General features: G+C 39.8%; 2 protein-coding genes across 2 annotated transcripts; both read right to left on the bottom strand.

The window, feature by feature from the left end:
* Nucleotides 1-22,052: 22,052 nt before the first annotated feature.
* Nucleotides 22,053-202,448, bottom strand: LOC127644621 (adenylate cyclase type 1-like). Its single transcript, XM_052127887.1, has 21 exons — nucleotides 202,128-202,448; nucleotides 200,890-201,153; nucleotides 175,007-175,156; nucleotides 172,465-172,583; nucleotides 160,246-160,357; nucleotides 135,582-135,709; nucleotides 126,355-126,513; nucleotides 125,446-125,587; nucleotides 124,870-125,025; nucleotides 38,079-38,273; nucleotides 36,164-36,261; nucleotides 35,960-36,047; nucleotides 33,504-33,593; nucleotides 32,837-33,096; nucleotides 31,976-32,102; nucleotides 31,728-31,844; nucleotides 28,268-28,414; nucleotides 27,963-28,061; nucleotides 27,749-27,863; nucleotides 26,983-27,107; nucleotides 22,053-26,787 (listed from the first exon to the last, which is right to left on the bottom strand). The coding sequence occupies exons 1-21, from the start codon at nucleotides 202,446-202,448 to the stop codon at nucleotides 26,455-26,457; spliced, it is 3,345 nt and encodes a 1,114-aa protein (XP_051983847.1). The 3' UTR covers nucleotides 22,053-26,454.
* Nucleotides 56,180-57,991, bottom strand: LOC127644633 (putative nuclease HARBI1). The gene is made up of 2 exons (XM_052127909.1): nucleotides 57,658-57,991; nucleotides 56,180-57,273 (listed from the first exon to the last, which is right to left on the bottom strand). The coding sequence occupies exons 1-2, from the start codon at nucleotides 57,790-57,792 to the stop codon at nucleotides 56,242-56,244; spliced, it is 1,167 nt and encodes a 388-aa protein (XP_051983869.1). The 5' UTR covers nucleotides 57,793-57,991; the 3' UTR covers nucleotides 56,180-56,241.
* Nucleotides 202,449-240,807: the final 38,359 nt, after the last annotated feature.

Genomic DNA, 240,807 nt, shown 5'->3' on the forward strand with positions numbered 1-240,807 from the left:
GGAATCCACTTGCAGGAATGTTGGTGTGACCCTCGATGGACATGCCGAGGGCAACGTGTAATTCCAATGGCAGCACAATCATTGTAAATTTCATCGGGAAGGTGGGCCGAGGAATTCAGATGCTGTAGATCCAAGGATGAGAAGTAAAACACCATGTCGGAAGAAAAGTAGCAGTATGAAAATGAGCACGTAAACGAGCAGTGAGTTTACCGTTGAGACTGGTGTGAACCGATAGTAAAATTCCAGCATGCCAAAGGGAACAATAAAAGACAGAACATCCTTAATGCCCCTTTAACATGATGGCAAAAACCAATGGTAAGTACAGCCTTGTTCATTTACTCCAGAGTAATCCAGTCAGATGAGGATAATGTGGAGAGAAAGGCATTAAGATAAGGGCTCGAATTGGTCTAGGAGTGTAGCGTAGATCACATAAAAAAGTAAATAGTTAATAAAATGGTCCATGAAAGAGAAGTATTAGACTTAGGAAAATAAGGTCACTATCAAAAAGCCATTGTGCTAAAACAACTAAAAACATAAAAAAAAAGAAAGAAGCCGGATGACTGCGTCAGAACAAACAAGCCAGCGTTCACTCAAACCGGAACCTGCATTGGTAACAATAAGGCTAAAACCACAGGTTTGACCATGGATGGCTCCTCATTACTGTGATAAAAAAAAAAAAATCTAGCAAAGCCCGACTGAAATCACTAGTTTCACTTTGCGCTGTCCCAAAGGTCAACTATTACTTGTACTTGCAATGCAAAAGACCAGAGTACGAGTCCTGAAGAGCACACAAATCGACACTTGAGCCAAAAGTGACATAGAAGTGCCACAAAATGGCATGGTTGCTTCAGCAAAAAAAAAAAAAAAAAACTGTTCATCTACCTCACATCTGCTTTTTATAAAACTATTGGTTGGGTTTAAGGTAGGGAGGAGAGGTTTGTTGATTTAAAACTTGATAAAACATTAAATTTAAAACCTCATCTGTTTTGGGAGAACATTTAACTCGCATTTAACACTGAGCCGCATATCATTTTGCTAAATTGTTGTCACAGTCACAGCCATATAACTCGGTAGATCAGGTTGAATGCCTTTTAACATGCTCAAAATCTATCAATTATATTATTCACTAACACTTGTTCATAAAACATGGAAGTACCATTTTCAAAAACATTTGAGTGCTGTTATTTTGTTACATGTTGTGGTCATCTCAGTTTCTTCTTAAAGGGCACCTATTATGGAATTTTGAAAATTACCTTTCATGTATTGTGTAACATAGATTTAAGTGAACAAAAACTTCCTGCAAAGTTTTATATATGAAAGTTCACCGTAAAAAAAGTTATTGTCTCTCAAAAGTAGGAGTCGACTCCGAGTCAATGTAATGAATCGTTTTTCCAATGAGTCATTTTCCTTTTCGTTGTGACGTCAAGACGAAAAATTATCAAATTGGCCGCGCCCACTCATTGCGCGCGCAGACACCAGGGAAAACTTGAAAACATCATGTCGACAACAAGATGCTGTGTTCTGAAGTACATATCAAAAGCGACCTTTTTTTCACTGCCCAGGGACGAGCATGTGAAGAATCAGTGGCTAGAGTTTATATTTACAACTATACCACACAAGTATAGCCCGAACCTTGTGCTGTGTTCGCACCATTTTAATGACGATTGCTTTACGAACATGAATGCTTTCAAGTGTGGATTCGCGAGCTGGTTGATACCGAAGGAAGGTTCAGTACCAAGTTTATTTGGATCAGCTTCCTTCTCCGAATCACAACCTGTAAGTATTATTAATAATTGTTGCTTTTATGTGTTTTTTAGCATGCTTAATAAGTATTTGTGTGTGTTGTGTACTTTACGCTCAGCGCAGCTTCTAGGTCTCCAATGTCAATGTTTTTGAAATATGTGAAATGTTTATCGATGTTATTGGAGTTGTCATAAAGAATAGAGCAATAACTTGTAGTAATGCAGTGCTTTACCAATATGTTTATGCGTTGGGCTAACTCAAACAATAACTGATTGGGTGTTTACCACCGAACTTTGGGCTATGATCGCTAACATAAATCAACTCAAATTCCTTCTCTGATTTTAATTTTTTTACTACAAAGCGGTGATGGGCGTTCCGTTTCTGACAATCTCTGCACAGAGTATACCAATCACAACTGACTGGGTCATCTGACCAATCACCGCAAATTAGCGTCACGCAAAGGAGGGGTTTGGAAAAATGAGTTGTTGAACGAATCATTTGGGAGTCGGTGAGCAAATCAGGTAAACATAAATGCATATTATAAGACAACAAAAGTGTTTTTTGTCATTGCATGCATGTAAAACTGTTGTTGTGGACTCCCAAAACAATATTATGAACATTTTAAATGCCATAATAGGTGCCCTTTAATTTCATTCTGCTTTGGTGCACGCAATGGTTTATCATCAGTGGAATACATGGACAGTTTTCTGGTAGTGTGGGACAAATGCTTTTTATCTACATTCCTGTGGAACTTGGAGAGGGTGAAATAGATATAAAATTATTTGAATGCAGGCATTGATTTTAACAAATCAACTACAATTAGTGGTAGTACTACACAGTGGAAAATATACACTCAGTGAGCACTTTATTAGGTAAACCTGTAATTCATTATCTAATCAGCAGCAATGCAAGGCATAAAATCAGGCAGATATGGGTAAGAAGCTTCAGTTAATGTTCACCTCAACTATCAGAATGGGGGAAAAATGTGATATCGGTGATTTCAACCATGTTCCTAGGACCATATTCCTAGGACCATATTGTTCCTAATAAAGTGCTCAGTGAGTGTATAAGCAGATTACAACTATTAAACTTCTGTACCTGAAGTGCATTATCTGCTCTACTCACAGAATCAAAGATATGCAGTTCAGAATAAGCAGCCGTTTGTTTGGAGGCTGAGATGCTCTTTTCAGCAGCGGGGCTGCAGCCTGACGTCTGTCCGTCATCAGGATGTTCTCCAGTCATGTGAAACTCTTTGAGGGTTGAACTCAAATCCTCACTTGTTTGACGGCTCTTTGGTGCTTCAGAGCGGAGCTCATCAGGCTCCACATGCTCCAGGATGGTGTGTAGAGAGCTCATATCTCTAAAGGTCAAAGTGGCAGCAGTGTGTTTTGCAAACTGATATTATGTGGTTTATGAAATGTATTGCAGCAGTTCCGAGGTGAAAGCTCAACCAAAAAGTAGTTAAAAAGTCCTCCCAAACAGATTAAGTTTTAAATAAATAAAAAAAAAACTACCTCCCTACCCTGAACCTAACAGATAGTGTCATATAACAATGTGAGATACTGCTAAAGCAACCATGTCATTTTGTGATGCTTCTATGACACTTTCGGCTCATGTGTCGACTTCAAGACTCATCTCCGGTCTGTTACATCACAAGTGCCACCCTCTATCAGTTGAGCTACTGCACATTTAAATGCACCTGACTAAGCTTGTAAATACAGTTGAAGTACTGCAAACATTTACTGTAGCACGTGACTGTAAGATGGTACATGTTAAAGAGTTTATGTCATAAGACAGCATTATGTAATGAAAAAGGTAAGTTTTATGAACTGATAATCTGCTATTTTACTCAATGTGTGTGAAAGTGAATAAAAGTCATTGATGTTGAAGAGCCTCTAGTGTTTTATCAGGAAACTGTACATATAACGAACCATGTAAAAATCATTTAGCAAAAATGTAGGTATAGTAATTTGATTCTATGATACCAGGTTGCATTTAGCATCCTTTTTATTAGTCATGAATGATTTTACTAGATTAGGATTTTTAAATGTGTAATACAGATTTACACTTAAAGAGCTATTTCTGGCCAATGACACATTCTAGAGAAACATTGTCACCATCCAACTTTTTCCTGGGGGTCTTACTGGGGAAACGAATGTGAGTGAGACTTTCGCCTGAAGCAGTTCTCCTGTTTACAGCTGGTAATAAGGCGTGTTTCGGATGATCCGATCGCAAACGTCAGTGCTAAATACGGTTGCAAATGGGGTGCAAAATGTTTTGTGATAGGATCACAAAAAACATACAGAGGTAGTCAAAAGCCACATCGCATTTAAGGTTTAAAACGGCGTCCAGATGCGTCCCGGACAGCAGCACCACCTCACACCAGTCAAATCACCCGCCGTTTATTAATAGTAAAATAAATAATAATAAAAAAAGTGCATCAGACCACATAGAGACTTTTTACCATGGTGAAGTTTGCAGAATCTTTGCAAAAGGATCTTTGCATAAATTGGCGATTCCTTTTTAAATGCATCCATGCGCCATGATCCAAACATAACAAAATAATCCACCATTAAACGCTTATTTGATCTGCGTGTAAACTCCATTTTAGCCTCCATATAACCTCACTTCATCAAGTTCCGTTAAATCACATCAAACAAATTACTTTATAGACTCTTATTTATAGATTTTTCACATGCAATATTGAAGATGAGATGGTTTAATTTAACCCTGAGTCCCGCATTGCTTAACTGTTCAGATCCTCAAAACAGCCCTAACAAGCTTTCCTTGGATTTAAACATTTTCAGAGCAAGTGACTCACTCGTTAAGAAAGTTGTGTTTGTTTTACAGTGCCTTAAATAAACAAACTATACCAACATATCATGCATAGTTTAGTCAAGAAATCTCACCTGTTACAAACACAATGCGCATCGTGATCCTCGAGACACTGCGGTTTGGATTTTTGATCGGCTAAAGGTGATTTGCATCACCTGTGGGTGTAATGTAATCAAGACACAAGTGAAAGAGAGCTGTTTTGAACCCCACTCTATTGTTGGAATAAAGAACATGAAAAACACTCTGATCTGCGTTTCCCAAAAATATCGCAAGCTTAAAGGGTAACTAAACCCTTTTTTTAGTTAATGATCTGTAAGAATGGGGCTTTATTAGTACTGGTCATTGATTCAAGTAATTTTTTTGACATTTGTGTATAAAGTGTTTTAATTCTACAATATATGGTGTAAAAACGTCTGAGTGCTGCCCTCTTCAGGTTGAACGGTGGCTACTGCAGTTGAATTTTCCTATTGGCTGTTTGTTTGTACTTCGTGAGGTAAGCGGTGACAGCTGATGTAAGCAGGTTCCAGCTCACCACGCCCTTGGTACGAGCTACCACGCCCATGGCAGTATAAAAACCATCTCGTTTTGTCAAAACCACTGTAGCGAGTCAGGAGTTGGAATTGCGAGGATTGAAAACGATCAGGATAGAGTATTTTAGCATCTATTTAGCATAGCAAATATAGTTATTTAGATTATTTCGTGTAGCCTAGGTAGTTAATTAGCATATTTGTTAGTGTAAAATTGTTAGAAGCATAGTTAGTTAGTAGCATAGTATTGCGTCAGTTAGGATAGCTTCAAGTTAGCGTAGATTATCTGTATTTAGTACAGTGGTCAGGATGGTACGTAGGTGTAGTGTTTCTGGTTGCAACAGCACTGCTGGACTGTATAGCTTTCCAGCAGACTTGGAAATTAGGTGCCAGGGGTTGCACGTCCTTGTTCTGGAAGACCGCGAGTTCCCGCCTAGAGCTGTAGGAGTGTGCAAACTGCATTTTACGCGGGATTGCTTCTCCAACGCAATGGAGGTGGAAATGGGCTTCTCCAAACAGCTTGCGCTGAAAAGCGACGCAGTGCCAAACGCTGCTCCTCCTGAATGGACTCCACCACCTCAGCGGCGTCTTGCGTTGAGTGATCATATATATTTGAATCACAATTTATGGTTAGGCTAAAGTTAATCCTCTGGGGTCGACAAACGCGTGTTCGCGATGCGGGAGTGTTAAACGTATTGCACCCTTATACATTGTATTAAGGTATTGACTACCTGTATAGTTTTATTTGGAGGTATATGGTTTTGTACATGATGACGTTACGCTTTACGTCACATTCTTCTAAGTTGAGAGAACAGCTAACTGATGTTATGTTCAAGTGAAGCTTGCTAAATAAAAATACTGCTAAAAGGATAAACATCACTGAACAGCGTTTCGTTTGTTTTTCCTGCACGCGAGTGAAGGTGAATGCGCACTCAGATGCTCAACAGGGAGTTAAAACCGCAGTTTGAGCCAGCAGCTCGAATTGATATGGCTCCGGCCCTGTGTCCACAGACAATTCACCCTCCTCCACTTCAGGTGAAGGTGGGGTAGAAAGGTCCTCGACTTCAAAAGGCCGCTCCGTGGCAAAGCTACTTGCGTCACTCCAGTCACTCTCCAATTTAGAGTCTGACAGCAGCTGTCACTACGGGTCTCAGGTGCACGCACCCCCCATCCCCTCCCGCTCAGCCCCGCCCTCGGTTCGTCCCCTCTATCCCCGCTGGGGTCTGCCCACTTTTCGAGCATTTTTCAAATATTGCTAGTGGGTGGAGTCAGACTCTGAGCAGGGGTTTAGTTACCCTTCAAGTTGATCGTAGAGATCACTGGCGCCAATGGTTTCTACTATCTACTTAGCTAACGATGCTTTATGGTAATGCAACCCTCTCTGTTCAGACTTTGTTTCTCTGGAAAACTATGTGTAGAATGAAATAAAAAATTATCAGGCTCCCGCAATTAAAGCCTAGTCAAAAAAAAAAAAAAAAAAATCTTTAATTGTGGGAGCCTGATAATTTTTTATTTCATTCTTGCCCCAGAGAGAAGGCTGCAACTGAACTATATTTTCAACAATAATGTGTTAAAAAAGAAATAGTAATTTATTCAACCATTCTGTATTCAACAAGTTTAAGACTTTTACTAACAATTTCAAATCAGCATTTTCTTTTCTTCTTTTTTTATTACACTGGCCAAATTTGCGGTCATTAACATCCATTCATACGCATTTAAATGAGCGGCAGAAAAAAATGCTAGCTAATCCACAGAAGATTTAATTACAATTGCTTAAATAATATCATAAGTTTAATATGTTAAATGTAAAATTAAGAACATAGACAATAAATAATATGACACAAAATTATGACTTTAAGTGGCACCATTGCACTTTTCCCAGTAGGAAGTTGGAAAATCTGACTTTCCAAGCTGAATGGAATGCAGCATTAGACAAAGAGTGAATATGGGTATATTGTAAAGGAATTTAATGAATGTGGTAATCTGACATGCTTTGAAGAAGCTTTTTAGAAAATTCACTTGACATTGTCTAAGAAAATGATTTATAAAACACAAAGTAGAGTGTTATTATCACCCACAGATTAGAACTAGTGTAATACTTGCTTGTGAGTGTTCTCGGGCTTAATCCTAAAAAACTAAAGAAATATTAAAATAAAACCCTCGGACACTGACAAGTTCTTTTCTTAGCTTCTTTATCTTTTTCTCTCTCTTCCCTCTCTTCTTTTTTCTCCCCCCGTCATAATAAAAGTCCTCACAACAACATCCTTTACAACACAGAATAGATACTGCTGAATAAACATTACATATTGAAATACAACATCAGCATTCATCTTTTAACATAATTTGTTCAACTCTTACACTACTTCCCCTCAAAAAACGTCCTTGTTTCCTGAAATAAACAGAACAGAAACAATACATGTTTAAGAAAAATATGTTTTTTAAACATTTTGCAATGTCAAACTAAAACACTCTCAGGTACAGGGGAAAACACAATTCAGAATTTCAAACAATATTTTGAATACATGTCAGTTTTGTTTTTCTTTAGCTCATTACTTTAATCTGTTCTTAACCAGACAATCTCATACTCAGGAATGAACTTTTATACGAGCATGAATATGTGGAGACGGATTTTAAGAAGCCATTATACATCCCTATAATGTAATGGAGGATGCACAGAACGTCCTGACCTTGTTCTTATGTCAGTTGTTGGCTTTTCAGTAGGAAGAACTCTTTGGGATTCGGTTCTAGAACCCTCAGAAGGTTCAACCGGAAGAGGAGGTAAAGTACCATCCCTCTCTTGAATCAGGCGAGCTGGCCGTACAGGCTGGGGTACAAAGGAGTCACAGAAAGCATAAGGTCTGGAGCCTGATAGTGCTGTAAGTGGAGGACGTCCACTTTGAAGGGACGTCAGCACTGGACGTGTTTCAGGTGACCACGCAGAGCGGTAAGGCTTCAGACGATTATAGTGAATCACTTTAGGCTTTGACCTAGAATCAATCAGATCTTTCACTTCATAGTTCACACCAATATCACCTGTCAGTGAATCAAATCTGTTCAAGACTTTGTATGGGCCAGTCCATTTTGGAGAGAGTGTGTGTCTTGACAGAGCTGGTAGATCAACCCATACAAGATCATTAAGTTGATAAGCCGGATATGACGGTCATAGTAATGCTTTTGCTGTGCTCCAGCTGTCTGGATATTGTCTACAACGGAGGTAAAAGCAGAGCGTAGTCATCTAAGCAGAGAATATTCATTTGGGGTTCCGGGTGTTGCCGTGGAAGTTGCGGGGGGTACACCAAGGAGAAAATCAGCAGGTAGGCGAGCTTCTCTACCGTGTGCTAAAAAGAAAGGTGTATGTTTGGTCGAGGAATGAACACTCGTATTGTAGGCAAATTCAACCTGTTTTAAGTGGGCATCCCATTCCCCACCTTTGGTATACAGATATTTTGCAAGCTGATCTTTTATAGATCTATTGGCACGTTCCACCATACCGGCCGACATGGCATGATATGGGAATGTTCGTGTTTTCCGTATCCCAAGGAGGGAACACAGTTCTTTCACCAAGTCAGAATCAAACTGCCGACCTTGGTCAGTGTGCAAACTTTGGGGCACACCATGTTGGCTCACGTAGTCTTCAAACAAGCATTTGGCAACAGTGGTTGCACGTTGATCAGGAACTGCATAGAGGTTTAGGTACTTGGTAAAATAATCCATTACTACAAGAATGTACCGATTTCCTTTCTGTGTAATGGGCAACTCCGTTAGATCATGATGCCAGGCTTGGTCTCAAAGGCATTTGAAATGTTACCCTCCCTGTAAGGTCGACGAGACATGGCATCAGCGTTGGCGTGTTTGTGACCATGAGGGTACTCAATGGTCCAGTTATAGAGGTCAATCTCCAGAGCCCACCTTGCTCTGCGACCTGTTGGATCTCCTTCCAAAACCATTTGTCTCAGACTAAGCAAGGGCTTATGATCAGTGATGATTCTAAAAGAATGACCCATGAGATACTGACGTAGGTGACGAATGGACCAAACAATAGCCTACAACTCCCTGTCGTATGTTGACCATCGTTTCTCAGTAGACGTCAGAATGTGACTGCCATATGCGATGACACTTTCTTTGTTGACATCATTCATCTGAGACAGAACACATCCGACGGCTGTGGAGGAAGCGTCAGTGAAGAGTAAAAACTCTTTAGAAAAATCCAGGTAAGAAAGAATTGGAGCTTCAGTAAGTGCATGTCGTAGAGAATTGAAAGCTTCCTGTTCTACACCAGTCCAAACAAACAGCTTCCCTTTTTGGGTTAAAGCATGCAATGGCTGTGACATATGAGCAAAACATTGAATGAAACTAAGAAGGCTCGAACTGCTGTAGGATTGTCAGGAGTAGGCCAGTCCTTAACCTTCTGAATGTTCCTCTCATCAGGCCGAAGACCAGCAGAAGATACAACGTGGCCCAGAAATGTCACTTGATGTTGGGCAAAAGAACATTTAGCAGGTTTTAGCTTTAAGTTTGCTGCTCTCAAACGTTGAAAAACTTCCCTCAAGTGCTGAATGTGTTCAGTAAAATTCTTGCTGTAGACAATGATATCATCTAAATATACAAGACAGGTTTTCCAGGACAGACCATGCAAGACTAGCTGCATCAAATGTTGAAAAGTGGGCGGGGCATTGACAAGACCCATCCGCATCACTGTAAACTGATATAAAGAACGACCAGTGGTGAAGGCTGTTTTTGGTTTGTCTGCCTCATGAAGCTGCACTTGCCAATATCCTGATAAAAGGTCCATGGTACTGAGTATAGATGAACCTCTGAGTGCATCCAAGGTGTCATCTGTTCTGGGTAAAGGATGGGCATCCTTAATGGTGACAGAATTAAGGCCCCTATAATCTACACAAAAACGCCAGGTACCATCTTTTTTCCGTACCATAACAACAGGTGCAGCCCAAGGGCTATGACTAACTTCCACAATATCTTTTGCCAACATGTCATCCACATGTGACTGAATCACATCACGCATTTGAGGAGAAGTACGGTAGGCTCGTTTTTGAATGGGACATGCCATTATTGATTTTGTGCATGACCAGGCACGTGCACACATAGACATCAAAAGGGGCTTGAGCACCTGCCCTTTTTATTCCTGGAGAGAAAGTGACCTTTTTTCTGGGGTGGTTTTTTTTATTTTATTTGAAAAATAATATATATTCCTGTTTGCGCAAAATGCGCACAACTTCCCTGTCAAGCAAATATATTTATTGAATAGTGTATATAAATATCGGGTCAGGAGTTCTGAAGCAACCCCCGCGTCTCTGCGCATCGGCACATCTCACACACACACACACACACACACACACTCACACACACACACACACACACACACACACACACACACACACACACGAGGCAGCAGCGGCCCCTACCAGCAGTGTTTTTCTTGGCTTGTGTTGAGGTGAGTGGCGATGAACAAAAGATTAAACTACCAGTGCCTCGAATTTACTGTTGATTAGCCAAAGACAAATATAGTTAACCTGTGTCTTGCTAGCATGCATGCCTCATGAGCTACTAGCTAATGTAATAAGTTAGCTACAGTTTAGCTAAGGCAAATATATCATGGCCATACAGTGCTACTGTACTAAGTGGGGACCCTACAGGTGAATACAGTGTGTGTCTAATAACATCATCACAATCGATAAACTGATATGCAAATTAGGCGTCAACTAGTTAAAATGTGCATATTTGCATCTAATTGACAGGGCAATGCAGGTAAATAGGATAAACAAAATAATTAAAGCATATCACCACAGAACGTCCCCAGTTAATGACTTACATACATCAAGAGTCTTTCCCCTGAAATTTAGAAATCTAAATTGGTGAATTTAGAAGAAATCTACAGATGCAAACAGATGGAGGATAGTAGGTTTAAAACAAACTCCATCTAAATGTGGATTTTGAAGGTTTTATTTGATGATGATGATACAGTCCTCCCTCAAATGTGAAACTAAGTCCATGTCACCATCAGTTATTGTGTATGTGTGTGTGTGTGTACATGGATAGCAATAATAATATTATATTTTTGTATAATATATTATGTACATATTATGTATTTGATTAAAACATTCAGGCAATTCAGTATTCTGATGCTTGGTTGTGTGAAGCTAAAAAAGTATTTTGCTTGTGAAACAAAAAGTATTTAAACAATTAATTTTAATCATGCCTGCAGGCAGCATAATGCCAAAAAAAGAAAGGATACAGAAAAGGAAGGAAAAGGAGCGCCAGGAAACAGTAAAATTAACAAAATAGCAGCAACAGCCCTCTTCAGTTTAGAGTGAATATTTGTGTTGATTTTTGTCAAAGTGTTATGTATTCTGATAACACCAAAATAATTAAAATGATGTAGTGCCTTGTGCAAAAATAAACAAATTATTTGTAAAACACGCCCCTCTGCTTGATGCAGTTATTTAGGTTATTCTAAATATATACTTGAAACTAGTAGCATAGAAAACATGCACATTGTGGCATGGTTTCCTTTGCTGCGCTATACACTTAGTGAATACTAAGGACACCATGGTTTCTGTGTGAACTGATTATTTTGTAGACATCTTTTGAAAATGAAACAATTGCGTGAGTGAGGAAGATAAAATTAATTCACTTTTTAAATTAATTTTTTAAAAAGGAAGTCAGATTTGTGTTAATATATATACTTTTTTGTTTAAAAAAAGTACAAAAATACGTAATTATGAGAAGTGCCCTTTTTTTCACTTGAGCCCCTGCCCCTCAAAATGTCTGTGCACGTCCCTGTGCATGACTATGTTTGTTTTACCATAATCTGTAGGACTCTTACTAAACACATCACAATACTCATGCAACAGTGAGTGTAGTTCGTTCATCTGAGGGTCAGACAGATTCCCATTATTAATCTCAAATGGAAGAGGTGGCACCTGTGCAGAAGGGGTGGACACATTACATACAGAATCTGAGTACTGAATGACATCATGCTGGTTTATTGGGGTGAACTCCCCCAGTTGCATACCTGGTTGCAGTACAAAAGGGCTGTTTGTTGGATTCATGATACGCACTACAGTCTTACCGTTTTAAGCTACCGTAAGGGTGCGTGCAACTGCAATGCCATCCAACTTACCTGGATATGGCTCAAATAACCCACTGTAACCATCTGTTAAACCTGAATTAATGGCAGATGGGATAAGATTGGCTGTACAGTGCATCTCACATTGAGGAGGAATGGTAGTAGTCACAGTTATTTGAGCTGTACAATGTACAGGGGCAAGTTGAGATGTGCTTAGCAACGGTAAAGTCTGATCATACAGACAACACAGTCCTTTGCCTACATTTAAAACTACCTGGTGTTGCTGGAGAAAGTCCCAACCAAGGATAATACCCTGATTCACATTTCTTATGACATGCATGTCATGCTGTAATGTCAGTGTACCTAGTTTCAGGGTAACCGTCACAGTTCCCAAAGTGTCTAAATTCTGACCCGTGACAGACTTTGACAGAATGAAATTACTCTTTAGTAGTCTTTTACACAATGATGTAATTGCCATACGGGTGATTTCATTAATGAAATAAATACTAGAACCAGTGTCTACCATGATGTGCATGTCAGTACCTTCAACAATGCCACTGATATGTGCTGTACAAGTGTCAGTCAGATCTGTAACATAACAGCGTTCATTCTCTGGTAGGCTGCTGTTGGTGGTTGTCATGGGTATGGTGTCATCTGGGGCTGGTGGTGAAACCGCTGATGTGTTCCCCGCCGCATCAGCTAGTGGAAGTTTCCCTGAAGATGTCTGTGATGAGCTGGGTAGTTGCCATGTGAAGCACTCTGACGGTCCAGGCTATGCTGCGAAGGTCTGTAATGATGGCCTTCGTACTCCTCAAAGGTTACACGCTTGTGATGAGGGTTTAGACTTCGTCGTTGAAATGATGAGCTGTTGTATGACATGGTGTCATGCCGTGGTCCCCGCCAATCATCCTTGTAGTAGTCGGTGTAGACATCAGTGGAGTATTTTGGAGAATAGCAATCTTTGAACTTCTCCATGCATTGAGGTGGAGAGTCCACCCTGTCATTATGCGTGTATGTGTCATCCCGTCCTCTGTAGGGATCACTGCGACAACTGGGGGATCTTCTGTAGCTAACAGGTGAAGGAGAACGCGTATCTGAATGTCTGGTCGGTGAACAACCATGCTGTTCACTCCATGCTGTAGCATATCTAGAAGGACTGCGCCGATGTGGCGATGGAGTTTGACGAGATCGACAGCGTTGATCATTTAACTGCAATTTCAATGATGATACGTCCCTGCTTAGATCTTTGATTGTGTTAGTAAGATCAACAACAGCTTGCTTAATAAAAACTGTGTCAGAAATAGCATTGACTGTCTGTGCTGCTGAATTGAAACTGGCTGTACCAATCTGGCTGCCTGGCGTGCTCGTTCAGCTTGGGTAGCGACTTCAGCTTGGGTAAAGGCATCTTTAAAATTTTCACTCTCCGCTCATGGCACTTAATCTGAAGTTCTTGATCTAAACCTGCCATAAATCTTGAAAGTTTATTTTATTCAGAAGCATTTTGTTCAAAATCTGGAAAAGCTTCTTTGACCAGTCGACATATGTCTGAAGCATACACTTCCATCGGTTCATTAGATTTGTGGCATGAATTTGGAAATGTTTGAAAAGACGCAATCACATCCTTTTGACCAAATGCATCTTGTAACTGTTGTTTCGCGGCAACAAATGAGCGTTGAATTTCAGGTGGAAAATTGTCCCAAACAATAAACAGTTCAGATGGCAATCTAGTGGGCAACTCTGCTGCTAAAACTGCTTCCAAATCAACACTGCTATCTTTATAGCGAGCCTCTTGAATTACCTCATAACGACGAGCCAACATCTGAAAGGACTCACTGCCGTCGTTGCGAAATGGTGGCGGTAAAGGAATGTCCTTTGGAGCGGTTTGTGCGCGGCGAGGCATAAGCACTATTTTCCCGCGGCACTGATGCTTCCTCGTCCGACATCACTGAAGTTCGTTCATGGCACAGCGAAGCTAAAAAAAACTTGAATATCCGACGAAAACCACCGCTGCCACCAGTGTAATACTTGCTTGTGGGTGTTCTCGGGGCTTAATCCTAAAAAACTAAAGAAATATTAAAATAAAACCCTCGGACACTGACGAGTTCTTTTCTTAGCTTCTTTACCTTTTTCCCTCTCTTCTTTTTTCTCCCCCCGTCATAATAAAAGTCCTCACAACAACATCCTTTACAACACAGAATAGATACTGCTGAATAAACATTACATATTGAAATACAACATCAGCATTCATCTTTTAACATAATTTGTTCAACTCTTCCACTAGAACATAAGACCTGTGCCTTCTGGCTTCAATTGAGTTTTAGGTTGTGTCCACTGATCTACAGTCAGGTCCATAAATATTGGGACATCGACACAATTCTAATCTTTTTGGCTCTATACACCACCACAATGAATTTGAAATGAAACTGTGCTTCTTGAAGATGTGCTTTAACTGCAGACTTTCAGCTTTAATTTGAGGGTATTTACATCCAAATCAGGTGAACTGTGTAGGAATTACAACAGTTTGTATATGTGCCTCCCACTTTTTAAGGGACCAAAAGTAATGGGACAATTGGCTGCTTAGCTGTTCCATGGCCAGGTGTGTGTTATTCCCTCATTATCCCATTTACAAGGAGCAGATAAAAGGTGCAGAGTTAATTTCAAGTGTGCTATTTGCATTTGGAATCTGTTGCTGTCAACTCTCAATATGAGATCCAAAGAGCTGTCACTATCAGTGAAGCAAGCCATCATTAGGCTGAAAAATCAAAACAAACCCATCAGAGAGATAGCAAAAACATTATGTGTGGCCAAATCAACTGTTTGGAACATTCTTAAAAAAGAAAGAACGCACCGGTGAGCTCAGCAACACCAAAAGTCCCGGAAGACCACGGAAAACAACTGTGGTGGATGACCGAAGAATTCTTTCCCTGGTGAAGAAAACACCATTCACAACAGTTGGCCAGATCAAGAACACTCTCCAGGAGGTATGTGTGTCAAAGTCAACAATCAAGAGAAGACTTCACCAGAGTGAATACAGAGGGTTCACCACAAGATGTAAACCATTGGTGAGCCTCAAAAACAGGAAGGCCAGATTAGAGTTTGCCAAACAACATTTAAAAAAGCCTTCACAGTTCTGGAACAGCATCCTATGGACAGATGAGACAAAGATCAACTTGTACCAGAGTGATGGGAAGAGAAGAGTATGGAGAAGGAAAGGAACTGCTCATGATCCAAAGCATACCACCTCATCAGTGAAGCATGGTGGTGGTAGTGTCATGGTGTGGGCATGTATGGCTGCCAATGGAACTGGTTCTCTTGTATTTATTGATGATGTGACTGCTGACAAAATCAGCAGGATGAATTCTGAAGTGTTTCGGGCAATATTATCTGCTCATATTCAGCCAAATGCTTCAGAACTCATTGGACGGTGCTTCTCAGTACAGATGGACAATGACTCGAAGTATACTGCGAAAGCAACCAAAGAGTTTTTTAAGGGAAAGAAGTGGAATGTTATGCAATGGCCAAGTCAATCACCTGACCTGAATCCGATTGAGCATGCATTTCAATTGCTGAAGCCAAAACTGAAGGGAAAATGCCCCAAGAACAAGCAGGAACTGAAGACAGTTGCAGTAGAGGCCTGGCAGAGCATCACCAGGGATGAAACCCAGCGTCTGGTGATGTCTATGCGTTCCAGACTTCAGGCTGTAATTGACTGCAAAGGATTTGCAACCAAGTATTAAAAAGTGAAAGTTTGATTTATGATTGTTAATCTGTCCCATTACTTTTGGTCCCTTAAAAAGTGGGAGGCACATATAGAAACTGTTGTAATTCCTACACCGTTCACCTGATTTGGATGTAAATACCCTCAAATTAAAGCTGAAAGTCTGCAGTTAAAGAACATCTTGTTCGTTTCATTTCAAATCCATTGTGGTGGTGTATAGAGCCAAAAAGATTAGAATTGTGTCGACGTACCAATATTTATGGACCTGACTGTATATATATATATATAGATCAGTGGTTGTGTCATATCAAAAACTTTATTACAGTCTCAAGGTCCAAATCTTACCAACAACAATACATGAATACACCATAACACACATGCCTACATACCTACACTTAAAAACAAACAAAACAAAACAAAATAATAATAGAGAGTCATTGTTCTACCAAAAGACAGTTATACCAGTGCTTCCACATATGAGATTGGTAGCGTGTAGTACTTAGCCGTATGTTAGTTAAGCCCATTATTATTTCATTTTGTGACCCATTAAGCCAGCACATGAATTTAAACATTAGGTTTCTTAAAACAGCATGAAAGGTCCTCACTCTTGCAGCCACAAACATCTCACTTGCACTACACCATCTTGGTCTTGTGAGTAACATTCTCATTGCGTCCTTATATGCTACTTTCAATTTTAAAAGACTTGTCTTTCTATAATTTGACCACAAGTGAGCAGTATAGAACGGTGTGCAATATGCTTTAAAAAGAAATATCTTTACACCAACCGTACATGCCCTAAATGTACGTAAGAGAATATTGGCTTGTGCATACATCATGCGACATAGATAGATATCTTCATCATCTGTCATTCTATCAGTGATAAAATGACCAAGGTATTTCACCTTATCACAGACACTAAGCTGATTGTTAGCCAATTTAAAATCAGGGTAGTTCAAACATTTATCCTCTTTAGGTCTACAGATCATGACGACACTCTTATTGGCGTTATATTTGATATCATGTTCCACACCATATGCCGAACAAATTTTAAGTAGCTGCTGTAATCCAGCACTTCTTGGACTAAAAATCACAAGGTCATCTGCATACATCATATGGTTCACTATTGAATTACCAATCATGCACCCAGTATTACAGGCCCTCAACTGCCTAGACAGATCATCCATATAGAGATTAAATAGAGTAGGTGACAAAATACCCCCTTGTCTGACTCCATTGCCAACCCCAAATAAAGCTGAGACACTATTGCCCCATTTCACTTGCATAGTCTGGTGGGCATACCAGTAAGCCAAAATTCTCACAATATACTTGGGCACCCCTCTTTGCCTTAAATTGTTAAACAATTTACCATGATTTATACGATCAAATGCTTTAGAAGCATCAATAAAACACATAAGAACTGATGAGTTTTTATCTCTATATTTATTCACAATTTCCTTCAGAGCATATATACACAAGTCAGCGCCATGTTTAGCTTTAAACCCAAACTGGTTATCTGTGGTGTTAATACATTCATTTAATCTGTCCAACAGAATTCTTTCTAGCACCTTTGATAATATGCTCGCTAAAGCTATAGGCCTGTAGTTATCTAAACTACCTACCTTCCCAGCTTTGTCCTTAATTACTGGAACTAATAGAACAGCCAACATTGAGTCTGGCAATACACCGTGTATCATAAAAACAGTAAAGCAAATGGCAAGCAAAGGAGCTATTCTTATACTGGCATTTTTAAGATGTTCAGCAGAAATACAATCCAATCCACTAGCTTTGTTATCAGAAAGCTTATGTATGGCTTGGTGTACCTCATGTGACATAACCACCATTGATTCCAATGAAGTATTACTCTCAATGTGTTCTACTTTATACAAATCGGCGTGAATACAGTTAAATAAGGTACTATAGTGCTGTCGCCATAACTCTGCAATTTTGTCTGGGCCGGAGATACCTTCAACAGTGCAGGGTAAAGATGTTTTGCAGTTATTAAGAACTCTCACTTCTTTCCAAAAGTCATTAACATTGTTACCTATGAGCTTCTTTGCCATGGAATCAGCCCTCATAGCCTGCTCATTTTTACATATAAAACGAATGGCATACTTATATCTTGCATTAGTGAGCTTTTTATGTTCAAACACAGGACCTTGTCGAGGTCTACCAGCAATAGCCCATGATTTAGTGGCCTCCCGTGCCTCCGTATGATATCCAGCCACAAACTCCTTCCAGCCAGGCTTATTGGTATGGTTCTTATTTTTATGTTTATAGTAGCCCTACTATAAGTAAGCCCTTACTGCCTTCATACAGAGCATGAACTATGTCAGCATACATGGAGCATATATCTCTCCTGTATATTTTGAATGAAAATATTATTAGGTAATAATTTACATTCAATTTATGATTTTCTTTAATTAATTCAAAGTTTTGTACATCATCACCTACAAGTCTACTTTTAAAAGAGACTATTTTATTTTGAGTATGTCAAAAAATGAGCCACCAGTTAAAGTAGTTCACCTAAAAATGTATTTTTACTTTGTTTACTCACTCTTATGCTATTCAAAACCATTTGCAGTTACTTATCATTTTTTTCCCAAAACTTTTTCAATATTTCCATACAACATGTTTTTGTATGGAAAAGAGCAGTGTTAGGATTCTTGAATTTATGTAATTCTTTTTTGCTAGCCAGCTGACAGAGTCATGTAATTTTACAGATACATCAGTAATGAAAAGAAATTCCGATTATATTATTTCTTTTTTTTTTTTTTTTTTTAAAGAAAGAAAAGATGACTGAAACAGGTGAATTGCTAGCAATGCAGACACAGTGTTATTCTTGTACAGTGTGAACTTAAAAAAAACAAACATATCTTTTAAAACCAAAAAATTATAACATTTTGGGCCTTTATTGCACTCAACGTTTTTAGTCAAGACCAAAGAGTATATTGCTTTTATGACTTCAAAACCCGTAACCCCGCACCCTTCAAAATGTTGACATGGACATGGTTACGGCCTCCTTTTTCACTGTACATCTGGCCATTGTAGGCTAGTGGTCTGCACAGGCCTTAAAATGAAAACCAAACCCGACCTGTACCCGAGACTGTGTGGTCTACCTGTACCCTACCCAGTCCGAATGATACCATCAGATTTTAAGTCCAAACTCGCCAAAATCGCTTACTATCTAATTTCTTCTCCTAGCATGTAAGCTGTATTTTATGTAAGCATATAAGCAACATTCGTAACAGTACTGAAACTGTAAACATACATAGTTTTAACAAAGCACAGCAGCCCCTTAGTGCACTAGAGCAGAAGGGGAAAAAAGTATTTCCTTACCATTTATGTGCTGAAACTTCACCTGGTGAAGAACAATCTGGAATAAAAGGAAACAATGTAACAGTCCCCTATTGGTACAGAACAATCTGGATGTAAAGGGATTAATGGAAAGGAGAAGGCGAGAACCGACTAGACAATATAAATTATATTTAATTAAAAATCCTTACCTATTGTAACAGTACTTGCTAGGTGAAAAAAATGAAATGGTAAGCAATTTCAGGTTCGGATTGGGTTCGGGCTTAAAATCTGACGGTATCGCTCGGACCGGGTAGACTCAGGCCACATGGTCTTGTGTACAGGGTCGAGTTCGGGTTTAATTTTAAGACCTGTGCAGAACTCTACTCTACTTTAGGCACTATCATGATTTCCAGCTCGATTACACTTCCTAGTGCTTGACACATGCAGAGCGCTAGATGGTGCAATAGGAAGTGTAATCGAGCTTGAAATCACAATCGTCAATGGAGTCTGCTGTCAAGATGTACAGTGAAAAAGAAGTTATATTTAAGTCTGTTCTCACCCAAAACAAATTAGATTGCTTCAGAAGACATTGATTAAAACACTCTAGTCTTATGCAAGTTTATTAGGCTATCGTAAACTAAAATGAAAACTAAAACTAAATGTACATTTGTTCATCCATAAACTGAAATAAATATAAAAAAATAACAAAATTGGAAAAACTTAGAAACTAACTGAAATAAAATAAAAATAATCTTGAATAAGATTTAAACCTGCCATTACTATAACAGGAAGATGCCACTAGATGGCAATAATAGATGGCCCAAAACCCTCATTGCATCAGCAAACTACCAGAGAGGCAAAGCAGGTAGATAACAGTCTTTTTACTCATTCTGTCTTACCCTCTCAATCTATGATTTGATTTAGATTTATTTCGGAACTGGTAAAGAGTTTGGTTTGAAGTTTAGCAGGCTCAATATTAAAGCTTGTCCGGGACAAGTGGATTTTTGTTTGTTTGTTTATTTTATAAAAAAAATATTATTGATTCCATCTGCAAGACAAATAAACACAACATAAAATACAGCATCTGTTAAATAAATTAAACCCCTCCTCCAATGCTGCTAACCTGCCCATCACCCTGAAATGAGGGTGCCCCAACCGTCCTCCACCCCCTAAGAATAATTTGCCTTCCAACCATAACCCCAGTTAGGACCCAACTTTTTAAGTGGCTAGCCCCCAAAATAATATCTGTTCACCTAAGATGCATAGTCTGGGGCAAAATGAAAATAGAGTGCCCAATATGTCACACATAAATCTCTGTACCCTCAACCAAAATTTATCTTAATACATCCCTATTCTTCTGAATTGCATCGCCAGCAGGTGGGTGTGTCTTTAAGACCAAGTCTATACAATCTAGTGTGTGTCTAAAATAATCAATGCAAAATCTTAATTTGCTTCAGATGCACCCTTGAATCTCTAGATGCAGACTTGATGTTTTTTTAGAATCCTAGCCCACACTCCCTATACCAGTAACAAGTTTAAATCTTTCTCCCATAATCTCTTGAGAAAAGTTGAAACTCTGTCCCCCAGACTCTGAATTAACAGGGAGTAATACACTGATGCCTCATGACCTTTTCCAAAAGTAGTAATCACCTCTTCTAGAGTGTCTGCCCCTTTAAGGGGTGTATGTAAATCTGGGGCGCTTACTGATCCAGATGAAGGACTTTGCTATGCTATCAAATTGCTTAAAGTAAGAGAGGGGTGACATCTACAGGGAGAGGCTGTATGTAGTTGAATTTTGGAATACAATTCATTTTAATAACGTTAACCTTCCCAATTATAGATAAATGTAATGAAGCACACTTGCCCACATCGCTCGAAAACCTTTTTAATTAAGGGGTCAATATTAACTCTTAACAAATCACAAAAATTTGCTGTGAATAAAATGCCCAAATATTTAATGCCCTGTTTAGGCCACTGGAAAGCACCTGGCTGAAAAGCAGTTACTGGGCAGTACGCCATCAGAGTCAAAACTTCAGATTTAGACCAATTGAATTGAATTTAGAAAAGGAATTAATACTTCTGTGGAGGCAAGGCATAGATCTAGTGGGGTCGGAGACGAATAATAAAATATCATCTGCGTAAAGCAAAAGCTTATGTGCCATGCCTTCACCCCCGTAAAATCATCTTCCCATCTTATCGCTTCAGCTAATGGTTCCAGGGCAAGACACAACAATAATGGGGAAAGAGGACAACCCTGCCAGGTGCCCCTGTCCAGAGTAAAATAATCTGAAATGTATCCACTTGTTTGTACTGCAACTACCAGGTGTCTATAAAGTAACCTAATCCATCCAATAATCTAATCCATCCTGTAGGCAAGGCCTTAATAACCTTGGAGGAGCTTGCAGAGGTAATCTCAATCAAGATAATTTTTATGCTCAGTCGTCAGTTTAGGGAGTTCTAATGGTTCTACAAAGTTTCTAATACCTTCATTGGTGGATGAAGATGTGGAACTATAAAGATCAAGATAATGAAGTTGAATAATATCAGTGGCCAAGGTAAATATTTCACCACCAGCAGATTTCACTGGGGGAATTGAAGAAAAATATTCTCTTTGCTTTATATATCTAGAAAAAACCTTCTTTGCTTTGTAACCCGACTCAAAGTATGACTGTCATAGTAATATATGTGCTATTTGACTGTATTATACAGAGGTTCCATGAGGGCACAGAGAGGTTTTTTGTTTTGTACTCTTAGTGACTTATGTATTACTCATGTCATTTATGGGACTTCTAGGACTTCTCTGAAACACTTACAATAACAAATATCAGCATATAACCTTTCAATACTGTCTTTATTACAAATCTTATATTGCCCAAGTTTACACTGTACAAAGGACAGTAATTCATACATCACTGTATTTACAAAATCCACATGTGTATATCAAAGAGCTAAAAGGTTGCTAAAAGGCAAATGACTTCAATCACCACAAACGTATCCAATAAGGCAAGAATATAGTTGACAGTACATTACAAATTAAGTTTCAGTACACATTCAAATATAGACACATTTTAAAAAGAGATTAATCCAACTGTACCCTGAAGAGAAGCATTGTCATTTAAAACATCAGCATTAAAATAAACATTTAGAATAGAAATATAACAAATGTTTATAAAGAGAATGAGTTTTTGCTTGTGAACATGCACCATTCCAGAGAGAAAATGTGTGTACAGTGTGGGTGTGTGACAGATCTCTCTTGGACAGGTTGTTGCCCTCCATGTCAATAAATGGTCACGGTACACTGGTGTCCCAGTAAACCTCTCTTAATCGACCTCATTCACATTAAACCACACATCAATATCTCCTTAAACACATATCACTCATTTATAAAGAGCCTGCATTTGACACAGTTGAGTGAAACACAGTATGAAATAAAAGATACATAGATTCAATCTTTCATTTTCCTGTAATGTATCATCTGCATTTACACAACAAGAGTTTAAATATAAAGATGTGAAATGTTCATATGTTATTATTATTATTATCACACTTGTGGTCTCATTAATGATATAAATGTGTCAATCGTTACACTTCTGATTAGTTTATAGTGGTACATTCTAATATATATAGAACAGTCTGTCAGTCCCATCGCAGCATAATGATGCTTTTATTACAACTGCAGTACACTTGATTTCAGTCTTTGACATCCAAACACAAATACCATCACAAATAATTAATTTGAGCATTTTAACAAGTTCAATTATTCTAGTAAAATTTTAGATTTGAAATATAATTCACATTTGTATACTCTTCATGTGTTTAATTTTTAAATGAGGATATTAATTTAATATTTAAACGTTTGGAAGTTTGTAACAAACATTATGCAAAAAACCTCTTTCAAACTTTCAGAATGCACTATACAGTATTTATATCCTGAAAATCAATGCACTTCAAGGCTTTGGAAACATTCTGTTACTTGATTTGTATTACTTGAGTACATCCATGAATGTGTCATAAAGATGCATATTGAAAAATTAGAGACCCTTTGATATTGAATTCTGCAGTGCATTGATTTAAACAGTCAAAACTTCATAAATTATCTAAACAAGAAATTATTACACGGAGAAAGATATACAGTTGAAGTCAGAAGATTTCATACACTTTTTGTTTTTAAACTACACAGATTTCATATTAGCAAACTATAGTATTGTCAATTTGTTTAGGACATCTACTTTGTGCATGACATGAGTAATTGTTCCAACCATCTTTACAGACATATTGTTTCACTTTTAATTGACTATATCACAATTACAGTGGGTCTGAAGGTTACATATAAGTTAACAGTGCCTTTAAGCAGCTTGAAAAATTCCAGAAAATTATGTCAAGCCTTTTGACAGTTAACCAATTAGCTTCTGATAGGAGGTGTCCAGAATTGCAGGTGTACCTATGGATGTATTTTAAGGCCTACCTTCAAACTCAGTGCCTCTTTGCTTGACATCATGGGAAAATCAAAAGTAATCAGCCAAGACCTCAGAAAAAAAAAATTGTGGACCTCCAACAAGTGTGGTTCATCCTTGGGAGCAATTTCCAAATGCCTGAAGGTACCACGCTCATCTGTACAAACAATAATACGCAAGTATGAACAGCATGGGACCATGCAGCCATCATACCGCTCAGGAAGGAGACACATTCTGTCTCCTAGAGATGAACGTAGTTTGGTGTGAAAGGTGCAAATCAAACAGAATCAAAAATCAAATCAAAATCAATCAAATAAATATATATATATATATATTTAAGCAACATCAAGACATCATGAAGTGTCTTCCAAATAGACAATGACCCCAAGCATACCTCCAAAGCTGTGGAAAAACGGCTTAAGGACAACAAAGTCAAGGTCCTGGAGTGGTCGTCACAAAGCCCTGACCTCAATCTGATCAAATTTGTGGGCAGAACTGAAAAAGTGTGTGCGAGCAAAGAGGCCAACAAACCTGACTCCGTTCTGTCCGGAGGAATGGGACAAAATTACAGCGACTTACTGTGAGAAGCTTGTGGAAGGATACCCAAAACATTTGACCCAAGTTAAACAAATTAAATGCAATGCTACCAAATACTAACAAAGTGTATGTAAACTTCTGACTCACTGAGAATGTGATGAAAGAAATAAAAGCTGAAATAAATCATTCTCTCCACTAATATTCTGATATTTCACTTTCTTAAAATAAAGTATTGATCCTATCTGACCTAAGACAGGATAAGTTTTCTACGATTACATGTCAGAAATTGTGAAAAACTGAGTTTAAATGTATTTGGCTAAGGTGTATTTAAACTTCTGACTTCCACTGTAAGTAGAGTGTAAAATGAGAACAGTGACACCTGAGCAATACTTGAAAGCTGAAAGCGACCTTTAAAGTTTTAAAGATTGTACAGATATCATTAAAGGAATATTCTGGGTTCAATACAAGTTAAGATCAACTGACAGATTTTTGTGGTAATCAACTTTGTCATAAAAGCTATTTCAACTAGTCCCTCTTTTTCTTTAACAAAACCAAAAATCAATGTTACATTGAGGCATTTACAATGGAAGTGAATGGGGCAAATTTTTCAAGGGTATAAAAAGGCAAAAATGTGAAGCTTATAATTTTCTAAAAGCTCTTACATTAATTCTTCTGTTAAAACTGGTGTTATTTGATAAATGTCATTTTTACAGTTGTTTTAGGGTGTACAGCATCGTCATGGAAACAAAGTTGTATAATTGTATATATCTTAACTCAAAAAAGTTTAGTAAGTGATTTTATCACACTAAAATTATGTTAACATGCATATTGTTTTATCTTGTGGCTATACTCCTGAAACAGTGAGTATTTTAACTTTTATGGATGGCCCCCATTCACTTCCATTGCAATGTGCCTCACTGTAACCCAGATTATTGCTTTTTTAAAGAAAAGAAGGGACGAGTCTAAATACATTTTTGTGGCAATCAACATAATGCCACAAATGCTGTTGATTGAGCTTAACTTGTATTGAATCCAGAACATTCCTTTAATATACGCGTTTCTTTCCATATCAATAATTCAAGCCCTGATTGAGCTGTTTTAAAGGTCTGATAAACGTTTGCTTATGTTTAATAAAAACAATTACAAATACACGTAATGTCTTACAAGTTCAAATCTAGTGCATTTGTTTAAATTCAGGCATATGCTTGTCCTATTGCCATTTCATTAAATATTATAAATGTATTACATGCAAAAACTTCCCTTAAATGAGGAATATATAAAACGTACACACAGTTTTATCATAAGAACATCTAATATTTAAAGACTCAAATAAGATGTTGACTTTTGATGCATAAAAATGATAAATGATGCCTAGAAAAAGATCAGTTTCGAGGCTTTTAAACATTCCTGCAGTGTAAGAGACAAGTCATCCTTTAAAGAGGATGTTTGCTGTCTTTCTATTCTGTGCTACCCTTTAATAGTGTACACATATGCATTTTGAATCTGTATATAGTGAGGCAGTTTATAGTTTTCGGCATTTAAAGTCAACATGAATCCATCAGACTGAATGGTGAGAAGCAGGTGATTAATGTGAGTTTGCAGTGGATTGTGGAGGACTACTCCACTCCAAAAACACCACTGGCATCCACTTTTGAGGAGACTTTTTGACCGGTTTCATTTTTTGGGCGATTTAGAAGCACACCATACACGCATACAGTGGACTAATTGCAAAAATAGCTCTCGTTTTACAGAACCGCCACCCCACCATAATATTGCATATGTTTACAATTTTTATGATGAACAGACATTATTTTATCCTGTCTTTGAAAGCCTGTGATTCAGGTTCTCTGTCCCTGCAAAACAGTGTTGGTTCATTCCACTAGATGGCAGCAATTTACCTTCCATCACAATATACAGACCTGAAATGTAGGTGGCGCTCTAACGCAGCTGAGCGCTCACCATGGGCTCATCCATAGACATTCATTCTAGACTAGAAGCTCAATCTAGGTTTCGTTGGAAATGGGGAGCTCGCTTCAGATTTGGGCTGCGCGTCTGGGAGCTTCATGGATTCTCCCTGCATTCAGTAGGACAAATAGGTTTTCTGTATGTTAGTGCTTGATACTTTGATGTTTAGTGTCTCCTCTTTATACTGCTATTGCAAGTCTTTCAGAGAAGCCAGAGCGTAGTGGGGGTTTGCCGGTTATTTTATTGAAAATAGTTTTTGATACGTTTACGTTAGATATTGTTCAGATCTTTCCTCTATACTTCCTCCATGTCCTCTTTGGTGTCGTCCTCTTCTCCGACGGTAGGCACATTGATAGCAGCTGCGCTGTGACTCCCACCAGCCCTTGCAGTGAGGCCTGAGGCGAGTGATGACGTGCTGCCAGTCTTGGTTTGTGTGCTGCTGGTTCGAGCGATGGCGTGAACGCGCCGCTCCAGACCGCTGGTGTGGTGTGGCGCTCGGTTCCCTGCATCCTGAGCTTTGCCCTCCAGGAAGTAGGTGAGCATCTGACCTTTGCCCTTCACACTGATGTTACCTCGACACACCAGATCATAGTTGTTCTGAAGCAACCGGTAGGTATCCTCCGTCACCTGAGGAAATGGTCAAATATTTAAATGAAAAGCAGACTCCATTTTCTTTGTTCAAAATACAATTTCTTTTTTTTCTTTTCTCTCTCTCTTTTGATTTTTGGGAGAAATGTGACCTGGACATATTATTCACAGGCTTTGTGAGCTTCACCCATTAAAGATATATTGGATATCTCAGTTTCTGTCAGGAACGAGTACCTGGATCTTCCCTGGTACTCCAGTGCTGTCCATGCGACTGGCGACGTTTACAGTGTTCCCCCAAATGTCATACTGTGGCCTCCGAGCACCAATCACCCCTGCGACTACTGGACCTACATTAATTCCTAATTATGCAACAGAAAATATGAACAGGAGTTTTCTAACTTTATCTGTAAATGAAGACATCAAAATATACAGCCGCAAGAAAAGTTTGTGATCCTTTCAAAAGTATCTTGATTAGAGATTGATCAATATATGGGCTTTAGATTAATCGATGTCGATAGCTACTTTTGTAACTATCGGTTATCAGCAGAAATTGACACAGATAGTTCACAGGTTTTTTTTTTCTTGTGGATGGTGGCCATTTTGGTTTTATTTATGGTTAAAAGTCCACCAAATCATATTTTTTTCTGGTTATGATTGGGATGTTGGTTGCACAATAAACTGCATTTGGGAATTCAATAAATTTTGACTCTTGTAGTCTCTGTCTGCGCTGGTCTAACCTCTAATCTTGATTTTTTTGTAAACTGCAAAATAAATAAATACGATTTCAGAGACCTTAAGACTAAGGTGATTGATTTTCTTGGAAATTGGTTTGTTTCCGTATTTGGTCAATGTTGTGTCTTTAGTATTACCATGCAAGCAGAAGTATTAAAAAATTATGGGATGAAGTACTTGATTCAAGATGTGCATTTAATGGAGGAATTCTTTATAATCACAACACATCACACATTCTTTAAAGATATGGTGTGTTTCCACAACTTACCCACTCTCAAGACAAAATCATTATAGGACTGATAGTTGATTTCATCAAGGACATCAAACATTTCAATGGCAAAGTCTGCTATGTTGCTCAAGTGGGTTGCAGTGGATTTCTTTGCCTATAAAGAAGTGAACAGTTATACTCACAAATGATTTGTATTTTTTCAACATTTTGAACATACAGAATGTATTGTATTATTATACACTATTATAATGACCTTGTTTCCAATGGTAGGCACCAATCCAACTGCTGCCATATATGTGCTGCCGATAGTTTTGATTTTCTCGATATCTTTGTAACATCCTTTGTCCATGAGCTACAAAATAAAGTTTTAGCTTTTTAAAGAAATTCATGTATAGGCACAATTTATATTTGCCTGGAAAGCTAATGTCAAGCATTTAAACATAATCCAAAAAACCTTTTGGTCTAAATGCTTATGAGAAAGTGAAATTTAGCCAAGCATGTTCAAACTTTTGACAGGTACATATTATATTTCATAATGAAGGAAATCAGGAAACTGACCTCATCAAAGTCAGCGATGATCTCATTCAGCAGTCTCAAACACTCTACGCCCATGTTATTACCATCCAACTCAATGTAGAAGTCATTAAAATTAGGTATGGAAGCAAACAGAACACCAACCTGAGCATAGGACTGATAATAGAGATCCTGTGACAAAGAGAAATCAGTCAAACAGACTATGAGCACGGTTCTCATGTATTAGAATGAAATACCACTTTGATATGACCAGTCTTCCTGGTCACCGGCACATAGTGGAGGGAATTCACAAAAATGTGTGAAAAAAAGAGTGCAACAGTGTCTGTCTACTTTTTTGGTCGACTTGGCCCAGAATAACTTTTCCCATTAATTTCTTCCATAGGTATTTCATAAAATCCTTCATAAAAGAGTTCTAAGCCATAAACCAAACCAACCTGCTCCAAGGTGAATCACAACATTACAAACTTTGATTTGAAGCAAAACCTTTTTTTGAAAATCGAACAAAAAGACAAAAGTACAAGAACAAACAGCAAACCCATGAAGCATTCTGAATAGTGTAATCAAAATTAAAACGATGGAAAAATATTGATACTATTGAACTATTAATTGATTATAAGTGTATAAACAATATATTTTAAGTTTATTTAAAAATATATACAATTACATAAGTAGAATGTTGGGAGAGCAACCCGATTATGACATTTACAGTGCATATTGGGAGTGGGCGGTCGCTGCAGTACTCAGTGATTCTCTGATTGGTGGATCTTTCTATTCAGGATCATGGGTAATGTAGTTCTACTGTAATTCCACTATCTTTATTTTTTATTAACTTAAAATAACACTGACTCTAATTTTGGCATGCTTCTCGAACGGATTAAGAAAGATCTCTCTAAATGGTCCCCTATAAAGATTTCTCTCATTGGCCGCATTAATTCTATTAAAATGGTGGTGCTTCCTAAATTTCTTTATCTCTTTCAGTGTTTACCTTTATTTATTCCCCTGTCTTTTTTTTAAGTCTTTGGACTCTGTTATCTCTTCTTTTATTTGGAATGGTAAGCACCCTCGCTTACGCAAAGCATACCTTCAGAGGCCTAGATGCAATGGTGGTATGTCCTTACCAAATTTTAAGTTTTACTACTAGGCAGCTAACATACGAAATACACTTTATTGGTGGCATTATCACCTTTTGCCCAATAGACCGTCCTGGGTGGACATGGAAATAAATGCTTACAAGCAAATTTCCCTTCCAGCACTTCTTGCATCTAAACTACAGTCTACCTCTTATATTCCGGTCGATTGCCCAGTGGTGAAACACTCGTTGAGGATTTGGATCCAATTCAGGAAGTCATTTGGTTTTAGGGACCCCTCTCTTCTTAGCCCTGTGTTCCGTAATCATTTTTTTTCGCCCTCAATGCAGGATGGTTCATTCAAGAGTTTGTCTCAAAAGGGGATAAAATGTTTCAAAGACTTATTTTTGGATAATGTATTTGCTTCCTTTGAGCAATTGGTATCACGTTTTGGTCTTATCAAGTCAGATTTCTTTAGAGTCTTGCAAGTAAGACATTAACTTTAAGTCACTTATACCAGACTTCCCAGCGATGCCCTCCGAAAATCCTTTGGATAGGTTCCTTTCATGTAATACATTGGCCAAGGGCTCAATTGCTACCATTTACAATTTAATGATCAATCTGGCATCTTCATCCCTGGATAACATTAAGAGAGCTTGGGAGACCACTCTCCGAAGACACCTGGAACTGTGTCCTTAAAAAGGTCCACTCATCGTTAATGTGTGCTCGGCATTCACTTATACAGTTTAAAGTTGTACACAGAGCCCATATATCCAAAGTTAAACTAGCTCAAATGTTTCCTGGTACTAGCCCTATGTGCAATAGATGTCAATGTACCGAGGGAACGTTAACTCACATGTTCTGGACATGCCCCAAATTAGAGCGTTACTGGCGATCGATATTTCACACCCTTTCTGTGGTTCTTCAGCATAGATTAGAGCCAGAACCTCTGGTGGCATTATTTGGAGTTGCCCCAGAGGACGTATGGTTGTCAGCATCAATGTGTAAAGTCCTTGCTTTCTCTTCCCTACTTGCACGTAGAGCAATATTATTAAAGTGGAAAGATCCCTTGCCACCCACTCATACTCAATGGATTAGAGATATGATGTCCTGTCTCTGCCTCGAAAAAATTAGGTATTCACTAAGAGGATCGGAAAATTTTTTTTTAAGATGTGGCGTTCTTTTCTTGACTATGTTGATAAGTCTGTTTGAATAATGCCACTACTATTGTTTTTTTCTTTTTTTTTTCTTTCTTTCATTTATTTCTTTTTTTTATTATTATTATTATTTTTTTTTTATGTATTTGGTTGGAGGTTTATGTTTGTTAGCATGTTTGTAAATATTGTATGCATGCTCGGTTCTTACAATTCCATTTTGAATTAATGGATAGTATGGGCGTCATTCTTAAATTGGATGGTGAGGGGTGGGGGATTGTGAATGTGATGTAGAGACTGTTGCACTCATTTATAGTTTTCCAATTATATCTAGCATACTTTACTGTGATTCTGGCTACTTTGTATTACACTACACAGCACATGAGGATAAAATGTCCAGTTATAATGCTCTTCTCTGTTATTTGATGAATTACTATAAAAAAAAAAAAAAGTTACATTTAGTTCACTGCCTGCTTTCCATGGGCGTTAATAATACAGTTTTAATTGTGGCAGGCAAATAGTGCAGACTTTTGTGAATAAAGTCAAAAAGACCTCATGAAAAGTCAAGAGGGCCTGGGTAGCTCAGCGAGTATTGACGCTGACTACCACCGCTGGAGTCGCAAGTTCGAATCCAGGGCGTGCTGAGTGACTCCAGCCAGGTCTCCTAAGCAACCAAATTGGCCCAGTTGCTACGGAGGGTAGAGTCACCTCCTCATGGTTGCTATAATGTGTGGTTCTCGCTCTCTGTGGGGTGCGTGGTGAGAACAAGCCACGTGATAAGATGCATGGATTGAGAGTTTCAGATGCGGTGGCAACTGAGATTCATCCTCTGCCACCCGGACCGAGATGAGTCACTACGCCACCACGAGGACTTAAGAGTGCATTGGGAATTCCAATTTGGGAATTGAAAATTGCAAATTCAAAAAAAATTAAGAGCAGTCAAAATCATTTGAAATCATACAAGTTTGTTTGTATGAATTTGCACGAATTGTAGACGTGCAAATCCTCTGGGTGTGTAATGCGCAAGTTATGAAAGTTCTGTGTGTCAGATGTTTGTATGCTGATGTATTTGTGTCCCCACCTGGCTACTTAACTGGCTTCACCAGCTACATTGTGCTAGCATAGCTATGCCAGTCCAGCAGGCCATATTTGAAAAAAAGACAGCTTTTTTAAATAGTATGCTTTCTATTGATTTTATTTCAGTAATGTTGTGCTGATGTAGGCAAATAGATCATCCTTATACATATCTGTGTGAGATCTCACCATATTTCTGGGGTTTGACAGCAAGAAGTGTTGTGCCACATGCACAGGCAGCAAATTAAAGAGAATTCTCTTGTTGTCCAATTTCACTTTCTCCATGCCATCTCTCTCCTCCTCTGCCTAATCACATGATGGAACATATTCATAGTGAATGTGATGAGCTCCACCTGGGCACCTCCACATTTTTACAAGTGGTCTCCACTAAAACAATCTGTGCCTATCCTAGGGTAATTGAAGTTGTCTTCATTTACCTGTGTGGCCCAGAGGAAGTCGAGACGAAGTTTGAGATCCAGCTGTCTGGAGTGCAGGGCCAGTGCGGTGGAGAAAAGCAGTAGAGACAGGATGGGCTCCAAACTGCGAACACTGAACGAACCAGACCTGCTCTCCTCAAATACAAAACCATACACTTCATTAGTAACATTAGACACTTCACAAGAGAAAATCGTTAAAAATTACTACTGAAACAATGTGAGTGGTGCTTGACTGTGCAGAACATGCTACAATGATATTAAGGTGTTTTGGATGGTTGCCAGAACATTGTAATGTTGTTGCTAAGGTGTTCTGACTGGTTGCTCACTTTCCATGTCAAAACTCTCACCTGTTTTTTTCCACCAGGCAAGGACCATAAGTGTCATCACGTAGAATAGTGCCAGCACACCTCTCCTCAACAAGCTACATAAGATGCTTCAATTCTATTTGCCTTTTATTCTTAATTTTCAGTTAATGGTTTATTTTAAAGTGTTTTGTAGCAAGGCACATTTAATTTGTTTTGATTTTAGCACATTTAAAAAAGCTGTGAATTGTCCTTCAGATGGCAACGAAAGAACACGCACTCATTTTATCAGTGTTTTATGTTATTAGGTAATAGTGACAATTGACTGAACTGAAATGTTTGTCTCCTTACATATTAGTTACATACTTCATCCTAGCACAAACTGTGATTTGAGGAATCATTCATTTCTCAAACAAGTGCCTCAAACGTGTTACATGTTGAAATAGTTGTTCAACTCCTAATCCAGTGTATGAGCAATACTAAATCTAATTTTTCTCTTCTCATAGATGCTAATAATTTGGCCAGTTTGCAATAATCTAGAGTGAAAAACGTCCCATACCCTGCAGTGTGTCTGAATCCGCTCAGCTCCAGTATGGTAACGTACAGCACCGCCAGCCCTAATAATAAAACCATTTTGGGCACCCAGGACACTCGAAGGAACAGCGCCATGGTCAGCGTGCCCACCATGCAGCATATGAAGGCGTACTGTGCACCCTCACATGGAAGCTCGGCCATGGTGCGGTTCATCCTGCCGGCTGCGTCAGTGATCACGATGGAGTGGGTGGAATTGGTGGGCCAAAGCCACGGCATGCAGCCCATCTGAAAGAAGCAGAAGAACATTTTTCTATGTCCTGAATATGAAACAGAGCTGCTTTACATTAATAAACACAACATGCATGTCTACTATGTTTTAGTTAACTAAAGCAATAAAATAATGCTCAGCACAATATGTGTTCTGTTCTGTAAAACTGACTAACAAACAAAGAGATTGGTGTTAGCATGTTGCGAAGCTAGCAATGTGATGGGGAGAACTGAGCACAAACTAACACAGGGCTAGCTGTAACACAATTTAAAAGTTGCCACACAAACTGTTATGACAAAACTTCATTTGTGTACTCGATGCCATATCAACACTGAGACCATGAGCACACGCCATAGCTTTAGTAATAGGCACAGTGAGATGTGCACAGATCAAGTGATGGACTATAAGAATTGTGAATATTTACCACACATGCCTGAGCCAAAGCATATATTAAGAGCACTATAAACATGCACAGAACTGTGCGGATCTGTATGGTGAGGCACCCTGGAAAACACTGAGAGAGAGAGAGAGAGAGAGAGAGAGAGAGAGAGAGAGAGTTACAGCAAAGGCAAAAAGGGGGGAAATGGAGGTTTAAATTAGTAAATTGTTCCTCCCTAACCTCAAACTTTTACCTAAACCTAACGAATAGAAAGCTTCCTTACCCTAACGCAGCGTTTCTCAACGGGCATTGGACAGTGTTGGGGGGCAGTGTGAACAAGGCAGCAGAGAGGGGGGCGCTCAGGCGCAAATGGGGGGCGTTACTCAGAGGTACTCAACAGGCTGCCTGCGCAAAAATCTTTTCAGCTCTTCTCCTTAGCCTATGTCTTCGTCTTGCTCGGATTACTGCTGCCGCTTCACCAGGAGGATATGCCAGGAGAGCCGCTTCCTAAGTTACACATGCTTTTAAGAGGCGGAGAATTTTCAGCGCAAAATAGAGGCGCGCTTTCACCGGCTTTTTCTGTACATAACGCGGAATACATAATTAGGCGCATAATTAGGCGCAGTTTACGCTTCCCCTCCCATCTATTTATGTGGCACTCCCACTTTCCCCTTGTCCATCCCATGAATGCATATGCATGACACGAAAAGCGCATTTTGCCATTTTCAATTGCGACAGGCAATCTGCGCTTTCATCTCGGTGCGTCCCGTTCGTACATACCTCGCCATGGTTTTATGCGCATTTTGCGAAACAAATACGCCTGAAGTGGGCGCAAAAGCATTAGTACATCTGGCCCTGAGAATTTTAATTGTAATGTGATGATCGGGTGCGGATATCTAATCGGAGAAAATCATTGGTGATGGTGAGCTTGTTTTTAACAGCTGATTCGGGTGACGTTAGAGCTGATCCGCGCATCTCTACTCTGCAATGTGTAATTGGCCGATGGGAATAATAAAGTCATAATAATATAAATATTGATTTTATATTAGATGTCTTTTTGCAGTTATTCACCTAGTATATTAATAGTAACTTAAGTTCTCTCCTTCGTGTCCCGCAAAATCAGGTCTGCTGACCTGTAACAGAGCAATAGCCAGGTGGTCACCCTACGTTACTCACTGTTATTCATCACAACGTTTAAGCCTCTGACAACACATACAATGTTCATTTGAATGTAAAATAAAATTATGTCTGTGCAAATTAATGAATTCATATTTAAATGTTGCTAATAACCCACCCGCTAGTTACCGGCAAATGATCTCCATAGCAACGCCTAAAAACAAATGCCGCAGCTGTCAGAGTGGTAGAAATGACCGTTTGTAGGCTATTCAAATTTGAAGCCTAGTATATATTGCCTAATTGAGTGCGCGAACGACCGCTGCTTTTTCATTGGCCATTTAGGTTAGTTACGTTATTGTTCACGTGATTGTTTCATCTTAAAAAAATTCGTGTGTGAGCCTGAATTTGTTTGAATTTCTAAATACATTTGCAATACCTTTCAAACAATCCATGTGTTTTTGCATTTTTTTCCAAACACAATATTACTCAACTTGAGGCTTTTACATGTAGTTTAAATACAATAAGAAACTTCTGTTTCAGTTTTTTTTTACCAAAAACTCAGGCTTCAGGTATCAGTGTTGCAATTGTTTGGCTGTAATAGTATTTCTGAAGTGTTTTTTTTTTTTTTAGGGGTGGGGGGCGTTAAGAGGATCATGAAGAGGGGGCGTTTGTTCAAAAAAGGTTGAGAACCACTGCCCTAAAGCAACGATTAAACTTAAGTGTCCAAAAACAAATGAGAACTGAAAAGCACATTTTCCAAAGCAATCACATCACTTTCATCTCAGGTGTCAGTTTGCGTCCTTGACTGGACTTGAACAACTGCGTTTTATTCACTTTCACAAAAATCACAAGTACACCAATTTTTGTGAAAGTGAATAAAACGCACAGTTGTAGCGCCTCTAGTGTTAATTTAATCAGGAAACTGCAGCTAAATGTAGAGTGCGGCACATAAAATCTGTTTGCAAAGATTTTGTTACAGTAACGTTCATTCTATGAGACTAGGTTGCAAAGGTGAAGAGGTGAATTTTGCAAGGAGTGAATTAAGAATTTTTAATGATAATATTAACTTTTTAACTTAATACAAGAAATATTAAATAAGTTGTAAGTATTATAAAATTATTCAAATTCTAAATATTATGCACATTTAAATATTAATAATTTGTAGTTAAAATAATATTGTTAAATATTTATATTTTAAATATGAAATAATATACATTTAATAGAATTCAACATTGAATAAAATATTTATTTTAATATTTTCAACAAATATAAATATTAAATAATGGCTCCAAATAAATATTTGAAAAAGCTAAATTTTGCATCTTCAGAAAACAGTTCATGACTTAAAGATTATGAATTTTAAAACATTAAATTCAGTTAATTACCTGAACTCTAGTGATGTGCAGCAGGTACATGGTACATGCAACTAGAAAACAGATGCAGAAAACTAACATCACCAGCACGACAGTCCCCCTGAGACAACAACATAAAACAATGAAAAGAAACAACCAGAATCAATTCCAAATAAAATGATCAATCTCATGAAATATAGTTCAAATGTTTTGTGAGTGCTGAGGCTGTTTACATACTGTGGTATGAGGAGTAGATAGATGATGCCGAACAGAGAAGCGAGAATGAGAGCCAGCACCACAGCACCAGTGAAATACTCATCATTCAGCTGATGATACTACAGGCAACAGACCAGTCATAACACACAATATATAACTGCTGAAACTGTGACAACCCAGACTGATATCGAAGGTTTAAAGGACTACTTTACCCTAAAATTTACTCACCTTCATGCCATCCCAGATGTGTATGACTGACTTTCTTCTGCACAACACAAAAAGATTTTTAGGTCCATACAATGCAAGTGAATGGTGACTAGAATTTTGAAGCTCCAAAAATTACATAAAGGAAACAGGAGGAATCCATAAAACAGTTCAAAATTTAAGTCCCTCGTTTACTCTAAATCTACACTTTCACTTTTTCATCTGGAAGTCACATGTGGTGCCCATTCAGTTTTACTTTAACATCGGAAAGTGAAAGTTAAAGTGAAGATTTATAATAAAAAGGGTTTAAATATTGTTCTGTTTCTCACCCACACCTATTATATTGCTTCTGAATATATGGATTTAACCATTGGTGTCTTATGGATTACTTTTATATATCCATTATGTGATTTTTGGAGCTACAAAGTTCTGATCACAATTCACTTGCATTGTATGGACCTACAGAACTGAGATACCTTTCTAAAAATCTTAATTTGTGTTCTGTAGAAGAAAGAAAGTCACACACATCTGGGATGGCATGAGAGTAAATGATGAGAGAATTTACATTTTTGGGTGAACTATCCCTTTATGAGTCTTTACCCAGCTCTTTTTCCATACAACAGTTTATATAGTGACCACATGTTTGGTGTCAATGATGTAAAATTTAGCATATGTAAGTATATTAGTGACAAAAGTCTTTGATACAAAAAAGCATGCTGAATTGCACTGATTGAAAAATAAAAGTATTGCATTAACAGCGCTTGCATTTTTGGGGGGATGTAATTGAACATGGTGTATATATAAGATGAGAATTTTACAATTTAAATCATTTTGCAAAACATTTGATCATATAAAAAATCATAATAATATTCATCTTCCAAGTTCAGTTCAAAAATATATAGTTTTTTCATTTTTCATTTTGTGCAACAGGCTTTTAAATTAAATATGCACAGCGTAAATATACAACCATGTTAAATTGCACTGCAAGATGTCCGATGGGATTTTCATTGAGTAACAACTCACACATATGGCTAGAATTTAGTCCACAGCTAGTACAGTATTTAGCAAATTTTAATTAATTTTGGTCTTTTGATGAAAATGTAATTTATAGATGTAATGTAAATTTACATCACGATAATGTTCAAAATGACAAATACATATATCAAACTGTAACTGTAAAAATATTTTCAGTATTTAAATATCTTGAAATATATATAAACTACATCAAATTATTTATACTTACATCAAACATCCTAAAGATTAAATCGCATGAAAAACATGAGCACCTAAAATAATAGCATATAATATATTTACTGAAGCGTCAGCTACTTTTTAGATGTTACTCTGTAGTGAATTCCTCACGTTTAGACAGTATAAGGTATTTAACGTTACATGTAGCTTGTTTTTAAGGAAACAGCATATTCTTAATGCAAGTTACACATTCTGACTAGCGTGTAACTTTGTTGAAGTTCACCAGCTTGTTGGCATCTTTATCTGTGCAGGTGTAAATTGCAATATTATGTTTATGTTGTGGATATAGTGAATAATGTCACATATACATGATGTGCTTGAATGAGGTAATTAAACGGTTAGTTAAGTTCAAAGCTCTTTCAACACTGACTGGATGATTTCGATGAATTTTTTCTTAATTTTAGTACATTGTTAAATTATTTTTCTCATCATGTTTTCATCGACAGGAACGGCACATGGTGTGTTTGTGGTAGTCTCTCACCCTATGCTCGCGCTCAGAGTCTTTATACATGAGCGTGAGGAAGTGCACGTCGGCCATGTCGGACTCTGTCTGTCTTGCTTCAATCAGACGGCTGATGTAGCGGTTGACGCGTGTTCCTGGACTGCTCTGAGTGGCGTTCGCTGACGTTGACGTACGGTTCCTCAGCTTCTCTGGTGCGGAGCGAAGGACGCGTCTCTGCCAATCACAGATACAAATTCACATGTACACAAGCTCATTCAACAACAAGAGAACCAGTTCAATAATCAGTGATCACTGCTACTATACATGAAACATGTTAGATTCCAATATATATATATATTATCAACAGAATAGGGGAGATCGGGTCTATTTGTCACACTTTTTACTCGAGTGAGTATTGCTCAGAGCATTTGACCAACGTAAGTTAATTGTTGTTGCTTTTCTCTCTGATAATGATATATTAGAAGCTAAACTATTGAGTACACTTTCATTTCCTGCAATCATCCTTCCAAATCTAATTTTACTTTTTTCTAAAAACTCAACCATAACTCAACCTAACCTAACCCTACTTGCATTTAATTACATTTGTAGTTAAACTGTTAACCTTACCCCTAAGCCTAACCCTAATCCAACCCTTACACCTGACCCTAACCCCTAAGCCTAGCCCAACCCTTACCCTTACTACCCCAATCCATAACCCTACTCCTAAGCCTACCAGTACCTCAACCTCAGTGGCAGCAAATGTGAATCTTGTGAGAATTTTACAGAACAACATGTAGTCCCAAAAAAAAGTAATTGTCAAGTCAAATTTGCTGTAAATTTGCCACTGATCATTTGAGCTTTATGGCAAACTTGAGGTAAATTATCTACTGTTGCCAAAGGTTTGCTGCAGGTTCACCACTACCGGTGAAGAATGGAAAACTTCTGGAAAACATTTGCAGCGAATCACAAGCTCATTTGCAAATAATGAGTGTCAAATTTGTGCCAACTTTGCAGCTAGTTTGCCAGAACTCTAGATTTTCTGTAAGGGGTTACGTAGTTACACACATTATATTGTATGTATTTAACATAGTACATAGTAACTAGAATGTACATTTCCTGAAGAAAAGTGGTGCTTGCCGTGGCAAAACTCGTAAAATAGCATTTTATAACTGCTGAGATATGTTTTTTTTTACTCGGTTGCTAGGGTACCCCCATCTGGTTGCTAGGCAGTTACCATAGTGATATTTATCAAGTCTCCTTGCTATCCTGAGTAAAATCAGTCAACCAGGAAGTCTCTACGATGTTCTGATCCAGAGATATGTGATTTGTTATTTGGTTGCTAGGGTGACCCCTCCTTGTTGCTAGGCAGTTACCATAGTGATTCTAATCAAGTCTCCTTGCCATCCTGAGTGAAATAAGTCAACCTTGAAGTCTCTACTGTTTTCTGGTGCAAAGATATGTGATTTGTTACTCGGTTGCTAGGGTAACCCTATCTGGTTGCTAGGCAGTTACCATAGTGATACTAATGAAGTCTCCTTGTCATCCTGATTGAAATAAGTCAACCCGGAAGTCTGTAATATTTTCTGGTGCAGAGATATTTGATTTGTTACTCGGTTGCTAGGGTAACCCCATCTAGTTGCTAGGCAGTTACCATAGTGATAGTAATCAAGTGTCCTTGCCATCCTGAGTGAAATAAATCAACCCAGAAGTCTGTACTATTTTCTGGTGCAGAGATATGTGATTTGTTACTCGGTTGCTAGGGTAACCCCATCTGGTTGCTAGGCAGTTACCATAGTGATACTAATCAAGTCTCCTTGCCATCCTGATTGAAATAAGTCAACCCGGAAGTCTCTACGTTTTTGTGATGCAGAGATATGTGATTTGTTACTCGGTTGCTAGGGTAACCCCATCTGGTTGCTAGGCAGTTACCATAGTGATACTAATCAAGTCTCCTTGCCATCCTGATTGAAATAAGTCAACCCGGAAGTCTCTAGGTTTTTCTGATGCAGAGATATGTGATTTGTTACTCGGTTGCTAGGGTAACCCCATCTGGTTGCTAGGCAGTTACTGTAGTGATACTTCTCAAGTCTCCTTGCCATCCTGATTGAAATAAATCAACCCAGAAGTCTCTCTGATTTTCTGGTGCAGAGATATAGTTACTGCTAAACGGTTGCTAGGGTACTCTGTTTAGTTGCTAGGGAGTGGCTTGGCAGCTGCCAATCATGAAACTCCAAAGGCTGCTTGTCAGTATGAATGATATAAACCAACTCCCATGCCTCTGTGACATTCAGAATGGAAGATATCCCTCTATGGATTTTGGTTGCTAAGGTGCTCGACAATGGTTGCTAGGGAGGGGCTAGGAAGTGTTGAGGTGATTCATGATTGGCTGTTTGTTGTCCCGAGTCAAACGAGACCACCCTTGTGTTTCTATGACACTTCTATCCGGAGATATCCCTTTGATGTCTTTCATTAGAAGTCTATAGGACTTGTTGCTAAGGTGCTCTTAAATTGTTGCTAGGGCGTGGCTTGATAGCTTCACAATGATCCTGAGAGACTGATTGGTCGTCTGAGTGAAATGAGCCCGCCCCTTGTCTCTATGACACTGTGATCCAGAGCTATGTTCAATACAATATCCCTATGCAATGTTCATTTCATGGGCCGTCCTACACCATTGTAAGTCAATTGGGGCATCTTTGGGCAGCTCCTGCCCCCAGGGGTGCAACTTTTACCCCATATTGAGGTATGCTCTTACAGAGCCTGCCAGCCTCTTCAAATGTGGCAAATCACACGTTTCTGTGAAATCCTCGCTCGGAGCTGTGACTCGTCAAAGTTTGTCGCAATGTTAAGTCTATGGGATTTTTTCGGCGCTTTTTTGCCCCTGGGGCAAATACCGTACCTCGATCAGCTATAAAGTCATTCCACACCTCTCCTCAATAGGTCGCATAATTTGACGCCTCACTCAGGGGTGTGTGACAAAAGCTGCTGGGACAAGTTAGCTGCCGAACTTTTGTGTGGAAGAATAATTATTATTATAATAATAACTAGAAAAAGTTCGTCGAGACAAACTTTAAGTTGGCTTGTGAAAGTTTGGACCAGAAAGTTTGAAGTTTAAAGTAGTTTGAAGTTTAAATTAGTTTATAGTTTAAATTAGTTTAAAGTTTAAATTAGTCTAAAGTTTAAATTCGTTTGAATTTTAAAGTAGTTTGAAGTTTAAATTAGTTTATAGTTTAAATTAGTTTAAAGTTTAAATTAGTCTAAAGTTTAAATTCGTTTAAATTTTAAAGTAGTTTGAAGTTTAAATTAGTCTAAAGTTTGAATTAGTTTGAATTTTAAAGTAGTTTGAAGTTTAAATTAGTTCAAAGTTTAAAGTAGTCTAAAGTTTAAAGTAGTTTGAAGTTTAAAGTAGTTTATAGTTTAAATGAGTTTAAAGTTTAAATTAGTTTAAAGTTTAAAGTAGTTTGTAGTTTAAAGTAGTTAAAAGTTTAACTTAGTTGCTAGATAGATAGATAGATAGATAGATAGACACTCAGATAGATAGATAGATATAGATAGATAAATATTTACCCTCAGATAGAAAGATAGATAGATAGATATTGACCCTCAGATAGATAGATAGATAGATAGACAGACAGATAGATGCTAGCACATTTTTAGCATTTTTTAGTACTTCGCTAGGTGATGCTAGCATGTGTTAGCATGATGCTAGCACGTTTTTAGCATCTTTTAGCACTTCGCTTGGCGATGCTAGCATGTGTTAGCATGATGCTAGCACGTTTTTAGCATTTTTTAGCACTTCGCTAGGTGATGCTAACATGTGTTAGCATGATGCTAGCATGTTTTTAGCATGTTTTAGCACTTTGCTAGGCGATGCTAGCATGTGTTAGCATGATGCTAGCACGTTTTTAGCATGTTTTAGCACTTCGCTAGGCAATGCTAGCATGTGTTAGAATGATGCTAGCACTTTTTTAGCATGTTTTATCACTTCGCTAGGCGATGCTAGCATGTGTTACCATGTAGACTGATTCCCAAACAAATGACTCTAATGAGCCGGTTCTTTTGAATCTACAGTGTGAAACATACAGTGTGACCAGTGTAATCTGATTACAACATTAATGACTCTAATGAGCCGGTTCTTTTGAATCCACAGTGTGAAACATACAGTGTGAGCAGTGTAGTCTGATTACAACATTAATGACTCTAATGAGCTGGTTCTTTTGAATCCACAGTGTGAAACATACAGTGTGACCAGTGTAGTCTGATTCCCAAATTAATGACTCTAATGAGCCGGTTCTTTTGAATCTACAGTGTGAAACATACAGTGTGACCAGTGTAGTCTGATTCCCAAATGAATGACTCTAATGAGCCAGTTCTTTTGAATCTAAAATGTGAAACATACAGTGTGACCAGTGTAGTCTGATTCCCAAATTAATGACTCTAATGAGCCGGTTCTTTTGAATCTACAATGTGAAACATACAGTGTGACCAGTGTAATCTAATTACAATATTAATGACTCTAATGAGCCGGTTCTTTTGAATCTACAGTGTGAAACATACAGTGTGACCAGTGTAATCTGATTACAACATTAATGACTCTAATGAGCCAGTTCTTTTGAATCTAAAGTGTGAAACATACAGTGTGACCAGGGTAGTCTGATTCCCAAACAAATTACTCTAATGAGCCGGTTCTTTTGAATCTACAATGTGAAACATACAGTGTGACCAGTGTAGTCTGATTCCCAAATTAATGACTCTAATGAGCCGGTTCTTTTGAATCTACAATGTGAAACATACAGTGTGACCAGTGTAGTCTGATTCCCAAATTAATGACTCTAATGAGCCGGTTCTTTTGAATCTACAATGTGAAACTTACAGTGTGACCAGTTTAGTCTGATTCCCAAACAAATTACTCTAATGAGCCGGTTCTTTTGAATCTACAATGTGAAACATACAGTGTGACCAGTGTAGTCTGATTCCCAAATTAATGACTCTAATGAGCCGGTTCTTTTGAATCTACAATGTGAAACATACAGTGTGACCAGTGTAGTCTGATTCCCAAATTAATGACTCTAATGAGCCGGTTCTTTTGAATCTACAATGTGAAACTTACAGTGTGACCAGTTTAGTCTGATTCCCAAATGAATGACTCTAATGAGCCAGTTCTATAGTGTAGTGTTAAAAAAGTTTAACTTAGTTGCTAGATAGATAGATAGATAGATAGATAGATAGATAGATAGATAGATAGATATTTACCCTTAGATATATAGAGAGATAGATATAGATAGATAGATATTTATCCTCAGATAGATAGATAGATAGAGAGAGAGAGAGAGAGATAGATATTTACCCTCAGATAGATAGATAGATAGATAGATAGATAGATAGATAGATAGATAGATAGATAGATATTGACAGACAGCAGGAGCAGAAGAATCCAGAATGACAGCTCATTAGTTATGCAACATTCAACGATCTAATTGGCCAGCCGTTATATTCGTTTAAATACCCAACCCCTTATAATTAAATAATTAACAACATAATGGAATAATCACAATTAATGTATTCAATCACCAGAAAAAATAAATAAAAATAAATTGTATGTAGGCCTATGGAGTTGTAGCTGGTCACTCTTTCAGGCTGGTTGCTAGGCAGTTACCATAGCATGTTTTAGCATGTGGCTATGAAGATTTTAGGTCATTACTTTTTGGCTGCTTGATAAAATAAATCCTCTGAGGGAGAGAGAGAGGAGAGATGCAGGGCTGACAGGCCCTTTTTGTCTGTGTGTGTGAAAATGTCAGTTGAGATTTAAATTTCTGAACATTCCGCAATGTTAAGTCAATGGGAGTTTTTTCCGAGTTTGATCGTCATTTTTAGGAAAACCGTAAGTCCGATCAGTTAGAAAAGATATAGCAACTCGAGTCAGAACAGTTTGAGTGTCTGTGCCGAGTTTGGAGTATGTGGAGTTAAAGCTCTAGGAGGAGATAGATATAGAAATTTCACCACTAAGAAGAATAAGAATCGGAATAATAACTAGATTAAAAAGTTTGAGTACAAACTTTAAGTTGGCTTGTGAAAGTTTGGACCAGAAAGTTTGAAGAAGTTTAAAGTAGTTTGAAGTTTAAATTAGTTTAAATGAGTTTAAAGTAGTTTATAGTTTAAAGTAGTTTATAGTTTAAAGTAGTTTGAAGTTTAAAGTAGTTTGAAGTTTAAAGTAGTTTGAAGTTTAAATTAGTTTATAGTTTAAATTAGTTTACAGTTTAAATTAGTCTAAAGTTTAAATTAGTTTGAATTTTAAAGTTGGTTATTTTGAATCTACAGTGTGAAACATACAGTGTGACCAGTGTAGTCTGATTCCCAAACAAATTACTCTAATGAGCCAGTTCTACAGTGTAGTGTTAAAAAAGTTTAACTTAGTTGCTAGATAGATAGATAGATAGATAGATAGATAGATAGATATTGACCCTCAGATAGATAGATAGATAGATGGATAGATAGATAGATAGATATTGACCCTCAGATAGATAGATATTGACCCTCAGATAGATAGATAGATATTGACCCTCAGATAGATAGATAGATAGATAGATAGATATTGACCCTCAGATAGATAGATAGATAGATAGATAGATAGATAGATATTGACCCTCAGATAGATAGATAGATAGATAGATAGATAGATAGATAGATAGACAGATAGATAGATATTGACCCTCAGATAGATAGATATAGATAGATAGATAGATAGATAGATAGATAGATAGATAGATATTGACCCTCAGATAGATAGATAGATAGATAGATAGATAGATAGATAGATATTGACCCTCAGATAGATAGATAGATAGATAGATAGATAGATAGATAGATAGATAGATGCTAACACGTTTTTAGCATGTTTTAGCGTGTGGCTATGAAGATTTTAGGTCATTACTTTTTGGCTGCTTGATAAAATAAATCCTCTGAGGGAGAGAGAGAGGGAGAGATGCAGGGCTGACAGGCCCTTTTTGTCTGTGTGTGTGAAAATGTCAGTTGAGATTTAAATTTCTGAACATTCCGCAATGTTAAGTCAATGGGAGTTTTTTTCGAGTTTGATCGTCATTTTTAGGAAAACCGTAAGTCCGATCAGTTAGAAAAGATATAGCAACTCGAGTCAGAACAGTTTGAGTGTCTGTGCCGAGTTTGGAGTATGTGGAGTTAAAGCTCTAGGAGGAGATAGATATAGAAATTTCACCGCTAAGAAGAATCGGAATAATAATAAGTTTAAGTAGGATTTCAGTAAGTTGGCTTTCACAAGCCAACTTAATAAGTTTAAGTAGGATTTCAGTAAGTTGGCTCTCACAAGCCAACTTAACTAGATTAAAAAGTTTCAGTACAAACTTTAAGTTGGCTTGTGAAAGTTTGGAGCAGAAAGTTTGTATAAGTTTAAAGTAGTTTGAAGTTTAAATTAGTTTATAGTTTAAAGTAGTTTATAGTTTAAAGTAGTTTATAGTTTAAATTAGTTTGAATTTTAAAGCTGGTTCTTTTGAATCCACAGTGTGAAACATACAGTGTGACCAGTGTAGTCTGATTCCCAAATGAATGACTCTAATGAGCCGGTTCATTTGAATCTACAATGTGAAACATACAGTGTGACCAGTGTAGTCTGATTCCCAAACAAATTACTCTAATGAGCCAGTTCTTTTGAATCTACAGTGTGAAACATACAGTGTGACCAGTGTAGTCTGATTCCCAAACAAATGACTCTAATGAGCCGGTTCTTTTGAATCTACAGTGTGAAACATACAGTGTGACCAGTGTAGTCTGATTCCCAAATGAATGATTCTAATGAGCCGGTTCTTTTGAATCTACAAATCAAGTGATATGTGATTTGTTACTCGGTTGCTAAGGTAACCCCACTAGGCAGTTACTGCTAGGCAGTAGTGATACTTATCAAGTCTCCTTGCCATCCTGATTGAAATAAATCAACCCAAAAGTCTCTACGTTTTTCTGATGCAGAGATATGTGATTTGTTACTCGGTTGCTAAGGTAACCCCATGTGGTTGCTAGGCAGTTACCATAGTGATACTTATCAAGTCTCCTTGCCATCCTGATTGAAATAAATCAACCAAGAAGTCTCTACGATTTTCTGGTGCAGAGATATGTGATTTGTTACTCGGTTGCTAGGGTAACCCCATCTGGTTGTTAGGCAGTCACCATAGTGATACTTATCAAGTCTTCTTGACATCCTGATTGAAATAAACCAACCCAGAAGTCTCTACGATTTTCTGGTCCAGAGATATGTGATTTGTTACTCGGTTGCTAGGGTAACCCAATGTGGTTGCTAGGCAGTTACCATAGTGATACTTGTCAAGTCTCCTTGACATCCTGATTGAAATAAATCAACCCAGAAGTCTCTACGATTATCTGGTGCAGAGATATGTGATTTGTTACTCGGTTGCTAGGGTAACCCCATCTGGTTGCTAGGCAGTTACCATAGTGATACTTATCAAGTCTTCTTGCCATCCTGATTGAAATAAATCAACCCAGAAGTCTCTACGATTTTCTGGTCCAGAGATATGTGATTTGTTACTTGGTTGCTAGGGTAACCCAATGTGGTTGCTAGACAGTTACCATAGTGATACTTATCAAGTCTCATTGACATCCTGATTGAAATAAATCAACCCAGAAGTCTCTATGATTTTCTGGTGCAGAGATATTTGATTTGTTACTCGGTTGCTAGGGTAACCCCATCTGGTTGCTAGGCAGTTACCTTAGTGATACTAATGAAGTGTCCTTGCCATCCTGATTGAAATAAGTCAATCCGGAAGTCTCTACGTTTTTCTGATGCAGAGATATGTGATTTGTTACTCGGTTGCTAAGGTAACCCCATGTGGTTGCTAGGCAGTTACCATAGTGATACTTATCAAGTCTCCTTGCCATCCTGATTGAAATAAATCAACCCAGAAGTCTCTACGATTTTCTGGTGCAGAGATATGTGATTTGTTACTCGGTTGCTAGGGTAACCCCATCTGGTTGTTAGGCAGTCACCATAGTGATACTTATCAAGTCTTCTTGACATCCTGATTGAAATAAACCAACCCAGAAGTCTCTACGATTTTCTGGTCCAGAGATATGTGATTTGTTACTCGGTTGCTAGGGTAACCCAATGTGGTTGCTAGGCAGTTACCATAGTGATACTTGTCAAGTCTCCTTGACATCCTGATTGAAATAAATCAACCCAGAAGTCTCTACGATTATCTGGTGCAGAGATATGTGATTTGTTACTCGGTTGCTAGGGTAACCCCATCTGGTTGCTAGGCAGTTACCATAGTGATACTAATGAAGTGTCCTTGCCATCCTGATTGAAATAAGTCAATCCGGAAGTCTCTACGCTTTTCTGATGCAGAGATATGTGATTTGTTACTCGGTTGCTAAGGTAACCCCATGTGGTTGCTAGGCAGTTACCATAGTGATACTTATCAAGTCTCCTTGCCATCCTGATTGAAATAAATCAACCCAGAAGTCTCTACGATTTTCTGGTGCAGAGATATGTGATTTGTTACTCGGTTGCTAGGGTAACCCCATCTGGTTGTTAGGCAGTCACCATAGTGATACTTATCAAGTCTTCTTGACATCCTGATTGAAATAAACCAACCCAGAAGTCTCTACGATTTTCTGGTCCAGAGATATGTGATTTGTTACTCGGTTGCTAGGGTAACCCAATGTGGTTGCTAGGCAGTTACCATAGTGATACTTGTCAAGTCTCCTTGACATCCTGATTGAAATAAATCAACCCAGAAGTCTCTACGATTATCTGGTGCAGAGATATGTGATTTGTTACTCGGTTGCTAGGGTAACCCCATCTGGTTGCTAGGCAGTTACCATAGTGATACTAATGAAGTCTCCTTGCCATCCTGATTGAAATAAACCAACCCAGAAGTCTCTACGATTTTCTGGTGCAGAGATATAGTTATTGCTAAACGGTTGCTAGGGTACTCTGTTTATTTGCTAGGGAGTGGCTTGACAGCTGCCAATCATGAAACTCCAAAGGCTGCTTGTCAGTATGAATGATATAAACCAACTCCCATGCCTCTGTGGCATTCAGAATGGAAGATATCCCTCTATGGATTTTGGTTATTAAGGTGCTCGACAATGGTTGCTAGGGAGGGGCTAGGAAGTGTTGAGGTGATTCATGATTGGCTGTTTGCTGCCCCGAGTCAAACGAGACCACCCTTGTGTTTCTATGACACTTCTATCCGGAGATATCCCTTTGATATCTTTCATTAGAAGTCTATGGGAGTTGTTGCTAAGGTGCTTTAAATTGTTGCTAGGGCGTGGCTTGATAGCTTCACAATGATCCCAAGAGACTGATTGGTCATCTGAGTAAAATGAGCCCGCCCCCTTGTCTCTATGACACTGTGATCCAGAGCTATGTTCAATACAAAATCCCTATGCAATGAGGGAGAGAGAGAGGGAGAGATGCAGGGCTGACAGGCCCTTTTTGTCTGTGTGTGTTCCCAAATGAATGACTCTAATGAGCCGGTTCTTTTGAATCTACAGTGTGAAACATACAGTGTGACCAGTGTAGTCTGATTCCCAAATGAATGACTCTAATGATCCAGTTCTTTTGAATCTACAGTGTGAAACATACAGTGTGACCAGTGTAGTCTGATTCCCAAATTAATGACTCTAATGAGCCAGTTCTTTTGAATCTACAGTGTGAAACATACAGTGTGACCAGTGTAGTCTGATCCCCAAATGAATAACTCTAATGAGCCAGTTCTACAGTGTAGTTTTAAAAAAGTTTAACTTAGTTGCTAGATAGATAGATAGATAGATAGATAGATAGATATTTACCCTTAGATATATAGAGAGATAGATATAGATAGATAGAGAGAGAGAGATAGATATTTACCCTCAGATAGATAGATAGATAGATAGATAGATAGATAGTAGATAGATATTGACCCTCAGATAGATGCTAGCACGTTTTTAGCATGTTTTAGCGTGTGGCTAGGAAGATTTTAGGTCATTACTTTTTGGCTGCTTGATAAAAGATATCCTCTGAGGGAGAGAGAGAGGGAGAGATGCAGGGCTGACAGGCCCTTTTTGTCTGTGTGTGTGAAAATGTCAGTTGGAATTTGAATTTCTGAACATTCCGCAATGTTAAGTCAATGGGAGTTTTTTCGAGTTTGATCATCATTTTTAGGAAAACCGTAAGTCCGATCAGTTAGAAAAGATATAGCACACTATTCGGGATTAGTCTGAAGGTCTGTGCCGAGTTTGGTGCCTGTAGCTTAAAAGCTCTAGGAGGAGTTAGTCTTGGTAATTTTAGTCTCAGAATAGTAATAATAATAATAATAACTAGAAAAAGTTCATCGAGACAAACTTTAAGTTGGCTTGTGAAAGTTTGGACCAGAAAGTTTGAAGTTTAAAGTAGTTTGAAGTTTAAATTAGTTTAAAGTTTAAATTAGTTTGAATTTTAAAGTAGTTTATAGTTTAAATTAGTTTAAAGTTTAAATTAGTCTAAAGTTTAAATTAGTTTAAAGTTTAAAGCAGTTTGTAGTTTAAAGTAGTTAAAAGTTTAACTTAGTTGCTAGATAGATAGATAGATAGATAGACACTCAGATAGATAGATAGAGAGATAGATAGATATTTACCCTCAGATAGATAGATAGATATAGATAGATAAATATTTACCCTCAGATAGATAGATAGATAGATAGATAGATAGATATTGACCCTCAAATAGATAGATAGATAGATAGATAGATAGATATTGACCCTCAGATATATAGATAGACAGACAGATAGATGCTAGCACGTTTTTAGCATTTTTTAGTACTTTGCTAGGTGATACTAGCATGTGTTAGCATGATGCTAGCACGTTTTTAGCATCTTTTAGCACTTCGCTTGGCGATGCTAGCATGTGTTAGCATGATGCTAGCACGTTTTTAGCATGTTTTAGCACTTCGCTAGGTGATGCTAACATGTGTTAGCATGATGGTAGCATGTTTTATCACTCCGCTAGGCGATGCTAGCATGTGTTAGCATGATGCTAGCACGTTTTTAGCATGTTTTAGTACTTCGCTAGGCAATGCTAGCATGTGTTAGCATGATGCTAGCACTTTTTTAGCATTTTTTAGCACTTCGCTAGGCGATGCTAGCATGTGTTAGCATGATGCTAGCACGTTTTTAGCATGTTTTAGCACTTCGCTAGGCGATGCTAGCATGTATTATCATGATGCTAGCACGTTTTTAGCATTTTTATCACTTTGCTAGGCGATGCTAGCATGAGTTAGCATGATGCTAGCACATTTTTAGCATTTTTTAGCACTTCGCTAGGTGATGCTAGCATGTGTTAGCATGATGCTAACACGTTTTTAGCATGTTTTAGCACTTCGCTAGGCGATGCTAGCATGTGTTAGCATGATGCTTAGCACGCTTTTAGCATTTTTAGCACTCGCTAGGCGATGCTTAACAGCGTTTTTAGCATGTTTTAGCACTTTGCTAGGCGATGCTTAGCATGTGTTAAGCATGATGCTATAGCACGTTTTTAGCATGTTTTAGCACTTCGCTAGGCGATGCTAGCATGTGTTAGCATGATGCTAGCACGTTTTTAGCATTTTTAGCACTTCGCTAGGCAATGCTAACACGTTTTTAGCATGTTTTAGCACTTCGCTAGGCGATGCTAGCATGTGCTAGCATGATGCTAGCACGTTTTTAGCATTTTTTAGCACTTCGCTAGGCGATGCTAGCATGTGTTAGCATGATGCTAGCAGGTTTTTAGCATGTTTTAGCACTTCGCTAGGTGATGCTATGATGTGTTAGCATGATTCCCAAACAAATGACTCTAATGAGCCGGTTCTTTTGAATCTACAGTGTGAAACATACAGTGTGACCAGTGTAGTCTGATTCCCAAATTAATGACTCTAATGAGCCGGTTCTTTTGAATCTACAGTGTGAAACATACAGTGTGACCAGTGTAGTCTGATTCCCAAATTAATGACTCTAATGAGCCAGTTCTTTTGAATCTAAAATGTGAAACATACAGTGTGACCAGTGTAGTCTGATTCCCAAATTAATGACTCTAATGAAACTTTAGAGTTAGCATGATGCTAGCACATTTTTAGCTTGTTTTAGCACTTCGCTAGTCAATGCTAGCATGTGTTAGCATGATGCTAGCATGTTTTTAGCATGTTTTAGCGTGTGGCTATAAAGATTTTAGGTCATTACTTTTTGGCTGCTTGATAAAAGAAATCCTCTGAGGGAGAGAGAGAGGGAGAGATGCAGGGCTGACAGGCCCTTTTTGTGTGTGTGTGTGAAAATGTCAGTTGGAATTTGAATTTCTGAACATTCCGCAATGTTAAGTCAATGGGAGTTTTTCTGAGTTTGATCGTCATTTTTAGGAAAACCGTAAGTCCGATCAGTTAGAGAAGATATAGCACACTATTCGGGATTAGTCTGAAGGTCTGTGCCGAGTTTGGTGCCTGTAGCTTAAAAGCTCTAGGAGGAGTTAGATATAGAAATTTCAGAGTAAGAAGAATAATAATAACTAGAAAAAGTTCGTCGAGACAAACTTTAAGTTGGCTTGTGAAAGTTTGGACCAGAAAGTTTGAAGAAGTTTAAAGTAGTTTGAAGTTTAAATTAGTTTAAAGTAGTTTAAAGTAGTTTATAGTTTAAAGTAGTTTGAAGTTTAAAGTAGTTTATAGTTTAAAGTCGTTTAAAGTTTAACTTAGTTGCTAGATAGATAGATAGATATATAGATAGATAGATAGATAGATAGACACAGATAGATAGATAGATAGATATTTATCCTCAGATAGATAGATAGATAGAGAGAGAGAGATAGATATTTACCCTCAGATAGATAGATAGATAGATAGATATTGACCCTCAAATAGATAGATAGATAGATATTGACCCTCAGTTAGCATGATGCTAACACGTTTTTAGCATGTTTTAGCACTTCGCTAGGCAATGCTAGCATGTGTTAGCATGATGCTAGCACGCTTTATCATGTTTTAGCAATTCGCTAGATGATGCTAGCATGTGTTAGCATGATGCTAACACGCTTTTAGCATATTTTAAGCACTTCATAGGCGTATGCTAACATGTGTTAAGCATGATGGTATCACGCTTTTAGAATTTTTAGCACTTCGCTAGACGATGCTAAGCATGTGTTACCATGATGCTAACACGCTTTCAGCATGTTTTCACACTTCGCTAGGCGATGTTAAGCATGTGTTAACATGATGCTAAGACGCTTTTAGCATGTTATAAGCACTTCGCTAGGCGATGCTAGCATGTGTTAGCATGATGCTAAGACGCTTTTAGCATTTTTAGCACTTCGCTAGGCGATGCTAAGCATGTGTTAAGCATGATGCTAAGATGTTTTAGCATGTTTTAAGCACTCGCTAGGCGATGCTAAGCATGTGTTAGCATGATGCTAAGACGCTTTTAGCATTTTTAGCACTTCGCTAGGCGTATGCTAAGACGCTTTTAGCATGTTTTAGCCCTTCGCTAGGGCGATGCTAGCTTGTGTTAGCATGATGCTAAGCACGCTTTTAGCATGTTTTAGCACTTCGCTAGGCTGATTTTAGCATGATGCTAAGCACATTTTTAGCTTGTTTTAACACTTGCTAGTCAATGCTAAGCATGTGTTAGCATGATGCTAAGCATGTTTTTAGCATGTTTTAGCGTGTGGCTATGAAGATTTTAGGTCATTACTTTTGGCTGCTTGATAAAATAAATCCTCTGAGGGAGAGAGAGAGGGAGAGATGCAGGGCTGACAGGCCCTTTTGTCTGTGTGTGTGAAAATGTCAGTTGAGATTTAAATTTCTGAACATTCCGCAATGTTAAGTCAATGGGAGTTTTTTCCGAGTTTGATCGCCATTTTAGGAAAACCGTAAGTCCGATCAGTTAGAAAGATATAGCAACTCGAGTCAGAACAGTTTGAGTGTCTGTGCCGAGTTTGGAGTATGTGGAGTTAAAGCTCTAGGAGGAGATAGATATAGAAATTTCACCGCTAAGAAGAATCGGAATAATAATAAGTTTAAGTAGGATTTCAGTAAGTTGGCTCTCACAAGCCAACTTAATAATAATAAGTTTAAGGCCCCGTCCCAATACCTCCCCTTACCCTAGATTTCTGCCCTAACCCTTGTTTTTGCACGTTCTCGTGTAGGGGTAGGGTGTCCCAATACTCTAAAGAGCAAGGGGGAGTGATATTCTCCCCTTAAAATCAACCCTCAAAACATAGTGGGGTCCGATGCAGGCTTAAAACGAAGTGGAAGATGAAATTACCCAGGATACCTTGCGAACTCAGCGAGCTGGCCAAATTTTTCAACTAAGATGGCGGACACCGCTGGAAAGGAGCAACTGAATTGTAAGTATATTTTCGCAAAATAAGCATGTTAAAAATTCGAAATATGTTGGAATATGTTAGTTTGATGAACATCCAATGGACTGTTGAGTTTTGAACACTAATGTTAGAAAATATTTCACGAAGCTATCTGACGATGTTCATATGAAATCTGCCGAGTGCTTCAAAAGAGTCTGCCAATCAAATATGCATCTGATCTGGGTAGTTAATCTAATTTTATTTTCGATTTTGGCTTCTAAGGATTATAAAAAGAAGATATGTGAGGTAAAATTATTAAAAACTAGCCACGCATCATCTGTCCCTTCACAGCCGCTGTCATTTCTCTCTAAACCCAAACTTGACGTCAGAATCAGCACTGAGCACAATCGGTGATTGTTGTAAAGTGCAGTGTCTGCTGTTTCTAAATTGCGGACGTTGTTGGTGGTAAAAACAGCTACTAAAAGCACAATGATCCGCGCGAAGAGACGTTGCCCCGTTCCCATGGAGGCGCGCGCGCTCGGAAACGGATTGCAACTAGACAAGCAAACTATACTTTGGGTTTTGTGTGCGCTTCTAAACGATCAAATACACACAAATATATGGCAAAATAACCGGTTTAGAGATTCACTTAAACACAGTTGATGTCTTAAATGGGAGTTAACATTTGGGAGAAAATATGTGTATTATTAGATCTGCATTCGGTCTTAAAGTGGCAGCATCTAATAAACCTGCTAATGATTACACCGTTAATGTGAATAAAACAACTAAAGGCAAAGAGAAAATAAGATGTTTAAGAATGAATAACTTTAGCTTTAATAAGCATTAATCTATCTATAATAAACTATGCTGTGTTATTTTACATTTGATTACTTTATTAGATTTCTAGCATATTATTATGGATACTTATATCCTGATCATAACTGGGATAGTTATGTGCATGTATTCACACTCCTCAGATTGTATTGACCAAAAATCTGTTTAGTTCTCTCCTGTTAATTTGCAATTTACTAAGCTGCAACTGGTCTCTTATTTCAGGGACTGTCGAGCAGACCTTCGGCCTCATCAGGTTCTGGACTGAGAATGAGGAGAAGTTTACAAAAAAAAATTTGCCTCCAAATTGTTATGGGAGTGAGTGACCAGATTATACAATTCAATAACTGATAACAATATCAATGTCTGATAATGTTCTAGCCCCCAGGCAGCTACAATGCATTTTGACACAGCTATTCTCATATTTGTATGTTTATAGGAAAGCAGTGAAAGACCTGGGCCTGGAAGGAAGGATTACAGGAGAGAAGGCAGGCAAGAAGTGGGAGAATCTAAAGAAACGTTACAAGGTCATTCTTTGGATAGAGATCTGTTTCATGTCTTCATTACCTACATCTTACATCCTTTACACTAGGGCTGAACGATTTTGGAATTTTTTTAATCGATTTTTTATTGTAGGACCTGAAAAACCAAAGACAGGCTCAGGTACAGAAAGCGGCTGAAACAACGGTATCCAACTGGCGTTACTTCAGGCGATGCATGCCGCTTTGGGGGAAGGCCAGCGATAGATCCTCCTGTGATTGTGGCCTCTTTCAAGCCGGCAGAGGACCCCACATCATTGCTAATGGTAAGTTGATAGAAGTAGGAACTAGGGCTGGACCCGAATATCCGAATATTCATTCGGTGGGTTGGTATTCGATTTGAAAATGTAACATTCGAATATTCGTCTTTTTTTCACACCTGGCATCCCCCTCGAAACAGTTCTCATTCGCGCTTGAATATGTTTTACACTATAAAATCTGGTGAAATATAATACTTAACATATAACTTCGTTATAGCTACTTAATAAATATATTTGCTTCTTCTTGGACTACTAAAATTGTTCCTGCAATGGGAGTATTCTCTGGCTACAGCGCAGAACAAAATGTATTATCCTTTTTACCCGTTATTATCAATATAAATTAATCTACTGCGAAATATAGGAGACTTTGAGATTTTACTGGGACGTCACGTCACAATTTCGTTTTTCTATATTTAAATTTCGTTTTCTATATTTAAATTTCGTTTTTATTTATTTAAATCTACCCTACTTTGTCAGTGAGAAAAATATAATAAGACTATACCTTATTAAAAATATTGTTTTATATCACTAGTGCAGTGTCCATTCTCGGAGCATAAGCCCTGCTCGCAGTGGAGGCCGCTTCTTTATTTAAAACTTCCGAAGCTTCAAGCTCAAAAAATGGTATTCGGACCAGCCCTAGTAGGAACTATCACATTTTCAAAAATAACCTATAATTGGTGCAATACTTGCAATACTTGAACCTCCCATTCCCCCAGGCCATTGTCGCACCTGATCACTGAACCCATCGAGGAAGACATCTCTGAGCCTGGATCTACTCTTCATCCCACCACCCCAGTTTGTCCCACTACACCAACCACCACTTGTCCCAACACTCCAGCTACTACTTGTCCACCCACCACTCCAGCTACTCCGAGCTACTCTAAGAGGAAGAGAGGAAATAATCTCATTCTGGATTTTCTTCAGGGTGAATCTGTTAAGGAGCAGGAAAGGCACAAAGAAACAGAGGCCCAAACTGAGAGGTTTTTAACCCTCTTTGAAAAACTTGTGGACAAAATGCCCCAACAATAGTTATGTTATGTTGTGTTAAGATGTCATTAAAATGTTCAATATTTTTTGGCATGTCTAGATCATTACAAAAGAAACCATCACCAACATGTTTTCAAAATATAATTAAATTTAATAGAACTAAAGTTAAAATGAACCATATGTCCACACAATAACAGCCCAAAAGAACATGTGCATTTAAAAAAACACACTCAGAGAGTTGAACTATTTACAATTTTCATCAGAATTTTCTAATGAGGGGCTTGTGCGCTGATCAAGGCAGCAAGTCTGTCCCTTGTGGCATTCCCTGGTGTTTCATGTGCCTCAGGAGCTTCTTGTAGGGGAGGTTCTGGGTCCAGGATGTCCACTGCCACATCATTGTCTGGTTCCAGGACATCTCCATTATCAATGCAAACATTGTGCAGGAAAGCACAGGATGCTATGACCTGGGGTGCAAATGTAGGACTGACCTCCAGGGCCCTGAAAAGTGTGGACCTCCAACGAGTCTTCATAATGCCAAAGGCCCTCTCTACAATGGAACGTGCCCTTGATTGGTGGTAATTAAATTTCCTTTGCACTGGGCCATTCACAGGTTCCCTATATGGAGTGATGAGGCAGATTGGTGTCTCCAAACAAGGATATCCGCCATCTCCCAGGATAAAGTATCCATTGGGTGGATAATTTCTGGCCAGATAAAAGTTACTGTTTTTCAAAATGCGTGTGTCGTGTACGGAACCTGGATAGCCTACAAAAATATCCAGGAACTTTCCAGCAGAGTCACAGATGGCTTGCATGTTTATGGAGTAAAACCCTTTGTAATTTAAATAGTCCAGGCGATGAACTGATGGGGGCTTGATTCTTATGTGACAGCCATCAATAGCACCTACAGCTTTGTTGAGGACGGGCGTTCCAGAGCACTGGGCAAATCCATCACCCACAGTGTCCAGGTCTGCAGGCTTCGGAAAGACAATGGCTCTATGTAGATTGTCCCAAATGAACTGTGCCACCTTGTGAATAATTCTGTGAACAGTGGATTTGGGCACACTGAAAACTCGCGACACCACACGATAGGAAAGTCCATGGGCAAGCCAATAGACGTATATCAGGACTTCAAATTCAGTGCCCCATCCATGGTCCTGCTCTCTCTGCATCAGGCGCTGCAGGGCATGCATGGCCTGCCTATTTAACCTGAAGTCCTGTTTGATCTCTAACTCCACATTAAACCACAGGCGTAGGATGGGCACAACAGTATTCAAACTGCAGTATGTCACTGGACGGTCACTCTGGAAAACAATGAACAACAAAGAGCCTAATAAAAACATGTTTTGCATTACACATTCCACAGTCAGTGTAGATTGGTGACATTTACAACAATAAAATTTTTAGCATTTATTTTATTTGTAATAAACACTTTAAGTGGGCATTTTAAAAAGTGTTTATGTTGAATTACATTTTTTTTCTATGATACATTTTATTGTATCAGCACCCCCAACCTAAAACCACTTCCCGCACCCCTGGATTTAACTATACGGCCTGAATGTGTACGGTCGTGTTATTATCGACACAAACAACAGGTAAGTTAATTATATTTGGGCTAGCGTTAAATCATCAACAGCTGAGGTAACGTAAACATATAACGTCAAAATATTTAAACAAATCGGACATACCTGAAATAAATCCTCAAGGCAAAGAAGACGGCGAATGCGTCTTCTATATTCCACATGCCTTCTCTGTTGATTCATCAGACGTAGATACACGAACACAGCCCACACAACAGGCAACACAACAGCTGGAACCGGCATTTTCTGAATGAAAATAGTAGTAGTAGACACGTCGACGTTGCGCGTGACGTAGTGAGGTTTGCCGCGCTAATTTGCATATAGTGGTGTCCCATTTCATAGGGAAAGATCTTCAACTCCACTTCCCTCGTTGAGGGGACTTTACTTTCGAGGGCACTCAAAACCAAGTGGAAGTTTTAAGGGGGGAGAAATGGGACAGGGCCTAAGTATAATATCAGTAAGTTGGCTCTCACAAGCCAACTTAATAATAAGTTTAAATAGGATTTCAGTAAGTTGGCTCTCACAAGCCAACTTAATAATAAGTTTAAATAGGATTTCAGTAAGTTGGCTCTCACAAGCCAACTTAACTAGATGGGTACATTTCCTGAAGAAAATGTGAGTGGTGCTTGCCGTGGCAAAACTCGTCAAACAGCATGTTGTAACTTGAAAAGAACAAAAATTACGGTCATAAATAAATCAACCCGGAAGTCTGTACGATTTTCTGGTGCAGAAATATGTGATTTGTTACTCGGTTGCTAGGGTAACCCCATGTGGTTGCTAGGCAGTTACCATAGTGATACTAATGAAGTGTCCTTGCCATCCTGGTTGAAATAAATCAACCCAGAAGTCTGTACTGATTTTCTGGTGCAGAGATATAGTGATTTGTTACTCGGTTGCTAGGGTACTATGTGTAGTTGCTAGGGAGTGGCTTGGCAGCTGCCAATCATGAAATCTCCAAAGGCTGCTTGTCAGTATGAATGATATAAACCAACTCCCATGCCTCTGTGACATTCAGAATGGAAGATATCCCTCTATGGATTTTGGTTGTTAAGGTGCTCGACAATGGTTGCTAGGGAGGGGCTAGGAAGTGTTGAGGTGATTCATGATTGGCTGTTTGCTGTCCCGAGTCAAACGAGACCACCCTTGTGTTTCTATGACACTTCTATCCGGAGATATCCCTTTGATCTCTTTCATTAGAAGTCTATGGGACTTGTTGCTAAGGTGCTCTAAATGGTTGCTAGGGCGTGGCTTGATAGCTTCACAATGATCCTGAGAGACTGATTGGTCGTCTGAGTAAAATGAGGCCAGGCCCCTCGTCTCTATGACACTGTGATCCAGAGCTATGTTTAATACAAATCCTATGCCTTTCATTTCATGGGCCGTCCTACACCATTGTAAGTCAATTGGGGCATCTTTGGGCAGCTCCTGCCCCCAGGGGTGCAACTTTTACCCCATATTGAGGTATGCTCTTACAGAGCCTGCCAGCCTCTTCAAATGTGGCAAATCACACGCTTCTACGAAATCCTCGCTTGGAGCTGTGACGCGCCAAAGTTTGTCTCAATGTTAAGTCTATGGGATTTTTCGGCGCTTTTTTGCCCCTGGGGCAAATACCATACCTCGATCGCTTATAAAAGTCATAGCACACGTGTCCTCAATAGGCCGTTCGATTTGACACCTCATTCGTGGGTCTACGCCAAACGGTGCGGGACGAGTTAGGTGCCGAAGTTTTGTTAAGAGATATAAAAATAAAAATAACTAGATAGGTACATTTCCTGAAGAAAATGTGAGTGGTGCTTGCCGTGGCAAAACTCGTCAAATAGCCTGCTTGAAAAGAACAGAAATTGTGGTCATAAATAAATCAACCCAGAAGTCTGTATAATGTTCTGGTGCAGAAATATGTGATTTGTTAGTAGGTTGCTAGGGTAACCCCTCCTTGTTGCTAGGCAGTTACCATAGTGATCATAATCAAGTGTCTTTGCCATCCTGATTGAAATAAACCAACCCAGAAGTATCTACGCTTTTCTGATGCAGAGATATGTGATTTGTTACTTGGTTGCTAGGGTAACCCCATATGGTTGCTAGGCAGTTACCATAGTGATACTAATGAAGTCTCCTTGCCATCCTGAGTAAAATAAGTCAACCCGAAGTCTCTACTGTTTTCTAGTGCAGAGATATGTGATTTGTTACTCGGTTGCTAGGGTAACCCCATCTGGTTGCTAGGCAGTTACCATAGTGATAGTAATCAAGTGTCCTTGCCATCCTGAGTGAAATAAATCAACCCAGAGGTCTGTGATATTTTCTGGTGCAGAGATATGTGATTTGTTACTTGGTTGCTAGGGTAACCCCATCTGGTTGCTAGGCAGTTACCATAGTGATAGTAATAAAGTGTCCTTGCCATCCTGAATGAAATAAATCAACCCAGAGGTCTGTACTATTTTGTGGTGCAGAGATATGTGATTTGTTACTCGGTTGCTAGGGTAACACCATCTGTTTGCTAGGCAGTTACCATAGTGATAGTAATCAAGTGTCCTTGCCATCCTGAGTGAAATAAATCAACCCAGAGGTCTGTACTATTTTCTGGTGCAGAGATATGTGATTTGTTACTCGGTTGCTAAGGTAACCCCATCTGGTTTCTAGGCAGTTACCATAGTGATACTAATCAAGTGTGCTTGCCATCCTGAGTGAAATAAGTCAACCCGAAGTCTCTACGCTTTTCTGATGCAGAGATATGTGATTTGTTACTCGGTTGCTAGGGTAAGCCCATGTGGTTGCTAGGAAGTTACCATAGTGATACTAATGAAGTCTCCTTGTCATCCTGATTGAAATAAGTCAACCCGAAGTCTCTATGTTTTTGTGATGCAGAGATATGTGATTTGTTACTCGGTTGCTAGGGTAACCCCATCTGGTTGCTAGGCAGTTACCATAGTGATACTAATCAAGTGTCCTTGCCATCCTGATTGAAATAAGTCAACCCGAAGTCTCTATGTTTTTGTGATGCAGAGATATGTGATTTGTTACTCGGTTGCTAGGGTAAGCCCATCTGGTTGCTAGGCAGTTACCATAGTGATACTAATCAAGTCTCCTGGCCATCCTGATTAAAATAAATCAACCCAGAATTCTCTTCAATTTTCTGGTGCAGAGATATGTGATTTGTTACTCGGTTGCTAGGGTAACCCCTCCTTGTTGCTAGGCAGTTACCATAGTGATCATAATCAAGTGTCTTTGCCATCCTGATTGAAATAAACCAACCCAGAAGTATCTACGCTTTTCTGATGCAGAGATATGTGATTTGTTACTTGGTTGCTAGGGTAACCCCATATGGTTGCTAGGCAGTTACCATAGTGATACTAATGAAGTGTCCTTGCCATCCTGAGTAAAATAAGTCAACCCGAAGTCTCTACTGTTTTGTAGTGCAGAGATATGTGATTTGTTACTCGGTTGCTAGGGTAACCCCATCTGGTTGCTAGGCAGTTACCATAGTGATAGTAATCAGGTCTCCTTGCCATCCTGAGTGAAATAAACCAACCCAGAAGTCTGTACGCTTTTCTGATGCAGAGATATGTGATTTGTTACTTGGTTGCTAGGGTAACCCCATATGGTTGCTAGGCAGTTACCATAGTGATAGTAATGAAGTCTCCTTGCCATCCTGAGTGAAATAAGTCAACCCGAAATCTCTACAAATTTCTGGTGGAAAGATATGTGATTTGTTACTCGGTTGCTAGGTTAACCCCATCTGGTTTCTAGGCAGTTACCATAGTGATACTAATCAAGTCTCCTGGCCATCCTGATTAAAATAAATCAACCCAGAATTCTCTTCAATTTTCTGGTGCAGAGATATGTGATTTGTTACTCGGTTGCTAGGGTAACCCTCCTTGTTGCTAGGCAGTTACCATAGTGATCATAATCAAGTGTCTTTGCCATCCTGATTGAAATAAACCAACCCAGAAGTATCTACGCTTTTCTGATGCAGAGATATGTGATTTGTTACTTGGTTGCTAGGGTAACCCCATATGGTTGCTAGGCAGTTACCATAGTGATACTAATGAAGTCTCCTTGCCATCCTGAGTAAAATAAGTCAACCCGAAGTCTCTACTGTTTTCTAGTGCAGAGATATGTGATTTGTTACTCGGTTGCTAGGGTAACCCCATCTGGTTGCTAGGCAGTTACCATAGTGATAGTAATCAAGTGTCCTTGCCATCCTGAGTGAAATAAATCAACCCAGAGGTCTGTGATATTTTCTGGTGCAGAGATATGTGATTTGTTACTTGGTTGCTAGGGTAACCCCATCTGGTTGCTAGGCAGTTACCATAGTGATAGTAATAAAGTGTCCTTGCCATCCTGAATGAAATAAATCAACCCAGAGGTCTGTACTATTTTGTGGTGCAGAGATATGTGATTTGTTACTCGGTTGCTAGGGTAACCCCATCTGGTTGCTAGGCAGTTACCATAGTGATACTAATCAAGTGTCCTTGCCAGCCTGATTGAAATAAGTCAACCCGAAGTCTCTATGTTTTTGTGATGCAGAGATATGTGATTTGTTACTCGGTTGCTAGGGTAAGCCCATCTGGTTGCTAGGCAGTTACCATAGTGATACTAATGAAGTGTCCTTTCCATCCTGATTGAAATAAGTCAACCCGAAGTCTCTACGCTTTTCTGATGCAGAGATATGTGATTTGTTACTCGGTTGCTAGGGTAACCCCATCTGGTTGCTAGGCAGTTACCATAGTGATACTAATCAAGTCTCCTTGCCATCCTGATTGAAATAAATCAACCCAGAAGTCTCTCTGATTTTCTGGTGCAGAGATATAGTTACTGCTAAACGGTTGCTAGGGTACTCTGTTTAGTTGCTAGGAGTGGCTTGGCAGCTGCCAATCATGAATCTCCAAAGGCTGCTTGTCAGTATGAATGATATAAACCAACTCCCATGCCTCTGTGACATTCAGAATGGAAGATATCCCTCTATGGATTTTGGTTGTTAAGGTGCTCGACAATGGTTGCTAGGGAGGGGCTAGGAAGTGTTGATTTGATGCATGATTGGCTGTTTGCTGTCCCGAGTCAAACGAGACCACCCTTGTGTTTCTATGACACTTCTATCCGAGATATCCCTTTGATATGTTTCAATAGAAGTCTATGGGACTTGTTGCTAAGGTGCTCTTAATGGTTGCTAGGGCGTGGCTTGATAGCTTCACAATGATCCTGAGAGACTGATTGGTCGCCTGAGTAAAATGAGCCCACCCCTCGTCTCTATGACACTGTGATCCAGAGCTATGTTCAATACAAATCCCTATGCCTTTTCATTTCATGGGCCGCCCTACACCATTATAAGTCAATTGGGGCATTTTTGGGCAGCTCCTGCCCCCAGGGGTGCAACTTTTACCCCATATTGAGGTATGCTCTTACAGAGCCTGCCAGCCTCTTCAAATGTGGCAAATCACACGCTTCTACTAAATCCTCGCTTGGAGCTGTGACGCCAAAGTTTGTCTCAATGTTAAGTCTATGTGATTTTTCGCCGCTTTTTGCCCCTGGGGCAAATACCGCACTCGATCGCTTATAAAAGTCATAGCACACGTGTCCTCAATAGGTCGCTCGATTTGACACCTCATTCGTGGGTCTACGCCAAACGGTGCGGGACGAAGTTAGGTGTCAAGTTTTGTTAAGAGATATAAAAAAATAAAATAAAACTAGATGGGTACATTTCCTGAAGAAAATGTGAGTGGTGCTTGCCGTGGCAAAACTCGACCAAACAGCATGTTGTAACTTGAAAAGAACAAAAATTATGGTCATAAATAAATCAACCCAGAAGTCTGTACGATTTTCTGGTGCAGAAATATGTGATTTGTTACTCGGTTGCTAGGGTAAGCCCATGTGGTTGCTATGCAGTTACCAAGGTAATACAATACATGGCTCCTTTCCATCCTGAGTGAAATAAGTCAACCCGAAGTCTGTAGTGTTTTCTGGTGCAGAGATATGTGATTTGTTACTCGGTTGCTAGGGTAACCCCATCTGGTTGCTAGGCAGTTACCATAGTGATACTAATGAAGTGTCCTTGCCATCCTGATTGAAATAAGTCAACCCGGAAGTCTCTACGCTTTTCTGATGCAGAGATATGTGATTTGTTACTCGGTTGCTAGGGTAAGCCCATCTGGTTGCTAGGCAGTTACCATAGTGATACTAATGAAGTGTCCTTGCCATCCTGATTGAAATAAGTCAACCCGAAGTCTCTATGTTTTTGTGATGCAGAGATATGTGATTTGTTACTCGGTTGCTAGGGTAAGCCCATCTGGTTGCTAGGCAGTTACCATAGTGATACTAATGAAGTGTCCTTTCCATCCTGATTGAAATAAGTCAACCCGAAGTCTCTACGCTTTTCTGATGCAGAGATATGTGATTTGTTACTCGGTTGCTAGGGTAACCCCATCTGGTTGCTAGGCAGTTACCATAGTGATACTAATCAAGTCTCCTTGCCATCCTGATTGAAATAAATCAACCCAGAAGTCTCTCTGATTTTCTGGTGCAGAGATATAGTTACTGCTAAACGGTTGCTAGGGTACTCTGTTTAGTTGCTAGGAGTAGCTTGGCAGCTGCCAATCATGAATCTCCAAAGGCTGCTTGTCAGTATGAATGATATAAACCAACTCCCATGCCTCTGTGACATTCAGAATGGAAGATATCCCTCTATGGATTTTGGTTGTTAAGGTGCTCGACAATGGTTGCTAGGAGGGGCTAGGAAGTGTTGATTTGATGCATGATTGGCTGTTTGCTGTCCCGAGTCAAACGAGACCACCCTTGTGTTTCTATGACACTTCTATCCGGAGATATCCCTTGATCTGTTTCAATAGAAGTCTATGGGACTTGTTGCTAAGGTGCTCTTAATGGTTGCTAGGGCGTGGCTTGATAGCTTCACAATGATCCTGAGAGACTGATTGGTCGTCTGAGTAAAATGAGCCCACCCCTCGTCTCTATGACACTGTGATCCAGAGCTATGTTCAATACAAATCCCTATGCCTTTTCATTTCATGGGCCGTCCTACACCATTATAAGTCAATTGGGGCATTTTTGGGCAGCTCCTGCCCCCAGGGGTGCAACTTTTACCCCATATTGAGGTATGCTCTTACAGAGCCTGCCAGCCTCTTCAAATGTGGCAAATCACACGCTTCTGTGAAATCCTCGCTTGGAGCTGTGACGCTCAAAGTTTGTCTCAATGTTAAGTCTATGGGATTTTTCGGCGCTTTTTTGCCCCTGGGGCAAATACCGTACTCGACGCTTATAAAAGTCATAGCACACGTGTCCTCAATAGGTCGCTCGATTTGACACCTCATTCGTGGGTCTACGCCAAACGGTGCGGACGAGTTAGGTGCCAAGTTTTGTTAGGAGATAGAATAATAATAAAGAAGAAAAATAAAAATAAAAATAAGTATGTGAGATTACAATAGTGATGCTTTGCAAGCACCACTAACTAGATAGGTACATTTCCTGAAGAAAATGTGAGTGGTGCTTGCCGTGGCAAAACTCGATCAAACAGCATGTTGTAACTTGAAAAGAAAAAAATTATGGTCATAAATAAATCAGCCCAGAAGTCTGTACGATTTTCTGGTGCAGAAATATGTGATTTGTTACTCGGTTGCTAGGGTAAGCCCATGTGGTTGCTATGCAGTTACCATAGGTAATACAATACATGGCTCCTTTCCATCCTGAGTGAAATAAGTCAACCCGAAGTCTGTAGTGTTTTCTGGTGCAGAGATATGTGATTTGTTACTCGGTTGCTAGGGTAACCCCATCTGGTTGCTAGGCAGTTACCATATTGATACTAATGAAGTGTCCTTGCCATCCTGGTTGAAATAAATCAACCCGAAGTCTGTACTCTTTTCTGGTGCCGAGATATGTGATTTGTTTCTCGGTTGCTAGGGTAACCCCATCTGGTTGCTAGGCAGTTACCATAGTGATAGTAATCAAGTGTCCTTGCGATCCTGAGTGAAATAAATCAACCCGAAGTCTGTACTCTTTTCTGGTGCCGAGATATGTGATTTGTTTCTCGGTTGCTAGGGTAACCCCATCTGGTTGCTAGGCAGTTACCATAGTGATAGTAATCAAGTGTCCTTGCGATCCTGAGTGAAATAAATCAACCCGAAGTCAGTACTATTTTGTGGTGCAGAGATATGTGATTTGTTACTCGGTTGCTAGGGTAACCCCATCTGGTTGCTAGGCAGTTACCATAGTGATAGTAATCAAGTGTCCTTGCCATCCTGATTGAAATAAGTCAACCCAGAAGTATCTACGCTTTTCTGATGCAGAGATATGTGATTTGTTACTCGGTTGCTAGGGTAACCCCATGTGGTTGCTAGGCAGTTACCATATTGATACTAATGAAGTGTCCTTGCCATCCTGGTTGAAATAAATCAACCTGGAAGTCTGTACTCTTTTCTGGTGCCGAGATATGTGATTTGTTTCTCGGTTGCTAGGGTAACCCCATCTGGTTGCTAGGCAGTTACCATAGTGATAGTAATGAAGTGTCCTTGCCATCCTGAGTGAAATAAATCAACCCGAAGTCAGTACTATTTTCTGGTGCAGAGATATGTGATTTGTTACTCGGTTGCTAGGGTAACCCCATCTGGTTGCTAGGCAGTAATCATAGTGATACTAATCAAGTGTCCTTGCCATCCTGATTGAAATAAGTCAACCCGAAGTCTGTACGCTTTTCTGATGCAGAGATATGTGATTTGTTACTCGGTTGCTAGGGTAAGCTCATGTGGTTGCTAGGCAGTTACCATAGTGATACTAATGAAGTGTCCTTGCCATCCTGATTGAAATAAGTCAACCCGAAGTCTCTACGTTTTCTGATGCAGAGATATGTGATTTGTTACTCGGTTGCTAGGGTAACCCCATCTGGTTGCTAGGCAGTTACCATAGTGATACTTATCAAGTGTCCTTGCCATCCTGATTGAAATAAGTCAACCCGAAGTCTCTATGTTTTTGTGATGCAGAGATATGTGATTTGTTACTCGGTTGCTAGGGTAAGCCCATCTGGTTGCTAGGCAGTTACCATAGTGATACTAATGAAGTGTCCTTGCCATCCTGATTGAAATAAGTCAACCCGGAAGTCTCTACGCTTTTCTGATGCAGAGATATGTGATTTGTTACTCGGTTGCTAGGGTAACCCCATCTGGTTGCTAGGCAGTTAACATAGTGATACTTATCAAGTCTCCTTGCCATCCTGATTGAAATAAATCAACCCAGAAGTCTCTCTGATTTTCTGGTGCAGAGATATAGTTACTGCTAAACGGTTGCTAGGGTACTCTGTGTAGTTGCTAGGGAGTGGCTTGGCAGCTGCCAATCATGAATCTCCAAAGGCTGCTTGTCAGTATGAATGATATAAACCAACTCCCATGCCTCTGTGACATTCAGAATGGAAGATATCCCTCTATGGATTTTGGTTGTTAAGGTGCTCGACAATGGTTGCTAGGGAGGGGCTAGGAAGTGTTGAAGTGATGCATGATTGGCTGTTTGCTGTCCCGAGTCAAACGAGACCACCCTTGTGTTTCTATGACACTTCTATCCGGAGATATCCCTTTGATCTTTTTCAATAGAAGTCTAAGGGACTTGTTGCTAAGGTGCTCTTAATGGTTGCTAGGGCGTGGCTTGATAGCTTCACAATGATCCAGAGAGACTGATTGGTTGTCTGAGTAAAATGAGCCCACCCCCTCGTCTCTATGACACTGTGATCCAGAGCTATGTTCAATACAAATCCCTATGCCTTTTCATTTCATGGGCCGTCCTACACCATTATAAGTCAATTGGGGCATTTTTGGGCAGCTCCTGCCCCCAGGGGTGCAACTTTTACCCCATATTGAGGTATGCTCTTACAGAGCCTGCCAGCCTCTTCAAATGTGGCAAATCACACGCTTCTACTGAAATCCTCGCTTGGAGCTGTGACGCGTCAAAGTTTGTCTCAATGTTAAGTCTATGGGATTTTTCGTCCGCTTTTTTGCCCCTGGGGCAAATACCGCACTCCGATCGCTTATAAAAGTCATAGCACATGTGTCCTCAATAGGCTGTTCGATTTGACACCTCATTCGTGGGTCTACGCCAAACGGTGCGGGACGAGTTAGGTGCCGAAGTTTTGTTAAGAGATATAAAAATAAAAATAAAAATAAAAATAAAAAGTATAATAATAAGTATGTGAGATTACAATAGTGATGCTTTGCAAGCACCACTAATAAAAATAAAAATAATAAGTATGTGAGATTACAATAGTGATGCTTTGCAAGCACCACTAATAAGTATGTGAGATTACAATAGTGATGCTTTGCAAGCACCACTAATAATAATAATAACTAGAAAAAGTTCGTCGAGACAAACTTTAAGTTGGCTTGTGAAAGTTTGGACCAGAAAGTTTGAAGAAGTTTAAAGTAGTTTGAAGTTTAAAGTAGTTTGAAGTTTAAAGTAGTTTGTAGTTTAAATTAGTTTAAAGTTTAAAGTAGTTTGTAGTTTAAAGTAGTTTAAAGTTTAACTTAGTTGCTAGATAGACAGATAGATAGATAGACACTCAGATAGATAGTTAGATAGAGATAGATAGATAGATATTTACCCTCAGATAGATAGATAGATATAGATAGATAGATATTTACCCTCAGATAGATAGATAAATAGATAGAGAGAGAGATAGATATTTACCCTCAGATAGATAGATAGATAGATATATATTGACCCTCAGATAGATAGATAGATAGATAGACAGACAGATAGATGCTAGCACGCTTTTAGAATTTTTTAGCACTTCGCTAGGCGTATGCTAGCACATTTTAGCATTTTTAGCACTTAGCTAGGCGATGCTAGCATGTGTTAGCATGATGCTAACACGCTTTTAGCATGCTTTAAGACTTGCTGGGCGATGCTAGCATGTGTTAGCATGATGCTAGCACATTTTTAGCATGATTTAAGCACTTCGCTAGGCGATGCTAAGCATGTGTTAGCATGATGCTAGACGCTTTTTAGCATTTTTAAGCACTTCGCTAGGCGATGCTAGCATGTGTTAAGCATGATGCTAGCACGCTTTTAGCATGTTTTAGCACTTCGCTAGGCGATGCTAGCATGTGTTAAGCATGATGCTAACACGCTTTTAGCATGTTTTAGCACTCGCTAGGCGATGCTAGCATGTGTTAGCATGATGCTAACGACGTTTTTAGCATGTTTTAAGACTTCAGCTAGGCGATGCTAACATGTGTTAACATGATGCTTAAGACGCTTTTAGCATGTTTTAACACTTCGCTAGGCGATGCTAGCATGTGTTAAGCATGATGCTTAAGACGCTTTTAGTATGTTTTAGCACTTCGCTAGGCGATGCTAGCATGTGTTAGCATGATGCTGCAAGACGTTTTAAGCATGTTTTAACGACTCGCTAGGCGATGCTAAGCATGTGTTAGCATGATGCTTAGCATGTTTTTAAGCATGTTTTAGCGACTTCGCTAGGCGATGCTAAGCATGTGTTAGCATGATGCTAAGCATGTTTTTAGCATTTTTAGCACTCGGCTAGGCGATGCTAGACGCTTTTAGCATGTTTTAAGCACTTCACTAGGCGTATGCTAAGACGTTTTTAGCATGTTTTAGCGACTCGCTAGGCGATTTTAGCATGATGCTAGCACATTTTTAGCTTGTTTTAGCACTTCGCTAGTCAATGCTAAGCATGTGTTAGCATGATGCTAGACGTTTTTAGCATGTTTTAAGCATGTGGCTATGAAGATTTTAGGTCATTACTTTTGGCTGGTTGATAAAAGAAATCCTCTGAGGGAGAGAGAGAGGGAGAGATGCAGGGCTGACAGGCCCTTTTTATCTGTGTGTGTGTGAAAATGTCAGTTGGAATTTGAATTTCTGAACATTCCGCAATGTTAAGTCAATGGGAGTTTTTTCCGAGTTTGATCGTCATTTTTAGGAAAACCGTAAGTCCGATCAGTTAGAAAAGATATAGCACACTATTCGGGATTAGTCTGAAGGTCTGTGCCGAGTTTGGAGTATGTGGAGTTAAAGCTCTAGGAGGAGTTAGATATAGAAATTTCTGAGTAAGAGGAATAATAATAATAACTAGAAAAAAAAGTTCGTCAAGACAAACTTTAAGTTGGCTTGTGAAAGTTTGGACCAGAAAGTTTGAAGAAGTTTAAAGTAGTTTGAAGTTTAAATTAGTTTAAATTAGTTTAAAGTTTAAAGTAGTTTATAGTTTAAATTAGTTTGTAGTTTAAATTAGTTTGAAGTATAAATTAGTTTGTAGTTTAAATTAGTTTAAATTAGTTTAAAGTAGTTTATAGTTTAAATTAGTTTAGTTTAAATTTGTTTAAAGTAGTTTAAAGTTTAACTTAGTTGCTAGATAGATAGATAGATAGATAGATAGATAGATAGATAGATAGATAGATAGATAGACAGACACTCAGATAGATAGATAGATAGATCGATAGATAGATAGACATTGACCCTCAGATAGATAGATAGATAGATAGATATTGACCCTCAGATAGATAGATAGATAGATGGATGGATTGATTGATGGATGGATTGATCCTTGCTACCCTGAGTCCCAAGAACAAAGCCAGAAGTCTTTATGTTGTTCAGTTGCAGAGATATGTGATTTGTTACTCGGTTGCTAGGGTAACCCCATATGGTTGCTAGGCAGTTACCATAGTGATACTTATCAAGTCTTCTTGCCATCCTGATTGAAATAAATCAACCCAGAAGTCTCTACGATTTTCTGTTGCAGAGATATGTGATTTGTTACTCGGTTGCTAGGGTAACCCCATCTGGTTGTTAGGCAGTCACCATAGTGATACTTATCAAGTGTTCTTGACATCCTGATTGAAATGAACCAACCCAGAAGTCTCTACGATTTTCTGGTCCAGAGATATGTGATTTGTTACTCGGTTGCTAGGGTAACCCAATATGGTTGCTAGACCGTTACCATAGTGATACATATCAAGTCTCATTGACATCCTGATTGAAATAAATCAACCCAGAAGTCTCTATGATTTTCTGGTGCAGAGATATTTGATTTGTTACTCGGTTGCTAGGGTAACCCCATCTGGTTGCTAGGCAGTTACCTTAGTGATACTAATGAAGTGTCCTTGCCATCCTGATTGAAATAAGTCAATCCGGAAGTCTCTACGCTTTTCTGATGCAGAGATATGTGATTTGTTACTCGGTTGCTAAGGTAACCCCATGTGGTTGCTAGGCAGTTACCATAGTGATACTTATCAAGTCTCCTTGCCATCCTGATTGAAATAAATCAACCCAGAAGTCTCTCTGATTTTCTGGTGCAGAGATATGTGATTTGTTACTCGGTTGCTAGGCTAACCCCATCTGGTTGTTAGGCAGTCACCATAGTGATACTTATCAAGTCTTCTTGACATCCTGATTGAAATAAACCAACCCAGAAGTCTCTACGATTTTCTGGTCCAGAGATATGTGATTTGTTACTCGGTTGCTAGGGTAACCCAATGTGGTTGCTAGGCAGTTACCATAGTGATACTTGTCAAGTCTCCTTGACATCCTGATTGAAATAAATCAACCCAGAAGTCTCTACGATTATCTGGTGCAGAGATATGTGATTTGTTACTCGGTTGCTAGGGTAACCCCATCTGGTTGCTAGGCAGTTACCATAGTGATACTTATCAAGTCTCCTTGCCATCCTGATTGAAATAAATCAACCCAGAAATCTCTCTGATTTTCTGGTGCAGAGATATGTGATTTGTTACTCGGTTGCTAGGGTAACCCCATCTGGTTGTTAGGCAGTCACCATAGTGATACTTATCAAGTCTTCTTGACATCCTGATTGAAATAAACCAACCCAGAAGTCTCTACGATTTTCTGGTCCAGAGATATGTGATTTGTTACTCGGTTGCTAGGGTAACCCAATGTGGTTGCTAGGCAGTTACCATAGTGATATTTATCAAGTCTCCTTGACATCCTGATTGAAATAAATCAACCCAGAAGTCTCTACGATTATCTGGTGCAGAGATATGTGATTTGTTACTTGGTTGCTAGGGTAACCACATCTGGTTGCTAGGCAGTTACCATAGTGATACTAATGAAGTCTCTTTGCCATCCTGATTGAAATAAGTCAATCCGGAAGTCTCTACGCTTTTCTGATGCAGAGATATGTGATTTGTTACTCGGTTGCTAAGGTAACCCCATGTGGTTGCTAGGCAGTTACCATAGTGATACTTATCAAGTCTCCTTGCCATCCTGATTGAAATAAATCAACCCAGAAGTCTCTCTGATTTTCTGGTGCAGAGATATGTGATTTGTTACTCGGTTGCTAGGGTAACCCCATGTGGTTGCTAGGCAGTTACCATAGTGATACTTATCAAGTCTCCTTGCCATCCTGCTTGAAATAAATGAACCCAGAAGTCTCTCTGATTTTCTGGTGCAGAGATATAGTTATTGCTAAACGGTTGCTAGGGTACTCTGTTTAGTTGCTAGGGAGTGGCTTGACAGCTGCCAATTATGAAACTCCAAAGGCTGCTTGTCAGTATGAATGATATAAACCAACTCCCATGCCTCTGTGACATTCAGAATGGAAGATATCCCTCTATGGATTTTGGTTGTTAAGGTGCTCGACAATGGTTGCTAGGGAGGGGCTAGGAAGTGTTGAGGTGATTCATGATTGGCTGTTTGCTGCCCCGAGTCAAACGAGACCACCCTTGTGTTTCTATGACACTTCTATCCGGAGATATCCCTTTGATATCTTTCATTAGAAGTCTATGGGAGTTGTTGCTAAGGTGCTTTAAATTGTTGCTAGGGCGTGGCTTGATAGCTTCACAATGATCCCGAGAGACTGATTGGTCGTCTGAGTAAAATGAGCCCGCCCCTTGTCTCTATGACACTGTGATCCAGAGCTATGTTCAATACAAAATCCCTATGCAATGAGGGAGAGAGAGAGGAGAGATGCAGGGCTGACAGGCCCTTTTTGTCTGTGTGTGTTCCCAAATTAATGACTCTAATGAGCCGGTTCTTTTGACTCTACAGTGTGAAACATACAGTGTGACCAGTGTAGTCTGATTCCCAAATGAATGACTCTAATGATCCAGTTCTTTTGAATCTACAGTGTGAAACATACAGTGTGACCAGTGTAGTCTGATTCCCAAATTAATGACTCTAATGAGCCAGTTCTTTTGAATCTACAATGTGAAACATACAGTGTGACCAGTTTAGTCTGATTCCCAAATGAATGACTCTAATGAGCCAGTTCTTTTGAATCTACAGTGTGAAACATACAGTGTGACCAGTGTGGTCTGATTCCCAAATGAATGACTCTAATGAGCCAGTTCTACAGTGTAGTGTTAAAAAAAGTTTAACTTAGTTGCTAGATAGATAGATAGATAGATAGATAGATATTTACCCTTAGATATATAGAGAGATAGATATAGATAGATAGAGAGAGAGAGATAGATATTTACCCTCAGATAGATAGATAGATAGATATTTAGATATTTAGATAGATAGATATTGACCCTCAGATAGATGCTAGCACGTTTTTAGCATGTTTTAGTGTGTGGCTAGGAAGATTTTAGGTCATTACTTTTTGGCTGCTTGATAAAAGAAATCCTCTGAGGGAGAGAGAGAGGGAGAGATGCAGGGCTGACAGGCCCTTTTTGTCTGTGTGTGTGAAAATGTCAGTTGGAATTTGAATTTCTGAACATTCCGCAATGTTAAGTCAATGGGAGTTTTTTCCGAGTTTGATCATCATTTTTAGGAAAACCGTAAGTCCGATCAGTTAGAAAAGATATAGCACACTATTCGGGATTAGTCTGAAGGTCTGTGCCGAGTTTGGTGCCTGTAGCTTAAAAGCTCTAGGAGGAGTTAGTCTTGGTAATTTTAGTCTCAGAATAATAATAATAATAATAATAATAATAATAAGTTTAAATAGGATTTCAGTAAGTTGGCTCTCACAAGCCAACTTAATAAGTTTAAATAGGATTTCAGTAAGTTGGCTTTCACAAGCCAACTTAACTAGAAAAAAAAGTTCGTCGAGACAAACTTTAAGTTGGCTTGTGAAAGTTTGGACCAGAAAGTTTGAAGTTTAAAGTAGTTTGAAGTTTAAAGTAGTTTGAAGTTTAAATTAGTTTATAGTTTAAATTAGTTTAAAGTTTAAATTAGTCTAAAGTTTAAATTAGTTTGTGTTAGCATGATGCTAGTACGCTTTTAGCATGTTTTAAGCACTTCGCTAGTCGATGCTAACATGTGTTAACATGATGCTAGCACGCTTTTAGCATGTTTTAGCACTTCACTAGGCGATGCTAAGCATGTGTTAAGATGATGCTAACGACGCTTTTAGCATGTTTTAAGCACTCGCTACGCTGATGCTAAGCATGTGTTAAGCATGATGCTATAGACGCTTTTAGCATTTTTTAAGCACTTCAGCTAGGCGATGCTAAGCATGTGTTAAGCATGATGCTAACGACGCTTTTAGCATGTTTTAAAGACTTCAGCTAGGCGTATGCTAAGATGTGTTAAGCATGATGCTAAGACGCTTTAAGCATGTTTTAAGACTTCGCTAGGGCGATGCTAAGCATGTGTTAAGCATGATGCTAAGACGCTTTTAAGATTTTTTAAAGCACTTCGCTAGGCGATGCTAAGCATGTGTTAAGCATGATGCTAGCGACGCTTTTAGCATGTTTTAAGACTGTCGCTAGGCGATGCTAAGATGTGTTAAAGATGATGCTAAGACGCTTTTAGCATGTTTTAACGACTTCGCTAGGCGATGCTAAGCATGTGTTAAGCATGATGCTAGCGACGTTTTTAGCATGTTTTAGCAGACTTCACTAGGCGATGCTAAGCATGTGTTAACATGATGCTAAGACGTTTTTAGCATTTTTAGCACTTTGCTAGGCGATGCTAAGCATGTGTTAAGCATGATGCTAGCACATTTTTAGCATGTTTTAAGCACTTGCTAGTCAATGCTAAGCATGTGTTAAGCATGATGCTAGCATGTTTTAGCATGTTCTAGGTGTGGCTAGGAAGATTTTAGGTCATTACTTTTTGGCTGCTTGATAAAAGAAATCCTCTGAGGGAGAGAGAGAGGGAGAGATGCAGGGCTGACAGGCCCTTTTGTGTGTGTGTGTGAAAATGTCAGTTGGAATTTGAATTTCTGAACATTCCGCAATGTTAAGTCAATGGGAGTTTTTTCTGAGTTTGATCGCCATTTTAGGAAAACCGTAAGTCCGATCAGTTAGAAAAGATATAGCACACTATTCGGGATTAGTCTGAAGGTCTGTGCCGAAGTTTGGTGCCTGTAGCTTAAAAGCTCTAGGAGGAGTAAGCGTATAGAAATTTCTGAGTAAGAAGAATAATAATAACTAGATAGGTACATTTCCTGAAGAAAATGTGAGTGGTGCTTGCCGTGGCAAAACTCGTCAAACAGCATGTTGTAACTGGAAAAGAAAAAAAATTATGGTCATAAATAAATCAGCCCAGAAGTCTGTAACGATTTTCTGGTGCAGAAATATGTGATTTTTTACTCGGTTGCTAGGGTAAGCCCATGTGGTTGCTATGCAGTTACCAAGGTAATACAATACATGGCTCCTTTCCATCCTGAGTGAAATAAGTCAACCCGAAGTCTGTAGTGTTTTCTGGTGCAGAGATATGTGATTTGTTACTCGGTTGCTAGGGTAACCCCATCTGGTTGCTAGGCAGTTACCATATTGATACTAATGAAGTGTCCTTGCCATCCTGGTTGAAATAAATCAACCCGGAAGTCTGTACTCTTTTCTGGTGCCGAGATATGTGATTTGTTTCTCGGTTGCTAGGGTAACCCCATCTGGTTGCTAGGCAGTTACCATAGTGATAGTAATCAAGTGTCCTTGCGATCCTGAGTGAAATAAATCAACCCGAAGTCTGTACTCTTTTCTGGTGCCGAGATATGTGATTTGTTTCTCGGTTGCTAGGGTAACCCCATCTGGTTGCTAGGCAGTTACCATAGTGATAGTAATCAAGTGTCCTTGCGATCCTGAGTGAAATAAATCAACCCGGAAGTCAGTACTATTTTGTGGTGCAGAGATATGTGATTTGTTACTCGGTTGCTAGGGTAACCCCATCTGGTTGCTAGGCAGTTACCATAGTGATAGTAATCAAGTGTCCTTGCCATCCTGATTGAAATAAGTCAACCCAGAAGTATCTACGCTTTTCTGATGCAGAGATATGTGATTTGTTACTCGGTTGCTAGGGTAACCCCATGTGGTTGCTAGGCAGTAACCATATTGATACTAATGAAGTGTCCTTGCCATCCTGGTTGAAATAAATCAACCTGGAAGTCTGTACTCTTTTCTGGTGCCGAGATATGTGATTTGTTTCTCGGTTGCTAGGGTAACCCCATCTGGTTGCTAGGCAGTTACCATAGTGATAGTAATGAAGTGTCCTTGCCATCCTGAGTGAAATAAATCAACCCGAAGTCAGTACTATTTTCTGGTGCAGAGATATGTGATTTGTTACTCGGTTGCTAGGGTAACCCCATCTGGTTGCTAGGCAGTAATCATAGTGATACTAATCAAGTGTCCTTGCCATCCTGATTGAAATAAGTCAACCCGAAGTCTCTACGCTTTTGTGATGCAGAGATATGTGATTTGTTACTCGGTTGCTAGGGTAAGCTCATGTGGTTGCTAGGCAGTTACCATAGTGATACTAATGAAGTGTCCTTGCCATCCTGATTGAAATAAGTCAACCCGGAAGTCTCTACGCTTTTCTGATGCAGAGATATGTGATTTGTTACTCGGTTGCTAGGGTAACCCCATCTGGTTGCTAGGAAGTTAACATAGTGATACTTATCAAGTGTCCTTGCCATCCTGATTGAAATAAGTCAACCCGGAAGTCTCTATGTTTTTGTGATGCAGAGATATGTGATTTGTTACTCGGTTGCTAGGGTAAGCCCATCTGGTTGCTAGGCAGTTACCATAGTGATACTAATGAAGTGTCCTTGCCATCCTGATTGAAATAAGTCAACCCGGAAGTCTCTACGCTTTTCTGATGCAGAGATATGTGATTTGTTACTCGGTTGCTAGGGTAACCCCATCTGGTTGCTAGGCAGTTAACATAGTGATACTTATCAAGTCTCCTTGCCATCCTGATTGAAATAAATCAACCCAGAAGTCTCTCTGATTTTCTGGTGCAGAGATATAGTTACTGCTAAACGGTTGCTAGGGTACTCTGTGTAGTTGCTAGGGAGTGGCTTGGCAGCTGCCAATCATGAATCTCCAAAGGCTGCTTGTCAGTATGAATGATATAAACCAACTCCCATGCCTCTGTGACATTCAGAATGGAAGATATCCCTCTATGGATTTTGGTTGTTAAGGTGCTCGACAATGGTTGCTAGGGAGGGGCTAGGAAGTGTTGAAGTGATGCATGATTGGCTGTTTGCTGTCCCGAGTCAAACGAGACCACCCTTGTGTTTCTATGACACTTCTATCCGGAGATATCCCTTTGATCTTTTTCAATAGAAGTCTATGGGACTTGTTGCTAAGGTGCTCTTAATGGTTGCTAGGGCGTGGCTTGATAGCTTCACAATGATCCAGAGAGACTGATTGGTTGTCTGAGTAAAATGAGCCCACCCCTCGTCTCTATGACACTGTGATCCAGAGCTATGTTCAATACAAATCCCTATGCCTTTTCATTTCATGGGCCGTCCTACACCATTATAAGTCAATTGGGGCATTTTTGGGCAGCTCCTGCCCCCAGGGGTGCAACTTTTACCCCATATTGAGGTATGCTCTTACAGAGCCTGCCAGCCTCTTCAAATGTGGCAAATCACACGCTTCTACTGAAATCCTCGCTTGGAGCTGTGACGCGTCAAAGTTTGTCTCAATGTTAAGTCTATGGGATTTTTCGTCCGCTTTTTTGCCCCTGGGGCAAATACCGCACTCCGATCGCTTATAAAAGTCATAGCACATGTGTCCTCAATAGGCTGTTCGATTTGACACCTCATTCGTGGGTCTACGCCAAACGGTGCGGGACGAGTTAGGTGCCGAAGTTTTGTTAAGAGATATAAAAATAAAAATAAAAATAAAAAGTATAACTAGATGGGGACATTTCCTGAAGAAAATGTGAGTGGTGCTTGCCGTGGCAAAACTCGTCAAACAGCATGTTGTAACTTGAAAAGAGCAAAAATTATGGTCATGAATAAATCAACCCAGAAGTCTGTATGATTTTCTGGTGCAGAAATATGTGATTTGTTACTCGGTTGCTAGGGTAAGCCCATGTGGTTGCTATGCAGTTACCAAGGTAATACAATACATGGCTCCTTTCCATCCTGAGTGAAATAAGTCAACCCGAAGTCTCTACGTTTTTGTGATGCAGAGATATGTTATTTGTTAGTCGGTTGCTAGGGTAACCCCATCTGGTTGCTAGGCAGTTACCATAGTGATACTTATGAAGTCTCCTTGCCATCCTGATTGAAATAAGTCAACCCGAACTCTCTACGCTATTGTGATTAAGAGATATGTGATTTGCTAGTCGGTTGCTAGGGTAACCCCATCTGGTTGCTAGGCAGTTACCATAGTGATACTAATGAAGTCTCCTTGCCATCCTGATTGAAATAAGTCAACCCGAAGTCTCTACGTTTTTGTGATGCAGAGATATGTGATTTGTTACTCGGTTGCTAGGGTAACCCCATATGGTTGCTAGGCAGTTACCATAGTGATACTAATGAAGTCTCCTTGCCATCCTGAGTGAAATAAGTCAACCCGAAGTCACTACTGTTTTCTGGTGCAGAGATATGTGATTTGTTACTCGGTTGCTAGGGTAACCCCATCTGGTTGCTAGGCAGTTACCATATTGATACTAATGAAGTGTCCTTGCCATCCTGGTTGAAATAAATCAACCCGGAAGTCTGTACTCTTTTCTGGTGCCGAGATATGTGATTTGTTTCTCGGTTGCTAGGGTAACCCCATCTGGTTGCTAGGCAGTTACCATAGTGATAGTAATCAAGTGTCCTTGCGATCCTGAGTGAAATAAATCAACCCGAAGTCAGTACTGTTTTCTGGTGCAGAGATATGTGATTTGTTACTCGGTTGCTAGGGTAACCCCATCTGGTTGCTAGGCAGTTACCATAGTGATAGTAATCAAGTGTCCTTGCCATCCTGATTGAAATAAGTCAACCCAGAAGTATCTACGCTTTTCTGATGCAGAGATATGTGATTTGTTACTCGGTTGCTAGGGTAACCCCATGTGGTTGCTAGGCAGTTACCATATTGATACTAATGAAGTGTCCTTGCCATCCTGGTTGAAATAAATCAACCTGGAAGTCTGTAGTCTTTTCTGGTGCCGAGATATGTGATTTGTTTCTCGGTTGCTAGGGTAACCCCATCTGGTTGCTAGGCAGTTACCATAGTGATAGTAATCAAGTGTCCTTGCCATCCTGAGTGAAATAAATCAACCCGAAGTCAGTACTATTTTCTGGTGCAGAGATATGTGATTTGTTACTCGGTTGCTAGGGTAACCCCATCTGGTTGCTAGGCAGTAATCATAGTGATAGTAATCAAGTGTCCTTGCCATCCTGATTGAAATAAGTCAACCCGGAAGTCTCTACGTTTTTCTGATGCAGAGATATGTGATTTGTTACTGGGTTGCTAGGGTAACCCCATCTGGTTGCTAGGCAGTTACCTTAGTGATACTAATGAAGTCTCCTTGCCATCCTGATTGAAATAAATCAACCCAGATGTTTCTCTGATTTTCTGGTGCAGAGATATAGTTACTGCTAAATGGTTGCTAGGGTACTCTGTTTAGTTGCTAGGGAGTGGCTTGGCAGCTGCCAATCATTAATCTCCAAAGGCTGCTTGTCAGTATGATTGATATAAACCAACTCCCATGCCTCTGTGACATTCAGAATGGAAGATATCCTCTATGGATTTTGGTTGCTAAGGTGCTCGACAATGGTTGCTAGGGAGGGGCTAGGAAGTGTTGAGGTGATTCATGATTGGCTGTTTGCTGCCCCGAGTGAAACGAGACCACCCTTGTGTTTCTATGACACTTCTATCCGGAGATATCCCTTTGATGTCTTTCATTAGAAGTCTATGGGACTTGTTGCTAAGGTGCTCTAAATTGTTGCTAGGGCGTGGCTTGATAGATGCAAAATGATCCTGAGATACTGATTGGTCGCCTGAGTAAAATGAGCCCGCCCCATTGTCTCTATGACACTGTGATCCAGAGCTATGTTGAATACAAATCCCAATGCCATTTCATTTCATGGGCCGTCCTACACCATTGTAAGTCAATTGGGGCATTTTTGGGCAGCTCCTGCCCCCAGGGGTGCAACTTTTACCCCATTTTGAGGTATGCTCTTACAGAGCCTGCCAGCCTCTTCAAATATGGCAAATCACACGCTTCTGCTAAATCCTCGCCGGAGCTGTGACGCGCCAAAGTTTGTCGCAATGTTAAGTCTATGGGATTTTTCGGCCGCTTTTTTGCCCCTGGGGCAATTACCGCACTCCGATCGCTTATAAAAGTCATAGCACACGTGTCCTCAATAGGTCGCTCGATTTGACACCTCATTCGTGGGTCTACGCCAAACGGTGCGGGACGAAGTTAGGTGCCGAAGTTTTGTACGGAGATAGAATAATAATAAAAAAAAGAAAAATAAAAATAAAAATAAGTATGTGAGATTACAATAGTGATGCTTTGCAAGCACCACTAATAAGTTTAAATAGGATTTCAGTAAGTTGGCTCTTACAAGCCAACTTAATAATAATAATAAGTTTAAATAGGATTTCAGTAAGTTGGCTCTCACAAGCCAACTTAACTAGAAAAAGTTCATCGAGACAAACTTTAAGTTGGCTGGTGAAAGTTTGGACCAGAAAGTTTGAAGTTTAAAGTAGTTTGAAGTTTAAATTAGTTTATAGTTTAAATTAGTTTAAAGTTTAAATTACTCTAAAGTTTAAATTAGTTTGAATTTTAAAGTAGTTTGAAGTTTAAAGTAGTTTATAGTTTAAATTAGTTTAAAGTTTAAATTAGTCTAAAGTTTAAATTAGTTTGAATTTTAAAGTAGTTTATAGTTTAAAGTAGTTTGAAGTTTAAAGTAGTTTATAGTTTAAATGAGTTTAAAGTTTAAAGCAGTTTGTAGTTTAAAGTAGTTAAAAGTTTATCTTAGTTGCTAGATAGATAGATAGATAGATAGATAGATAGACACTCAGAGAGATAGATAGATAGATATTTACCCTCAGATAGATAGATAGATATAGATAGATAAATATTTACCCTCAGATAGATAGATAGATAGATATTGACCCTCAAATAGATAGATAGATAGATATTGACCCTCAAATAGATAGATAGATAGATACATATTGACCCTCAGATAGATAGATAGACAGACAGATAGATGCTAACACGTTTTTAGCATTTTGTAGTACTTCGCTAGGTGATGCTAGCATGTGTTATCATGATGCTAGCACGTTTTTAGCATCTTTTAGCACTTCGCTTGGCGATGCTAGCATGTGTTAGCATGATGCTAGCACGTTTTATTATGTTTTAACACTTCGCTAGGCGATGCTAACATGTGTTAGCATGATGCTAGAACGTTTTTAGCATGTTTTAGCACTCCGATAGGCGATGCTAACATGTGTTAGCATGATGCTAGCACGATTTTAGCATGTTTTAGCACTTCGCTAGGCGATGCTAGCATGTGTTAGCATGATGCTATGACGCTTTTAGCATTTTTAGCACTGCGCTAGGCGATGCTAAGCATGTGTTAGCATGATGCTAGCATGTTTTTAGCATGTTTTAGCACTTCGCTAGGCGATGTTAGCATGTGTTTGCATGATGCTAGCACGTTTTTAGCATGTTTTAGCACTTTGCTAGGCGATGCTAGCATGTGTTAGCACAAGCCAACTTAATAATAATAATAATAATAAGTTTAAATAGGATTTCAGTAAGTTGGCTTTCACAAGCCAACTTAACTAGAAAAAAAAGTTCGTCGAGACAAACTTTAAGTTAGCTTGTGAAAGTTTGGACCAGAAAGTTTGAAGAAGTTTAAAGTAGTTTGAATTTTAAATTCGTTTATAGTTTAAATTAGTTTGAAGTTTAAATTAGTTTGTAGTTTAAATTAGTTTGAAGTTTAAATTAGTTTAAAGTAGTTTATAGTTTAAAGTAGTTTATAGTTTAAATTAGTTTAGTTTAAATTAGTTTAAAGTAGTTTAAAGTTTAACTTAGTAGCTAGATAGATAGATAGATAGATAGATAGACAGACAGACACTCAGATAGATAGAGAGATAGATAGATATTTACCCTCAGATAGATAGATAGATAGATAGATAGATAGATAGATAGATAGATAGATAGACATTGACCCTCAGATAGATAGATAGGCAACAGACAGACAGAGAGACAGATAGATAGATAGATAGATATTAACCCTCAGATAGATAGATAGATGGATGGATGGATGGATGGATGGATGGATGGATGGATGGATTGATTGATCCTTGCTACCCTGAGTCCCATGAACAAAGCCAGAAGTCTTTATGTTGTTCTGTTGCAGAGATATGTGATTTGTTACTCGGTTGCTAGGGTAACCCCATATGGTTGCTAGACAGTTACCATAGTGATACTTATCAAGTCTTCTTGCCATCCTGATTGAAATAAATCAACCCAGACGTCTCTAGCATTTTCTGTTGCAGAGATATGTGATTTGTTACTCGGTTGCTAGGGTAACCCCATCTGGTTGTTAGGCAGTCACCATAGTGATACTTATCAAGTGTTCTTGACATCCTGATTGAAATAAACCAACCCAGAAGTCTCTACGATTTTCTGGTCCAGAGATATGTGATTTGATACTCGGTTGCTAGGGTAACCCAATGTGGTTGCTAGGCAGTTACCATAGTGATACTTATCAAGTCTCCTTGACATCCTGATTGAAATAAATCAACCCAGAAGTCTCTATGATTTTCTGGTGCATAGATATGTGATTTGTTACTCGGTTGCTAGGGTAACCCCATCTGGTTGCTAGGCAGTTACCATAGTGATACTTATCAAGTCTCCTTGCCATCCTGATTGAAATAAGTCAACCCGGAAGTCTGTATTATTTTCTGGTGCAGAGATATTTGATTTGTTACTCGGTTGCTAGGGTAACCCCATCTAGTTGCTAGGCAGTTACCATAGTGATAGTAATCAAGTGTCCTTGCCATCCTGAGTGAAATAAATCAACCCAGAAGTCTGTACTATTTTCTGGTGCAGAGATATGTGATTTGTTACTCGGTTGCTAGGGTAACCCCATCTGGTTGCTAGGCAGTTACCATAGTGATACTAATCAAGTCTCCTTGCCATCCTGATTGAAATAAGTCAACCCAGAAGTCTCTACGATTTTGTGATGCAGAGATATGTGATTTGTTACTCGGTTGCTAGGGTAACCCCATCTGGTTGCTAGGCAGTTACCATAGTGATACTAAACAAGTCTCCTTGCCATCCTGATTGAAATAAGTCAACCCGGAAGTCTCTAGGTTTTTCTGATGCAGAGATATGTGATTTGTTACTCGGTTGCTAAGGTAACCCCATGTGGTTGCTAGGCAGTTACCATAGTGATACTTATCAAGTCTCCTTGCCATCCTGATTGAAATAAATCAACCCAGAAGTCTCTCTGATTTTCTGGTGCAGAGATATGTGATTTGTTACTCGGTTGCTAGGGTAACCCCATGTGGTTGCTAGGCAGTTACCATAGTCTGTGTGTGTTCCCAAATTAATGACTCTAATGAGCCGGTTCTTTTGACTCTACAGTGTGAAACATACAGTGTGACCAGTGTAGTCTGATTCCCAAATTAATGACTCTAATGAGCCGGTTCTTTTGAATCTACAGTGTGAAACATACAGTGTGACCAGTGTAGTCTGATTCCCAAATGAATGACTCTAATTATCCAGTTCTTTTGAATCTACAGTGTGAAACATACAGTGTGACCAGTGTAGTCTGATTCCCAAATTAATGACTCTAATGAGCCAGTTCTTTTGAATCTACAATGTGAAACATACAGTGTGACCAGTTTAGTCTGATTCCCAAATGAATGACTCTAATGAGCCAGTTCTTTTGAATCTACAATGTGAAACATACAGTGTGACCAGTGTAGTCTGATTCCCAAATGAATGACTCTAATGAGCCAGTTCTTTTGAATCTACAGTGTGAAACATACAGTGTGACCAGTGTAGTCTGATTCCCAAATGAATGACTCTAATGAGCCAGTTCTACAGTGTAGTGTTAAAAAAGTTTAACTTAGTTGCTAGATAGATAGATAGATAGATAGATAGATAGATAGATAGATATTTACCCTTAGATATATAGAGAGATAGATATAGATAGATAGATAGATAGATAGATAGATAGATAGATAGATAGATATTTACCCTTAGATATATAGAGAGATATAGATAGATAGAGAGAGAGAGATAGATATTTACCCTCAGATAGATAGATAGATAGATAGATAGATAGATAGATATTTACCCTTAGATATATAGAGAGATAGATATAGATAGATAGATAGATCGATAGATAGATATTTACCCTCAGATAGATAGATAGATAGATAGATAGATAGATAGATAGATAGATAGATATTGACCCTCAGATAGATGCTAGCACGTTTTTAGCATGTTTTAGCGTGTGGCTAGGAAGATTTTAGGTCATTACTTTTGGCTGCTTGATAAAAGAAATCCTCTGAGGGAGAGAGAGAGGGAGAGATGCAGGGCTGACAGGCCCTTTTTGTCTGTGTGTGTGAAAATGTCAGTTGGAATTTGAATTTCTGAACATTCCGCAATGTTAAGTCAATGGGAGTTTTTTCCGAGTTTGATCATCATTTTTAGGAAAACCGTAAGTCCGATCAGTTAGAAAAGATATAGCACACTATTCGGGATTAGTCTGAAGGTCTGTGCCGAGTTTGGTGCCTGTAGCTTAAAAGCTCTAGGAGGAGTTAGTCTTGGTAATTTTAGTCTCAGAAGAATAATAATAATACTAACTAGATAGGTACATTTCCTGAAGAAAATGTGAGTGGTGCTTGTCGTGGCAAAACTCGTCAAACAGCATGCTATAAGTTGAAAAGAACAAAAATTATGGTCATAAATAAATCAAACCAGAAGTCTGTACGATTTTCTGGTGCAGAAATATGTGATTTGTTACTCGGTTGCTAGGGTAAGCCCAAGTGGTTGCTATGCAGTTACCAAGGTAATACAACACATGGCTCCTTTCCATCCTGAGTGAAATAAGTCAACCCGGAAGTCTGTAGTGTTTTCTGGTGCAGAGATATGTGATTTCTTACTCGGTTGCTAGGGTAACCCCATCTGGTTGCTAGGCAGTTACCATAGTGATACTAATCAAGTGTCCTTGCCATCCTGATTGAAATAAATCAACCCAGAAGTCTCTCTGATTTTCTGGTGCAGAGATATAGTTACTGCTAAACGGTTGCTAGGGTACTCTGTTTAGTTGCTAGGGAGTGGCTTGGCAGCTGCCAATCATGAATCTCCAAAGGCTGCTTGTCAGTATGAATGATATAAACCAACTCCCATGCCTCTGTGACATTCAGAATGGAAGATATCCCTCTATGGATTTTGGTTGTTAAGGTGCTCGACAATGGTTGCTAGGGAGGGGCTAGGAAGTGTTGATTTGATGCATGATTGGCTGTTTGCTGTCCCGAGTCAAACGAGACCACCCTTGTGTTTCTATGACACTTCTATCCGGAGATATCCCTTTGATCTGTTTCAATAGAAGTCTATGGGACTTGTTGCTAAGGTGCTCTTAATGGTTGCTAGGGCGTGGCTTGATAGCTTCACAATGATCCTGAGAGACTGATTGGTCGTCTGAGTAAAATGAGCCCACCCCCTCGTCTCTATGACACTGTGATCCAGAGCTATGTTCAATACAAATCCCTATGCCTTTTCATTTCATGGGCCGTCCTACACCATTATAAGTCAATTGGGGCATTTTTGGGCAGCTCCTGCCCCCAGGGGTGCAACTTTTACCCCATATTGAGGTATGCTCTTACAGAGCCTGCCAGCCTCTTCAAATGTGGCAAATCACACGTTTCTACTGAAATCCTCGCTTGGAGCTGTGACGCGTCAAAGTTTGTCTCAATGTTAAGTCTATGGGATTTTTCGGCTGCTTTTTTGCCCCTGGGGCAAATACCGTACTCCGATCGCTTATAAAAGTCATAGCACACGTGTCCTCAATAGGCCGTTCGATTTGACACCTCATTCGTGGGTCTACGCCAAACGGTGCGGGACGAGTTAGGTGCCGAAGTTTTGTTAAGAGATATAAAAAATAAGAAAAATAAAAATAACTAGATAGGTACATTTCCTGAAGAAAATGTGAGTGGTGCTTGCCGTGGCAAAACTCGTCAAATAGCCTGCTTGAAAAGAACAGAAATTGTGGTCATAAATAAATCAACCCAGAAGTCTGTATAATGTTCTGGTGCAGAAATATGTGATTTGTTAGTAGGTTGCTAGGGTAACCCCTCCTTGTTGCTAGGCAGTTACCATAGTGATCATAATCAAGTGTCTTTGCCATCCTGATTGAAATAAACCAACCCAGAAGTATCTACGTTTTTCTGATGCAGAGATATGTGATTTGTTACTTGGTTGCTAGGGTAACCCCATATGGTTGCTAGGCAGTTACCATAGTGATACTAATGAAGTCTCCTTGCCATCCTGAGTAAAATAAGTCAACCCGGAAGTCTCTACTGTTTTCTAGTGCAGAGATATGTGATTTGTTACTCGGTTGCTAGGGTAACCCCATCTGGTTGCTAGGCAGTTACCATAGTGATAGTAATCAAGTGTCCTTGCCATCCTGAGTGAAATAAATCAACCCAGAGGTCTGTGATATTTTCTGGTGCAGAGATATGTGATTTGTTACTTGGTTGCTAGGGTAACCCCATCTGGTTGCTAGGCAGTTACCATAGTGATAGTAATAAAGTGTCCTTGCCATCCTGAATGAAATAAATCAACCCAGAGGTCTGTACTATTTTGTGGTGCAGAGATATGTGATTTGTTACTCGGTTGCTAGGGTAACACCATCTGTTTGCTAGGCAGTTACCATAGTGATAGTAATCAAGTGTCCTTGCCATCCTGAGTGAAATAAATCAACCCAGAGGTCTGTACTATTTTCTGGTGCAGAGATATGTGATTTGTTACTCGGTTGCTAAGGTAACCCCATCTGGTTTCTAGGCAGTTACCATAGTGATACTAATCAAGTGTGCTTGCCATCCTGAGTGAAATAAGTCAACCCGGAAGTCTCTACGTTTTTCTGATGCAGAGATATGTGATTTGTTACTCGGTTGCTAGGGTAAGCCCATGTGGTTGCTAGGAAGTTACCATAGTGATACTAATGAAGTCTCCTTGTCATCCTGATTGAAATAAGTCAACCCGGAAGTCTCTATGTTTTTGTGATGCAGAGATATGTGATTTGTTACTCGGTTGCTAGGGTAACCCCATCTGGTTGCTAGGCAGTTACCATAGTGATACTAATCAAGTGTCCTTGCCATCCTGATTGAAATAAGTCAACCCGGAAGTCTCTATGTTTTTGTGATGCAGAGATATGTGATTTGTTACTCGGTTGCTAGGGTAAGCCCATCTGGTTGCTAGGCAGTTACCATAGTGATACTAATCAAGTCTCCTGGCCATCCTGATTAAAATAAATCAACCCAGAATTCTCTTCAATTTTCTGGTGCAGAGATATGTGATTTGTTACTCGGTTGCTAGGGTAACCCCTCCTTGTTGCTAGGCAGTTACCATAGTGATCATAATCAAGTGTCTTTGCCATCCTGATTGAAATAAACCAACCCAGAAGTATCTACGTTTTCTGATGCAGAGATATGTGATTTGTTACTTGGTTGCTAGGGTAACCCCATATGGTTGCTAGGCAGTTACCATAGTGATACTAATGAAGTGTCCTTGCCATCCTGAGTAAAATAAGTCAACCCGGAAGTCTCTACTGTTTTGTAGTGCAGAGATATGTGATTTGTTACTCGGTTGCTAGGGTAACCCCATCTGGTTGCTAGGCAGTTACCATAGTGATAGTAATCAGGTCTCCTTGCCATCCTGAGTGAAATAAACCAACCCAGAAGTCTGTACGTTTTCTGATGCAGAGATATGTGATTTGTTACTTGGTTGCTAGGGTAACCCCATATGGTTGCTAGGCAGTTACCATAGTGATAGTAATGAAGTCTCCTTGCCATCCTGAGTGAAATAAGTCAACCCGGAAATCTCTACAAATTTCTGGTGGAAAGATATGTGATTTGTTACTCGGTTGCTAGGTTAACCCCATCTGGTTTCTAGGCAGTTACCATAGTGATACTAATCAAGTCTCCTGGCCATCCTGATTAAAATAAATCAACCCAGAATTCTCTTCAATTTTCTGGTGCAGAGATATGTGATTTGTTACTCGGTTGCTAGGGTAACCCCTCCTTGTTGCTAGGCAGTTACCATAGTGATCATAATCAAGTGTCTTTGCCATCCTGATTGAAATAAACCAACCCAGAAGTATCTACGTTTTTCTGATGCAGAGATATGTGATTTGTTACTTGGTTGCTAGGGTAACCCCATATGGTTGCTAGGCAGTTACCATAGTGATACTAATGAAGTCTCCTTGCCATCCTGAGTAAAATAAGTCAACCCGGAAGTCTCTACTGTTTTCTAGTGCAGAGATATGTGATTTGTTACTCGGTTGCTAGGGTAACCCCATCTGGTTGCTAGGCAGTTACCATAGTGATAGTAATCAAGTGTCCTTGCCATCCTGAGTGAAATAAATCAACCCAGAGGTCTGTGATATTTTCTGGTGCAGAGATATGTGATTTGTTACTTGGTTGCTAGGGTAACCCCATCTGGTTGCTAGGCAGTTACCATAGTGATAGTAATAAAGTGTCCTTGCCATCCTGAATGAAATAAATCAACCCAGAGGTCTGTACTATTTTGTGGTGCAGAGATATGTGATTTGTTACTCGGTTGCTAGGGTAACCCCATCTGGTTGCTAGGCAGTTACCATAGTGATACTAATCAAGTGTCCTTGCCAGCCTGATTGAAATAAGTCAACCCGGAAGTCTCTATGTTTTTGTGATGCAGAGATATGTGATTTGTTACTCGGTTGCTAGGGTAAGCCCATCTGGTTGCTAGGCAGTTACCATAGTGATACTAATGAAGTGTCCTTTCCATCCTGATTGAAATAAGTCAACCCGGAAGTCTCTACGTTTTCTGATGCAGAGATATGTGATTTGTTACTCGGTTGCTAGGGTAACCCCATCTGGTTGCTAGGCAGTTACCATAGTGATACTAATCAAGTCTCCTTGCCATCCTGATTGAAATAAATCAACCCAGAAGTCTCTCTGATTTTCTGGTGCAGAGATATAGTTACTGCTAAACGGTTGCTAGGGTACTCTGTTTAGTTGCTAGGGAGTGGCTTGGCAGCTGCCAATCATGAATCTCCAAAGGCTGCTTGTCAGTATGAATGATATAAACCAACTCCCATGCCTCTGTGACATTCAGAATGGAAGATATCCCTCTATGGATTTTGGTTGTTAAGGTGCTCGACAATGGTTGCTAGGGAGGGGCTAGGAAGTGTTGATTTGATGCATGATTGGCTGTTTGCTGTCCCGAGTCAAACGAGACCACCCTTGTGTTTCTATGACACTTCTATCCGGAGATATCCCTTTGATATGTTTCAATAGAAGTCTATGGGACTTGTTGCTAAGGTGCTCTTAATGGTTGCTAGGGCGTGGCTTGATAGCTTCACAATGATCCTGAGAGACTGATTGGTCGTCTGAGTAAAATGAGCCCACCCCTCGTCTCTATGACACTGTGATCCAGAGCTATGTTCAATACAAATCCCTATGCCTTTTCATTTCATGGGCCGTCCTACACCATTATAAGTCAATTGGGGCATTTTTGGGCAGCTCCTGCCCCCAGGGGTGCAACTTTTACCCCATATTGAGGTATGCTCTTACAGAGCCTGCCAGCCTCTTCAAATGTGGCAAATCACACGTTTCTACTGAAATCCTCGCTTGGAGCTGTGACGCGTCAAAGTTTGTCTCAATGTTAAGTCTATGGGATTTTTCGGCCGCTTTTTTGCCCCTGGGGCAAATACCGTACTCCGATCGCTTATAAAAGTCATAGCACACGTGTCCTCAATAGGCCGTTCGATTTGACACCTCATTCGTGGGTCTACGCCAAACGGTGCGGGACGAGTTAGGTGCCGAAGTTTTGTTAAGAGATATAAAAATAAAAATAAAAATAACTAGATAGGTACATTTCCTGAAGAAAATGTGAGTGGTGCTTGCCGTGGCAAAACTCGTCAAACAGCATGTTGTAACTTGAAAAGAACAAAAATTATGGTCATAAATAAATCAACCCAGAAGTCTGTACGATTTTCTGGTGCAGAAATATGTGATTTGTTACTCGGTTGCTAGGGTAAGCCCATGTGGTTGCTATGCAGTTACCAAGGTAATACAATACATGGCTCCTTTCCATCCTGAGTGAAATAAGTCAACCCGGAAGTCTGTAGTGTTTTCTGGTGCAGAGATATGTGATTTGTTACTCGGTTGCTAGGGTAACCCCATCTGGTTGCTAGGCAGTTACCATATTGATACTAATGAAGTGTCCTTGCCATCCTGGTTGAAATAAATCAACCCGGAAGTCTGTACTCTTTTCTGGTGCCGAGATATGTGATTTGTTTCTCGGTTGCTAGGGTAACCCCATCTGGTTGCTAGGCAGTTACCATAGTGATAGTAATCAAGTGTCCTTGCGATCCTGAGTGAAATAAATCAACCCGGAAGTCTGTACTCTTTTCTGGTGCCGAGATATGTGATTTGTTTCTCGGTTGCTAGGGTAACCCCATCTGGTTGCTAGGCAGTTACCATAGTGATAGTAATCAAGTGTCCTTGCGATCCTGAGTGAAATAAATCAACCCGGAAGTCAGTACTATTTTCTGGTGCAGAGATATGTGATTTGTTACTCGGTTGCTAGGGTAACCCCATCTGGTTGCTAGGCAGTTACCATAGTGATAGTAATCAAGTGTCCTTGCCATCCTGATTGAAATAAGTCAACCCAGAAGTATCTACGTTTTTCTGATGCAGAGATATGTGATTTGTTACTCGGTTGCTAGGGTAACCCCATGTGGTTGCTAGGCAGTTACCATATTGATACTAATGAAGTGTCCTTGCCATCCTGGTTGAAATAAATCAACCTGGAAGTCTGTACTCTTTTCTGGTGCCGAGATATGTGATTTGTTTCTCGGTTGCTAGGGTAACCCCATCTGGTTGCTAGGCAGTTACCATAGTGATAGTAATGAAGTGTCCTTGCCATCCTGAGTGAAATAAATCAACCCGGAAGTCAGTACTATTTTCTGGTGCAGAGATATGTGATTTGTTACTCGGTTGCTAGGGTAACCCCATCTGGTTGCTAGGCAGTTAATCATAGTGATACTAATCAAGTGTCCTTGCCATCCTGATTGAAATAAGTCAACCCGGAAGTCTGTACGTTTTTGTGATGCAGAGATATGTGATTTGTTACTCGGTTGCTAGGGTAAGCCCATCTGGTTGCTAGGCAGTTACCATAGTGATACTAATGAAGTGTCCTTGCCATCCTGATTGAAATAAGTCAACCCGGAAGTCTCTACGTTTTTCTGATGCAGAGATATGTGATTTGTTACTCGGTTGCTAGGGTAACCCCATCTGGTTGCTAGGCAGTTACCATAGTGATACTAATCAAGTGTCCTTGCCATCCTGATTGAAATAAGTCAACCCGGAAGTCTCTATGTTTTTGTGATGCAGAGATATGTGATTTGTTACTCGGTTGCTAGGGTAAGCCCATCTGGTTGCTAGGCAGTTACCATAGTGATACTAATGAAGTGTCCTTGCCATCCTGATTGAAATAAGTCAACCCGGAAGTCTCTACGTTTTCTGATGCAGAGATATGTGATTTGTTACTCGGTTGCTAGGGTAACCCCATCTGGTTGCTAGGCAGTTACCATAGTGATACTAATCAAGTCTCCTTGCCATCCTGATTGAAATAAATCAACCCAGAAGTCTCTCTGATTTTCTGGTGCAGAGATATAGTTACTGCTAAACGGTTGCTAGGGTACTCTGTGTAGTTGCTAGGGAGTGGCTTGGCAGCTGCCAATCATGAATCTCCAAAGGCTGCTTGTCAGTATGAATGATATAAACCAACTCCCATGCCTCTGTGACATTCAGAATGGAAGATATCCCTCTATGGATTTTGGTTGTTAAGGTGCTCGACAATGGTTGCTAGGGAGGGGCTAGGAAGTGTTGAAGTGATGCATGATTGGCTGTTTGCTGTCCCGAGTCAAACGAGACCACCCTTGTGTTTCTATGACACTTCTATCCGGAGATATCCCTTTGATCTTTTTCAATAGAAGTCTATGGGACTTGTTGCTAAGGTGCTCTTAATGGTTGCTAGGGCGTGGCTTGATAGCTTCACAATGATCCAGAGAGACTGATTGGTTGTCTGAGTAAAATGAGCCCACCCCCTCGTCTCTATGACACTGTGATCCAGAGCTATGTTCAATACAAATCCCTATGCCTTTTCATTTCATGGGCCGTCCTACACCATTATAAGTCAATTGGGGCATTTTTGGGCAGCTCCTGCCCCCAGGGGTGCAACTTTTACCCCATATTGAGGTATGCTCTTACAGAGCCTGCCAGCCTCTTCAAATGTGGCAAATCACACGTTTCTACGAAATCCTCGCTTGGAGCTGTGACGCGTCAAAGTTTGTCTCAATGTTAAGTCTATGGGATTTTTCGGCCGCTTTTTTGCCCCTGGGGCAAATACCGTACCCCGATCGCTTATAAAAGTCATAGCACATGTGTCCTCAATAGGCCGTTCGATTTGACACCTCATTCGTGGGTCTACGCCAAACGGTGCGGGACGAGTTAGGTGCCGAAGTTTTGTTAAGAGATATAAAATAAAAATAAAATAAAAGTATAACTAGATAGGTACATTTCCTGAAGAAAATGTGAGTGGTGCTTGCCGTGGCAAAACTCGTCAAACAGCATGTTGTAACTTGAAAAGAGCAAAAATTATGGTCATGAATAAATCAACCCAGAAGTCTGTATGATTTTCTGGTGCAGAAATATGTGATTTGTTACTCGGTTGCTAGGGTAAGCCCATGTGGTTGCTATGCAGTTACCAAGGTAATACAATACATGGCTCCTTTCCATCCTGAGTGAAATAAGTCAACCCGGAAGTCTCTACGTTTTTGTGATGCAGAGATATGTTATTTGTTAGTCGGTTGCTAGGGTAACCCCATCTGGTTGCTAGGCAGTTACCATAGTGATACTTATGAAGTGTCCTTGCCATCCTGATTGAAATAAGTCAACCCGGAACTCTCTACGTTATTGTGATTCAGAGATATGTGATTTGCTAGTCGGTTGCTAGGGTAACCCCATCTGGTTGCTAGGCAGTTACCATAGTGATACTAATGAAGTCTCCTTGCCATCCTGATTGAAATAAGTCAACCCGGAAGTCTCTACGTTTTTGTGATGCAGAGATATGTGATTTGTTACTCGGTTGCTAGGGTAACCCCATATGGTTGCTAGGCAGTTACCATAGTGATACTAATGAAGTCTCCTTGCCATCCTGAGTGAAATAAGTCAACCCGGAAGTCACTACTGTTTTCTGGTGCAGAGATATGTGATTTGTTACTCGGTTGCTAGGGTAACCCCATCTGGTTGCTAGGCAGTTACCATATTGATACTAATGAAGTGTCCTTGCCATCCTGGTTGAAATAAATCAACCCGGAAGTCTGTACTCTTTTCTGGTGCCGAGATATGTGATTTGTTTCTCGGTTGCTAGGGTAACCCCATCTGGTTGCTAGGCAGTTACCATAGTGATAGTAATCAAGTGTCCTTGCGATCCTGAGTGAAATAAATCAACCCGGAAGTCAGTACTATTTTCTGGTGCAGAGATATGTGATTTGTTACTCGGTTGCTAGGGTAACCCCATCTGGTTGCTAGGCAGTTACCATAGTGATAGTAATCAAGTGTCCTTGCCATCCTGATTGAAATAAGTCAACCCAGAAGTATCTACGTTTTTCTGATGCAGAGATATGTGATTTGTTACTCGGTTGCTAGGGTAACCCCATGTGGTTGCTAGGCAGTTACCATATTGATACTAATGAAGTGTCCTTGCCATCCTGGTTGAAATAAATCAACCTGGAAGTCTGTACTCTTTTCTGGTGCCGAGATATGTGATTTGTTTCTCGGTTGCTAGGGTAACCCCATCTGGTTGCTAGGCAGTTACCATAGTGATAGTAATCAAGTGTCCTTGCCATCCTGAGTGAAATAAATCAACCCGGAAGTCAGTACTATTTTCTGGTGCAGAGATATGTGATTTGTTACTCGGTTGCTAGGGTAACCCCATCTGGTTGCTAGGCAGTAATCATAGTGATAGTAATCAAGTGTCCTTGCCATCCTGATTGAAATAAGTCAACCCGGAAGTCTCTACGTTTTTCTGATGCAGAGATATGTGATTTGTTACTCGGTTGCTAGGGTAACCCCATCTGGTTGCTAGGCAGTTACCTTAGTGATACTAATGAAGTCTCCTTGCCATCCTGATTGAAATAAATCAACCCAGAAGTTTCTCTGATTTTCTGGTGCAGAGATATAGTTACTGCTAAATGGTTGCTAGGGTACTCTGTTTAGTTGCTAGGGAGTGGCTTGGCAGCTGCCAATCATTAATCTCCAAAGGCTGCTTGTCAGTATGAATGATATAAACCAACTCCCATGCCTCTGTGACATTCAGAATGGAAGATATCCTCTATGGATTTTGGTTGCTAAGGTGCTCGACAATGGTTGCTAGGGAGGGGCTAGGAAGTGTTGAGGTGATTCATGATTGGCTGTTTGCTGCCCCGAGTGAAACGAGACCACCCTTGTGTTTCTATGACACTTCTATCCGGAGATATCCCTTTGATGTCTTTCATTAGAAGTCTATGGGACTTGTTGCTAAGGTGCTCTAAATTGTTGCTAGGGCGTGGCTTGATAGATTCAAAATGATCCTGAGATACTGATTGGTCGTCTGAGTAAAATGAGCCCGCCCCATTGTCTCTATGACACTGTGATCCAGAGCTATGTTGAATACAAATCCCAATGCCATTTCATTTCATGGGCCGTCCTACACCATTGTAAGTCAATTGGGGCATTTTTGGGCAGCTCCTGCCCCCAGGGGTGCAACTTTTACCCCATTTTGAGGTATGCTCTTACAGAGCCTGCCAGCCTCTTCAAATATGGCAAATCACACGTTTCTGCGAAATCCTCGCTCGGAGCTGTGACGCGTCAAAGTTTGTCGCAATGTTAAGTCTATGGGATTTTTCGGCCGCTTTTTTGCCCCTGGGGCAATTACCGTACCCCCGATCGCTTATAAAAGTCATAGCACACGTGTCCTCAATAGGCCGTTCGATTTGACACCTCATTCGTGGGTCTACGCCAAACGGTGCGGGACGAGTTAGGTGCCGAAGTTTTGTACGGAGATAGAATAATAATAAAAAAAAGAAAAATAAAAATAAAAATAAGTATGTGAGATTACAATAGTGATGCTTTGCAAGCACCACTAATAAAAACTAGATAGGTACATTTCCTGAAGAAAATGTGAGTGGTGCTTGCCGTGGCAAAACTCGTCAAACAGCATGTTGTAACTGGAAAAGAAAAAAAATTATGGTCATAAATAAATCAGCCCAGAAGTCTGTACGATTTTCTGGTGCAGAAATATGTGATTTTTTACTCGGTTGCTAGGGTAAGCCCATGTGGTTGCTATGCAGTTACCAAGGTAATACAATACATGGCTCCTTTCCATCCTGAGTGAAATAAGTCAACCCGGAAGTCTGTAGTGTTTTCTGGTGCAGAGATATGTGATTTGTTACTCGGTTGCTAGGGTAACCCCATCTGGTTGCTAGGCAGTTACCATAGTGATACTAATGAAGTGTCCTTGCCATCCTGATTGAAATAAGTCAACCCGGAAGTCTCTACGTTTTTCTGATGCAGAGATATGTGATTTGTTACTCGGTTGCTAGGGTAACCCCATCTGGTTGCTAGGCAGTTACCATAGTGATACTAATCAAGTGTCCTTGCCATCCTGATTGAAATAAGTCAACCCGGAAGTCTCTATGTTTTTGTGATGCAGAGATATGTGATTTGTTACTCGGTTGCTAGGGTAAGCCCATCTGGTTGCTAGGCAGTTACCATAGTGATACTAATGAAGTGTCCTTGCCATCCTGATTGAAATAAGTCAACCCGGAAGTCTCTACGCTTTTCTGATGCAGAGATATGTGATTTGTTACTCGGTTGCTAGGGTAACCCCATCTGGTTGCTAGGCAGTTACCATAGTGATACTAATCAAGTCTCCTTGCCATCCTGATTGAAATAAATCAACCCAGAAGTCTCTCTGATTTTCTGGTGCAGAGATATAGTTACTGCTAAACGGTTGCTAGGGTACTCTGTGTAGTTGCTAGGGAGTGGCTTGGCAGCTGCCAATCATGAATCTCCAAAGGCTGCTTGTCAGTATGAATGATATAAACCAACTCCCATGCCTCTGTGACATTCAGAATGGAAGATATCCCTCTATGGATTTTGGTTGTTAAGGTGCTCGACAATGGTTGCTAGGGAGGGGCTAGGAAGTGTTGATGTGATGCATGATTGGCTGTTTGCTGTCCCGAGTCAAACGAGACCACCCTTGTGTTTCTATGACACTTCTATCCGGAGATATCCCTTTGATCTGTTTCAATAGAAGTCTATGGGACTTGTTGCTAAGGTGCTCTTAATGGTTGCTAGGGCGTGGCTTGATAGCTTCACAATGATCCTGAGAGACTGATTGGTTGTCTGAGTAAAATGAGCCCACCCCCTCGTCTCTATGACACTGTGATCCAGAGCTATGTTCAATACAAATCCCTATGCCTTTTCATTTCATGGGCCGTCCTACACCATTATAAGTCAATTGGGGCATTTTTGGGCAGCTCCTGCCCCCCAGGGGTGCAACTTTTACCCCATATTGAGGTATGCTCTTACAGAGCCTGCCAGCCTCTTCAAATGTGGCAAATCACACGTTTCTACGAAATCCTCGCTTGGAGCTGTGACGCGTCAAAGTTTGTCTCAATGTTAAGTCTATGGGATTTTTCGGCCGCTTTTTTGCCCCTGGGGCAAATACCGTACCCCGATCGCTTATAAAAGTCATAGCACACGTGTCCTCAATAGGCTGTTCGATTTGACACCTCATTCGTGGGTCTACGCCAAACGGTGCGGGACGAGTTAGGTGCCGAAGTTTTGTTAAGAGATATAAAAATAAAAATAAAAATAAAAATAAAAAGTATAATAATAAGTATGTCAGATTACAATAGTGATGCTTTGCAAGCACCACTAACTAGATAGGTACATTTCCTGAAGAAAATGTGAGTGGTGCTTGCCGTGGCAAAACTTGTCAAATAGCCTGCTTGAAAAGAACAGAAATTGTGGTCATAAATAAATCAACCCAGAAGTCTGTGTAATGTTCTGGTGCAGAAATATGTGATTTGTTAGTAGGTTGCTAGGGTAACCCCATGTGGTTGCTAGGCAGTTACCATAGTGATACTAATCAAGTGTCCTTGCCATCCTGATTGAAATAAGTCAAACCGGAAGTCTGTATGTTTTTGTGATGCAGAGATATGTGATTTGTTACTCGGTTGCTAGGGTAAGCCCATCTGGTTGCTAGGCAGTTACCATAGTGATACTAATGAAGTCTCCTTGCCATCCTGATTGAAATAAGTCAACCCGGAAGTCTCTACGTTTTTCTGATGCAGAGATATGTGATTTGTTACTCGGTTGCTAGGGTAACCCCATCTGGTTGCTAGGCAGTTACCATAGTGATACTAATCAAGTGTCCTTGCCATCCTGATTGAAATAAATCAACCCAGAAGTCTCTCTGATTTTCTGGTGCAGAGATATAGTTACTGCTAAACGGTTGCTAGGGTACTCTGTTTAGTTGCTAGGGAGTGGCTTGGCAGCTGCCAATCATGAATCTCCAAAGGCTGCTTGTCAGTATGAATGATATAAACCAACTCCCATGCCTCTGTGACATTCAGAATGGAAGATATCCCTCTATGGATTTTGGTTGTTAAGGTGCTCGACAATGGTTGCTAGGGAGGGGCTAGGAAGTGTTGATTTGATGCATGATTGGCTGTTTGCTGTCCCGAGTCAAACGAGACCACCCTTGTGTTTCTATGACACTTCTATCCGGAGATATCCCTTTGATCTGTTTCAATAGAAGTCTATGGGACTTGTTGCTAAGGTGCTCTTAATGGTTGCTAGGGCGTGGCTTGATAGCTTCACAATGATCCTGAGAGACTGATTGGTCGTCTGAGTAAAATGAGCCCACCCCCTCGTCTCTATGACACTGTGATCCAGAGCTATGTTCAATACAAATCCCTATGCCTTTTCATTTCATGGGCCGTCCTACACCATTATAAGTCAATTGGGGCATTTTTGGGCAGCTCCTGCCCCCAGGGGTGCAACTTTTACCCCATATTGAGGTATGCTCTTACAGAGCCTGCCAGCCTCTTCAAATGTGGCAAATCACACGTTTCTACGAAATCCTCGCTTGGAGCTGTGACGCGTCAAAGTTTGTCTCAATGTTAAGTCTATGGGATTTTTCGGCCGCTTTTTGCCCCTGGGGCAAATACCGTACCCCGATCGCTTATAAAAGTCATAGCACACGTGTCCTCAATAGGCCGTTCGATTTGACACCTCATTCGTGGGTCTACGCCAAACGGTGCGGGACGAGTTAGGTGCCGAAGTTTTGTTAAGAGATATAATAAAAAATAAAATAACTAGATAGGTACATTTCCTGAAGAAAATGTGAGTGGTGCTTGCCGTGGCAAAACTCGTCAAACAGCATGTTGTAACTGGAAAAGAACAAAAATTATGGTCATAAATAAATCAGCCCAGAAGTCTGTACGATTTTCTGGTGCAGAAATATGTGATTTTTTACTCGGTTGCTAGGGTAAGCCCATGTGGTTGCTATGCAGTTACCAAGGTAATACAATACATGGCTCCTTTCCATCCTGAGTGAAATAAGTCAACCCGGAAGTCTGTAGTGTTTTCTGGTGCAGAGATATGTGATTTGTTACTCGGTTGCTAGGGTAACCCCATCTGGTTGCTAGGCAGTTACCATATTGATACTAATGAAGTGTCCTTGCCATCCTGGTTGAAATAAATCAACCCGGAAGTCTGTACTCTTTTCTGGTGCCGAGATATGTGATTTGTTTCTCGGTTGCTAGGGTAACCCCATCTGGTTGCTAGGCAGTTACCATAGTGATAGTAATCAAGTGTCCTTGCGATCCTGAGTGAAATAAATCAACCCGGAAGTCTGTACTCTTTTCTGGTGCCGAGATATGTGATTTGTTTCTCGGTTGCTAGGGTAACCCCATCTGGTTGCTAGGCAGTTACCATAGTGATAGTAATCAAGTGTCCTTGCGATCCTGAGTGAAATAAATCAACCCGGAAGTCAGTACTATTTTGTGGTGCAGAGATATGTGATTTGTTACTCGGTTGCTAGGGTAACCCCATCTGGTTGCTAGGCAGTTACCATAGTGATAGTAATCAAGTGTCCTTGCCATCCTGATTGAAATAAGTCAACCCAGAAGTATCTACGCTTTTCTGATGCAGAGATATGTGATTTGTTACTCGGTTGCTAGGGTAACCCCATGTGGTTGCTAGGCAGTTAACCATATTGATACTAATGAAGTGTCCTTGCCATCCTGGTTGAAATAAATCAACCTGGAAGTCTGTACTCTTTTCTGGTGCCGAGATATGTGATTTGTTTCTCGGTTGCTAGGGTAACCCCATCTGGTTGCTAGGCAGTTACCATAGTGATAGTAATGAAGTGTCCTTGCCATCCTGAGTGAAATAAATCAACCCGGAAGTCAGTACTATTTTCTGGTGCAGAGATATGTGATTTGTTACTCGGTTGCTAGGGTAACCCCATCTGGTTGCTAGGCAGTAATCATAGTGATACTAATCAAGTGTCCTTGCCATCCTGATTGAAATAAGTCAACCCGGAAGTCTCTACGTTTTTGTGATGCAGAGATATGTGATTTGTTACTCGGTTGCTAGGGTAAGCCCATGTGGTTGCTAGGCAGTTACCATAGTGATACTAATCAAGTGTCCTTGCCATCCTGATTGAAATAAGTCAACCCGGAAGTCTCTACGTTTTTCTGATGCAGAGATATGTGATTTGTTACTCGGTTGCTAGGGTAACCCCATCTGGTTGCTAGGCAGTTACCATAGTGATACTAATCAAGTGTCCTTGCCATCCTGATTGAAATAAGTCAACCCGGAAGTCTCTATGTTTTTGTGATGCAGAGATATGTGATTTGTTACTCGGTTGCTAGGGTAAGCCCATCTGGTTGCTAGGCAGTTACCATAGTGATACTAATGAAGTGTCCTTGCCATCCTGATTGAAATAAGTCAACCCGGAAGTCTCTACGTTTTTCTGATGCAGAGATATGTGATTTGTTACTCGGTTGCTAGGGTAACCCCATCTGGTTGCTAGGCAGTTACCATAGTGATACTAATCAAGTCTCCTTGCCATCCTGATTGAAATAAATCAACCCAGAAGTCTCTCTGATTTTCTGGTGCAGAGATATAGTTACTGCTAAACGGTTGCTAGGGTACTCTGTGTAGTTGCTAGGGAGTGGCTTGGCAGCTGCCAATCATGAATCTCCAAAGGCTGCTTGTCAGTATGAATGATATAAACCAACTCCCATGCCTCTGTGACATTCAGAATGGAAGATATCCCTCTATGGATTTTGGTTGTTAAGGTGCTCGACAATGGTTGCTAGGGAGGGGCTAGGAAGTGTTGAAGTGATGCATGATTGGCTGTTTGCTGTCCCGAGTCAAACGAGACCACCCTTGTGTTTCTATGACACTTCTATCCGGAGATATCCCTTTGATCTGTTTCAATAGAAGTCTATGGGACTTGTTGCTAAGGTGCTCTTAATGGTTGCTAGGGCGTGGCTTGATAGCTTCACAATGATCCTGAGAGACTGATTGGTTGTCTGAGTAAAATGAGCCCACCCCCTGGTCTCTATGACACTGTGATCCAGAGCTATGTTCAATACAAATCCCTATGCCTTTTCATTTCATGGGCCGTCCTACACCATTATAAGTCAATTGGGGCATTTTTGGGCAGCTCCTGCCCCCAGGGGTGCAACTTTTACCCCATATTGAGGTATGCTCTTACAGAGCCTGCCAGCCTCTTCAAATGTGGCAAATCACACGTTTCTGTGAAATCCTCGCTTGGAGCTGTGACGCGTCAAAGTTTGTCTCAATGTTAAGTCTATGGGATTTTTCGGCCGCTTTTTTGCCCCTGGGGCAAATACCGTACCCCGATCGCTTATAAAAGTCATAGCACACGTGTCCTCAATAGGCCGTTCGATTTGACACCTCATTCGTGGGTCTACGCCAAACGGTGCGGGACGAGTTAGGTGCCGAAGTTTTGTTAAGAGATATAAAATAATAAAAATAAAAATAAAAAGTATAAACTAGATGGGGTACATTTCCTGAAGAAAATGTGAGTGGTGCTTGCCGTGGCAAAACTCGTCAAACAGCATGTTGTAACTTGAAAAGAGCAAAAATTATGGTCATGAATAAATCAACCCAGAAGTCTGTATGATTTTCTGGTGCAGAAATATGTGATTTGTTACTCGGTTGCTAGGGTAAGCCCATGTGGTTGCTATGCAGTTACCAAGGTAATACAATACATGGCTCCTTTCCATCCTGAGTGAAATAAGTCAACCCGGAAGTCTCTACGTTTTTGTGATGCAGAGATATGTTATTTGTTAGTCGGTTGCTAGGGTAACCCCATCTGGTTGCTAGGCAGTTACCATAGTGATACTTATGAAGTCTCCTTGCCATCCTGATTGAAATAAGTCAACCCGGAACTCTCTACGTTATTGTGATTAAGAGATATGTGATTTGCTAGTCGGTTGCTAGGGTAACCCCATCTGGTTGCTAGGCAGTTACCATAGTGATACTAATGAAGTCTCCTTGCCATCCTGATTGAAATAAGTCAACCCGGAAGTCTCTACGTTTTTGTGATGCAGAGATATGTGATTTGTTACTCGGTTGCTAGGGTAACCCCATCTGGTTGCTAGGCAGTTACCATAGTGATACTAATGAAGTCTCCTTGCCATCCTGAGTGAAATAAGTCAACCCGGAAGTCACTACTGTTTTCTGGTGCAGAGATATGTGATTTGTTACTCGGTTGCTAGGGTAACCCCATCTGGTTGCTAGGCAGTTACCATATTGATACTAATGAAGTGTCCTTGCCATCCTGGTTGAAATAAATCAACCCGGAAGTCTGTACTCTTTTCTGGTGCCGAGATATGTGATTTGTTTCTCGGTTGCTAGGGTAACCCCATCTGGTTGCTAGGCAGTTACCATAGTGATAGTAATCAAGTGTCCTTGCCATCCTGAGTGAAATAAATCAACCCGGAAGTCAGTACTGTTTTCTGGTGCAGAGATATGTGATTTGTTACTCGGTTGCTAGGGTAACCCCATCTGGTTGCTAGGCAGTTACCATAGTGATAGTAATCAAGTGTCCTTGCCATCCTGATTGAAATAAGTCAACCCGGAAGTCTCTACGTTTTTCTGATGCAGAGATATGTGATTTGTTACTCGGTTGCTAGGGTAACCCCATGTGGTTGCTAGGCAGTTACCATATTGATACTAATGAAGTGTCCTTGCCATCCTGGTTGAAATAAATCAACCTGGAAGTCTGTACGTCTTTTCTGGTGCAGAGATATGTGATTTGTTTCTCGGTTGCTAGGGTAACCCCATCTGGTTGCTAGGCAGTTACCATAGTGATAGTAATCAAGTGTCCTTGCCATCCTGAGTGAAATAAATCAACCCGGAAGTCAGTACTATTTTCTGGTGCAGAGATATGTGATTTGTTACTCGGTTGCTAGGGTAACCCCATCTGGTTGCTAGGCAGTAATCATAGTGATAGTAATCAAGTGTCCTTGCCATCCTGATTGAAATAAGTCAACCCGGAAGTCTCTACGTTTTTCTGATGCAGAGATATGTGATTTGTTACTCGGTTGCTAGGGTAACCCCATCTGGTTGCTAGGCAGTTACCTTAGTGATACTAATGAAGTCTCCTTGCCATCCTGATTGAAATAAATCAACCCAGAAGTTTCTCTGATTTTCTGGTGCAGAGATATAGTTACTGCTAAATGGTTGCTAGGGTACTCTGTTTAGTTGCTAGGGAGTGGCTTGGCAGCTGCCAATCATTAATCTCCAAAGGCTGCTTGTCAGTATGAATGATATAAACCAACTCCCATGCCTCTGTGACATTCAGAATGGAAGATATCCTCTATGGATTTTGGTTGCTAAGGTGCTCGACAATGGTTGCTAGGGAGGGGCTAGGAAGTGTTGAGGTGATTCATGATTGGCTGTTTGCTGCCCCGAGTGAAACGAGACCACCCTTGTGTTTCTATGACACTTCTATCCGGAGATATCCCTTTGATGTCTTTCATTAGAAGTCTATGGGACTTGTTGCTAAGGTGCTCTAAATTGTTGCTAGGGCGTGGCTTGATAGATTCAAAATGATCCTGAGATACTGATTGGTCGTCTGAGTAAAATGAGCCCACCCCATTGTCTCTATGACACTGTGATCCAGAGCTATGTTGAATACAAATCCCAATGCCATTTCATTTCATGGGCCGTCCTACACCATTGTAAGTCAATTGGGGCATTTTTGGGCAGCTCCTGCCCCCAGGGGTGCAACTTTTACCCCATTTTGAGGTATGCTCTTACAGAGCCTGCCAGCCTCTTCAAATATGGCAAATCACACGTTTCTGCGAAATCCTCGCTCGGAGCTGTGACGCGTCAAAGTTTGTCGCAATGTTAAGTCTATGGGATTTTTCGGCCGCTTTTTTGCCCCTGGGGCAATTACCGTACTCCGATCAGCTTATAAAAGTCATAGCACACGTGTCCTCAATAGGCCGTTCGATTTGACACCTCATTCGTGGGTCTACGCCAAACGGTGTGGGACGAGTTAGGTGCCGAAGTTTTGTACGGAGATAGAATAATAATAAAAAAGAAAAATAAAAATAATAAAAAAATAAGTATGTGAGATTACAATAGTGATGCTTTGCAAGCACCACTAATAATAAGTATGTGAGATTACAATAGTGATGCTTTGCAAGCACCACTAATAAAAATAAAAATAATAAGTATGTGAGATTACAATAGTGATGCTTTGCAAGCACCACTAATAAAAATAAAAATAATAAGTATGTGAGATTACAATAGTGATGCTTTGCAAGCACCACTAATAATAAGTATGTGAGATTACAATAGTGATGCTTTGCAAGCACCACTAATAAAAATAATAAGTATGTGAGATTACAATAGTGATGCTTTGCAAGCACCACTAATAATAATAAGTTTAAATAGGATTTCAGTAAGTTGGCTCTCACAAGCCAACTTAATAATAATAACTAGAAAAAGTTTGTCGAGACAAACTTTAAGTTGGCTTGTGAAAGTTTGGACCAGAAAGTTTGAAGTTTAAAGTAGTTTGAAGTTTAAATTAGTTTATAGTTTAAATTAGTTTAAAGTTTAAATTAGTCTAAAGTTTAAATTAGTTTGAATTTTAAAGTAGTTTGAAGTTTAAAGTAGTTTATAGTTTAAATTAGTTTAAAGTAGATAGATAGATAGATAGATAGATAGATAGATAGATAGATAGATAGATAGATAGATAGATAGATAGATAAGTGTCATAGATAGATGAGTTTATTAGTTTAAATGAATACATTTCACTGAGTTTTTTTCATAGAGTTTTTGAGTTTAGAGTTTATAAGTGTATGAATTCATGAGTTTATAAGTATCACGAGTTTATAAGTTTGAGTTTATAAGTTTAAATATAAGTCTAAAAGTTCAGAGTTTATTAATTTAAGAGTTTGTAAGTGTATCAATTCATGAGTTTAATGAAAGTTTATGTTTAAATGAAGTACATTTAGTAGTTTGAAGTTAAAATTAGTTTAAAGTTTAAATTAGTTTAAATTAGTTTGAAGTGTAAAGTAAATTTTATTTTACTTTAATTTTAATTTAAAAATAAATTATTATGAGTTTAATAGTTTAAGTGTCATAGATGAGTATTTTGGGTGGTTGCTATGGTGTTGCTAGGGTGTTCTAAGGTATTTTGGGTGGTTGCTAGGGTGTTCTGGGTGATTGCTAGGGTGTTGTAAGGTATTTTGGGTGGTTGCTAGGGTGTTCTGGGTGGTTGTTTGTCAGTTGCTAGGGTGTTCTGAGTGGTTGCTATGTGCACACACACACACACACACTAATGCACATAAACACACACACACACACACACACTAACTCGCTCACACACTTACACACTCACACACACATACATGCTCACTAACTGTCACACACACACACACACACACACACACACACACACACACACACACACACACACACACTAACTAGCTCACACACTCACTCACACACACACACACTAACTAGCTCACACACTCGCTCACACACTCACACACACATACATGCTCACTAACTCGCTCACACACGCTCACACACACACACACACTAACTTACACACTCAGTGTGTGAGTTTAGAGTTTATAAGTTTGTTCATTTGAGTTTAAGAGTTCATAAGTGTATGAATTTATGAGTTTATTAGTGTACAAGTTTGAGTTTAGAAACAAGAGGATTTTAACAAAATTAGTTTGAAGTTTAAATTAGTTTGAAGTTTGAATTTAGTTTAAAGTAGATAGATAGATAGATAGATAGATAGATAGATGATAGATAGATAGATAGATAGATAGATAGATAGATAGATAGATAGATAGATAGATAGATAGATAAGTGTCATAGATAGATGAGTTTATTAGTTTAAATGAGTCTCAATGGCTCATATAGTATATAGAATGGCAGTTTGATTTAGTCTCTGGTTTCAAGGGATTTAGATTTGAATTTTTGGCAGTTGAGGAGTTTGAAAATCTGAACATTCCGCAATGTTAAGTCAATGGGAGTTTTTTCGAGTTTGATCGTCATTTTTAGGAAAACCATAAGTCCGATCAGTTAGAAAAGATATTGCATACCGAGTCAGAACAGTTTGAGTGTCTGAGCCGAGTTTGGAGTATGTGGAGTTAAAGCTCTAGGAGGAGTTAGAGTTGTAAATTTTTGACAGAATAATAATAATAATAATAAGTTTAAATAGGATTTCAGTAAGTTGGCTCTTACAAGCCAACTTAACTAGAATAGAAGTAAGTTGCTAGACTACGAGACAAACTTTAAGTTGGCTTGTGAAAGTTTGGACCAGAAAGTTTGAAGAAGTTTAAAGTAGTTTAAAGTTTAAAGTAGTTTATAGTTTAAATTAGTTTGTAGTTTAAATTAGTTTGAAGTTTAAATTAGTTTGTAGTTTAAAGTAGTTTAAAGTAGTTTATAGTTTAACTTAGTTGCTAGATAGATAGATAGACAGACACTCAGATAGATAGAGAGATAGATAGATAGATATTTACCCTCAGATAGATAGATAGATCGATAGATAGATAGATAGACATTGACCCTCAGATAGATAGATAGACAACAGACAGACAGAGAGACAGATAGATAGATAGATAGATAGATAGATAGATAGATAGATAGATAGATAGACAGACACTCAGATAGATAGAGAGATAGATAGATAGATATTTACCCTCAGATAGATAGATAGATAGATAGATAGATAGATAGATAGATATTGACCCTCAGATAGATAGATAGATAGATAGATAGATAGACAGACAGACAGACACTCAGATAGATAGAGATAGATAGATATTTACCCTCAGATAGATAGATAGATAGATAGATAGATAGATAGATAGATAGATAGATAGATAGATAGATAGACATTGACCCTCAGATAGATAGATAGACAACAGACAGACAGATAGACAGATAGATAGATAGATAGATAGATAGATAGATAGATAGATAGATAGATATTGACCCTCAGATAGATAGATAGATAGATAGATAGATAGATAGATAGATAGATAGATAGATAGATAGATAGATAGATGGATGGATTGATTGATTGATCCTTGCTACCCTGAGTCCCATGAACAAAGCCAGAAGTCTTTATGTTGTTCTGTTGCAGAGATATGTGATTTGTTACTCGGTTGCTAGGGTAACCCCATATGGTTGCTAGGCAGTTACCATAGTGATACTTATCAAGTCTTCTTGCCATCCTGATTGAAATAAATCAACCCAGAAGTCTCTACGATTTTCTGGTGCAGAGATATGTGATTTGTTACTCGGTTGCTAGGGTAACCCCATCTGGTTGCTAGGCAGTCACCATAGTGATACTTATCAAGTGTCCTTGACATCCTGATTGAAATAAACCAACCCAGAAGTCTCTACGATTTTCTGGTGCAGAGATATGTGATTTGTTACTCGGTTGCTAGGGTAACCCAATGTGGTTGCTAGGCAGTTACCATAGTGATACTTATCAAGTCTCCTTGACATCCTGATTGAAATAAGTCAACCCAGAAGTCTCTATGATTTTCTGGTGCAGAGATATGTGATTTGTTACTTGGTTGCTAGGGTAACCCCATCTGGTTGCTAGGCAGTTACCATAGTGATACTAATGAAGTGTCCTTGCCATCCTGATTGAAATAAGTCAATCCGGAAGTCTCTACGTTTTTCTGATGCAGAGATATGTGATTTGTTACTCGGTTGCTAAGGTAACCCCATGTGGTTGCTAGGCAGTTACCATAGTGATACTTATCAAGTCTCCTTGCCATCCTGATTGAAATAAATCAACCCAGAAGTCTCTCTGATTTTCTGGTGCAGAGATATAGTTATTGCTAAACGGTTGCTAGGGTACTCTGTTTAGTTGCTAGGGAGTGGCTTGACAGCTGCCAATCATGAAACTCCAAAGGCTGCTTGTCAGTATGAATGATATAAACCAACTCCCATGCCTCTGTGACATTCAGAATGGAAGATATCCCTCTATGGATTTTGGTTGTTAAGGTGCTCGACAATGGTTGCTAGGGAGGGGCTAGGAAGTGTTGAGGTGATTCATGATTGGCTGTTTGCTGCCCCGAGTCAAACGAGACCACCCTTGTGTTTCTATGACACTTCTATCCGGAGATATCCCTTTGATATCTTTCATTAGAAGTCTATGGCAGTTGTTGCTAAGGTGCTTTAAATTGTTGCTAGGGCGTGGCTTGATAGCTTCACAATGATCCCGAGAGACCGAGAGACCCCTTGTCTCTATGACACTGTGATCCAGAGCTATGTTCAATACAAAATCCCTATGCAATGAGGGAGAGAGAGAGGGAGAGATGCAGGGCTGACAGGCCCTTTTTGTCTTTGTGTGTTCCCAAATTAATGACTCTAATGAGCCGGTTCTTTTGACTCTACAGTGTGAAACATACAGTGTGAACAGTGTAGTCTGATTCCCAAATGAATGACTCTAATGATCCAGTTCTTTTGAATCTACAGTGTGAAACATACAGTGTGACCAGTGTAGTCTGATTCCCAAATTAATGACTCTAATGAGCCAGTTCTTTTGAATCTACAATGTGAAACATACAGTGTGACCAGTTTAGTCTGATTCCCAAATGAATGACTCTAATGAGCCAGTTCTTTTGAATCTACAGTGTGAAACATACAGTGTGACCAGTGTAGTCTGATTCCCAAATGAATGAGTCTAATGAGCCAGTTCTACAGTGTAGTGTTAAAAAAGTTTAACTTAGTTGCTAGATAGATAGATAGATAGATAGATAAATAGATAGATATTTACCCTTAGATATATAGAGAGATAGATATAGATAGATAGAGAGAGAGATAGATATTTACCCTCAGATAGATAGATAGATAGATAGATATTGACCCTCAGATAGATGCTAGCACGTTTTTAGCATGTTTTAGCGTGTGGCTAGGAAGATTTTAGGTCATTACTTTTTGGCTGCTTGATAAAAGAAATCCTCTGAGGGAGAGAGAGAGGAGAGATGCAGGGCTGACAGGCCCTTTTTGTCTGTGTGTGTGAAAATGTCAGTTGGAATTTGAATTTCTGAACATTCCGCAATGTTAAGTCAATGGGAGTTTTTCCGAGTTTGATCATCATTTTTAGGAAAACCGTAAGTCCGATCAGTTAGAAAAGATATAGCACACTAATCGGGATTAGTCTGAAGGTCTGTGCCGAGTTTGGTGCCTGTAGCTTAAAAGCTCTAGGAGGAGTTAGTCTTGGTAATTTTAGTCTCAGAATAATAATAATAACTAGAAAAAAAGTTCGTCGAGACAAACTTTAAGTTGGCTTGTGAAAGTTTGGACCAGAAAGTTTGAATAAGTTTAAAGTAGTTTAAAGTAGTTTATAGTTTAAAGTAGTTTGAAGTTTAAAGTAGTTTGTAGTTTAAAGTATAACTTAGTTCCTAGATAGTTAGATAGATACATAGAGAGATAGACACTCAGATAGATAGATAGATATTTACCCTCAGATAGATATATAGATAGAGAGAGAGAGAGAGATAGTGATTGACCCTCAGATAGATAGATAGATATTGACCCTCAGATAGATAGATAGACAGACAGATAGATGCTAGCATGTTTAGCATGATGCTAGCACTTTTTTAGCATGTTTCAACACTTCGATAGGCAATGCTAGCATGTGTTAGCATGATGCTAGCACGTTTTTAGCATGTTTTAGCACTTCGCTAGGCGATGCTAGCATGTGTTAGCATGATGCTAGCACATTTTTAGCATGTTTTAGCACTTCGCTAGGCGATGCTAGCATGTGTTAGCATGATGCTAGCACGTTTTTAGCATGTTTTAACACTTCGCTAGGTGATGCTAGCACGTTTTTAGCATTTTTTAGCACTTCGCTAAATGTGCTAGCATGTGTTAGCATGATGCTAGCACATTTTTAGCATGTTTTATCACTTCAATAGGCGATGCTAGCATGTGTTAGCATGATGGTAGCACGTTTTTAGCATTTATTAGCACTTCGGCTAGGCGATACTAGCATGTGTTAGCATGATGCTTAGCACGTTTTAGCATTTTTAGCACTTCGCTAGGTGATGCTAACATGCGTTTTTAGCATGTTTTAACGCTTCGCTAGGCAATGCTTAGCACGTTTTAGCATGTTTTAGCGACTCGCTAGGCAATGCTTAGCATGTGTTAACATGATGCTTAGCATGTTTTTAGCATTTTTAGCACTTCGCTAGGCGATGCTTAGCATATGTTAGCATGATGCTTAGCACATTTTTAGCATTTTTAGCACTTCGCTAGGCGATGCTAGCATGTGTTAGCATGATGCTAGCACATTTTTAGCATGTTTTAGCACTTCGCTAGGTGATGCTAGCATGTGTTAGCACGTTTTTAGCATGATTTAGCACTTCGCTAGGCTATGCTAGCATGTGTTAGCATGATGCTAGCACGTTTTTAGCATGATTTAGCAATTCGCTAGGCGATGCTAGCATGTGTTAGCATGATGCTAGCCCGTTTTTAGCATTTTTTAGCACTTCGCTAGGTGATGCTAACATGTGTTAGCATGATGCTAGCACGTTTTTAGCATGTTCTAGCACTTCGTTAGGTGATGCTAGCATGTGTTAGCATGATGCTAGCACGATTTTAGCATTTTTTAGCACTTCGCTAGGCGATGCTAGCATGTATTAGCATGATGCTAGCATGTTTTTAGCATGTTTTAGCACTTCGCTAGGCGATTTTAGCATGATGCTAGCACGTTTGTAGCATGTTTTAGCGTGTGGCTATAAAGATTTTAGGTCATTACTTTTTGGCTGCTTGATAAAAGAAATCCTCTGAGGGAGAGAGAGAGGGAGAGATGCAGGGCTGACAGGCCCTTTTTGTCTGTGTGTGTGAAAATGTCAGTTTGGATTTAAATTTCTGAACATTCCGCAATGTTAAGTCAATGGGATTTTTCCAGTTTTTGATCATCCGCTGTGGGAAAACCGTAAGTCCGATCAGTTAGAAAAGATATAGCACACTATTCGGGATTAGTCTGAAGGTCTGTGCCGAGTTTGCTGCATGTAGCTTAAAAGCTCTAGGAGGAGTTAGTCTTGATAATTTTAGTCTCAGAAGAATAATAATAATAACTAGATAGGTACATTTCCTGAAGAAAATGTGAGTGGTGCTTGCCGTGGCAAAACTCGTCAAATAGCCTGCTTGAAAAGAACAGAAATTGTGGTCATAAATAAATCAACCCAGAAGTCTGTATAATGTTCTGGTGCAGAAATATGTGATTTGTTAGTAGGTTGCTAGGGTAACCCCATGTGGTTGCTAGGCAGTTACCATAGTGATACTAATCAAGTGTCCTTGCCATCCTGATTGAAATAAGTCAAACCGGAAGTCTGTATGTTTTTGTGATGCAGAGATATGTGATTTGTTACTCGGTTGCTAGGGTAAGCCCATCTGGTTGCTAGGCAGTTACCATAGTGATACTAATGAAGTCTCCTTTCCATCCTGATTGAAATAAGTCAACCCGGAAGTCTCTACGTTTTTCTGATGCAGAGATATGTGATTTGTTACTCGGTTGCTAGGGTAACCCCATCTGGTTGCTAGGCAGTTACCATAGTGATACTAATCAAGTGTCCTTGCCATCCTGATTGAAATAAATCAACCCAGAAGTCTCTCTGATTTTCTGGTGCAGAGATATAGTTACTGCTAAACGGTTGCTAGGGTACTCTGTTTAGTTGCTAGGGAGTGGCTTGGCAGCTGCCAATCATGAATCTCCAAAGGCTGCTTGTCAGTATGAATGATATAAACCAACTCCCATGCCTCTGTGACATTCAGAATGGAAGATATCCCTCTATGGATTTTGGTTGTTAAGGTGCTCGACAATGGTTGCTAGGGAGGGGCTAGGAAGTGTTGATTTGATGCATGATTGGCTGTTTGCTGTCCCGAGTAAAACGAGACCACCCTTGTGTTTCTATGACACTTCTATCCGGAGATATCCCTTTGATCTGTTTCAATAGAAGTCTATGGGACTTGTTGCTAAGGTGCTCTTAATGGTTGCTAGGGCGTGGCTTGATAGCTTCACAATGATCCTGAGAGACTGATTGGTCGTCTGAGTAAAATGAGCCCACCCCTCGTCTCTATGACACTGTGATCCAGAGCTATGTTCAATACAAATCCCTATGCCTTTTCATTTCAGGGGCCGTCCTACACCATTATAAGTCAATTGGGGCATTTTTGGGCAGCTCCTGCCCCCAGGGGTGCAGCTTTTACCCCATATTGAGGTATGCTCTTACAGAGCCTGCCAGCCTCTTCAAATGTGGCAAATCACACGTTTCTACGAAATCCTCGCTTGGAGCTGTGACGCGTCAAAGTTTGTCTCAATGTTAAGTCTATGGGATTTTTCGGCTGCTTTTTTGCCCCTGGGGCAAGTACCGTACCCCGATCGCTTATAAAAGTCATAGCACACGTGTCCTCAATAGGCCGTTCGATTTGACACCTCATTCGTGGGTCTACGCCAAACGGTGCGGGACGAGTTAGGTGCCGAAGTTTTGTTAAGAGATATAAAAATAAGAAAAATAAAAATAACTAGATAGGTACATTTCCTGAAGAAAATGTGAGTGGTGCTTGCCGTGGCAAAACTCGTCAAATAGCCTGCTTGAAAAGAACAGAAATTGTGGTCATAAATAAATCAACCCAGAAGTCTGTATAATTTTCTGGTGCAGAAATATGTGATTTGTTACTAGGTTGCTAGGGTAAGCCCATGTGGTTGCTATGCAGTTAGCAAGGTAATACAATACATGGCTCCTTTCCATCCTGAGTGAAATAAGTCAACCCAAAAGTCTGTACTGTTTTCTGGTGCAGAGATATGTGATTTGTTACTCGGTTGCTAGGGTAACCCCATGTGGTTGCTAGGCAGTTACCATAGTGATACTAATCAAGTGTCCTTGCCATCCTGATTGAAATAAGTCAACCCGGAAGTCTCTATGTTTTTGTGATGCAGAGATATGTGATTTGTTACTCGGTTGCTAGGGTAAGCCCATCTGGTTGCTAGGCAGTTACCATAGTGATACTAATGAAGTCTCCTTTCCATCCTGATTGAAATAAGTCAACCCGGAAGTCTCTACGTTTTTCTGATGCAGAGATATGTGATTTGTTACTCGGTTGCTAGGGTAACCCCATCTGGTTGCTAGGCAGTTACCATAGTGATACTAATCAAGTGTCCTTGCCATCCTGATTGAAATAAATCAACCCAGAAGTCTCTCTGATTTTCTGGTGCAGAGATATAGTTACTGCTAAACGGTTGCTAGGGTACTCTGTGTAGTTGCTAGGGAGTGGCTTGGCAGCTGCCAATCATGAATCTCCAAAGGCTGCTTGTCAGTATGAATGATATAAACCAACTCCCATGCCTCTGTGACATTCAGAATGGAAGATATCCCTCTATGGATTTTGGTTGTTAAGGTGCTTGACAATGGTTGCTAGGGAGGTGCTAGGAAGTGTTGATTTGATGCATGATTGGCTGTTTGCTGTCCTGAGTCAAACGAGACCACCCTTGTGTTTCTATGACACTGTGATCCAGAGCTATGTTCAATACAAATCCCTATGCCTTTTCATTTCATGGGCCGTCCTACACCATTATAAGTCAATTGGGGCATTTTTGGGCAGCTCCTGCCCCCAGGGGTGCAACTTTTACCCCATATTGAGGTATGCTCTTACAGAGCCTGCCAGCCTCTTCAAATGTGGCAAATCACACGTTTCTACGAAATCCTCGCTTGGAGCTGTGACGCGTCAAAGTTTGTCTCAATGTTAAGTCTATGGGATTTTTCGGCCGCTTTTTGCCCCTGGGGCAAATACCGTACCTCGATCGCTTATAAAAGTCATAGCACACGTGTCCTCAATAGGCCGTTCGATTTGACACCTCATTCGTGGGTCTACGCCAAACGGTGCGGGACGAGTTAGGTGCCGAAGTTTTGTTAAGAGATATAAAATAAAATAAAATAAAAATAATAAGTATGTGAGATTACAATAGTGATGCTTTGCAAGCACCACTAACTAGATAGGTACATTTCCTGAAGAAAATGTGAGTGGTGCTTGCCGTGGCAAAACTCGTCAAATAGCCTGCTTGAAAAGAACAGAAATTGTGGTCATAAATAAATCAACCCAGAAGTCTGTATAATGTTCTGGTGCAGAAATATGTGATTTGTTAGTAGGTTGCTAGGGTAACCCCATGTGGTTGCTAGGCAGTTACCATAGTGATACTAATCAAGTGTCCTTGCCATCCTGATTGAAATAAGTCAAACCGGAAGTCTGTATGTTTTTGTGATGCAGAGATATGTGATTTGTTACTCGGTTGCTAGGGTAAGCCCATCTGGTTGCTAGGCAGTTACCATAGTGATACTAATGAAGTGTCCTTGCCATCCTGATTGAAATAAGTCAACCCGGAAGTCTCTACGTTTTTCTGATGCAGAGATATGTGATTTGTTACTCGGTTGCTAGGGTAACCCCATCTGGTTGCTAGGCAGTTACCATAGTGATACTAATCAAGTGTCCTTGCCATCCTGATTGAAATAAATCAACCCAGAAGTCTCTCTGATTTTCTGGTGCAGAGATATAGTTACTGCTAAACGGTTGCTAGGGTACTCTGTTTAGTTGCTAGGGAGTGGCTTGGCAGCTGCCAATCATGAATCTCCAAAGGCTGCTTGTCAGTATGAATGATATAAACCAACTCCCATGCCTCTGTGACATTCAGAATGGAAGATATCCCTCTATGGATTTTGGTTGTTAAGGTGCTCGACAATGGTTGCTAGGGAGGGGCTAGGAAGTGTTGATTTGATGCATGATTGGCTGTTTGCTGTCCCGAGTCAAACGAGACCACCCTTGTGTTTCTATGACACTTCTATCCGGAGATATCCCTTTGATCTGTTTCAATAGAAGTCTATGGGACTTGTTGCTAAGGTGCTCTTAATGGTTGCTAGGGCGTGGCTTGATAGCTTCACAATGATCCTGAGAGACTGATTGGTCGTCTGAGTAAAATGAGCCCACCCCTCGTCTCTATGACACTGTGATCCAGAGCTATGTTCAATACAAATCCCTATGCCTTTTCATTTCAGGGGCCGTCCTACACCATTATAAGTCAATTGGGGCATTTTTGGGCAGCTCCTGCCCCCAGGGGTGCAGCTTTTACCCCATATTGAGGTATGCTCTTACAGAGCCTGCCAGCCTCTTCAAATGTGGCAAATCACACGTTTCTACGAAATCCTCGCTTGGAGCTGTGACGCGTCAAAGTTTGTCTCAATGTTAAGTCTATGGGATTTTTCGGCTGCTTTTTTGCCCCTGGGGCAAATACCGTACCCCGATCGCTTATAAAAGTCATAGCACACGTGTCCTCAATAGGCCGTTCGATTTGACACCTCATTCGTGGGTCTACGCCAAACGGTGTGGGACGAGTTAGGTGCCGAAGTTTTGTTAAGAGATATAAAAAATAAGAAAAATAAAAATAACTAGATAGGTACATTTCCTGAAGAAAATGTGAGTGGTGCTTGCCGTGGCAAAACTCGTCAAACAGCATGTTGTAACTGGAAAAGAAAAAAATTATGGTCATAAATAAATCAGCCCAGAAGTCTGTACGATTTTCTGGTGCAGAAATATGTGATTTTTTACTCGGTTGCTAGGGTAAGCCCATGTGGTTGCTATGCAGTTACCAAGGTAATACAATACATGGCTCCTTTCCATCCTGAGTGAAATAAGTCAACCCGGAAGTCTGTAGTGTTTTCTGGTGCAGAGATATGTGATTTGTTACTCGGTTGCTAGGGTAACCCCATCTGGTTGCTAGGCAGTTACCATATTGATACTAATGAAGTGTCCTTGCCATCCTGGTTGAAATAAATCAACCCGGAAGTCTGTACTCTTTTCTGGTGCCGAGATATGTGATTTGTTTCTCGGTTGCTAGGGTAACCCCATCTGGTTGCTAGGCAGTTACCATAGTGATAGTAATCAAGTGTCCTTGCGATCCTGAGTGAAATAAATCAACCCGGAAGTCTGTACTCTTTTCTGGTGCCGAGATATGTGATTTGTTTCTCGGTTGCTAGGGTAACCCCATCTGGTTGCTAGGCAGTTACCATAGTGATAGTAATCAAGTGTCCTTGCGATCCTGAGTGAAATAAATCAACCCGGAAGTCAGTACTATTTTGTGGTGCAGAGATATGTGATTTGTTACTCGGTTGCTAGGGTAACCCCATCTGGTTGCTAGGCAGTTACCATAGTGATAGTAATCAAGTGTCCTTGCCATCCTGATTGAAATAAGTCAACCCAGAAGTATCTACGTTTTCTGATGCAGAGATATGTGATTTGTTACTCGGTTGCTAGGGTAACCCCATGTGGTTGCTAGGCAGTAACCATATTGATACTAATGAAGTGTCCTTGCCATCCTGGTTGAAATAAATCAACCTGGAAGTCTGTACTCTTTTCTGGTGCCGAGATATGTGATTTGTTTCTCGGTTGCTAGGGTAACCCCATCTGGTTGCTAGGCAGTTACCATAGTGATAGTAATGAAGTGTCCTTGCCATCCTGAGTGAAATAAATCAACCCGGAAGTCAGTACTATTTTCTGGTGCAGAGATATGTGATTTGTTACTCGGTTGCTAGGGTAACCCCATCTGGTTGCTAGGCAGTAATCATAGTGATACTAATCAAGTGTCCTTGCCATCCTGATTGAAATAAGTCAACCCGGAAGTCTGTACGTTTTTCTGATGCAGAGATATGTGATTTGTTACTCGGTTGCTAGGGTAAGCTCATGTGGTTGCTAGGCAGTTACCATAGTGATACTAATGAAGTGTCCTTGCCATCCTGATTGAAATAAGTCAACCCGGAAGTCTCTACGTTTTTCTGATGCAGAGATATGTGATTTGTTACTCGGTTGCTAGGGTAACCCCATCTGGTTGCTAGGAAGTTAACATAGTGATACTTATCAAGTGTCCTTGCCATCCTGATTGAAATAAGTCAACCCGGAAGTCTCTATGTTTTTGTGATGCAGAGATATGTGATTTGTTACTCGGTTGCTAGGGTAAGCCCATCTGGTTGCTAGGCAGTTACCATAGTGATACTAATGAAGTGTCCTTGCCATCCTGATTGAAATAAGTCAACCCGGAAGTCTCTACGTTTTTCTGATGCAGAGATATGTGATTTGTTACTCGGTTGCTAGGGTAACCCCATCTGGTTGCTAGGCAGTTAACATAGTGATACTTATCAAGTCTCCTTGCCATCCTGATTGAAATAAATCAACCCAGAAGTCTCTCTGATTTTCTGGTGCAGAGATATAGTTACTGCTAAACGGTTGCTAGGGTACTCTGTGTAGTTGCTAGGGAGTGGCTTGGCAGCTGCCAATCATGAATCTCCAAAGGCTGCTTGTCAGTATGAATGATATAAACCAACTCCCATGCCTCTGTGACATTCAGAATGGAAGATATCCCTCTATGGATTTTGGTTGTTAAGGTGCTCGACAATGGTTGCTAGGGAGGGGCTAGGAAGTGTTGAAGTGATGCATGATTGGCTGTTTGCTGTCCCGAGTCAAACGAGACCACCCTTGTGTTTCTATGACACTTCTATCCGGAGATATCCCTTTGATCTTTTTCAATAGAAGTCGATGGGACTTGTTGCTAAGGTGCTCTTAATGGTTGCTAGGGCGTGGCTTGATAGCTTCACAATGATCCAGAGAGACTGATTGGTTGTCTGAGTAAAATGAGCCCACCCCCTCGTCTCTATGACACTGTGATCCAGAGCTATGTTCAATACAAATCCCTATGCCTTTTCATTTCATGGGCCGTCCTACACCATTATAAGTCAATTGGGGCATTTTTGGGCAGCTCCTGCCCCCCAGGGGTGCAACTTTTACCCCATATTGAGGTATGCTCTTACAGAGCCTGCCAGCCTCTTCAAATGTGGCAAATCACACGTTTCTACTGAAATCCTCGCTTGGAGCTGTGACGCGTCAAAGTTTGTCTCAATGTTAAGTCTATGGGATTTTTCGGCCGCTTTTTTGCCCCTGGGGCAAATACCGTACTCCGATCGCTTATAAAAGTCATAGCACATGTGTCCTCAATAGGCCGTTCGATTTGACACCTCATTCGTGGGTCTACGCCAAACGGTGCGGGACGAGTTAGGTGCCGAAGTTTTGTTAAGAGATATAAAAATAAAAATAAAAATAAAAATAAAAAGTATAATAATAAGTATGTGAGATTACAATAGTGATGCTTTGCAAGCACCACTAATAAAAACTAGATAGGTACATTTCCTGAAGAAAATGTGAGTGGTGCTTGTCGTGGCAAAACTCGTCAAACAGCATGCTATAACTTGAAAAGAACAAAAATTATGGTCATAAATAAATGAAACCAGAAGTCTGTACGATTTTCTGGTGCAGAAATATGTGATTTGTTACTCGGTTGCTAGGGTAAGCCCAAGTGGTTGCTATGCAGTTACCAAGGTAATACAACACATGGCTCCTTTCCATCCTGAGTGAAATAAGTCAACCCGGAAGTCTGTAGTGTTTTCTGGTGCAGAGATATGTGATTTGTTACTCGGTTGCTAGGGTAACCCCATCTGGTTGCTAGGCAGTTACCATAGTGATAGTAATCAGGTCTCCTTGCCATCCTGAGTGAAATAAACCAACCCAGAAGTCTGTACGTTTTTCTGATGCAGAGATATGTGATTTGTTACTTGGTTGCTAGGGTAACCCCATATGGTTGCTAGGCAGTTACCATAGTGATAGTAATGAAGTCTCCTTGCCATCCTGAGTGAAATAAGTCAACCCGGAAATCTCTACAAATTTCTGGTGGAAAGATATGTGATTTGTTACTCGGTTGCTAGGTTAACCCCATCTGGTTTCTAGGCAGTTACCATAGTGATACTAATCAAGTCTCCTGGCCATCCTGATTAAAATAAATCAACCCAGAATTCTCTTCAATTTTCTGGTGCAGAGATATGTGATTTGTTACTCGGTTGCTAGGGTAACCCCTCCTTGTTGCTAGGCAGTTACCATAGTGATCATAATCAAGTGTCTTTGCCATCCTGATTGAAATAAACCAACCCAGAAGTATCTACGTTTTTCTGATGCAGAGATATGTGATTTGTTACTTGGTTGCTAGGGTAACCCCATATGGTTGCTAGGCAGTTACCATAGTGATACTAATGAAGTCTCCTTGCCATCCTGAGTAAAATAAGTCAACCCGGAAGTCTCTACTGTTTTCTAGTGCAGAGATATGTGATTTGTTACTCGGTTGCTAGGGTAACCCCATCTGGTTGCTAGGCAGTTACCATAGTGATAGTAATCAAGTGTCCTTGCCATCCTGAGTGAAATAAATCAACCCAGAGGTCTGTGATATTTTCTGGTGCAGAGATATGTGATTTGTTACTTGGTTGCTAGGGTAACCCCATCTGGTTGCTAGGCAGTTACCATAGTGATAGTAATAAAGTGTCCTTGCCATCCTGAATGAAATAAATCAACCCAGAGGTCTGTACTATTTTGTGGTGCAGAGATATGTGATTTGTTACTCGGTTGCTAGGGTAACCCCATCTGGTTGCTAGGCAGTTACCATAGTGATACTAATCAAGTGTCCTTGCCAGCCTGATTGAAATAAGTCAACCCGGAAGTCTCTATGTTTTTGTGATGCAGAGATATGTGATTTGTTACTCGGTTGCTAGGGTAAGCCCATCTGGTTGCTAGGCAGTTACCATAGTGATACTAATGAAGTGTCCTTTCCATCCTGATTGAAATAAGTCAACCCGGAAGTCTCTACGTTTTTCTGATGCAGAGATATGTGATTTGTTACTCGGTTGCTAGGGTAACCCCATCTGGTTGCTAGGCAGTTACCATAGTGATACTAATCAAGTCTCCTTGCCATCCTGATTGAAATAAATCAACCCAGAAGTCTCTCTGATTTTCTGGTGCAGAGATATAGTTACTGCTAAACGGTTGCTAGGGTACTCTGTTTAGTTGCTAGGGAGTGGCTTGGCAGCTGCCAATCATGAATCTCCAAAGGCTGCTTGTCAGTATGAATGATATAAACCAACTCCCATGCCTCTGTGACATTCAGAATGGAAGATATCCCTCTATGGATTTTGGTTGTTAAGGTGCTCGACAATGGTTGCTAGGGAGGGGCTAGGAAGTGTTGATTTGATGCATGATTGGCTGTTTGCTGTCCCGAGTCAAACGAGACCACCCTTGTGTTTCTATGACACTTCTATCCGGAGATATCCCTTTGATATGTTTCAATAGAAGTCTATGGGACTTGTTGCTAAGGTGCTCTTAATGGTTGCTAGGGCGTGGCTTGATAGCTTCACAATGATCCTGAGAGACTGATTGGTCGTCTGAGTAAAATGAGCCCACCCCCTCGTCTCTATGACACTGTGATCCAGAGCTATGTTCAATACAAATCCCTATGCCTTTTCATTTCATGGGCCGTCCTACACCATTATAAGTCAATTGGGGCATTTTTGGGCAGCTCCTGCCCCCCAGGGGTGCAACTTTTACCCCATATTGAGGTATGCTCTTACAGAGCCTGCCAGCCTCTTCAAATGTGGCAAATCACACGTTTCTACGAAATCCTCGCTTGGAGCTGTGACGCGTCAAAGTTTGTCTCAATGTTAAGTCTATGTGATTTTTCGGCCGCTTTTTTGCCCCTGGGGCAAATACCGTACCTCGATCACTTATAAAAGTCATAGCACACGTGTCCTCAATAGGCCGTTCGATTTGACACCTCATTCGTGGGTCTACGCCAAACGGTGCGGGACGAGTTAGGTGCCGAAGTTTTGTTAAGAGATATAAAAATAAAAATAAAAATAAAAACTAGATGGGTACATTTCCTGAAGAAAATGTGAGTGGTGCTTGCCGTGGCAAAACTCGTCAAACAGCATGTTGTAACTTGAAAATAACAAAAATTATGGTCATAAATAAACCAACCCAGAAATGTGTACGATGTTCTGGTGCAGAAATATGTGATTTGTTACTCGGTTGCTAGGGTAAGCCCGTGTGGTTGCTATGCAGTTACCAAGGTAATACAATACATGGCTCCTTTCCATCCTGAGTGAAATAAGTCAACCCGGAAGTCTGTAGTGTGTTCTGGTGCAGAGATATGTGATATGTTGCTCGGTTGCTAGGGTAACTCCATCTGGTTGCTAGGCAGTTACCATAGTGATACTAATCAAGTCTCCTGGCCATCCTGATTAAAATAAATCAACCCGGAAGTCTCTATGTTTTTGTGATGCAGAGATATGTGATTTGTTACTCGGTTGCTAGGGTAACCCCATCTGGTTGCTAGGCAGATACCATAGTGATACTAATCAAGTGTCCTTGCCATCCTTATTGAAATAAGTCAACCCGGAAGTCTCTACGCTTTTCTGATGCAGAGATATGTGATTTGTTACTCGGTTGCTAGGGTAAGCCCATCTGGTTGCTAGGCAGTTACCATAGTGATACTAATGAAGTCTCCTTGCCATCCTGATTGAAATAAGTCAACCCGGAAGTCTCTATGTTTTTGTGATGCAGAGATATGTGATTTGTTACTCGGTTGCTAGGGTAAGCCCATCTGGTTGCTAGGCAGTTACCATAGTGATACTAATGAAGTGTCCTTGCCATCCTGATTGAAATAAGTCAACCCGAAGTCTCTACGCTTTTCTGATGCAGAGATATGTGATTTGTTACTCGGTTGCTAGGGTAACCCCATCTGGTTGCTAGGCAGTTAACATAGTGATACTTATCAAGTCTCCTTGCCATCCTGATTGAAATAAATCAACCCAGAAGTCTCTCTGATTTTCTGGTGCAGAGATATAGTTACTGCTAAACGGTTGCTAGGGTACTCTGTGTAGTTGCTAGGGAGTGGCTTGGCAGCTGCCAATCATGAATCTCCAAAGGCTGCTTGTCAGTATGAATGATATAAACCAACTCCCATGCCTCTGTGACATTCAGAATGGAAGATATCCCTCTATGGATTTTGGTTGTTAAGGTGCTCGACAATGGTTGCTAGGGAGGGGCTAGGAAGTGTTGAAGTGATGCATGATTGGCTGTTTGCTGTCCCGAGTCAAACGAGACCACCCTTGTGTTTCTATGACACTTCTATCCGGAGATATCCCTTTGATCTTTTTCAATAGAAGTCTATGGGACTTGTTGCTAAGGTGCTCTTAATGGTTGCTAGGGCGTGGCTTGATAGCTTCACAATGATCCAGAGAGACTGATTGGTTGTCTGAGTAAAATGAGCCCACCCCTCGTCTCTATGACACTGTGATCCAGAGCTATGTTCAATACAAATCCCTATGCCTTTTCATTTCATGGGCCGTCCTACACCATTATAAGTCAATTGGGGCATTTTTGGGCAGCTCCTGCCCCCAGGGGTGCAACTTTTACCCCATATTGAGGTATGCTCTTACAGAGCCTGCCAGCCTCTTCAAATGTGGCAAATCACACGTTTCTACGAAATCCTCGCTTGGAGCTGTGACGCGTCAAAGTTTGTCTCAATGTTAAGTCTATGGGATTTTTCGGCCGCTTTTTTGCCCCTGGGGCAAATACCGTACCCCCGATCGCTTATAAAAGTCATAGCACACGTGTCCTCAATAGGCCGTTCGATTTGATACCTCATTCGTGGGTCTACCAAACGGTCGGGACGAGTTAGGTGCGAGTTTTGTTAAGAGATATAATAAAATAAAAATAAAAAGTATAATAAGTATGTGAGATTACAATAGTGATGCTTTGCAAGCACCACTAATAAAAATAAAAATAATAAGTATGTGAGATTACAATAGTGATGCTTTGCAAGCACCACTAATAAGTATGTGAGATTACAATAGTGATGCTTTGCAAGCACCACTAATAAGTATGTGAGATTACAATAGTGATGCTTTGCAAGCACCACTAATAAGTATGTGAGATTACAATAGTGATGCTTTGCAAGCACCACTAATAATAACTAGATAGGTACATTTCCTGAAGAAAATGTGAGTGGTGCTTGCCGTGGCAAAACTCGTCAAATAGCCTGCTTGAAAAGAACAGAAATTGTGGTCATAAATAAATCAACCCAGAAGTCTGTGTAATGTTCTGGTGCAGAAATATGTGATTTGTTAGTAGGTTGCTAGGGTAACCCCATGTGGTTGCTAGGCAGTTACCATAGTGATACTAATCAAGTGTCCTTGCCATCCTGATTGAAATAAGTCAAACCGAAGTCTGTATGTTTTTGTGATGCAGAGATATGTGATTTGTTACTCGGTTGCTAGGGTAAGCCCATCTGGTTGCTAGGCAGTTACCATAGTGATACTAATGAAGTCTCCTTTCCATCCTGATTGAAATAAGTCAACCCGGAAGTCTCTACGTTTTTCTGATGCAGAGATATGTGATTTGTTACTCGGTTGCTAGGGTAACCCCATCTGGTTGCTAGGCAGTTACCATAGTGATACTAATCAAGTGTCCTTGCCATCCTGATTGAAATAAATCAACCCAGAAGTCTCTCTGATTTTCTGGTGCAGAGATATAGTTACTGCTAAACGGTTGCTAGGGTACTCTGTTTAGTTGCTAGGGAGTGGCTTGGCAGCTGCCAATCATGAATCTCCAAAGGCTGCTTGTCAGTATGAATGATATAAACCAACTCCCATGCCTCTGTGACATTCAGAATGGAAGATATCCCTCTATGGATTTTGGTTGTTAAGGTGCTCGACAATGGTTGCTAGGGAGGGGCTAGGAAGTGTTGATTTGATGCATGATTGGCTGTTTGCTGTCCCGAGTCAAACGAGACCACCCTTGTGTTTCTATGACACTTCTATCCGGAGATATCCCTTTGATATGTTTCAATAGAAGTCTATGGGACTTGTTGCTAAGGTGCTCTTAATGGTTGCTAGGGCGTGGCTTGATAGCTTCACAATGATCCTGAGAGACTGATTGGTCGTCTGAGTAAAATGAGCCCACCCCCTCGTCTCTATGACACTGTGATCCAGAGCTATGTTCAATACAAATCCCTATGCCTTTTCATTTCATGGGCCGTCCTACACCATTATAAGTCAATTGGGGCATTTTTGGGCAGCTCCTGCCCCCAGGGGTGCAACTTTTACCCCATATTGAGGTATGCTCTTACAGAGCCTGCCAGCCTCTTCAAATGTGGCAAATCACACGTTTCTACTGAAATCCTCGCTTGGAGCTGTGACGCGTCAAAGTTTGTCTCAATGTTAAGTCTATGTGATTTTTCGGCCGCTTTTTTGCCCCTGGGGCAAATACCGTACTCCGATCGCTTATAAAAGTCATAGCACACGTGTCCTCAATAGGCCGCTCGATTTGACACCTCATTCGTGGGTCTACGGCAAACGGTGCGGGACGAGTTAGGTGCCGAAGTTTTGTTAAGAGATATAAAAATAAAAAAATAAAAATAAAAATAATAAGTATGTGAGATTACAATAGTGATGCTTTGCAAGCACCACTAATAATAAGTTTAAATAGAATTTCAGTAAGTTGGCTCTCACAAGCCAACTTAATAATAAGTTTAAATAGGATTTCAGTAAGTTGGCTCTCACAAGCCAACTTAATAAGTTTAAATAGGATTTCAGTAAGTTGGCTCTCACAAGCCAACTTAATAATAATAAGTTTAAAAATACGATTTGGCTTTCACAAGCCAACTTAATAATAAGTTTAAATAGGATTTCAGTAAGTTGGCTCTCACAAGCCAACTTAATAAGTTTAAATAGGATTTCAGTAAGTTGGCTCTCACAAGCCAACTTAATAATAATAAGTTTAAATAATACGATTTGGCTTTCACAAGCCAACTTAATAATAAGTTTAAATAGTCAGTAAGTTGGCTCTCAAGCCAACTTAATAAGTTTAAATAGATTTCAGTAAGTTGGCTCTCACAAGCCAACTTAATAATAAGTTTAAATAGAATTTCAGTAAGTTGGCTCTCACAAGCCAACTTAATAATAATAATAATAATAAGTTTAAATAGGATTTCAGTAAGTTGGCTTTCACAAGCCAACTTAATAATAATAAGTATGGCGAATAACAATAGTGATGCCTTGCCTTTGGCAAGCACCACTAATTAAGGACACCTAATATAAAGTATGACCAGTTATTTCAATATTCATTAATGTGTGTGTAATTATGTTACAGGCTGCAGTTAAAACAAGCGTGTAATTATTTTACAAAAATACTGAATAAATGCTTGGGAACTGGAGCTTTGGGAAAGTAGGTCAGTGTTCACTGTGAAGATCTCAAATCAATAAAAACACAGAGAACATGCCTATAGAGATGTGTCATGATTTTCACCAAGCTTTGAATAGAAACCCACTTTGGTGTGTGCGTGTTCGTGTGTGTGTGTGTGTGTGTGTGTGTGTGTGTAGTGTACCTTATCTCCCTCTTCGAGGTTCATGGCATTGGAGAATGGGATCTCAGCTTTAAACATCTTTCTGCAGTGCATAAGCTGTACCAGTAAATAACACACAGTCTTAAACTTCATCTTTTTTGCAGGTTTGATGTCTGATAGTATCAGACCCGGAAAAATCTAGAAACAAGCAAAAAACAAACTGAATTAGAGCAAATGCATCCAATAAATCTATAAGTAAATAGGTCTATTCTGACTAAAGATGGCTGCTGAAAACATTGTATGCATTATGGGCTTATAAACATTTCAGAATATGTGATAATGTTAAAATCCTTATGAGATCATTTTAATCATGTTCAATAAGTTGATTATGATGCCATCATTCTGAACAAATCTTTGACACATTCAACACAACTTCACATATACAATACAGTAATACAACACATATCCAGTAGTATTGCTATAGTTTTAGACCTGCTGTCTTCTCGTGCTTTTATGCATGTTTTTTTTAACATAAAACAAATAATTATGTATGTTGTACTCTGTAGTCTTGTGATGGTGTGTTGTAATGATTTACAGGCATAAATAAATCACACACACCTTCCTGCGGTGAGACGGTACTATGAAGAAGGTCTCTATGTCATGTTTGAGCAGGAAGGAGTGTCTTTCTCGACCGTTTCCTGGTTCCACCTCATAATCTCCATTCAGACACTCCAGCGTTGAGCGTGTGATGTGAACTTTCCTGCAAACAAAGCCCCACTTCATTAAGAGCCTCAACCAAAAATGTAGGAAACCTAATGGAGGAAAACATGTCCACCATTAGGCCTGAAATCATACACATGTCATGGCAAAAAGGGCTCAGAAAGTAAAGTTGGTTCTGTGAGAAGCTCTAGCAGCATTTCTTTACAGATGACACTTGCTTTTATGGTTTGTCAGAAATGACAGCCATGACACACAAATGTGTGACTTAAATGTGCACTCAGTAATTTTTTCCTCATTATAAAAGATTTACTCCTAAAGAAATGAACTGTAATTTTGAAACATATGAATAAAATGATGATGACTCACATGAAATCAGGACTCTTGTCATATCAGTAACCTTTGAAAAATTTTATTCTACACGGAAAGGGTCTCCTCATGGGGACTGCCATGTTAAGATCACATGATCAGCCAAACACTACTTGATTTATTTCAGTAACCGGCTTGCTATTGGACACTTTCATTCATGGATTACTCATGGAAATGAATCATGGCTGATTGTGAATAGCGAATTTCTACAACAGCATCTTTAACTGAAAACATTTGCACTTGAACTTGATGCTGCATCCACACCACTAATTAAGACTCACATACTGAGAAAATCCAAGACTACATATTAAAAAGAATTACGGAGTGAAAAGATACTTTTTGGGGCCAGTGTATTTGAGTTAATTGATATATGACAAGTTAGATAATTACATAAGAGCTGGTCAAAGCATTCTATTGAGTTTGGTTAGGGAAAATACTCACCCAGGCAGTCCGCCTGCTTCCGTCATATTGGCCAGCGTCACGTCATTGGACCACACGTCATACTGCCACTTTCGTAGACCCAACACCCCACAGAGCACACGACCTGTGTGCAGTCCCACACGCATGTTCAGATCCACCGCTGTAGCTTCAGACACTGACCTGTTGAGTGGGTCACTCAAGTCTTTAAGCATAATAAAATAAAACATAATTTCAGTAATTAAAAGAGAGGACTATGATAAACATTGTTTGTAGTTCTCTGAATTGTAGAGTTGTTGCTAGCAGAGATTTACGTTTCGTTGCATGTACAGTAAACAACACTTTTGTATCTTTCACTGCTAAAATTGTATTTTATATTGAAGAGAGCACACTGACTTCTGTTCTGCATGATAAAAGGATAAAGCTGATCTTTTGCACTTCCTCCATCACACACCAGATGCAACATAGATTTTACTTGCATTCATTTTACTATTACTATGACTCATATTTCCAGTTAGTGATTTGAACAAATCCTTAAGTATTAAACTTTAACAAGTTACAAGTACAAGTTACTAACAAAAAGTAGCTCACAACATTTAGATATTGTATTTAGATACAGCTTCTGACCAATCCTGTCATAACAAATGGCCCTGCCACCATCTGACATGCGATAGCTATTACAATGACAGCCTATGGGAGCAATGTGTGTTTGAGTACTTCTAAATGGGAGGAGCTCAGCAAAGGGTCAATTGGACAATATTATTTAACCTAGTGTGACCCCACATCCTCATGCAGGTACATTGTGGCTTGGCTTCCTTATCTGGTATGCATAATTTAATTTAATTTAAAACAACTGATCTCAGTTCAGGACAATCTGTGCTGTCATATGACAAAACAACATGTTGCCGATCTCAGTAAAGTTTGTCTATGGGAGAAACGCCAACAAAATAACATCTAGTAAGAAAGATAATTAAGTTTTTATATTGAAACCTGTTTGTATCAAAATAGTAACATCTCTAGTTTCATCCAATATTTGTATACTGCCAGCGATTTATTGATGACCTCCTGCAAGGAGAATGAGCCTTACTAACCACAGAAATCTTCTATTCACTGTAAATTAAAACTGAGAATCAATGGGTCCATCCAAAAGGTGAAAGTATTGCTTTCAGAGGCTTTATATGGACATGGGATAATGGTAATCATTTCATAGATTCATAATTTATAAGGTAAAATATTATTTTAACATGATAGGCAGTGATTGGACGATGCTAGCCATTACTTTTAATCAGAATTAATTATGCTAATTCCTGATTGGTAAAATGCGTCAGTACTGGCTATCACGTGTTTGTTTGACAGTACAAAGAGAGAGCATTGAGATTTTGTTGCCAAAAAACTTTGTAGTGTAAAAGTCAAATCAAGTAATTTTTTTTTATTTCTATAGTTTTTTTTTTTTGTCCTTTTCCCAATACACATTTTTCCAAAGCAGCTTTACATAAAATCAGCTGTTATGTCTGTAACGTCTCAAAAACTGAAATGAATAAACAACACTCCTGGAAACAAACAATTAGTTAAAAAAAAAAAAAAAAGGTCAACCGATGGTAGGTTTTGCAGATACCGATAACTAAGGTAGCTGTCAGATGATAGTTTGCAAAATCAATATTATGAATTAAAACTTTACACTTAATGTATAATAGTGCTGAACTTTAGTAACTATCACATTCCATGGGAATAGTTCTCCCACACTGGTACCTTCTTCAAAGCCTTTGCCATCAGAATTTAATTAAACTCAAGTCTTGTCTTTTGAAATGTATTTTTTGAATATTATTGTAATATATATGCTGTCTTTTATGTTTACAAAAATTTTAAAATGTAATTTTAAATCATTGTAATATCATTGCAATGTATATGCTGTCTTTTATGTTTACAAACTTCTTAATTTTTAATAGAACTCTTTATTTTGAAATAGTTTTAGTTCTTGGTCTTCTCTCTGTTCTCTATGCTCCCCTTGATTTATCCCAGAGGCCTGCACCATGAAGGTCGCTGAATGAACTCACAAATTGAAACCAGTCCAGTCAGGCTTAATTGGTACCATGATGCAGCTCATCAACTTTCTCTGTCAACACAGGCTTCAATCCTGAATTTAAGATTCAACATCAACATAAGATTTAAGATTCAACATCCTCAGCTGCCTTGACCTCTGGCTTCATCCTCCAAAACCACAGTACCTTCGCCTGGTCCGCCCTAGTCTCCTGGCCATCCGCCTGGTCCACCCTAGTCTCCTGACCGTCCACCTGGTCTCCTGACCATCCGCCTGGTCCACCCTGGTCTCCTGGCTGTACGCCTGGTCTGCCCTGGTTTCCTGGCCCTCCACCTTGTTGTTCCTCACCTCTGGACCATCTGCCTGGTCGTCCCTCGCCTCCTGGCTGGCCGCCTAGTTCATCTATGCCACCTTGGTCTCCTGGTCACTCGTCTACTCCACTTTGTCTTCATGGTTGCCCACTCTTGGTCCCCGAGTTCTCTGCTCAGTCCTGACAGTTAGTTGTTTCCAGCACCCACCCAAGGTCTCCTGCTTCTTGCCTATCCAGACTCTATCAAGTTCACACTTTGGGCATCAGGAGCCACCATTAAGGGGGAGGAAGGGGGGGCTCTTATTCCCTGTGTATATATTACCCTCATGTGCTCTCTGTCTTTGTCGGTTCTTGTCCTTTTACTGAATGTTTTGTAGCGTGTTTTCAGTTCTGTCTTTTGCCTAGTCTGTACCTTGTTTTGTATTTCTCCTTTTGTGTAATAAATCTGCAGTTGGATCCAAATCCTCAACCTCTGCTACATTACAATTATATATCCATGTCCCCTCACATGAACACAAAATGTATAATTTAGATATTTGACCATGCTCCATTTCTTCTGAATTTTATTTTGTCAGAACGGAGAAAAGTTCAGGAAAATTTACAGTAAAAAAACTATAAAACGGAAAGTTATAAAACTGTTCCTGCATGCATTAATGCGATGGACCATGCTCATGCTTGACCTTCTCAAGCAAAAGAACGGCTGAGCAAAAGCAAAAACTCAGCATTTCACATAAGGTTTTCATTAACATGAAATTGAATTATAACTGATAATTAATTTATTAATCTACTTGGCAACAAATCCTCTTCACAGTGCTCATGCTTATAATCTGACTGGAACAAATTGGATGGCTCTCAACCCCGAAAAAAATTAAGTGGAAGTTAATCAGTTACCATCCTTGATTTTGTAACATTGTACTAACTATTCAAACAGCTAGCGTCCTCTCCACTTTGTTGCCAATGCAGTTCTCCAGTGCAGTGATTAGTTATAAACAAATTAATTATCAATCCACCTTTGGTAGTGTTAAATGACTGATTTATTGTAAAATGACAATAATAATAAAGTGAGTTGTATATACATACCTTGGCACTTCTCTGTCAATGTTTTAAATCTGCTTTTGAAGTGTCCGTCTTTGTATGTAATGTAGTCACATTGCACAACAAACTCCACGTGGAGTCAGTGATTGTTTTTATTTAATCTCTAGAGGTAACCATTATATTGTTGAACCAAAGAGTTCAGACTGTAGAACCCTCCAGCACAAGCCACATAGAAATGAAACCAAAAATATCTATCAGAAATTTTTTGAACCAGCACAAAAAGGAAAAAAAAGTGCTGAGTTTCCTCGAACAGTCAAACGAATGTTCAGTGAGCCGGACATTCGGCTGCTATATGAGTGCAACAAATGACCTAATCACTCCAATGTCTTGCAAGAAATACTCCACAAAACAAACCTCCAGTTTTTAGCCAATGGTTTAAAAACACAACTATCTGCCTCGATTAATGGGTAAATACGACATGTCGGTCAACCTCTACTTTTATAGCTCACAATTTAGGCCCCCTGCCCCCATTTGAAGACATTCATTTTTCAAAATCATTTCCAATTTTGCAGGTTTATTAGGTGCTATTAGTTACAAATCAAAAAGGGAAATAAAAAATGCAAACAGCAGTCGCACTCAGGTCTCAGGAGGTTAATTCAATATAATTCAACAATATCACCTGATGTATTTTAAGTATCTCATCGCTGCTTTTTGCAGATGATGTTGTCTTCATGTCATCATCGGTCCGTGACCTTCAGCTCGCACTGGATCGCTTGGCAGTCGAGTGTGAAGTGGCTGGGATGAGGATTAGCACCTCTAAATCTGAGGTCATGGTTCTCAGCAGGAAACCGATGGAGTGCGTACTTTAGGTAGGGAAGGAGGTATTGCCCCAAGTGAAGGAGTTCAAGTACCTCGGGCTCTTGTTCACGAGTGAGGGCACAATGGAGCGGGAGGTTGGCCGGAGAATCGGAGCAGTGGGGGCGGATTCCACTCGCTCTATCACACCGTTGTCACAAAAAGAGAGCTGAGCCGGAAGGCAAAGCTCTCAATCTACCGGACATTTTTTGTTCCTACCCTCACCTATGGTCATGAAGGCTGGGTCATGACCGAAAGAACTAGGTCGCGAGTACAAGCGGACGAAATGGGCTTCCTCAGAAGGGTGGCGGGCTTCTCCCTTAGAGATAGGGTGAGGAGCTCAGTCATCCGTGAGGAGCTCGGAGTAGAATCGCTGCTCCTTTGCGTCGAAAGGAGTCAGTTGAGGTAGTTTGGGCATCTGGTAAGGATGCCCCCTGGCCGCCTCCCTAGGGAGGTGTTTCAGGCACGTCCAGCTGGGAGGAGGCCTCGGGGAAGACCCAGGATTAGGTGGAGAGATTACATCCCCACACTGGCCTGGGAACGCCTTGGGGTCCCCCAGTCAGAGCTGGTTAATGTGGCTCAGGATAGGGAAGTTTGGGGCCCCCTTCTGGAGCAGCTGCCCCCGCGACCCGACTTCGGATAAGCGGTTGAAGATGGATGGATGGATGGATGGATGGTATTTTAAGTAGGGTGAATAACTCATACACCTACAAAACACAGTATTAAATATAACCAAATATAGTGATAAATAGCATACAAAACAGAAAAAAACATACCACTTAAAAAAGATGGCTACGAAGGGCTAAATTAAATGAGTTAATCATTTATGTGAACTATTTCATTTACATAAACCGTTCGAAAAAACGACTCACTAAAATGAATCAAAGTTCGTTAAATTATTTGGTTTTCCCAGCACTACATGAGACAGAGATGAAGTTTCAGGTGAGTGAGTTTGATTTCTCCCTCGGCTCCATTACTGCGTTCACAATACAATGTGACAATTGAAGCATTTTGTGATGCTACAGCACTGCTCGTTGGAATAATTAGCTCATTACTGGAAAAGCTACACTACACCGAATATAGCTGTGCTACTGTCAAGCTACTGAAGAATGTAGCACCTCCCTAACAATGATGCTAAACTAATCTATCTACTGTATACACTCACCTAAAGGATTATTAGGAACACCTGTTCAATTTCGCATTAATGCAATTATCTAATCAACCAATCACATGGCAGCTGCTGTATTCTGAGTATTTCACAATCTGCTCAGTTACTGGGATTTTCACACACAACCATTTCTAGGGTTTACAAAGAATGGTGTGAAAAGGGAAAAACATCCAGTATGCGGCAGTCCTGTGGGCGAAAATGCCTTGTTGATGCTAGAGGTCAGAGGAGAATGGGCCGACTGATTCAAGCTGATAGAAGAGCAACTTTTCCTGAAATAACCACTCGTTACAACCGAGGTATGCAGCAAAGCATTTTTGAAGCCACAACACGCACAACCTTGAGGCGGATGGGCTACAACAGCAGAAGACCCCACCGGGTACCACTCAACTCCACTACAAATAGAAAAAAGAGGCTACAATTTGCAAGAGCTCACCAAAATTGGACAGTTGAAGACAGTTGAAGACAGTTGCCTACAGCTTGCTCACTGGGGTTATTAATACAATTATCATTTAATTATTTTTAAACACTATTAAAAATCATATTCTATCGAAATTACACAATGATGATTAATCGACTTTATAGACATCACAGATTTATCGTCTGTTAATGCTGATATTCTGTAAAGCTGCTTTGAAACGATGTGTGTTGTGAAAGGCGCTATACAAATAAAATTGAATTGAATTGAATTGGAAAAATGTTGCCTGGTCTGATGAGTCTCGATTTCTGTTGAGACATTCAGATGGTAGAGTCAGAATTTGGCGTAAACAGAACGAGAACATGGATCCATCATGCCTTGTTACCACTGTGCAGGCTGCTGGTGGTGGTGTAATGGTGTGGGGGATGTTTTCTTGGCACACTTTAGGCCCCTTAGTGCCAATTGGGCATAGTTTAAATGCCACAGCCTACCTGAGCATTGTTTCTGACCATGTCCATCCCTTTATGGCCACCATGTACCCATCCTCTGATGGCTACTTCCAGCAGGATAATGCACCATGTCACAAAGCTTGAATCATTTCAAATTGGTTTCTTGAACATGACAATGAGTTCACTGTACTAAAATGGCCCCCACAGTCACCAGATCTCAACCCAATAGAGCATCTTTGGGATGTGGTGGAACGGGAGCTTCGTGCCCTGGATGTGCATCCCACAAATCTCCATCAACTGCAAGATGCTATCCTATCAATATGGGCCAACATTTCTAAAGAATCTTTCAGCACCTTGTTGAATCAATGCCACATAGAATTAAGTCAGTTCTGAAGGCGAAAGGGGGTCAAACACAGTATTAGTATGGTGTTCCTAATAATCCTTTAGGTGAGTGCATTTAACATATGTAGGAAATTACCCAGATTAGAACCCCCCGTACATTGTCATAACATTTTGATGACTTTTTCTTGCCTTATAATTTGAAGTACAATCATTTAAATTATGCTTAAACTCACTCAGATCCAAGGAAGGTACTAGGATGATTTCTTTGGGGGCATTCTGACCTTAAGGGAGGGGAACAGGTTCTCGTGTCATCAGAAAAGTTTTACTATCAGTTTAAGAGGAGAAAATAAGCCAGACCTGTCTTTGGCAGACACAGTGCTGTTCCAGTCAGTTTGTGCACTAGAAAGACATGAACATCGGTAGGAAGCAATAGTGAAATCCTTTGAGAAACAGCTAAAAATACATCTGCAAGCAGCAATGTGGATTCCTCCTCAAAATGGCAAATCATTTAAAAATTTATCAGTAGAGGGTTTGGGTTAAACCCTGCCGATGGAGGAATCCTAAAAAACATGTCTTTCTGTCTGAATCCTAAACAAAAAATTATGGCTGTGGCTGGATTTGAACCTCTGACACTTCACTTACAAGCACACCATCTTAGCCAAGTTAGCTATTCACATTTGCAGAGTATTTCTGCTTTCAGTTTCTGTATAAAAAAAGAACCAATGGCTAGCATAGTCAGATTTGGCCCAAGTTCAAACAGCTGTAATTCAGTCATCTTTTGACATATCAAGGTGAATTTTGCACGTTACTTCAGAGTAATGTAATCTTGAAGCATGTTAGGTCTGAATAACCATCAGTCAAAATGACATTTGATTTATTGCTAAGTAACAAATTGAAAGACATTAATCCTACACATAGGTACCAGAGTTCAAGGCAATTGGATTTTGTAGGTTTCCCCAAATTTTCAGTGTACAGGAAAATCTATCATGGCAGACCTTAATGGTCCTTGAGGCTTATTTGATCCCCATGAGAAATGAAGCATGTACACCAAGATTCCGAAGAATTGAACAAATGGGGTGGAAATGAAATCACTTTGAAAATGGGACTTTTGGGCGTGTTAAATTACTGTGAACTTCCCTACAAACAGACACACTTACAGGACTTCCTGGAGAATTCAGAATGTCAAAATAAAAGCATGAGGGTTTAAAAGATAAAAGGTGCACGATTTAGATGTATTACTATATATTACTATTATAATATATTATTATTTGTTTACAAATTATAATATGTAAGTTGAATGGTTTCCAAAAAATAACTGTGAATGAAAAGTGAGCTGATATCTTACAACTAAATTAACAAAAAAGATATCTGAATCCTTTAAAGTCCAGATACAAGTTGAGAGAGAGAAAAAACATAATAATAAAAAAAATAAAAATAATAATAATAATAATAATAATAATAATAATACTAATATATATATATATATATATATATATATATATATATATATATATATATAGAGGCATCTTTTCTACTGATGACTTGTACTGGAATTGCTGTTAATTTTGCTGCAGTATTATCCAGTATACTAGTTAATAATAAAGATTTTCTTAATAAGCTATACATTTATATTGAAATAATGTGTAGTTAGAGGTTTGTGTTTCTTTACATATTAAAGAGCACACCCAATTAGTTGCACACAATAATGTAACAAATATTCTAAACTAATTATGCAAAGAAAACAACAGGTCGTATCGGAATCAGTATCGATCGGAATCGGTCGATATTGAGATTTCTGATATCGGAATCGGAAGAGAAAAAGTAGTATCGGTGCATCCCTAGTGCCAAATTAGATTTTTTGACTGGTGACTTATTGAGATATTGGGGTGCAAGGAGAATAATAATAATAATAATTATTATTATTATTTTAATAATATATTATTATGCTGGCTGTAGTATAGTTCAGACTCTGGACTGGGAATACAAAACTGTGGGTTTAATCCGCCAGTGAGTGAAGTGTAGATTTATAGAGGAAAGACATCATCATAGAGCTGTTGAGCTCAACACTTCAGCACAGGTCACTCCAGAGGTTATACAAACCCCTCGCGCCAGGTGTCTCATTCATAACCACTGTAAAGCCTAGTGCACACTACCAAAGACTTAATGTAATCACTTGAGTTGTTATGATATAATTATTATGATAGTTCTTAAGAAAATGGAGGGGTAACAATTCATAGATAATAGGTTTTACATGTGACACATGTACACATTGAATTTCAAAAGCGTTTTGTGATATATTTGCAACGTAAATGATCATTTCTAACTTCCTCATTCATAACTGTCTAATCTGCCAAAGTAGCAGACATTTAGAATAAAGTTTAGGAAAAAAATATATATTTCTCACTATGGATTACATATGGTCTATTCACACATGTTGAAACATTTAAATGCATCTGAAGCTCAAATAGATCAGAAAACTCCACTTCTGCATATGATCGGAACTCTGTGTAGCCTCATTGGAAATAAATGTCTATTATCTGTCGGATGCAGTGAAAAGGTTTTTAGGCCAGAATAAGCTGCAATAAGGACCAAACCTTTTGCAGTTTAGTCTTGGCCTTATTTTAAGAGGAAGGACTCACGCGATGGTGTCGATCATGTCCAGGCCCATCTCCACACAGCAATGAGCGTGGTCAGTTTTGGGTTGAGTTAGTCCTGAAACACAGTAGTAGCAGTCACCCAGAATCTTGATTCGCCTACAGTGATTCTCCTACCAATGAAAAGAGGACAGAAGGTTAAACAATTAAAGGTGCACTCAATATTTTCTTTACGTTTCTCCAAGAATTAGCCAAATGCTGCTCAAAATAGTTTACGGAGCATGTGTCAACTTCCCAAAAGTTTTTCCATTGCAACTACACAAAGCAATTAATTAACGTTCTCACATCTAAATACCAACTTAAAAAACATAATTTAACAAAATTCTAACTGTAAATCTTCAACGTCACTATGTAATTTTAATTATACCTCCAATCAAGCTAAAAACCACTCAGAACACCTTAGCAGCTGCATTGCAACCACTCAAAACACCCTGGCAACCAGTGTTTTTTGCAAAGGTAAAACCAGTCACATTTTCTTCTGAAAATTAGAAAATCTTGTGTGCATTTCTTATACGAACACAAACACAAAAGAAAGTTAGAAGAAACCCTTCATATGCAATTCAGGGGATACAGGCCCAAATGTGTAGCAGATCACAATGATCTTCCTCTATACTAGGCAGCTGGGCTGGGACACTTCTGAACTAGCACAGTCACTTCAGGAATCTACAACAGTTTTAAGAGGTAAACACTAACAGTAAAACAAGATCAAACTTAACCTCTCATGCCCAAGCACTGGTACTTGAAAATGTTTCTCCTCCTTAAAAGCCACTGGCACTGGTTATACATACTGTGTATACACACACACACACACACACACACACGTTTACATGCACCTTAGCCAAATACATTTAAACTCAGTTTTTCACAATTCCTGGCATTTAATTGTAGAAAACAATCCCTTTCTTAGGTCAGTTAGGATTACTACTTTATTTTAAGAATGTGAAATGTCAGGGGTTCTGGGTAGCTCAGCGAGTAAAGATGCTGACTACCAACCCTGGAATCACGAGTTCGAATCAATGGCGAGCTGAGTGACTCCAGCCAGGTCTGCCAAGCAACAAAATTGGGTCGGTTGCTAGCCACATGGGGTAACCTCCTCGTGTTCACTATAATGTGTGGTTCTCGCTCTCGGTGGGGCACGTGGTGAGTTGAGCGTGGATGCCGTGGAGAATAGCTTGAAGCCTCCAAAAGCGATACGTGTCCGCAGTTGATGGTCTGAGACGCGGAGGCAACTGAGATTTGTCCTCCGCCACCCGGATTGAGGCGAGTCACTACACCACTACGGGGACTTAAAGAGTGCATTGGGCATACCAAATTGGGGAGTAAATGGGAGAGAGAAAAACAAAATCACAAGTTCAAATCCAGGGCCTTTCAGTTTATGTTGACATAGGACTTGTTTTACTGTGGATATAGATACTTGTCTTTTCGTAGCAAACTACGTTCACCTCTAGGAGACAGAATGCATTTCCTTCCTTAGCGGTATGATGGCTGCATGGTATTTATACTTGCATACTACTGTTTGTACAGATGAACGTGGTACCTTCAGGCATTTGGAAATTGCTCCTAGTCAAAAGGATGAACCAGACTTGTGGAGGGCCACAATTTTGTTTTCTGAGGTCTTAGCTGATTTTTTTTTTTCATTTTTATGATTTCATCATGTCAAGCATAGAGGCACTGAGTTTGAAGGTAGGCCTTAAATTACATCCACAGGTACACCTCCAATTCAGGACATCTCCAATCAGAAGCTAATTGGCTAACTGTCTAAAGGCTTGGCATCATTTTCTGGAATTTTCCAAGCTACTTAAAGGCACAGTTAACTTAGTGTATATAAACTTCTGACCCACTGGAATTGTAATATAGTCAATTAAAAGTGAAACAATCTGTCTGTAAACAATTGTTGGAAAAATTACTCATGTTATGCACAAAGTAGATGTCCTAAATGACTTGCAAAAACTGTAGTTTGCTATTATTAAATCTGTGGAATGGTTAAAAAAAATTAATGACACTGTATTTTAAAGATAATTTTGTAAAAATCCAAATAACTTAAAATAATGTTTTCCATGCTCGTTCAATGAACCAAAAAGAAATAATGAACATGCACCTATGGTACGGTCGTTAAGGCACTAACAGCTTACAGACGGTAGGCAATTAAGATCACAGTAATAAAAACTTAGGACACTAAAGAGACCTTTCTACTGACTCTGACAAACACCAAAAGAAAGATGCCTAGGGTCCTGCTCATCTGCGTGAACGTGACTTAGGTATGCTACATGGAGGTATGAGGACTGCAGATGTGATGTACCTAAGACAGCACTACAGGGAGACAGGAAGGACAGCTGATCATCCTTGCAGTGGCAGACCACGTGTAACATCACCTGCACAGGATCGGTACATCCGAATATCACACCCGCGGTACAGGATGGAAACAACAGCTGCCCAAGTTACACCAAGAATGCACAATCCCTCCATCAGTGCTCAGCCTGTCTACAATAGTAAGGCAGGTCCTTACCAGCCTGTTGTAAGGCAGGTCCTTACCAGACATCACCAGCAGCAACGTCGCCTATGGGCTCAAACCCACCTTCGCTGGACCAGATAGGACTTCACTGATGAGTCGTGGTTTTGTCTCACCATGGGTTATGTTTGGACTCTTGGTGATTGCTGTTTATCATTGACAGAATGAGCGTTACACCAAGGCCTGTACTCTGGTCTGGGACTGTGTTGGGGCTGTGTTACAGCATCATCGGACTGAGCTTGTCATTGCAGGCATTCTCAACGATGTGCATTACAGGGAAGACATCCTCCTCACTCATGTGGTACCCTCCAGCATGACAATGCCACCAGCCATACTGCTTGTTCTGTGTGCATGATCTCCTGCAAGACTGGAATGTCAGTGTTCTGCCATGGCCAGCGAAGAGCCCGGATCTCAATCTGTATTGAAATTCTGTTGAATTGCAGGGTGAGGGCTAGAGCCATTCCCCCCAGAAATGTCTGGGAATTTTCAAGTGCCTTGGTGGAAGAGTAAAGTAACATCTCACAGCAAGAACTGGCAAATCTGGTGCAGTCCATGAGGAGGAGATGAACTGCAGTACTTAATGCAGCTGGTGGCCACACCAGATACTGACTGTTACTTTTGACCCATCCTTTGTTCAGAGACCAAAGGATGGGACCAAAGGATTCCATTTATGTTAGTCAAACTTGTTCAGTTTATATCTTAGTTGTTGAATCGTTTTATGTTCATACATATATTTATACATTTACATTTTACATTTATGCATTTGGCAGATGCTTTTATCCAAAGCAACTTACAGTGCACTTATTACAGGGACAATCCCCCCGGAGCAACCTGGAGTTAAGTGCCTTGCTCAAGGACCCAACAGTGCACTTATTACATCTTGATGGTGCTTGGGCTTGAACCCCTGACCTTCTGGTCAGTAACCCTGAGCCTCAACCACTGAACCACCATGTAAAATTCGCAAAAAATAAAAGCAGTAGAAAGTGAGAGGACATTTTTTGCTGAGTTTATATACAGTATATACAGTATCTCACAAAAGTGAGTACACCCCTCACATTTTTGTAAATATTTGATTATATCTTTTCATGTGACAACACTGAAGAAATGACACTTTGCTACAATGTAAAGTAGTGAGTGTACAGCTTGTATAACAGTGTAAATTTGCTGTCCCCTCAAAATAACTGAAAACACAGCCATTAATGTCTAAACTGCTGGCAACAAAAGTGAGTACACCCCTAAGTGAAACTGTCCAAATTGGGCCCAAAGTGTCAATATTTTGTGTGGCCACCATTATTTTCCAGCACTGCTTTAACCCTCTTGGGCATGGAGTTCACCAGAGCTTCACAGGTTGCCACTGGAGTCCTCTTCATGAAAAGATATAATCAAATATTTAAAAAAACTGTGAGGGGTGTACTCACTTTTGTGAGATACTAATATATATATATATATCACACACACACACACACACACACACACACACACACACATACATACACACACAGATCAGCCACAACATTAAAACTACGTTCGTAATATTTTGTAGGTCACCCTTGTGCCGCCAAAAGCATTCTGAGATGATATCTTTCTCACCATAATTGTACAGAGTTGTTGTCTACAGTAACTCAGATTTTTCAGTTCGAACCAGTCTGGCCATTCTCTGTTAACCTCTCTCATCAAAAAGGCATTTCCATCCACAGAACTGCCACTCATTGGATGTTTTTTGTTTTTGGCACCATTCGGAGTAAATCCTAGAGACTGTTGTGCATGAAAAACTCAGGATTATCTAATCAGCCAATAGTGTGGCAGCAGTGCAGTGCATAAAACCATGAAAATAAAGGTCAGGAGCTTCAGTTAATGTTGAAAGCTATTCAAAATAACTAACATGTTTTTTCAACTTTTGAGGGAATAATGTCATATGTGAGCATCATGTTTATTAGCATGCAGACATGCGAAAAATTTGTGGATTTTATTAAAGTGGAATACAAACGAAACTAGAGATGCTACTCTTTACAACCAAACAGTTTTCAATTCAAATTTAAGAGGTTTCTTATCAGAGGCACTTTAGTTGGCTGTAAAAGCACTTCACGGATATCAACGTCATGCTTTTGTGTCACATGATGCAGTGCGCCAGATGTTTAACTCTTAAATGACAGACTTGTGTTGAGAACAGTATTCAATTGGTTTAAATCCATTTTAAATTATGTGCTGCATATAGAGAAGCCAAAATATAATATCCATGCATGTGAATGCAGGGTTGCACAATGTTAAACAAATGCTGTAATTCTGCTACTCTAGGTTTTTGAGGGTTAAAGCTCTGTGTTGTAGTGTGTGTTGCAGGAATAACCACAATGGTACTGCAAAAAACCAACAAAAACAACTACAAGTGTAAGTTTGTAAAGTGGCCATGTTTTTGCCAAGTAGGACATGATCATGGCAAATACTGAGGAAGAGAATGGACAAAGTCTATAGAAAAAACAAAACATTAACACCTAAAGAACAATAATTAATAAATAAAATGTTGATTTTTTAATGCATAAATTATATTGCAAGGCTCGAAACAAACTGGACACACATTCTTAATGCTCAAAATAACATGGATGTTGACAGTTTGACATTTTCTCTTCTCCCTTAAATAACCCTCCTCTGAAGTGTCCATTATATGACAAATTAAAATCACACATGTTGAAAACCCTCAGTCCCCCATGCCAATGATAACACATGGTGCATTAAAGCAAAGCCACAGATTAATACAGCTCAGACATAATGGATGAGGCAAGTTTACTAGATTAATTGAGGTCTTGACAGACTCTGTCATCAGCACAATAAGCCTTGAGCCACTCTCTCTGCATTCTACACCTAACTGTCAATGTCCGTCTGTCAAACCCTGACTGACTGGAGGAGCACAATTCCTTGACAGTATTCCAAGACAGCCTACACCACAAATACTCACATTCTTCGTCAGTGATTTTTTTATTTGTTTTCAGAGAATATATATTTTTAATAGAAGAATTAGGTTTATTTTTTCTTTTCTATCCTATTTCAATAATAAAAAAAATATATAAAAAAAACATAAACCTCAGTAAAGTGTGTTATTTTGTTTGGATATGCTTAAAACAATAATAAAAAAAAAATCATGTTGAACTTTATTCAAGATACAGTATGTTCTCTGAAAACAAGTCTTATTATCTTATGCAATTATTCTCAAGTAAATGTATCTTGTTTAAAGGATGTTTAGATATTTTTACTGTAAAAGTGAGACAAAAATACTGATTAAGGCAATTATTTTTGTAGTAAAAGAATTATAAACTAGCTTGTTGATAATAGCATCATTTCTGTCATGAGCTCATTTCATTAATCCTCTGGGGACTGAGGGTGTTTTGGGCCCTGGAGAAGTTTTGACATGCCTTGACATTTGTGCTTTTTTCAGTTGCTTAAAAACATATTAATGGCTAAAGTCTGATAACACTGTATTCATCACAAACTGGGCTATAATAATATGTGAGCAACATGTGCACAGGTTTGTATTTTTGATGAATAATGTTTATGCATGTTTTTTGAAAAAACTAAAAGTCACTGAAATAAGGCCATATAACACACACTAAACATCTGTCCACAAGACTTTTGAGAACTGGATCTTGTAGCCTAGAGTTTTTACTACAAAATGATGTGAAAACATCCTGATCACTCATTCATACAAAACAATATAGTAATTAAACTTTTGTAAGACACTTTTAGTGTTAATAGGTAATATGCGAGGAGGTGTGAACTATCTTGAATATGGATATATTTCATACCTGAGGATACAAAGACTCCTCCCCTGGGCCTATCAATAAGGGATAGAGATTGAATGTGAGGAAATTATCAAAATCAAGTTTTAAGTTAAAAGTAGTAATCTGACTATATGTTTTCTTTACATAAAGACTTTACTTAATTTTAGACCTACACTACCATTTAAAAGAAGTCTCTTCTGCTCACCAAGACTGGATTTATTTGATCTATATATATATATATATATTCATTAACTGAATATATTTTAAAATGCATTTGTGATCAAAGCTGAATTTTCAGCATCATTACTGCAGTCTTCAGTGTCACATGATCCTTCAGAAATCATTATAATATGCTGATTTTCTAATATGGGCATATTTAAAGTGCATTTTACTCATTTAACCTGAACACATATTTGCAAGCACAAGCTTTGTTGATGATAATGAGGCATTTTAAACGCTAGATAAAATCTAATCTAAACATTCGTATTATTTTTATATCATATTACATATCAGATTTATATCATATAGCATACAATTTAAATGCCTGCTTTAGCCGAAACAACATTTACATGTAACTAAAACTTGCTTATTAGGACATATTTAAAATTTCAATACTCTGAATCCTAGCTGGCAAGTCTGGAAACAGTCCCACTAGTAAAATATGTACATGTTTATATAAAATAGCATGTCAGCTAATGAAAACTAATTGACTTACTCGTCTGAAATTGTATCCTTGGCTGGATCAAATCTCTCTTCAAAATATAAACGTTCATCGGAGTCCCACTCTTCTTCTGAGGAAAATGTGAAATCTCCCATAATAACCTGGAGCTTTCTCGTCTGTGTATTGTTGCAAACACGCAGAAAAATGAATGAAATTTGTTTAAATCAAACCTCACAGTCGCCTGTGTATCGTTGCAAACGCTCAGAAAAATGAAAAGTGTTTACAACCTCAGAGTCGGGGGCGTGTACATTTGCGTTGATCGTCTCAGCACATTAGCGTATGAATGGCGCGCTCTGCTGGTGGGTGTGATCACATTACAGATAATGAGATGGACCAGTAAAAACTGTACATCGCTTTGTTTCATACAGATTGCATGAGAATATTTGTTTTAAATTTGAATTGTTTTATTTAAAAGTAGACATTTTAAGCTTTCTTTAGACATATGTTTCACGTTTGTGGAAGCTCACCCTTTTTATTTTCTTTATTTTACAAAAGCCCAAGATTTTGTTGTTATTGTGAGTGTACACAAATAAAAGTAGACCCTTTATAGTCTATAATGATGTCTTACACTTATCTGTATACCCAAAAATGCCTGAGTATTTTAAGTTGTTTCTGCTGTAATGACGAAAATATCCAGCATGACACGCCGGCGCGTCCGTCGACCCCAGAGGGTTAAACAGAATTCATTTGCATTTGATTCAATTATTATACATATTTAGAATGATACAATCTGATTGTAAAAACTAATGACAAACTGATGTTGCTCTTTCATAGCACAGGCGTCTTGAGATTTCAGTTACAATTTTGTTTCAGATATTTATTTTTACATTTGTTAAAGAAATAAAAAAAAACACAAATGAGACAATTGTTGACATTCAGTTGGAGTATAGAGTTGCAGAGAAAAACTAATGTGGATAGTTAAGATCTTAAAAGAATTTGATGAGAAGAAATATTTGCCTTTTTTCCCCATTTCTGAATCTTGGCCAGTATGAGCACAGTTTGAGACAAAGATAGACATAGATCCCAGTTGTTTTTTTCCTGACTATTTCATAAACTGAAATCTAAATCATGTTTATTAATAGAACTTCAGAATTAATTTCATTCCAGCTATTGATTATAGATCTTTGTGTTAGTGAAAGCAGGACAACGCCAGCACTGGGGAAGTTTTTACATAAAAGGCGTGCAAAAACAAAAAGAAGACTGCTGTGAGTCAAAGCAAATGCAGGGAAAGTGTGTAAGAGTGCAGGTGAAAAATAGAAGCATGAAAGGCAGATAAACAGAGAGAGAGACAGTGTATGTGCCATGAAAACAGATGAACACACTTTAGGAGCCAAAGTATTTCAACTGAACCCAAGAGTGAGAGAGTCTGCATGGTATACTTTCCATTTATATAACAAAAAAAGAGAGATTATGATGTTTTGAGTACAAAAATGACCACAAGCCCTCATTTCATGTTGACCTTCCAATTGCTATGTGCTGTAGCATCTGGAGGAATCAATGAAGGATAATCATTAACTCAGCAGGTTCCGAACAAACAAGAACTTACTGTTAAAACTCCCCTAATTACTGCAATAGCGCCGACTAGTCTCCACAGCACAATGCGCTATTGACAAAGAGACAAGGATCTATTGACAGAGGATCCTCGTGGTGCTTTCTAAAAACCCCCGCACATGTGACACTCTGTGCTTCACCACGTGAAAAGTTGGCAACAGAGAATGTGTGTGTCTTCCAGTTAAAACCTAGAAATGTTTTATTCTTAAGAAAATACGTTTAATTTGTTGTGTATTTCTGATGTTAGATCAAAAATAGTTGAAACTTGTTTTGTTGTAGAGTTCAAACTCTGAGGCCGTATATCTAACAGCCTCATAGTGTATATCCACTTTTAAGGGTACCAAATATACTTTTCTTGGTATCAAATTAAACCTTACGACTTGTCCTAGCTGAATATCAATATAAGATCACCAAATAGAATTTGGTGATCTTATATTTATATTCAAATCAAATAGAATTGTATTTCAGCTATGTTTACCATCTTTTGAGTCATTCAGCCCAAAATCTCTTACCGTCATAAACACAGTCATAAACTTGCAAATGAGCCTGATGGGACAAAGGAATCATTCTCCTGCCCAAAGGAAGGAGAATTTTACGACCCCCAAAGGAAGGCTCAGACAGGGCTGATTCTCACCAAATTCGTACTGAGAAGGAGAAATGAACCCTTTTTAATCCTATATATTCTATATATATATATATATATATATATATATATATATATATATATATATATATATATATAATCCACGTGGTAAAAATATTGACATGTATCTAATGTGCCATCTCACAATTTCCTTAAATGTTGCTTGATCTATGTTTTCTTGCAAACTCTAATGGGTTAATGTTTCAGACTTTGCATACTATGGTTAACCGAAATCATATGTGTGGCATATTTGGTCTCTATAACTTGGTATTTTGAAGATTGAAATGACTGTGTACATGATATGTCGATAACAACAACATAGTATTACAAGAATATTTTCTAGTTTCTTCATCGGCTACCACCCCTCGCAGAACAAAGGGCAATAAACCAAATTCCCGCCTGAAACTTCCACTCTTCTTATTGGTCGAGCCAAAGAGAGGTGGGACACGTTTTCTAAGGGCATAAATTGCACCAACAACGGACTTTCTCTCTTCTTCCTTTTCAACTCCTCTTCTCTTCAACCCTCTTCTGCTGAACACTTCAACTCTTATCTTCTCGTCTTCTTGGCTGCTCCCAACTTCCCTACTTCACTTCTGGACCTCCCTTGGACTTCTCCCGGACCTCTTCAAGCCATCTTACATCTCTCTCTTCTCTTCTGCTGAACATTGCAACTTCTCGGAACAACCCTTCAACTCTCTCTCTTCAAGTGAGTTTCAACTCCACGCTCTGGAAACACCGAACTCCTCCATCTCAAGAACGCCACGAGGACACGACATGCAGTCTTGCTCAGCCACACTAAGGTCCATTTTGCAAGTATTATTTCATCTGAAATCCAAACGCGTTAAAGTGTGTAATTCCATTTGCTGGCTCTTAAGGGTTAACTGTTGTAATAAGTTGCTATCCTTAATAATCTCTTTATTTTCCTTATTGCTTCTACTCTGTTTATTTTATGTTTATTTTATGTTACATGGTAAGTGTCTGTTTGTCAAGTGTAGTGATATATCCTAGTTCTTTGTATTAAACCCAATTATATGCTTGATTGTCTGTGTTTGTTGATCATAAAACAAAGCCTCTTTAATGTGCGATTTTAAGCTACGAGCTGATATTATCAAAGTAAGTTAACGTGCTTTGATGAGTAAGCTTATAACTAAGAATAAACCTTCAAGAGAATTGATCAGGAATATTTAGCAAAGCTGTTCGCTGGACGAACTGACTCGTTGCGGTAGCCTACGGGTCAATTCCATTGAGGGTTTAATTAAATTAATATAGCCTGTCTGCATATAATGTATATTCCTAATTAATTATAATTCATTGTGTTTAATTATCTATATATATTTGAAGCAGACTCCTGGACTATATAAGCCCTTGAATGGCGTTTTTACATGTATTGGTATCCGGGTCAATCGTATGATTAATCATTGATTACGATCATTGAAATTAATTATACATTTCCCCAAACCTGATCTGCATACCCTACAGTGCAAGTCTTTGTGTTAAAACCAATTTTGGGATAGTAGCTTCAGTCAGGGTGTGCACACCAACATGACAAAACACAAAACGGAGTTTTAAGTGTGTGCAAGGAGACAACATCCAGTCTTGTGGTGTTTGCTTGGCTTAAGACACCTTTGTTGGTGACCAACTAGCAGGAGTTCTATGAGAACTCTGAAGATCACCGCAAACTCTCGGACAGCACATCCAGACTGCATGATTGACCAAACTCCAACTGTTCAGGCTCAGGAAGGTAGTATGTGGTGCTACAACTGTCTCAACTTTATATGAACCACTGGTTCAACAAATAACAACAAAAATTACTATAGCTCTCACACTTGATGTATTTTGATTCCTTATTGTCTCATGGCAGATACAAGAAACAAGATTTAAACTTGTGATATTTTAATATTATTTTTAAACTTCATTTGTGCGTTCATATGTAACTTATTCTCAATAAGATGCTAGGGCACATGACAAGAATGGTGGATGTGTTCAAGATAGGGCTAAAACAACTAATCGATAAAATAGATAATTATCGATAATGGAAATCATAATGGAAAACGAATTTCATTATCGATTAGTTGGATATGTGCCGCGAGTATGGAGAAGTTCCATCAGTGATGTCACTTTTTACAGCCCAGTGAAACATGTGTTGCATGATAAAACTCGTTTGAAAGTTGTCCAGCGCACGAGAGCACTTTGTAAACATAAAAAAGATCATAATAAACATACAGTTTAATGTGGAGCGGTTGCTACATCAGGTGCGTTGACAGAGTGATTGTGCTGTTTGATGTGCTTAAGAGTTGTTTCTCTCCAGCGCATCACTTACATTTTTACTGCTGTTTTATAATGTAAACCTATTATGAATTCAAAATCAGTTGTGTATTTCGCAAAACTGTTTGTTTTTACCACATGCGAGTCTCTGTTAAACTTCACTGAGCAAGAGTGCACATCCACGTCAATCAAACCAATCGCAATGGAGAAAGGGAACACAATCAGAATCAGCTTTATTGCCAGGTATGTGTACACATACAAGGAATTTGACTCAGGATTGTACATTGCTCACGATGTGCTTACCCATACAAAAATACAATAATAAAATAAAATCAGACACAGGCGACAGATTAGACAACACAAATATACACACTATGAACAAAAACAATATTGACAAATATTGCAGTGATCAGAGTGCAAAGGATGCAGGAGTAAAATGTTTATTATTATTATTATGTACATGTTGGAGGTGGATGTGATATACATGTACACAGTGCAATGAAGCATAGTGCAAAGGATGCTGGAATAAATAGTATAAGTATTTTGTGCAGGAGTTGTGACTTGAAGGTGGATTGGTATACAGTATATACAATGTGACAATATAACAATATGAACAGCTCTGAAATAGAAAATGGTGAATAAAATTAAGTAGTAACCAGTAAACAGGTGGCTGATTAGAGACACTGGGTAATTGCACAGAGTTACTGGGTAATTGCACAGGAATTGTTCCTGACACTGTGAGTCAGAAATCAGTTGTTCATCAGAGTGATGGTTTATGGGAAGAAATGGTTTCGGTGTCTGTTGGTTTTGGCGTACATTGCTCTGTAGCTCCTACCTGAGGGGAGAAGCTGGTACAGGTTGAGCTTCCTAAGCTGGCGCAGGAAGTACATCCTCTTCTGGGCCTTCTAACTGATGGTGCCAGTGTTGGGCTCCCACTTCAGGTCCTGGGATATAGTGGAACACAGAAACCTGAAGGATTCCACAGCAGACAAAGGGCTGTTGAATATGGTGATGGGGGCAGAGTGGGGGGGCTCCTCCTGAAGTCCACGGTCATCTCCACAGTTTTGAGCATGTTAAGCTCCAGGTTGTTTTGACCGCACCAGAGAGCCAGCTGATCAACCTCCCGTCTGAAGGCCGACTCATCGCCGTCCCGGAAGAGGCCGATGACCGTTGTGTCGTCAGCGAACTTCAGGAGTTTGACAGATGGGTCTCCTGAGGTGCAGTCGTTGGTGTAGAGGGAGAAGAGCAGTGGGGAGAGCACACACCCCTGGGGGGCGCCAGTGCTGATAGTCCAGGTGCTGGGTGTGATGTTCCGCAGTCTCACCTGCTGACTCCTGTCAGTCAGGAAGTTTGTGATCCACTGACAGGTGGAGGCTGGGTGAGTTTGGTGCTGAGGATTTCTTCATTGAGGATGACAATCATTTTGATTACACTCATGCAACATCATGCCGCACTTTCAGTTTCAATGTAATAATTTGTGCAGCTCTCACTGATGTCACGCTGATGTCTCAGAGGTCAAAGTCTGCAGTTTAAAGTGTTTTAGATTTTAGATAATTTGTTAATTTCTCATCATGCAAGCACATGTAATACAGTGAGCACCGGGATGAAACTTTCAGCGCAAGAGTGAATCTGCATTGCATTTACAAATGATTGTACTATGTTAAACTGTATATAATACTGAATATAATTAAGTAAAATCACACAAGCAAGAGTGCTATATGGCCCTACATCAGCACTGCTGTGTTTTTGCACAGGCCGAGTGCCGTATGTAATCACAGCAGTGCTGATTTAGGGCCATATAGCACTCTTGCGAGTGTGATATTGCTTATATACAACAGTTCAATGAACAAGTAAATTTAAAAAAATTGGGAAAAACCGAGTAAGGTCATAAAAACGCATTTGTGCACATGGAACTACTATATTACGCAACAGATCAGAATCTGCCGTTGATGGTTCAAAACAAATGATGCGTCCAATCCTCCGTTAGTAATTCCTGAAGTGAACCTTTTGAATAGTATCACGGCTTGTGCTGTTTCGAACAAGTTATTGGATAAACAAGAATGGATTGATGGGTGTGTGTGTGTCTATGTGTCTTTGTCTGTGTGTGTGTGTGTGTGTGCTTGTGCGATAGAGTGAGAGAGGGAGACGGAGTGCGTGTGATCACCTGTGGCCACTCCCAAGTAGAGATGCTGTCAGCGTTATGAAGGTAAGCTTTCTCAGTGGAAAAATAATGTCCAAGCGGGGGTATCTCGTGGTAGCCACGCAAGAGTCATTCACTATAGAAACAGTGATGTCCTCCGCCATTTTTAAACAGTATGTATCAAATGTGGAAACTCGGTAAGTGCCTCAAATTCTGTAATCAAACAGTCCATTGTGTCTCTCAGCTGCGATGAGCCTTAATTCTTACATTGTTCATTTAAAACCGTTTAAAACAATGTCCTAGCTTAAGTAATATAGTGGTAATACGAGCGATCACGGAGCGCTGTTCTATGTAAATAATGACTAATGGATTTACTTTACGTCACTAACTGGCTCATATTACACACAAAAATTATCTTTTGCCACCACCTGCTGACTAACATTTGTAATTTCAAAAATAAAGACAGTAACTCCTAACAGATATGCACTGCTCTTACACCTTAGTTTAGAATGGCATGAACACAAGCAGAGTGATACACACAGTGAAGTGTCCGAGCTGTCAGACCATCAGTGCTCATGGAACGTCTCTCTTCCAATCAGATTTGAGGACCGGAACTAACAGTTGTATATTGTATAATAATGCTAACAGTCCTGATATTTGATAGTCCTTCTGGTAATGCCAAATGTAATGTCTGATTCCACCAGGGAATTTATACTAGAGCCCTGCATGGGCCTCAAATCTTGGCCCTAGCCCGGCCCGAGATGCTCAGGCCCTAGCCCGACAGCACAACCTATTGCAGCAATTAAAATTGTTCAGTTTTGTTTTTAATGGTAAAGTAGTTATATTTCTTTTAGATTCTTTACCAAGTTAATTTAGAAAAAATTGTTTTTTAAAGTAACGATCAGCGACCAGCTGCAGACAGTGAGTTGATCACGTTTGATCAATTTAGCCTCTCAAATCAATCCTTGACTTTATATCAGTAGATATAAAACACTTCAAGTATATCACACAATGTTAGTTTAAATGTTTATTATCACCACCACTGTTAAAAGGCATTTTGACAAGCTGAGGCAGGCTGCTCTGCTGCATGCAACGGTGTGTGTAAAAACGAGACTTCACCACAGAACATGGTCATTCTTATTTCCAATAGTTTCCAATAGTTAGACTAATGAAAATGAAGTCCAACCAAACGAAAAACAAGACAGTCTCCTAGTCTTAACATGGCTACAGCCAGAACAGTCTCTTACAGAGCATCGTGGAGAAAAAGCACAGCATCCACAATGGAAGGTTTCAATCCAGTCCTCCTTTCTTCTATAACTCTTCCAGCTGCACTGAAGGCCTGCTCGCTGCTACTGCTGCTGGCGGGAACACTAAACACAGTGCGAGCCAGTCTTGACAGTCACGGTAGCATGGTCTCATGTTGTTTCCACCAGCGCAGCACATCTTTCACCTTCCATGCTGGGATTGAGGCGCAGGTAATGTTGTACTTCATTTTTATCCTCTTCCTGCTCCACAATATTTTCCCACTCTTCCTCAAATTCGGCCTGTGCTCTCTTCTGTGCTGCGTGGCCCACAGGAACAGGTGCAGGTGCAGCCATTATCGCTGCTGCATGAATCATAATTATTAGTTAGTCCAACTAGGCTATGATTAATACATTGATTTAGAGGCCTATTTAATACAAGGGAAGTGACTTGGTGTGGTTGCCGGTGCAAATAATGTGAAATAGCCTAATAATAATGATAATCAGGGACGTGCACAGACATTTTGGTTGGCAGGGGCACAAGTGGAAAAAAGGAGCACTTATAATTATTTATTAAAAAATTTTTTTTAAACAAAATGTTAAATATATTATCACAACTCTGACTTCCTTACAAACTTATTTTAATTCCCTCAAACTCACGCAATTGTTTCATAACCGATTTCTACAAACATATTCAGTTCACACAGAGACCATGGTCTGCTTATTCACTAGGTTTTAACCAAAAGAGCATAATAGAGTATAATAAAATATTATAATTACACTGATAATGATAATAATAATAATAACAACAACAACAAAACGCATAAAAGAAAATCTCACCGGCTGGTTGATCAGCCCCTTGTGCCGCCACCCTCTCCTCTCTAAAGCGGGCTATCTGACGTCTCGCCAGCTGATGGATTTCATCCCTCTCGGCGTCGGTGAACATCCTTAATTGACTGAACTTTGGCCATAAGAATATAACCAGATTGTGAAGTGGCTGGATCGCCATTGGCGATTTTTCTCTTTATGTTCTCCATTGCACGTGAGGTGAATCGTGGGTCTGTGGGAAACTTGTGTGCATGTGTGTGCCTGAGCAGACGGTGTCTGTGTGATAGGTTATAAAACGTCTTTCTTTGTTTGTTTTACCATCAACTTCTCATAGTTTCTTTTAATAAATAAATGTCTAAAATATAAAAAGGAGGATCATAAAACAGGCCCGATGCCGTGAAAATTGGCCCGAATCCCGGCCCTGTGGCCGTAAATAAAGGCTGAAATGCAGGGCTCTAATTTATACCTTAGCAAACATTATTTTACTGGATAAACACACAATTTTTTGGAAAAGAATGGTTTAGAAACATGTAATCAGCAACAATACTATTTTAAAACTGACAATATTAATTTAAAATACTTCAAATGTATGTAATCAGTGACAGTGTTCAAGCATATTTATCTAACATAATTATGAATTTTTCAGCTGGGCAGAATTATTAATATTTCTATTCTTGTGTCACCATTGCCCTCTGCTGGGCTGATATTTTGTCCCACTCCATCCCTGATGAATAATTTTACTCTATAATGAACAGTACTTTTTGTTCTACAAAGTTATACAAGTAATGAAAGGAACTGCTTTGCATATGTCCTGAAAGTAATAATAATAATAATAATAAATTCAAACTTAACTATTCATGATTCAGGCTTTGTTAAAAATGTTGTGAGTGTATAGAATCATGAATTCAGTACTGTAAATTGAACCAAATCCTTAAGCCCTTTATCATTTTGGTTAAAAAAAAAATACATATTTTAATAAAATACATGAAATATTTTTTTATATCTGATTAATCGAATACAAAAATCAAAGATTAATTGATTATCAAAATAATCGTTATTTGCAGCCCTAGTCCAAGACTAACTAAATTGAGCATAATTTCATCAATTCATCAACTGTTGCATTTGTCGACCCTTAGGGCATCATAAGATACCTGTAGTATCCAGTCGTAATGAATGCCACCTTCCACTAATCTTCTTCATAGATTCATGTTATAATCCTAATCTGCTCTACTGCAGGAGGCGCTGAGGGTCATGGATGGTGCCATTGTACAGTGACACCATTCGAGGCCTTAGATGTTTTGTCACATCATATCTAGCTTAAGTCACTAGAATAACCACCTGATTTTGGGGTTCCATCTCCTCCAAAATATCAATTTAACCCCTCATTACATTTTTACTTGTCTAGTTACTAGATAGTTACCTGTTAGTTACTAACAGATCCAGTCCAGGTTTAATTTCCAGCACAAAATACACAAAAGATTTAAAAGATACGGGCCAGCATCCGTTTGCAAGAAGTTAAGAAAACTCTTAGTGTCAGTTGCCATACAATTACGATTAAGGGCTTACAACTGGGCCCATAGCTCTATGCATTACTGAGAAATGCTAATATAGGATCAGGTCACCCTACATCAATGTAAAATATAAAATAGAACCAGGAAGTGTCGGTCTGAAAATATTCTGATAATAAAAGACTCTGAGGCTGTAAGACTACAAGAAATTGCAGTATTGTGAACTTATATGGTGGAGTGCAATTAAGGTCACAACACATGCCCACTCAACTAAACATTCACTATTTATTTTATAAAGAATTTCCATACATGCCTTACTAAACTGCTCTCATTAAACGCATCCTCACTATAATCCTTATCCAAACCAGTATGATCAAGAAAGCATAACTGATCCAAGGTCAGCTACAATCAAAACTACTTTTCCACAATGCTCAGCCAGTGAGCTGCACGTCACACTATATAAACACTTAATTGGATTAAACTAAACAAGTTGGTTTGCCCCATGAAAAGCGCTCCTTACTATAATCCTCTCAAAACTCTTGCCACTGGCATCTTTCCTAGGCCTGTCATGATAACCACTTTTGTTGGACAATATATTTTGCCAGAAATAATTGCACTAAACTATATCTTTGTCATTTTAAGACCATATTATGCCACTGATATAATGATAATATAATAGCATAATAATATAAGTACAACCTTTCAAAGAGCAATTAACTTTTAATTCTAAAGAATATTCAGACATTGGAATCAGGAAGTCAGAAAGGCCCCTCTCCATCTCCAAATGCATTTGTTTGTTCCAGCTTGGAAAACTGGATGGGATGGTTATGTTTTAGATGAGCTTTTCGGTTAGTTGTAGGGCTAGGCGATATGGCTTCAGAAATTATATCTCGATATTTTTCAGTAAATTGGTGACATTCAATATATATCTCATTAATTATGATTTATGTGTTTTTTTCCATCAGAGGAACCATCATTTCATCTAAACAACCATTGTATCCAAAAAGAATCCATATTTCAAAGGTATTAAATAAGAATCTATTTAAAAACGATGAAGGCATGTTTCCCACAATTTTTTTTTTTTTACTAAATTAACACAAGGGAGAGAAAAATGTAATCCGTTTTCAATGATATGCAAATTTATACTTGTTTAACAAACAATCAAACATGGAAGCTTAATACAAATCTTATTTAACTTCATATATTTTTCCAAAAACATTTTTCTTTGTGAATGAACAAGGTGTGCAAAAACTACTTCACTTACTTTTTGAAACCAGATGATTTTTGCATCATACTACATTATTACTGTGGAACAGTCAAGATTATTATTATTATATAGTACTGAATTATTATTAGGATAAGATTTGTTAAAGATAAATTATTATATTTCTGTCCTATTTACTCTAAACTGGGGTTTTTATTTTGAAAATGTATGTGCAGTAGTCTTTATTTCACCTTCACCAGGAGCTTTTATTATGAGTGTAATGTTTGTTTGTCAGTTATGAGTTTCGCTTCTTGTGAACCTCTGTCAAACTCTCCTTTGCTGTTCCGCGTATGTACATTTGAATAATAACTTTATAGCAGTTACTAATGTTTGGAATTGCTCGAATGTTTGAACCTGCAGTACTTCACAATACATGTGAACTGCGCTACATATGAGCCCCGCGCGTGCACACAGATCAGTGTGTCACTGGTTCATTCTGAAGCGCACAGACCATGATTATCTGTCTTTAATCACAGATTTTGGTTAAATAATCACATATGATCATATCTCCACTGATGTTATTTTGATTAATTATACAGCCCTGAAGGATCGTTAAATTAGTCTACTGATGCACTCTATGAAACTTAATGGCCAAATAAAAGGCAAATCATCACGATAATCACGATATTGTTGAATTTTATATCATCAGCAAAATCATCAGGATTATATTGTGGGTATTCGATGTGTCACCCAGCCCTAGTTTGTTGTATTGCCACTTTTCATTGCCACTGTTTTTAAACAAATTGTATATACTGGCTCATATGCGTTTTTGGGCTCTCCTCGTTTGGCTTAAAGCCTAAATATTCCCACACTGGACCTGTGGAATGCGGATTTGAAACCAATTCCATTTGGACTTATTCTTGCAAACTTTCTGGCTGGAATTATGAGGTCGTCGGGCCATTTTCTTCTCTTGCTGTCCGCTCTGTGTGTGTGTGTGTGTGTGGAGGAGCTGCCGGAGCCCCACATCCGACACAGACAGCGGACGAGAGGACAGAAGCAGAGCGACTGGCTAAAATGTTGGTGACAAACCAACAGACACGCATGTAAACACAATGGGCAATATCGAGGTCAGCAAAAATTATCAAGGTCATGTCCACATATCGTAATATAAGTCGATAACGTTATTATAGTGACAGGTCTAATCTTTCACACCACTTTAAAGCTGGCTCGGGTAATTTACTGCTGAAAAAAATACTGCACATCAATAGGAAAGTACAGACCAATCTCTCTTCTAACATTTCTGCCAAAACCTACAAGTGAAATGTTTTTAATCAATATTTCTTTCTTTCACAAAATGGGCCTCACGGGAACTGCATGTCGCTAGATCGAGTCCTACCTCAAGGGTAGATCCTTTCCAGGAGGCTTCCAGCCTCAACCAGATCTGATTAACCCCTTAAACTTCGCAACATACAGAATTTTATAATATAAATAAAAAATGATGGCCATCTTTTGCTCTTACTACAGTATATTGACAACCCATATTCTGATTTCCTTAGAGAAATTACAGATTACAGTCAGATCTATTAGTTACTGTAGATAGAGATTTAATTGTTGGTGCCTTCAACATTCACAAACTGTAGATAAATGGAAATGATACACTGGGATTAGCATTTATGGATTTTCTCAACTCTGTTGATAGGATCAACTCAAAATATGATAAGACCAACTCATCGCCATAATCATATGCTAGACTTAATTCTGTCATATGGAGTCGATGTTGATAATATAGCAATTCTGCTGCAGAGCCATGACATCTCAGATCATTTTCTTGTCTCTTGTATGATGCACTTAGCTACGGTCACTCAGTCTTCATTGCGTTATCGATCAGGTAGAACTATTCTTTCAACCAATCAAATTAGCTTCCATATCTGTCTCGAATACTCAGTATGTAAAACAGTTCAGATAAACCTGATGTATTCATAGAAAATATGGATACAGTCTTCTCTCCTGCCTTTGATTAAAGAAATTTAAAGAGAAAATCCCATGCACCATGATACAATTATTATACTCTTGCTCTTAAGAGAGCAGCTTGGAAAATGGAACGGAAGGGTAAGGGTTCAAAATTAAAGATATTTTGCGGTGCATGGAAGGACAGTATCCTAGCTCCAGACAGGCTCTAAAAGCTGCCAGTTCTGCAACTCATAGAAAATAACCACAACAATCCTATGTGTTTATCATTACAGTGGCTATATTGACAAGCAACAAAGAAACATTTTTTTTTTTTTAATTATGCAGCCGTCTCACACAGCACCTTAGAAGACAGTGTCTTATATTCACTACAAGCAACTTCAGTCCTTCTCTGTTATAGGTAAAGAAGTTAACAAAACTTATTAGAACATAAAAAGCTATAGCATGTACAGTATGTTCGACCCCATATCTACTAAGCTCCTGAAAGAGGTGTTTCCTGTAATCTTAGCCCCTTTTCTTAATATTATTAACTCCTCGATATCCTTAGGGCATTGTACCAAGAAACTTTAAGTGAGCAGTTATCAAACCCCTTTTCAAGAAACCACAGTTTGATCCTGGAGAGTTGCTAATTAAAGATCTCTGTTGATCTTTTTGTTGAAAATACTAGAAAAGGTAGTGCCTTCCCAACAATTTTCATTTTTATCATATCAAATGGTATCTGAAAATACAGAGACTACCACTTATCAGTTACAAATTACTTTCTCTCATCATCTGATCGTGGCTGCATTTAGATCTTAGTGCTGCTTTTGACACCATAGATCACAACATTGTGTTTGATAGGCATTTGTGGACAGGCATTAGCTTGGTTAAGGCCCTATTTATCCGACCGCTTCCACTTTGCTTGTGTAAATGAGGAAATCTCAGATCAAGCAAAATGTAAGTATGGAGTGCCACAGTAATCAGTTTTAGGGTCTCTAATTTTCTCTTTAAATACAGTATGCTTCCTCTGGGAGACATTATCAGAAACCATGGAATTAATTTTCACTGTTAGTGCGATAATACTCAAATGTATATTTCCATGAAACCTGATCAAATTTCCCAATTCTCCAAGTTAGCAGAGTGTATCAATGATGTGAAATATTGGATGACTAGAAATTTCCTTCAGCACAATTCTGACCAATTGAGAGCAGTTAAAATATAATTTGACTCTAAATGTGGTGTTATATTTGATAGCAATCTGTCCTTTAAAAATCAGATTTCCAATGTTTGTAGAACAGCATCCGTCCACCTCAGAAATATTGCTAAGTTATGACACATGCTCTTTGTTTCTGATGCCAAAAATGTATTAATGCGTTCATGACAAACTGCAGGCATCACTTAAGTCTATGATGACGGACTTCACAGAGGATAACTGCTGCAAACACCAACCGTAAAACATGGGATACTTCACATGCCACTGCCTGACCTTTAGACATAGAATGGTCGTCACCGGAAATAAACTAAAGATACTATACATCCAGGGGATAACATATCACATTCCACCACAATATACAAATCTGAAATGCACTAATGGTGTGCACTAATGCACATGAGATGCCACCAGAATTCGGAATTCCAAAGTAGAATCTAGTGTGGAAATCTTCAACTACGATTTAGTGATAACGCAAGGACAGGTGTTAATTTTACTCTTTTGATCATCTTAAACCAGTAGCACAATGATAGCATTGCAGCATTGTTTATCAAGTGGGTTGCTATGAGACGTCTCTGGTGTCAGTTGGAACAGCTGCTAAGCTAACAGGAGTGTTGCAGTTTTGTTTCCTTTAACAGCATCTTCCGAGCATCTGGCAATGGAATGCCTTTATGGTCTGAGATTGGATACTGGAGAAGGAATATCCCACATCCGACTTTGAATGGAACGCATTCATATTTTGTGATCCCACGCACCTTTGCCACAGTTTTATTGAATATCTTGGCCTCGGAGTGGACTAGATGCTTAATATAGGCGTTGTAAGTAAGCGGAGATCCTCCAGATATATAATATTCTATCATCCATTGTTGAGAACATCTTTTGCAGATGATTTGCTTATCATGATTTTTCTACTGGTCTGCATATTTTGTTATGGACATCTGTGACATAGACTACTGTATTTACCAATCAAGCTCACATTCATGTAGAAAATGTCTAATTTTGAAGAAAAAAAGCCTATAGTAAAACCTGAAATAAGAGTTTGCCCCTTCTTGGAGTTTACAGAAGCTGTGATCGAAGCAGATAACATGTTAATGTTATTTACGATTAATAATCGTAAATAAAAGGCATTTCCTTTTCTCTATTTCTTCCAATCTTCAATTACCCGTTAGCTTTGTGCTATTCTGGTTACCTATTAGAATTCGGTTTTGCTGCACTATTAATGTTGTATGCTACTTTGTAATAAATGAAATGTTATGCCTTATGTTTCTCCTCATTTATAAATAGTTTTTGATAAAGGAATATGCTAAATTAATAAATGTAAGTGTAAATTGCAGAGTCTACTCCACACTGCTGTTACTAGAAAGCATTTCCAGAGAATGTTCTCCTGCAAGACTTTCTGAAGCTGGAAAAAAACATGTTAGTGTAATCCCTGGATTAAAGGATTTCATAGGCACATGGGAATGCAAGTAATTGTGCCTAGATTACACTTAGATCAGATACATGTAAGTGTTTGCAGTATTTGAAAGGATTGCAAATTAAAGAGAATGAAAATACTTTGTGGCATATAACCTTCACTATAAAAACTGTCTAGGTTACTAGTGTAACCCCCGTTCCCTGATGGAGGGAACGAGACGTTGTGTCGATTGTAGTGACACAAGGGGCTTCTTTTGGGAGCCTCAGATACCTCTAAATATGAAAAAGGCCAATGCCAAATTGGCGAACATGGGCTTTCAGGCCCCATTTAGAAGAGGCGCGGTGGTTGATCCTACCTAGCGAGGTAGGAGTTGCTACAAACACATTGACCGGGGGGGAAGAGGGGACTGCCCAAGGGAGACAAGGGTCCGGCGGCAGGGGGACCGCGGAAAATACGTACAGGGATATTAATCCTTGATGGCCAAACCCTGTGGAGCACCTATTCCAGTAGGGGAGGCATCCAGGGACTCCAGGGACTTTAGAGGTCTCACCTGGGAGAAAAAGCGCATGTTTTCGCTTTAGTAGAGGGGAAAGGCGCAAGTGCAAGTGGTACACCTGTTCAGGAGATTGTAGAATCTCACAAAGGTGTTGGGTGAGAGGCTTCATGACACCAACGGAGACATCAGACTGGCCGTGAGGCAAGCCAATCTCACGTAGAGCCGGAAGAAATCAAGTGTGCTGGGGCGGGTTGTTTGTGGGGATTTATCCTGTGAAACTGCGGCCACTGAACTCCCCAAATTGCCTCCGTCGCCAGCCAATGCCAGCAACGCAGGGGGCAGCTGGAGTGGCGTTTCCTTTGAAAAAGGAAAGCTGCGACCGCAACGATGCAATGGTCAGGTTCTCTCAATCGCGACCCAGACACACAAGGTACCGCCAATTGCCATCAGAAGAGGAGAGATATCTGCCGCATCCAGGAACAACGCAAAGGCGGAAGAGCATCTTGATAAAGGACGAGTCTTTAAAAAGACGTTCGACGCCAATGCGTTAACTCTTTTATTTTTGAAAATAATACTCTTTTAGAGGAGTTTTGCTCTTTTAGAAGAAACTGTCGAAGCATCTGGGGGCGCGGACTGTACTGGTGTGCAGAGGAGGGAGAAAGCTGCTGGCAATGCACCGTAGATCCAACAGGAAAGCTCTCTTTTTAGAGGTGAGTGGAACAGAGTGAGGTTTCAGCTTGCTGAACACATACAACAGCTTGATTCCGAAGAAAGAATCTGACTGAACAGATGCAAGATCCCCGCCTTTTATACCCATATGTCTGGGGACGGGACAGGCAAATTCTGTTCGGCAATTTGGCATTGGCCTTTTTCATATTCAGAGGATTCCGAGGCTCCCGAAAGAAGCCCCTTATGTCACTAAAATCAACACAATGTCGACTATCTTTACATAAACCTAATTAACATCACACAGCTAATGATGACAGCGATTTAACCAGTGTGTGCTAGAAAGAGCAAAACACAGTATACTGTATAGACAGACACATGGCCAACTGCTTTCTAATTTCACATATACCACATTTTAATGAATGTATAACTTGGATAACTGTGCCACCTGTCCTCCTGTTGCTTTTTGCAGGGGTGTGAAGTTACTGTAGCAACAGAAATAGACCAATCATAAGAGAGTTTGAGGTGTGACTCACCGTGGCCAACTCATCAAACTTGCCAAAGAGCTCATTGAGCAGTTTGACCAACTCCTGTGCCGTGCACTGTGATGCCAGACTCGTGAAGCCCACTATATCAGCAAACAGGATGCTAGAAAAGAGAGGAAGGGGGCATATTTTATCATTACAGTATCTAAATATGTAATATTATTATTCACACTTTCCATGTATAGGATAAAAAAGGGCATAAAACAGTAAGTCAGAGATTTGATCTTTTTCAACAAATCGAGAGTGAAAGGAGACGATTAACCTTTAGAAAAACAATTTCATCCTACACAAACTTAAATATTATTAAGTAACAGGGTGGCAGATTTAACCCAATTTAAGCAATCACTTAGTAGGGGATAGCTAGTTTGGGACAGAATGTATTTAGTTATTGATGAGCATATGTTGTTTCCCATAAGTTCAACATTTGTAACGGGGTTTAATTTTTTAGCTTGACAAATACTGTCCATCCTAATATTTCTGTAAAAATGTAACTTCCTGGGTGACACAATTTTATGGACTGTTCAATTCCATCCAGATGTCATCAAATTATTGAATATAAGGTGGCAGGAAATTTGAGCTACGGTGTTTACACTTAATGCACAGAGGGGTTATAGCTAGAGATGCACCGATCGACCGGCCAGGGACCGGAATGATCCGATTTTCCGCATGCTCGGCCCGGACCGGTGATCGGCCGGTCCGCCTCACGTCTTACCGATTCCAAGTCCGTTTTGTTGCCAGCGGCGCAGGCAAAAACGTCACAGCCGCATGTAAACATGTCATTGGCGTGGGAGATCTTCACTGTGAGTGAAGAATTCATAAAGTTCGAAATGTATAATAATTGTTAGGCCAAAGTAAACCGTGGGGGAACCACCACAATAACTTTCGGATCAACAAACCTAATTAGACATTTTAAAACACCATCACCCAGCTGAAAATGCCCATTTTAAAAAAGAAGCTAAAAAGTGAAAGCGGCTAAAGCTAGCCAGAGCTCAGAGCCAGCCACAAGTCAGCAGCCTCTCCTATCATTCCTTGGTATGAGCAACGAAAATACCAAAGCAATTACGAGGAAAATTATGGAATTCATGACCCTGGATGACCAGCCGTTCTCCATAGTTGAGGACAGAGGGATCAGAAATCTGATACATTTCCTCGATACAGAGTAGGAGGTACTTTCCGACGTTGCGTTGCCCGAGTTGTTTAATCTCGTGTCATGTCACACATGCAGCCTGTTATCGGTCAACATTTGGGTACACAAATCCGGGAGAGGGGAAGGGGGGTGCTGGATGGCAGAGGCAGGCTAAATACATACAAATTGTGCCGTTGTGATTTAATGTAATTTTTCCCACCGTGTCCGATATTAAAATCAGTGCGACACACATTGCAAAAGGCGTGGACATTGTCGATATGGCTTCGGGATATGAAATTCAATTCTTCCATCCAGCTGTTGTTAAATGTACATGTATATTTAGTTTTTTTCGCCAGAGCACCAGCTGAGTCTTCCACTCCCATCTACCAGTAATGCTTGATTTAACATCCCGCGTCTACTGCCTGCGGAGATATCAACAGCGCAAATGGGTTGTAGGTTGCCAGACTGAGGTCATAAATGATTTGTATGATGTGTCGATTATGTGAGTAGGATGCGTTTCATTCAAGATCTGGCAACTGGACCACCTTAGAATAATATATTGATTTGATTATTCATATAACGTGGTTTGGGCCATACAAATTACGGGAGTTTTTTTGGGAGAAATAACAAAACGGGAGACTCCCGGGAAAACGGGAGTGTTGACAGGTATGCAAGCCGTTCCCGAAGCAGTGCTCAGTTTTACAACTGATATTTGTACATATAACGTAAGTTGAGCGTATTGGACACTTCAGTTTTTCAGATCTTTGGAATCGTTTTGTTAGACGAGTAATAAAGAGAAAAAGGTCCATTTATAAAAACAGTGGAAAATGACATCTGTTATATAAAGCAACTCATTTGCAGTTAATTGTTATTTCTACCTCTTTCCAGTCACAGAGCACTTTATTTTGAGAGTTGTTTAAGTGAGAGAAGATCCTGTAACTTAGTGCAGTTTGGGGGAAATTGTAATGTTTAATCATTTATTTTATTTTGAAAATAAATTTTAGCATTGAAGAAAGGTAGATTTTGGTTGTATATGTGGTCAATATTAGTTCTTAGAAAGAAAATCGGAATCGGTAAAATCGGCATCGGCAGGTCACACTTGCAAAAAATCGGAAATCGAAATCGGCCAAGAAAATTGCAATCGGTGCATCTCTAGTTATAGCTTGTATCTGTCCATCTGCATCTTTAATTTAAATTACACAACAGAGAATTAAAATGGGGCTAATGCCAAACATTGAGCAAAAACAGGTGAGATTTGCTTGATGGGTTATTCCTGATATGCAGAACATTTTCATGCCCTCATCATATATGTCTTAATAATATATTAGATAAAATATTAAACTCCCAATTTTGGCTAGATGAAAATCATTTCTTTTATAATAATCTAACATTTAAGTGATCACAGGAGTGAAAGTTAATTAATTTCGCTACTTTAGTTTAAGTGGATGTTGTAACTTTTGCCACTCATGTCTAAAATAGCCTCACGATTCGATTAAGATTCAAAGGATAATGTTTTGATTATAAAAAGATTCTCGGTGCATCACGATGCATCTTGTCCTTCAATATCTTTCTTCTTTTTTTCAGTTTCTTCAAAATAGAATTTTTTACTCTCCATTTTTCACTTTCAGCCTTTTATTTAACAGCCGTTTTAAAAATTAGAACTAGTCACATTACATAAACTGGCCTTTTACATTCAGTATGAGCTGTGAACAAAACATGGAACATCCACAATCCAAGATTAAATAAATTGTTTTCTTTTATCTTTATATCCTTATAAAAGATTGGTTCTCCATTAAAACACACCGTATATTATTACTTCAACTGATTATATGATTATTTTTATTTTTGTTTAAGCATTGTAAATCATTTAAATAGTATTTAATTATTATTTTAAATACCATGCAATTCATTTTCATTTTTAAGCACAAATGGAAGTTGCTGGTCCAGGATGAGAGATACTGTATATCTGCTTCTATGAGAGTGCAACTGTCAGCTTCTCCTCTCCTCACCAGCACAGGTGATAGTAAAGCGGTTTAAATGGTGGAGTTGTTGCTTCAGAAATTTATCAAGTATCCTGTATGCACGGTTTGCTCTGCTTGTAGAAGATAAAACCTTTATCATCAGGTTTGCGTACTGTCCTGTCAAACCAATGACCGGCAATGACAAAAGCCAATTGTGGCAGGGCCGGGACATGATTCTACACACCCGGTCCCTTATCAGGCTAATTAAGCCTCCAAAAGGGATAAAGGCCGAATGCGGAGGATGGTGTGGGAGAGAGAGATCGTTTACGGACATGTGTGTATGTTTGTCTTTTGTTTAAGTTAATCATTAAAATATTATTTATGTCGTCAAGCCGGTTCTCGCCTCCTCCTTTCCATTGAACTGCTTTACACCAATGAAATGGAGAGCGCACAAGAGTAGAGAAAGGCATCAGATAATTAAATTAAACATCACCAACATCTCCCAAACCGCTGCCTCGTCATTATTTTCTTCTGTGTTTTCGCCCGTTGTGTGCAAATCAGTGCAATTATGGGTGTGAGCTCGTCTTTCTTGTTGTTTGTTGGCTTCTTAGCAACTCTCCCGTTGCTATGTTCGTGTGTTTGTGAATGAATTTCAGGATCGTAGTTTCACAAACGGGCACAGATGGTCATGTGTTTGTGCACTTGACTTTGGTGTATTCACTTAACTCATATCTTTGATTCCACATGTCTTTGGTGTGCACCACTGCTCTGCTGTGATTTAAACTGAACTCAGAATCGATTCTGTTTCTTTTGAGAATCGATTCAGAATCATTTGAGTATGAATCGTGATGCGTCGCTGAAACAATTTTTTCAACAGCTCTAGTGATTTAAAGAAAAAAAAAATCCCAGGTGTTTCTATATGCTTTCCTTTGTCTAATCAAAATAGTACTTTTCATTCTCAGAAATATAATTTTTATCTGTAGTCAATTTTCAAATTTTGTTGTTTTTTCCACCAATGTCCTCAACATCACTTTCCATCCTATTAGTCTTTTGTAATGTATTTTATAATAATTTGTAATAGTTTGTAAGTAATTTGAGTAACACTTTGCAATAACTTTCAGATCAGCTTGATGCCATGTCAGTTCTTCAGTAAAAGAAGTAGTTCATTGGTCACTTGAAGAGAACACAAGAGCCCGCCCTGGTGACAGAGCGTCTTTTTCTGTCATGTTGGATAATTTTTTTCCAGTGGCTGGACCATTAACTCAGCAGGGAGTCCCAATGGTCCCACTGGCAGACACTAATGCGCGCTTCGTCTCCCTCTGCCTGACCACCGATTACAGTTGAAGTCAGATGTTTACATACACAGGTTGAAGTCATTAAATCTACCCAAAATGTTTGACCCAAGTTAAACAATATACAGGCAATGCTGCCAAATAGTAACAAAGTGCAAGTAAACTTCTGAACCACTGGGAAAGTGATGAAAGAAATAAAAGCTGAAATAAATCATTCTTTCTAAAAAAAAAATCTGCTACTGCGGTGCCAGCTAAAGACATCAAATCTGAATCTGCATTGTTTCTTCAGATGAAAAAGCTGAAACTCCAGTCTTGCTGGTTCTTATGAATCCATCAAGGACACTCTGTTAAATAAAATTGAAACCAATAAAACATCCCCCTGTTTCGTCCACTGTCAATAACTGATGATGATATACTGTATGTACAAACACCAGCAGTCCAGAAACACATCAACACTGATGTACAGATACATCTGGACTGTGACATGACATTTCTCATACACAACCACGCAAACACTGAGAAAGAGGAGTTTGAGCATCCCGTGGCTTATGTGTGTGTATGTGTGTGTGTGTATGCTGTAGAACACTGTGGAGAGATCTGCTAAAATGCCATTTTGTCATATCGCAGATGTCAGCATAAGACGGGTGTGATAAATTCAGTTTGCTGTGAATATTTTAAAGCAAGTCCATCTGTGACATGAAAACAAGGGGAGAGACCATTTCACTAAACACCAGAGATTCTCAAGCACATATCCAATGTAGAGAATATTGGGTGATACATCAATTCAGGCCTTTTAGGGAAGAGTGACAGGAAAACTATATATTGTTCTCACAAAGTTGTACACTTCATCAAACATTTCATTAAGATTTGATCACATTAAACCATACAACCATGATCAGCCTCATCATATGAATACTACTTGACTGTGGCATGGCAAAATGTTTGCAAAATGTCATTAGGTGGTTTATTACAGTTCTGAGGTTAAGGTTAATGCTCAACAATTTTAAATCAACAAATCAACCTCCCTATCCCAAATATGAACCTACCGATAGCATCATACAAAGCAAATGAACGAAAGCGCAATTTCTGAAGCAAGCATACTATTTTGTGGCACTTTCGGTTCACGTGTCGACACGCTTGCTCTTTAGGACACGCACACGGTCCTTTGCATCACAAGTGCAATGCTTGATCAGTTGAGCTAACACGCTGATAAGTTGATTGCACTTGAACAAGTCTGTATATGTAGTTGGCGAAGTAATGCAAATGTTAAAATGTATCACCTTTTGTGTGTTATAAATTATGTGCTATGGTAATCAGTGTTGGTATAATCTGATTACAATGTAACCAATTCATTTTAAGTAAAAAGTAGTGTAAATGCCTGTTCACATTGTTCGTTCCATACAAGCTTTTGAATGTCAACAATCCATTCCTATGGCGCTATTCACATCGGGTCCGACAAATCATCTGGCAACAATCTGAAAGTTTTTTTTTTTTTTTTTTACAGAAACTGGTCAGATTTTTAATGCAACGTCTCGGTTACTGTTGTAAACTCTGTTCCCTGATGGAGCGAACTAAACTTTGTGTCGAATAGTGACACTAGAGGTCCCTCTTGGGAATCCGATCCACCTTCTGTTCTTTGAGAAAAGGCCAATAAGAAATTGGCGAGTTGAATTTGCATGCCACTCCCCCGACATACTGGTATACTGCCCTACAAAGGCAAAACGCCGTAACATCATGTTTGGTCAAAAATGAGTTAATGTCATTTTTGGGGTATTCAAGACCTCCTTTATCATGTGAATAAATATCGTGAGTCAATTTGATTGTTTTAACGAGAAATTAAAGGGCTATGACAACCGTAACATCCAAAACCATACGAGAAACCACAGCAGAACGCCGTAACAGTTGTTACGGCTCTTAGCCTTTGTTCCGGCACGCTTAAACTGAGTTAAGGTGTTCTGACTTTGTTTCGCCTGGCATCAAGAGAGATGTTACGGTGCCGCTGTGATGTTACTGTACTCTGGCTTTGTCATACTGTTAAAGATTACCGCTCTTTTATTGTCACCAAACCGCGTAACACACACGACACATCTTTGAACTAAAGTGTAGAATGCCGACTGCTTGTTTGTATTATTACTCTGTGACAGCGATGTGATAGGGCGATGGTTCAGATCTGTCAATGTCAGTGACAGCCCGGAGCTTGCTAAATTTAATCTGTCGCGTAAATTAGCGCTAACGTTGACGCTGACCCTCGCCTCACATCAGATGCTGAAAACCAAATATTAAATACAGAGGCATCCTACCTTTCCATGCAATCCGATATAATCCATAGAAGATATAATCCATAGCAATGCACGTCATCTGCTGTTTCCACAACAATCCATACATGTTTGAGCCATATTTCCTTCTTGCAGGTGTTCACGTCAGATTTTACAGCTGGTTATCGCTAACGTCCGTACAAAGTAGGCTAACCTAAATAGTAAAAGTAATTCCAACTTTTTTTCCGTATACTCTGTCTATATTATCTCAGAATTAAAAAGTAGTAATCCAAGTCGAGTTCGCTGACTGAGCATCTTGAGCAGTTTGGTGGCCCTTAACCCTTTAACTGTCACCCCTCCCTCTTTTTTCGCATAGACATGAAAATCACTATCCAAACTTAAATGGTTGTATTTCAAGAATGCTTTGTCATATATACCTATGGACAAGTTGTGTTCGAAATTTTAGGTTGATATCTCAAAAAATTAGCTTTCAGTAAGATTTTATTTGGGCGCAGTAAAAAACTTGGAATGAGCAGTCTCTAATCTCTAATGTATTGGTCCAATGTTTAATTAATTATTACTCTATATCTTGCATTTAAATACATATACCTTTGTATTCAATTATAATTAAATTATCTTTATTGTGAAAATATTTATTGTATTTATTCATACTGTACATACTGTACTGCAAAGTAACTTATCTGTTATACTGTTTAACTGTGTTAGTGTTGCCGCACTATCCTGATCATTATAGCACTAGTAGGAACAACCAAAGGTCTTCTATATAATTTAAAACAAATACCATGATGACTAGACCTTGGTTAGGTGTTCTTATAATGGATGTAAGTATGGTGAACAGCATGTAAATATTGATTATATGTCAGTTACGACCTTTTGCCTTTGCATGACTCCTGATTTTTGGCACATGATACAAAGGCAGAGTACAGTAACTGCCAAACAAGGGTCAAAGGTCAATTTTGAGCTCAAGATTTTTTGCATACAAACATTTCTTCAGTATAGCAACTAGTTGTGAAATTTTGGGAGTCCTACCTATAATACTTTTGTCTGGACAAAACAGAAACTTTAAAGTCATTTTTCTCAGTTTCACACTCTAGTGAGTTAAGGTCTTTTGCTTTTGCAGGGCAGTATAAAAGGGAGATCGGAATGCAGATTCAGTCATGTTTTGCACGGAGGAGCCGAGACCTGTGGCAAGAGGGACACAATGTCTCATTCCCTCCATCTGGGAACGGAGGTTATGACAGTAACCGAGACGTTCCCCTTATGTCACTCACTTCGAAGTTGTGTCGAATAGTGATACAAGGGGTCCCTGTATGAAACGGCACAAAGGCTGACCGGTCACATGAACTGCAGATGCACGTGTAGGCAATCTACTGCGCGTGTAAGAACAGATGCATTCGAGATGCACGGAGCTTCCTTAGATGCCCCAAATTGTTGGGTGCTTCTCCATAGCCTTGAGGTGGGGGGAGATGTGTCCAGTATGGGAGCAGGGAGCCGCGGCCTTTTCTGTCTTAGAATCGGCTGAGGCCCTAAATGCTCATAAAATATGCAGGGGAAAGCGTTCTTTTCCGTTCCCATTCTTTCTGGGGGAATAAACCAGCGGAGACCACACCCTGCCCTTCTTGGCCCTCCCATGCCCTCCCATGTGGGCCCATATGTCATATGGGCCCACATGGGAGAGGTGTGGTGGTAGGGAAGAAACATCGTGGGGGAGGAGTTTTCTGCAAGGACCGCAGCCGGGCAGAGGAGACTCTGCCAAGGGAGACACGGTTTACCAAAGGAGACAGTATTACGGAAAATACACACAGGAGGCCACTAGGGTAGCCGAGACCTGTGGAGCACTAACCCCAGTACAGGGCCTGTTAGCACACATACTGGGTCTGACTATGGATTCCTCCGCTGAATTCTTGAGTCAGAGGGCTAGGAGGAAGAGCATCCAGGGTTCACAAGTCGAGAGCACAAATGGGACAAAGAGCGCAAAGCTTCACATACCTTGGAGAGGAAAGGCGCTATGCACAAGCGATATACACCTGGCCAGCTGTCCTTGTAACGAAACTTACCTGCTCGAACACAGGATGAGACCGGCTCAACACGGAGATTGCAGAATCTTGTGAAGGTATTGGGTGTTGCCCAGCCCGCTGTCCTACAGATGTCTGCTAGAGAGGTACCATTGGCCAGTGCTCACAAGGATGCCACACTTTTCGTGGAGTGTGCTCTAACCCGCAAGGGGGCGGGCACGGACTGGACCTGGTATGCTAGCGCTATGGTGTCCATAATCCAGTGTGCAAGCCTCTGTTTGGAGACAGCGTTCCCTTTCCGCTGTCCGCCAAAGCAGAAAAAGAGCTGCTCAGAGTGTCTAAAGCTCTGCGAGTGGTCCAAATAGATGCGCAAATCACGCACCGGACACCGCAACGATAAGGCGAAGGTTCACCACCTGATCCCTAAAAGGGGTTGTGGGAACCTTGGGCACATAGCCCGGTCGGGGTCTCAGGATCATGTGAGAGTTACCTGGACCGAACTCTTCGCTGACAGAGAACGCTTGCAGGTCCCTGAAGCTCTTGATGGAAGTGAGCGTGGTCAGGAGGGCAGTCTTCAGAGAGACGACTTTCAGCTCGACTGACTCAAGGGGCTTTAAGGGAGCTTTCCGTAGGCCCGAGAGGACTACAGAGGGGTCCCAGGAGGGAAAGTGGCATGGTCTAGTGGGGGGGTCTACCCTCCTAGCGCCTCTCAGGAACTTACCTTGGATGTCGTTGTGATATGCTGTTATGGCAGCTATATAAACCTTGAGAGTGGAGGGAGACAGCTACCAGTCCAGTCTCCTTTGCAGTAAGGACAGTAATGACCCGTCTGCACAAATCTGGTGGTCTTCGCCACGGGAATAACACTACCTAGCAAAGATTAGGACCGATTAGGACCATCCAGGGACTAGACATGGAGATTCCAGAGGTCTGGGCGTGGGTGCACCATGCCTGAGAAAGAAGGTCCTTCCGAAGGGGAATTCACCAGGGAGGAGCTGTTGCGAGGAGTGTGAGGTCTGTGAACCAGGTCTGAGTGGTCCAAACCTGCTCCTTGTCTTCCCTGACTTTACACAGAAACTATGCAAGTAGGCTCACTGGGGGAATGCATACTTCTCAGTAAAAGGTGCACAATTTAAAAATTTGCATAAAAATGCTTGGACTGAAACCCAACAAGTGCTTAAAAACATAATAAAAGCCAGCAGCGTACAATTTCTGACCTTTTTAGCGCACATAAATCCTGCATACTTAAGGACCTGCAAGACGGCACATTGGCACTAATGAATATTAACAAAGACTTTCGAATAAACAGAGCGAGGACTGATTGAATTTGATGCGTCAGGGGCCAGGAGGTTGAACTTTTCACTGTAAGGAAGGCATTGGTTTCTTATTTAATCAGAAATGTAAGTCTATGTTGCTTTGTTAGTAATGTGATCAATATTGTAATGACAGGACAATTGCCAGATAATGCCCATACAAATTATGGTGCAAATGAACTGTCAATTTAAGAGGTTTAAATGCAAGTGAAGGCTGCCATAAAAATAATTTAAATAAAAAATAAAATATCAAAATTTAAAGTTAAATCAAAATGCTTCAATTAAGAAAGCATAATGTAAACAAATAACTGCTGGGTTTCAAATACGAGTAATAATAAAAATAAAATTGTCTTCTGCGTGCTATAAATCAGAATCCTGCAGGCGCATCTGCTAAGGGGATCCGAGACAAAAAAAGACCATAAAAGTTTAACCCATTATTTGTGTGTATTGTATCATTACAATACGTGCAAGTATGCTGAGCAGTTTAGTCAAATTCACCAACATGATGGTCGGTAACACATAACCAGAAGTGCATCCACCCAGAACAGTAGTCCCACCACAAAAAGAGGATTTCGACAACTTTACAGCTACAAAAAAAAAGCATTTTGTATTGAATAATTCATTCATTTCTGTTGTTCCACCCTCTGGTACACTTTCCCCATTGATTATAATGGGTGTAATTTACATTAGAAGCGTTGCTTGCATAAGGCTGTAAGGCACTACTTTGATTGAATCAATACAATCAATACAGATTTAAATATAATTGGTTATGATCCATGTTTTAAAATGCAGCTTTACTTGAATAATTGAGTGTTTCATGTTTTAAACCATGTTTTAACATAACTAGTTCATGCATGTAGTGGACAGTCACAGTAGTCTACATTCTCATTTAATCAGTCCAATGTTTTATGTTTAAATAACTGAAATTCTCATTGAAACTTCATACACTATCTGATGTCAGATTTCATTTCTACTTTACAATCTCAGGCAAATGATTCTCCAGGTCCTCCTCTTATTTCATTGAACTCTGAGGGCATCTTAATCTACTTTGAGAATGAAACGACGGCAGCATCAGTGCTTCACCTCCACCAGAACTCCACACTCCTGTAGTATTACTTATTATTAAATCTATCCGTTGTTTTGCCCGTGATAGAGCACTAGTGGAGCGCTCTTGGAGCGAGAAAAAACAATGATGCTCCAATTTCTTAAAAACCCGCTCCTCGCTCCAGGCAAAATCCTCTCCGCTCACATACTCTGGTTTTTAGCCTTCACGTGGTATGCAATATTTGAGCGCTACTCACTCATCTCAGATGTAGATGCTCAATAATTTGGTTCACTTATAATATGCATTTAGAATGACACTGGAGGTGCATTTTACCAGAATTTGAATAAGAAGGTAATTAAACTACTGTGTTCCCTACAAACAGACACACTTACAGGACATCCTAGAGAGTTCAGAATGTCAAAATAAAAGCATGAGGGTCTATTTCAGCCCCATTACATCAGCTATTACAATTATTCTGCAATGTCTCCTGGCAGCTTTTAATAAACTTTTAGAGCCATACAGTGGACATTTAACCTCGGAACTGCCATGATGAATGTCATGAACCATGTAATATAATTTAGCAAAAAGGGTTTTACAGTGCAGTGCATCAGGTGAAGGAAAGTGAATATTTTTTGACTGATGCAGCATGGCTGCACAGGGCATCAATGACATTTTGCAGGAGTTAGTTCATTAAATGCTTTTCACTGCATATGACAAGAAAGCATCTGAAGATAATTAATGTAACACACTAAAAAATATCTATTTAGCTGTGACTAATACATTTTAAGGATTATTTGCACACAAAAAAAAAATCACTTTGTTTCAGTACAGTACCTCTGAAGTCCACAGACTGAAAACAACTGATCTAATGTGACTTCTGTGAATCAGTCATTCTTGCTTGAGATAAACAGTGTCTTGAAAATGCTAGAATGCATATGTAACTTCACCCCCATTCAATGCATATGTGGGTAAAAAAAGACTGTTCAACTAAATGATAAAGAAGTCACTTTACATGATAGAAGACACCTTAATTGAGAAAAACCAGAAGTAGCAGATCAAAAGACCACTTAATATAAAAATTTCCTAAAAACTAGACACAAGGAAATTTTTGACTGACATATGCACAGCTTACACACAGCTGCTCAGAAGCTAAAAAGCATGAGCTGTCACCTGCAGTCTTACCTGACATTGTCATGTCGTTGGATGTAAATCTTGTGAAAGATCCGCTCTGGCGGTTTAAGAAAATCTTCCTTCATTTCCATTGCAACATTCCTCGGCAACAGACTCATCAAGAGACGTTCCTGTGTGTGTGGAAGATGGGTTTGCGTGTTGTATTTATTGAGTGTTGATGGGAAAGACATGAGAAGAGAGTGATAAAGGAGAGTGTTGGTTTTTATCTTTAAAGGAGAAGTATCATTTCTGTGCCACTAGAGCAGGGGTTGGCAACCTATGGGTCATGAGTCACAAGTGGCTCTTTGTTAAAAATCAAGTGGCTCGGCGGGTTTCTCACAATTCACTAACACATTATCGCTTAAAACATTCTAGGAGATACTTTTCCAACAGAAAGTGTGGGAGCGATTGCAAAGCTTGAAGTCAATGACACTGTTTTGGTTTCCTTTCTCCCAAATTTTACAGCCTACTTTTGGTGAACAAGGTTTGAAATAAACACCCGCCAAATGCAGATTTTTCATGCCGAGTATTTTGCTGATGTACCAGAGATAAATAACAAGAAATTAGACACAAAGATGTGCGTTTGACGAAACGTGATTTTACTTTGAAGAACAGACTAAATAAATGCTGCCGATGCGCATCTGATTTGATGTGCGCGCAGTGCAATGATAGCGCTTCTCCAACACATGCGCCCTCATAGAGTTCTGGGACTTGTTCCCAATAACTATTGATCTTAGCTGTTAAGAGCATTTACTACGAGCGATTTTATGAACATTCCTTATTTTTTATGTGCAACCAGGGTGTGATATAGCACCACGCAAAATGTGACGAAACTCAATCCAGTTCACAAGCTCCTCTCCAAATGCATTTCATGTACAAGTAATTTTGCTCATCTACCTGCAAAAGGTGTCTAGGAGTGACACATGACAAGATATGCTGACGTGCTTGAAGAAACACACTTTATTATATTTTTAAGAACAGACAAAAGAAAAGCAGTCACTGCTCATGTCTGATTCACTGTTCAGAGGCATGCAACGGGACCCTGTCTCGTGAAACAAGCGCATGTAAAGAGTTATCACTCCTTTTTCTCTGTTTCATTCAACTGAAATCTGTTTGCAAGAATAATGTAGTCTATGAGAATGCTGCAAATGGTCTCCAATCATCTTGTGAAGTACTGCGAGTTTAGTTCGCTTTTACACATTGTGAACGCAACTCTGCAGGTTCAGTAATACAGTATATACAGGTATCTTTGTATTAAATAATCAAAGACGAAAGTGATTAAATCATAAGGTAATACAAGACACGTTCACCTTGAACCTAAAATTGAGTTCTATTTTTTTTTAGGCAGCATAAATATGACTACAAACACATTCGATAAGAACACACATTTGGCAGTATTTTTTGGGAACACAATAATTTTTTAGGCTCATTTATTATGATGATTATTATAATTATCTTTACATTTATAATTGTCTTTAGTTCTTAAGTTGTATGCTAGTAATTTTCACCTGTTGCCGCATACTGATACTTGATGAATGGCAAATGGAGCCGTTGGAGACGGTAAATGTTTGTATTTGGGGAGATGGCTATATATAAGATTTATCACTTCGTTATTTGTATTGCTTTTTCATGTCGATTAAAGTGCAATTTGAATTTAGAAATGTCTTTTGTTCAAGTTTTTCGTGTTTCAATAAATTAATTTAATTTTTAAAGCAAAATCAATAAAGCAAAAATATTCACTGACCTTGGGGATTGACCATATAATCGGATATTGATATTTTAAATGCGATTATCATTCAAATGTTTTTTACATATCGCCCAGCCCAAAAGGGAAGTAACATTTTTCATGAAGTAAAATGAAGCAATTTTATGGAGACCCGCACAAACACGTGTACTCATTTCCATATTCCAACACGTTACCTATTAATATTTGCATATTTGTTTGTTTTTGAGTAGTCTATGGGCAATATAAACATTGTATTTTATTGAAAAACTTAGTAAAATAGTAAATTATTCGTTGTGGTAAGGCTCTTTCGAAAAAATACATCAACCAAAAATTTTAAAATTGGCTCCTTAGTGAAAAAAGGTTCCCGACCCCTGCACTAGAGTCACCAACAGAACTAAAAAATTATTCTCATTGTTCAAACAGGTTTCTCGAACACCCTCTATGTTGCCATTGGTTGGTTACAAACAGATAGCCCCACCCCAAACTCAAGAGCAGTGATTTCATAGTGCCACAGAAGTTTAAACTTTTCTGTGAAATCTACCTTTCAAATGGCTTACTAATAGTTGACTCTGGTATACAAGAAAGTACATTACATTTACATTTATGCATTTGGCAGAAACAACAGGAACCCAATATTTTAACATCCAAAAAATGAAACACTTCATCTTTAAAATGTATTTCTCAATTTTAATATTACAATATTTATAACAATACTCTTTATTAATTAATATTATTATTCTATGCAAATACATTTTGTTATTATTCTTTTTTTATAGACAGAATTTATTGATTAATGTTTTATAATAAGATATAATTAAAGGTTAGTGCCTGTTTCTCGTTCTCATCCTCCATACGCAGTCTCTCCTCAATGCAGTTTCTGGCCTGTAGAAAAGCTTTCCTCTGCGCTCGCTCCGTCAGGATCCGCACAAACAGACCCGACAGATTCATACCTGTGAAGAGCACTGTGTTCGCAACCAGCTGTCACACACACACACACACACACACACACACACACACACACACACACACACACACACACACACACACACACACACACACACACACATTTTAAATTAAATGAAAAGAGTAACATCACATAAAAAAGGAAACTAAGTATTAAACAGTATTTCATTATTATATTACATGTGAAAATTATGTAAGCCTACTTTTTATTTAAATTTCCACTTTACTGAGAGAAAGAATGACTGTGTGTGTGTGCTTAAAATATGTGGGTACATTTTAACACTGAAATAATTCATAAAAAATTTTCACTGACATTTTTCTAAATAGTTTTTTAAAATTATACTAAATACTGACTTCCTCGTTTTACATTCAACTGGCACTCTATTTTAAACAGCAGCACACATTCATGTCTGAGCCTGAATCTTTATTTCCTCGACCAAAGCAGTTGAAATCCGTGGTGTGGGAATACTATACAGTTTTTAAAGACCTACGAGGCACCATCAATGTTTCTCAGTTACCCAGTTCATAAGCTTTGTTTCAAGAAAGCGTCGTCTCAGGCAGAAAACACTTCAGACCTAAGCCACCATCTCCGTGAGCATCATCGAACAGAATTTATGGAGATGAATGTAAGTGAAAATACAGTAGGCCTCTATATGATAATAAATTCTAGACCTTCTTTTAAAAAACACCAGATACAATACAGTTTTTTATGATTTGTAATGAGACATATGTAGTTTTTTAGGTAGACCAATTACATTTTTGTGCTTTTTGACACTCACAAACGCAGCAAACGGATTTCCGCGCCTATATGCATTTTGTTTGTTTGTTTGTTTGGGCTAAATTTAATTTTATAAATCTTTAATAATAATAAAAAAATCATGATTGACAGCATGGCATACAATTAAATTGCATTAGGGAACGCCTTTAATGCTCATCTACATTTAGCTATTTAAGGGATAATATAAAATCAGTTGATTGTTATCCTAAAATAAACCCATAAAGGCTGATCAGGACCCGAAAAACCTATCTAGGTTTATTTTGAGATAATATCTGGCTGACTGTACATTTTGCTGCTTATTATATGGCAACTAAACAAAAATAAAAAGTTAAATAAATGGACATAAGATTGATTTGCTTTGAAATTATGTGAGCAGTAATAAATCGCTGAACAAATTAAATCCACCTCTGGTTTGTGTCGGAGTCCAGTTGATGGTTTAATGACCGTCTGACTGCTCGTTATGCATCTTATTACAAGACTACTTGCCAAATACATAAATAAAGGGATTTGAAACATTGATTTGACTTGAAATAGCACCATGTAATATAAAACACAATATTAAACTGCTAATATTAGCAGTGTCCTGTACCGTGATAATGTAATACCATTTTTGTGACTGGAATCATACCAAGAAAACCTCATACGGTTATAACAGACATGGCTACAGTCATAACAGACAGGAGCACATTCATAACAGCATAAGCTGGGTTTCCATCCATTTTATGCACATTTTGAAATTGCGCACAAGTCATGGTGACCCGAGTCATGGTCTGTTCTCACTGTTACCATCAGGCAGGCGGTATCGCAGCATCAGGACCCGCACCAGCCGACTACATGACAGCTTCTTTCCCCAAGCAGTCAGACTGTTGAACACTTGATCTATCAGGATCAATAATTAGCACTGCACTTTATTAATCTATAATCTCACACTGGACTGTCAACATATTCTCCTCAATTCAACTACTTATATATATTTCATATACTCCCACTTATTGTATATTGTGTATTCTATATTGTGTGTATTGTCTACTGTACATTGTATATAATTATTGTGTTGTGTAAGTATGTGTACATTTGATATGTAAATTGTGTTGTGTAAGTATGTTGTTTACTGTAATTGGTATATGTCTCGTCACTGTCATGACTGCTATGTTGCTCGGAACTGCACACAAGAATTTCACCTACTGTTGCACTTGTGTACATGGTAGTGTGACAATAAAGTGATTTGATTTGATTTGAAGTAATCCTGAATGAAAATGCTTGATATGCGAATAAACTTTCCACATTTGCATAACAATGTAATGAGCTAGGAGGAGGTGGATTTTCTCGGGTTTCACATTAGTTAGAATGTGCATTAAGATGATTATGTTTATTTGCAAAACAATGACATATTTTGACCAAACATGCATGTGTTATGAGTGTGAGATAGCTTGACGTGACTGGTCCACCGAAAGGTCCGACCTTGGCACATTTCCGACTGTGAACATAGAGTCCAACTTTCGGAAGTGTTTAACCCACAGCTGGTTGATAAAGTGAGTCTTCACAAACCACCAGAACGGTTTTAAGAGCAGGCACAATTAGGAATGCGGAGACTAGCGGCGTGTGGGCATCGCAACTATTTCAGCCCCATTACATCAGCTATTACACCTATTCTGCAATGTCTCATGGCAGCATTTAATCAAATGAGGTACAATTGCTCCAATCCTGCAAATAAAAGGGAGGTCATTCAGCTGCTCCATCATGACAAGGCAAGCTCCCTCAAGTTAATGCACATTACGAATGGAAAATGTACAATGATTCGTATTTTAAGTAAAACAATTTTTAAATGCACTTAAAAAAATATTGAAACATTTCGATGACAATGCAATCAGGCAAATTGCGGCTGAGTGTTGGCTCACTCAGCTGTGTTCTGGCAGCAGATCACCAAAAGTGAGCCAGCTCTGGCCCAGTAATGTTTGCCAGATTTGGCTAGGCTTTGGATGTGTGGATTTGGCCCAATTTGGGCTGAGACACAGCATATTTAGCCACATTCGGTCCAATTATGGACCATAAGTTCTGGCCTCATTTTGGGTGAGATATGGCCATACAGAGATGCTTTTTCAAGGTGGGTCACCTTTTAACAATGTGGCAAATTGGTCTGAAATGTAATATCTTTTAACAAAACACACACACACACACACACTTAACTAGGCTGAATTACTAAATTGCAAAATGTAAAAAAATACACTTTGGATGATTAGTCATAAAGCCATTTCCATATCAACTTTGTTATTTATTGAATTTCATTATTATTTTAATTCCAATAATTATTTTATTTGTAGCTTTTTTTGTTCATAACTTTGGTAATTTCATCATGGAGGTTGTTTGTTTCTTTAATTAATCCATCAAATGTAACAACATTTGGTAATTAATGATTTAATTCATATAACCAAACAAGCTTAAAGTGGTTAAGGGAACTGTGGTTTTGAAAAAAAAAAAAACGACAAAAAAAACAAAACAACAACAGTGTCTCGTTTGGAAGGCTGCGTGCTAGGTAGGACGTGTCCTTCGAAGGCTGTAGTATACTGAGCGTCCTCCTTTAAACAAGCCTTGTTTAAATGAGATGACCTTTGTAGGACAAACGGAAACGGAACGCAACGTGGTTGCTATGACAGCACACCGCTCTTTAACAATGGCGAGCGCGTTGAGTGAGAAGGGAACAAAGTCCCTTTAGAAGGGAATGTATGATGTACATTTTAGGAGAGTTATAATGATGTACAGAGAAAACAAAATAGATTGTACAGGTGTACTTTTAGTCTATAATACTTTATTTGAATTATATATTAATATAATAATACATATTATATATACTCTGCACCCATCTACTGAGGTACTTCAACTTGGGAATTAATATTACTTGCATTTGAACATCATATTTACGGGCAATTTTGCATAATTTTTTTCCTACATTTCCGTTGAAGCAAAGAATTGTGGGCTGTGAGTTCCCACGAAGGATGCACCTCATGCCTCCTCCGAATTCCTGTGAAAGAAGATCACATTCGAAGGCTGCATTCGAAGTGTCCTACTCGCTTTTCTGAAACGAGACAGCCTCGATGACATATGCGGCCAACAAATGCGATAAACATTTGTTCATTTTGCTTAACGAGATTCAAAGATCCATGTCAGTAAAATGATCCAATCTTCCATCACTGACAGTAAACAGGAGAAACACTGAGCCACAACGATCCAATTAGAAGGCTTTTCAATCCACAAATCACCAACATTTAACATGGGTTTACTGTAGTAACACTCACTGTAACCATGGTATTGTGGCAGAAATATGGGAATTCATTATATATATTGAGTGAATGGGAAGTATGGCTTTGAACCTCTTGCCATTAAAGATATTGTCCTCAGTAAGTTTTATTTGTGTTTCATAGTGTTAATTCATTTAATCGTTATAGGAAACACATTTACACTTTCTTGTCGAGAGTTAGATGAGAAGACTGATATCATGGTCATGTCTATATGCTAGATATGAAGCTGGAACCAGGAGATGTTTAACTTAAATAATAATACATTTTTAAATAATAACATAAAAAAAAAAAAAACAATTTAGTAATGAAAAATAACCAAGAATAGTATCAATAAAGGACCGTATAAGGCATATCAATAAAATAAAGACAAAATTCTAAAAATATACACAGCCCTTTAATAAAGTAAAAGTATTTCTTATCAGATTACTCAGTTAATCGATATAATAATGCAGGGTGCCCAAACTTTTGTTATGGGCCTTTTTCTTTTTTGTCATTTTGAAACTATAAAATATGTCAATTGTATTCATTTAAAATTAAATCTACAACACAATAAATTCTACAAAATGTGGAGTCGGAATACTTTCTCAAACGACTATATAACCTCGTAAAGTGCTAGTTTATTCCCATATTTTCCAGTCTTTAAGCTAAGTTTGGATAACCAGATTCATGTTTGAACATGTTTGAATACATGTCAAACTTGTGCCATATTCACCTGATTGATCAATCATTTTTCTTTCTTTCTTTTTCTTTTTTAAGAATCCGTGCGAAGAAATGCAAGTACTGCCAGTGCGTCGGGTGGAGACATTGAAAAGTTAATAAAAAGATGGCTGCAGCTTGCATCTGACAGAGATGGGGGAAGAAGAGAGCGGGCCTTAAAGCAAGCAAATTCTTTCAAAGGTATGTTCCAAATGTTGTTATCATTTACCAGATTTACCATTCATGTTTTCAGTCTGAGATTTCGGATGAACATATGGATGTTATGGGGTAGGCATGGGGGTAATACATGGGGTAGTAGGTGGGGATGCAATGAAAAAAAAGAGGGCGAAAGGGCCAAACCCTCAATCCTTGTAAACTTGACATATTTTCACAATTCTTAAGGCCAATATAAACTAATTTGTTTAAGCTTATAGTCCCCATCCACTCCAGTTTGTTTTGCTTATTGTTTCTTCATATAGATGTTTAAGCTGAAGTAATGACGCATGTTCAGTCTTGCCAGAAGGCTCTGAGCTCACCTAAAATCTGAGTTTAAGGCATGTATCTGTGAGGAGGATTTGACTGTCACAAATAGTTTAGAGCCAATCACAGTAAAGCATAACACCTACAGTACACAAGTGTGAAACTTATAGCCTCCACATTTAAAGCCTCCTAAGCCTCACAAACACTGAGAAGCTTCCCTTCTCCAGTTCCACTTTTGAAATGAAATATATTTGCATATTAAGTTTGGTTACACTTTATTTTAAGATGCCATTGTTTCAGTGTAATTATACATTTACTGTAATTACGGAGTAATATTAATTAACAACATGTATTTACTTTAGGGTTAGGAGTACGGTTTGGTTTAGGGTTCGTTGCATGTAATTATGCATAATTTACAGTTATTCCTACAGTAAGGACATGTAACAAGGACACTAAAATAAAGTGTTATTTAAAAAAAAAAAATTTAAGAAGGTGGATGTACATTCCATCTTAAGGATTTTAACAAGGTAATGGAATGTCATCTTGTGGAAAAACTTTAGAGAAAAACTATTCAATGTTCTGTTTTATATAAAAACTGGAAGGAGTCTTTATCAAACAACATACATTTTAGTAGATTTTACCTTCATTACAAGAAGAGTTATACTCTGCTTGCGCCTCTTGAGGTAGTCCATTGTGGATGTTGAGGTGTGTTTAGGATCATTATCGTGTTGTAGAAGCAATACTGTTTTTATCTTCAGCTTTTTACAGATGGTGTGATGTTTGCTTCCAGAATTAGCTGGTATTTCATTTAATCCATTCTTTCCTCTACCAGTGAAATGTTCCCATGCCACTGGCATCAACACAAGCCCGAAACATTATTGATCCACCCGTGTGCTTAACAGTTGGAGAGATGTTCTTTTCGTGAAATTCTGCACCCTTTTTTCTCCAAGCATACCTTTGCTCATTGAGGCCAAAAAGTTATATTTTAACTTCATCAGTCCGCAGGACTTGTTTCTTGTTTTTCTGGTCTTGTTTTTTGCAAACTTCTGACAAGGAAATTTGTGTTGAGGACCCAGGAAAGGTTTTCTTCTCATGACAGGCGTTGCTGCACAGTAGAACAGTGCACCACTACTCCAGAGTCTGCTAAATCTTTTGCAGTCAAACAGGGGTTTTGATTTGCCTTTCTAGCAATCCTACGAGGAGATCTCTCTGAAAGTTTTCTTCGTCTTCCAGACCTCAACTTGAACTCCACCATTTCTGTTAACTGCCTTTTCTTAATTACATTACAAACTGAGGAAACGGCTGCCTGAAAATGCTTTGCTATATTCTTATAGCCTTCTGGGCATCAATTATTATAATTTTAAGAGTGCTAGGCAGGTGCTCAGAGGAGCCCATGGCTGCTGATTATTGGGACAAAATTTGAGGAGTAATAAAGTATGTACAAAGTATGTATAAAGCTTTGAAATTTGCATCACCTGGCCTTTTAAACGATGATTGTGAACAAGCCATAGCCCTAAAAAAGCTAAGTTCTGAGACAAAAGTTATTTAAAAGTTATTGGCTAATATTGGCTTCAATATTGAAGCACTACTCAGGAATAACATCTCAGATGTAGATGCTAAAAAGTTCGGTTAACTTTCTTTTTTTTACCAGAATTTGAATAAGAAGTGAATTAAACTACTGTGAACTTGTCTACAAACAGACACACTTACAGGATTTCCTGGAGAGTTCCGAATGTCAACATAAAAGCGTAAGAGTTTAAAAGTTAAAGGTGAATGATTGAGATATATTACTATATATATATTACTATTATAATATATTATTATTATCATCATTAGTTTACAAATGATAATATTTAAGTTGAATGGGTTCCAATTTAATTAATTAGTTAGATATTCTAAACTGATTATGCAAAAAAAACAACAACACTGGTATCGGATCGAGATCGGCTGATACTGGGATTTCTGATAACTGATGAGAAAAATTATCGGTATCAGCACATCCCTAGCCTTTTCAGCACGAGATATGGAATGTCCATTTGAATTGTGAGAGTGATCTGCTCTGACAGATAATTTTCATTTACAGAGGTTTAATGATAGTAGCATATTATCTCTCTCTCTCTCTCCCTCTCTCTCTCTCTCTTAACTGGATAAGCATGCACTTCCTGTACCGAGCAATATCGAGACGTACAGACCCAAATATTCCTCTACTGACTCTACAGCATAAAATACACAGTTCTACAAGTGTATTTCATTCCTGATCTCGAGCCGGCTCTTTTGAATCTACAGCATGAAACATATAGCGTTCTGGTATAGTTCTATTCCCGAAATAATTATTCAAAGGAGCTGGTTCTTTTGAATCTACAGCCCAAAACATACAGTGCTTCAGGTATAATTCAAAACGCCAAGATTTTGTGCCCAGGGGCCTCTGCTTTCTAAATCCGTGCCTGGGCCCATGGGCCGGTACACCAAGCTGGCCCTCCATGATGAGTCATGTGACTATGTTCACCTTTATGCACTGCAGGACGCTTGCCAGATTTGGTTGGATTTTTCAAATTGCCGAATGAAAAGTTTGGAGCTATGTCTTACACGGCCAATTATATGTACTTTTTAATTATGAACCAATCCAAAATCCTGCGTTATTAATAGGGACATGCACGGTATTCTCCCAAAATCACTATTCAGTTATTCTGCACATGTTTAGAGGTCTTCGACCCATTCTGAGTCCAATGGTACCGGACAAACCTACAGGATTTGGGCCAGGTTTGGGTCAGTTTTTCAAGAAAGCTATAGGGCGAGTGACATGTAAACACGCACTGGACAGACAGATCGTTGCGCCCTAGGCTACCTCGTGGGACCGTTGCATTTTCTTAGACACCGTGTTAAGTTTAAAAGAACTTTAATATTCATAAACGCATCTCAAGACACCTGCGTTCTGTTTTACAATTCGATGTGCAGGACCATGGCATTTTTAAGACACTGTTAACTTAAAAATAATTTCAATATTTATAAAATGCATCTCAAGACACCTGTGTCATGTTTCACCATTCACTACATCAAGCTTTTTTAGCTCAGGTGTCACAAATTGACATTCTGATGAAGTTCAGGTTGGAAAGAGTACTTAATGTGACTGTAATTCATGATTCCAGATAAGTTTTTCACCTGGCAAAGTTTCAGCACTTGATAAATGGTGAGCCAATGTTTTTCCCCCTTTTTGCTCCGGTGTGCAGCCAGTAATTACACAAGTTAAATGCTGAATCATTTAAAAATTAAAGCATCCCGAAGAGCTTTATAAACTGTAGTGTGCGCTGCCTCATGGAAAGTGAACCTTCCCAGGCAGAATTACGCATTTTCCATTGATTAAGAATAGGTCTATGTTGCAGGCAGAGAGAGAGATTATTTTTGTTCGACTTTAATGTGATTTTATCATTTGAAGATCTATGTATGTTGCTATTTAGGCTCATAGCTCACTGTGCACTTTATTCCCTGCTAATCTGAGATTGTGTTTGATGCATCCATGGCAATAAACGTTCTTTATTCCTGATTTCCGACTCCTGAAAAATAACAGAATAACCATTCATGAACTCTCGCGGATAACCAAATATTACAAAATGTTACCATGCACATATTTAGGGTATTAAGGCATCTTTTGCTTTATCATTAAACATTAAATTAGTTATTAAAAATTATTTAAAAAAAACAATTAAAGAGTTGTTGTAATAAGTGGAATTTTTATTATTGGATTGTAAATATCTCTCTAAAAAGTCTGCAAACACACCTTTTACAAGAATTGTAGAGTTGTTGTAACTGCTCTGTAGAAACCTGAGATCAAAATGATCTCATCATTTGGTAACAGACTGCAGAGGGTGGTAAATACAAAAATAATTGCGTTTCTAATTTCCAAATAATTATAAAAATATATATTTTTTTTAAAAAAAAGGTACTTAAAGAATTACTGGAATTGTTACTGGAACCGGAATTGTTAAATTCTTTACAATTCCATCCCAAATTGTCAATAGGCTAAGTCACACCCCTAAATCATTGCCATAATAAAAAGGGATACAGTCATAACAGATAGGCTCATGTTCAGAACAGACAGGGTTACAATCGTAACAGGGTCACAGTCATAAAAAGAAGGGCTCGCTGTCATAACAAAAACATTCATTCACTGTCATAACAGACAGTATCTAAATCATAACAGAAAGGATAAAATCTTTACAGTCATAGACACAGTCATAAAAGACAGACACAGTCAAAACAGACATAGACACTGTCATAACAAATGGGGTCAAAATAATAAAAGACGGGCTTGCTGTCCTAACAGAAAGAGTCACAGTCATAACAGACCGGATCACTGTCATAACAGAGAGTCACAGTCATAACAGACAGGATCACAGTCATAACAGACACAGTTACAGCTATAACTGACAGTCATGGTAGGGCTGCTTGACAATAGCAAAAATCATAATCATAATTATTTTGGTTAATATTGAGATCACGATTCATTAACACGATTACTCATTGACTTTGGAAACATCATACATTTATTGAACTTTGTAAATGTAAATATAAACTGCACTGGGTAGGGGAGGAGGCTATTGTCATAGGATAATTATTTTATGATACGCATGGCTGTCAAATAAAGGAAAGCCTCCATCGTCAACATTTACAGCAGAGGTGCTCACACTTCTATGCAATGAGATTTACTTTTTCATCATGTTATTGCAGTAAGTTCTACCATGTACAATAAAAGGCTTTGCATTATCACAATCAGGGCCGGCCTGTGGCACAGGTGACAAATGCAAATGACACAACAGTCGTGATGACTGTACGCCCCTCTACCCACATATTGAGCACTAGCGCTACACAATTATATTATAATCGAATCCTTATCATATGTGGACAAAATTTGTGAAAAAATAACCAAATTATCAGGTGCACAAGGCAGGAAGCGGTACAAAGAAGAGGAACAGAAAAAGAAGAGCAATATAAAAGGTAAGAATCACAAGTTAATGACTGTTCATGTCAGCCATTGATTTGTATTTATTACTTTGAAAGTGATTATTTAAAACCTCTTAACTGGCACAGATACTGTGGGCCATTTTTTCTTGTTTTATTTAAGTTTAGTCATGTTATGTGCAGTGTATTTTCTGTTTTAATTTCAGTTATATTGCTGCTTGCTTTCACTTCACAAAAAAAATCCTAAGTGTCTTCTTTTAAAAGAGACTATGATTAGGACCGTAGTCTAATGCATTCATGCAAAGCACCCTCAAACGAACCTTTAGAGCCCCCTCAATTGCAGACCAGGGCAAACTACAGCCCGTGGGTCGATTTATCATGAACGTTTTTTTATTATATCTTTCATTTATCTGGCTTTTGGACCTATTGTGCATCCTCATGCTTTTAATATGCTCAGAGTGGCCAGAAAATAGATGCAACAGTCCAATCAGAGATTTATACATGCACAAATAGGAAATTTCGCCTTATGTCATCCATAATTTATGCAAAATTATGCAAATATGCATAATTAGCCTGATAACGGACCAGGTGTGTATAATCACGACCCGCCGGCCCTCCTCCCTGTCACACATTGTTTTTAAATGCTTTTGTTTTAGAGGCCTAAACATAAAAATAAAAAAAAGGTGTGAAAATAAAACGTGACAAAGCTTTTATACCACAATGCAAATGAAGCAGAAATCTTTCCAAATGCATAGAATCAAATCAACAAAAACTGTGAACCTTCAGAGAAGTTTAAATATAACCCTGATTTCAAACTTGAATTAAAATACTGGATTATCCCCTGTCATAATTATGTATGTTAGGCACTTTTAAATACATTACATTGTCCCACAGCTTTCATATTTTCTTTGTAGGCATGGCTGGATCACGGTCATTTGATTTACGGATTGCAGCTTCAAACAAATACAGAAATCGTTTTTTGGACCTTTACAGAGTCAGGAAAGAAAGTGGAGGGAATGGGGATGGGGTATGAGCGACCTCAGGAAATTGAGTAATATACATCTGTTTTATGGACAATCTTCTGGAATAGGGACTATAAGTTTATTTGAAATCTACGCTACACCTCACTTCTGATTGGATTACTTCAAAGAATTTAACACCGCTGCATTCACCGATGGACTTCGCCAGGACTGCTACGTGCAGTCTTAAATGGGCTGCTTGATTCCTGGTCCATCATCGATGTCCAGTGGGGCTGGAGTGCGTGGACTTTGATATTGAGTTGTGTTGGTGGGTGCATTGAGGATGTTCTGCCTTCTGTTGCCCATCTTGGCCTACTGGAGAGTTACTGTTTGCACTCACCAGTTTCAGCTGAGAGCTCCTTGCTTGTTTGCAAGTCCATGGTAAAATGGTAAATGGTCTGCACTTATATAGCACCTTTTTAACCTTAACAGTATTCAAAGCGCTTTACACTGTGACTCATTCACCCATTCACACACACATACCAATGGCGGCAGAACTGCCATGCAAGGCATGGGAGCAACTTGGGGTTCAGTGTCTTGCCCAAGGACACTTTGGCATGTGGAGTCATGTGGGCTGGGATTCGAACCACCAACCCTGCAATTAGTGGCCGATCCGCTCTAACAACTGAGCCACAGCCGCCCCATGTCCATGAAATAATTTTTCTTCTACGGTGTTTGAATTCCTCGGACCGTCTGTCAGACGGAGTATACAGTTATTGCGCGTCGCCCGCGGTATTTCCATCGAGTGTCAAGCCAACATCCCTGTAGATTACTGGTTGATTCCTCTGACATCCACCACATACTGGCCATATGGTCTACACGCAGTCGTGCTCCGACTGGTGAAAGTGATGTGAAGAGGGGTGGCAATTTTGATAATCTCAGCTTGCTTAAATGCACATCTTTTATTTCACAAAAAAACACAGATGTCACCACTATTAAGATGAACCTCATTAATGCATGATCAATATCAAACAAGTCTTTCATTCTGAATGACTTTTATATCACGATCATTGGACTTTTTATTCATCACTGAGACTTGGCTGAATCCTGGCGAACAAATGGCCCTGGGGGATCTAACACCGCCAGGCTGTGACTTTCCATGTGAAATTCCCCATGGACTTAAGGGCGGGGAGGTGGCATTGCCACATTTTTTAAAACTCTTTTAAATGCAGAATGCTTCCTATGGACATGAATTCTAGTTTTGAGACCCAACTGACATCTTGGGTCATGTCTTCTGTACAGACCTCCCAAATTTAATAAGGACTTCATCCAACAATTTTCTGACTTTCTCTCTGGACTGGTGTCATGCGGTGATAGACTACTGATTCTTGGGGATTTTAATATTCATGTATGCGGTCCATTGAAACCGCTGGTAAATTAATTTATCTCCCTCACGGAGTCTTTAAATTTTGTACGAAATATCACTGGTCCCATTCACAATATGGGTCATTCTTTAGATCTGGTGTTATCGCATGGTCTTTCTGTGTCCAACTTAGAGGTCTCAGATATTGGCATTTCTGACCATAATTCAATAATGTTTGAGTCTGTATCTACTTGTACTTTGCCTACTTTTTCTCAGACCTTATGCTACTAACGGTCCATTCACTCATCTACTGTCTTAGCTGGACTTGACACTGAATCATTGGTGGAAGATTTTAATAAATCTTGTACTTTTTTTAAAGTGTTTTAAGGGTGTTTCACAGCCATCACCTGCACTCTCAGACAACAGTGCAGAAAAGTGCTCTTGTCTCAATGGTAGCACGCCTCACAAACGAGTACACAGTCGGTGCTAAATTGCTTCTCATCATTCAAAATAGGCACTGCGGTCCCCCTAAAACAGTTCCAGAGGCTTCTGGGGCATATGGCATCCTCAGCCGCAGTGGCACTACTAGGGTTGATGCATATGAGACCGCTCCAGCACTGGCTTCAGACTCGAGTCGTGAGGTGGTCATGGCGCCGTGGCACGTATCATGTGATTTTCACCCCCCTCTGTCATCAGTTACTCAACCCCTGGATAGACCTCTGTTTTCTGTGGACAGGAGTCCCCCTACAGCAGGTGTCCCGACGCGTTCTGGTCACCACAGACGCCTTCAAACAGGGTTGGCACATCAACTGCCTAGAGATGCTGGCTGTAATCCTTGTCCCGCTACATCAGGGCAAGCATGTCTTGAATCACTCAGACAGCACCGCCACGATAGCGTACATAAATCTCCAAGGCGCCATGCACTCTCGTCACATGTAGCAACTCGCCCGCCATCTCCTCCTTTAGAGCCAGCAGTGACTGATATTCCGGGCAGCCTCAACACGGCAGCGGACGCGCGGTCACGACAGGGCACACTCAGTTGAACCTTCCCAGGCCATGCCTGTTCCCGTCATCGGATCTCTCTGTGGTCCTTTCAGGCCTTCAAAGACCCCCCTTCGAGCAGCTAGAATCAGTTGAGCTCACAGCTCTCTCCCTTAAGACAGACCTCCTGATCGCACTCGATTCCATCAAGAGGGATGGGGACCTGCAAGCGTTCTCTGTCAGCGACACTTGCCTGGAGTTCAGTCTAGCAGACACCCATATCATCCTATGACCGCTACCGGGCTACGTGACCAAGGTTCCTACGACCATCTTCAGGGGACCAGGTATTGAACCGGCAAGCGCTGCCCCAGGAGGAGACAGACCCAGCCTTTTCATTGTGTGCATGCTTTGCATACCTATGTGGACCACACGCAGAACTTTAGATGTTCTGAGCAGCTCTTTGTCTGCTTTGGTGGAGAGCGGAAAGGGAATGCTATCTCCAAACAGAGTCTTTCCCGCTGGGTTGTTAACGCCATCACCTTGGCCTATCACACCCAGGCCTTGCGGGTTCGAGCACACTCAACGGAAGTGTGGCATCTGGCAAACGGCACCTCCCTAGCAGACATCTGCAGAGCAGCGGGCTGGGAAACACCCAATACCTTTATGACATTTTACAAATCACAGGGTTGAGTTGGTCTCGTCCCGTGTTCTCTCAGGTCCGAGCATGTAGAATTCGGGAATGCGGAATGTCTGACCGGGTGTTCCGCTCGGTGAACCGAACCACTGTAATGGCCAAACCTTATTCTACGCTCCTCAGTGCAAAACCGGAATGAACAGATGCACGATTCCCTCACTTTATACCTGTATGTCCAGGGGAGGGACATGCAAATTCTGTCTGCCAAATTCTCATTGGTCTTTTCACAACTTCAGTGGTAACCGAGGCCTTCAAGAAAGTCCCCTAGTATCACTTCACTCGACACAACTTCTCATTCCCTCCATCAGGGAACAGAGGTTACAACAGTAACATAGACGTTTTTATTTACGTTATTATATTTTATATTTAACTTTATATCAGTCTGTTTTTATGCATTTAGTTTGTTTGGTCTGTAAAGCACTTTGGGTCAACTTCGGTTGTTTTTAAATGTGCTCTATAAATAAAGGTTGACTTGACCTTGAGTAATCCAACGGAATATGTTACAAATTACATTTTACACCATGTATTCAGTAATCTATAGTGGAATACATTTAAAAAGTAACCCTCCCAACCCCGTCTACTGGTGCAGTAATTTTCAGTGACAACAAAATCTGAAGCAATAAATGTTATGTACATGAAAAACTGTTCTTTATGTTGTTTTAGTGGCATTTAAACATGACTAAAAATAAAACAAATTGTATGATTATGATCCAAGAGCACCCCCACTATTTTCAGAAGCTCCCTCAGTGATTTTGATCTGGAACCGTACTGGGGTTGGGGGGGGGGTGCCAATCTAAAATCTTGCCTAGGGCGCAAACAGAGCTTGGGCCGGACCTGATCACAATCCCAAAATTTCTGTAGTCGGTAGTGAAATTTGATGATTCTCAATACCAGCTTCAAAACCACAACAAATATTAACACTAATATGTTCATTATGGAAGAATGGTTTCAAGTTCTTAAGTAAATATTCAAGACTAGTAAACATTCGGTAATACAATAAAAATAAAAAACAGCAATGAATAGAAATAGACAATTCTGTGCTTTTTTTAATATCTTTAAAAGTTTTTAACAGCGGTATCAAGTATTCAAGTAAACATTCAGAATGAAATGCAACATAAAATTAGTACTGGTCTTCACTGTATGATTATAATACATTAATACTAGATTACTACTAATACTACATTAATAATTAAGTGGTTGGTTGGTGAAGGGTTTTCAAATTTTCTTGTTATGGTTGTTTGATTATTATAATGACACACTAGATGGCAGCAGGTCTATTAGCTTACATTTACTTCGAAGTCTGACATTTTAATACAAATCTGCTTTTTTCTCTGCTGTTTACCTTCACTTTAGAAATCACTCTGTGTTTACATGAATACCTCACCAAGACAGGCATTTTGGCATAATTTTGAAATCTATTTGACCGTTCAGGTGCACATTAGCACGGGCATTTTCGGAACACATGTTCAGCACACACACATACGTCGCCTGTCAATCTAACATGGTGCAGCGGTTACTAGATCACTAGAGAATTATAAAATTACATGCTCTGGGTTATTTTCAACAGCAGAATAAGAATATGAACTTTGAAATAAGTGACACAGGCCTAGGCTATTTTTTGTTATTGACGTTTTAATTAGCCTGCTTGTCCAGTCGGATAAGTAAAATTCTCTTTTACATGCCCTTTCAAAAATCCACTTGTGTTACCAAGCGCTAATGTCGAACCCTGATTAAAAATTGTATTTAACATTCTCTATTGACAATTTTACCTTCTGCAGTATAGCTCCTAAAGTAAATATACATTGTTTTAAAAGGAGCTTTAGATATTATTTTAGAAAACAAGCCCAAAAGACTAAATCAAAAAATAGTTTTTTTTTTCCAGTGTATGTCAAGACTACACACTCTCACCTTTATGTTCACATCGATTAGTCTTTAATTCCTAAAAAACTAAAGTTTTCCTCTTAATAGAGCTGCGTGTTTTTCTTTATGATAAGATAAACACAGAGAATGTGACAGATACAATATATTATGATTCACTTTGTCACGAGCCATCAGGTTATAATCTAGCTGCAGCAAATGTGAAGCCAAAATCGTAAATTGAAACTAACATTTAATTAACCGCCCAGCCCAAAGTCATGGTCGTAACAGACAGGATCAGAGTCATAACAGAAGGGGTCGTTTCAGAACAGACAATGTCACAGTCATAACAGACAGAGTCAAGGTCATAAACAGACTAAGTGTCAAAACAAACAAGGGCACAGTCATAACAGACAGGATCGTATTTATAACAGACATAGCCACAGTCATAACATTACTGTGCTATGAAATACGTACAATGTAACAACTTAAGATGAGTATCCTTTCATGGGAAACTACCTTAGATCTAGACTTTTAGATGACATTGTAAAATGTCAGCTCTGTTTAAACAGACTATCTGCTAAAAGGGCAATGGAAAGTGACAACAACCTTTGCATTTCTATGACTGGGATAAAAGAAATTAGAAAATAACACACAAACACTAATGGAAGTGTCCTTGAAACCTTGATACTGCAGCAATGTTATAAAATACTCCGGTGTAATAAATATTAGCAAAAATGTTACAGCAACTTTACAGGACTATTAAACACTTAATGTCTGGTAAACAAAGCATCCCCTAAGAAATGTTTTATTTATAATGCATGACAACCAATATGAGCCTCAACAACCCTACTAGAAAACATCGAAGTGTGACGCTCATGTTCTCCATACAAGACTCGAACCAACGTCTACGGCATGGGGGCCGTTGCGCTAACAAGGAAGCTAAAGGCTACAGCCCCTAGCATCAGTCACTTGTGTGCCTCTTGAGGCCAGGGGAGTGAGGTTTACACCTTGCACAGCTACCTACGGGCTGGCTAATGTTACACTCACCCCCTAAACCTCACTCCTATCCGGGTCATGACACCACCGTGACACTCCTGTTCTACCCGCTCTGTAGGGGACTCCCCGTAGGCCAGGGGAGTGAGGTTTATACCTTGCACAGCTACCTACCAACTGTCTACGTTTACACAAGCATTATAGTAGCTCAACAACTTTGCCAAACAGTTAACAGTTGAACAACCATCTGGAAATTTCTGCCCTGCTTCTGCTGAAACTGCTGCAACAGGCCATCTTTTCTGTGCTTATTGGACATGACATAAACACGCAAAGACAAATGACAAAAGCCTGAAATTCCTCGCAAATTCCAACCTGACAGCTTTTGTAGGCTTACCATAGTGAATCGGGGTAAGACAAGGACAGGGTTTTGAACACCGATTTTTTAAATGAAAATTAAAATATTAAGGACTAAAATATTCATTAAAACATCTCCTTATTGCTTATATCAGCGAAATTATTGTCGGTATACACACACACACACACACACACAAACACACACACAAGAGAAATCCCGAGAGAGTGTTGTAATTGACCAGGTCTATCCCATAAAATACTCTACATGTTGATTTATTTCATTAGATTCCCCAGAACTCACAGAGCTCTACAGGACACACACTCAATGTTCACTGGCTTTATTTAGCGCTGTTGGGCTAAATGTAGGTTTTAAAGTCAAACCTTAAAAGTCCAATTGGCAATTGTGTGTTTTCTAATGGTTTTGTATGTTGGTTTCAACCATAGTTCACTATCTTAAATTACAATACTTTTTGTGAATTCTGTCCTTTAAACTAAAATGTAATTAGCATATTTTTGTAATAGTTGCTGGGTAAACAAGTGAACACAATAAAACCCTCACTGGCATACATTTATGCAAGGGTCCACTATAAAACAGCCCTGCCTTAAAAGTTAAAACTGTTGCTCTGTGGTGGAGTTTGGGTCGGGACAGTCTGTTTGTACAACCAAAGGAAGACGGTGGCAGTTTTTTGGAATCTGTTTGAAAACAGTGATTATTTTTGCAATTCTGATAGGTGACGCTAGCAGTGCAGAAATGAAATTACACACTTCAGCTTTAAAACATTTGGATTTCAGCAGAATTGATGCCACAGTATTCATATTCATTATTTTCATGCATGCAACCCTCATGTTTGGGGATTGAGAGTACCTCCTGTATTTCTCTACATGTAAATGTTCTCCTGATCTCATTAGAACCTGGTAAAAAAGCTACTGCATGATTTATTAATAAATAAGACTCTGTTTTACTAGGCATGCACTTTTCAGAAAAGTGAATTATAAAACACAAATTCATATAAGACGTTTGAAATTCAGTTTATAAAACTGTATAATAAATTCTCATAATGTTAATACAGTATGTTGTTTTAGCTATTTAAAGGGGTTTGATGGGGTTAATTTTCATTTTATTTCACTAACGAGTGAGCATGCATGAATGAATGAACAGACTGTGCGCTGGTCGCTGTTCACCTCTCTGGTGCTGAATTACAACTGCTGTTCAATGTCACTCTAAATGACCCCTTAGCCTCCTAATTGCTACATATTAAAGGGGTCATGAAATGTTTGTTTTTTTAATATTATTATTATTATTATTATTATTATTATTATTATCATCATATTCCCTGAGGTCCACTGATAATGTCAGTAAAGTTTTTTGCAACAAAACGGTCATAATTAAAAAATAAATGTTTTCCACCCCGTTTCTGGCCCTCTGTCTCAAATGCTCGGTTTTAGCCTCAGCGTCTCCTTTAAACTTCAATGTAACCGCCCACTGTTCAGATTAACATTGTGAAGACCCTCAAATTCAGCCATATTTAAAACTCAAATTGGAAGAGAATAAACAAGCTCCACAACATTATAAAACTACATTTCAGGGTTTACACATTATGCACATGGCATATATGTATGTATATATATATATATATATATATATATATATATATATACACACACACACACAGTATCTCACAAAAGTGAATACACCCCTCACATTTTTGTAAATATTTTATTATATCTTTTCATGTTACAGCACTGAAGAAATGACACTTTGCTACAAGTCAAGTGGTTTTTATTGTCGTTTCAACCATATACAGTTAGTACAGTACACAGCAAAACGAGACAACGTTCCTCCAGGACCATGGTGCTACATAAAAACAACAAAGGACCAACACAGGACCACATGAGACTACACAATGAAATAAAATACCTATATAAAATACCTATGTATACCTATATAAAGTGCACGTGCAAACATGTGCAAAAAGTACGGGACAGTACAACAAATTTCTGACAATGAACAGGACAATAGACAAAGTGCAGCGCCGACCAGTACACAGTAGTGCAAAAAGATGACAGTTTCTTAAAAAAAAAAAAAAACTTAATAGTGAGTGTACAGCTTGTATAACAGTATAAATTTGCTGTACCCTCAAAATAACTGAACACACAGCCATTAATGTCTAAACTGCTGGCAACAAAAGTGAGTACACCCCTAAGTGAAAATGTCCAAATTGGGCCCAAAGTGTCAATATTTTGTGTGGCCACCATTATTTTCCAGCACTGCTTTAACCCTCTTGGGCATGGAGTTCACCAGAGCTTCACGGGTTGCCACTGGAGTCCTCTTCCACTCCTCCATGACAACATCACAGAGCTGAGATGTGAGGGGTGTACTCACTTTTGTGAGATACTGTGTATATATATATATATATATATATATATATATATATATATATTCACTCAAGCACATCAGCACCATAACTCTCAAACAGTCATGACATATGAAATATCCATTAATTAAACTGTTTACTCACAATTTTGCAGTCAAGTCCAAGTTTAACTGCAACACTTGAATCATATTATGACTGGTTCAACAGCAGTCCACGCTGATATTTGCACATACACAGTCCATAGCACGGTGAACAAGATGCACACACATCTGAGGTGCAGATTGCCAAAAACGCATCCAAACGGCCAAAGACGTCCAGCTAGTCCTTGTTTACATACACCAACAATTAAAAATAGCACAGATGGGAGCAAAAATAGCAAGATGCAGAGTAGAGCAGCTGAATTGTAACTTGACACTGCGTCTTTTGAAAGTGACACGATAAACATGACTTCATTTTGGCACTTCATGTCAAAAAGGTTGCAGACCTCTGCTATAGTTAATTTAAAGATTATTTTAATAGCTTTGCAATGTAAACATCATTAAATATGTAATTACAATAATATGGTACCATACACGTTTTTATAGGCATAAAATGCAACACTCAATTTTCAGACAATATGCAATCGGGGTCCCTGCTCTGTCTCTCTACATACCAAGGGGTCTTTGGCCTGAAAATGGTTGAAGACACCTGGTGTAGGAATCTGAACAACCAGAAGAACTGTTTCCATAAAGAAACAAACAAATTTGTTCATTATACTGGGAGTACAGCACCATGAAACTAGCAGTCTGCTGTAAGCTTGTCAGTGTCCACCTGACAGAATTGCTGACTGTAAACACCTCTATAAATGACTGAACTTTTTAGCACATCTCTTTAAGCAGAATTTCTTAATCCCCAACACTCCACATAATATATGCCCCAATTTTTCTAGTCATTAGTCTCTATTAATGTGCTGATGAATTGAATCAGGTGTGTTAGACTGAGGACACATCCCAAATGGGAAGAGGGTTCTTCCAAGAACAGGGTTGGTTCGCTCCACATCCAAATATGCATACTTGCCTACTATATAGTGTACAAAAAGGAGGACCAGATTTCAAAAGATAAAGAAATAGTTCACCCGAAAACAATAGTGTGTTCCAAACCTGAATGACTGAGGCCATGTCCACACTTTTCCGTTTCAGTTTAAAACCTCTGTTTTCAGTGTCCTTATATCACTGATTCCCAAAGTATATGGTTATGGAGAGCATTTTTCATGTGGAGCCTCCATATTCAGTGAAATGCTGTTCCAGTTTGGACGAGAGGCATAAACATAGCAAAAATATGCGTTCTCAAACAAAAAACGATTATTGTGGACAGCATTTTACTTCTCTGAATATGGAGGCTCCACATGACAAGATCCAAGATGGCGGCACAGTAGCACGCAGTGGCCACTCCGGATCCAAAATGGTGCTATTTTTGTCCCTTAGCCCGACTTTTAAGGCACATGGACATCGGAGCAACTGGTGTTCGTGTCTACCATCGCCAGACACTGTTAAATTATAAGATTCATGCAACAACCAAGCTGCATGATGATCTGCAGGAGTTGATACGCGTACTCGGCTAGCTGCGGAAACCAGGCCTCCGTAAGCGGTGTGCGAGGAAGCAAAAGTGCGGCAAGAGGGCGGGGTCCATGCTAGGCTAAAAACAAACCCTAGCCGGCCGGCTCTCCCGTCTATCCTGCTCTCAAATGTTTGCTCCCTGGACAATTAACTGAACTACATCCGACTCAAGCAAACTACGCAGCGTGACTACCAGACGCCGCCATTCAGCTAGACGGGCTCACCTTGTTTCGTTCCGACAGAAATGCAGCTCTGTGGAACTCGTGGTGGTGGCTTGTGTGTTTACATCAACACGGAATGGTGTAATAACTCTATGCTAGTCTATAGTTACTGCTCATCGCTGTTGGAGCTTGTGACTGTTAGATGCAGACCTTTTTATTTACCACGGGAATTCACCACTGTTATTATAACCAGAGTTTACATTCCCCCCAGCGCTAACGCTAAGGAAGTGCTCTGTGAACTGTATGGGGCTATGAACGAACTGCAGAATGCACAAACTTGTCAGATGCACAAAACCGCTCCAGAAGCAGGTGAAAACCTGGCCAGCAGGAGCCATCTCTGCTTTTCAGGACTGTTTTGAGTGCACTGACTGGCAAATGTTCAGGGAGACAGCAACATATGTTGACTCTACCAACTTGGACGAATACACAGCATCAGTGACCAGCTACATTAGCAAGTGCATTGATGATGTCACCTTCACCAAGACCATCACCACACACTCCAACCAGAAGCCGTGGATGACTGCGGAGGTGCGTGCGCTGCTGAGGACCCGAGACTCCGCCTTCAGAGCAGGCGACAAGGCTGCCCTAAGAACAGCGAGGGCCAAACTGTCCCGGGCCATCAGAGAGGCAAAGAGCGCACACGCCCAGAGAACCCACAGTCACTTCCAGGACAACAGCGACATGCGGTGCATGTGGCAGGGCATCCTGGCCATCACCAACTACAGGACAACATCAGTTGCCTGTGACAAAGATGCCTCCCTTCCAGATGCGCTGAACGACTTCTACGCTAGGTTTAAAGCACAGAATGACGTAGTGGCGAGGAAGACCACCCCTCCTCCCAATGACCAGGTAGGTCTTACCACGGCTGATGTGAGGAAAACTCTACGTAGAGTCAACCCACGGAAGGCTGCTGGACCAGACAACATTCCTGGCAGAGTGCTCAGAGGATGTGCATACCAACTGACAGATGTTCTTACCGACATCTTCAACATCTCTCTGAGTAGCGCCGTCGTTCCAACGTGCTTCTTTGGCATGGGGACGATGGTGGTGGCCTTGAAGTCTTCAGTGTCCTGCCTCAATTACTACCGTCGCACTCAAACCCATCATCATGAAGTGTTTCGAGAGGCTCGTCATGAGGCACATTAAGACCCAGCTGCCCCCCTCACTAGACCCACTGCAGTTCGCGTATCGTCCAAACCGTTCAAGAGACGATGCCATCGCCACCACCCTCAATCTGGCCCTCACCCACCTAGATAAAAAGGAATCATACATTCGAATGCTGTTCGGATTTCAGCTCAGCATTCAACACAATTCCTCAGCACCTGATTGGAAAGCTGAACCTGCTGAGCTTGGACACCTCACTCTGCATCTGGATCCTGGACTTCCTGACTGGGAAACCGCAGTCAGTCCAGATCAGTAACAGCATCTCCACCACCACCACCACACTGAGCACTGGGGCCCCCCAGGGCTGTGTGCTCAGTCCACTGCTGTTCACTCTGCTGACTCACGACTGTGCAGCAATGCACAGCTCGAACCACATCATTAAGTTTGCCGATTACATGACCGTGGTGAGCCTCCTCAGCAAGAATGACGAGTCAGCATACAGAGAGGAGGTGCAGTGTTTAACGGACTGGTGTAGAGCCAACAACCTGTCTCTGAATGTGGACAAAACAAAAGAGATGGTTGTTGACTTTAGGAGAGCACTCCGCTGAACATCGACGGCTCCTCTGTGGAGATCGTCAAAAGCACCAAATTTCTTGGTGTTCACCTGGCAGAGAACTTCACCTGGTCCCTCAACACAAGCTCTATTACCAAGAAAGCCCAGCAGCATCTCTACTTTCTTCGAAGGCTGAGGAAAGCACATCTCCCACCCCCCCATCCTCACTACATTCTATAGAGGGACTATTGAGAGCATCCTGAGCAGAGGATAGTGAGGACAGCTGAGAAGATCATCGGGGTCTCTCTTCTCTCCATCAAAGACAATAACAAAAAACACTGCATCTGCAAAGCAACCAGCATTGTGGACGACCCCACACACCCCTCACACAAACTCTTCACCCTCCTGCCATCTGGCAAGAGGTACGGAAGCATTCGGGCCCTCACGGCCAGACTGTGTAACAGCTTCTTCCCCCAAGCCATCAGACTCCTCAATACTCAGAGACTGGACTGACACACACACACACACGTGTCCTGAGCTGCTTTTTTAATTAATTATTGTCACTTTATACCTGGCTGCTACCTCAATAACTGCTATGTGCATAGAACATTATCTCATAGTATGTTATATTTACATTTGGCGTTTTTAGAAACTGGCATCTTTTTGCACTACTGTGTACTGGTCGGTGCTGCACGGTCTCTCACTGTGCCTACTGTCCTGTTAATTTTTTGTAATTTATTGTACTGTCCCGTACTTTTTGCGCACGTTTGCACGTGCACTTTATACTGTATAGGTATGTTTTTAGTCTGTGTAGTCTCATGTGGTTCTGTGTTTGTCCTATGTTGTTTTATGTAGCACCATGGTCCTGGAGGAACTTTGTCTCGTTTCACTGTGTACTGTACTAACTGTATATGGTTGAACGACAATAAAAACCTCTTGACTTGACTTGACTAAATATTTACACTGACATTCAGCAGCATCATGTAAAAACAATATTTTTTGGGGGAAAAAGAATGTCAAAAATGTATTTGTTCCATGAGTGAACGTATCCGATAATTTACTGAGATAAAGTGAGGAGAAAAAAGCACAGCACAGTGGCAAGATCTCATCCATTTTAAATGGGAGCTGGCGGTTTCTGGCGACATGAGCGACAGCGAACATTTGCGACTAAATATGGGTGTGACTTTTGATAAATGTGGAGTCAGTGGACCTCTGTCATCTGTTTCCTGTGAGATAATGGAGTTGAGTGCAGCAAAGATGGATAAGTTAAAGTCTCTGTGAGCAATTTTTATGTTTCACTAGCGACATACAGTACAGGGACTTGCGACATAAACTGATAATGTAGTTAAATGAGCATAAAAAGTCTCATCCTAGCTCCTAAACACATAAAAACCTAGAAATAATACTTAATTTAAACATTTACTCTCTCTATCCAATCTGAGAACTAGAAACCCCAATACAATGATAATTATTCATACAGTGCTGACGCAAATTAATTAAGTAAACTTCCTAAATTTTACAGATTTAAAATGGATAGCACACAATTAAATTAATTTAGGAAATTTGCATTAAATCATTCCATTAAGTAAATTGAGCAAGCAGCAGAAGTAGGCTAATTGTTTGATTGTAATTCGCTACAACTAATTCTGAGAGTAAACATGCATGAATGAATCAGCACTGACTCCGAGCATGTGTCGCTGTCCATCACTCTGGTTCTGAAATGGAACAGCGAACACAATAAAACATCTCTTAGGGTGGGTTCACACTTGTAGTTCCGTTCTCTTGGTCCTCTTGGTCCGGACCAAAAAAGAAAATGATATATTTAGTCCTGGTTCGCTTAGGTTCGGTATTAAAAATGCCAGTGTGAACGCTAACCTTACCTTACAGGCATCAGGAAAAAGTCACAACCTGATTGGACAGGTTTTATGACATATTATTTTAAGGAAATTGCTGATCATCAAAATCAATGCTGGCTGCTGGGCGAAATACGCTCATTAAATATGTGTATACGTGGTGGTATTTTTACAAGCTGAGAACAAACGAAGAGCTAATAAATTGAGTCAAAACAGCACCACGAATTCCTCCATTGTACACACAAATGAAGATATGCTGCAAGGACAGCTGACGGCGGTTCCGACACCTGTACCGAACTGTAATGGGCAACATAGCTCCTATGATGAGAAGAACCAGGTATGCTTGAGGTCAATATTAGGCAAATTACTTCCTGTTTTTGGTCCGTTTAGACGTCTTTGTTCCATGATGCATTCATATATCAATCAAACCGCACCAGAGTTCGTTTGGAAGCAGACCGAGACCCATTATTCAGGCTGTCCCGGTCCGCTTGTTTGGGTGACAGCGTTCACACTTGTTCGAATGAACCGCACTAACAGAGCAATCGCATCAGAGTTAATTTTAATCGAACCAAACCTGCCAAGTGTGAACACACCCTTAAACCTCAATAAAACGAGAAATTAACCATGAAACTCTTACCGTTCTCCACAGTTTGTGCGTTTTAACCGTGACTGATGTTGCAGTGACGATCGTGTGCGATATGCTGACCATGATCCCAAACAGCAGTGCCAGCAGCGTCCGGACTGGCAGGAGGGAATAGGCTACAAACGTTAGCAGAACAAGCTGCCACACACCCTGATCCGGACCAGAAGTGCCAGAGACAAGAGGGAATGGACAGCAGAGGATGGAGAAGGTAAAGCTGAAAAGCAGGGTCAGGTGAACGATCTGCTGCAGCTGCGTCACCTGCAGGAATAATTGGCAAGATTCGGAACTTAACAGTTGCCTCATAAGTATGAATTTGAACTGAATTGGCCAATTACAGAGTTAAAAGTCATTTTGATGTTTTTTCTAGGGCTTAGAGTCCAAAATGTTATGTGACCTTCCAGAGATAATAAAAGATAATTGGTCACATTAAAAGCTAAAATTGTTGAAAAAATAAATGTTGGCAAGATATTCTTTCTTTAGAAAATTAGTAGTGAAACAATTTTACTTTAAAATAAGATTATTAATATTATAAAAACTTTGGTCCACCAAATCAAAGTCATGTGGTGTCCAACATGTATGTGGCAATTTTGTTCCCATGTGACAACTAAACCCTCACAAATGTGATAAGGTTTTTTTTTTTCTTCATATAATTAAATATTAATATTGACATTGTTATGACCAGACCTGAACAAAATGTACCATGTCAAAAATGTTGATATGCTATATATAGCATATCAACATATAAAAATGTTATATATATATAATATGTACATGTTTGAAAACCTTTTTTAAATTAATGATTAAGTTGCATACACTCTATTCAGGAGCAAGTAAAGTATTTTAATGCCTTTTACTTGATGGTTACACTACATGACGTTAAGTACATTGTATTTTTAAAATGCTATAAATGTTTTGTTTTTTTTAAACTTTGTGAAACTAACATGGACACAATTATAACATTTCTACAAACTTGACATGCATGTTTTAAGGTTGATTTTTAAAGAAGATTTCAAGATTTTTAATCACCTCAAACAACCTTATTTAACAACAACACATTTGTCAATGACCTATTTTATCAAGCATGATTGGTGACCTATAAAAATGTCAAAAAATGACAACATTTAAATGTTTCTTATTTAAGCCATAATGTTTCAAATCCCAAAAATATTTTTGATTTTAGTGTCTAATTAAGGTCTCAGACTTTTTGACTGTAAAGAACTACACTTAAATACCTGCAGGTACTTGACATTGGTTACGATGAAGAGCGAGATGAAGATGATGAAGTGCACGGGGTAAGAGCCCTTGGAGACGGTAAGGCTCGGTCCGGACAGCAGCTCCAGCAGACTGAGACCGGAGGAGAGGAGAAGCAGTACCGCCAGAGCTTTTAATGTGGAGGTCTGGTCCAGCTTCAGGTTATAGTTGTGGAAGAGGCACTCGAGCTCCTTGCAGTCGAACTCATCCTCGCACGCGATGACCCCGGGCGGACAGTGGCTCCTCTTGCGCCGCGTCTTGACTTTCTGAAACGGCGTTTCCTCCATGCCGGGGCCATTCATACGCCGGAGAGATGCAAAGCCGACATCCACAGGTGGGGCGCCGGTGACCGCGGTGAGGAATCGCGCATGTCCTACAGTAGCCGAGAGCCCTTTTGTAATCCGTTTCGTATTGTAGAAGAGATTAAATGAAAAAAGAGACACACGCAGCACACAGGACAGGAGCTACTTGAGATCAGCTGGCAAGGCTCAGAATGGATCACGCATGCGCAATTTGTGCTTCAGCAATTCTGCTAACTGACAACTTGAGATCGAGATATGCAATGTTCAAAAAAACACATTCTCAACACATTTTCTTCATGTTTCAAAGGTTGTAGGAGGATCCTAGTGCGATGCATGATTCCTGCAGGTGTAATTTTCTCAATATGTCTTATTATACGTATACAATATTAAATTATTTAAGAAAAAATAAACAAAAATTCACAGATACGTTTTTATTTTCTTATTCCAAAGTTTGTAGAAGGTTCCCAGTGGACATACTGACTAACTACAGGTGCCTTTTTAAATTATGTCATACACATACAGTATTAAATTAAAATAACAGAAGATTCAGAAATTCATCAAAATGTTACTTTTACTTTCCAAAGGTGGTAGTAGGCTTCTAGTGGCATGCATGAATTACTGCAATTGCTATATTTCTAGCATGTCAAATTATACGAATACAGTACTAAATTACTGTAATATTTTTTCCCTCTAAAATTCACCCAATAGTTTGGTGAATATTTCATATTCTGAATATAGGCTTACAGTGGCATGACTTAATACAGGTAACATTTTGACAGCATGTCCAAATATATGGATGCAGTTTTAATGCATAAATTATTATTTTTTTTTTAATAACCAAAATGATTTTATTAGTTTATTAGTACGACTGTCTCCATCGGGTTAAAGGGCTTATTTCTGTGTGTCTGTATGTTTTCGTTCTCCTCCTGTGTTTTCCTCTGCCATGGCTGGAGTAATTAGCATTTCCTTGGAGATGGTCGTTCATGCCGCTTGCAGGGCAATCACCCACACCTGTTCCTTACTACCCCTACCTATTTGTTCTCCTGTTTGTGTCGTATTAGTCGCCAGATTGTTTAGTACCCAGTCTTTGCAGTGGTGCCTCTTTGTTAATCTTGTTATTTTGTTTTTTTCTGTCCCAGTCAGGGGCATTGCTTGTCATAAAGTTGTACTGGGGCACAGGCCCGTGTAGTCAGTTTTTGCCACATTCCTCCCTCGTTCTCTCAGGCTGGGGAGCCCCCGGCCTGACGTACACCCCCTTTCCCTGGGGGAGGGCGTGCTTTAAGCCCGGTCTGCCGGCAGGACATCCCCATCTACCTGGACGAGGGAGGGGACCAGGTGAGGTAAACAGAAATAATTGAAATGGGGGGGTACTTCCTGTAACAGTGTAGTACCCCCCAAAAAAACACTGTAAAATTTAAGGCCAAAAAGGCCAACGCAGAGCGGCAGTGAGAGGAGAGAGAGATGAAAAAAACAAAACTACTTGCCGGTTCGCCGATACACCGTCGCATTGTCCTCAATCACTCCTCCACCCTCCCAGGCGGACGACAGCCGCTTCTCCTCGAGTCAGACTCACGACCCCCGGCGGTCAGAACGCCCCTCCGCATTCTCGGCGACTCGTGGGGACACTCCTCCGCCCCTGGCAGCGCCCCTACCGCTCCTGGCAGTCGGGGATTCACTTCCCTCCTCCCCATGCAGACGGCGGTCTTCCTTCGACCCCTCCACATTTTTGGGGGATGGCAGGGCTCTCCTCCACCCCTGGCAGAGGCTCCATCGCTCCAGGCAATCGGGGAGTCCAGTCCCCGCTCGCCTCGCAGACGGCGGCCATTCACCGCGTCCGGTCAGTCGGTCTACTCCCTCCCCCGGTGGATGGCCCCTGGGTGGAAGGCAGTGTCGAGGACTCCGCGACAGGCATCCCTCCTCCTTCCCGGGCTTCGGCACCAGTGTAATCAGTTCAATGGAAAGGAGGAGGCAAGAACCAGCTTGACAATATAAATAATAGTTTAACGAGAAACTTAAACAAAAGACAAACATACACACATGACGGACATGTCCGTAAACTATCTCTCTCTTGTCGCACCACAGTCTGCCATCGCCCTTTGTCCCTCTCGGAGGCTTAATTAACCTGATAAGGGACCGGGTGTGTATAATCACAACTCGGCCCCGCCCTCCGCCCTGCCACAGCCCCCAATTACTCATATCAGGTTTTTTTACTTTCTTGAAAGACTGCTTTTTGCAAGAAGTGTGCAACAATATTTACAAACTTCCCTTGCTTAACCCACTATTCCTACACTGCATCAAGTACTGGGAAAGGTAAACATGTAGAGATATTAATCTTTATGAAAATATTTATGTAAGTATCTCCAACATCCTCAACATGTTTAACGGCATAAAATGCATACAATGTATATGCAAATAACAAAACAGGAGAAAACTTTCTAGCACATTTGCATTCTTCTATATTACACTTCAGGAAAACCTCTGTCAAGTAAGTTTATGGAATTACATTATCCAACATCAGGCAAAACGGCCTCAGACGAAACAGCTTTAGACAAAAAGGTCTCAGAATGAGCAATGAGTTGGTCGCTAGACAGAGTTTGTAGCTAAACTGGCTGAGTTTGGTTGCTTTTTCATCTGATGTCTGAATCCTGACTCTGATGGCTGAGGATGTAGTTTGTTTATCAATCTTACCTCCCTCAAAATCATCTCTCCTTTCTGTTTTCATGTACCTGCTTCATCCAAAGATTTTTCTGATGTCCATCTACAGGAGTCGAAATAAGATCATCAGTATATTTTAGAAACTTACTTTAGTTTCATCATGTTTTCACAGCCTACCTCTTCTGACTTGCGTGCCAACACCTGGGTAGGGTTGCACCAGTGTGCGTAAGTTCTCACATAAGTTAGGATGTAATGTTCTCACTAAGGGCTTACTAGTTAGTTTGTAACTAAGTCGTGCTTAATTTGGTTGCACCACCTGTTCTGAAGGACTCAAGACTTAACTAGTAAGTTGTAAACTCTCAATAATGCATAGTAAGTAATGCATAGTCGGATAATATGACGTTTACCTGTATTGATCCAATAAACAGCCTTCAGATTTGTACACAGAAGTGTTAAAAGATTTATCTCACTACTGTTGATGTTCAAACCTTGTCTGCTCATGTAACTGTCAGCTGTAATAAATTATATCCCCATTAACAATATTTCATAAAAGTATAATTGCCCTGTGTAAATAACAATATATAGGAACTGTATCTAAAGGGGATAAGGGGTGATAAATAAATGCTAATACAACAGGCTGGAAAAATAGACATTTATTAATTTGAATATCTTATATATTTCAAATATATTGACACTTGACACCGACGCAGTCTGAAAACGGCACCGCTTGAACAGTTTCATGCTGAAGAGCCTCTAAAAGTACGTTTTTTCTCTCTCTCTTGTAAATGTAAACGACTGTAAATGCCAACATCATCATATATGTCAAAATGATTGATGAATGTCACGCAAAACATGAGCAAATTGATGTTATTAAATGAGTCTGCTTTTTTATTCCAACCATTACTCCTGGTCAGAGTCTTCCGTAAATATTTAGTTTATACGTAGAGTTACGTCCTACCTAAGTTTAATGGTGTAATGCTCAAATATTTTGTAGTGCATAAGTTGTGACTTAGTGCCCATTTATGGCACAACTAGGCTAAGTTATAACGTACGTATAGCTGGTGCAACCGAACCCTTCACTTGTGTGCGCTGCAGTGACTTTGGTTATAGCAAGCGCACAGGCGCAGACTGCATGGACATGGATATCTGCACACATGCATCAGATGTGTGTTTTCGGTTAAAAACACAAGCATTGATCGGGTGGGTTATTGCGTTGCATTTAGATAGATGCATTTCTTTTTTGCGCTGACAAATATAGTTAATTGTTAAAACGCAAACTTGAGATTTTACTGGGGCACAGCAGATTTATACTGGGACATGTGCCCCAGTAAAAGGGATCTATTGAAGCCACAGGTCCCAGTTTTGTTCCTGTGTTGGATTTTTCTCCTTAGGACTAACGCTCACAGGGTTTATTCCTATCTGTGGATTACTTGCCTTGGACTGCTTACCCTGTTGTTTCCGTTGGATACTCTTGGGCATCCTACACTGGTTTATTGCCTCCATCTTCAATCACCATCCTGCTCTGCAACCTGTTCTGGGATCCAGCCTGTCATCATCTATTCCTTCATTAATTTCAATAAAGACTGTATCATTTGATTTATCTGCATCTGAGTCCTTCCTTCAAACAACTTGTGACAATTAGTTAATATACAGATTACATTTTTCCTGTATGTCTAATTATACAGATGCAGTATTTTAGTCAAGAAAAAAGGTCACTAAAATTCACCTAAATAACATTTTCATGTTATTTTGATAAGACATATTTGAAAAATAGCACCTGTAGAAGTCAGCTTTTACACTGGCAACTTACTACAACAATGGTGTCCAAAGTCTGGCCCACGGGCCATCTGCGACGGAATTGTTTAAGAAATGAAGCAGATGACATTGATCAATGTGAATGGTCCACCTCAATACAATGACAGCTCTCCTGGATGGACAGAAAGACCAAAATGGGAGGAAATTGAGTCCTCCAATGAACATTTATATGAGGAGATGAATGATGAGCCATGCCCTGGGATGTAAGTTCTAGCCTAACCTCTCCCTGTGAGAGTGGTGGCCCTCTACATTACTGCAAAGTAACTGGGTTGAAGATCTTTTGTCAATGGGATCTTTGATATATTTACTGATTTTAATCTTCATGCTACTCTAATCAAAATGTTATGATTCTGAATTATGTTTTCTGTTATATTCTACATAACCGTGAAACCACAAGCAAGTTTTGAACCATTTACATGCTCGTGCTTATAACACAATATTCCATATCTTGAGAGTAGGGCTGAGGGAGATAGGATCTTTTACTCCCCTCTTGTTAAGAGTGAGGGGAGATGTTTGATCCTGATGCTGGTAATTGATAAGAAAGACTGTTTGAATTACAATTGGTCAAAAGAAAGTGATTAGTGAAGGGACTGGATTGTGAAGTAGTACTCTTGAATTAGGCTAATTTAGGAAATATGAGGGAATATATGGTATATTTTGATTTAATCATTCAGTTAATCCATTTTGACGATTGCTTTAACATGTATGCAATATGCAATGATCTAAAAATGACAATGTGTAATCAACGTACTATGATAAACTGCATTATGAATGTTATTCAATATGTTACATATTATTCACTCATTTATTGATTTAATTATTATTTACTCAGTTTGAAAATCCAGGTGCAGAACAATGGACAAATACAGCTTAGAGAGTCACAGTCCCTTTCTGTGTCTCCTTGTAAGACTCTTTATGTGAATGCTTTTAATATAATAGAATCAGACATTGCATGATTTGATGCAGACAATATGTGTAATAGGGAGTATTGGGAAAAAATCGGTATGTATGTGTCAAGAGGAATAGGGAGACTCAAGGATAAAAACGAACACCTGTAGCAACACACACACACTTCTCCATCTCACAGGGATGTGTTGTGTGTGACCAATATACTGAAATAAATCGTTTAATATACTAATTAAATGAATGCAGTAAGTAATAATTGTTAGTTAATATAAAATATGTAACCAAATTAAGTGATTACAGTGTGTTTTGTGCATATAAAATGAAATAGTTATATGTGACAGGGTTATCAGGATAATTAAGCCACCGAGAGGGATAAAGGCCGATTGCGGACGGTGCTGCAAGAGAGAGAGATCGTTTGTGTGTTTGTCTTTGGTTTAAGTTTAATCATTAAATTATTATTTATGTCGTCAAGCCTGTTCTCGCCTTCTCCTTTCCATTGAACTGAGTTACACTGGTGCCGAAACACGGGATGGAGGAGGGATACGCAGTAGTAGAGTTCTCGCCACTACCGTCCACCCCAATGGAGCAGCCGCGGCCATCCGCCGGGGGACGAGGAGCCCGGCCGCCTGGAAGCGGAGGAACAGCTGCCAACCATGAGGGGAGAAGGAGCTCTTAACCGACCGCCTGGAGCGGTCATGGCCGCTGCCAGGTGCGGAGGAGTCCCCTACCAGCCCCTGAAACGCGGCAGGGTCTGAGACCACCGACCACGAGCAGGGAGGGGCTCGCTGCCGACCGCCTGGAGCAGGAGAACCGCTGCCAGGGGTAGGACAGACCCCTTCTGTTCCCCGAGAATGTGACAGGGCGTTCCGTCTGCCATGGGCTGGAGGACTGCCTCCGATCCGCCCAGAGAGGCGCGGCTGTCATCTGTTAGAGGGTGGAGGAGTGGCCAAGGAACAAGCTACGGCGTATCGGAGAACTGGCGAGTAAGTGTTTTTTTTTCATCGTGATTCTACACACCCGGTCCCTTATCAGGCTAATTTAGCCTCCGTGAGGGATAAAGGCCGATTGCGGATGGTGGTGCGAGAGAGAGAGAGGACATGTCCGTCATGTGTGTGTGTTTGTCTTTGGTTTAAGTTAATCATTAAAATATTATTTATGTCGTCAAGCCAGTTCTCGCCTTCTCCTTTCCATTGAACATTATGCTTTTGCCACCACTGAAGTAAATTAGGCCAGGATGTCCTGTTAGATGGAGTGATGATGTAAATAATCGGGGCATAAGATTTCATTGGATGATATTATTGGATGATATTATGGGTTAATGTTATTGGACGAAGAGGCCATCCTCAAATAGAACAGAAACTGTATAAAAAGGCATGTTCTAAAGTGTCATTTCAGATGCTCCATGGAACACCTCGGCTTTGTTACTCTGTAATAAAAGTAAATTTTTTTAATTAGACATCTTTGACTCGACTGAGCTTCGATGGTTGTTTTGGGGATCTGCCACGACACTGACTGAAGAACGCGACACAGAGGGAGCCCTCCCCCTCTCCTTTGCCTCATCCTGTTCCCGTGTCCCGTGGGCCATTCAAATCTTACCCTCTCTGCTCTCCCCCACAGGCTGGTAAATACGCTTCTGGTGAGGGCGTGGAACCTGGGCATTTCCAGGGCCGATGCCTCATGATGAAGGTGGAGAAATTGGTATGGGTCCCCGATGCACCACAGGCCACCCCCGAAAGAGCAGGAAACATATCAAGCCTTAGTGGATTCAGGTTGTAATCAAACCTCCATTCACCAAAGCTTGGTTCAATGCCTCTGTGGAACATCTCAGCATGTAGCCTTGCGGAGGCACTCTTCAGAATAATCTCCCAAGTGGGGATTTCCAAAAAATCCTCACTGATCATGGCATGACGTTTATGTCACATACATTATGTGAACTGTACGAATTATTGGGGATTAAATAGATTTAAGTGACAGAAGGGGAACGTCTCGGTTACTGTTGTAAACTCCGTTCCCTGATGGAGGGAACAAGACGTTATGTCCCTCTTGCCACAACACTGTACTAAGCTGCTGAAATGGCAATGACCTTACTCTCGGCTCCTCAGCTCAAAATCTGTCTGAACCTGTCTTTTTAACTTAAGTCTCACTGAGCATAAAGTGCAGCATTAAAAAAGGCTGCTTGACAATTATATTTTTGCTTGTTTCACACACACTCAACGTCCACCCACTTCATCTTTGCTCCTGGAATTTCACTGTGAGAAGGTATGAATGACCGCACCTTACTGGACAGCATAAGTGCTACTGGTATTTGAAAAGCAGTGCTATGGTCAGTTTGTTGAATTGCATCTTATCAAAGGTATAGTGCACAAAACCACACTATTCATCAGACAAGAAATAAGAGAAAGTGAAACAACATTCCTCACTGTTTTGAACATTCCAGTAAAATGTTATTGTGTGGTAATTGAAGCTTTGACACTGTCATTTTTCTTTATACATTCATGAAAGACACTCTGTGAATCATTTACAATATGTTTGATCACAAATGATCTGTCATATAGTCCCTGTCTTTGTCTAGACTTTTATGTTGAAATTCTTGTTTAGCTCCCTGTTCCTGTTTCCTGTGGTAATTTTGTAGTCCTTTGTAGTTTTATTTCATGATTGATTCTCCCTGATTGTTTCCCCAGGTGTTCCTTATTCCCTGATTGTTTCCCCAGTTGTTCCATGTTTTCCCGTTGTGTATTTAGCCTAGCCATTGGTTAGTTTGTCAGTCTTTGCGTGTATTGTTGGATGCTCTGTGCCTGGTTCCCTGTGTTTTAGTTAGTTAGTTAGTTAGTTAGTTAGTTTATTCTTTTGTAAATAATGCTGCGTTAACATCCTCTTTCTTCGCCTGCCTTGTCACAGTATCACATGCTCTGCATCTAACAAATTGTTAAAATAGTAAACAATGAATGAATGAATGAATGAATGAATGAATTGAACAACTGACCTGTGGAGCATTTCCCAAAAGCATTGTAAGCCTAAATTGATCATAGAAACCATTGACGCCAATGGTCTCTTCAATCAACTTAAGCTTGCGATGATATTGGGAAACACAGCCCTGAACAACTAAACTGAATTTAACAAATTAACTGAACATCTTGGTAGTTCAATTACTGAAAACTGAAATGTATTATTAAAAACTACACCATAAATGTCATTCTGTTTTTAAATCTACTTCATTCTAATTTGAATTGCAATTCTGTATCATGTTTGCTATTTCAACTCAAACTCAGGAATTGAATTGGAATTTAAAAGGTATTCACAATTCATTTCTGAATGGTGCGCAGACCCTTCTATAAAGTACAGAACTGAAGCAAACTAAACTTGTCAAATAGGATTCTTCACAGCACATTAAGTCATAGAGCCCTTTGAGGTTGGTTTTATCTCTCATATCTTCACTCCTACAGATCTTATTGTCATTGGCAGAGTAATTGTGAGCAGATGGGGTGTGTTATTGCATGTTTGAGTGTTGTATGCTTCTGAACACACACCTGAAGTCAGTACACTAATAACACACAGAGACACCGTGTGCACAACTAATCTGATTGTAGTTACATTACTTAGTGTGTTTTCTCTCTCTCTCTCTCTCTCTCTCATTTGGTGTCATTTTCGTTCTCATTAGTGATACAGCTTTTGTGATAGATAAAGAGAGTAAAGAGGTGACATTTTTGTGGCTATTATTTGGTTTATTTCCATATTAATTAACATAAGCCTTTCACTTGCCTACAATTGGAGGTAGACATCAGGGCTGTTCTGACTTGCGTTCCGTTTGCAGAGTTGTGGACATTTTTGCATCTCACTGTGGTTTGTGTCACTTTCTACTGGTTTTCAGTGTTTCTAGCCATAAACGTGGCACTTTTAAGATGCTGTGTCAAGTTAAATTTAGGCAGCCATATCACCCTGCAGCTCTTGCCTGGTTGCCCACTATAGCTAAGCAGGGTTGTACCTGGATGGGAGACCTCCTGGGGAAAACCAAGGTTGCTGCTGGAAGTGGTATTCGGGAGGCCAGCAGGGGGTGCTCACCCTATGGTCTGTGTGGGTCCTAATGCCCCAGTGTAGTGACGGGGACACTATACTGTATAAAAAAAAAAAAATAAAAAAAAGCACTGTCTTTCGGATGAGACGTTAAACCGAGGTCCTGACTCTCTGTGGTCATTAAAAATCCCAGGGCACTTCTTGTAAAGAGTAGGGGTGTAACCCCGGTGTCCTAGCCAAATTCCCCCCATTGGCCCCTATATATCATGGCCTCCTAATAATCTCCATCCCTGAATTGGCTACATCACTCTACCATCTCCTCTCCGCCAATAGCTAGTGTGTGGTGGGCGTTCTGGCACACTATGGCTGCTGTTGCATCATCCAAGTGGATGCTGCAGACTGGTGGTGGTTGAGGAGATTCCCCCTATACTATGTAAAGCGCTTTGAGTGCCTAGAAAAGCGCTATATAAATGTAAGGAATTATTATTATTATTAAATGTAGTGAGAAACTTAAAAAAAAAAAGCCCCCTGCACCTCTGGCCAGTTGCCTTTGAACTGCTGCTGTGCTTACTGCCCCCTGCTGATGGAGACTCACAAAAACATGAAGGTTGTCCTTCAAGCTTGAATGGCTCTGATATGAAAAATCCTTAAAGTGTAACAATCTTGTCCACAAGACAAGTAATGCCTAGCTGAACAGTCAAACTGTTAATCCTGTTACTTTTTTATGGCATTAAAGGTACTATATTTAATATTTTTAATATTTTTACTGTACTAAATCATAAAATGACTATAATATGTCATTAGAGAATTAGGAAACATGCTAAGTTGAAATACTGGCTTCTCCGAAACAATGCTACAGACAGTATTTCTCTATTCCAGAATTTATGTTTATGTTTTGGCCTGTGTAATCCTGCCCACTGCCCACTCACAAATAGTATTTCAACACTGCCGGGTTGCAAGATTTGAACAAGTTTTCAGGCAAACAACACTGCGTGCTGCAGCCATGGAAGCCAGTGAACGAACTGGATCAGAGATAACAGATTCCAACCGGCCTAAAAAGCCTCACCATCCGTCTAAAAACCACCATGACCAGAGGTGTAGTAAAACAAGGATACATTTTGTAGAAGCCTTTGGAAAATGGAGACAGCTTAAAGCCCAGAAATACTTTAAAACGGATGCTAAGTTGACTAATTTGTGTCTCAACATTCTGGAAACCCGCATGAGCTTCGCGTCTGGGGTGGGCCAGACAACTCAACAAAATTTTTAATTTCGACTGCAGTACCCATTTCAAATGCTTGTTGTCAGTTTTACATATAGCACCTTTAATATATCCAAACATACAGTAAAGAAATAAGTCAAGAAAGACACTGTAATACATTGTAATATAAACTGTTTTATCACAGATGTGTATTGTATTCATTTTTTATCTTCAAATGCAGCTGTTCCAATTTGAATTTAAAATTGGAACCATAATTTATTTCTGCAATTATATTTATGATTTAGCTTGAGAATGTACAATGCAATTTATTAACACAAAGTTATTCTTTGCCTGATAGAATGTGTAACATATCACATATAGCACCTTTACGAAATAGAAGAGGCATCCATTTCCAACATCTGAAAACTCTTTATTGTGTCTGAATGTCCTCCTCATAATCTGCCCCCAGAAGTCATGTCTATAAACTGTGAGATGTCATTTAATGTTTTAGAATGCCATTTTTTTTTTTAATCGTTAACCCTAAACCTCTCTAACATTTCCTTTGCATCTGAAGTTCATGCGTGTTTGTGCGGATGACTTTGGGATGGATATGATATCCTGTGCTGCTTTATTTGACAGCACTGTTTGATATACTGCTGCAAATAGTGACAGACTAAAGAGCTTATATGCACTAAAAATAGCACACGCTTTAACTTCCTAAATGATTTCTTCTTGTTTCTCTCAGCATCTGATGGATTAGTGATTCCCTCGAGTATTTCACTAGACACCTGGCGAGATGATAGTCACATGGGGTTGATTTAATTCTGCGAAAGACCCTCTGATCAGCTGATTGTGTTTACTCATATGCTGAGTAACGTCCATACTCAGGTCTACAAGCAGATGGGGACATACATGATCAGTCGTTGTGAATATTTAGCTGTCCTCTTCTGTTCTAAAGGAAGAAATTCAACTCTATTTCTACTTATATGATTTGCAGTAGTAGTTCACAGAACAGCTGTGTAGCATCGGTAGAACAGTTCACATAACAGTCCACAGCTTCACACTAAATAGTTAACCCCTCCAAAATGTATTTATTTATTTTAATAATGTTTATATCATTCCGAATATACATGCATTATTTTTTTCAATGGAACACATAAGGAAAAATTCAGAAGAATTCTACAAAGCCCTTTTTTGGAAGTCTTTTCATCAGAAGTCTTCTGATATTCAGCTTGGCGCCATTCTTTCCCATGTGTTTTCTGTTCATGATGTTCATCTCCATTATCTTCCTTTTGTTACAATGTTTTTTTCTACTTTGGCAACTCAGTTTTGTCTCTTTGCACTGTCAAACAAACAAGTGATAGCCAGTACTGAAGCATTTTACCAATCAGAAATTACATAAATAATTCTGATTAAAAGTAATGGCCAGCATCGTCCAATCACTGCCAGCCATGCTAAAAAAATTTTAAGCATTATAAATTGTGAATCAGTGTACTGATTACCATTGTCCCATGTCTGCCAAACATTATGAGTGATCCAAACATCATCTGCAGCCTGAAACTGAACTATTGTCCAGACTTTAGGAGTGAATGCACTTGGCTGCATTGGAAAGATTTAGAATGCTCCCTTGCTCCTTATTTAGTGAGTAACTTCACCTATGTGACACCGCTGTCTGTCTGTACTGGTCTCAGAACAGTTCGAAATGCATCTCATTTTTATCCTTCATGGATATGGATATGAAGACTTTTATAACTTCATATAAACTTTCTAAAAAGCAAAACAAAAGAATTCTCAATGTGAAAATGCACAGTAAATATAGGATTTCTAATGAAAATGTAATAATTTAAAATTGTAACTATTGTCCACTAATGTGGTCATTGGGTTTAACAGTGTGGCGTTTCATGATAAATTGATGAATTTTTCAAAATGGCATATTGGATAAAACTAGAGATGTTACTCTTTTGACTCAAAGAGGTTACAATATAAAATCTTAATGAGGTTTCTAACCAGATTTTGTTGCTGTTTCTCCCAAAGACAAACTCCACTGTGATCAGTGCCATGTTGTTTTGTCACATGACTCAGTGAAGCTGTAAATTCAAGTAATTTTCTTCATATTTAGCCTATAGTTTAAGATTCATAATTTGTATTTATCATTGAATCCTAATTTTCAGTGGATTATTTTTTTCTTTTCGTATTTTGTAGCAATGTATGCATTTTATTTATTTTGAACATTTGGTATAGTTTTAGGGTTTGCACTTATATAGCACTTTTTTAACCTTAGCGGTTTCTAAAGCCCTTTACACTGTAAATTCATTCACCCATTCACACACACATTCACACACCAGTGAGGGCAGAGCTGCCATGCTAGGCACTAGCCTGCCATTGGGAGCAACTTGGGGTTCAGTGTCTTGCCCAAGGACACTTCAGCATGTAGAGTCGTGTGGGCTGGGAATCAAACCACCAACCCTGTGATTAGTGGCCGACCCGCTCTACCACCTGCGCCACAGCCGCCCGTTTAGATCCAATAAAGATCCATGTCTGCCTTTTCCTTCAAACGGCAATGAACACACTCACACACTCATTTTAGCAGCATTTCATTTAATAAGGGTATAGTGACAAATATGTGCCCCCTGTGAATGCAGTAGAGTCTGTGTCCATTTTCTTGAGAGAGAGAGGGATTGTAATTAGCAAGGATTTAACAGGGATTAACTCACTTCAGTCTGACAAACAAGTCCAGCACAGAACCCCCCAGACCCTACATCAACTACACACAAATAAACACAAATACTGAGCTTTACACACCAGCCTTCTCAAACGTATTAGCATTTAAAAAATGGATAGTTTGGATTCTTCTAATTGGAAGAGCTATGTCAGGAGCTGTTGAATAATGCTGATGAATAATGCTGATAAACCACACATTCTATATCAGAGAATAGAAAAGAAAATGAGCAGGGTCTAAAGGGGCAGTCTCTGGGGGGCACAATGAATTTCTAGGGGGTAATGCACCTCCAACACCCCCTCGCCAAGACCCTGTCATGATATCCACCCTTTATTGCATGTGTTGTCCCGAGATGGAAGAAATATTGGATACAAATTTTTATGTGTGAATGGAGTGTTTCTTTCTTTCATCATTCAGTTTGTATCTCAATGTAGAATGACATGTGATTGGGACAGAATAAAAAGAGTGTTAATTAGTCACTGTCAGTGTGTTATAAATAAAAAGGTTTCCAAGGAGACAGATCAGCAATGAAATATTGTCAACTTGCTCAGAAACACAATGTGGGAGCTTGAGTGATACCAAAATATATTCCTCTTCCTGTAACATAGATTCAGTCGAGAAAGAGGGGGATGATGTATGTGTGTGAAAACACCCACCGCCTGCACCAAATCATTGACAGACAGACAGATTGGTGGCTGCTATAAATAGCAGCACCTACATAAGCCTCTTCCTGCTGCAAAGCCAGTTTGATGACAGACGTGTGGCAGCAGCGGCACACTCAAATCTGCAGCAGCAACAGCATCAGCATATTTTAGGAAAACAAATATTGCATCACACACAGAGAAACAGCAAAATCATGAATTATACTAAAAAGTCTCATGGGTGAATCTCACAGGAAAAAAGGTCTGGCATTGCTCTTTTTTTATTATTTGGTTTTTAAATATAAATTATATGGTTGCAGTAAGTTATTGCAAAAATGCGATAGAAAAGTGAAGTTCGTTCAATTGAAAGTGTGACTTAAGTGTCCAAACACGGTATGCAATTTTACCGTTTGTGTGATTCTTGCATGTAATAGGCTACATGCTGAACACAAAACAAAGAGACTATTGCTGCATCCAAATATGCATACTCCCCTATTGTCACGGTTCATCGATCCGTGTGTTCATTTTGTCATCTGTTGGGATGTTATAGGTGCGGGGTGTGTGTGTGTGCGTGTGTGTGAGAAGTGCTTGTTTGTTGCTTAGCACCAGCTGATTACTCCACTGCCGTCAGCTGCTATTAATCACTACTGCTTGTTAGCTGCCTTTATCTATCTGGAAATTGTCATGCATGGTGTCGGTTCGTTATTCATGTTTGTGCTTTGTTACCCAGTCTTGTGTCCTAGTTCCTTACGGGTGCAACCCGATTCCCCTTTACCTCCAGTCTACTGAGGACTCCTCTAGGAGTTTGGTTCCTGACGCTGACCTGAGTTCGCGCTATATTCCAGCCTGCTTATCTTTTCTCGAGATTGTCACTTCTACAGCGCCCGCCTGCTCGCGGCCGTTGAAGTATTTCCCTGTGCTGTCAGTCTTTAATAAACTGTTCACTTGCACTTGGATTTGTGACTCATCATTGTGACAGAACGAACCGACTGGAATGAATCCAGCAAGTGTGACCGAATTGACAGAGATTCTGTCTAGGAGTGAGGCTCGTATGCAACAAAAGGAGGAACAGGCGGTAGCCACGGGTCGCGCTATACAGGCGCTGGTAACCCAGGTCTCCGAGTTAACTACTCAGTTGCAACAGCTGAGAACCGAGTCGACTTCAGTGCGAAGTCAAGCAACTACACCTCCACCTGCCTCGGTCGCGCAGACCATTCGAGCCAGTGAACCACGTCTTCCACCTCCAGCGTTTTATTCTGGTGAGCCTCAATTATGTCGCTCCTTTCTGGCGAAGTGTTCACTACACATCTCTCTTCAACCCTCTTCTTTCCCCACTGAGGAATCTAAGGTGGCTTTTGTTATCACACTTTTATCGGGGAGAGCCGCGACTTGGGGAACTACCGTGTGGGAACAGTGACTTCCTTGTTGTGACTCATTTGATAGTTTTTCACAAGAACTCAGAAAGGTCTTTGATCGCGCAGCCTCTGGTAGAGACGCAGCGCGCATTCTCGCGGAGTTGCGTCAAGGAGATCGTCCAGTCACGGACTATTCCATTGAGTTCCACACCTTGGCTGCGGAGTGTGGCTGGAATTCGGAGGCTCAATGGGACATGTTCTTACACGGACTCTCTGAGCACATCAAAGATGAGATTTATGCCTTGGATTTACCCACAGGGGTGGATAAACTCATCGACCTAGCCATTCTGGTGGACTCGCGACTACGACGACGGGAACCACGAACACAGCGAGGTTGGCCGGTTACTGCTCAGTCTAATGTATCTTTTCCTGCGGCGGAGACTGCAGACTCTTTTTCAGGTCCTGAGCCGATGCAGATGGGCAGATCTCGCCTATCGCAAAGGGAGAAGCAGAGAAGGAGAGAGAGAGGACTGTGCTTATATTGTGGAGCCGCTGGCCACATTGCTCTCCAATGTCCAGTAAAAGCCAGCGCCTGCCAGTAGGTAAGAGGTTACTGACGGGTGGATCTATTTTGACTAAATCCCCTTTTTCTGCCACTCATCTCACTGTCAGTTTAAGACTTTCTGCTCAGAGCATTGACTGTGAAGCTCTGATAGACTCGGGGGCAGAGGGTAATTTTTTAGACTTTAACTTAGCTCAGAAACTCTTGATACCTGCGAGGACACTCCCTCAACCCATTTCTGTAGTAGCGCTTAACGGCCAACTATTACCCTCTGTTACTCATTCCACGGCCTTAGTGAGACTCGTTACCTCTGGTAACCATTCAGAGGAGATTAAGTTTCTCTTAATCCACTCTCCTTCCGCTCCTGTGGTACTTGGCCATCCTTGGCTGGCACTCCATAACCCGCATATTAATTGGTGCAGGAATTCTGTTTTGTCTTGGAGTGAATATTGTCATGCTTCTTGTTTAATGTCTGCATGTTCTCCAGTGTCTTGTGTTGTGTTTCAGGATGAACACACGGATCTATTTAACATGCCACGTGAGTATCTCAACCTGAAGGAAGTGTTCAGTAAGTCTCGGGCTGCTTCTCTCCCTCCGCATCGTCCTGTGCCATAGATTTACTGACAGGTATGTCTCCGCCGAAAGGCAAGTTATACTCACTTTCCATTCCGGAAAGGGAGGCCATGGAGAAGTATATTTCTGATTCTCTAGCCTCTGGGTTCATCCGTCCCTCCTCTTCTCCAGCGGGGGCAGGGTTCTTTTTTGTGAGTAAGAAGGATGGCTCTCTGCGACCTTGTATTGACTACCGAGGGTTGAACAACATCACGGTAAATAATACTTATCCTTTGCCGTTGATGTCTTCGGCTTTCGAGAGGTTGCAGGGAGCATCCATCTTCACAAAATTGGATTTACGCAACGCTTATCATTTGGTCCGCATGAGGAAGGGGGATGAATGGAAAACTGCTTTTAACACCCCCAGGGGTCATTTTGAATATTTGGTCATGCCGTTCGGCCTGTCTAACTCCCCTGCGGTTTTCCAGGCACTTCGTTAATGGCGTGCTGAGAGATATGGTAGATCAGTTCATATATGTCTACCTGGATGACATACTGATATTTTCTTCTTCTCTCCAGGAACACGTTCAGCACGTCAGGCGAGTGCTCCAGAGACTGTTAGAGAATGGGCTTTTTGTCAAGGCGGAGAAATGTTCGTTCCACGCTCAGTCGGTTCCATTTCTGGGTTATATCATCTCCTCCGAGGGGGTGCGCATGGATCCCGACAAGGTTAAGGCTGTGGTGGATTGGCCAACTCCAGATTCCCGTAAGGCCCTACAGAGGTTTCTGGGGTTCGCCAATTTTTACCGGCGTTTCATTCGCAATTTCAGCCAACTAGCCGCTCCTCTGACCGCCTTGACCTCTTCCAAGACTACGTTCAGGTGGTCTGGTGTAGCTGAAGCTGCGTTTACCAACCTCAAAAGCCGCTTCCTTTCGGCTCCCATTCTTATAGCCCCTGATCCTTCACGTCAGTTTGTGGTGGAGGTTGACGCGTCAGAGGTGGGGGTAGGAGCGGTTCTTTCCCAGCGCTCGCCCGCGGACAACAAGATGCATCCTTGCGCGTTTTTTTCTCATCGTTTGTCTCCTGCGGAATGTAACTATGACATTGGTAACAGAGAGCTGCTGGCAGTCAAGTTAGCGTTGGAGCAATGGCGTCATTGGTTAGAGGGTTCAGGGGTACCCTTTATCGTCTGGACTGATCATAAGAACCTTGAGTATATCAGATCAGCTAAACGACTCAACTCCAGGCAGGCTCGATGGGCACTTTTTTTCGGTCGTTTCGAGTTTTCCTTGTCATATCGTCCGGGCTCCAGAAACATCAAGCCTGATGCTTTATCTCGCATTTTTGATTGTTCCGTTCGCCCGTCTACTCCCGAGTGCATTTTTCCTGAGAGACTCATTGTCTCCACACTCGTTTGGGAGATCGAGTCGAAGGTCCGTGCGGCCTTAGAAGGGGTAACGCCTCCGCCCGGTTGTCCACCGAGTCGCTTATTTGTACCGGAAGGGTCAAGGTCCGACGTAATCTGGTGGGGTCATTGTTCCACTATAGCATGTCACCCAGGAGCAAATAGCACCAGTTTTTTGGTCAGGCAACGATTCTGGTGGCCCTCTATGGCTCGCGACATTCGGAGTTATGTATTGGCATGTTCAGTCTGTGCTCGTGGTAAGACTTCCAATCGTCCACCGGATGGGTTACTCCAACCGCTGCCTGTCCCTTCTAGACCCTGGTCCCACATCGCGCTAGATTTTGTCACTGCCCTCCCGCCCTCCCAGGGCAATTCAGTCGTTTTGACCGTAGTGGACCGGTTCTCGAAGGCGGCCCATTTCATTCCCTTGCCTAAATTACCGTCTGCCAAGGAGACAGCGGTTGCTGTTATAGATCACGTCTTTCGATTACATGGCCTCCCGATAGACGTGGTCTCTGACAGGGGTCCCCAATTTATTTCCAAATTTTGGAGAGAGTTTTGCCACTTATTGGGGGCGAGTGTCAGTCTTTCTTCTGGGTTTCACCCTCAGAGCAACGGGCAGACCGAGCGTGCCAACCAAGACTTAGAGAGAGTGTTGCGATGTTTGGTTTCTCAGAATCCTTCCTCCTGGAGCCAGAAACTCTCATGGGTGGAGTACGCACACAACTCGTTACCAGTGTCATCCATCTAAATTTGAGGATAGCGTAGGGCACCAGCCACCTATTTTTCCCAGTCTGGAATCCGAAGTCGCGGTCCCCTCTGCTCACGCCTTCGTCCAGAGGTGCCACTGCACTTGGACCAGAGCCCGCGAGACTCTGCTCCAGGTGGGGGCGCGCACTAAGGCTAAGGCCGATCGCCACCGGTCAAAGCCTCCCGTGTACGTTGTGGGTCAAAAGGTGTGGCTTTCTACTAAGAATATTCCCCTCCGTTCCGTGTCTAATAAACTAGCTCCCAAATTCATCGGCCCGTTCACTGTCACCAAGATCATTAGTCCGGTGGCAGTCCACCTCAAGCTTTCTCCAGCGTACAGGAGAACTCACCCCGCTTTTCATGTCCAAATTTGGAACTGGTTTTTCTGTCTATCCTTAATCCGGTCTTAAGCTTGTTTGTTGCTTAGCACCAGCTGATTACTCCACTGCCGTCAGCTGCTATTAATCACTACTGCTTGTTAGCTGCCTTTATCTAGCTGGAAATTGTCATGTATGGTGTCGGTTCGTTATTCATGTTTGTGCTTTGTTACCCAGTCTTGTGTCCTAGTTCCTTACGGGTGCAACCTGATTTCCCCTTTACCTCCAGTCTACTGAGGACTCCTCTAGGAGTTTGGTTCCTGACGCTGACCTGAGTTTGCGCTATATTCCAGCCTGCTTATCTTTTCTCGAGATTGTCACTTCTAGAGCGCCCGCCTGCTCGCGGCTGTTGAAGTATTTCCCTGTGCTGTCAGTCTTTAATAAACTGTTCACTTGCACTTGGATTTGTGACTCATCATTGTGACACCTATGGTATGCCAAAAACAGTATGTCAGTGGAATAGGGTGTATTGAATAGTAGGACTGTAGAAGGTGAGGATCAAGTATCTAGTCTTCCTCTAGGGGTGTCGGTCAGAACACAATCTTCGATCAGAGTCAGTTCAAAACGGGTTTATTGAGCCATTTATCCCAACAGCAAACACAACAGCAGTACACAGGTTAGATCTATGTCCAAAGTACAATTGCATGACCATGAATTTAAATGTACATACACAGTATGTGTGTGCATGTGCATGGTTCTGCAATAAAAAACAGAAATAAAAATTAAAGCAATGAATTAACTCACAAGTCTCTCATATTCACATTTCTAATCTAATACAATACAAAACAATTTAAACATGTCTAATCCCATGATTATGACTATACAGTAACCTTCATAATATGAACACAAAGCATACACACCATTCACATAAACTTCCAATAAGTAGAGATTCACATTACTAACATGATGATAACATGTTGAAATATACAAAGAACCAATACTGAGTTGTGAAATATAGTATTACACAAGAAAATATAAGTAGTTAACAAATATAATTAGGCAGATGCACCTAACAGTGCACGCTACCAGCATGAACGTTAACAGATGTGTAACAGGGTTTAAATTGGGCAAGGAGGACTGAACATTCACAGTAATATTTAATTTTACAAATACAAAATACACATATGGCAGCTGCATGTGGCTCTCTCTCATCTGAACTGCCGCATCCGGTTGCATTTATCCCTCTCCTCGGCTGATTAGCCCGATTGGGGGTAGGGCGTAAGTAGACCTCCCCGGCCCCGCCCTCCCCCTCGTCACAAGATGTTTTAAGTTAGAAGACCAAATCTAGACAGGCCCAATTTCCAGCAGCAATTACTCCAACACCTTATCATTGAGTGATCATGCTAAATTGATAATTTGGTACTAGAAAATCACTTGCCATTATATCAAACACAGTTGAAAGCAATTTAGTTCATTAAATGAAGCTTAACATTGTCTTTGTGTTTGTTTTTGAGTTGCCACAGTATGCAATAGACTGGCATGTGTTAAGGTCAATATTAGGTCAAATAAATTGTCAAAAAACATCTAGGTTACTAGTGTAACCCCCATTCCCTGATGGAGGGAACAAGACGTTGTGTCGATTGTAGTGACACAAGCGGCTTCTTTCAGGAGCCTCGGATACCCCTGAATATGAAAAAGGCCAATGCTAAATTGGCGAACAGTATTTGCATGTCCCGCCCCTGGACATATGAGTATTAAAGGCGGGATGCGCCTCTGTTCAGTCAGGTTCTGCACTGAGGAGTCGAGAACAAGGTTCGGCCATTACAGCAGCTTGGTACAGTGTTGTGGCAAGGGGTACACAATGTCTCGTTCCCTCCATCAGGGAACAGGGGTTACACTAGTAACCTAGACTTTCCCCTTCTGTCACTCACTCAGCGTTGTGTCGATTGTAGTGAAACAAGGGGACCCTATTCAATAGCGGGTTGTGAATGCTGAACAGACACGGATGTGGAGGTGAAGTTTCTATGTTCAGGGTGCCACTTCACCTGTAAGGTTCTGTTGCCTGGGTGCTATGAGAATGCCGTTTGCGTGCACCGGCTAGGTAACCCTGGGGATGAGGAATTCGGTCTTTTATTGAAAAAGTGGATACCGCAGCCCGAAGGGGGTCCTGAAGAAGGTTCGTGAGACGGGGGGGGGTGTCCACTTCCTGCGGGTAGCTCTACACCGGGGCTGTTTACCCGGCGAAACTGTGCCCGCTGAACTCTCCAAATCGCCTCCATCGCCAGCCGGGTCGTCCTCAATCAATCCGGGGGTGTTGGAGTGGCATTTCCTTTGAGAAAGGAAAGCCATGACTTTAATGATGCCATGGTCAGTTTCTCGCATTGAGTACATGAACCATCCACCAATGCTGTCTCGGTGTCTCGCGGCTGGAGTGGCATTTCCTTTGAGAAAGGAAAGCCACGACCTTAATGATGCCATGGTCAGTTTCTCGCATTGAGTACATGAACCATCCACAAATACTGTCTTGGTGTGTTTGCGACCCAGACACACAAGGCAGCGCCTATGGCCGTCAGAAGCAGAGAGATATCTGCCGCATCCAGGAACAAACACTCTTTAAAAAGACGTTCGACGCCAAGCGTTAACTCTTTTATTTTCTTTGAAAATAAAACTCTTTTAGTGGAGTGTTTCTCTTTTAAAAGACTGTCGAAGCACCTAGGGCTGTGGACTGCACTGGCGTGTAGAGGAGGGAGAAAGCCACTGGCAATGCGCCATAGATCCAACAGGAAAGCTGTCTAGAGGTGACGTGGAACAGAGTGAGGCTTCAGCTCACTGAACACACACAACCGCTCTTCTCCGAAGAGAAAATCTTACTGAACAGAAGCACATCCCGCCTTTTATACCCGTATGTCTGGGTTTAAAAATGTTTTTTTAATTCTGTTCGCCACTTTGGCATTGGCATTTTTCATATTCAGAGGTATCCAAGGCTCCCGAAAGAAGCCCCTTTTGTCACTACAATCGACACAACGTCGAGTGTGTGACATAAGGGGAACTGAAGATTTCATACAAAGGTGTACACTACAGTCTTCAAAATCAAAGGACAACTAGTTCTTACAAGGATAGAAAGAGATGTGGAAGGCCAGATGTACAACTAATCAAGAGGATAAGTACATCAGAGTCTCTAGTAAGGAGAAATAGACGTCTCACATGTCCTCATCTGACAGCTTCATTGAATTCTACCCGCTCAACACCAGGTTCATTTAGAACAGTTAAGAGAAGACTCAGGGGTGCAGGCCTTATGGGAAGAATTGCAAAGAAAAAGCGAAATAATTGGAAAAGAGTGTTATGGATCTTAACCCCATTGAGCTTTTTTTGGGATCAGCTAGACTGTAAGGTGCGTGAGCACCTTTCCGATTCCACTTGATGGGCACAATATGTTTACACTGAAACTGCAATGTTGGTGTGCTATGTGATTATCTTTTATCAAAGAAAAGCAAAACATATACAAACAGAATCAAAATCCAACCCCCACCACTACCCCAGCTGCCATGGAAATGGTAAAAACGATGTGTGGGGAGGTAGAAGCACAAAAACTGAAGGCAATACCAGTGTCTAATAATACAATAAAAAAAATTATAGAAGCGATTGCTAACGACCAAGAGAGCACGCTAACAGATCGGCTGCGAAATTCCCCTGCCTATGCTCTACAAATGGACGTCAGCACAGAAGGGAAAAATGCCCATGTTTTGACATTTGCTTGTTACATGCAATATAATTTTCAGGATAATATTCACAAGGATATTTTGTACTGTCTCCCTCTTCCTGAGAATGAGACTGCCAAGGCCATGTACGATGTCCTCCACAGCTATATGGAGAAAAAACATAATTTCATGGGAGTGTATGGTAGGATTTTGCACAGACGGGGCTATGGCAGGACGGCGAGCAGGCTTACGGACGTTAATCATGGAACTGGCCCCCTCTGCAGTATGGAATCATTGCATGATTCATCGTGAGCAACTAGCATCTAAGGAACTGAGTGTGACCATCATAAACGTATTGCAGCACTTCTTAACCATGGTCAACAACATCAAGCCACATCCACTGTGTGCACGTCTGTTTACAAAATGATGCAGTGATATGGGATCTGCACATGACAATTTGCTCTTTCACACAGATGCACCAGCTGAAACGCCTAGAAGAGCACTTTGCCACTTACTTCCCAGACTTGGATACGTCAAAGTTTGACTGGGTGAGGGACCCATTCCACTGTGATGTAAACTCAGTGGGTCTGCCTGTCACCACTGTTGAACAGCTGATTGAACTATCATGTGATAGAACGCAGCAGGGCCTGCATTCATGAGTGGTGGTGGAGGAATCTGGTTTGGAGCAAGGGAAGAGTTTTTGGTACCTTTTGGAAACACATATTTGTGTGAATCTGGATTTAGTGCTCTTGTGTGCATGAAGTCAAAATACCATTCGCGGCTGGATGTAATGGCAGAGATGAGATGTGCTCTGTCAACTACATCACCTGATTTTGAAAGGCTACAGCGAGATGCGCAAGCTCAACCGTCCCATGAAGTATGATGCAGTAAGAGACACCATAATCATAATAAAATAAAATACAGAAATGTCATGGATAGAGATCTTAATAATAGAAAAGTCTTTCTGCAGTAAGGTAGTGGCTGTTAGGGGAAATGCAGCAGAAACTGAGTTAAACTGATTTGGATCTAGCCCATGTTTGTAGCCTACTTAGCTGTTTTTTTCCATAGTTTAATTTGAGTCATTGTTTGTTCAGCATTTATTTGCAGACTTGTAAATACAAGCTCATGTGTACATATCCTGTACTGGCATAATAATATCTTCACTTTGTGCACTAATCTGTGGCTTGTCCTGGCTATTCTGCCTCCGGCAGCCAACCACAATAATATACATAAAATAAAATAAATTTGTTGTAAAATGAACGTTTACTTTTAATATAGCATTACAAATTATATTACATGATCAAAAACAAATACATTTTTGTAATAGATTGTGTTTTGAATGTCTGGGGTCTAGAGTTTTGTGACATCAATGTGGGGTCACAAGCCAAAAATGGTTGGGAACCACTGAGCTAGTGAAACATCTGTGAAGACAGCACCTTGCATAAGTAAGTTGAAGATACAAGTGTTGAACTGAGGTTGGCTAACGTGCTAAAGCTAGTGGCAACACATCACGTGCACTATCAATGCTATGTAAACCAAGAAAATTGTTCCTTGAGCTTAAATTGATTTAAAAAAAAGCCAGAGTAAAATGTTTTACAGTTGTTATTACATTACGTCATGTATTCAGGTCACGAGACAATACCCGTATGAAGTATGTCTACTAAAGGAATGTATTCTTACTACTCACCTGCATACATAAAGAACGAATTCTTTACCGGCCGAGAAGTGCATTCTTCATCAAATGCAGTATGTATGATTATAGTGTTTTTTACATGTAGATGGCGCTCCAGTACCTGTTCACCTGGTGCTTGTCCTGTAAGGGAACAGAATAAGAAAAAAGAAGATAAAACAAGGAGTTGATGTTACCCGACCAAGTGTATGTTGTGTGTTCTTGATATTGTCTAAAGAAATACTACATGGTGTCAGAAGAAAACTATGGATCAACTAAAGCCTCCAAATGGATTGAGTTTCAAAGGAAACATTGCAGAGAATTGGCAGTCTTGGATTCAAAAGTTAGAGCTATATCTCATAACAAGTGGAATTTTCGAGTAGTCGGAAAAGGTAAAATGTGCTAGATTTCTTCACATAGCCAGCACATGAAGCTCTAATAATACCATGGATTTTAATGAGGAGGAAATTTATAAAATAGAGACACTGAAAGAAAAATTCTGAATATACTGTGAACCATGGAAGAATTTAACATATCTAAGACACATGTTCTTCACTAGAGCACAGGGACCAACTGAAACGATTGATGCCTATGTGACTGATTTGAAAAATAAGGCCAAAGAATGTGAGTTTGCACAGCTGACAGATTCACTGATTCAAGATCACTTTTTTGTGGTGTGAACAATGATCAAATAATAGATAGGCTCTTAAGAAAACCTGATCTTGATTTAGCAAAGCCGTGAATATCTGTCGTGCCTGCGAAGCCACAAAAAGCAGAATTAAATTCCTGTTCTTGAGGAAGCAGAAGTGAACGTAAGCAAAATCAGCAAGATGAAGTTGAGTAAGAAGCCACATGAAAGTGGTGCTTCTGCGAACACATGGTCAAAGAAGGAAAGCATATGTACCAGATGCGGTTATAGGCACAAGCTCAGAAAGTGTCCGGCCTATGGCCACATATGCAAATTGTGTCGCAGAAAAAATCACTTTGGTCGGATGTGCAAAATGCAAAAGCAGAAAGACAGGGTAAAGCTAATTGAGAGAAAAGTTCATGAAATTGAACATGAAGGAAACATAGAAAAGAGAAGAGTGGACAGAAAGATTTAGAGTAAATAATAGAACACTTACATTAAACTAGATACTGGAGCGGAATGCAATGTACTTTCCTACAAAGACTTTAAAAGTGTTGCAGGGAAAACCAGGTCAATGCACAAAACAAACTGCACATTATTTGCGTATTCTGGTCACAAGGTGGAGCCAAATGGTAAAGCAAAGCTCATGTGCCAGTACAAAGACAATAAAGCTGAGCTAGAATTCCAGATCATAGATAGTGACTCACCTGCCATGCTCTGAATATCAGCCTGCACAGAATTAGGACTGGTCCAGAGAATCTACAAGGTAGATTGTGAAGAAAGATCAGATATCCTGAAAGAGTTTGCTGATGTGTTTAATGGCTTGGGGTTTGTACCAGGAGTACATCATATCAAGATAGATCCAGCTGTACCTCCTGTGATTCATAGACCAATAAAAGTGCCGACTGCACTAAAAGACAAAATAAAAACAGAACTCATCAGAATGGAAAGCCTTGACGTTATTGAGAAGCAGACAGAACCCACTGGTCAATAGTATTGTAACTGTAGAGAAACCAAACAAACTATGAATCTGCATCGATCCACAAGATTTAAACAAGGCAATTAAGAGAGAACACTACCCACTCAGAACAGTTGAAGAGGTGGTGAGTGGAATGCCAAATGCAAAAGTTTTCTCTGTGTTGGACGCTAAGTGCATCGCTCAAAGACTTGAGGACCTAGAGGGAGTAGTGAAGTACTTTTGTGGGGCGAAACTGTGGAACAACATGGTAAAAGACTCCGACGGCTTCTGGAGAAAGTCAGGAGCATAAAACTGAAATTAAAGCATGATAAATGCAAGATCAGAATGTCAGAAACAAAGTACAGGTGAAACTTGAAAAATTAGAATATCGTGCAAAAGTTCATTAATTTCAGTAATTCAACTTAAACGGTGAAACTAATATATTATATAGACTCATTACAAGCAAAGTAAGATATTTCAAGCCTTTATTTGATATAATTTTGATGATTATGGCTTACAGCTTATGAAAACCCCAAATTCAGAATCTCAGAAAATTAGAATATTGTGAAAAGGTTCAGTATTGTAGGCTCAAAGTGTCACACTCTAATCAGCTAAACATCTGCAAAGGGTTCCTGAGCCTTTAAATGGTCTCTCAGTCTGGTTCAGTTGAATTCACAATCATGGGGAAGACTGCTGACCTGACAGTTGTGCAGAAAACCATCATTGACACCCTCCACAAGGAGGGAAAGCCTCAAAATGTAACTGCAAAAGAAGTTGGATGTTCTCAAAGTGCTGTATCAAAGCACATTAATAGAAAGTTAAGTGGAAGGGAAAAGTGTGGAAGAAAAAGGTGCACAAGCAGCAGGGATGACCGTAGCCTGGAGAGGATTGTCAGGAAAAGGCCATTCAAATGTGTGGGGAGCTTCACAAGGAGTGGACTGAGGCTGGAGTTACTGCATCAAGAGCCACCACACACAGACGGGTCCTGGACATGGGCTTCAAATGTCAAACGTCTTACCTGGGCTAAAGAAAAAAGAACTGGTCTGTTGCTCAGTGGTCCAAAGTCCTCTTTTCTGATGAGAGCAAATTTTGCATCTCATTTGGAAACCAAGGTCCCAGAGTCTGGAGGAAGAATGGAGAGGCACACAATCCAAGATGCTTGAAGTCCAGTGTGAAGTTTCCACAGTCTGTGTTGGTTTGGGGAGCCATGTCATCGGCTGGTGTTGGTCCACTGTGCTTTATTAAGTCCAGAGTCAACGCAGCCGTCTACCGGGACATTTTAGAGCACTTCATGCTTCCTTCAGCAGACAAGCTTTATGGAGATGCTGACTTCATTTTCCAGCATGACTTGGCGCCTTCCCACACTGCCAAAAGTACCAAAACCTGGTTCAATGACCATGGTATTACTGTGCTTGATTGGCCAGCAAACTCACCTGACCTGAACCCCATAGAGAATCTATGGGGCATTGCCAAGAGAAAGATGAGAGACATGAGACCAAACAATGCAGAAGAGCTGAAGGCCGCTATTGAAGCATCTTGGTCTTCCATAACACCTCAGCAGTGCCACAGGCTGATAGCATCCATGCCACGCCGCATTGAGGCAGTAATTAATGCAAAAGGGGCCCAAACCAAGTACTGAGTACATATGCATGATAATACTTTTCAGAGGGCCGACATTTCTGTATTTAAAATCCTTTTTTTTATTGATTTCATGTAATATTCTAATTTTCTGAGATTCTGAATTTGGGGTTTTCATAAGCTGTAAGCCATAATCATCAAAATTATATCAAATAAAGGCTTGAAATATCTTACTTTGCTTGTAATGAGTCTATATAATATATTAGTTTCACCTTTTAAGTTGAATTACTGAAATTAATGAACTTTTGCACGATATTCTAATTTTTCGAGTTTCACCTGTATATAGGACATGTACTGTCTGGAGATGGTTTGAAGCCAGATAAAGATAAAATCAAAGCAATTGTGGAGATGCCTGTGCCACAAGACAAACCTGCCCTGATGCGATTTCTAGGTATGATTCAATACCTTGCAAAGTTCATACCAAACTTTTCTGAGGTCAGTGCGCCACAAAGGAAACTCCTGGAGAGTGACGTAGAATGGCACTAGGAAACTGCACAGCAGAAAAGCTTTGAAACTCTGAAGTCACAAATAAGCAATGACCCAGTTCTAAAATTCTTCGATGTCCACAAAGAAGTGACTCTCTCTGTCGAAAGTTCAGAGGGTTTAGGTGCTGCCATTATGCAAGAAGGTCACCTGGTTGCATACGGCCCAAGATCACTGACTGACTGCCAGAAAAGGTATGCTCAAATTGAAAAAGAGTTATAAGCCATTGTGTATGGGTGCGAGAAATTCAGTCAATACCTCTACGGCAAACCAGTAAAAGTCGACTCAGACCACAAACCACAAGAGACAGACAGTGTTCAAAAAGTCGCTTCAGCGGATGTTGATAAAACTTCAGCCCTATGACCTGCATGTAACCAACAAACCAGCTAAAGAGCTAAAAAATAGCTGTTACACTCAGCAGAGCCTACCTGTAGGAAAGAACTGAACAGTTAATGGACAATAACTTGAAAGTGCATCTACTGTCAGCATGTCTTCCAATCACTGAAGAGAAACTAAATATCTTCAAAAAGGCTACAGCAGTAGACAAAAAAACGCACATAGTTATGGAATTAACTCAGACAGGTTGGCCATCATCGATAAGAAATGTTCCAGCTGCAATAAGAAAATATTGGACATTCAAAGAAAAACTTACCTGCTCTGAAGGGCTGCTTTTTAAAAACACAAGACTTGAGGTACCACAAAGCCTGCATGAAGAAATGTTGGAGAGCATCCATGAAAGCCATCTGGGATTTGTCAAGTGCAAAGGGAGGGCAACAGATGTGTTGTTTTGGCATGGTATGAGAAAGCAAATTGAAGAGATGGTGTTAAAGTGTTCTGTAACACATTCAAAAGAAATAACATTAAAGAACCTCTAATCAGTCATGACATACCAGACAGAGTGTGGGCAAAGGTGAGATTGACCTCTTTCACTTCAATGAAGCAGATTATCTGCTTTGTGTCGATTACTTCTCAAAGTTCCCTGAAATCGCAAAGTTGGCACAGACAAGTCAACAGGACTGCTTTAAAGTCTATGTTTGCAAGACACGGGATTCAACTTCGAGTCCAGGATACCCTCAAGCAAATGGACAGAGTGAAAGAGCAGTTCAGGCCATTAAAAACCTGTTGAAAAAAGCACCAAAAAGTCAAGGAGACCCTTACATTGCTCTTCTTGAATACAGAAATGCACCACTGGAAGGAGTGAAATTGTCCCCAGCTTAGCTCCTTATGGGTGGCAGACTGAAAGCTAAGCTGCCAACCACGGGTCAATTGTTAAAACCACAAAAAATCCAGAGTTAGAGTTGAGAACAGATGGCAACCTGCAGTAGTGATAAAGTCATGACAAGACAAGATCTTACCTGATACAAACAAATGGTGGAGTTTACAGGAGAAATCTGCAACACCTGCTCAAGACCAGAAAGATGAGTTTCCTAAATTCTTGAAGGACTTTAAGTTAAGCAAAGTAATATGTCAGATTTTAAACTCGCTACTAAAAAAAATGTAAAAATTTTTTTTTACCAAAGTTTCTAGGGGTACCCCCTAGGGGTCATCCTCCACAATTCTGGCAATAAATGCGTTGATTTAATATGCGCTATTAATAAAAATGGTATATCCTTTCTTATATGCTAAAATGAGAACTTTCCTGACCCATGACTTATAAAAAAATACATAATTTATGTTAAAAATATGTTTATTTAAATTTTTCGATTATTTGTCTTCTTTATCTTATTTATGTATACATGAATGGTTTATAGATATTTAAAAAAAATTATTATATATATATATATATATATATAAATTTTAGTTGCTTATTTTGTTCCTTCACTTGTCTTTAGGATTGTATTCATACATTGTTTGATCTTATTGAACATTCATGTAGAAAAAACTCACAATAGGCAAATTTTCCAACTTATATCAATGTTAAATTGACGATCTGCAACGATTTCACCGTGATGCCATCTGACTAGCTTAAATACGGGACAAATCTCGTCACGGGACGCATAATTCAAAACAAACAGCACAAATGAAGCACAAACAAACAAGACTATTTGGGGAATTTGGAGCATGTGGGGGGCTGAGTGACCTCAGAATGACCTATAAATATTATTTTAATATCTAAAAAACTGAAGCAGCACAAACGAAAATGTTTACAGCACAAACCAGCACAAACGAAGCACAAACGATTGAGACTATTTTGCCGACGTTTTGCGTTGGGTGGGGGGCCAAATTCACGCAGGTAGTAAACCTTAGTTGATGTCAACTACTAAAAATAACCATAACAACACATGTTTACAATAGCTTCTTCCATCAGCAGTGAGGAATTTACTTGTGATAAATGTAAGGAATTAGGCTGAAGGAGAAGGTTAATGAGTTAGAGGCATCCAAATGCTAGTGGAGGTCAGTGAGAAAGAGAGGTGTTGTCTGGGCGGCATACTTGCTTAGCAAAGCGACACCACTCTCCCGTTCCTGTTAGGGTTTCCAATTGATTCTCCTCACTTGGTGATGCACCTACTGAGAATAATTTTAAAAGAGCCCTGGTTACAGTAGATTCTATTGTAAGGAACGTGGAAATAGAGACTCCAGCCAATATTGTTAAATGCATTTCCGGTACCAGAGTGTCTGACATCAGATCAAATTTACAAGTGCTGGCTAATGCTAAATGTAGATTTTCTAAAATAGTTTTTCATGTCGGCACTAACGATGTCCGGCTTTGCCAGTCGGAGATCACTAGAAATAATGTTAAAGAGGTGTGTGAACTTGCAAAAACGATGTCAGACACTGTAATGTGCCTGTTCATCGTAATATGAAGAGGTCTATAGTAGATCAGTGTCAATGAATGGATTGATGTCGGAATGGTGTCTGGAGAATAGCATAGGATTCAGAGTTTTTGGGGTAGACCTAACCTGCTAAAGATAGATGGAATCCATCCCTCTAGGCAGGGTTGGGACTGGAAGGGTTACTTTTGAAATGTATTCCACTACAGATTCCAGAATGCATGCTGTCAAATTGAATTTGTAATGTATTCTGTTAGATTACTCAAGATCAGTAACATATTCTAAATACTTTGGATTAGCCAGCACTACTCCATATACTCTAGCACTGGTAGATTTTTTTCACTTGTTTTGACTGTAAAATCTCTGCCAGTACAGAAAGAAAAAAAACTACATTTTCTGAAAAACCTAAATATCTTATGCAGTGTTGTTTCTAAAATAAGATCAATTAAATTAAATATTACATTTTAGATATTTTTACAGGAAAACAATACAAAATTATTATCAATAATATGATTTTTGCCCTTATATCATAGGTCTTACTAGAAAAGAAATTATGATCCAACATGAATTTTCTTTATAAAAATATATGATCGTTCTTTAACGATTATAACAATGTATTTACATGCATTCTATTAGTATGCAGGGTACATTTAAGATGCTGACCATCTCATTTGCATATGAGTGTGCTGTATGATGAGAGAGTTACTATGTCTGTGTGAAGGTGCAGGAGGATGATGAACAATCTGCTCTCCCTGACCTTTATTATACTTTTATTTTTTATGACAATGTGACAGGGCGGAGGGCGGGCCGGGTCATGATTATACACACCTGGCCCCTTAGCCTCCGAGAGGGAGAAGGGCCGACTGCGGATGGTGGTGCGACAGAGAGAGATTGTTTATGTTTGTGTCTTTTGGTTTATTTCTTCATTAAACTATTATTTATTAAGCCGGTTCTCGCCTCTTCCTTTCCATTGAACTCCTTTACACTGGTGCCGAAGACCCAGGAAGGAGGAGGGATACACCGTAGTAGAGTTCTCGCCACTACATCTACCCCATCGGAGAAGCCGCGGCTGTCTGCTGGGGGACGGAGGAACATGGGGAGAAGGGGCTCCTAACCGACTGCCTGGAGTGGTCAGGGCCGCTGCCAGGGGCAGAGGAGTCCCCTACCAGCTACTAAAACGCGGCAGGGTCTGAGACCGCCGACCGCGAGCAGGGAGGCAGTGATGCCAGCCGACTCGTCAGCAAGATCTGGAGCTCTTCGCTTTCAAATGACATACATCACTTAAAGCGTGATTGCGTCACTCAAGGTCAGCTAGAAGGCCTGGACTGGATCATATCCTAAAGACCACACCCACAAGAATAAATCAATCAATCTGAGTTTAGATGCCCATTCATTTGCAGTGTTAAGGAATTCTGTGGAAATTCTATAGGCCTAACTGGGTGGAGCTCAGACTCACGTGCTACATCCATTGAGGAGCATGGCTTCGGCATACTATTTGTGAAACAGTTGTCACAGTTTGCTTGTAAGCATCGAGGAATAAATTCTGATTGGATTACTCCCTAGGGAGGTGTTTCAGGCACGTCCAGCTGGGAGGAGGCCTCGGGGAAGACCCAGGACTAGGTGGAGAGATTACATCTCCACACTGGCCTGGGAACGCCTCGCCCCCTCTCTCTTCCCTCCATCAAAGACATTTACAAAAAACACTGTATCCGCAAAGCAACCAGCATTGTGGACGACCCCACACACCCCTCACACAAACTCTTTACCCTCCTCCCGTCTGGCAAGAGGTACCGAAGCATTCGGGCCCTCACGGCCAGACTGTGTAACAGCTTCTTCCCCCAAGCCATCAGACTCCTCAATACTCAGAGACTGGTTTGACACACACGTGTCCTGAGTTGCACTTTAATTACTGTCACTTTATAACTGCCTGCTACCTCAATAACTGCTATGTGCATAGAACACTATCTCATAGTATGTTATGTTTACATTTTTAGAAACTGTCATCTTTTTGCACTACTGAGTACTGGTCGGCGCTGCACTGTCTATTGTCCTGTTCATTGTCAGTAATTTGTTGTACTGTCCTGTACTTTTTGCACATGTTTGCACGTGCACTTTATATAGATATATATAGGTAGTTTAAATAGGTATTTTATTTCGTTGTGTAGTCTCATGTGGTCCTATGTTGGTCCTTTGTTGTTTTTATGTAGCACCATGGTCCTGGAGGAACGTTGTCTCATTTTGCTGTGTACCGTACTAACTGTATATGGTTGAAACGACAATAAAAACCACTTGACTTGAATGTCTGTCACCTGTTCTCCATTTATATACATCTGTCTAAAGAGAGCAATACAATTTCTCCCTTTGTGTTAAGAAAAAGAAAGACAAATGGGGTTATAACAACACAGGGGTGAGTAAACAATGAATGATACATTTTTGGGTGAACTAACCCTTTAAGGTTTGTTATATGCATGCATGCAGATCAGTTTAGTATTGGCTGTTCAAAGCAGTGGGTACTTTTAATGTCATTTCTGTGCCACTAGCACCACCAAATTTAATTGCTAAATACTGAATACATCCCTTGTCTGACAACAAAGAGATAGTCCTGCCCCCAACTCACACCATTGGTTGAGTCACTGTTATTGTGTTTGTACTGACAGGTCATTCAAACAAACAGAGGATTATCATAGTGCCACAGAAAGGGTGCATAGATTTCAAGAAAATGTACCTATAAATCGCTTGCTTATAATTTTCTCTGCATATTAATCTTGGATAGGATAAATTTTTACCAGACAAACGTTACATACTTCACCTTTAAAATGTCATGTGAACAACCTTACAAGAAAATCTGATTTGAGCAGAAAGTCATGTTTGGGCCACATTCAGCTGTGGTGTGAACAAATCCACAGAATACTCCAGGCAAAAGCAAAGGCATTGGTTATTTCCAGATTTTCTGATTATATATTTTATTTCCTTCAGATTCCTGTCAGTTCACTCTGGATCTCAACACAGTGACTAAAAACCTCTGTCTCTCTGAGGAGAACAGAGTGATTACCACCACTGAATCAGTCTAGCAGTATCCTCATCATCCAGACAGATTTCATTATTTTTATCAGCTGTTGTGACAAGAGAGTGTGTGTGGACGCTGCTACTGGGAGGTGGAGTGGAGCGGTCATGCTGTGTGTATATCAGTGTCATATAAGACCATCAGCAGGTTGGTCTGGTTCTGAGTGCATGTTTGGATATAATGATCAGTCCTGGGGTTTGTTCTGCTCTTTGTAATTATGAATCAGCAGTGAAACTCTGTGGCATAACAAACTAGATGATGCCATTATTCTACCAATAATTCACTCATTGTACAGCTAAAAGTGCTAAAATAAGAAATTAACCTGTTCTCACTGCCCCATTTTCTGAGCTCAGGCCTGAATTGGACATACTCAACATTAATGGCTGTAGTTCATCACCTCTTTTTATTAAAGTCTTATCTGTGGTCTGATTTGAAAGAAGACACTTGGAAGTTTGTTGCCCAGAGGTCAGAATATATTTATGTTATAAAGAAAAATAGTTATAAAAGCTAATTTAGAGAAATTGATCGGCAAATAATTTTCATAAAATATTTGTAATTTTTACTGGCCTTAAAAGGAACTAGAGACACAATGGAGCCACAAGTCTGATAATATTATTGTGGAGCGGAGGGGGGCGGGGCCGGGTCGGAATATCGCACGCCCGGTCCCAGTCGCGAGGGATAAAGGCGGCCGGTGACGATGGTTCGAGAGAGAAAGATTTACGGGCATGTCCGTCAGTGTGTGTGTTTATGTTTATGCTTTTGGTTTAAGTTTTCATTAAATATTATTTATATTGACAAGCCGGTTCTCGCCTCCTCCTTGCCCATCCTTAACAGTGTTACAATTATATTTGAAATCTGATGATGATAAAAACTGAAAATAGATTTATTAAACCTTATTTGTGCGTATTATGAAGAATGTTAGCATTAGCTTAGCTCCTTGACAGCAGCATGTAAACAATAAATATTAAACATAACATACTGCATATATCTTAGTTTTAATTATTATTGAGTGGTTATAACAGCTTCTTTTACTGATCTCATGTGGATTCCATTCATAGAATGAAGCAGAAATCAAAACATTTATAGAATATGCAGCCTATAGCAAACAGCTGGTTCAGCGGCAGATTCAGAATTCAAGTATACTCACATCAAACCTATAAAAATGCCCTTCATCAGCCTAAATGTTATTATTATGATTTACACAGTTTTTAATCCTACTATTGTAAGGGATGAGGGACACCTGTCATGTGATCTCTGATGTAATATAATCTCTTCTTCTACATTCAATATGAATCATAACTTCCCATAGCTCGTTCTGTCTTCCTGATTCCATAAAACATAAAACGGGGCGTTCGTTTCGGTGGTTCGTAACAGCTTGCTGGGGTAAATTTGTAGGAAAACTTCTGACCGGCTGGTAAACACCTTACTGTCATTGGTCCACGTCATCAGTACGTGTAACCAAGAGCTCCACCTACCTTGAGGCCGATGGCTAATTCTGTTTATGTCAAAAGATGAGTCAAAATCAGTCTACAAGAACACATCGATGTGCAGAGTTATTAGCGAGCTGGTGAAAATGTACCTATATCTGTATGAACATTCGCTTAAGAGACATTTTCCAAGACCATGTCATGTGATTTTCTTTTTAGTCTACTAAAGGAATCAAATCTTCTCAAATATTCTAAAGTGTCCATAAAGTGTCCATAAAGTTTTATGTCACGTCCTCATATTTAAATGTACTTCTAAATGTCAGAATGTTCGGAAACATGATACTGTTCCTCGGCTGTTTAGAACTTCTCTTTACCCCTGAATGAATAACGAAGAAGAGTTTTTTGAGTATATAGTATATGGAAGTATATTGAGGCCTTTAGAGTGCTTCAGGTCACATCATTTGGCAGAACTATTGAGATGAATTACATTTCTGGCTAAAGAAATTTGAAGTAAACTGTAGAGTCTGTAGAGGTAGATGTAACAGGTAGATCTGTTTACACATTTGGCAGACACTTTATGATTCAAAGCCACTTGCAATACATACAATCTATACCTTTTTTGTTATCAGAATTAGCATTAGGCTTTTGCAGTTGAGCTGCAGGAACCCTGTACAGATGTTATAAAGTTCCAGGGTCAAGTTTGGTTGTGTTTGATTAGAGTAAGAGCTAAATTTTGCAGGAATGATTTAAGCAACCCATAATTTTTTAGTTTGGCATAAAACAATAAATAAACACACAACCCAGAGAGCGTAACGGAGTTGAAAATATAGCCTAAATTATGCAATTACTTTGTAAGGGCTAGCTAGATTGGGACACAGAGGGGTTACCAGGATATCATGTTTGGGGGGGCATTTGGCTTGTTTGGGGGGGCAACATAAACAATTGAAAAAATCGGCGCAAAATTAAGCTATACTACGCACAATCTGTTTTAGTGCATATCTTTTTCTAAGCTAGGAACCCAGAGATATATTAGACTATAGGGCTTAAACTGGATTTTTGTTGTGTCAGACCTCACTCATCTGCTAGCGATGGAAAAATATGCACAAAACAATCCACTTTTAAATTGTAATTTATCATCAGATGCAGAGGCGTTTCCAGCATTGAAGGACATCCGGGGCTTAGCCCAGACAATTTTATTTTCACACTAGCAACCACTTCCCTGTAGTCCAAAGCTGGTGAGAGGGTATTCTTTGAGTTTTGCTCTGGCTGGGCCTGTTTCTACAGTTCCTAAATCTTCCACTCTAGTACTATCCTCGACATCCTCTCTCCTCCCTGAATCATCTGTGATGCAAAAGAACAGATACAGCACATAACTTATTGCAAATCAGCATCAAACAACTAATTCATCAAGTGCTACATCCTAAGTTAAAGCAATACATGAATGACTTTAGTCTAAGTTCATTGACACACTATGGCATCGAACTGTATATAATTCTCATCATCTCTATGAGAATAATTCATCTGTCAAAATCCTTTCATTAGGATCATTGAGATAAACAATGTTTCACTTTTAACTTTCTCTAAAGTAAAGTGACTTATTAATTGTTACCAGTTCCCATGCCTGATTCTGGCACAGCTGCTGCTGCTCAGTCTGTAGCTCATCTTTGCTACACTCTACAAAACCATTTAATCAAATCAAAGTTTCCTACAAACTAATATCACAAAACAAGTCACACATACATTTTATGTTAATGCTTATTGGTTATCCTTAGGGAAAACAACACATGATAAACAAGAGAAGTACGCACCAAACGGGGCATGAACCGCAGTCTCCAGCATGAGAGGCGACTGCGTTAACTCGGAGCTACCAAGCTGCGTCAATCTAAACAAGGAGGTTAGAGGCTACAACTCTCGAGGTTTAGCCTACTGTGGGTGAAAGCCAGCTAGATGATGATCTTAAGACTTTAAGGACAAAAACAAATGTGAATTCTTACCCACTGACTTCTTTCGGAAAAATCCCCAAAGCCTCATTTGCTTAATTTTTGCTGTCTTTCCTGCTAATTGCCGTTAACTCGCCACTAAGTAACGTTAGTTGATGTCAACGACTGTGCAAGCTCCTCCTCTACCTGCTGCATATTCAACAGAGAGGAAGAAACGGAGTCGCCCATAGGCTATCGACAGCAAAGGAACTTATTCTATAGGCTAGATTATGCCTATGTCTATTTTTACAGGCTGTATGCAGTATGTGCAAAGCCAAAGCACAATGAAATAAGGCAACTTATGATTTCGGGGGTTTACATAGGCTATTGTCCGGTTTCATATTTGTCAGTCAACTATTCAAAATACATTCGGGGCTACACTCAAAAACAACAGATGGACAGATTATTTCTCAAATTCTCAGGGGAGGCAGAGCTTATCCTAGGGGAGGCACTGCCTCCCCCAGCCTCCCCCTAGACACGCCCCTGTTGGGACATAGTTTGAAGTTATTTGTAAAGTGATTTTCCCATTAATTAAAGAAAATGTTTGATTTGTTTTATACAGTTATGTGTAACAGGGCTGTAGTTTGAGTTTGACAAATGCAGTTAACACAATTTGTGTAAAGATTTTGAAAGTGGAATGAGATATTAAATTGCTTGGTTAATTGTAGATTATATAAAAAATGTTCACACATATATATATAGTTCTTGCAACAAACACATGGGATTTGTGCCTCTAATGCTTTAAAGTAATGGGACACCAAAGTGTACCATATTCATGGAAGATGCAAGTTGTTGTATCTCTGTACTGTATATTCAATTTAATGTCAAATAAAGTGTCTCTGTTTGATTTACTCAGGTTTAAATTATTGTCAAGAACGCTGCTGAAATGGTTCAGCCTCTTAAGTGTTACAGTAATAGTTTTTGCAAATTTCAAAACAAAATTTGATTGCTCTCATTACAATCAACGGAGCTGTCTTGACACTGGGAGTGCGCGTTGCGGCAATGCACATTCAGATAACCATGATGCGCTGCATTCCAGTCATTGTATTTAGCTCAACAGACTACACAGACTAGATAGTGCTGCTTTTTCTCTATAATTCGGCTGCAGGTAAAATATACTGTAGGCTGCGGCACAAATGTTGACTAGAATACATTTA

Source organism: Xyrauchen texanus, chromosome 6, assembly GCF_025860055.1.
Source record: "Xyrauchen texanus isolate HMW12.3.18 chromosome 6, RBS_HiC_50CHRs, whole genome shotgun sequence".
NCBI lineage: Eukaryota > Metazoa > Chordata > Actinopteri > Cypriniformes > Catostomidae > Xyrauchen > Xyrauchen texanus.

What these genes read in the sequence shown, in the direction of transcription:
- LOC127644633 (XM_052127909.1), bottom strand. Translation starts at nt 57,792, where the DNA reads ATGCCGGTTCCAGCTGTTGTGTTGCCTGTTGTGTGGGCTGTGTTCGTG. An exon ending in GCCTTGAGGATTTATTTCAG is followed by an intron (nt 57,274 to 57,657) that starts GTATGTCCGATT and finishes ATTGTTTTCCAG; the next exon opens with AGTGACCGTCCAGTGACATA.
- LOC127644621 (XM_052127887.1), bottom strand. Translation starts at nt 202,448, where the DNA reads ATGAATGGCCCCGGCATGGAGGAAACGCCGTTTCAGAAAGTCAAGACG. An exon ending in TGCACATCACTAGAGTTCAG is followed by an intron (nt 33,594 to 35,959) that starts GTAATTAACTGA and finishes TCTCTCTCTCAG; the next exon opens with TGTTTTCCAGGGTGCCTCAC. An exon ending in TGATTTTGTCTTGAGAGTGG is followed by an intron (nt 27,108 to 27,748) that starts GTAAGTTGTGGA and finishes TTGCATAATTAG; the next exon opens with GAATTAATGTAGGTCCAGTA.